The 251,728-nt window shown below is 40.4% G+C and overlaps 5 protein-coding genes and 3 long non-coding RNA genes across 20 annotated transcripts; 5 read left to right on the top strand and 3 right to left on the bottom strand.

The window, feature by feature from the left end:
- The first annotated feature begins 8,657 nt into the window (after positions 1-8,657).
- On the top strand, positions 8,658-57,674 carry LOC124118877. The gene is made up of 3 exons (XM_048395370.1): positions 8,658-8,720; positions 39,105-51,747; positions 51,802-57,674. Exons 2-3 carry the CDS (start codon positions 39,143-39,145, stop codon positions 55,433-55,435), a joined length of 16,239 nt encoding a protein of 5,412 aa, XP_048251327.1. The 5' UTR covers positions 8,658-8,720; positions 39,105-39,142; the 3' UTR covers positions 55,436-57,674.
- Positions 28,326-31,004, top strand: LOC125379241. The gene is made up of 3 exons (XM_048395492.1): positions 28,326-29,140; positions 29,246-29,442; positions 30,001-31,004. Exons 1-3 carry the CDS (start codon positions 28,326-28,328, stop codon positions 31,002-31,004), a joined length of 2,016 nt encoding a protein of 671 aa, XP_048251449.1.
- Positions 57,675-64,745: 7,071 nt separating the features above from the next.
- On the top strand, positions 64,746-90,255 carry LOC124118884. The gene is made up of 7 exons (XM_046481177.2): positions 64,746-64,903; positions 72,678-72,791; positions 75,405-75,611; positions 76,970-77,129; positions 78,541-78,671; positions 81,023-81,176; positions 90,121-90,255. The coding sequence occupies exons 1-7, from the start codon at positions 64,747-64,749 to the stop codon at positions 90,215-90,217; spliced, it is 1,020 nt and encodes a 339-aa protein (XP_046337133.2). The 5' UTR covers position 64,746; the 3' UTR covers positions 90,218-90,255.
- A 6,493-nt stretch (positions 90,256-96,748) lies between these two features.
- LOC124118873 (proline-serine-threonine phosphatase-interacting protein 1-like) lies at positions 96,749-165,964 on the bottom strand. 12 transcript variants are annotated; one of them, XM_048395351.1, is made up of 14 exons: positions 165,863-165,964; positions 139,065-139,165; positions 133,695-133,769; positions 129,648-129,789; positions 128,447-128,509; positions 127,040-127,144; positions 122,873-122,918; positions 120,263-120,342; positions 119,040-119,138; positions 118,383-118,479; positions 117,226-117,348; positions 112,596-112,619; positions 105,401-105,498; positions 96,749-100,647 (listed from the first exon to the last, which is right to left on the bottom strand). In XM_048395351.1, the coding sequence occupies exons 1-14, from the start codon at positions 165,896-165,898 to the stop codon at positions 100,516-100,518; spliced, it is 1,221 nt and encodes a 406-aa protein (XP_048251308.1). In that variant the 5' UTR covers positions 165,899-165,964; the 3' UTR covers positions 96,749-100,515. The 12 variants fall into 12 exon arrangements, with proteins under 12 accessions (XP_048251308.1, XP_048251309.1, XP_048251310.1 ...); XM_048395353.1 differs by lacking the exon at positions 105,401-105,498 and adding an exon at positions 105,950-106,007 and having other exon boundaries at positions 100,510-100,647; XM_048395355.1 differs by lacking the exon at positions 105,401-105,498 and adding an exon at positions 105,950-106,004 and having other exon boundaries at positions 100,510-100,647.
- Positions 165,965-191,489: 25,525 nt separating this feature from the next.
- Positions 191,490-196,215, top strand: LOC124118886. Its single transcript, XR_006858548.2, has 5 exons — positions 191,490-191,616; positions 193,682-193,839; positions 195,461-195,571; positions 195,954-196,010; positions 196,167-196,215. It is a non-coding gene; the product is annotated as an uncharacterized LOC124118886 (long non-coding RNA).
- An 8,906-nt stretch (positions 196,216-205,121) lies between these two features.
- Positions 205,122-207,676, bottom strand: LOC124118882. Its single transcript, XR_006858547.2, has 3 exons — positions 207,597-207,676; positions 206,109-206,244; positions 205,122-205,259 (listed from the first exon to the last, which is right to left on the bottom strand). It is a non-coding gene; the product is annotated as an uncharacterized LOC124118882 (long non-coding RNA).
- Positions 207,677-243,629: 35,953 nt separating this feature from the next.
- LOC124118866 lies at positions 243,630-245,731 on the bottom strand. 2 transcript variants are annotated; one of them, XR_007220634.1, is made up of 3 exons: positions 245,704-245,731; positions 244,177-244,309; positions 243,630-243,790 (listed from the first exon to the last, which is right to left on the bottom strand). It is a non-coding gene; the product is annotated as an uncharacterized LOC124118866 (long non-coding RNA). The 2 variants fall into 2 exon arrangements; XR_006858544.2 differs by having other exon boundaries at positions 243,630-243,775.
- Positions 245,732-246,569: 838 nt separating this feature from the next.
- LOC124118871 (protein unc-13 homolog C-like) lies at positions 246,570-248,180 on the top strand. Its single transcript, XM_046481164.2, has 2 exons — positions 246,570-246,657; positions 247,432-248,180. Exons 1-2 carry the CDS (start codon positions 246,570-246,572, stop codon positions 248,178-248,180), a joined length of 837 nt encoding a protein of 278 aa, XP_046337120.2.
- Positions 248,181-251,728: the final 3,548 nt, after the last annotated feature.

The following is a 251,728-nucleotide window of genomic DNA, read 5'->3' as shown; positions in this document are numbered from 1 at the left end:
GATGCTGTGGTTGCCTTTCTATAATCAGGATACAGTATGTACAAATCATGAAATACAGAACACATAACAAAGTAGAAATAGAGGACATGAGATCAACTCTAAGGCAGAGTTGCCTCCCTTGGGCACGCCAGAAACCTATGACCGATTACCATATATATATATATATATATATATATATATATAGCCTGGGTCCAGACAAGAAAAATAGGAAGTTCCCACCCTTAGCCAAGCTAGGGTAAGGCTGGGTGCCCCGATGCGCCAACATAACAAGCACTACAACCTGGCACAGTGTTACATATACACTCACGTGCAAAAGAAACGTCCCCAAAGTTAGAAATATATTATAATTGTTAAATATAGTCAAAAACATGAAAAACAGTTCGGAACACATTGCCCAAACACACCAATGCATGGTATCTCAGGGAAATTCACGTGCTGCATGTCAGAAGCGGGTAAAAATGACTTTATTCAGTGAAATTGCCTGCACGTGCAGGAAATCACCCGTATGAAGATCGGTTATAAAAACCCGTTGGAAACTGTTCTTTGCAATCATCAGCGTCTGCAAAACCCGCAGAACGTGCCTAGATTAACTGGGGAACAGAGACAAAGAGCGATTGGAATGTTGGAGATGGGGGCAACTCACGACCATGTTGCAAGAATCATGGGCTGCGCAAAAAGAACGATTGGCAGACTAGTCACACGTTACAGACAAACTGGCAGGACAGCAGACAGGCCAAGGAGCGGTCGACCAAAAGTCACTACGCCACAAGAAGACCGTTATCTACGTACGCTTCATTTAAGGAACAGATTCCTCACTGTGACGTCATCATCAGCTCATAGCCTTGGTCATCGTGTCAGCAGGTGGACAGTCTCGAGACGACTCCGTGAGCGAGGAATCAGAGCCTACAGACCGTTCAAGGGCATGACGTTAACGCTGGAATATCGACGTCGAAGATTGGCATGGGCTTTATCTACACTCGTACAATAGATTAGGAAGTTTATCTCCTCAAGGTTTGGACCGCCTCCGTGGTTTAGTTGTAGAGCTGAAGGTCCGGGACTCGGTCCCCGACCGCGTCATACCAAAAGACGTTAAAAGATGGTAGTTGTTGTTATTCTGTCTGGAGCTCGGCATTAAGGGGCTAAAACAAGGACTGGTCGGATCGGAGTCAGTATACTGTGTCTGAGTGGGGTAGTCATGTTAAACTGCGGCAGGGTATCTCCGTGAGCTGCCACTATAAATCGGCATCAGTCCGGACTAGTACAAGCAGACACACACACACACACACACTCACAAACGCGTGCATGCACGCCGCTATATAAGTGCAATAATCTTGGACGCGGCGTTAAACCCACTCTTACCTCACCTTTTTAGTCTGTTCTTATTTCTTTACACTGCTTACGTTGTGATTTTCGGTCTAAACGTCTAAATTCCCTTTAAACATTTTTATAGAATTGAGTATAATCTAGAGTTTTTATTGTCCGCTATTAACTCTCGTCGTCATCCTCGTTTCAGGGTGAGATTCGTGTAACTCGAAAAGGGCTTTGGTGACACCATTATTTTAGTGTATTTTTCAAACAAGTAAAGTTTGGTTTACAATATGGTAGTACATGTATGGAATCAAGTCATAAAAACGCAACTGCAACAGAAAAGCATGCATTAAATGCAAAAGTTGACTTTTATGCAAGCCCCATGCATTTCACTACCCAAGAATGGGTATAAAAACATGTGCGTTAACGGGATTCCATATGCATTGTTTAGCATCGTGCTGACAACAACCACTCAGAAAAACAACAAAATTACGCAATTATTCAACATTACGAAATGCCACGCCTGTCCGAAAATGAGCGTCTGCGAGCCATTGGTATGCGTGAAGCAGGATCGAGTCAACGTGATGTTGCAAGACAATTTAACGTCCACAGAAACACCATTTGGTGTTTATGGCAACGTTGGCAACAGACGAATGCAGTCAGAGACCATCCTTGGAGTGGCAGGCCACTCGTAACCAATAATCGACAAGACACACCTACGAAATCGATTCCAGCCAACAACAGTGACTGCGAGAAGCATCCCTGGCCTTCGACAAATATCTTCACAAACCGTACGTCATCGCCTCAAAATAAGCAGAGATTGTCGCCAGAAGACCCGCCAGACGTCCCATTTTGACAGGTAACCACCTTCAAGCACGTCTACAGTGGTGCAGACAGCGTCTACACTGGACGGCCATGCAGTGGGGACAAGTTATATTCACTCACGAGTCTCGTTTTCACCTCAGCCACAGCGATGGACGGATTCGAGTGTACTGACGTCTAGGTGAACGTTACGTCAATCATTGTATCATGGAAGAAGATCGGTTCGGGGGCGGCAGCGTAATGGTATGGAGTGTTATTACAGCAACACAGAGGATCCGTTTGATAGTGGTAGAGGGAAATATCAATGGACAGCGCTACCGCGACGAGATCATCGGCCCTGTTGTTCTACCGTTTTTGCGTCGTCATGGCCCAGGCATTTCCTTACAACATGACAACGCCCGGCCTCATATTGTTCGACTTGTTCAGGATTCTCTTCAACAAAACAACGTGAATGTCATCCGTGGATCGCCGCCTTCGACGTCAACCATGTGTTCCACAGACACTCCAGGAACTTCGAAACATGCTGCAGCAGATATGGACAGATATCCCACAGGACTTTGTGCGACGCCAGGTCCATTCCATGAGACGAATATGTGTTGCTTGCATCGCAACCAGAGGTGGACACACACGCTATTGATTTGTAAATTGACATTTTGGCATGTTCATGTTTTTTTTTTAATGAAATCAAGCATTTTCTGAAGTCAGTATGGCAAATTAAACCATTTGAACACTTACAGGAGTCTGTTATCTGTTGCAAACCGAAATTGTTTCAGATTTGGTAAAAAACATAACTTTGCATTAAATCTTATTCAATGTCACGGGAACTTTTGTTGAGAGCTAGTCTTCATAATACATTTTATTAGCTCTGCGTTCAAAGTGCTCTGTGACATCAGGGTGAACGTGATCAGATGCTATAGACCGCCTCCGTGTTTTATGGTAGAGCACCTACCCAGAGAGCGGAAGGTGGCATGTTCGATCAAGACAGCGCTATATTGATACAGTTGTGTCATGGCTTTGAGCTTTAAAGGCGGACAAACGGGTTACTGAGTGCCTTTCTTGGAATACCCTTCCGGTAAGACACAGAGAGCGGAGGTGGGATGATCGACGCTAAAAGATGGAACTTGTTTTTACCCTGCCTGGCGCTCGTCATTAAGGAGCTGGTCGGCTCGGGGTCAGTGTACTCTGTCTGAGTGGGGTATTCATGTTAAACTGCGGCATGGTATCTCAGTGAGCTAGCACTATAAAGTCGGGACTAGTACAAGCAGACACACGCAGACGTGCATGCACGTCGCTATAAAGTGCAATAATCTTTGACGCGACGTTTAACCCCATTTCACCTCACCTACTTCTGTACGTATGCCCAGAACCTGTTTTGGATAAATCATGAGTTACACTTACTCGGGGTCTGTGATCTCTTACGTTTTGGAGTTGTTTATTCAGTGGATAACCTGATATCACAGTATCACATTTGGCACTTAAAGTATCATATATATCAATGGTTTCAAGTAATGCATTAACGTACACTGAATGTACAACGTTATTAAACTCCTTAGCATCAGTAGCCGCAGCTAAAACGAACTGAGAGTTAGTATGTAGTGGCTTAGCACTCCATATATTGATTGATTGATTGTTGTTTAATGTCATGGATATCCTTCATGATTTTGTTGTAAATACTAAGTAAACTTTCCATGAGAGATCTTTTTCTTTTTGTCCAAGTTTTTCTTATTCTCCAAATGCATAGCTTTGAAAGGCGACTATGCTTGCCGTAAGAGGCGACTAACGGATCACTGGATTGTCTGGTCCAGACTCGATTATTTACAGATCGCTGTCATATCGCTGGAATATTGCTGAGTGCGGCTTTAAACAACAGCTATATGACGGCGGTTTGTAACTAATCGAGTCTGGACCTGACAATCCAGTGATTGACTTCATGAGCATCGATCCATGCAATTGGGATCGATGACATGCATCAACCATCGTGTTAGTCGCCTCTTAAGACAAGCATGGGTTACTGAAGACCTATTCTACCTCGGATCTTCACGGGTCATATATCGTGGTGAATATGCATGCATTGTGGTTATACGAGGTATAACATAGGATCTGGCATGTCAGTAATATTTGTACAGTAGCATAGTCGCCTTTACTTACGGGTATCGATGAAATCCTTGAAATTGGTTAACATATCCTACATGGGATAATCGATTCTGCTTTGCTTCTCTTTTGAATATTATGGTTGATTTTATGACATATCAGACTTGGTCTCGTGCTAAACTGATTCCGTGCTGTGGGGAGCTGTTGTCAACAGATTTTATACGGTAAAAATGCATCCGTGACCTTTGAAAATCCCGACAAAATCAACATTCAAAATGGCGGTTACTGTCGCAGCAGCTTCGATGCTGTTGTTGCCTTTTGATAAATCAGGAAATGCGGAATACATAAACAATGAGATACAGAAGAAAATTACAAAATGAGATATAAAATACATATGATCATTAAGGGAATGAGTAAATTGTGAATTACCGGCGAGTAAGTTTCAGTAATTTGTCATCAGGATAGAAACAAAAGCATGCATGGTCTGATATGTCTAGGGACGTGACAAAGTCGGGTCGGACATTGGGAGGACATCCCCAAACTTGATACGCTCACCTTTTCGCCAGCAACTGGTATCGTCGCTATTTAATAGTGATTCACAAAAACATGCTCATGATACAGTCGGAATCGTACAACCGCCTCTGCTTTTAACTGAGGCGTCTCATGAATGTGAAAAGGGTAACATGTGTGTGAGTATCAAACTTTGTCCTGTGTTAAAGCTTGCATGAGTGCGCGTCGATACATAATGTTTTGTGTTGGTAATGTGGAGTAGCGGTCGTCGGACCCATCGCTCCTGGAATTCTCCCGGCCTTGCGAGTGGCAGAGTAACGTCCTCGACAAACGTAAAGCTAAGTGGGGCCCTTGGCACCCCAAAACAGTATGACAGCACTTGACTGAATATATCGGGCTTAGACATAACTCTATAACTGGCTACGACGTAACTCAATATCGGGCCGAGACATAACTATGCTTGTCTTTCGGGATCGGGTGGTCAAGCTCGCTGACTTGGTAAGTCCAATTGTGTAGATCGATGGTTGTGATGTCAATAACTGCATTGTCCGGTCCAGACTCAATTATTTACAGACAGCCGTCATAAAGCTGGAATATTGCTGAATGTGGCGTTAAACAACGAACAAACAAACAAACAAGGTTACGCCTTGACTTTGTAAGCCATAACTCGTGTATGGGACCTGAGACATAACTCAATTTCGGATCAAGAAATAACTCAATAATTGGAACAGGGTCAAGACATACACAATTATTTTAAAATTTAGCCAAGTAATAAAAACAAAATTTACATATATACCACTATTGTACTAGTAAAACCCATTACACGTTGGATAGGGGTATTGTGTTATCCTTTGATTCATCAAAATGATTCTCAGAATATATCAAGTGTATATAAAATAGAATGACATATATCTGATTATCCCCATCAAGGCAAGGTGAGGTGAAATGGGGTTAAAAGTCGGGTCCAAGATTATTGCATTTATGTAGCAACGCGCATGCACGTGTGTGTGTGTGTGTGTGTGTGTGTGTGTGTGTGTGGTTGCTGCTTGTACTAGTCCGGACTGATGCCGATTTATAGTGCTAGCTCTATATACCATGCTGCAGTTTAACATGAATACACCACTCAGACACAGTATTCTGACTTCGAGCCGTCCAGTCCTTGTTTTAGCCCCTTATGCCGAGCGCCAGACAGGGTACAACATGTACCATCTTTTTACGTATTTGGTATGACGCGGCCGGGGATCGAGCCCCGGGCCTTCCGCTCTCCGAGCGGACGCTCTACCACTAGACCACGGAGGCGGTCTTATCCCCATCGATTAAGAGTTGTGTGATACATAGTGGTAAATACAATGTTTATTCCTAATGCAGGATACTTACCATCCCCAAACACACTCGCGTGATAACCTCTTTATCATATAATGACATTCTTTAATCCTGTGCTTGAAAATCGCTTTCCCTCTCTCACAAACATTACCGAAACATTGCGAGTTTTCCTGGAATGCACGCATTAATATTTATTACGTCACAGGGTAAGTGATGTGTCAGTCGGACACTGACAGTAGCCAATATAGCTCCAACTAAAATCTGTTTCTTATACAGTGGCGAAGCAACATATACGCAAAACAACAATTTTGTTTTTACTTGCCTTTCGCGGCAATCGATCGGTCTGTCCGCTAGAGTAACTGCCCTTTGTCAAAGGGAAGCTACTCTAACCCTAGTCTATGAGACGTCACGGCCACGTTTAGACGTTGTTGACAGTCGGTCTGTCCTGACAAACGAAACAAGGTAACAATTCAAACTCCAAAGTTGCCAAAACTTATTAAATGCCTTAGCTACATCACAGTTAGACACTGATTTTCAGTATATCAGACTGTTCTTTTGATAATGATAGCAATTATCCCTTTAGTTTAACCAGGTTCCCGATGGTTAATTCTGACTCGATCGCCGAATGACAAGGGCGACGCCATGTTTGTTTGTAAAGACTGAAAGTAGTCCCTACTTGACCCTTGATATTTGCATCTCTATCCGCATATGACCCCAACGGATATCGTTTTTATCCATTGGCTTTATCCTGCCGAGAAACCTACCCATTATATGATAAATATAACTATTATCAAATATAACAACAACAGGCCTAAATGATACATGTTTCATAAGGGGCTGTCGGGTAGCCTAGCTAGTGGTTAAAGCGTTCGCTCGTCACGGCGAAGACCCGGGTTTGATTCCCATGGGTATACATTGTGTGAAGCCCATTTCAGATTGGAAACAGATTAATACTGTCGAAATATTGACAAAATAACGTGAATAAGACATTTTTTAAAAGCATTTCTGGAATATTTTACAAAAACATTTTAGAAACGTACGTTATGACCAAATGTTTCTGGAAAATGTTTCTAGGACGTTTCTGGAACCATACAAAATCACGTGAATAAAACATTTTTTAAAACATTTCGTGAAATGTTTTAGGGATGTTTTTTATAACATTTTCGTGTTAGCTGGGTTAATACTGTCGAAATATATACAGTGCAATAAATGGATATCAGCGCTAATTATTGTAAAGTGACCATGAATTTGGAATTTACTCGATTCTGATTGGTCAATCAGAGGCTATTAAATCACAATAAACCCCCTCTGATTGAAACAGCTGGTTTGACGGCCGCATCACGGCGGAAGCTAATATTCATAGAATAGAACTATTTTCAGTCATTGTCGGTAGGCATATTTAAATAATTATATCTACAATTGCAGGTTACAAAATGCACAGATGCGGTTACTACAATATTCAAAGGATGTGTGGCAATACATTTCGTGCAGAAAAACACGACAGAAATCAACAAAGGGAATGTATTTACGTTTTGGAGACAACCGAGATCTTGGAATTTTGGCGCTTTTCTATATACGACTGTGACGTCATATCTTTTGCGTCGCAATGAGCGATATGACGTCACAATGGTGACGTGCGATGTAGAGCGAAAGCCGTGCAAAGCTTGCTTTGTTTTCTTTAGGGATGCCCACCTCATGTTAGCTTACCAAGTTGCCGTGCTTATATGCTTTCAATGCCTGTCATATGTTCGAGTGAAGTATTACGGTGTAAACAAACTGCTTGAGTATATACAGCACCATATTTTGTTCGGTGATTCCGTAATTCAGATCGATAACCCACTCAAAACACTGAACTCAACCCATGCCGCTTCACTCAGTATATTTGCTAACACCAAAGAGTTCGCGTTTTATATAGTCATGGTAGAATGGAGATAAACATACTGTGTTTTCAATGTAGAGCTAGGTGACCTGTAGATTTAACCGCGCTAAATTTAACATTTGAAACCTCACGCTGCGCGTTCGGTTCCAAATTCAATTTAGCGGGGTTAAATCTACAGGTCACCTAGCTCTACATTGAAAACACAGTATGTTTATCTCCTAATTGCCAATCACCTATCAGCGCCAATGATCTTTTGGCTTCCCTTGTTGAGTTTCCACCATTTGTATCTTATTACTTTTGTTGTTCTTACATTACATATATATATATACTCTCTGACTCATATCATTCATTCACCTGATGAAGGAGTAAGCATATACGCCGCATATACTCCTCATAACAAAGAAGTTTACATCCATAAATTCTCTCCCTCCTCTTCCTCAGTAAATGGATATAGTTTGCACTTAAAAAACGCCTTTACATTAATAAACAGGAAAAAATAATTCCCTTTAAACAACAGCAAACACTCGGTGTAATTAAAAATCACTAGGTCAACTCTTTATTCTTAACAAATAAAGAAGCATATACCTCGCACGGGGGAAAAGTGTTGAAAAAGTCGCAACTTGAAAGACCAACGAACACGAACGACTAATAAAAACAGCTGATTGGTCGATTCAGTGGGGCGCGACCTCACGGTGACCTCTAGGACAACACCATTTCCGAATATGGGACGGACAGACTCCAGAGAACGCAACTGAGCTGCGAGTGAAGCCCTCGACTCAAACATAGGGTAAATTGTTTCAGATTCATTAATTTTACCAACTTTATGTCGCGCTAATGACACTAGGGCGTGAAAGCACCCCAAAACATTTGTGATAATCAAATGAATCTCGAAATATTCCGGGAATCTGTGTTTTGAAATGGCCAAGGAAAGACAACTGTGATATGTCTGTTTGTGGAGGATTAGCTGCGACTGTTTATCAACTGTCTAAGCAGTGTTCCGACAAACTTGTGGGTTTATTGTTCTGACACTTGCGTGTCAGGATGTTTGACTGCGGAGTGGTCATTGACATGCACTAAGTTGGCAGCCAGCCTGTTTGATGACAGCTTCGCATCAATGGGGTCTTAAATATAGGTCATTCTCGCCATGTTATTCTGGGAAAACCCCCATTCTTTCTTCAATTGACGTGGGATGAATTTGGAAGATAGGTATGCGTCCTTGGTGTGCCCGATTTGTGTGTGTTGTGAGGGTAGACGCTAAAGTACTGCGTTGAAGCAATAGTATTGATGAAAAGTATGATTTTAAAAAATGATAACCGAGATATTGTTACAGATGTTTTGCATTAGTTTCGTAAGTTCCGAAGATTTGTGATTGTGATAGTGACACTGACAGGCCAACTCGTTCGTTGGTCGACCGTCAGCGTTTAAAACAAAAACAGCTGGCTGTCTCTCATTTTTTAACAGTGCGTGCACCATCAAAACAAATAGTTTTGTGTAATACTAAATAAATATTATGTTACATTTGTTTAGCCTGTGAAGTTTTAATGTTCTTCTAAGATAATAAACATACATACTGATGTTATAGAGACAGAAGTACAGCAGCTAGGCTATCAACTATCGGGCTGTGGTAATTTTGTACCCCTAGACCATTTCTAACTCTTTTTCATATTTCTAAATCCCCCTGAGAGGGTATGTAAGACCATGTCTTTCAAAGTATGTTTATTTCTGCTACGTTTTTAGTCGTAGTATACATGTTCGTTTAACTTGGGCAAAGTTTGTCATAATCGCCAACAGCTGAGGGGGTGATGTAAATCCGGCTGGGGTCCATGCATGTAGTATAAGTACTGTAAGTCCCCATAGACCCTAGCATGGTGATCCAACTTCAGATGCTGGCGATCCATAGCCCTTTTTTACGTTGTAATGTTTCATGACTATTTAGGTATATCTTTTTATGGATATTAAATCTGTGATATTCTGTGATATTCTGGTACTTTTACTGTCCATTGTCAGGTTTTTATTTGGTTTAAATATACATAACAGCGTTAGAAATTGGCACTAGTCCTATAGTCCTTACCAAACTGACCAATAGTAAAGGTATCCTAAGGACGAGTTGAAATTGGTCCATTTTAAGGGTTTTGCTATGTGATATCATTATAAGGACTAGTGGACAAAAACTGTTAGTTTCTAACCCTGCATAATATATAACTTCTCGTCACGATATGGCTGAAATATTGCTGATGTGACGTAAAGCATAAACTCACTCATATTTCTAAATGTTCATTTATAATATAATATTATTGTATTCTCATGATAATGGGTTATTTTATAACTATCGGGGCCCAATAGGTGTCTGGAACATAGGTTTTTTGCTAAATGAAAAATCTTTAAAAAATAACATCCATTTTAGATATGTTTGTTCAGGGTAATTCAATTCATCAACGTAATAATTCAGTTCATGAAAAATGAAAATACTTTTGAAGATAATTATGTTATTAATTCTCCTATGTCCCACACAGGAATAACATTTGTTGGATCATGTGTAATTTACTCGGGTATATGCAGTGTTTGAAATACCTGCCTGCCCGACCGTCCGAGACGGGTTGATTTCAACTCGCGCTGCCAGATTTTCAAATCCCCCTGCCCGACGGTCGGGTTATATTTCATATGTGACAATATTCTAAATATTTCCCGATGATAATCATTAATTCACATGTAAAGATGAATGATAAAATTTAACCAAAAGAAACCCCGTTAGCTTATCCTGAGAAACATATGATTATAGTGGGCAGGCAGGTTTTGGTCAGGGCTGGCAAGTATTTCAGCTAACCAGTCCTTTGGTCTGGCTGAAATTTTTGGGAGTTTCATACCCTGGTATATGCCTACAATGTATGAAGCCTGTTTCTGGTGTCCCCGCCATTACCTTCCAAGCTAACAATTTCATGTTGTGACAACGTTGTGGTAATGTTGGAGATATTACGTCCATATAACGTTATTCTGTGGACTCCCATTCATGTTGTCACAACGTCATGGCCTAACGTTGTGTTACGTTATATTCACGTCGTCACAACATTGTGATGACGTTGTATTTTACGTTGTGGGAACGTTGTATTTTTACGTTGAGGGATCGTTGTATTTGACGTTGTGGTAATGTTGTATTTTACGATGTGGCAATGTTATAATAATGCGTCCCTACAACGTTGTTCTGTGTACTACCATGGACGTTGTCACAACAACGTGAAATAACTTTGTGTTACAAGGATGAAACACGTTGAGACAAGTTACCTCATGACCATTCCCCACTATAATGTTGTAAAAACAACCAAAAAACATGTTCCTGAAATGTTTTAGAATATGCTTTAGTCACGTGAATATGTCTGATTTGAGATTCCCTTTACCAATGTTTTGAAACAAGGGTGCGAATAGCCCGGTTAACAGTGAGTTAGGTCGTGTTTTGCTGAAAATGCTCAAAATGTAAAAACACCACTGAGCTGTTAACTCGATACATATGACTATAACAAAGTCAGACACCATTACCCTTTAGGCAAGTACTGCAGGAAACAAAATAAGAATGGCAGACATGGTATGGGGTTGACCATTTGATACTCTGGGGAGGGTCGGGGCCTGGAATCTTATCGAAAAAATACATTGTCACCGAAAATTCTTGACAAAAATAATTATAGTTCAGTCTGAAAAAAAATAAAAATTTGCCTGCCACAAGAATGACATAGATCTAGTAGCAAGGTGCTTATCTTCAGGCTCATAGAGTTAAATATAAACATATATCAGGTTTTGTAGCTGTGACCGAAAAAATATGTAATCTCCAAAGAAAAGTTCCAGGTCCCCACCTCCTTGAATATTAATTGGTCGGTCTCTAATCAAGTCCATATAGTATACTTCAACTTTCAGTCATGCGACGTCACCATTCAACAAAGAACCCCAAGACACATTTGTGTTCACATTTTAATATTTTTAGATAATTGAAAATTTATACACTTTTCAACATGTTCAAAATTATTGATAGCCAGAATCTTCTTTCTTTGGTGTTCACATCCACTTCCCTGAAATACAAACAACTTAATAAATCTCGAGCCGGTATATGAAACATATTATATGACAAGAAACATTCAATTGGAGATTAAGCTTTATCAATATTCCAACATATAATGCAAGTGTTTGATAGAAACAAATCTTAACATTCATTCAGAGACATCAAGAATGAGGTTGAATACAAAACGTGGTACGAACATAGATTTAAAAAAAATACATTCTTAGCATTCATTTTAAAGCCAAAAAAACACTAACATATATATAGACTGTGGAATGTAACTGTAAACAACTGTACTTATGTTAACGTAATTCACAGCCCAGGGTTTATTTGGTGTATTCCTCAATGATTCAACATTCTTGATTTTTATCTCCTGGAATGGTCGTGTCCCATTTTCCCACTTGCTGCTGCGAAAACATATAAAAAGTCAAACCTAAAACTATATTTAATAATCATACATTTATAGTCTATCCCAAAATATAATATATATTGTATAATTGTCTAAAATTTAGGAAAAACTGTACCATCATAAAAAAACACCTTACCGGTATGTAATTTTGTTTCCATATACCCCGCTCTGTAAAGAAGGTTTATTAGCCAGACAAACCAGTGATTGATAGCATGAGCCATGTCTCACAACATATGTCAGAGTACAATGCCACACAATAATGTTAGTGCAAACATGGTTTATTGGGGACTATTCTAAACCGGAATCCAAACGGGAACAGATATATTAAACAGGCATTGTAGCTAATAACAACTCACATCTTCATCACAGGGCTGTTTATACAGCTACAGTGCAATTTCGTAGTAGGCTCAGTTATTTACTCGTTCAGTTTTCGTTTACCATTTTATTCTCTCTCATTGTCAGAACGTTTCAGCTAACCAAGTATCATTTGAAATTTGTTTCTACGTTTATTGAACATAATACAATTCAATATCGTTAAATATAATTCTGTAGTATGGTAGCCTACATGGCAACATATGGAGATAGAAAACCGAACAAATATGGTTGCTATCGATTTCATTGTATTTGTCATTGGTGCACATTGGCTTACACCTATCTCACCTTAATCTGTTAATAATCAGCAACTGATGACCAACTCACTGACAATATATTGTTATATTAACTTTTGACTATCGACTAGCTTATCACCACCAGCAAAGATCATACCGCAAAGACCCTGTTATAGCGTGCGACGAGAGACTCGTTTTACCGGTACTTTTGCTTGTTTTCATTAGAAGGGAGTCGGACATATAATGAACAACAAAAGTTCCTGTGACATTGAATAAGATTTATGCAAAGTTATGTTTTTTACCAAATCTGAAACAATTTCGATTTGCAACAGATAAAAAACTCCTTTAAGTGTTCAAATGGTTTAATTTGCCATACTGACTTCAGAAAATGCGTGATTTCATAAAAAACATCAACATTCCAAAATGTCAATTTACAAATCAGTAGTGTGTGTGTCCACCTCTTGTTGCGATGCAAGCAACGCATCTTCGTCTCATGGAATGGACCAGGCGTTGCACAAAGTCCTGTGGGGTATCTGTCCATATCTGCTGGAGCATGTTTCAAAGTTCCTGGAGTGTCTGTTGAACACGTGGTTGACGTCGAAGGCGCCGATCAATCTCATCCCACATGTGCTCGATTGGTGAGAATTCAGGGGAGTGAGCCGGTCAGGGGATGACATTCACGTTGTTTTGTTGAAGAGAATCCTGAACAAGTCGAGCAATATGAGGCTGGGCATTGTCATGTTAAAAGGTAATGCCTGGGCCATGACGACGCAAAAACGGTTGAACAACAGGGCCGATGCTCTCGTCACGGTAGCTATGTCCATTGAGATTTCCCTCTGTCTTGCTGTAATCCCACCCCATACCATAACACTGCTGCCCCCGAACCCATCTTCTTCCATGACACGATGATTGATGTAACGTTCACCTCGACGTCTGTACACTCGAATCCGTCCATCGCTCTGGCTGAGGCGAAAACGAGACTCGTCAGTGAATAGAACTTGTCCCCACTGCATTACCGTCCAGCATAGACGCTGTCTGCACCACTGTAGACGTACTTGACAGAGGTTTCCTGTCAAAATGGGACGTCTGGCGGGTCTTCTGGCGACAATCCCTGCACATCTGAGGCGATGACGTACGGTTTGTGAAGATATTCGTCGAAGGCCAGGGATGATTCTTGCAAACACTGTTGTTGGCTGGAATCTATTTCATATGTGTGTTGTTCGAATCCAGTTGTCTTGTCGATTATTGGTTACGCGTGGCCTGTAACGTGTAACTCCAAGGATGGTCTCTGACTGCAATCGTTTGTTGCCAACGTTGCCATAAACACCAAATGGTGTTTCTGTTGACGTTAAATTGTCTTGCAACATCACGTTGACTCGGTCCTGCTTCAAGCATACCAATGGCTCGCAGACGCTCATTTTCGGACAGGCGTGGCAGTTCGTAATGTTGATAATTTACGGAATGTTTTTGTTTTTCTGAGTGGTTGTTGTCAGTACGATGCTAAACAATGCATATGAAATCCTGTTAACGCACATGTTTTTATAACCATTCTTGGGTAGTGAAATGCATGGGGCTTGCATAAAAGTCAACTTTTGCATTGAATGTATGCTTTTCTGTTGCAGTTGCGTTTTTGTGACTTGATTCCATACATGTACTGCCATATTGTAAACCAAACTTTACTTGTTTGAAAAATACACTAAAATATTGGTGTCACAGGAACTTTTGTTGTTGAGTATAGTTAATGATGAATTCATTCTTTTGTGGAAATATTAAAAATACACATGATACACAATACACAATAAACTTTAGACAACACTAACAACCAGATGATCCACATTTAGGCTAGTTCAGTCAGAGCTAATGAGGCCTATTCAGAAACAACAAGTATGTCCCTGTCGCTTCCCAAAATACAATTTAGTAACATTGAGCAGCCTAGAGTTATTCAACCTTTCACATGGACTGAAATGAGCCACATTGTTTCACAATAATCAAAGTCAGTAGATTAGTACATGTACAGTAAACTTGAAATAGTAATGATTTCAGAAATGACGATAACGAAGAAATGGCGATAACTGTCAGTGGTCAGTAGGCGATGCATACGTTAGGCCTATATATAGACCTATACACTTACGATCGAAACCCGAACGTAATATGACGGCCTCAAAACGCTGCCAGATGAATTCTGGTCAGACATATACTGCTTGCCCTTGATAATTAACTTTGTATCTACAGGATAATAATATGGAAAAAAGAGCCCTGGGCCTCCTTCATCTCTCTCTATATATATATATCATGTTCTGTGTATCAAATATTGATATCAACACTGATGCTCATTGAATGTGACCAGCAAACTGCATTCTAAACCCTACCACTTCTGAATAATACGATACATTTAAATTGACTATCTGCATGTACAGAACCATAACAGCTTGCGGAGACTGCTTTTGAAGTATTAATTTACCTCATCCGAATTCTAGTGGTGTAACGATATGGCGATACAGTATTGTATCCCGATGCACAGCCCATGAAATGATGCATCGATTTGGAAAGCATGTATCGCCATACATACGATATTTTCATAACACAGTTTTACTTACCGTATTTTCTTGAGTATAGTGCGCAATTTTTTCCAAAAAACACAGCTGTGTAGAAGGGGGTGCGCATTATACACAAATTAATGAGTTTTTATGTTTTTTCCCCCATGGAAAGACATTACCATGAGCACGTAACACCGGAAATACCATGTCAACAAATCCATACTGAAGTTCACAAATTATTCATGTATTTATACTGTCTGGCTATAAAAAGTGTTCTTTGTATATCTGGTCTTTTGTTTGTAACTTATTTCATTAATTTTATTCAAAATTCCTTTTAATATTGTTTTAATTAATTTCGGCGAAATCGTGTGTGAAGCGATCGGAAAATCGCACAATTCACCGTTATTAACAGCAACCACGGTCAGATTACCGCCATTGATGCCTTGAAACGAACTTTTGTTGACAGAGAAAGGAAACATATATCCTAAATGCCATACTTTGATTCGTTAAAAGTCATATTTGTTTTTGTTGGACGATTCTATGTCAACACGTAATTCTCGCGATCAAGCGATCACGTGCACGGGAGCCTTGACGGTGACTGGTCAGACTGGTTGCAAGTAAAAAATAATATCCGTCAATAGCGATCAGCTGCTTCACTTAGGGTTATTATTATTTTAAATATGTTTAGTAAAAGCTGCATCTAAATTAACAAGATATTGGAATATATTATTCCTGATAAAATAAATAGTTTCAGATACAACTTTTGCCGATCCTTGCATTAAAATCCTGTAAAGATATATCATTGGGTGTGTCTTGACCAAATCACCGGTAGATTCCAAGAAAACGTGTGAACAGCTGATTGCTGTGTCCGTTTACGAGAAAATACACAAGGTAATCTTAATCCCTGGATATAAAACAATGCCTAGCTGAACAAAAAATACAATTTAAACGGTAAATCAACATGTCTGGTGATTTTTTATCTCAAATTTTGAATTTGTACTGATGAAGTTTCTCATCACCCGTTCATTTGCCGGACTTCGCTGAAGGAGTAGATCTACAGTGTAATTTTTTTCTGTGTGTAATATTCAAATTTACTCTCTTTTTTTCCAAAATATTGAACCCGCTAGAGGGGGGTGCGCATTATACATTGGTGCGCACTATACTCAAGAAAATACATGAAATATGTTTAACAGTTTCAAAGCCAGTTTGTTGTTTCAATAAAACATACTGTATTGCTGACAATTTGCTATAACAGTAAATAAACACATTAAATCTTCTTCAACTGTACTTGTCAGATCTTTTAGAGAGCAGAAAGACATCAACTTGGCTTAGCTTGTACCAGTAAACACTATCGTGATACGTATCGTATCACGACCCCTATATCCCGTATCGTTACACCTCTACCGAATTCACAGATCAACTATCCAGTTCCAGTTGCTGCACAATCACTTGGTTGTAATATGTCCAGAGTGAGCTTGAACTAAGATAGCTGGTGACAACAAATGTTCCGTGATAATGTGACTTCACCTCACGAGGCAACAAGGTTTTACTTTTCAGCAGTTGCTCTCCCACCGTATAAAATGTGCACCAATTGTTTGACTGTAATATTGCTTGTGACCACATTTAGCATACAGATTACTTTGTGAATAGATATATATGTTTAAAAGAAATAAAACTAAGAGATGGTAGTTCTACATGTGGTTTCCTAAACATCATTTACAAAAACGTGTTGTAATGTCCAAAACACAACATTATCACAACGTTAATTTGCAATGTTGTCGTTATGTTGTGGAATAACGTTACAATGTAACGAATACTAACATTGTCATAGAGAGATGCATTTACCCTCTGGAAATTTTAGTATTAAGAGATGAAAATTCCAATGCCGAATATACAGAAAGGTAATGCATTACTGCCTTGGTATTCTGACAAATTCAGGTTGATTTTGATAAAGCAGTTCTGTTCCTTTATGACTATCAAGAAGCAAACTCTATAACGTTTCACTGACGTTTCAGAAACGTAGTTACAAAACATTGTGTGATGTCTGATGCACAACGTTTACACAACGTGAATGTGCAAGTTATAATAACGTTGTGACAACGTTGTATCACGACATTACCAATCCACAACCTTACCACAACGTTGTGACAACATCGTGTGTTAGCTGTGATTTCTGGTGTCCTCGCCATGGTATTAGTGGAACATTGCTAAAAGTGGCATAAAACCCTTTCACTCACTCACCTAACTGAATGCTTAACAGGCTAGATTATTTGCTTATTCACACACACAAAATAACATGAATGACATGTTTTAACGGAAAAACAAAAATATCAGCAATTGACCAGTAAATTTACTTTTTTTTCACTCACTCACTTTAGCAAGATTAGGTCTTATCACCTATGTGTCAGAGATCAAATGGAACAATGTATGATGAGGATAAGTGGCCGGGGTGGAAGAGTATAACAGCCCCAATACCTCTGGTTACCATGGTTACACAGATCCTGTGGGCCTGAAGGGGTCATAATCACACATTGGCCTGACATTTCTTCTTTTAATAGTTTCCGAAGCAGAACTAAAAAACTGTTGAATATTTGTCCATGTTACTTTTCATAGGTTTAAACAACATACTGAACTGGTGCCTTTTGCAATTTTAGGATTTAAATTTGTTTCTGTTTTTATTCTCCACGGAAGCAAATTCGACTTAGGTTCAATTTGGGATGGGGTTCATTTCTTGAACAGAACTGAGAAACTGTGTGATAGTTCTCCACAAAACTTTGCACAAGCATCATCTAGTTTGCTTTAAAAGAAACCCACAGAAACCCTCTTGTTTTACTTTCCATTTCATATGGATACGAACGTGGTGGATCTTTTGTGGGTAAACAATGTATGCTTCTTCAAGAACATTCAACTCTTGACTCATTACATACCGAATTGCACATTTACTTGTGGTTACTTTACAGACAGCTGCCGGGGGGATATATCATCTTTCTGATGACTCTTGTTAAAGTGCATATTAATAACTTTTTTAAACTCTGAAACTTGCAACGTAGATCGTGTTAGTTAGGCAGAGCATGTACATACTGTTCATCATCTATAACGCTCGTCAATTATTTGGACCCCGAAGCTAGCGATGTAGCGAGGGATCACTGTATCTAAGATACTAATTACCATGGAGCATCTAGTTTGCTTAAAGAATTCCACATTGTACTATCCTTATCTCCTGATGTATTGCTGGGATTAGAGAAAACATTTCACATCAAGTCCAATAAGGGAGGACTGAACAGACTATTGAAATATGAGCATGCGACTCCTTTGAAGTTATAATAATAATGTTGGTTGGTTGGTTGGTTTGTTGTTATACACCACATTGGGCAATATTCCAGCTATATGACGGCGGTCTGTAAATAATCGAGTCAGGACCAGACAATCCAATGATTGATATCAAGAGCAGTGACCCACACAATTAGGATCGATGACATGCTTCAACAAAGTCAGCGAGCCTGACCACCTGATCCCGTTAGTCACCTTTTACGACAAGCATAGTCGCCTTTTATGGCAAGAATGGGTTGCTGAAGACCTATTCTACCCCAGATCTTCACCGGCTAATAATAATGTATTCATCATAAGACATCTAATCAACAAAAAACAAGTCAGTTAGAGAAAATTCTAGGTATGCATCTTAGTAATAACAAAATGATGATGCCTTTGTTTCATCAACACTGTTCCCTTGATGTATGTTGCATTACAATTGCATAGCCATAGCCATGGTACATGACATGGAGTCTGTACTTAAATGTGTACAAGTTCTTTCCACTTGAGGACCACCTCCGTGACCTTGAGCTTCTGCTCAGAGAACGTAAGGTCCAGGGTTAGATTACTGTCTGCATCATACCAATAGACCTTAAAGGAGTGTACTTGTTGTTACCCTGCCTGGTGTTCGGCATTAAGGAGCCAAAAGGAGTTAACCGTGTCTGAGTTGGGTATTCATAGTATCCAAGTAAATATAATGCAGGTCCTAGCTTAATTTCTATACATGTATCTCTCAAAACATATCTCAATAAAGTACAGCAATATTTTGAGACCACCCCCAACTCAGAATACACTTGGGTGTGAGGTCATCCCCTCGGGACAAGTGTCAGGTCTTTACCTCCCGCTAAAGGCCATTTCATACATGCATGACGACACAGATATTTTATCATCATTTTATCTGTAACGGCACCTTTATATGCTAATCACAGTGTCATTTACGAGGGGCTAGATTAGGTAGATTTGCATTATTTCGTTAATGCTTTGTTCATTTCTATGGAAGCCTTTCAGGACCATTTTTTTTCTTGAAATTTCAAGATACTTAATTGAAATTTCAAGATGTTATGTTGAACCTTAAGGCTTTAAGATACTGTATATTGCAGTCTATATAGTCACCCCAGTTTTAAGGCACTCTACACAATCACTACATTTGCAATAAAAACATGTTTGTCTTCCGCAGAAGAAAATTACATCGTATCCCTTCAGCTAATTCAGGGAAACGAACAGATTGTAAAACCTAAACTTGGTCAGTTCAAATTTGAAATTTGAGATAAAACATCACTAGACATGATGATTTACCGATTAAATTGTATTTCCTGTTCTGATTGGCATTGTTTTATATGCAGAAATTAGGATTACCGTGTGTATTGTATAGTAAACTAAGGTGGAAGCAACAATCAGCTGTGTACACATTTCACGGAATCTACCGGTGATTCAGTTAAAAAATACCCTATGATATAACTTATGGGAGTAGTGCACTTTACAGGGTGCACTTTTTCAGATCCAATTAGCGCTGTGGGGGCTCGAACGCGCTTCGCCGGCTCACCGGCTCTGCTAATTAATGCGTTAATTAGCCGACGCTGTACCACTGGACCACAGGCGCTATCACATGCAATCAGTGCTCGTTTAACTCGTCGTTAGAATCCCCATTGACATGCATGCGTAATTCTGTAAACAATGAATTGCGCATGCGTGTGACGTCACGGTCCGCTCTCCCATTCATCTTTTCTTGAAACCACACCCGCAATTGTTTATGTCAACATGACCGACCAATGGGATTAACCGGATTAACGCTTGAAAAGGTAAGAATTTATGGCTTACCCTTGCCCAAAGCAAGCTAACCCTAATGACCGAAAAGGGGTTTTGGATCGTAAAGATGTGTAAGTTTCCCTAAGACCGAAAAACGGGTGTTGGATCGTAAAGACGTGTAAGTTTCCCTAAGACCGAGAACGGGTGTTTGATCGTAAAGATGTGTAAGTTTCCCTAAGACCGAGAATGGGTGTTTGATTGTAAAGATGTGTAAGTTTCCCTAAGACCGAAAACGGGTGTTGGATCGTGAACATGGTGAAGCGAGAGTCACCAGAGCGTGAGGCACGGTAACGGTATAACGAGACAGCGGTGGCACTATAGCGCGGTAATTGAGCGGACGGTAGAGCTCGGGCTGCGCCCGGTAAACTGCATTGTTGCCTAACTTATTGATACAATTATTGGAAGAATTGTATCTCATACTATTATTTTATCAGGAATATTTTATTCCAATATCATGTTATTTTAGTTGCAGTTAATATATATATTTGAAATAAATTGATAACCATAAACATAGCACTTTGGTACAGCTGATCGCTATTGCCAGCTTTTTTTTACGTATGGAACAATTTGACCAATCTCTATTGCGAAAACATTATGTTGACATATAATAGTCAAACTACAACAAATATGACTTTCAGCAAGTCTTTGGGTTAAGGAAAAAAATATCAAAGCTCTTTAATCCTGTGTATAAGATGACCCCCCTTGAAAGCCTCCTAATTCTAGGTACACAAATCTTGCCAAATCACAGGGATATACTGTACTAAGTGTACATTCCAAGATACATTATAAGTTGAAATTCCAAGATAAAAAGTTAAAATTTTAAAATATTTACTTGAAATTAACTTAATAGCTTTAAATATTATGATATCATAACTTCTTAAAATTTCAATCCAGCATCTTGAAATTTCATCACAACATCTTGAAATTTCATGATACTAAGTTGAAGTTTCAAGAAACTAAGTTAAAGTTTCAGTATACTAAGTTGAAGTTTCAGGATACTAAGCTGAAATTTCAAGATAAAAAGTTAAAATTTTAAGATATTTACTTGAAATTAACTTATTAGCTTGAAATATTTTAATATCATAGCTTCTTAAAATTTCAACCCAGCATCTTGAAATTTCATCATGACATCTTGAAATTTCAAGATACTAATTTGAAATTTCAAGATATAAAGTTGAAATTTCAAGTTATAATCTTAAATTATTAACTTATTATCTTGAAATGTCAAGATCATTATCCTGAAATTTCAATTTAGTATGTATAATGAAATTTCAAGTTAGTCTCTTGAAATTTCATGAAAATAATTATAAAAACCTATGGTCCTGAAAGGCTTCCGTACATTACCCTATGATTCGTATTTATTTAATGAAGCCAGAGAAAGTTTTTCTTTAGTACTTTAGTACTTTAGTATGCTTGCCGATTTCAGGATAGGTCCTGCAGTCAGTTGATAAGCTTACTCAACACACTTGTGTAGGGTATACCCTTCTGCCTAGAAGTTCATTCCCCTAACCCACGTTGAGAACGTGTGTAACACGCATGTGACACTGTTGCTCGTTGAACACGCGTGTGCAAGGGGTGTGCAGAGCGTGTGCAACCCAGTTGAGCACGCGTGGGTCACTCGTTGCACACGCGTGTGCCATGCATGTAACACAGGACCAGGTTTCAGTTGAATTTGACAAATGTATCAAATGAATAGTGAGATAAAACAAAACAGTGAGATGTGAATCTTGAGTTAATGAGGAGCCGTTGACCTGTGTTCACCAGACCATAAACACAAGGTCGGCCCGTCTTAATTAGTGTTCGGTTGCTGGACTTTTATGGCATGGCCCATTCCTCCAGGGTGCTGTCTAGCCATTGGGGCTAGCCGACAGTAGAACAGTATAATTTAGATGCGAGTTTATTGCTAGGGGAACCACCGAGTTGAAACGATTGTCGCGGGTTGGTAAATGTTCGCCATTAATGAAGTCATTGTTTGTGGATTGCGGACATATTCGTTTTAAGTTTTGAGTCATTCCAGGTGATTGCAAATATTACGCTTTTCGTACGCCAAATTTGTGTTTTTGATAGTACAATTATGACAGCGATGTCACCACTACTAATGTCTTATTTTTTCACGTAGGGATATGTCCCATTTCCCCCCTACTCACTTTCCGTTTTGTGTTTTGTAAGAATTAATAAGAGAAAGTTTTGTATGGTATTCCAACATTTATCACCAATTCTAAGAGCAGATTTGTAATGAATATGAACAGCCATGTTGTCTGACTGTTGATAGAATTTGAGATCTTCACAATCACCGGGTGTGACCATGTGCACAGAATCTCGTCAGGGTTTGTGATGTTAACATTTGCCCAATGACCATAATGAGTATTGCAAGGGATACCAAAGCTAAAAGGAAATTGGTTGTGGGTAATCCTTTCACGTTGATGGAAGGAAGCCACTCAATCAGGTGGTGACAATGATTATGCGCAAGGCTCGGAATCGCGAAAAGATCACTAGGCATATTGATGGTGGCTGGACATGCAGCATACATCATTTCCAGTGAATGCAGGGACCTCCCACTCAACCAGGTGGTGACAATGGTTATGCGCAAGGCTCGGAATCGCGAAAAGATCACTAGAGATATTGATGGTGGCTGGACATGCAGCATACATCATTTCCAGTGAATGCAGGCACCGCGTCTTGGTTTCACTCGGTATTTGAAACTTTGATATACAAGGCAATGGCCACCACGCCATTCACAGGTGCATATGTCTATTTACTGTTAATAAAAATGCCAACGGGATCACAAGGTAATAGGCCTGTTGAATGTCACCCTGTGAGATCTGTCACATCTGTCATGGATTTGATGCTTTCTACAGGTTCAGCCATTTCCAATTTCCTCCACTAGTTATTGGAAACTTTTAGGAAATTATTTCCTTTCTCCCTTAATCCCATCTTTCATGCACTCAATATGTAAAACATATACTTAGAAAAAATCTTTATATTATCCATACAATAAATAATGTTTATTAATTAAGATATGGACGGGTGTAGGGAACAGTCCCTTTGAATATTTATGATTTAAACACAAATTTATGTACAATTTGACAGGTTATAATAATATGAATATCAAAATTCACCACCTCTTGCCAAGTTCACTGAAATGTCACCAGTTGGAAGTTGTAACAGATAAACACGGATTCTAACCAAGTCTGATCTTCTTTTACATAGAATGCATGAGTGACTTCTTTCCATCAGAATTACACACAGGGGAAGAAAAGGGCTAAAAATCCTCAACATATCCTGTATACATGGTATCAAGTATTTACCATCAATTACCTCTAATATTAGTAATAACAAAAAATGTTACCTTTGGCAAGCACCAATACTCAGCAGGATCATTTGAGCAATTGTGAAAATCACAACCCCTAATGTAAAACTGTCCACATGGTCACACCCAGTGATTGTTAAGATAACAAATCCTAGCTACAGTCAGACAACATGACAGTCTATATTCATTTCCAGTATCCTCCAATAAACAGTTGGTAATGTCAGAGTAACACCCTCTGAAAAGATACGTCAAGTCCCCACCAAACATCCTCTCGTTAACTTTTACAAAAAACAGCAACAAAAAGTTGGGTGTGGGGAAATGTCCAGTATTTTGTCGTAACGAGTTACGTTCCTTTTCTGAATACCCTTGTGGACCTTCTAATTCTATTATAATAAATATATCTTTTTGTAGACCTTTCAATGTCAAGTGTTTATATGCTACTAACGTTTAAATGTATCTAATTTTACCGTTTCAAAAGGTGTTGAAACATGTTACAGTGTCCAACGTATTTAAATCTATCTCCACACGCTGCACTTGTTACAATTACATTCAATGATATATTATCATCATCAATTATAGCTTTTACGTCGACTTAACAGTCTTGTATTTCGTCCACACACACACACACACACACACACACACACACACATATGGCCATGTAATCATACGTAATCATACTGAATAGGTAGGAAGTCAGTATCTATCAACTCTTTATAACCGGTAACTGTCACACCTGACTTATTTGTTTGAATGGAACATCTGAAAACAGCGGGTTAACCGTTACACAGTAATTCGGGGTGGTGTTTTTTGTGCTACAGAATGAAAGTACCGTTGTGCTACATGTATATATTAGATGTTGCAATGATGTGTCATTCCTTATTCAGTACGATGTATACTATAAGTATATACACTTAAAACTAGACACATGTTAACGATAATAATGACAGAGAGATGAATAAACGCAGGTTGGGTCAGTATAATTTCATTGGTTAATTATAAGTTGCCATTTTGTAAACAGTTTTTGAAAAGATAACAGAAATGATGGTGCAGAAAAAAAACTAGCAATTAACACAATAACCGTGATGCAATCGCGTTACTCAATACAATCCACAAAAAACAATATATAGGGCGCCTTTTTACTATTATTCCATTTTATATCAATAATTCATTTATGGGTACCAAAGAATGAATTTATATTTTACTATCCCCCGCCACGAAGTGGAAGGGGGATATAGGAATGGGTGCTGTCCGTCCGTCCGTCCGTCCGTCCTTCCGTCACATTTCGTTTCCGGAGCAGATCTTGAAAACCAAATGTTGAAATATGAGGGGCATATCAATACAAAACTAATTTTATTTTCCGTTTCATGTAAGTTACATTATCAACAATACTGACGTGTCTTATCAATATCTGCTCTCCTCCTGATATTATGTATTATTCCCAGTCCACCAATCCTAAATATGGTAAGCAAATGCAGAGCTCCAGATAACTTTTTGAGCAAACTAGAGTTTTTACTCTAGGGTGTCTATTACGTTTATTACATTTTTCATTGGGTAACCAATATTTTTTTACTCATCGATTCATCACTCAAATCATGTTTTAGATTATATAATGGTTCTAGATATAGGCTTGACTCGGAAAGTAAATTTGCGTGTGATTGTGTTTCGGAAATTAGCTCTGTTGTACGCATGCTGAAAAAGCTTCATTGGGTATTTATGCATGCTGTTTTCCAACAATTGAGTTTTCCATTTAATGCATGCGTTTCTGTACGCAAGTTAATAGAGTAATTGGGTTTTGAATAATTTGGGGGGTATTTTACGCAAATACGCAGCTTATTTGTAGCTCTGCATACGACTATTTTCTATTGATAATATTCTTAACAAGAATAGTTCTAATGAAAGCAAAGTTTTTAACAGTGAGTATAATTCTAGTTTTAAACAACTTGACACCCCAGAGTACCATGTGTGTGTATGACATTGGATATATCATCATGAAATACTGAGTTAAACGCCGCTTTTAACAGTATTCCAGTTATATCGCGGCGTGTCAGCTTAATGTGGGAGGAAAGCCCGAAGTGATGCAGGTCTTAGACTTTACCACTTTGGTGAAACCCACAAGCACGGGTATGGTGCTGACAAACCTAGAAACATAATCGGGGCGAACCGGGATTCGAACCCACAATCATAGGTTTCTGGCGTGCCCAAGGGACGCAACTCCGCACAGCGAATCGCGGCGCCTTAGACGACTGGGCCACCCGTGCTCCCTGATGGAAGAAGAAGGAAGAGCAAGAACCAACCGATGTACTCTTCAGTTCAAGTGGATTTGATGAAGTGTAATGCTGGAATTAAACGTTGGGGCTATTTGCTTAACAATAATCACTGGATTGCAGAAAATTTACCCAGAGATTACCATTTACATGATCATGATGATTTAGAGGTTCCAATTTTTCAGAAAGTCAAAAAATTTGCAATCTCATTTTGTGGGATGCTGGAGAGAAACATTTTAAAATAAATTTCCACATTAATAGGTAACATTTGACCATTCGATCTAGAACTTTTCAAAAAGGGTCAAGACCACCGATTCTGGAAATTGAATATGGTTCATAACAAGAAGAAGTTGATTATTCTGGTATTGACCTTGAATCATGTTACTTCAGAGGCCTTCAGTCTACCAGTCGAACATAGTATTGATTTTCTTTGTGTGTATGATTGACCAAATGACTATTAGGAGTGTGCCCGGGAAGAACGGTGTTTGCTTATGCTGACTGCATCTAGAAATAGACAGAATGGAAATTAGTTACTATGGAGGCAAAGGGGTGTGACTCATTTTCTATGACTTAAACATTATTTCGTAAGAGGAGCTAATATTGTCATCAAGGGTATATTTTTATATATGTCTAAGTTATCCTCATGATGTGGGTGAAATATAGCCGATATGACGTTAACTTTCAACTCACTCACTCACTTATCAAGCCTGAGCTATTTTTTCCAGGAAAGGGGCCATTTGTGTATTAATTTCACATTTAATCACTATTTCTGATGACATAAAGCGGCCCAAGTGCCTATCTCTTTTTGAGACTTGATAGGACTCTTTTTTTTCAGACTTTACGTTCTATACTGTGTTCACAAACAAAGTTCTAATGTTCAACCCTTGGCTGAGGACAGTGATGATGCTGCTTTTTTGTTAGTTATGCTCCAGAAACAAAGTGTGATGTATCACTCGCAAAGTGTGTATAAATTTTTAATAAATATATTAAACACATATATCATGTACATATATATAACTCAAATATTCCACTACATCAAGGGGCGGTCGGATGGCCTAGTGGTTAAAGCGTTCGCTCGTCATGCCGAAGACCCGGGTTCGATTCCTGACGGGTACAATGTGTGAAGCCCATTTCTGGTGTCCCCCGCCGTGATATTGCTGGAATATTGCTAAAAGCTGCGTAAAACCTACACACTCACTCCACTACAACAAACAAAATAATTTCTATATGTTAGTGAGGAAACTTTTGAGCAAATGGATAAAAACCTGTGCATTTAAGTATTTTCATAATTTTTTAATATGCAGTGGCGTTTCATTGATGACGTCATACAGTTGGTTGGTTGGTTGTTTAAAGGCAGCACACAGCAATATTCCAGCTATATGAAGGCGATCTGTAAATAATCGAGTCTGGACCAGACAATCCAGTCATTGATGTCATGAGCATCGATCCAAGCAATTGGGATCAATGACATGCATCAACCATGTCAGTGAGCCTGACCACCCGATTCCGTTAGTCGCCTCCTATACGTCATACAGTGCTTTGACATCAGGTGTTAAATAACAAAACAAACAAACAAACTGTATGCATGGTTGTGACCTCACAATAGTGTGTAGTCATCAGTTGATGTTTTTACTTGTGAATAACTATAAATTCATGTGAAACGTTTGTATTGCGACCAGCAGTCTTGGCTTATTTTACTTTTCGCGAATGCAGGGTTCACTTTAGGAAATCAAATCTTCAACCATTTTGAGTGTCCTTTATGGGAAAAAAAATAATATTTTTGCAGCTATTGCCTCAGATCTTAATAATGTTTTCTGCTGGTCTATGTAAACAGTGATAACTACCACAAGGGAGGCAACTCTATCAAATTTGGCCTCTACCTGTGATTGACGAGAGTTTAGCTTCGTTAGGTAGTCAACACGCACAGGTATATAGTTCCCTGGATTTGTTCAAAGGTTTTTGGCAGTTACCTGTTGACGAGGACAGTCAAGACGTCACCAGTTTCACGGTGCCGTCAGGTAAAAGTTATAAGTGGCTCGTTATGCCCATGGGCTTGGTTTCAGCACCAAGCTCATTTGCATTTCTCATGTCGAACCTGTTTTCGTCTATGTCGTTCAAATTCACGTTAGTGTACTTGGATGACATTTTGGTGTATAGCAAGACGTTCGACGAACATTTGGTACACCTGAAGGCAGTGTTTGACAAGCTAAGGGAGGCTAACTTGAAATTGAAGCCCTCTAAATGCAAATTTGCTGTCAAACAAGTGGGATTCCTTGGACATGTCATTACCAAAGAAGGTATAAAGACTGATCCAGGTAAAATAGAGGCTGTTAAGTCTTTTCCCAGACCTAAGAATGTAGGTGACTTGAGAAGCTACTTAGGGTTGTGTGGGTACTACAGAAAGTTTGTCAAGGACTATGCCCACATTGTGGCTCCATTGAATAAATTACTTGGTAAGGACGTACCATTTGTTTGGTCAGATGATGCTGACAAGGCATTTCAGACCTTGAAACAGGCACTTATATCATCTCCAATTCTGGTTTTTCCTGACTTCAACAAACCCTTCATTCTGTACACAGACAGTAGCTCTTTTGCCATAGGATTTGTCCTAGGCCAGAAAGACTCTGAAGGTAGAGAAAGAGTGGTAGCCTATGGTGGCAAGAGCCTGAACAAAACACAAAGACAATACCACATCACATTGAAGGAATGTTTGGCATTGGTCACAGGTGTCAAGCACTTCCACCTCTATCTGGCTCCGAATAAGTTTCAGGTTATTACGGATCATGCCGCTCTGAGATACCTGAAGAGCATCAAAGACCCTACAGGTAAACTGGCAAGGTGGTCATTGATGCTTACTCAGTATGACTATGAGGTGATATACCGTCCAGGTGCTAAGCATGGCAATGCAGATGCCTTGAGCCGGTGAGAATATGAACCCTCACCTGCTAATGATTATGATGATATAGAGGATGAGGATTGGATATTGTCACTGTCTGATGATGACAAACACTCACATGCATATGTCAGTGGAGTGTCTCAGGTGTCTGTGATAACCCATGTCCAGGAGAAAACTGGTCTGACAGTAGACAAACTGCGCAGCCTACAGTTGGCTGATGAGAAGTTCAAACGCATCATTGATTATCTGGAATCAGATGTGTTGCCAGATGATGATGAGAAGGCACGACGAGTCTTGTTGGAGGCTGATGATTTTATGATGGAGGATGGTATACTCTATCATCTCTATGCTCCAAGGGGGAAAGGCCCTAAGGAACTTCGTTATGTGAAACAACTGGCCGTACCTCAACAATTGTATGACACCATCCTACATGCCTATCATGATGACCTGTTAGCAGCTCACATGGGTGTAGAAAGATGTTATGCCTTTATCAGACAAAGATATTTCTGGTATGGGATGTATGAAAGAGTACGTGCCTGGGTTGCTTCTTGTGTGGATTGTCAGTCAGCAAAGAGACAAATCCACGCAAAACCGGCACCCTTGAAGCCTCTACCGGTGGTAGATGTTTTTCAGAGGTGGCATGTTGACCTTGTAGGTCCATTGAAGGAATCCCCTGACGGATTCAAATACATCATGCTTTGCATTGATGCAGCTTCGAAATGGCCAGAATGCTTTCCACTGAAAAGCAAGGAGTCTTTTGAAGTGGCGAGAGTATTGTATGATCAAATCATAAGCAGATATTCTTGCCCACGGAGTATACTCACTGACAGAGGCATGGAGTTTACCTCCAAACTGCTGAATGAAATATGCAGGTTATTGGACATAGGTAGACTGAAGACCAGCCCCTTTCATCCGGAGACAAACAGTCATGCTGAGCGCATGAACAGTGTTATTGGTCAATCACTCAGGATCTATGGTGACAAGGCACAGGAAAACTGGCCGAAGCTGTTACCAAGTATTCTAGCGGGTTACAGGATGAGTCCTGCAGTCAGTTCGACGGGTTTCTCACCATACTTCATGGTGTTTGGCAGGGAACCTAGGTTACCAATCGACAATGTACTAGAGCCTCGCACGCAAGGTCTTTCAGTAAAAACACGTACTGACTTAAGGCAGTTGCTTGGTGATATCGAGGTTACCAGAGAGATTGCACGTGAGAATGTACAGATTGCTCAGGAAGCATACAAACAACAGTTTGACAAGAAGTCAGCTGAACCTCCATACCGTGTGGGAGACAGGGTATGGCTTTACTGTTCTAAAGTGCCAATAGGGTTTAGTAGGAAACTCTACAAGTCGTGGCAAGGACCATTTTATGTGGTATGGAAATATCCATCTCACACATTTCAGTTACGCAGATGTGGTGATGACAAACTGATCAGATCACCCATTCATGCAAATAGACTGAAACCGTATATCAGTCCAGACGCTCGCCCTTTGGCAATACCGTTAGACTTATCTGACGATGAGGAACCAGATCCTGACATGATACCTGACAATGAGGTTGTTGTGTCAGAACAGGAGGCATGTCCTTCATCAGCTGATGAGTTGACATCAGATGAAGGGGATACTGATGCACATGAAACGGCAGGCGCGGCAAACGAAGACGCCACTGCTGAGATTGAGACTAGTCCTGAAATGGAGGACAGGCAGATCGAAGCCTTAGAGAAATGTATGTCGGATCGCCGAGGTAAATGGTATAAGGTCCGATATGCCGGTGTCTCAAAAAGAGAATGGGTTCTAAGAGAATTTCTCCCATCAGAGGTTGTGGAGGACTTCCACATCAGGAGGACAATGAAAGGTAAGGCGAAGCGGAAACACAAAAGTAAACAATAGGTTTGAAGATGATGGAAGTAGCAGACATGTGTTCAGTCACGTATTATGGAGTGTTAGGTTGTTAACACACAGTAATGGACAGTAGTTTATACAATAAGTAATTTGTAGTCCCACTGTATTGAGAGATGCATCAAATAAAATAAAAGATGTAGAGGTAAAATGCCTACGCAGATATGAGATGATGAACAAGGTCGTAGAGGTAACATGCCTACGCAGATATGAAATGATAGTAAGTCGTAGAGGTCACATGCCTACGCTGTCAAGCCGTGGAGGAGACATGCCCACGTAGTAATAATGTCGACAGGGACGTAGAGGAGACATGCCTACGTTATTTGAATATAAACACATAGATGAGGAAATGCCTATGCTGTTTCAAAGCTTGAAAGATCAAGTCTAGAGATGCCTGACAAGTATCTAGTGGTGAGGTAGATATGTTTCTACCTCAAGTTGCTGAGTATATTGAGGACAGTCGAAAGACTAACGACGAATTCACTTCGGGACGAAGGACAGAGGGTCGATTTGTCTCGTAGCCTGGGTGAAGACCTATAAATCGGTCGTGGTGTGTAGATGATTGGCCAATCATACCGGTAATATGTTCAGAAAGTTTTGCCTAGTCAGAAGGCTATTGTGTACCTCCTGTTGAGGAGAAGAGATGTGTTGTGAATGATTCAGACAAATGATACAGTATTGCGCAAAGACGGTTGACAAGGATTCAACCATGTGAGTTAGAAAGAAAATACGACTGCTAATTAAAGGGACTTAATTGACGCTAGAATTTAAGGTAGTTACATGACAAGGCCTTTAGCTCTATCGATATTCAACTGACCCACAAGTACAACATATTGTTGACACATGAATTGAGACTGTATGAGCATAGCGCTGTGTTCTGCGGTTTCCTTAATGTTGGTAAACATTATTTATGGGAAGGTAATATGTTGTATGGTACATTGATGACGATCAATTGGGATTGTTGGATATTGTTTTACAAATAGGAACGCTATGGTTTCATAGGGATAGAATAAAAACAACGACTGAGATCAGATCTAGAAATCTGAGAGTTTACTTGGATATTTGTGTTCTACAGGACCCTTCGGCTTCGCACTTAAGGTGATGATGACACTACTGGTGATGTGGAACTCGGTACCATTGGCGTCATGCGTTCCAGATATCTATCGTCTTCACTGGGGTACTACCTTCAGTCACATGGGGAGACTCTTAACGTATGAGCAGACGTGGTATCATACGTTTGCTATTGAATTGCCCAAGATCTCTAACTCTCCGACTCTGCCTCGAGATATTTGCAAGAATGCTAGTCTTCTAAGAAATCGCTCATCTTGTGATGAGAACATGAGGGCTGTATTGAATTTTACTTATCGCATACATGACGACACTTTAAACGACTTGGTTGAAGGGGTCACTTTGATCAAAAACATTATTCCTCAAGGTCCAATTCCTGGTTCTCAGACTCGCTCCAAGAGAGCATTGCTACCTTTTATTGGTGAATTCTCACATAATTTATTCGGAACCGCCCGTGACAGCGACGTGAACATAATACGACAACATATCAATATCTTATCACATAGAATGAGAGCGGAAGAAGCAGCTTTTAACATGTCACAAGATTACATGGGTTCTTACATGTCTAAGGCCAACAATAGAATGGACGGTTTGAAGCAAGGTATAATTGCAAATCATAATGAACTGACTGAACTGATAAATGTAGAGGATGGTAAGATACGATGGTTTCAGGCCATGTATGCACATTGGATACAACTTATTGCAAAGGAGTTACATTTTGCTACTATGGTTGAAAGGAAGATTAATCGGTTGAGCACAGGATTATATAAGTTGTTAGAAAATGTACTATCACCCGAACTGATACCTTTCCGACATTTAAGGCGTGCTCTATCAAAAATAAGGAGAGCATTGAAGGATAAATATCCAAATTTCCATCTGGCTCATAAGGATTTGCCATATTATTACACAGCTACCAAGGTACATTATGTAAGACATGACAGTACTGTTTATGTCACTATGATGTTACCAGTAACATCAAAAGATAGAGAAACACAACTTTATCAAGTTAAGTTATTCCCAGTTCCCCTAAATCACACTTCTGGTGATGCCACAGTGGTTGGTGAGACCATACCATATATTGCCATTTCTACAGTTGATGAGACGTTTTTGGAATTCACAAGTGATCAATATGAACTTTGCACTCAAAATCAAATGCTTATAAAATGCCACAATCTACCAGCTCAAAGATCATTTCAAAATCCTTCATGCAATTTGGCTTTGTTCCTTAATGATATTGACTTGGTTCATGAAGTTTGTGAAATTGGACTTGTTCCAAATGGTGCAGGTCATTTCATGTTTGAACTGAATTCTGGCGACCTGTTGTTATCTGGAATTTCCAAAATTGTCTACTCTTGTGAAGATAAGACCAAGACGATGAAAGGCTGTAGTTTGTGCGTTATACCATTGTTGTGCAACTGTAGAGTGGATGGAGACGGAATGACAATACCACCTAGACTGACAGGATGTCATGAAGCAACCACAAAAACTAATTTCAAATATCCTCTGAATGTAGGGCTACTGAGACACTACTTTTCGGCAGATGATCTCAGAGCAGAAGTGGAAAATTTCCTAACGGATGAACCTGCTAGCTATGATATTCCAGAATTTCAAGTGGCTAACCATACCTTTTCAAAAATAATGGGTGATGATAAAAAGATAAGAATTAGTCTTCGTAGAGCTGTGAAACTCGCAAAACAAAATAAAATAATTTACACTGACCCAACCGATCCTATTTTTATGAATAACTGGACTCCAGTAGGAGGGACTCAATGGCTATCAGGAACATCATATATGCTTTATGGATGCTTCTTTGGACTCATACTTTTAACTGTCTACATGGGAATTCTGTCAAGAAGGCTAAGTGTACTAATTTTGGCTTGTCATCTTGAGAAAGCTTCAGCTTCAGTTCTGAACCAAAACTCAGATAGGCGTTTTAGATGGCTTCCACCAACTCCATCCCCCACAAAGGCTTCAACCGATAATAACCTGGCGAATATCAAAGCAATGTTTGATATTAATATTCTATTCTATGCAGGAGTTTTGGTTATCTTTGCCATAGCAGTGTATATTATCATGAAAAGAATGAGAAATTCTAAGACTTATTTGGAAATAGAACTGGCTTCCAGAACTAAATGTACTCACGTTACCTTGGCCACGATTCCAGTTAGCCCATTATATATTAGAAGCTTGGGAACAAACATGATTCCACAATCGATCTCCATTACAAGACTATTGGTGAAATTTGACATGATTTTGTCATGGGGCTCTAACAAACCGAGTTTGGTAAATACCATCACTAATGAACGTATAGAGCTACCCAGGAAGGTATCTCTATCATGGGTTAAGGCAGGTAGACTGACCACAATGATGGATGAGGAATACATAGCAAGTGTTTCTCTGATACATGGGAACGTACAATATCCCATGGTTGTTAACGAGTCGGGTAGACCTTCTGCTCCACTACCTTGCACCACCGCTACTCAAACAGCTGCTGTTAGGGATGTAAAATTAATTTATCCGTCAGTTCCGCAGAGACCAGAGAGCATTGAAATGTCACAGTTTTAGAAATCTAAGTGATCTCAGACATACTAGTGTCCTCTTGTACAAATGTTGATGTTATATTGTATTCAAAGATGTTGATTATACCAGATGTTGATTATATTATAGATGTTGTATACATGAATATATGGTATACAAATGTGTGTACTTATGAATTGATGATAAAATGTATTGAATTTATGAGAGAAGATATATCTGTTATATGTTACAGGTATATTGAATAAGGTGCATTGCATTGCATCGCAGGTTGTTTTGTGATTGTTTAAAAATGTATACTGTATTGGTAGATGCAGATGTTATATACAGAAATATTTGTGAGCAATTTTACTGATAGAAATATGTATGTTGTGGCATGTTTGATGTCTTCAATACTTGTTGATGGACCGTAACCATCAAAAAGGGAACATTGGGTAGTACCCTATATAAATGCATGCTCAGAAATGTAACATTAAGTTGATGTTGTGTTGGAAAAAAAAATATAGTAATCTGTTGTATACAGTTTTAAATTGAGGTGTTGATTATGAAGCATGATATAGATACTGTAGCTATTTGCTTTGAAATAGTTAAAATGATACCTAAACAAAATGAATGTTCTCAACGTATATAATGTACCGTAGTCTACATACTGGCAAGTTATGCAAAAACCTAATCAGTCTGATTGCAAATGTAAATAGAACTGCTTGGCCGCAATCAGACTATACGCTTTAAACGTGCCATGATAGTTCACGGGGGTTTGGTGTGGCTAGCTCGTACCCCGAAGTTTAGTGCAATTTGTGATATCGTTTGTGATTCCAATTATCTTTTTAGAGCATATCGCATACAATTACGCATATTTCACTTATCGCTTATCACGCACTTGCTTGGCTAGTCACCGGTCGTTGACCACAGGGGTACACCTCCAATAGTTAGACGTCCGTGTAAGACATTGTTGTGTCCTGCTATATATAACTCAGTATTGTGAGTAATTATATTGTATTTAGTTATCATCAATTACCTATAAACTGAAAATGAACAGAAATAGGATTACTGGTGCTTTTAAAAATTCCACCAATCATGGTGAAACTGTCACCATTACGCAGAGACAGGTGAGGACATGGGCTGAATGGTCCTTGTTCTTTGCACAACTGTTGACTTTATACTGTGAAGTTGACATGCCTGAAGTTATTTATTTAGAGGTACCAGAACTGATAACTCCATACATCCATAAGGAGATTTTGGCAATCTTCGCTTATGATTTAAAGGAACCTATTTTCGACAACCGGTTGCCCATCGCCACCACTATGAAAAATAGACGGTACCGAAAATTTCAAATTCGACCCATAACCATGGTCATATATGGGATGTATTTCGGCTTCTTTGATATAGTTAAGTTGGGATTAGTCGGCATGTTGACACCGTCTAATGTAGGAGATTCTTTAATCATATGTTATGCTTCACCCTATCGAAAAAAATTGATGCCCTTCTTCTATGCTTACTTGCGAGGAGCTGGGTATACTACTGATCAAGTAAATAAGTTTTGTGTATTTGGGGATGAAGGTAATTTAAACATTCAGCTTAGGTTGCGGTGGACACCACTTGCCCACACTGATCATTTCCCTTTCCACAATACCTGGAAAAGGTGTGGATATTGCCTAGAAGACTTGCTTGATGTGGACCCTTATGCAAGTAAGGGCTACGAAGTACAGCATTGTGGGTGGTGCAAACGCATGTACCATGCAACATGTGCCATGCATGTGTTGATTATTTCCAAAAAGGTCAAGTTTGTGTTAAGGGATAGTATTGCTGGCACATTAGGCAGGATGACAGAACAGGACAATGGACATTTGTTTGTTGATAGCAATAATGCACTTCGGTGTGAAGTATGTCAGGTTAGGATGGATGCTAATATACGAGGGGATATATCAGATACTCTGGCACTACCCTATTTTGAGGCCCAAAGAAGGTCCGGGACTACCACCAGCTATGCTTGTGAGGTGGTCCGAAGTTTATTTCAAGATGGCATGGCATTTGGAATGATAGGGAATGAGTTCCAATTCCTCATTCCAGAACTCCAGATGGACGATCCTCTTGAACATCAGGACTTTTATGCAACCATCTCAGAATATCAGTTAGAATTTCCTGACGCTTCGGAAAGTCAAACTTTCCACTATCGGACTTGTAGGGATGAGCAGCCTCATTCTACAAGATGGTGGAGAGCCGCTTTCCTCGTAAATTTTTCTCATTTGATGGTACATCACTGGCCTTATTCAGACCAGTTTATTCGAGGTGGATTTTTCCCAATAAGAGCAAGTCCACCTCCTGTTGTGGTCCCTAATATACCGGTAGTTGATAGTGACAGTGACAGCGAAAGTGACGCTTCGTCAGACTCAGGTCTACACTTTAGAGTTAACCCTGACGACTTGGACTGGTTAATCTAGGGAGTAATAAGGATACATGATTAGGACATTGATGATAAGTTGTTAGTTGGTGTTGTGATTTTTTTGTGCCTGAAGAAAAAAAATGCTCATATGTCTATATATATATATACATGAAGTTTAAGCGTTGAGAAGATGTTTTATTATTACCAATTTGATTATCTGCATCTACCGAAGAAAAAAATTTAATTTCTTTTTGTAAACCTGAAACCTTTACATAGAATGATAATTTGATTATATCTTAATAAGCTTCAGATGTTATTCTCAGATAGGTACAACCCAAGACAGATCCTATCTGAGACATTACTTTGTAAAATTTTATTGTATTGATTTATCTGGTCCTCAGATACATACACACACATATTGTTACATAGTGATATTGTCCTATGGTATTTACATCTTATATTTTAATATCATTGGTCAATCGCATGGGACATGCTCTACAACGGGAAGGGCATGTATAACCAGGGTATTTTGGAAAAGGGTTTTTATATTTACTTAAATGTAGTTTTACTAAATTGAGTGATAGAGATAACATTTTCATTAGTACAATGAAATTAGCAGAATCTGGTCTTGCAATATACAGATATAAGTATCAGAGGGGAAATGAATGGATGGAACAAACTGTCACTCTTGAAATGATCGGATATTTCTCACTACTACTGCTTGATTGGAATGTCTGATTAACATGATTAAGCATCTTTAAGACGCTTTCCAGTCTGACAGAGTGTTGGATTTTTGTCATAAAGAGGTTGAATTATGAGTATGTTATTAAGAGTTTATCGGTTGACCAATGAGTTAGGAAATTAGCTGAAGGTTTGGTTTAGAAGGGCTTGATAGAAGAACTGATTGGAACGGAAATTGGGGTTCATATGGAGGTGAGCGTTAGGACTCATTTTCACATGACGTCAAATACTATTTCGGGGTGAGGAGCAAAAATTATCATGGATAGTATTTAGGGAGTTGTCCGAGAGTGGTGCGGGGAGTCGGGAGGAGACAGCTGAACAGAAAGGTTCACTGTGGTTTTGGGATCCCGAGTCAGAAAAGAAGTAGAGGTAACGTTCATCAGAAAAACCATCAGGCTCTTCAACCATCATATAGGTATGTGTTGTATTTATATCAGGCAACAACAAGAACTAATCTGAGGACCACGTATACATATTTATGATTAATTCTATCATAAATAAAAAGAGGCTGGAGCAAACCATCGGACTTGTGATTTTCAAGAGAGCTACATCATCCCTAGAACCAAGGAGTAGTTGATAGGTAGAAGTGACCATAGGTAGAAGGGTAAAGTACCCGGAACCTAAGGTTACACAACATTGGGCCAGGCGGTCAGGTAGCCTAGTGGTTAAAGTGTTCGCTCATCAGGCCGAAGACCCAGGATGGATTCCCGACATGGGTACAATGTGCGAAGCCCATTTCTGGTGTCCCCTGCTGTGATATTGCTAGAATATTGCTAAATGCAGTGTAAAACCATACTCTCTCACCCATTCACTCAACATTGGGCCAATATCAGTGTGTTTGCTAGGACGTTCTAAATCAGTGATATCTTTCAGCAGATTGACGATTAATTTGATTTTCTTAATCCATTAATCAGTTCTTTGGTCAACCGCTTAAGTGCCAGTTTTCATGCATTGTTGCATGGCTGTTAAATGTGACATACATGTGTATGTTATCGGCTCGCTCAGTTTAGCTGGTGTGATATCGGCTCACTCAGTTTAGCTGGTGTGATATCGGCTCACTCAGTTTAGCTGGTGTGATATCAGCTCACTCAGTTTAGCTGGTCTCAGGTTTTATTTTACATCCTGCCAGTGGAACAATAACTTGTCAAATCCACTGACCTGAATTTACCCCAGGGGCATGGATAATCCAGTTGTCTAAGCCCCCACTCTACAGGTTGACACTCTACCACTAGACCACGGAGGCGGTCCTCAGAACAGGGATTGTAAGTGGATATATTGTATCCAGTATCACTGTTGCTGTATCGCATAACTGATGCATGAGTTAACTGTATTAAAGTGTATGTCTTGTTTTTTTCTGCTTTCAGTCACAAACAACACTGACCCAAATGGTGTAGCTGCCGAGATGAAACGAAAAAAACCCAAGCCATTCCTGAGGTATTTGGTGGACGAGAACAGACTTGTGCTTATCAAACCTAGGAGAAGAAAAAGACGTGACACAAGTCAACAGAATTCAGAGGTCACCAGTGTCGCTGATATACCTGACAATAGTGTACAGAAGTTGGATGATTTTGCCAGTGTTTCTGATAAGGCCAGAAAAAGTGTACAGAAGGTGGATGAGGTCGCCAGTGTTTCTGATAAGGCCAGAAAAAGTGTACAGAAGTTGGATGAGGCCGCCAGTGTTTCTCATAAGCCCAGAAAAAGTGTACAGAAGTTGGATGAGGTCGCCAGTGTTTCTGATAAGGCCAGAAAAAGTGAACAGAAGTTGGATTATGTTGCCAGTGTTTCTGATAAGGTCAGAAAAAGTGTACAGAAGGTGGATGAGGTCACCAGTGTTTCTGATAAGGCCAGAAAAAGTCAACAGAAGCCGGATGATGTCGCCAGAAAAAGTGTACAGAAGTTGGATGAGGTCGCCAGTGTTTCTGATAATGCCAGAAAAAGACAACAGAAACCGGATGATGTCGCCAGAAAAAGTGTACAGAAGTTGGATGAGGTCACCAGTGTTTCTGATAACGCCAGAAAAAGACAACAGAAACCGGATGATGTCGCCAGAAAAAGTGTACAGAAGTTGGATGAGGTCGCCAGTGTTTCTGATAACGCCAGAAAAAGACAACAGAAACTGGATGATGTCGCCAGAAAAAGTGTACAGAAGGTGGATGAGGTCGCCAGTGTTTCTGATAACGCCAGAAAAAGACAACAGAAACTGGATGATGTCGCCAGAAAAAGTGTACAGAAGGTGGATGAGGTCGCCAGTGTTTCTGATAAGGCCAGAAAAAGTCAACAGAAGCCAGGTGATGTCGCCAGTGTTTCTGATAAGGTCAGAAAAAGTGTAAAGAAGTTGGATGAGGTCACCAGTGTTTCTGATAAGTCCAGAAAAAGTCAACAGAAGCCGGATGATGTCGCCAGAAAAAGTGTACAGAAGTTGGATGAGGTCGCCAGTGTTTCTGATAACGCCAGAAAAAGACAACAGAAACCGTATGGTGTCGCCAGAAAAAGTGTACAGAAGGTGGATGAGGTCGCCAGTGTTTCTGATAACGCCAGAAAAAGACAACAGAAACTGGATGATGTCGCCAGAAAAAGTGTACAGAAGGTGGATGAGGTCGCCAGTGTTTCTGATAAGGCCAGAAAAAGTGTAAAGAAGGTGGATGAGGTCGCCAGAGTTTCTGATAAGGCCAGAAAAAGTCAACAGAAGTTGGATGATGTTGCCAGTGTTTCTGATAAGGCCAGAAAAAGTGTAAAGAAGTTGGATGAGGTTGCCAATGTTTCTGATAAGGCCAGAAAAAGTGTACAGAAGTTGGATGATGTCGCCAGTGTTTCTGATAATGCCAGAAAAAGTCAACAGAAGCCGGATGATGTCGCCAGAAAAAGTCAACAGAAGCTGGATGATGTCACCAATGTTTCTGATAAGCCAAGAAAAAGTCAACAGAAGCCGGATGATGTCGCCAGTGTTTCTGATAACGCCAGAAAAAGTCAACAGAAGCCAGATAATGTCGCCAGAAAAAGTCAACAGAAGCCGGATGATGTCGCCAGTGTTTCTGATAACGCCAGAAAAAGTCAACAGAAGCCGGATGATGTCGCCAGAAAAAGTCAACAGAAGCCGGATAATGTCGCCAGAAAAAGTCAACAGAAGCCAGATTATGTCGCCAGTGTTTCTGATAAGCTCAGAAAAAGTCAACAGAAGCTGGATGATGTTGCAAGTGTTTCTGAAAAGGCCAGAAAAAGTCAACAAAAAACAGATGATGTCACCAGTGTCTCTGATAAGGCCAGCAAAAGTCAGCAGATGTCAGTTGAGGTTGCCATTATCTCCGAAAAGCCAATCAAAAGGCCCAAGAAATCAGGTGCCAGGACCTCTGATATAACTGACACTATGCTGCAGAATTCTGACAATGTTTTCAATGTCTCTGCTAAGCCAATCAAAAATGGACAGAAACCAGACAAGGCTCAAATTGTCTCTGATAAACCCAGCAGAAGACCACAGAGTTCAGATGAGGTCCAAAATATTTCTGATGAACACAACACAAGGCCACAGAATTCAGATGAGCTTCCAAATGTTTCTGCTAAACCAAGCACAAAGCCACATAATTCGGATAAGGGCCAAAGTGTATCTGGTAAACACAACACAAGGCCACAGAATTCAGATAAGGTTGAAAGTATTTCTGGTAAACCTGACCCAAGGCCACAGAATTCAACTGAGGTTCCTTATGTTTCTGCTAAACCAAGCACAAAGCCACTTAATTCGGATAAGGGCCAAAGTGTATCTGGTAAACAAAACACAAGGCCACAGAATTCAGATAAGGTTGAAAGTATTTCTGGTAAACCTGACCCAAGGCCACAGAATACAGACGACAAAGCTGCCTCTGACCAAACTGGCACAAATCTACAGAAGGATTCTCACCACACATTCAGAGTTGACCATTGCAATAAACTCATTTGTTCATCGCAAGACAACAGGAAGAGAGATGAGGATAATCAAATACAATCATCCCAAAAGAAAAGCCGTCAGTGTACACAGAATGATAGTGTTACTACAGGGAAACCTGCAGAACATCAACATGTAGGTACAGATTCTGTTGTGTCTTGTGAAGCTCAAAGTAATAGAAGTGTACACACTCAGGCAGCAGATGTACCTAAGAGGCAAGGTCCACATCAAATTGAACACCCAGGTGTTAGAACTAAGGAGGCAGTTAGCATCTCAGGGAACAAACATCAAAAGAGATTGTCTGGTGAAGGAAAGGCCAAAGTCGATATGATCACTCAAAGTTCAGTGTCCTCGATTAAACATGGAGGACAGTCTAATCATGGGAAATCAGAGACTAGACACCGAGGCAGTTGTGAGAATCTCTCTTCCATCAATTCCCCATCAGTCAGTTATCAGTCCATCAGTTCTGGAGATGGTCAAAAGGATTCTGTTGAGCTAAGTCACAAGAGTCATCATTTGTCAAACTCTGAAAGCCCTCATCATATTGCCTTAGAAACAAAAGGAGACCTACTTGCAGATAACCGTGTGTCAAGGGATAACCATTCTGTTTGTGATCAGAAGAAACATGCTGCAAGATGTGAAATATCTTTGAGCCCTTTCAATCCTGATGAATCAAAATGGGAACGTGCTGAAATAGAATTGACTAGCCATGAACTAAAGAATACTGTACCTAATACACATAATCTGGCTGTAGAATCACCACCTCACCCAAAACGTAAAGACAGGGTATGTTTTACTGGGGAGAAAAGTGTGCAAGAACTAAAACATGTTGTGAAGAATGGCATTAATAAATCTACCAGGAAACAGAGCAGAATCATACAGAAAATGTCAAAGGAAAAGACGGCGAAACATCTTGAAAACATTCACAAGTCTGAGGGTTCTCGGAGAAAGAGTGAGTCAACGAATCACACACCAAACCCTGATAATTCTGTTTTTGAACACCTTCATGCAAAACAAACCATATTAGTCAGCAAAGGGAGAGAAGACTGTGTTACACAACATGGTGCTTTTGCATTTAAAGCACAGAAATATGATCCAACTGGTGACGTTTCTACTGAGCAATGTACAGACAAGACAGTTGAACCTTATTCTGTGAGTAACCTTGGAGTTTCCACAATTCCACATCGAAAGTGTGATCATCAGACTGACACTTGGTCAGAAGAAAAACTTCAGATTCCATCCAGAAGTGGTTGTGGTTCTGTGTCTATGAAATCATCCAAAGGGTGCCATGAAATGCAGGAAGTTGAAACTCTATCCAAAATGGTTCCAGTGATATCTGACATTAAACATATTAGTGGAACTTCTGAAACACATATTCTTGGAAGTCATGAAAGCTCAAAATATTCTGTAAAAACTAGTCAGCCTGTTATCAGTCACAAGTCCAATGTTGAAACTTCCGAGAGGATGCTGAGGGACACTGAATTGACTGATTCTTTTCCAACAGAAAGATGTGATGTGCTAGCAGATACTGTCACATCTTGGCATAAAGAAACAGCAACACAGTATTGTAAATCTGCAGATATAACTGTGAGTCTGATAGGCTCTACTCAAAGACACAAGAAAGGTAGTGGTGTCGATAGTCCTGTACTTCCTTTACAGGGTAAAAGGCCAACAAGCATTCAGTATGGTGAAGGCACTATTGGGTTACATTCTATACAGGAATTACATAGAAGTACAAATTCTGAAGTTCAAGCTTGTCAAATTGTAAATAGACAGACAGCAAATGTACCAGAGCAGCAATCTTCACAAGCCAATGAATACTTCGACATGAGAACTGAGATGACAGCAAGCATTGCAGGGAGTAAACAGACCAGATTGTCTAATGATAGGAAAGCAGAAATTGATAAGATTATTCCAAGCTCATGTCCATTGATGATCAGTCAAAAACAAAGTCATCAGAAAGCCAGTAATGAGAAGGAAAGTTTTGATAATGTGACTCCATGCTCACTGCTATTGACTGCCAGTGAAGAACACTGTCCTCAGAAAGTCCGCAAAGAGAAGGAATGTTTTGACATACCATCTGCAAGTAAGACTGAGAACAATCTTCAGTTTGTAACGCCTCCTTCAAAGAGACATTTACATTGGATGTCTGGGTCTGACAAGGACAAAATTAGTGAACTGACAAAACGACAAAAGAGACTCCCTGATAATGTCCCAGAACCAACAGCTGGTGATAAAGTTCTTTCTGAACAAAATTGTGAAAAGCATCAGAACTTAGCAGAATCTGAGTTAAGACACAAAGGGACCATGGAGCCCTGTGAGGATAAGGTCAGTTGTTATCCTGATAGGAATCTACACTGTAAGGATTCTGTAGATCACAAGACAAATCCTGAAGACACCAGAGAAGTGCATGGTTTTGCAGTATTATCGAGTTCTAATAAGAAAGGTGGTTATGTTGGGTTGACTGGAAAACTCAGGAGTGTCGTACAGAAGCCTGTTTCTCCAAGTACTCCCCTGGCTGTTCCAATATTTAACTTCTCCAAAGTAGTTAGATATTCTGATCATTCGAAACCTGAAAACAGACATAGAAAGGGCAGTGTTAAAGGTAGAAGTGGGCGAACACCAAAAAAAAAGAGACATCACTCGTCGAGAAGCTCCAGGTCATTTTTACATGATGAACAGGAAGGTGATAGGTATGAAAGGAAGTATGGTTTTCTGTCGTCCAACTACAGAGCTGCAGAGGCTGATCAGAGACATTTGAAAGAGGACACAGGTCGTTCAAGATCAGAAAACAAGTCTTCTGAAAGGGGCCCCAGAACACCAGCATCAAAACGTCATAGGAGCAGCACCCAAGAAAGTGTTAGGCAGCATAGGCAAGAGACTTCTCATAGTCACAGAGACAGGCATGATTCCGATTATTCTCGGTCCCCAAAGAAAAGATCACACAGACATGACTCACGTAGGTCTGGACACAGAGAGGATTCTGTTCGTTCTCACAGCCACAGGAGACATAGTGTAAAAAAAGGCGACCATTGCAAAACTTCAAGCAGATGTTTAGAAAAGTCAACTTCTAGTCGAAAGGCAAGATCCCGAAGTAGATGGTTAGAAGAGCAGTTTTATAAAAATGAGAGATCCCCAAGTAGATGGTTAGAAGAGCAGTTTTATATAAATGAGAGATCCCCAAGTAAATGGTTAGAAGAGCAGTTTTATAAAAATGAGAGATCCCCAAGTCGATGGTTACAAGAGCAGTCCTATAGAAATGAGAGATCCCCAAGTGGATGGTTAGAAGAGCTGTTTTACAGAAATGAAATATCCACAAATAGATGGTTAGAAGATCAGTTTTATAGAAATAAGAGATCCCCAAGTAGATGGTTAGAAGATCAGTCTTATGGACATGAAAGATCCCCAAGGAAACCTGCTGAGTCAAACGTGTCACAGGGATATTCAAATATGAAGGATGAGAATATTGTACAAGCATCTCCAAGGCATCAAAGTGAGGATTCTAGCTCGAAGCCTAGGGCAGAAAGAAGACATTGCAATATAATCTTAAAGAAAATGCCTCAATCTGAAAAAAGCAGGAAATGTTCAAACACAGATTTAAGAGAAAAACTGAACAATTTGAAAAACAAATCCCCTTTGGGTCTGGGAGCAACTGGAGGGGGAGAATTGCAATTCACAGGTAACGGTGACAACAGTTATGAAACACCCAGACAGAGGGAAGATCATAGTGAACATCTAAGGTGGGATAAAATTGTCACAAGTACAACCATTAGGGATGAACAGGTCAAAGGTTCATTTACTGAAGCATCTGCATCAGACTCACAAGATCGAGACAGTGATTTAGATGCTAATACTGCAGTCTGTGAAAGAATTTCTGAAGAATCTGGCATATCATCAGCATCTGCTGTCAAAGTTAAGCTTGACAAAAATATGCAAACTCACCCCAGTCTTCCCAAGACCCTTCACATGCTCAATGAACCATTCAAGGCCAGAGCAAGAAAGCACAGTAATTCAAAGAAAGAAAATTCTTCGGGATTAAAGCTATTGTTGAGTATTCTGACAAAAGCAACAAGCACAGTTCTTCCCGATGCGAAGGCATCTGGTGATGCAGACTGTGTTAATGGAAACATGGAATACACAGAACCTGAAAGTTGGGACTACTATGACACATGTGGGAAACATCGACACACAAGTGGTGATGATGGTGGGCTTGAATCAAAAAGAGATGCTTCTTGTGTGTGTGTAGGGAATAGACAGTTATCTTCAGTACCAAACATATGTGCATTCAGTGCTGGCACATCTGCAGAGGCAACAACTGGAGAACAGCAGATGCCGGAAGTGTATAATCACAACATGAATTATCTCAAATTGAATGTCATAGATCCTCAAATAGCTCCTGTTGTATCCGATGAATCAACAATATCAAATAAGCTGGTTTCTGAGCAGGAGAGATTACCTCACACAAATACACTTCCATTATATGATGCTAACGACAGAGGTCAACAGTCTCTGTCTGAAGCAGGACACATGTCTTTGCACCACAAGGAAAGGACTGATGGAACTGATCACTGTGCCGTGTCAGTAGACAGGTCACAACACCGTATTGAATCGGAAGACAGATCACGACCAAGTGAACACCGTTGTGCATCAGTAGACGGGCCACAACCAACTGACCACAGTGTTTTGGAACACATGCCACAACACCGCTTTGAATTGGAAGACGGATCACGACCAAGTGAACACTGTGTTTTATCAGTAGACAGATCGCAACCAACTGAACATCCAACAACTGTCAGTATTAGAAGTGGAAATGACAACTTTGAAAGAACATATCAACAGTCAGGTGATAAAGTCCACCAAGGCCATTCTAAGTTTAGTAAACAAGTCCCAGATAACATAGATCAGGAAAATATCTCTTTTAACAATACTGAAGTAGTACAGCACCATATCAGGGAAATAGGCCGTGGTGCTGTACATGATTTTAGTAGTCTTGAAGACAGCGAACTTTCAAATACTGACCCCAGTCAAGTTGTTTCAAAGGATGTTGTCACAAGTGGACCGGACAAGGAAGATAAGTCTCCTTATAATGTTGTGTTAGAAGACATTTCTTCACCTTCTGAAACAGATGCTCAGTCACAGGATGAGGTGCACCCTAATTATGATCCGATTGACCAAAACAAATACTATGAATGGATATCTTCAGAGGAGAATTCTCAAAGCTGTGGGGATGAACAAAGACCAGACTGTTTTTCGGGTAATGATACTAGTGCACCATCACAAACTGTTGAGGTGATTAAAACAGTCGGGGGATCTCATTCTGAAGATAGTTTTTGTTTAAAGAGTTTGTCGTTTGACAGTTCAGCGATGCAGGCTTCAGATGGAATTAATCAACTGTATGAAAATCATTCTCTCAGTGAAACAAGAGCCATGTCATGTGTAAATGACAAGGATCAGATTTTGAAATCTGAAAGTTTCGGATGTTTGCATAGCTCTCCAGAACAGATTTCATGTGTAGAAAATGAAAAGGATGTGCCAGTTCAGTTTGATATATCAAAGGAGAAACATGTCTTGCTTGATTTGCCTTCAGAAGATACAGCTCAGCCTTCATTAGGGACTTATTTTGGAAATGTTCCAGAAAATAAGTGTGAATCCAATTTATCTGTGAGAAAAGCTCCTGAAATTTCAACAGAACCTTCAGGTGATGCCGATGCAGCAGAGACATCAAAACTTGGTGATGAAACAGGAAACCTCAGCAAAGCTGAATCTTATCCATCCAATAGCTTGACTGGAGAAGAAGAGTGTCTTTTGAGGGATAATTTGGAATGGCAAGATGCCAAACAAATAGTGCCAGAACAAGTGACAGGTGAAACTGAATCTTTGTCAAAAGATCACGAGGTCTTCAATAAAAGTCAGAATGGTAATGACAAACATCCAAAGGAAGCAACAGTGGAGTGCAATAGAGTTGAAGCTTGTGAGGAAAGTGAAGTTCATGATGAGCAAGCAGTTACAGAAGACAAACCAGCTGATAGTGATTGTGATGAGACAATTACATTTAAATCCAGTACTGACAAAAAAAACTCGTCAAATAAGGGCAAACTTTCAGAGACTGTCCACACTCAGAAGATAAATGGCAAAAGTGTTGGAAACACTTGTGAAAAAGAAAAGCTTCCTTCTTTGCCTGCGATTCAGCTTGAAAAAGATGCCCTTATCTGTAAGTTGAGTGAAAACATTCAGGTTAAAATTGAACCACTAGAAGACTATTCTTCATCCAGTGAGGATGTCCGGGAGGAGCCTAGGTTTGGCAATAAGCAGGATCCTTCAGAAGAAAACAGTAATGAAGTGCAACACTGTAAAAATGCACTGTTAAATGTTCAAGATATAAAACTTGAAGAAAACTGTGATCAAGGACATGGAAAATTATCTGAAGATGCGAACAGCCAGAGTATTATTCCTAAGCAGGAACAGTCTGATGATGAAGAGGCAAAAAAGGACCAGTCAGATCAGAAGCAGTCAGAACAGAACTCTTTCTGTAGTGAACAGGAGGAGTATTGCCATGAATCTGAAGGAGTCTGTGCAGATGATGTGTCCGTTGCTTCAAGTGACCCTGAATCCGACAGTGACGGGGATTTACCTTCATTCCAGCATTTTCTTGGACTACATCCAGGAGGTGACAGTGATTCGAAAGACAGCTCCAGAAAACTACCCTTAAAGTCACATCATGGTCATACGGACATCAAGATTGCAAATGCATTGAATAATTTAAGGGAGACAACATCCACCCCCTTAAAGGACAGCACGGATGTGAAGACGGAAATTGTTGAGGAGGATGGTTGTGGACAACCGATAGAGATTATTCAACATTCAACCAAAGATGCTGAAGGGAGAGCACCATTCGCTGACCATCATCAGCTTAATCATTTGGTTAAACAAGAACAATGTTTAGAAACATTTAATACTGACATTGATATATCAGGCAGGCGCACACAGTTCAAGGCAGCACATGTGTCAGAATGTGTATCAAAAAGAGTTATGGAAGAAACATCATCACACTTTACCCCAAAGATTCCCGAAACTTTAAAATCAAGCCCCAACTATGAAACACCCAGTGTTTCAAATTCTGTGACAATGTCATCAAGTCATTCATGTTCTTCAGAGAGTCACAAGTCACAGGCAGCATCTGACTTGAGACATAAACACAAACATTCCTCAAGACATAAGGGAAGAGGACATCATTCAAGTGATAAGTCAAAACGAAAACAAACTGCCTCCCAGTCAAGACGTCACAGGTCTAGTCGACGTACAAAGACATCAAGTGAGGCTTCTTCAGTCAGAAAGCAAAGAGCTAAAAGTTCTAAGCAGCATTCTTCTACTTCAGCAGCAGCAGCAGCAGCAATATCTAGTGGCAAGGATACAAGTGTTGGCTCCAAACCTTTGCCTATAAAGTCGAGTGATAGTGGCTCCAAACCTTTGCCTACAAAGTCGAATGTTAGTGGCTCCAAACCTTTGCCTACAAAGTCGAATGTTAGTGGCAAGGATACAAGTGTTGGCTCCAAACCTTTGCCTACAAAGTCGAGTAACAGTGGCTCCAAACCTTTGCCTACCAAGTCTAGTAATAGTGGCTCCAAATCTTTGCCAACAAAGTCTACTGATAGTGGCTCCAAGCCTTTGCCTACCAAGTCGAGTGATAGTGGCTCCAAGCCTTTGCCTACCAAGTCGAGTGATAGTGGCTCCAAACCTTTGCCTACAAAGTCGAGTGATAGTGGCTCCAAACCCTCGCCTACAAAGTCGAGTGATAGTGGCTCCAAACCCTCGCCTACAAAGTCAGGTGATAGTGGCAAGGATACAAGTGTTGGCGCCAAACCTTTTCCAACAAAGTTGATTGATTGTGGCTCCAAACAATTGCCTACAAAGTTCAGTAATGGTCGCATGGGTACAAGTGTTGGCTCCAAACCATTGCCTTCAAAGACAAGTGATCCAGCACAAGCTGATACTAGCAATACTAAACACAGTGATATTGACACTATGCTTTCAGAAACTATAATAGACAATGTCAAATTAAATAGTTCAACAAATGTCTCACATATCAACATTGTTGGTCCTTCCAGTTCCACAGAAATATATGACACTGTTGCATCAGAAACATCCAATGAAAAATGTTTTAGAAGCATAGAAGTATGCAATAACAAACACCGAGTGACAACCCAGATTGCCAATGGTTCTGTTCAAAAGAAGTCTTCAGATGAGAAATTAATGCACCACAGAAACAGGATGCAGCAACCCAATTTAAACACTACTCATAAACCATCTACAACAAAGGTAATTGCCTCCCAGTTAACACAAACATCGGATCAGTCTACCACAAACATTCCACCACATTCATTAGTAGATGAAAACAATAAACAAAGTAACTATGAGGCTCTTGGTGTTGAATTGGAGCCAAAGTCTTCAAGTATTGCTGAAAGCAACTGCAGTGCCCTGGAACCTTCTAGTGTGGAAACCCCTGTCAAATCGGAGACCTCTGGCCCAAGTAACAGTGTTTGTTTGGGAGAAAAAAATGTTCTGCCATTGAGCTGTCAAGTTTGTCACAAGAGATGTGCTTCTCAGTCTTCTTTGAATCATCACATGAAAATACACAGGGACCGCACATTCAAGTGTGAAATTTGTCACAAAGCATTTTATTCCACAAACAACCTCAGCCAACACATGACTGTTCATACTGGGGGAAAGCCTGTTCAGTGCAACATTTGTGGAAAGACTCTTTCCTGCCAAGGTAAGATGAAAGTACACATGCGTTCACACACAGGAGAGAAGCCATATGAGTGTTCTGTCTGTGGAAAGCGTTTTTCTGTTTTCTCTTCTTTGAAGTCCCATAAGATCATACACAATAACCTATCCGTAAAGTGTGAGTTTTGTGATAAAGTGTTTAAGGATCCAAAACTGTTGGCAAGACACGTCAAAATTCATGGTGAACGGAAGTTTGATTGTGATGTCTGTGGTAAACCATTCAAACGATCTGCCCATCTGAAAGGCCACATGAAGATACACACAGGACAAAAGGATTTCAAGTGTTACCTTTGCGATGCAACATTTTCCGAGGCTCATGGCTTAAAAACTCACATGACAACTCATATTGGTGGCAGGAATCACGCATGTCATGTATGTGGAAATGCTTTTTCTCACTTTCATGATTTTATGCAGCACATGAAAATCCATACAGGGGCAAAGCCATTTAAGTGTGATGTGTGTCCAAAAACTTTTGCCAACAAACAAACATTCAATCTCCACATGCATGTTCACACAGGTGAACGTCCTTACTTGTGCAACATATGTAACAGAACTTTTACCCAACCTTCCCATCTTCGAACACATCAGAGGGTACACAGTGAAAGAAAACACGAATGTGATAAATGTAACCGCAAGTTCATTGATTTGAAACAACTTGAGTCACACAGGAAAATTCACACTTCTAGCAGGCCATTTAAATGTAATGTCTGTATGACTGGTTTCTTCAGTGAGAAAACTTTACTCCGACATAAGCAAGGGCTTTGTAAGAAGGTGATGAAGCAGTTTCTGTGTGAACTGTGTGATCTGAGGTTTACTACTGCTCGTACTTTGAAAGCGCATCAGAAAAGACATGCTCAACAAGGGGAATTTCTATGTGAAATATGCACAAAGAAATTTCTGTTATTGTCCAATTTGAAGATCCATATGAAAAAGATGCATAATCTGGAGACTTTCAGTTGTGACTTATGTAAGAAATCTTTTCAAGAATCTGAAAGTTTGGAGACTCATTTCACTGACCACCGAAAGGACGGTGGCTTCGGGTGCACAGTGTGTGAAGAAATAATTCCTGATTGGAGTGATGTGAAATCACACATGAAGGAACATGGAAAGAAAAGTGCTTTGTTGAAATGTAATAAATGTGAGCAATCCTTCACAGATGTGTATCATCTTAAGAATCATGAGAGACAACACGATGAAATTAAACAAGAGAAACAGAATGAGGATACTAGACCAGGTGGTACAAGTGAAATGTCGACAAAACAGAAAAACAGACTGACAGCAACAGGTAACACTGAGAATGGTGGAACATCTACAAAACAGAACAGACAGATAATACCGGGTGAGATCAAGACTGCTGGAACATCTACAGATCAGAAGAATAAAGTGACAATACCAGGTAATGGTGGAATATTTAGAGAACAGAAGAACAGACAGACAATACCAGGTGACACTGAGAATAGTGGAATAGCGACAAAACAGAACAGACTGACAATACCAGGCCAGACTGAGAATGGTGGAACATCTACAAAACAGAACAGACAGATAATACCGGGTGAGATCAAGACTGCTGGAACATCTACAAAACAGAAGAACAGTCTGACAATACCAGCTGAGACCAAGTCTGGTGGAACATCTTCAGAACAGAAGAACAGACTGACAATACCAGCTGAGACTGAGACTGGTGGAACATCTACAAAACAGAACAGTCTGACAATACCAGGTGAGACCGAGTCTGGAGGAACATCTAAAAAACAGAACAGTCTGACAATACCAGGTGAGACTGAGTCTGGTGGAACATCTGCAAAACAAGAGAACAGACAGAAAATATCAGGTGAGACCGAGACTGGTGAAACATCTACAAAACAGAACAGTCTGACAATACCAGGTGAGACCAAGTCTGGTGGAACATCTACAAAACAGAACAGTCTGACAATACCAGCGGAGACTGAGACTGAGACTGGTGAAATTTATACTGAACAGAACTCTTCCAAGAAGTCACAACCAGGTCATAAAAAATTCAGGTGTGATATGTGTGGGAAATCTTATTCTGATGCAGACCATTTAGAAAAACACAAGAGAAGACATGCAGAAAAGACTGAACCTGATCTAGGCAGGACACAAGGATCTGAAAAAAGAAAGCGCGTAGGCGATGATGGAGTTAATGAGAAGTCGCCAATGGCAAAGAAACGGAGGAAAGAAACTGTGCTTGGGTCTTCTGTCATTTCAGAAGATGCACAAATTTGTAAGGAAAAGAATTTCTCATGTAGTGTTTGTGAGAAAAGGTATTCCTCTGCTGCACACCTTGAACATCACATGAAGAAACATTCCAACTCCCCATTAAAATGTGAACATTGTGGTAGGACATTTTCTGACAAATCCCATCTGAAGCAACATGAGAAAAAACACCATGAAAAGAAGAACGATACCACGTTGAAGAGGCCTGTTGAAATAAAGACCCACAAATGTGATGTCTGTGAGAAGGTGTTTACTCAAAAAGCATCTCTTCTAGAACACACCAACATCCATACAGGAACAAAACCATTTAAGTGTGAGCACTGTGACAAGTGTTTCGGTGACAGTGGCAGTCTGAAGGTTCATATTAGGCGACATATTGGCGAGAGATCTCATGTTTGTGAAATTTGTGATAAAGCATTTTATGAGAAAATAAGATTGAAGGACCACTTACGTATCCATACAGGTGAAAAACCTTTCAAGTGTACATCTTGTGACAACAGCTTTTCTGACCGAAACAGTTTGAAAGACCACTTAAAAATACATACTGGAACCAAACCACATCCATGTGACCAGTGTCAGAGTACTTTTAGAACCTCCACTGCACTGAAAAATCATAAACTGTCTCACTCTGAAGAACGTCCTTTCAAGTGTGATATTTGTGAGAAATGTTTTAAAAGAAAAGTTGTGCTTGATGACCATACAAAGATTCATATTGGAGATTATTCTTTCAAATGTCAACAGTGTGATAAAACCTTTACAACGAAGGCCCGTCTTGCTGCACATACAGTTGTCCATAATGCTGTCAGAAAACATGACTGTCAGAACTGTGGGAAAATGTTCTTTACATCAAAAGATTTGAAAAAACATATGTTGACTCATAGCGGACTAAAGAACTACAAATGTGAGAAATGTGGTAAACATTTTACGACTTCCTCCTCTCTAAATACACATATGAAGACCCACAGTGATGACAAGCCTTACAAGTGTCAGCAGTGTGACTTCATCACCAGGGATTTGAACAATCTGAAAAAGCATGAACTGATCCATACAGATCGAACAAGGTCATTCAAATGTGATACATGTGATAAAGCATTCTATAGTCTGAGCTCTTTGAAAACACACAGCCTTACACATTCAGAAGCACAGCCCTACAAGTGTAGAGTTTGTGAGTCTTCATTTAAGCGTCGGGATTATTTGAAGATTCATATGCGCTTGCATGATCAAGTGACACTGTATGAGTGTGAAGTTTGTCAGAAAACTTTTAAACAGAAGTCGAACATGACAACACATATGAGATCTCATACCGGTCTCAAACGATTTAAGTGTGCGGTGTGTGAGAGGAAGTTTGCTTGCAAACAGTCTTTTGATAATCATATGCTTGAACATAATGGGCTGGAGAAACCAAAGTCAGAGTGTACAGTCTGTCATCAGTTCTTTGTGGATTTAACAGGTCATATGAAAATCCACACAGGTATAAAACCATTTCAATGTGAATTATGCCCAAACCGCTTCAACAGGAAGGACTCACTACGTTCCCACATGCTCACCCATACTGGAGTTAAGGCTCATAAATGTGATGTTTGTTCAAAGCAATTCTCACAGAAGTCTTCCCTCAGGACACACATGAGATTCCATGCTGGACTGCGCAATTATAAGTGTACAATCTGTGATAAAGCATTCACCCAATCTTCTCATCTCCGGACACATGACAAAAGGGTCCACAAGAAAGAACGAAACCACAAGTGTAAAGAATGTAACAAGACCTTCCTTTCAGCGGGGCAGCTCCGAGATCACATTAGAACCCACACAGGAGAGAAACCGTACATCTGTACAGTGTGCCAGAGGGGATTCACAAGATCAGGATCTTTGAAGTCACATATGCTGGTCCACACAGGAGTCAAGTCCTTCAAGTGTGATGTGTGTGAAAGGCCATTTGCCCACGCCAGTGCACTGAAAGTACACATGAGATGCCATACTGGTGAAAAACCTTATACTTGTGATCAGTGTGATGCTGCGTTTAGTCGATATGACTCTTTAAAACTACATATTCTATCACACACAGGTGAAAGGCCATTTTCTTGTACCGTTTGTGAAAAGACATTCCAAACTAGGTCAAGTTTGAAAATTCATATGTCTGTGCACACAGGTCAGTCTTTCACGTGTGATATTTGTGACAAAATCTTTTCATCACAACAAACATGCAAGGAGCACCAGAGGACTCACACGGGTGATTTGTTGCAATGTGATCAATGTGACAAGACTTACATAAACAGGTCATCACTTACGCAGCACAAACTCACTCATTCCGCAGTGCAGTCCTTTGAGTGTGAGATATGTGGAAAAGTGATGTCAAGAGCGGATTCTCTGCACAGTCACATGAAGCTGCATGATGAAAAGAAGTTTAAGTGCACTGAGTGTGATAAGATGTTTCACAAAGCTGCGAGTCTCAAAGCTCACATGTATAAGCACAGTCCTGAAGACAAGCCCTACGCGTGCGATGTTTGTGGGAAACGGTTTCCACTCCCAGGTTCCCTGAAGGTGCACAAAGCGACTCATCTTGATAAGTTGCCCTTCCAATGTCAGTTCTGTGGGAAGGGGTTCACTCAGAAATGCAACATGAAGAAGCACATTGAGGTATGCCATGAAGAACAGACTGACATGTCCACATCTGAGGAACTTGATGAAGAGGATGATGTAGATGATGAAGAGTCTGAAGGCCAATCGGACATGGAGGAAGAAGATTCAGAAGAAGCAACTTGAAAAAACGCATTTAGGAAGACCGAGGAGTACAGATTGGGATGTCCAAGTCTGAGGAACTGGATGAAGAGGATGTGCTAGATAATGAAGATGCTGCTGCGTCTGAAGGCCAATCGGACATGGAGGTGGAAGAGTCAGAAGTAAGCTCTCTGAAACCATGTTTTGACTATTTTCATGGATCAAAGTTTGTGAGGTGAACAAGTGGTTCAGTAGTTAAGTTTATAGGCATTTAGAAGTTGGAAGAAACTTATATGGATGTGTGTTATCTTTGCAGTTCATGAGTTCTTTAGAGAAGCAGAAGAGTGGCTCGTCACCACAAAGGCTCAATTCCCTACATGGGTGAAATGAGTTCAGCTCATTTTTGGGCTCCCCACTCTCATACGGATGGAATGTTGGTGAATTATTGATCAAAGCCAATTCGCTGTCATGACACTAGACAAATCCAGTAGATGAGATTCATGTGTATCAAAAATATGGTTCCAAAGACTGTTCTTTGTGTTGCAAGTGGCAGTGGGGTATCCTAGGGGTTAAAGCGTTTGTTCAATGGAATATCACCAAATGCAGTGTAAAACCATACTAACTCACTCTTTGTGTTGCAAGATACAGTTCTTGCATTGTCAATATAATTGTCATATAATGGTACATACTTATTACATGTATATACATATGTTCCTGATGCCAAACAAATGCAATATAAATATGTTTCTAAGCATGTATCACAATCCTTGTACATATTGTAAATACTTATAATAATGTGTTGTTTTATTTATTTACTGTTGGTATCTACTCATACATTTTGTTCATAATATATATAGTTCTATAAATACTGAAACTCGAAATGAATGGCAAGAAAATGATTTTGGCAGTACGTCTTGAAATGCATTGAATGAGATTCAAACCCGTACAACATTGTTTTGTTAATGACAACTTAATTTTCTTTTTTTGTGACTATTTTCAGTGTGTGTAAATGTACTTTCTTTATCATTTCAATGCCAATTTGAATCTCAGTGTTAACTACTACTCAATTGCAATTATTTTTATGTTTACATTTTAAAATATAATGTGGGTACAATGTGTGAAGCCCATTTCTGGAGTGCCCCGCCATAAGTTATATGTCCCTAACCCACTCCATATCATGTATATTCAAACAGCATGCATAATTATATACCATTGCTCAAATGTGTGTGAGTTATTTAGCTCATCAGTCCATCTGAAATGTATGATTATGTTTTATAAGATACAATTTAATTTAACTATATGTTGGTCAAAAGGAACTATTTGTTCTATTTTGTTTCTTTTTATGAATTATGCACAGGGCAATAGCAGCTGCTTATTTGAGTTTCATCGTTTACAATTATTTATTTTAATCTTGATTTGACAATATTACCAATATATTTTTTAAAGAATCATGGTTATTCAATATTTTAAATTCTCTGACCTTAAACTAACTGCGTTTCTCAATTTAATTCATCGAGCAGTTTTATGTCATTTTCATATGTAATGTATATAACCTTGCAATAAGTTCACACAAGAAACATGACCATTTATTAAGACATAGATGTCAAGTCAGACTGTCATGGTAATGATGTTATTACTAAGCCAAGGAAGCTGATTTCTGTATTCTGAACTGATTGTATACATAGATGCCATGATGACCAGTTTGAAAGTAAAAGTTTAGCCCATGACTCGTCCTTTCTGCATGTAGTTTGAAATGGTATGCGTTAATAATTCCTTATTCTGGCATAGTTTGATGTTTGATCAATCCAAGAGATTTGACCTTCACTTAACCAGTTTTTCTAGTGTTGCTGCATTTGTGACATGTCTGATGAAACTACAAGGTCTATGGACGTGAGTCTTAGGATGAACGATTCCTGCTGTGGTGTCTCTATGTGTTCACAGATTTCAGATCTGATTCTAAATATTTACAACATTGTTTCTTCAAAGTTCAGGTGAGCTGCAGCCACATGCTTTAACACTGCCATCATGTCTCTATTTTTGAAAAAAACAGGCCAACAGAAACATTTTGAACTTTTATAAGTATGTGCTGCCACCATGTTGTGATGTGTAACATGAACAGACCTACTGCCTCCCAGTGATTACCATGGAGAAGCAACGACTCAGGAAGTTTTTGCAATATTTTCATTTTACATTTTGTTGTACTTAATTGTGTTATTTACACTTGTGTGCTATCTCAGTGGTATTGTGATCTTGGAATAAAGTGAGTTCAGGTGACTCGATCTGCTTTCTTTTTGGGCTGGTTGTTTGATGGGCTGGATATTTTGTTTGACTCGTAGCATTATTTTGGTGACTGGTTCAGGACCTGTGAAGATTCCCGGGTAGAATAGGTCTTCAGTCAACCATGCTTGCCGTAAAAGGCGACTATCGGGATTGGGTGGTCAGGCTCGCTGACTTTGTTGATACATGTCATCTACCCCAATTGCGTGGATCGATGCTCATGATATTAATTACTGGATGGTCTGGTCCAGATTCGATTATTTACAGACCGCCGTCTTGTGCCGAGTGTGGCGTTAAACAACAAACCAAACCAAACCAAGACTGGTTCAGGACCACAGGTAGAATGTATCCCCAGCACATCATTGTGGGAGAGGCGACTAAATTGGGAACCCATGAATCCAGGTTAACATTGGTCCCTAACTTCCTATGCTGGTCGTAATGGATCGGGTGGTCAGACTTGTGACTTGATGCTGTGTCTGTGGCAAGGATTGTTGCTTAAAATAAAATCAGTAGTATGTCTGACTCAATTATTTTGTTTGCATGCAAACACGCACACACATTCAGAAAGAGGAAGGGGCGGTCGGGTAGCCTAGTGGTTCAAGAGTTCGCTTGTCACGATGAAGACACGGGTTCGATTCCCGACATGGGTACAATGTGTGGAGCCCATTTCTGGTGTCCCCCGCCGTGATATTGCTAGAATATTGCTAAAAGCGGCGCAAAACCATATTCACTCACTCAGAAGGAGGAAAGGCTGAGTGAGGCCCCACCGATGATGCTGTTTCACTGAAAACTGTTTTGTGTAAAATTTGGGGCTAAATTGTGTACGACTCCACGTTTACTAAGCACCACATTTCTTGATGATATCGCAAAACTATCCAACAAATAAAGATTGCAATATTCTGGTACTCAATGATTGGGTAACCCTTATAGGACCTCAATTCCAGGCATTCATTCATGGGCAGGGGTGGTCGGGTAGCCTAGTGGTTAAAGCGTTCGCTCGTCACGCCGAAGACCCGGGTTCGATTCCCGACATGGGTACAATGTGTGAAGCCCATTTCTGGTGTCCCCCGCCGTGATATTGCTGGAATATTGCTAAAAACAGCGTAAAACCATATTCACTCACTCACTCATTCATGGGCACGTTTGGATATGTCATGACAGAATAATTGCAGATCGTTATCAGAGAGCACAGCTTTTGCTACTAGAAAATCTAACAACTGAATGCACTGATGTTCCAACAACATCAATGGTGGATGTATAGGCATGCTTGAAGTGGGTCAACACAACGTCATGTCAGAGACGTCTTTGATGTCAGCCAAAGTGTGATCAGCAGGGCATGGAACTAATACCAGAAGTCTAGATCAGCTACCAAGAGACATGCAGCTGGTCGACAGTGTTCCTCCACACAGTTGGTCGACAGTGTTTCTCCACACAGCTGGTCGACAGTGTTCCTCCACACAGCTGGCCGACAGTGTTCCTCCACGCAGCTGGTCGACAGTGTTCCGCCACACAGCTGGTCGACAGTGTTCCGCCACGCAGCTGGTCGACAGTGTTCCTCCACGCAGCTGGTCGACAGTGTTCCGCCACACAGCTGGTCGACAGTGTTCCTCCACGCAGCTGGAAGATATGTCTTCGTGCTGTATTGTCATTCGCTTTTTCAACAGATGAACATAGTTTGATGTACCGTATTCGACGTAATAAGCGCCCACGGCGATATTTGCTAACAAATTGGCTAGTAAACAATCCCAATTAGCACCCCTTCCGATTGATCAATGTACTCAAAACTTATTTATTCCCGTATAATACGCACTCATGTGTTACATGCACCCTTAATTATGGGCAATTAAATTCTGGAAAAATATATCTGTCGTATATAAACATTTCAGGCTGTCCGCATAAACCACGAAATTTATCCTTTAACTGTTTTTTTTCACCAAAATAATTTTCTAATAAGAGCCCCCTATTTCTAATTTTGAGAGCGCCCTGGGCGCTTATTACGTCGAATACGGTATTACCTTTTTAGGTGGTGATCCCTAACACATTTTGAGTAGTTTATTTATGCAATGTTGCTGGAAGAAATCGGTCTTAAATCAAACTCACCCTCATTCCCGTAACAAGAAGCACTTTTGATTCTGTTATTAATACCCAAGACGCATTCACCATCATAGCTATTGAGTCTGGTTCAAATAACACAACATGGGTTTACTGGAGACGAATGACATTGGAATAGGAGGGGAGGTTTTTGGTGACCCTGAAAAAAACTATATTTCAAGTATTTTCTTGAGCAATTGTGTTTTACAATCGGAAGCCTTCATTTAGCATATCACATTGACCCTACAGGTGTTCTGTTTGTATCTGATCGCCTTTTTCTCACGTTACTGCGTGGCGCTTGGAATTGAGGTTATAGGGGCGGTCGGGTAGCCTAGTGGTTAAAGCGTTCGCTCGTCACGCCGAAGACCCGGGTTCGATTCCCGACATGGGTACAAAGTGTGAAGCCCATTTCTGGTGTCACCCGCCGTGATATTGCTGGAATATTGCTAAAAGCGGCGTAAAACCATACTCACTCACTCCCTGGTATTGAGGTTATAAAACAAGGACTTATCGCTTCGGAGCTGTGTACTGTGTCTGAGTGGGTTATTCATGCTAAGCTGTGGCATGATATCTCATTGGGCAAGCACTTTAGGACTTCCATTAGTCCGGACTAGTACACACATACCCATAGACACGTGCATGCACTTCGCCATACAGACCCGTGAAGACCCGGGGTAGAATAGGTCTTCAGCAACCCATGCTTGCCGTAAAAGGTGACTGTGCTTGTCGTTAGAGGCGACTAACGGGATCGGGTTCTCAGGCTCGCTGACTTGGTTGATGCATGTCATCGATCCCAATTGCGTGGATCGATGCTCATGATGTCAATCACTGGATTGTCTGGTCCAGACTCGATTATACAGACCGCCGTCATAGAGCTGGAATATTGCTGAGTGCGGCGTAAAACAACAAAGCAACCGACTTCGCTATACAATAAGACAAGTACAAGAAAAAAACTTTTGACGTCGAAATGTTGAGAATGGTTGAATGAGATCAAAATGCGGATTCAGCTTGTTTTGAATTTGGAAAGAAATTGGAAAAAGAAAATATTATCTTGAAGAAAGTTACATTGTTTTTACAAATTTAATTGCAATCAGAAACAAATACCCGGTACTTATTGAGAATTGTATATCAACACTGACACATTTAGAAGAAAAAAAACCACTCGTTTGCCCGTTCAACTTTAATATGCTTCACTATTGTTTTTACCTCGTATGCTGTTACCGCCCTTCTGAGTCCATAAACACTGGGGAATAAGCGCCACAGGCTGTTCAGGGTCTCCATTTCAATATGGTGACAAACATATTATGAATTTGGGAGTTTCATTTAAAAATAAAACTGAACAACTAAGAAAAAAACGATATTGTGTAAAAGTTACTCTAAAATGAATTGTCAGACAGTTGTAGGCAATTACCCATAACCCTCCGTGTCCCCACAAACTTTTAACAGAACTAATACGAATAGACCACGGCGGTGTCGTGAGCGTTAAACCCCTTTTGTCCCCACCGTGCATAGATCTAAATATAAACAAGATGAGGCTGTTTCACCGATCTCGTGTAGTTCAGATGAATAAATCAGTGAAAGGGAATTGTCTTTCAACTTAACCTTAAGTTTAACTTCTTTGATAAATTCCCAAGTTTTGATTATGCCATTCTGGGCTCAAGTGATTTCCTTGCATACCAAGGAGTAGATACGTTTTACCTTTCGAGATTTTCTGACAAGACTCGGCAGATCTAATTCTGTATGTTGTGGGTGCTTAATACCACCTACATAAACCAAGTCCCTGTATTGCAGGTGTTCAAGTCCAAATTGGCCTGAGGACCGCCTCCGTGGTCTAGTGGTAGAGTGTCCGCCCGGAGAGCGGAAGGTCCAGGGTTCGATCCCCGACCTCGTCATACCAAAAGACGTTAAAATAAAAGATGGTACTTGTTGTTACCCTGTCTGGCGCTCGGCATCAAGGGGCTAAAACAAGGACTGGTCGGCTCGGAGTCAGTATACTGTGTCTGAATGGGGTATTCATGTTAAACTGTGGCATGGTATCTCAGTGAGATAGAACTATAAATCGGCATCAGTCCGGACTAGTACAAGCAGCCACACAAACACACACACGTACATGCACGTCGCTATATACGTGCAATAATCTTGGACGCGACGTTATACCCCATTTCACCTAACCTCACCAAATTGGCCTGGGAACTAAGCCAGACGCCGTTTACCATGTCATCCCATCACAGTCTTACCACACAGGAGCGGTCGGGTAGCCTAATGGTTAAAGCGTTCGCTCGTCACGCCGAAGACCCGGGTTCGATTCCCGACATGGGTACAAAGTGTGAAGCCCATTTCTGGTGTCCCCCGCCGTGATATTGCTGGAATATTGCTAAAAGCGGCGTAAAACCATACTCACTCACTCTTACTGCACAGGAGATAGATGCCAAACTGAAATGTAGAGAGGAAATATCGAATCACCAAATGTGTCCAAAGGCATCTTCAAGTTTGTTTAAACAAAACCATATGGTTGTTTCACGTCCCATCGATTCCCGAGATGCTGACACAGCTTCAGTCATGTGTGGTGATAAGGCTTCACGACACATTACGCGATACTAGCTGGGGGACTATGTGAGGTTGATGTGTTTTAAATGTGACTTAAATAATGCCTGTATCTGTGTCTGAATCTGTTTTGTTTGCCAGTCCGGACTAATGCCGATTTTATGGTGCTAGCCCACTGAGATACATAAATACCTCCCCCCCCCCCCCCCCACACACACACACACAGATTACTGACACCGAACCGACCAGTACTTGTTTTATCCTCTTCACACTGAGCGCCAGGCAGGGTAACAACAAGTACCACCTTTAAAAAAGTTTCCAAATTTGACGCATAAGTGACGATGTCGAGGGCACGGGTGACCCAGTCGTCTAAGGCGGCGTGATTCGCTGTGCAGAGTTGCGCCCCTTGGGCACGCCAGAAACCTATGATTGTGGGTTCGAATCCCAGTTCGCCCCGATGATGTTTCTAGGTTTGTCAGCACCATACCTGTGCTCGTGGGTTTCACCGAAGTGGTAAACGTCTGGGACCTTCATCACTTCGGGCTTTCTTCCAAAATTAAGCTGACACGCCGTGATATAACTGTAATACTGTAAAAAGCGGCGTTTAACCCAACTCACTCACTCACTCATAATGATGCCCGATGTAAGTCTCTACTTAGACTGGTACCACATGTTCCCGTGTTTTATTGGTGAACACTTGTCTTTGCATGTGTTTGTGACGGATGCCACCAGTGGGACAGAATATTCTTACCTCCCTGTTCGCGTACACCTGGTATCATCACTATTTGAAAGTGATTCATAAAATGTCAAATTTCAACATAACCAGTCTCGATATCCGACGACTGATTCCACTGGGCTTAAAAGACAAAATAGCAGTGAATGGATCACGGAAGATCGTATTTATGAGTACGTATGTACAGAACTCGCAATGCGACGACGGCATGTAAACAAACCGGACAACAAGTGAACGGATTAGACTTCCAGGCACCACGAGGGCGTATTTACTGATTTTGTTGCAAAAAAAAGGGTAAAATCACACGTACGTTAATAAACTGATTATATTGTCGGAGCTCTGCAAGAGATCGGTTTTGGAGATGTCTAAGGGTTACGGAACGGTTTTGTCGCGTTTTGTACTCTGCTTTCGGCAGAGATTGCTTATGAATCTTGAAAGGGTTTTGTCGCTTTTATTGTAAATATACAACTGAAATGACTGCAGCATGATTATCGTAACATCCCATTTGTATCTCATCTAGCCTATGGTCCAGCCAATAAAGATTACTACCGATGCATGTTTTATTCCTTGTATGTGTGTGAGTGAGTATGATTTTACGCCGCTTTTAGCAATATTCCAGCAATATTACGGCGGGGGACACCAGAAATGGGCTTCATACATTGTACCTTGTCGGGAATCGAACCTGGCGTGACGAGCGAACGCTTAAACCACTAGGCTACCCGACCGCCCCATTATTCCTTGTATGTGTACTCCAAAACCCGCGAAAAGTACATATAGAATTCATAAATATAGCACAGCGTATTTCTTTATATAAACGTATCTATACGTTTAAGTTAATGTATGAAATAGGTACAAAGAATAGTATAGAACAGAGTGAGTGAGTGAGTATGGTTTTACGCCGCTTTTAGCAATATTCCAGCAATATCACGGCGGGGGACACCAGAAATGGGCTTCACACATTGTAGCCATGTCGGGAATCGAACCCGGGTCTTCGGCGCGACGAGCGAACGCTTTAACCACTAGGCCACCCGACCGCCCCAGTATAGAATAGAACGCAAATGAACAACGTGTAAGGGATAGTGATATTTTTGGCGGGATTTACATTTAAGAACGTACTTTTTTTTAATATTCCTACTCAGTAGTATATTTATGAATAAGTTAATTTGGTATCTCGATGTGCTTGCAGCCATTCACGGACAGAAGAAAATTGTGTGGTATATTTTTCCATCTTTCCGTTTTTGATAGAAAGAAAATGATCACACCTAAATGCAACTGACTTGCTTGCAGAGACAAATGATCAAGTTCCATATTGATTTGCCATTTGCTGCCAGAAATACCCGATGACCTGTTTGACAATCTGGGCAATACAGAAGGCTGCAGTGTTGGGGAGTCATGATGATCATGATGAGCTGATGATGAGCCTAACCAGCCTGACTGTGCCAGGATCACCCAAACCCTCTTTGCTGCGTTTATTTATTTCAATATGTAAAATAGTAAAACCAATACACGACGAAACCCTTCCGACATTCACAATAAATCTCTACTAAGAGCAGAGTCGATTGCACGGTTCCGACCATACCGTGAACACGTGGTTCTGTATCACTATCACTATCAGGTATTGAGCCTATTAAATACACACAGCCCACTGGCGGTTTAGAGGACTATATATACCCGCCCCGGTGCGGCCGAGCCAGCAGTACACAGGGCCGACATGGTTCTCTTGTTTCTCTCGTGGCTTGCCGTTCTGGCTTCGGTCAGTGAAGCGAGCGTCCGCACGGACCTCAATGGCATTGAAATTATGTTGCAACGGGTGAACAGACAGATTTTGAATGTTGGAAGTGCAGTCCGGACATCATGTGCTAGCTGTGGTGAGATATAATATACTTTTTATCAATTCAAGATGATGTGCATTAATGTGGTGCTTTTTTATATGTTAAGACCGTTGGACGTGGTTGAGAGGCTGTGTGCTCAGTCTCTCTCATTTGAAAGGATTATCGAAGATGCCTGTAAATTTGATTCTAACGTTAATTAAAATGTTACTGGCGAAATGACGAACTGACGAAACGGACCAGATTCCACTGTCATAAAAATAAATGTTATGTTTCCCCAAAACTGACTGAGAGGGTGAAGATGCTTAATTGGAACATAATTTTGTTGTGTTTGTTTGTTTGTTGTTTAACGCCGCACTCAGCATATTCCAGCTGTATGACGGCGGTCTGTAAGTAATCGAGTCTGGACCAGACAATCCAGTGATTGACAACATTAGCATCGATCCACGCAACTGGGATCAATGACATGCATCAACCAAGTCAGCGAGCCTGACCAACCGATCCCGTTAGTTGCCTCTTAAGACAAGCAGAGACGCCTTTTAAGCATGGGTTGCTGAAGACCTATTCTACCCCGGATCGTCACGGGCCTGCTACGTACAAAAAACCTTAGGACTGTTGGGCATGATTGAGGTTTCTGGGTCTGTATTTGACTTGCCTATAGAAGTTTGATCAATAACAATGTGTATTTTTAATGTGGGGAAGAGTGTGAAACAGCTAAAACACTAATTATATCTTGATGTAAAACACCTCATGAATATACATCTCTGGCGTGAGTAATGAATTGTATGAATTATAATGTGACAGGAAATCGGAACAAGTAATTTTTGAAAATATTTCTGAATCTCGATATCTACACATCTCAGATTAAACATGTGTATGAAACAATTAACGTTTCCACAATTTTGTTTCACAACCTGTTTGAAATAGTAACATCAAACCCAATTTGAAGCCCCAGTTGCATCATGTGATTTGGCCTGGGGGTACTGCCACGGAGTCATACGATGATGTCTACAGTTATATTTCAAACACCTATAATATGATAGTTTACACACTGATTTTAACGGCCAACTTTGGCCGAAATGGCACCATTTTTCTATGAATTCCCTATATGTATACCCCCAAATCTCACAAACATAACATTATATGGGTGCATTTTTTCAATCCAATAAAACAACAATTGTCTTGAAAGTGAGTGAGTGAGTGAGTTAAAGCTTTACGCCACATCGGCAATATTTCAGCCATATCGTGACGAGAAATTTCATTTATTAAGCCATATGTTTTAACTAAATTAAAACCTGTCATCGATGGACAGTAAAATTACTAGAATATCACAGATTAATATTTAAAACTAGCATACAACTATAAAAGATATCAATATATATAACGGTACAATATAAAAAAGGGCTATAGATCGCCAGCAGCGGAAGGTAGATCACCATGCTAGGGTCCATGGGGACTTACAGTACCTTTGCTACCTGCATGGACCCCAGCCGGATTGTCTTGTAAGATAAAGCTGGATAAGGTTTCATGACTTGAAATATGACTTCCTAGCTTGTAATGAAATAGCCTCACAACCTTTGGATCCGGTTAACTAAAAAAACAAACACCTTTCTACAATCTATAATTATATATATAACGGCGGGGTTTTGCTTTATTAAAGACTTTTGAAACCATGCCTGCAAAACAAAAATATCATCAGTTGCGGAGTGATCCAACTTGGGATTCCAATAAGATTTCGTTGATTTCAGCCCATGAACTCAGTCAAGTGAATAGCATTTAAAGGTAGAGTTAAGTACAGGGTAAAATTATTCACTATGCTCCAACCGTCTTTCTTCTAAGGAAAGGAGAGTTGTAATTGTATTACATTGATTCTGTTGAGATTCAAAAGAAGTTCATAGCCTTGTGACTTGACAGAAAGTAGTCAGGCATGTTTTATTATCTGATGTAAGCAGTGGTGTGGAAGTTATATCTGGATGCTTGTGCGGTGAAACGTAGTCTAGAATCTTCTGGAACGTACAGAAAGACATGGCGAACACTGATAGAAACCTCTGCAAGGTACTTTGGTTTACACAAGTGAAGAAACGCTAGCCATCTTACATCCCATTACATCTCACATCGCAAACTTTACCTCACCTGCTGCCAGGTGAAGTGAGTGAGTGAGTGAGTGAGTGAGTATGGTTTTACGGCGCTTTTATCAATATTCCAGCAATATCACGGCGGGGGACAGCAGAAATGAGCTTCACACATTGTACCCATGTCGGGAATCGAACCCGGGTCTTCGGCGTGACGAGCGAACATTTTAACCACTGGGCTACCCGACCGCCCCTGCAAGTTGAAGATTATCTTCACTGTCATCACTACTGTCATTGTACTTGTACTTGCCATGGAATATTGTACTGCCATTCTATCGTGTACTCTCATTGAAATTGCTGTGCAGTTAATTGTAAGTATTTGTCGACCAAGTTGATTGTATACCATTTGTTTGTTTCAGAGTAAATTCATTAAGGTACACATTTCTGGGTTAACATATTGTTTCATTTTGGGAATCGACACGTAACAGCTTACATCGTGACTATTGACATACCCAACATCCTGATCTAAATGAAGTCGTCCATTCACTATAAAACACGACACTGTTCGTACATAGAGCTGTCTACTTGTATCCAAGGTTGTCCCAAGTTCATATTTACACAGTTATGGTCCTGGTTTCGTGTTGTTCAACTTCGTACATGATATCCGCAGCGGGGACAATTATTTAAACTGACGTTTGCTTATCTAAGAGATACTTTTCAAGACAGAATTGCAATAAATTATTCTTTACCAGAGAAGGTGCCTTTTGTGTGTATTAATTTCAGATATATCACTTTTTGAAGACATAAAGCGACCCATTACCATTTCTCCTTAAGGCCTTTTAAGACTCTTTGGGGACTTTGTTCCGAGTTAATATTCAATACAAAAGAACAAACAAAAGTATAATGTGCCCCATTGCGGGGGATAGTCCGTACTGCATCCTTTAAGTGGTGTGGATATTAGTGGTGTAACGATACGGCGATACAGTATTGTATCCCGATGCACAGCCCACGATACGATGCATCGATTTGGAAAGCATGTAACGCGATACATACGATATTTTCATAACACAGTTTTACCTACCGTATTTTCTTGAGTATATTGCGCACTTTTTTTTCCAAAAAACACAGCTGTGTAGAAAGGGTTGCGCATTATACACGAATTAATGAGTTTTTATGTTTTTCCCCCATGGAAAGACATTACCGTGAGCACGTAACACCGGAAATACCATGTCAACAAATCCATACTGAAGTTCGCAAATTATTCATGTACTTACACTGGCTATAAAAAAAAGTGTTCTTTGTATATCTGGACTCATGTTTGTAACTTATTTCATTAAATTTATTCAAAATTCCTTTTAATATTGTTTTAATTAATTTCGGCGAAATCGTGTGTGAAGCGATCGGAAGATCGCACAACTCACCGTTATTAACAGCAACCACGGTCAGATTACCGCTATTGACGCCTTGAAAGGAATTTTAGTTGACAGAGAATGGATACATATATCCTAAATGCCATACTTTGATTCGTTAAAAGTCAGATTTTTTTTGTTGGACGATTCCATGTCAACACGTAATTCTCGCGATCACGTGCACGGGAGCCTTGACGGTGACTGGTCAGACTGGTTCCATGTAAAAAATAATACCCGGCAATAGCGATCAGCTGCTTCGCTTAGGGTTATTATTATTTTAAATATGTTTAGTAAAAGCTGCATCTAAATTAACAATATATTGGAATATATTATTCCTGATAAAAAATAGTTTCAGATACAACTTTTGCCGATCCTTGCATTAAAATACTGTGAAGTTATATCATTGAGTGTCTTGACCGAATCACCGGTAGATTCCAAGAAAACGTGTGTACATGTACAGCTGATTGCTGTGTCCAGCTTAGTTTACGAGAAAATACACAAGGTAATCTTAATCCCTGGATATAAAACAATGCCTAGCTGAACAAAAAATACAATTTAAACGGTAAATCAACATGTCTGGTGATTTTTTATCTCAAATTCCGAATTTGTACTGACGAAGTTTCTCATCACCCGTTCGTTTGCCGGACTTCGCTGTAGGGGTACGGTGTAAAAATTTTCTGCGCATAATATTCAAATTTTTTTTTCTCAAAATATTGAACCCGCTAGAGGGGCGTGCGCATTATACATTGGTGCGCACTATACTTAAGAAAATACATGAAATACATGGGCGGATACAGCATTTTTGAAAAGGGGGGGGGACTGCACAATTAAGATCTATTTATTGTATTTGGTGGTAATTTATACAGAAATATAGATTTTTTTTCGAAATAAAAAAAAGGGGTGGGGGTGGTCGCGCCCATGAAATACGTTTAACAGTTTCAAAGCCAGTTTGTTGTTTCAGTAAAACATTCTGTATTGCTGTATTTGCTATAACAGTAAATAAACACCTTATATCTTCTTCAACTGTACTTGTCACATCTTTTAGATAGCAGAAAGACATCAACTTGGCTTAGCTTGTACCAGTAAACACTGTATCGTGATACGTATCGTATCGCGACCCTCCCGTATCGTTACACCTCTAGTGGATATCTGTATTCAGATGCTTGTGTGGTCAAGCGTCTTGAATCTTCTCGAATGTACAGCAAGACACGCCCCACACCGGGAGGTATTTAGACTGAACACAAGAGGACAAACAAACATGTGCCGTCGTTTCTCGCTTTACATCTCACATTGCACCAAGACCCGCAGTTGAGTAAAGATCATTGTTTTCACCCTGGATAGCCAGCCTAGGCCTAAATTGTTTGATAGGCATTACTTTGAAGTTGACGGATGACAAGGTAGACAAAAGTTTATGGATAACAACTTCTTTAATACTGTGAAAAGCGACGTTTCGGTATAGATTCTTATACCGTTGTCAGGCAAGACAGTCTTGCTTGACAACGGTATAAGGAGCAAGACAGTCTTGCTTGACAACGGCAAAAGGATCTACCGCTGAGTCTCGGCATTTTCGAACATACAAAATGTTGACAAATAAATGACATTTAGTAAGTAATAAATATAAATATAAACAGTAATTCATCAGTGACATACTTGCACATCTCGTTCAGGATGGCAGACGGTCGATGTACACAAAAATGTGGATTAACAATTAGGATTAGCATCTAATAAATAACAGCAATGAAGTGTTTCAAGGCATATAGATGTCATGGCTCCAGGGTAATGAGCCTTTGCAATTAAATGTTCTTCAGACAATGGGTGTTGTAAATCAGTCGCCATGACAACTTCCCTCCGTTACCTAAAGCTTGGACCCCAAGCTTACATGAGTCCAAATTGATGTGTGTGAACTTTGTCACCAACGAAAACAACCATGCAAATGTGAACAAAATCAGTTACATGAAATCCTTATGCAACAAATATATCTATGCAATGACGGTATGAAAGTGATTATCTAGCCAATTTGATTTATTGCCAGTTTGAAAACTAACTAAGTGATCTTTGTAATGTGCAATTTCACTACAAGGTAATTACCGCTTTGCACAGATTCAATAAATATATCATGGAGGTTCTTTGAATTCAGGAGTCTGGCTTGGCGGTGCGAATAATGATAATGAGTAATGTCATAAAAAGTACAAATTAAACATCTAAGCAAATATTTCACATAAAGAAATTTGAAACCAGGAGTCTAGCTTTACCGCGTGACTCAAACGGTACTTGTGGGTACTATTGCCCTTTTAAGTACAATGGGTCCTCTTCCCGTGTCTTTGACGGAGCTTGCCCAGATAGTGTGGGTGCGATGCCCAAGAAAAGAAATCCTTAATTCCGACATCAAAACTCTGAAATGCTGAATACTGCTATGCTGTTAATTACTACATACTCACATACAATAAACGTATGTGTGGGGGTGGTTCACCCAAGAATATCCCTAATCTGAATTCAAAGTCCAAGACAATACATTCAATTTTGTACCAGACTGTGAACATTAATAACAAATGACAAATTTTGTCGTTTAGATTTTTGAAATTACGAGTCGAGCTTTAAGGTGTGACTCGATAACCCTACAGCTTAGGTTTGTCTGGGTCCTAGCTGTATCTATATGTCTGGCGTAGCCTGGAGACATTTCAAAGATTCCCTACACAATAACTTCAAAGATCTAGCATGACTAAAGATGTAAAATTGGAGTATATTGCACACATACAAAACTGAATTTTGGAAAGACACATTTTGGCATAAACATACTGGCTTTGAATAAACATACCTGGTTGCACTATTCAACAGCCACACAATATACATCCTAGACATTATATATCAGACTCACGATCCGCATTTGCATAGACATTAATTCACTGACTATAATTTGACGGACAACTGGCTCCAATTACGACCCTCCTTCATGTATTCTCGGCGGGTCAGATGTGATGTATGTTTGTGTTTCTATGTTATAGGTGGCGACCCCCCTTCATGTGTTCCCGGCGGGTCAGATGTGATGTATGTTTGTGTTTCTATGTTATAGGTGGCGACCCTCCTTCATGTGTTCCCGGCGGGTCAGATGTGATGTATGTTTGTGTTTCTATGTTATAGGTGGCGATCCTCCTTCATGTGTTCTCGGCGGGTCAGATGTGATGTATGTTTGTGTTTCTATGTTATAGGTGGCGACCCTCCTTCATGTGTTCTCGGCGGGTCAGATGTGATGTATGTTTGTGTTTCTATGTTATAGGTGGCGACCCTCCTTCATGTGTTCTCGGCGGGTCAGATGTGATGTATGTTTGTGTTTCTATGTTATAGGTGGCGACCCTCCTTCATGTGTTCCCGGCGGGTCAGATGTGATGTATGTTTGTGTTTCTATGTTATAGGTGGCGATTCCCTTCATGTGTTCTCGGCGGGTCAGATGTGATGTATGTTTGTGTTTCTATGTAATAGGTGGCGACCCTCCTTCATGTGTTCCCGGCGGGTCAGATGTGATGTATGTTTGTGTTTCTATGTTATAGGTGGCGACCCTCTTTCATGTGTTCTCGGCGGGTCAGATGTGATGTATGTTTGTGTTTCTATGTTATAGGTGGCGACCCTCCTTCATGTGTTCCCGGCGGGTCAGATGTGATGTATGTTTGTGTTTCTATGTTGTAGGTGGCGACCCTCCTTCATGTGTTCCCGGCGGGTCAGATGTGATGTATGTTTGTGTTTCTATGTAATAGGTGGCGACCCTCCTTCATGTGTTCCCGGCGGGTCAGATGTGATGTATGTTTGTGTTTCTATGTTATAGGTGGCGACCCTCCTTCATGTGTTCCCGGCGGGTCAGATGTGATGTATGTTTGTGTGTTCTCGGCGGGTCAGATGTGATGTATGTTTGTGTGTTCTCGGCGGGTCAGATGTGATGTATGTTTGTGTTTCTATGTTATAGGTGGCGACCCTCCTTCATGTGTTCCCGGCGGGTCAGATGTGATGTATGTTTGTGTTTCTATGTTGTAGGTGGCGACCCTCCTTCATGTGTTCCCGGCGGGTCAGATGTGATGTATGTTTGTGTTTCTATGTAATAGGTGGCGACCCTCCTTCATGTGTTCCCGGCGGGTCAGATGTGATGTATGTTTGTGTTTCTATGTTATAGGTGGCGACCCTCCTTCATGTGTTCCCGGCGGGTCAGATGTGATGTATGTTTGTGTGTTCTCGGCGGGTCAGATGTGATGTATGTTTGTGTGTTCTCGGCGGGTCAGATGTGATGTATGTTTGTGTGTTCTCGGCGGGTCAGATGTGATGTATGTTTGTGTTTCTATGTTATAGGTGGCGGCTGTCCGGAATGTTTCCGAAATGTTGCGATAAGGGATCTCTCTGAGGATCTCGATGAGCTCATGGACAGCTTTCAGACCATTCGGGGCAGCATTGGTTCTTGCAGTGGTAGGTCGGACTGTGAAATCATGGGCGCATTGCAAACAGCCATTCGTTTGCAAGAGATGTACAGTGATACAACGAGCGCTATCTTACGGCCACATGCTGAAGTCGCTTCGTTCTCAAACTAGCGGCCGACTAAAATTTGAGTTTGACAGCTGGCCAAGAAATTCGTGACTGGATCAGCTGAGCAACGGACAATGGCAGCTAACATCCCAGAATACCAATTTTCCTCCACATCTTCATTTGTTAAAGCCTAAAGTTGAAAATGTTATGGCGAATGTACTACGGCAGTTAGTCCACAAGAGTTCAGTATATATTCAACGCATCTAAGCCACTGGTAGTTTTGTGGATTTATGCAATAGCTTCTGCTTTTTCATATCCCCAGACGTCGGATCAATAAAATAGTAGTTGCTTAAACGTTAATGCTTTAAATAAATCTATCTAAGGACAGGTTGGGGTTTCTCGCTTTTTTTAGTAAAGAAAATATTGCTTTGGGTGCGGTCTCTATCAAATGTTTACTCACGTATGTACACCATCTATTCTTATGAACCTTTTTCCCCAGATAGTTATAACTATCAACGGGGCACGGGTGGTCCAGTCGTCTAAGGCGCCGCGATTCGCTGTGCAGAGTTGCGTCCCTTGGGCATGCCAGAAACCTATGATTGTGGGTTCGAATCCCGGTTCGCCCCGATTATGTTTCTAGGTTTGTCAGCGCCATACCCGTGCTCGTGGGTTTCACCGAAGTGGTAAACGTCTGAGACCTGCATCACTTCGGGCTTTCCTCGCACATTAAGCTGACACGCCTTGACATAACTGGAATACTGTTAAAAGCGGCGTTAAACCCAACTCACTCACTCACTCACTATTACTATCAACTATGCAATTTTTGATCAAGCTGTACCTCCTCTTTTTGTTTTAGCAATATTGACATCAAGTGTCCATTTGCCACAATAACAGTAGTGTGTATTTAATGATGTTTTCATAGATGAGGGATCATTATCAAATAAAAATACTGTATCATCTGCCAGGCATAACGTTGCAGTGAATTCGTCAATAGTATCTATTCTAACACGATTCCAACTCATTCAGAAATATTGAAAAGAGCAGGGGTGATAAATTGTCTCCTTGACGGACACCAGGGAGACTTAGGAGGAAGCCTGACATTTCATTGTTAGACGTTACACATGATTTGACATTACTGTACATATTCTTTACGAATGTGAAAATCTTCTCTCTATTTCGAGGTCTGCCATTTTAAAGCAAAGCCTGACTTTCCAAACACGGTAAACTGCTTAAAAAAATCTACGAAAGTGCAGTATTATTTTCTTTGTTTGATAGGCATTACTTAGAAGTTGACGGATAACAAGATAGACACAATTTTATGGATAACAACTTCTTTAATACTGTGAAAAGCAACGTTTCGGTATAGATCCTTATACCGTTGTCAAGCAAGACTGAATGAGGGACATAGTTTTATCTGCACTATGTCCCTCATTCAGTCTTGCTTGACAACGGTATAAGGATCTATACCGAAACGTTGCTTTTCACAGTATTAAAGAAGTTGTTATCCATAAAATTGTGTCTATCTAGTATTATTTTCCTTTAGCATTTTTTCAAAATATGCATCATATGCTGAATAAAAATATTGCCAAACCCTTTACGAAATAATTGTTAAAATAGCAACATGCTCTTTCTGCAAGGATTTTAAAGATCATCATACAACTCTTGCTCTGGAATTGTTTGATGGAGGGGACAACATTCAAGGTCCAGATGCAATTCTCTATATTGACTTGTACCATATGCTCGCCTGTTTTTTCAGGTGAACAATTGACTTACATTTGCATGTTTTTGTGACGAGTGTCACCGGTGGGGCAGGATACGCTAACCTTTTCGCGAACACCTGGTATCATCACTATTTCATAGTGATTCATAATCACACGCTCAAGATATAGTCGGAATTGTACAATCTATTCTGTTTTTGACAGAGATATGTTATGAATATGTGAAGTGTTTTGTCGCTTTGATATATTTTATCTTGCTGACAATGTATTAATTGATCAGAATGGGAGTGCTATTATTTTCAATAATGCAATTCTCACAGATTAATGGTACCGAACTTGATGTTGACTTAAAGACAATTCAACAAAGAGTTATAAATCTGATACAAATCCTCCCCGTCTATCCTTCTGAATGATGAACGCTATATATATCTCATACAAACATCCTCATCTATCCTTCTAAATGATGTGACCCGTGAAAATCCGGGATAGAATGGGTCTTCAGTAACCCATGCTTGTCGTAAAAGGCGACTATACTTGTCGTAAGAGGCGACTCACGGGATCGGGTGGTCAGACTCGCTGACTCCGTTGATGCATGTCATCGTATACCAAATGCGTGGATCGATGCTCATGATGTCAATCACTGTCTGGTCCAGACTCAATTATTTACAGACCGCCGTCATATAGCTGGAATATTGCTGAGTGCGGCGTTAAACAACAAACATCGTCATCATCTAAATGATGTGCGTCTCATACAAACCACCCCATCTATCCTTTTGAATGATGTACGGTATATATCTGATAAAGCCTCAGAAATTCAAATAGTCAATCGCTTATTCAGATCAATCTAAGACAGTGATGTGGAGTGGCTTTAACGGAGAGGTTATCTCAGTGGAGGACTCGACTGGCACCGTTACTACTTTTAACCAGGCTGGGATAAGAAAAGTGGAGTATGACGATGCCATCGGCCGTATCATCTACACCGATAATACAGGGATGGTCTTCTCCAATCTTCCTGATGGCTCGGACCCGATAATGCTAGACGACCGTAAGTTTGTTCGTGGAACAAGATACTTGTAAGTATGGATAATAAGGAAAAGAATTACAAGGAAAATAGATGTTTTGATGCAGTGAATTAAAGTTTACCAATTGTTCACCAGATACATACTGATACAGACGCCAGAGGTTGCAGTTGTCAAAGTACGACGTATTAAATAGGTTATTATTATATTATCAAAATCAGTTCATTGAGTTCATTATCCGCATTGTCGCCAATAATTGTATTATGCCATAATTTAAGCCTTTGTAGTTAAACGTTATCACTTCGCTCGTCACGCCGAAGACCCGGGTTCGATCCTCGACAGGGGTACAATGTGTGAAGCTCATTTCTGGTGTCCCCCGCCGTGATATTGCTGGAATATTGCTAAAAGCGGCGTAAAACCATACTCACTCCCTCACTTCGGCGGGACAAGCTAACGTCCGTCGAAAAGTGTGGGTTCGAATCCCGGACGGGACTCTAACCCCTCCAAAAGTACCAAGAAAGTGTTATCCCAAATATAACATTTGTCGAACCAATCTGATTATTAAAACAACAAAGTAAATTCATCTGGAAAACATGGTCAGTCGTAAACCTTTTCAAAATGAAATATGATGGCATTCCTAAAGACATAAACAAAAGTATAAACATTACTACATTTGGGGTTAGATGGCAAATTTCAAGATTCTTGTAATGGCTGCGCCCACACTGGTGGCAGCGACGTTACCGAGAGTGTAACGAAGGTGTCACGCGCTGGGAAGGAGCTTGCAGGTTACACAAAACATCTCCAGAGGAATTACCTCCCCTTGACCAGGTTTAAAAACAAATAATGGGATTTTTTTCCAAGTCAAAAAAGAAGATTGGTTCAATTTGAGTTTTAAATAAGCAAGAACTGCAACAATAGAATCAGATGTCTCGGAACATTGCTGCTGGTCCACAACAAGCTCAGCATTGCTCGCTCCTTGATTGACTGAACATATTTCTCTCCTTGGAGTCCACGCAGGGAAATACTACTTTTGATCGCTACACATCAATGTGGGTCTCAGGCCAATACCATGTTTTGAAGAAGGCGATGTGACCCTTTCTTCAACTTATGAAAAACAGATATAATTTGAAAACGTAAGAATGACATGCGTGTAAGCTCCATCACGGCGGTGGGGTAGCCTGGTGGGTAAAGCGTTCACTGGTCACGCCGAAGACCCGAGTTCGATTCCCCACCAAGTTACAATGTGTGAAGCCCATTTCTGCTGTCCCCCGTCGTGATATTGCTGGAAGGATGCTAAACGTGGCGTAATATCATATGTACTCATTAAAAAACATATCACTTCTAATGGCCAATGCCCAGACTAAATGCATTTACCCGTGTTTAGTTACAGCGGCAAACAGATTTTTTGGAATGGCTGTCATATCGGCCAACAAATATATGTTTGGCGGGGGAAACCTGTACAAGTACGACAACGGTGTGACCACGATAATAAACTCAGACTTCGACCCTGCGTTCTTCAGACTCAGCTATAACCCAACAGATGGGTGAGTTCTTTAGATTTAGTTCTTACCCACAGATGGGTGAGTTCTTCGAACGTTGCAGTAACCCCAGAGATAGGAGAGTTCTTCGGTTTTAGCTAAAACACACAGATGGGTGAGTTCTTCAGTTTTAACTAAAACCCACAGATGGGTGAGTTCTTCAGTTTTAGCTAAAACCCACAGATAGGAGAGTTCTTCAGTTTTAACTAAAACCAACAGATGGGTGAGTTCTTCAGTTTTAGCTAAAACACACAGATGGGTGAGTTCTTCAGTTTTAACTAAAACCCACAGATGGGAGAGTTCTTCAGTTTTAGCTAAAACCGACAGATGGGAGAGTTCTTCGGTTTTAGCTAAAACCCACAGATGGGAGAGTTCTTCAGTGTTAGCTAAAACCCACAGATGGCTGAGTTCTTCAGTTTTAGCTAAAACCCACAGATGGGAGAGTTCTTCAGTTTTAGCTAAAACCCACGGATGGGAGAGTTCTTCAGTTTTAGCTAAAACCCACAGATGGGTGAGTTCTTCAGTTTTAGCTAAAACCCACAGATGGGAGAGTTCGTCATACTTATGTATACATATATAGACAGGTGAGTTCTTCAGACCTACATATGAACCAAAAGAGGGCTGAGTGCCTCAGACTTTTATCATAATCCCATAGATGGGATTAAGTTATAATCACAAAGGTTTGTGAGTTCTACAGAATGATGAACTCTTCCGATAATGCCAAGCAGAACGTGAATTGTTGAAGTACTGAAAACTTCACTGTTTGTCATAATGAAATGTATCCATATTTGAACGTAATATACAGGGGCGGTGGGGCAGCTTAGTGGTTATAGCGTTCGCTCGGAACGCCGAAGACTCGGGTTCGATTCCCCACATAGGTACAATGTGTGAAGCCCATTTCTGGTGTCCCTCGCCGTGATATTGCTGGAATATTGCTAAAAGCGGCGTAAAACCACACTCACTCACTCACTCACTGAAGCTAATATACTCATACAGGTTGTAATGGGGACGCGGATAACAACGTGTCGTACACCGACATATTGGATAGTTGTCCATGCTATCATCCTCAAGGACTCACGACGTTTAAAGTCCTGACGCAATAAAGCTGTAATAATGCTTCTCACGGCATAAGGGGCGGTGAAGTAGCCTAGTTGTTAGAGCGTTGACTCGTCACGCCGGAGACCCGGGTTCGATTCCCTGTATTGGTACACAATGCGAAGGCCTTTGCTGGTGTCCCCCGCCGTTATATTGCTAAAAGAGCGTGAAAACATAAACACGCGCTGTCCAAGTCGAGTTATTCATGGAGACAAATAATGAGTGAGTGATGTGTCCCTTGTTTGTCGTGAGGGGGGACTAGGCTATTATGGTTGGGATAAAATATTGATGTATATTAGTAGATATTGATTTACATTTGTAGGTATGTGTACGCCGCCTCAGTAAATCTAACACCCGCCATCTACAGGGTGGATTGTGATGGTAATGTCGAAATTGCCTATCGAACTAATCCTGCTAATGCCGGGGTGACGAGTATTGCAGTCGACGTTTCAGGTAGGGAACTATCTACACTACACTTTCTATACCGTACGGCGTGCGGCTATTTAGTCACGCTTAAACTCTCCAAGCCACACATGTGAGTTCTCAGTGATTTTGCACATTTTCTGAACCATCGTTAAGGAGGCATGTGCTTGAGACACATATCGATGTTCCTGATGTACTTCGGGGTTGGCCCGTAGAATAGGTCTTCAGAAACCCATGCTTCCCGTAAAAGGCGACTATGATTGTCGTAAGAGGCGACTAACGGGATCGGGTGGTCAGGCTCGCTGACTTGGTTGATGCATGTCATCGTATCCCAATTGCGTGGATCGCTGCTCATGATATCAATGACTGGATTGTCTGCTCCAGACTCGATCATTTACAGACCGCCGTAATATAGCTGGAATATTGCTGAGTGAGGCGTTAAACAACAAACCTACCAACCAGCTTCGGGGTTGGCTGTGCGTTTGGGGAGGGGAAGTGGCGGTGTTTAACGTCAGAGACAGGCATCACTGAGGGCTTTCTTCCCACATGAAGCCGACAGGCCGTGTTATAACTGACCTTTAAGCGGAGTTGACTCATGCAATCACTTCAGGGTCCTGACAAACAAAGATGCGTTTCCTTATACCAATAACAGGTCTGTCTGGCCAGAAGTATTATTACCAGACAGACAGACAAGATGACAAGCCGAGCGCGGACATTAACGTTCAGACGAGTTGTAGTGTGACACGTGTCTCTACAGTCACGTGAACCTCATCCCACAATATGACGCATGTCTCTAGAAAAACATCTTCCAAACGTCTGACACACGTCCTTTCAATGTCATGAATCTCAGGCAAACACATGTCACATGACACATGTCACATGTCACATGAGGGTGAACAAGAACTTCAACATGCTAGCTCGGATATCAGTTTATATTCAGTTAGTGTCCGCTTATTGCATTCGAATTTCAGTGTCGAATGCCTGCGAAGTTCCCGAGGAGCACGAGGTGTCAGCCTTGGCCAGGAACTGTAGAACTGTCAATAAGGGGTCACATGACGTCATATAGCAATGTGGTTCCACGAGAACTGACTCGACAGAGTAGGGGGCACGGGTGGCCCAGTCGTCTAAGGCGCCGCGATTCGCTGTGCAGAGTTGCGTCCCTTGGGCATGCCAGAAACCTATGATTGTGGTTTCGAATCCCGGTTCGCCCCGATTATGTTTCTAGGTTTGTCAGCACCATACCCGTGCTCGTGGGTTTCACCGAAGTGGTAAACGTCTGAGACCTGCATCACTTTGGGCTTTCCTCCCACATTAAGCTGACACGCCGCGATATAACTGGAATACTGTTAAAAGCGGCGTTAAACCTAACTCACTCACTCACTCGACAGAGCAAATGACTGAAATCATGTAACAATACATATTACTGAAGTTCTATTGTGTGAATGATCAATAGCTGAGAGAGGAATCGAATGTCCTATCCATACTTTTTTTGAATTTCTAGTTCTGTTAACAATGTGAAATAACGTATTCGATGTAATAAGCGCCCCGCTCTAAGAAGCGCCCACGGCGATATTTTTCAATATATTGGCTAGTGAACAATTATAGAATAACCCACGAGGCTAAAGCTCGGAACTTAAAACATTACTTTCACTCGTGACATATTTTCCGTAATCACTCGTACCGAGTGGGTATTCTATTTATTACACATATTCAAATTAAAGACATCTTTCAAGAAAAAAACAATCAACTGTCGCCGATCAAGAATCAGCTGTTTTGTATCAATCCGCATGTGAAAAAACACTGTCCACTCATTCCAACCGCATTACTCAATTAACGTGTTGTTACGCGTGAAAAATATAGTTCTGTTAAACAATTGTAAAGATCACATTATTTCAGTTATATTTCTGTCCGATTTACACAGCGTACACTATCTAGCATTGATAAAGAAGAGAGGTTTCCAAAAAGGTTCGTCAGGTTTTTTAATCATATGGGTAATAATCCCAATTAGCACCCTTCTGACTGATCAATGTACACAGTTCGTGTACATTTATTCGTGTATAATACTCACTCGTCTGTTATATGCACCCTTAATTACGGGCAATTAAATTCTGGAAAATATATCTGTCGTGTATAATACGCACAGACTTTTCTTTTGTATCATTTCAGGCTGTCAGCAGAAACCATAAAATTTACGATCTTTCGACTCTTTCACCAAAATTATATTCCAATAAGAGCCCCCTATTTCTAATTTTGAGAGCGCCCTGTGCGCTTATTACGTCGAATACGGTAATTGTAAATGTCTAGTGCTTCAGTTCAGCCAGCAAGAAAATATTTTCAATTTGTTTTACCATTTCTAATGATAAAACTACCTGCGTTTTCAGCTCAAGTAGTATACTTCACGGAGCGTATCCCTCGAACACTCTCCAAGTACAACCTGAACACGGGGGTGGAAACCTTTGTCCTGGACCTACGCGCGGATATCACTGACATCCATATAGAAGGGGACAGCTTATACATAGCGTTCGATGTCATTGGGTAAGCAGTGGTTTGAAGACATGCCAAAATGTGAACAGATAGCGGAAACGCATCTTCCTTCGCGGAAAAAAGTATTGCATGGCACGGGCTGCCCGAGCACGTGCGGAGCGAGGAGATTGGAATTGCTTGAGTTATCGTCACTTTAGTTTGAGATGTCGTCGCCATAGGACGTACATCTGTCACTTTGGTTAATAGTTAAAATTCCACTGCGCAGCAAGCAGTCTAAGGTATACCGTATGACCCGGGGTTACTTTGTACAAAAAGATCCTAGCACTGAGGTGATTGTAACTCCCATACCTTAACATAGACTTACGACAGTCGTAGCGCTAAGGTGATCGTAACTCCCATACCTTAACATAGACTTATGACAGTCGTAGCGCTAAGGTGATTGTAACTCCCATACCTTAACATAGACTTACGACAGTCGTAGCGCTAAGGTGATTGTAACTCCCATACCTTAACATAGACTTACGACAGTCGTAGCGCTAAGGTGATTGTAACTCCCATACCTTAACATAGACTTATGACAGCCGTAGCGCTAAGGTGATCGTAACTCCCATACCTTAACATAGACTTACGACAGCCGTAGCGCTGAGGTGATCGTAACTCCCATACCTTAACATAGACTTACGACAGTCCTAGCGCCAAGGTGATTGTAACTCCCATATCTTAACATAGACTTATGACAGTCGTTGCGCTGAGGTTGTTTTGAACAACGGCACCCTGGTACGGAATCCTGGTTAGTATTCGTCCACAGCAACCAATGCCAGCCGAAGGAGGCGACCAAATGGATCGGGTGGTCAGGCTTGGTTGAGAGCGTTTAAGCAAACCTGAAGGCCCAGATCGTTGCTTGGTAAGATGTATTATCTAGAGGCGCCGTCATACATATAGAATACTAAACGAGCTCCCGTGTAATACAAATTATTTTTTCGCTTGTCAAATACCAGAATTATTCACGAGTTTCATAAAATTGGTATTACACGGGAGCGAATTTAGTATGTTATTAATTACTTGCCATTTATAATTTTCTTTTAGAATTTCACTCTGGTGTATGAATTAGGCAGACACCTACACGACCCACAACGTAATCCAATTGTGTTAAACAGAATAATACTTCAAACACGTCAAACGTTGACACATATTAATTCATTACCATACAACGGCCCATCTTTAAAATTCAGGCGTCAACTACATAATCGTCAAACACTCTTTCTACATCTACACCTCCTCCCTCTACATCTACACCTCCTCCCTCTACATCTACACCTCCTCCCTCTATATCTACAACTGTCTTTCTACATCTAGAACTACTCCCTCAACATTAAACACTACTCCCTCTACATCTACAACTACTCTCTCTACATCTACAGCTACTCCCTCTACATCTACAGCTACTCTCTACATCTACAACTACTCCCTCTACATCTACAACTACTCCCTCTACATCTACAGCTACTCTCTACATCTACAACTACTCCCTCTACATCTACAACTACTCTCTCTACATCTACAACTACTCCCTCTACAACTACTCCCTCTACAACTACTCCCTCTACATCTACAGCTACTTCCTCTACATCTACAACTACTTCCACTACATCTACAACTACTTCCTCTACATCTACAACTATTTCCTCTACATCTACAACTATTTCCTCTACATCCACAACTACTCCCTCTACATCTACAACTACCACCTCTACATCTACAACTACCACCTCTACATCTACAACTACTCCCTCTACATCCACAACTACTCCCTTTACATCTACAACTACTCCCTCTACATCTACACTACTCCCTCTACATCTACAACTACTCCCTCTACATCTACAACTACTCTCTCTACATCTACAACTATTTCCTCTACATCTACAACTATTTCCTCTACATCCACAACTACTCCCTCTACATCTACAACTACCACCTCTACATCTACAACTACCACCTCTACATCTACAACTACTCCCTCTACATCCACAACTACTCCCTTTACATCTACAACTACCACCTCTACATCTACAACTACCACCTCTACATCTACAACTACTCCCTCTACATCTACACCTCCTCCCTCTACATCTACAACTGCTCCTTCTACATCTAGAACTACTCCCTCTACATCTACAACTACTCCCTCTACATCTACAGCTACTCCCTCTACATCCACAACTACTCTCTACATCTACAACTACTCCCTCTACATCTACAACTACTCCCTCTACATCTACAACTACTCCCTCTACATCTACAACTACCACCTCTACATCTACAACTACTCCCTCTACATCTACAACTACTCCCTCTACATCTACAACTACTCCCTCTACATCTACAGCTACTCTCTCTTCATCTACAACTACTCCCTCTTCATCTACAACTACTCTCTACATCTACAACTACTTCCTCTACATCTACAACTACTCCCTCTACATCTACAACTACTCTCTACATCTACAACTACTCCCTCTACATCTACACCTCCTCCTTCTACATCTAGAACTACTCCCTCTACATCTACAACTACTCCCTCTACATCTACAGCTACTCTCTACATCTACAACTACTCCCTCTACATCTACAACTACTCTCTCTACATCTACAACTACTCCCTCTACAACTACTCCCTCTACAACTACTCCCTCTACATCTACAGCTACTCTCTCTACATCTACAACTACTTCCACTACATCTACAACTACTTCCTCTACATCTACAACTACTCCCTCTACATCTACACTACTCCCTCTACATCTACAACTACTCCCTCTACATCTACAACTACTCTCTCTACATCTACAACTATTTCCTCTACATCTACAACTATTTCCTCTACATCCACAACTACTCCCTCTACATCTACAACTACCACCTCTACATCTACAACTACCACCTCTACATCTACAACTACTCCCTCTACATCCACAACTACTCCCTTTACATCTACAACTACCACCTCTACATCTACAACTACTCCCTCTACATCTACACCTCCTCCCTCTACATCTACAACTGCTCCTTCTACATCTAGAACTACTCCCTCTACATCTACAACTACTCCCTCTACATCTACAACTACTCCCTCTACATCCACAACTACTCTCTACATCTACAACTACTCCCTCTACATCTACAACTACTCCCTCTACATCTACAACTACTCTCTCTACATCTACAACTACTCCCTCTACATCTACACCTCCCCCTTCTACATCTAGAACTACTCCCTCTACATCTACAACTACTCCCTCTACATCTACAGCTACTCTCTACATCTACAACTACTCCCTCTACATCTACAACTACTCTCTCTACATCTACAACTACTCCCTCTACAACTACTCCCTCTACAACTACTCCCTCTACATCTACAGCTACTCTCTCTACATCTACAACTACTTCCCCTACATCTACAACTACTCCCTCTACATCTACAACTACTCTCTCTTCATCTACAACTGTTTCCTCTACATCTACAACTATTTACTCTACATCCACAACTACTCCCTCTACATCTACACTACTCCCTCTACATCTACAACTTCCCCCTCTACATCTACAACTACTCCCTCTACATCTACAACTACTCTCTCTACATCTACAACTACTTCCTCTACATCTACAACTACTCCCTCTACATCCACAACTACCACCTCTACATCTACAACTACTCTGTAGATGTAGAGGTAGTAGCTGTAGATGTAGAGGTAGTAGCTGTAGATGTAGAGGTAGTAGCTGTAGATGAAGAGGTAGTAGCTGTAGATGAAGAGGTAGTAGCTGTAGATGAAGAGAGAGTAGATGTAGAGACAGTAGTGTAGATGTAGAGGGAGTAGCTGTAGATGTAGAGGTAGTAGCTGTAGATGTAGAGGTAGTAGCTGTAGATGTAGAGGTAGTAGCTGTAGATGAAGAGGTAGAAGCTGTAGATGTAGAGGTAGTAGCTGTAGATGTAGAGGTAGTAGCTGTAGATGAAGAGGTAGAAGCTGTAGATGAAGAGGTAGAAGCTGTAGATGAAGAGGTAGAAGCTGTAGATGAAGAGGTAGAAGCTGTAGATGAAGAGGTAGTAGCTGTAGATGAAGAGGTAGTAGCTGTAGATGAAGAGGTAGAAGCTGTAGATGAAGAGGTAGAAGCTGTAGATGAAGAGGTAGTAGCTGTAGATGAAGAGGGAGTAGTTGTAGATGTAGAGGGAGTAGTTGTAGATGTAGAGATAGCAGTTGTAGATGTAGAGGTAGTAGCTGTTGATGAAGAGAGAGTAGTTGTAGATGTAGAGGGAGTAGTGTAGATGTAGAGGGAGTAGTGTAGATGTAGAGGGAGTAGTTGTAGATGTAGAGAGAGTAGCTGTAGGTGTAGAGAGAGTAGTTGCAGATGTAGAGAGAGTAGTTGTAGATGTAGAGAGAGTAGTTGTAGAGGGAGTAGTTGTAGATGAAGAGAGTAGTTGTAGATGTAGAGGAAGTAGTTGTAGATGAAGAGAGAGTAGCTGTAGATGTAGAGGGAGTAGTTGTAGATGAAGAGTAGATGTAGATGTAGAGAGAGTAGTTGGAGATGTAGAGGGAGTAGTTGTAGATGAAGAGAGAGTAGATGTAGATGTAGAGAGAGTAGCTGTAGATGTAGAGGGAGTAGTTGTATATGAAGAGAGAGTAGCTGTAGATGTAGAGAGAGTAGATGTAGAGGGAGTAGTTGTAGATGTAGAGGGAGTAGTTGTAGATGAAGAGAGAGTAGTTGTGGATGTAGAGGGAGTAGTTGTAGATGTAGAGGGAGTAGTTGTAGATCTAGAGGGAGTAGTTGTAGATGTAGAGAGATTAGATGTAGAGGGAGTAGTTGTAGATGAAGAGAGAGTAGCTGTAGATGTAGAGGGAGTAGTTGTAGATGAAGAGAGATTAGATGTAGAGGGAGTAGTTGTAGATGTAGAGAGAGTAGCTGTAGATGTAGAGGGAGTAGTTGTAGATGAAGAGAGAGTAGTTGTAGATGTAGAGGGAGTAGTTGTAGATGTAGAGGGAGTAGTTGTAGATGTAGAGGGAGTAGTTGTAGATGTAGAGGGAGTAGTTGTAGATGTAGAGGGAGTAGTTGTAGATGTAGAGGGAGTAGTTGTAGATGAAGAGAGAGTAGTTGTAGATGTAGAGGGAGTAGTTGTAGATGAAGAGAGTGTAGATGTAGAGGGAGTAGTTGTAGATGAAGAGAGAGTAGCTGTAGATGTAGAGGGAGTAGTTGTAGATGAAGAGAGAGTAGTTGGAGATGTAGAGGGAGTAGTTGTAGATGAAGAGAGAGTAGATGTAGATGTAGAGAGAGTAGCTGTAGATGTAGAGGGAGTAGTTGTAGATGAAGAGAGAGTAGCTGTAGATGAAGAGGGAGTAGTTGTAGATGTAGAGAGAGTAGTTGTAGATGTAGAGAGAGTAGTTGTAGATGAAGAGAGAGTAGCTGTAGATGAAGAGGGAGTAGTTGTAGATGAAGAGATAGTAGTTGTGGATGTAGAGGGAGTAGTTGTAGATGTAGAGGGAGTAGTTGTAGATGTAGAGGGAGTAGTTGTAGATGTTGAGGGAGTAGTTGTGGATGTAGAGGGAGTAGTTCTAGATGAAGAGAGAGTAGTTGTAGATGTAGAGGGAGTAGATGTAGATGTAGAGAGAGTAGCTGTAGATGTAGAGGGAGTAGTTGTAGATGTAGAGGAAGTAGCTGTAGATGTAGAGAGAGTAGTTGTAGATGTAGAGGGAGTAGTTGTAGATGAAGAGAGAGTAGTTGGAGATGTAGAGGGAGTAGTTGTAGATGAAGAGAGAGTAGATGTAGATGTAGAGAGAGTAGCTGTAGATGTAGAGGGAGTAGTTGTATATGAAGAGAGAGTAGATGTAGAGAGAGTAGATGTAGAGGGAGTAGTTGTAGATGTAGAGGGAGTAGTTGTAGATGAAGAGAGAGTAGTTGTGGATGTAGAGGGAGTAGTTGTAGATGTAGAGGGAGTAGTTGTAGATCTAGAGGGAGTAGTTGTAGATGTAGAGGGAGTAGTTGTAGATGAAGAGAGAGTAGCTGTAGATGTAGAGGGAGTAGTTGTAGATGAAGAGAGAGTAGTTGTAGATGTAGAGGGAGTAGTTGTAGATGAAGAGAGAGTAGCTGTAGATGTAGAGGGAGTAGTTGTAGATGAAGAGAGAGTAGATGTAGATGTAGAGAGAGTAGTTGGAGATGTAGAGGGAGTAGTTGTAGATGAAGAGAGAGTAGATGTAGATGTAGAGAGAGTAGCTGTAGATGTAGAGGGAGTAGTTGTATATGAAGAGAGAGTAGCTGTAGATGTAGAGAGAGTAGTTGTAGATGTAGAGGGAGTAGTTGTAGATGAAGAGAGAGTAGCTGTAGATGAAGAGAGAGTAGCTGTAGATGAAGAGGGAGTAGTTGTAGATGTAGAGAGAGTAGTTGTAGATGTAGAGGGAGTAGTTGTAGATGAAGAGAGAGTAGCTGTAGATGAAGAGGGAGTAGTTGTAGATGAAGAGAGAGTAGTTGTGGATGTAGAGGGAGTAGTTGTAGATGTAGAGGGAGTAGTTGTAGATGTAGAGGGAGTAGTTGTAGATGTTGAGGGAGTAGTTGTGGATGTAGAGGGAGTAGTTGTAGATGTAGAGAGAGTAGCTGTAGATGTAGAGGGAAGAGCTGTAGATGTAAAGGGAGTAGTTGTAGATGTAGACGGGTTAGTTGATGGAAGAGATTTAGATGAGGAGGGAGGGAGAAGTCGTAGATGTAGGGGGAGTAGTTGCTTATTTCAGAACGTTATGGTGACTTATAAAATGTACATTGTGAAAAGGCTGTGCATCGGACATGATAAAAAGCTTATTTTTTTCAAAACAAATGATAACGAAGTAATCTTATATAAAATGTCTTATAAAATTATAGCGTACATGAATAATATATAGTGATTATTATACCAGCATGTGTCATTTTAGTAAAATCAGTATGACACACATGTGAGTTTTTAATAATTTCTTAAGTACCCAATATAAGATAACTACGCGATAAATCGCAAAGAACAATGAAGAACGAAGCGTGTTTTATTTCACGATAAAACATTGTTCGACCATGACGTCATTTCTGGAGATTCGAACATGCGCTAGCAACTTGATGACGTCGTAAACTATATGACGTTACTTTTGAGAGGGAAGTGTCTAGTGAGAACATTCCATACCATTAGCATCTATGTAATGAAGTGAGGTGAGGTGAAATGGGGATTAACGTCGCGTCCAAGATTATTGCACTTATATAGCGACATGCACGTGTATGTATGTGTGTGGCTTCTTGTACTAGTCCAGACTGATGCCGATTTATAGTGCTAGCTCACTGAGATACCATGCCGCAGTTTAACATGAATACCCCACTCAGACACAGTATACTGACTCCGAGCCGACCAATCCTTGTTTTATCCCCTTAAAGCCGAGCGCCAGACAGGGTAACAACAAGTTCCATCTTTTAACGTCTTTTGGTATGGTCGGGGATCGACCCCGGATCTTCCGCTCTCCGGGCGGACGCTCTACCATTAGACCACGGAGGCGGTTGTTCTCCATAGATGTAGCTGGGTAACATAGATAAACGCAATGGCCGACCGGTCGCTTCCAAAAGTGGAAGAGATATGACAATCGACATTGAAAGAAAAGGTACAGATAATTGTCAGGAATTGTCAGGAAAGACCAAATTGAACCCCCTGTTCATAAAATGGACTTGTCCGGCTATGCCGCGGTGGAATTCCATTCAGGGTGTCATCATTTTTTAAATACGGGTAAATGTGTTAAGCGTATACAGTTACTAACATCCTAAAGAGGCTCTACATAACGTTGATACCTTATATAATAAATAAACGACTCGAGGTCGTTGTTCGTCGCACAATAAAACACTGGAGAGAGAATTATTCTCAGTGAATAAAATAGTTTCACAAACATTTCCGGAACGTCGGGAAATGTTTTGGTGTTTTATAACATTTATGCTGGGTATATCATAACCTTTTTAATCCTTCTAACACAGCGTTATTTCGTTTCGTTGTAACAACGTCCATGGTAGGCCTCAGAGGTTGCAAATGGGCACAAATAATAACATTGCCACAACGTTAAATACAAGGTTCCCACCACGTTGTGACGACGTGAAAATGACGAATCACAGCGTAAGCCCACACCCTTGTGACAACACAAAAGGGAGGCCACAGAATAAGTGGTTTGGACGTAATATTATAACATTGTGACAACGTAAACACAACGATGTCACAACGTTGTAACGACGTGAAATTGTCAACTTGGTAGTTGAAGATGTGGATGGAGTAGGTGTAGATGTAGATGTAGAGGTAGTACTTGTAAATGTAGATGTAGATGTTGAGGGTGTAGTTGTCAATGCGAAGCGAGTTGTTTGTTTAAAGGAAATGTGATTGGCCCAGCATTCCTAACTCTTAATGGAAAGACGACTTTGTTTTGTTTCACAACGTTAAATACAAGGTCCCCACAACGTTGTGACGACGTGAAAATGACGTATCACAACGTTAGCCAACAACGTTGTGACAACGTGTATATGACGTATCACAACGTCAGCCCACAACGTTGTGACAACGTGTATATGACGTATCACAACGTCAGCCCACAACGTTGTGACAACACAAAAGGGAGTCCACAGAAAAACGTTGTATGGACGTTATATCCTAACATTGATGGAGAAGGTGAAAAAGTGAAGCGAGTTGTTTGTTTTAGGAAAGTGTACTGGCTCAGCATTCTTACTTTTAAGATGAATTTTGATTGGTTCAGTTTAGGCGACACCACATGTTTTTAACATAATGCAACATTCCTCGATCCTATAGTTGTTTCATACCAATATTCAAATGAGATTTATTCTGCTGCTTGTAACTGAAGTGTGTACTATACCGTTTGACTTAATAGTCAGGAAAGATAAAAGATGTAACATATATTATGAACCTTTGATCATCGTTCACACTTGCACACTGTTGCAGAGTCATTGAAGAGGTGTCGCTGGTGTCCGGGTCCGTGGTGCGGGAGGTACTGAACGTACCTACCGCTGTTCCCACCGTTGCTGCATGGATCGAGTGAGTGAGTGCTTCTGTCCAACAGGTGCCCCTCTACCTGAATAAAGAATTCATCAACATCATATTTGTGCCTTTTTTCAGGATTGTCTGCAAAATAAACTGCCGGGCAAAAGAATGTATACATTCATTTTTTGAAGGCAGGTAAAAATGAAATCAACAAGACACTATCTTTGGTACAGGATATAAACATAGTTTATAGGAAATAAATAGTTTATGAAACAACATCAAACGTTAAAGATAAAGGATATAAACTGTTTCTGATTCAGTATGAAAACAGTTAACCATACAAATTGATATGGATATAAACACTTATCGATACAAAATATAAATATTTGATGACACAGGATATAAACAGTTAACAATACAGGATATTAACAATTAATGATACAAGATATAAACGTTTAATTATACATGAGATAAACTAAAAAAATGAAATGAAACAGAAACGACATGGATATAGAAGGTTAATGATACAGGGTATATCTAGGTAATTATACAGGGTAAAACCAGGTAATGATAAAGGGTATATCCAGCTAATTATACAGGGTAAAACCAGGTTATGATACAGGGTATATCTAGGTAATTATACAGGGTAAAACCAGGTAATGATACAGGGTATATCCAGCTAATTATACAGGATAAAACCAGGTAATGACACAGGGTATATCCAGCTAATTATACAGGATAAAACCAGGTTATGATACAGGGTATATCCAGCTAATTATACAGGATAAAACCAGGTAATGATACAGGGTATATCCAGCTAATTATACAGGGTAAAACCAGGTAATGACACAGGGTATATCCAGCTAATTATACAGGGTAAAACCAGGTTATGATACAGGGTATATCCAGGTAATTATACAGGGTAAAACCAGGTAATGACACAGGGTATATCCAGCTTATTATACAGGATAAAACCAGGTAATGATACAGGGTAAAACCAGGTTATGATACAGGGTATATCCAGCTAATGATACAGGATAAAACCAGGTAATGATACAGGGTAAATCCAGGCAATGATACAGGGTATATCCAGCTAATTATACAGGATAAAACAAGGTAATGATACAGTGTATATCCAGGTAATGATACAGGGTAAATCCAGGTAATTAATGATACAGGGTATATCCAGGTAATTATACAGGGTAAAACTAGGTAATGACACAGGGTAAAACCAGGTAATGATTCAGGGTAAAACCAGGTAATGATACAGGGTAAAACCAGGTAATGACACAGGGTATATCCAGCTAATTATACAGGGTATATCCAGGTAATTATACAGGATAAAACCAGGTAATGATACAGGGTATATCCAGGTAATTATACAGGGTAAAACCAGGTAATGATACAGGGTATATCCAGGTAATTATACAGGATAAAACCAGGTAATGATACAGTGTATAACCAGGTAATTATACAGGGTATAAACGGTTTGAGATCACATGAACATTTAATCACACGGCATGTATACAGTTAAGGAAACAGGATATAAGCAGTCAATGATGCAAATATCAAAATATAGACACAGGATATACACAGTTTGAGATACAGAATAAAAACTGTGATCGATACATGATATAAACAGTTAATATTACAGGAGATATAGAGTTAATATTACAGGATATAGACATTTGATCACTGCAGGTTATGAACGTTAAATGTCACTGGATATACATAGGTAATGGGCACAGGCATTTAAGGATAAGGGATAAACAGTTACTGACACAGCATATAAACAGTTAATCAATGTAGGATATTACACCAGCTTCAAATTAATATCAATGTCCTGATTTAATATGTTTTTGTTAGTTTTTTAACGTTGCTTCGATTATTCACGGCACATTACACGATACAAGCTGGGGGACTAATTGATGTTAATGTGATTTTCAAAGTGATAAATATTTGTTTATTTGTACATGTTTCGGAGGTTAGAGTTGATTGCTCAAATTCTGTTGTACAATGATTACATTGCATGAGGTGAGGTGAAATAAGTTGTAACGTCGGGTCCTAGATCCTTATATAGCGATGTGGTTGCACGTGTGTGTGTGTGTGAGTGTGTGTGTGCGTGCGTGCGTGCGCGTGCGTGTGCGTGTGTGTTGATGCTTGTACTAGTCCGGACTAGTGCCCATTTTAGTGTGCCAGCCCACTGAGATACCAGGTCACAGTTTAACATGAATACCCCACCATGACACAGTATACTGATTCAGAACCAACAAGTCCTTTTTTTAGCCCCTAAATGCCGAGCACCGGCACGGTAACAACAAGTACCATCTTTTAACGTCTTTTGAGATGACGCGGTCGGGGGTCGCTCCGCTAATTATGTCAATAAACGTATGTTACTTGTATGATCGAAGTTCCACAAAAGACCGCTTTGAAAGGGATTTCCGTTAGATATGGAAGGTTTTTTTTGTCACTTTTTCTACTCTGCTTTTGGCAGATATTTCTAATGAATATGTCACTTCTTTTTTGTAATGACTATAACGTGATACATTACATCGTAACAACCCATGCGTATGTCATATGGTCTATGGTCGAGCAATTACTAGCAATGCATGTTTTCTTGCTTGTAAGTGTACGTCAAAAAACACAATAAGTACTTGGACGTCATAAATAAATCACCCAGAATATGTAGAGGGCATCATGGAAAATGATAAATACAAAATTCTGTGGAATAGGCCCGTTGACAGCCTCAGACGTATCAAGGCCAACAAAACTGATCTTGTCCTTTTTGATAAATCCAATGAAAGTATTTATATCATTGAATTTTCTGTCACTTTTGACACCAATGTGATTGACAAGACTCAGGAATAAACATGGCAAATATGCAGACTTCGCTTTCGAAATGTCACGCTTGCATCCCAAGTACCATGTTGTCCGACTCCCCATTGTTCTTGGTGCCTTAGGTTTGTTACCTCCCAATCTGTTGACTGATTGGGAGAGTACCCGGGTTTGCTACCAGGAATACAGCCCTTCTGGCAATCTGGGTAATGCAGAAGGCTGCAGTGTTGGGGAGTCTTCACATTCTCCGAAAAGTCCTGGGTGGGTTTGAATAGGCAGCACTTCCTGGGAGAAGTCCCATTCGCTGTCTGGGCTGCGTGTAGAGGGGGCAAGGGCCCCGATGATTTTGAGTTTTCCCCCTCTTCTTTCGATGATCTTTCTGGTGATCCCTTGTACATGTTGTATATTTTGTTTATGTCATTATATAATGAAAACTGTGATTTACCGATTAAGAAACGGAGGCCAATAAAACAAATTAACCAATCATTTCCACAGAATCAACTTGATAACTTAAATGACATTATTTCTGTTACTCTCAATGCGGACTGTTCCTTGCATGACATAAAACAGTTGCATGTATGCTGCTGCTCAAACGATGGAGGAACTCCAGTTTCCAAAGAAAATGAACCACACACACGAGCTAGGGATCGCCAGCAACAAACGTTAGGCCACCATACTGGGGACCGTGGGGACTTACAATACTTCTGCTTCCTTCACGGCTGCCCAGCAGGATTTACACCATGGCTTTAGCTGCAGGTGATTGTAGTCAATTGTAGCTATCAATTAAAACTAACAAATATAGTACGATTAAAAATGGGGTAGACCCAAATGTACTTTGAATGATGTGGAATTTACGTACTCTTTCAGGGGGACAATGATTTTACAGTACTTTAACACCCTTCACGAATACAGCCACAACCAATCTCAGTTTGCAAATTTAATCTACCAATTTTTAAAACGACGGATAGACATTTTCAAAACATATTATTGGTGGCGGGTCACGTGACATTTAAATGATGTTGACACAGCATATTCACTGGAGAGTAAACATGTGATTACAAGATATTAGGAAGTGGTGCAAGAACAAGGTGTGTACTAGTATTGGCATAGATACCTACACTTTGCCATTCAAAAGCATGGGTGTGGATATTGTCGTTTGGAGTAGCAGAATAGGATGTTTTTGTCCGAGAAGAAAACACTCACGTGGAAGTCACCCCGGTATACAGCTACCAAGGTTGGTTCTGAGACTCACTCTGTTATCATTGTCACTATTATTGATAGCGGGGGATGTTGAATCCAGCCCAGGACCACCCAAAGTACCCCCTTCTTCAGGAAGAGTACAGACTAGAATATCTGCACAAAATGTTTCTGGCAAATGTTTGACTCCTGACACTTCACATAGCCAATCAACATTCGACGATCTTGCTATAACACCCAAAGCAATCCAAACACAGATTACCTCCTTCATGACAAGATGGACCTATTCATAAAAGACTGTGATGACAAACTTCGTGACCTTCAAGAGAAAAACACAAGTTTGAAACAGAAACGTGATGCCCTGGAATCCAGAAATGACAGCATTGAAGCACAGTCTCGAAGATCAAATTTAATCTTTCATGGTCTGCAAGACAAAACATGGGAAGATGTGTCAAAGATTTTATGGACGTTACTCTAAACATCGAAGTTCAATCCATCTGCAAAGAAAGAGCACATCGGCTGCACACAAAATCTGGAAGTAAACCGATAATTGTCAAGTTCTCTTTCTACAAGGACAGAGCAGACGTGATGGAAGCTGCCAGAAAGATTCTGAAGGGGAATAAAGAGTTCAGGGTTTCAGAAGGCTACATCCAGAGTGTGAGAGGGGTTCGATCAAAGTTGTTTCCTTTATGGTGAGAGCCAGACAAGAGAACAAAGTGGCCTATTTGAGCTGCGATAAACTGGTAGTTGATGGTTCAGTTTTTGTTCTGGGAGACGTTCCAATCAACGTTGAATGAGAAGAGAGTTGATTCGCCAAACATTTTCGCGTGAGGCAACATGTGTTTGATTTATAATTTGTGCAAACCGAAAGAAAACACCGTCCGCTCAACTCTGTATGTACGCATAAAAGTTGGCGACTGTTGACAATGTGTTTGCTGTTGTCAAAAGAACAGATATTAATTAGATCATGCTCTTACGTTCACATACACGTTCACATTGCAAAATATACACACAGTGCAAATTTACATTTACACCTGCTCCAGACATGATGCAAATTTGCTCATGGTGTAAATATACACACACGAGTAAATGCGTTCACATGACAAGTATACTCACGTATGTATTTCTACACACATAAGCACATATACACACATATGTATAGAGGTGCACGTGAACGGGGTGTAAGTCACCATGCCAGCAGCCGGCAAGGTAGTTACCGGGTTGTCGGGGTCGTCACAACAGAGTTTGCACCCCCATTTTGTGGACGGGAACGAGATCGTCCTTCGCTTGTATTCAAGCATGGGAACACAGTTCCGTTTCTGGCACTCGTCAACTCCGAAGCACATACCAAGTTAGATAGGAATGTGTACACGTTGTTACTTTTATACTTTTGATCGCTTGAAAGGTTTGGGTTTGGTTTGTTTGTTTAAATTAAAGAATATGAATATGTCTAATATGCATATTTACAGCAGATTTTGAACAGCAACTTTCAGAGAGTTTTACTTCAAGTCTTGTAGGAAGCTGAATACATCGGAATGGTTGGCACTTTTGAGATCATCAACATGGCAAGAAAGCGAAATGTAATATGCTTGCAATATTAAAACAATGTCTTGTTTGTTTGTTGTTTAACGCCGCACTCAGCAATATTCCAGCTATATGACAGTGGTCTGTACATAATCGAGTCTGGTCCAGACAATACAGTGATTGACATCATGAGCATCGATCCATGCAATTGGGATACGATGACCAAGTATCCCAACCAAGTCAGCGGGCCTGACCTCCCGATCCCGTTAGTCGCCTTTCACGACTGTAATATCTTGATAAGTATTATATTACCCGATGTACCCTTGAACTATGTACTGTGAGAGTAACGCGTATGAATACCTCACGTGCCTGTGAAGGTAGTCCGCACGTGCTGTCACTCGGCTATGACATGTTGACCGGCCATGTGGCTGGCGAAATAAAAGTGTCTCCGGAACGCCTCTGGTACTCTCTCTAGTCTGAGGGCTTGGTTATAACAACGACAATCACAGTCGCCTTTTATGGCAAGCATGGGTTTCTGAAGACCTATTCTAACCAGGACTTTCTCATGAGTCTTGAAAAGTACTGAATATGAGTTTTAGCAAAGGCTTGTCATGATATGAGTACAATGTGTGAAGTCCATTTCTGATGTCGCCCACTGTGATATTGCTGGAATATTGCTTACAGCAGGGTAAACTCACCAGACTTACTCACTCACTCATGGTATTTCTTCCAGTGTGTGTATCACAATGGACTGAAAATATTCAGTGGCAGTCACACTCACTGCAACTGTTGTCCCTGCAAACTATACTACTCAAATAAGTTAAAGAACACCTGATTTTTTCACATGGCGATAGCTGTCATGGCTGGTTGGTATTGCAACAGACAGTGGTCCTAATGTAGGTGTCCCTTTACTTGTTTGGAGTGGTATACCATCAAGGAAAGTTGGTTCAGAATATGGGCCGACCCCGTTTTTTATGCATTGGATTTTGGTCTTAATAACCCCGCTCTATGCCAGTACAATACAGACATTATATAACATTATGATAAGCTTTATTAAATATAAGCAGTGACTCCATGTACTGTATTTGGTAGACCAGCAAATACCATTCCCGCAGCAGATGGGATATAAGATTCCAATATAATTCTGGACAACAATATATTATACAATCAACCATCTCTCTTGCATAGATATGTACATCTTAAAACTCTGCCATATCACAAAATAGAAAAAAACAAGCTAATAAGTATAACATCTCCAGGTTCATGTACAGAACAATTGCACAAAAATATTACATATCTTAAAATATATGCATTTTTATATATTACACCTCTTTTGAGAATACTCATTCTCCAATATAGACATGCAAGACTTACCCTGTGCAATGTGCATTATTTATAACCGCGAGTTGGCCTAGCTACTATCGTTTCATCACGGAGCATCAGCTTGATGTGGGAGGGAAGACCGAGGTGATGCCGGTCTTAAGACACTTACCACATTGGTGAAACCCACAAGCATGGTATGGTGCTGACAAACCAAGACACATATTAAGACTGTTACACATGAAGATTTCGTCCTAGTGGGAACTTTTGCAGCCCCACCCAATCTATATATTTAACAATTACCAAATGCAAAAAGCTGATATGGATCATATCTTGTGTGAGTCTTGAACACTGAGAGATAAATAAATGGGTTGTTAACAATTCTCATATCTTTTATGGATCGAGAGCAATATATATTGATGCAACATCAGAGTTGGGAAACACTTTCTCACAGTGTAGGGATAGATTTTTCTTTTTAGATCTTAATCCGAAGTAGCAAACAGTTCTGACAAAATATTCAAAAGAAAATTGAAACTTACAATTTGACAAATTGAAACAATTATTTCATCTACCATTATCGATCAGAACGGTCAGGGATTTAAGAGCACGCTTTTTAAACATCTCAGGATTGTAGCAGAATGTCCAATACACGCACTGATATACAAAAGTCGAAGAGACTACAGTTCTGATTCCCATACTCAAATGGACTTACCAAGAAGGAACCAGCAAGGTGAAGCACCACACAATGAATAAAACATTGTTCAAATATTCCACATAAATTTGAATTCAAAATTACCGGTAACAAATATTTCAATTAGCTTGGAAAAGAACATAACTTATAAAAGCTATAAACAACTCACACTGCATTAACATAATGCACAACAAAGATGATACACAAGGTTACAGAATAGTTTTGAACTTCATTTGTCTAAAATTACACACTTCACATGAAATACCTAGGACAGATTAATGGGGTAAGAATTGCAAGAATACTAAAAAAAACATGTACATTTACCCTGTAGAGAATGTGAGCAAGCTTTGTATTGTGCTGAGAGGCTTGTGTGGTGGAATCTGTCTAAACGGGCCTTGTGTGGTGGGATCTGTCTAAACGGGCCTTGTGTGGTGGGATCTGTCTAAACGGGCCTTGCGCAGTGGAATCTGTCTAAACAGGCCTTGTACAGTGGGATCTGTCTAAACATGCCTTGTGTAGCGGAATCTGTCTAAACAGGCCTTGTGTAGTGGAATCTGTCTAAACAGGCCTTGTGTAGTGGATTCTTTCTAAACAGGCCTTGTGTAGTGGAATCTGTCTAAACAGGCCTTGTGTAGTGGAATCTGTCTAAACAGGCCTTGTGTAGTGGAATCTGTCTAAACAGGCCTTGTGTAGTGGAATCTGTCTAAACAGGCCTTGTGTAGGATCGAAAGTTAATCTGGTACAGGGATCAAGATCAGATTAGTTGAAGATGAACCAAAATAGTTTTTTCAGACCATAAATTTCGTTTCATGTTAACAGTGATCCGGTTTAGTCAGTGTCCAGTTTTGACAGATTCCAGTGTATAGAGAAAGATAGAGACACCTGGTGTTACATGTACAGTTGACGTTCATGTTGTACACAAACATATATACTTCCCACCACAACTACAAGCTATAAACAGAGCACTAAGACATACTTTAGCAATATTGCAGCTATGATATTTTTGACCCATGAAGAACAGGGTTAGGACTGATCTTCAGCAACCCAGGTGACTAACAGAGTCAGGTGGTCAGGCTTGCTGACTTGGTTGATGCATGAAATCTTATCCCAATTGCATGCATAGATTGATGCTCATGATGTCAACCATTGGATTGTCTGGGCCAGACTCGAGTATTTACAGCCTACCATCACATAGCTGAAATATTGCTCAGTGGAGTGCTAAGAAGCAAACAAACTATAAGACCTTAACATGTAAATAAAACAGTATGGGTCAGAAGAACCAGTGGTTGATAGCATGAGCAGTGTTCCATCGGGGTAATATGACAAACTCTGCCAAATCATAGAAGCTGTCCACAATTTTGTTGCTCAAAGAGAACGAAGTCGGCATTATGGAGGGAAGCTGGGATTTTGTTTGAGAAAACAGATTTTTTTCAAACATACAAGTTTTTTAGGAAAGAAGAAGTCAGAAAATTTGAAACCTAAGGATAAAAAAATTCAGCACATATGGGAACAGATTTAAAAGTAATATAAATTCCAGCTCTCTCCCGCAATAAAAATGGTCCATCCTTTATGACAAGCTGGTGACCACACTCGCCCCTGGGCCCGCCATACACAGGAGTGAGAACCTTCCGCGAATCCGTGAATTTAAGTGACCACAAATTTGTTAAAATCTCATGGCTTCCCCCTAAACACCCCCAAATTATGGACCACTTTCCATTGCAAAGAAGTTTCAGCTGAAAAGCAAGATATCCATTCTCATCCTTGCATACAAACACCATATACTGGGACACCGCAGTTCCCAATTTCATGACAGAGAGAAAATGTTTTTTGAAGAGCAGTGTATCTGTAAGTAAAACCCAGCATTGCCAAGTGTATTTGTTTGTCTTCAGCCCCTCTTGGCCAGAACCCGAAGATGCAGTGACCATCTTGCACTGTCACTTTTAGCAGTAGCCCAACAGCAGGAATACCATGTGAGGGGCTTCCGATGTTGTAACAACTTGAGGAATTAAACTTCGGTCTACAGCACAATAGATAAAAGGCTAGACCATGTATTTTTGCAGCAAATTAAAGCATTAGCATTTCAGATATTATTCCAAAATTATTTGTTGATAGCAATAATCTTTTTTAGTGTTTCCTCAGGTTGTAGGGATTGGTCGTATTTTGGAACTGACATTTTATATATACTGATGGACATGAATAAGGGAGCACTTAGTTTTAGACACAGTAAAATGATATGCTGTCATGTGTTCCCAGCCTGGTCTACCAAATACATGCTGGAAACAATGCACACAAACACATCTCAACATGTGTTGAATTTGTATGCCGCTATTTCAAATGTACTGACAGTAAAGCTGATTTCCCTGTATTTTTTTCATTGTTCCGTTTATGGAAAGGAAAACAATTGGTTGACAGCCAACAAATTAAAACAATAGGTAGTCATACAATAGACTAAACCAAATGGTTGACAGAGAATAGACTGAACAATTGGTTGACATACAATAGACTAAAACAGTTGATTGACAGACAATAGACTAAACCAAATGCTTGACAGACATTGGACTGAACAATTGGTTGACATACAATAGACTAAAACAGTTGATTGACAGACAATAGACTAAACCAAATGCTTGACAGACATTGGACTGAACAATTGGTTGACAGACATTAGATTAAAACAATTGGGGTGACAGACATCGGACTGAACAATTGGTTGACAGACATTAGACTAAAACAATTGGGGTGACAGACTTGTTCATTTTAGGACAATAAATATCTTCTTTGTTCTTGTGTTATAGCTCTACACAGCTGCTGGGAATTATACCACACTTGTTAGACTCGTCGAGACGAACTTGTAATCCATTGGTCATGCGTCGTATGAAGTGGACTTTCTGTCCAACCTCCACCGTCAGTTCAAAAGGCGTCTAAACAGACACAACATGTTGGTATTTATCAAGTAATAGTAAGTGTTATCACTACAATAAATACGGTACGATAATTAAGCAAATGAGGTCATCTAGCAAAAACTACTTTTAATATTAAATATATATTTTATAGAATGTTTTTATTTACGATACAGCATCCTACTCAGGTAATAAAGTGGCTTTCTACAACAATTACGGTAGAGAAAAAGGATAAATGACTGTTTTCGTGTTGTCTTGCACCACCGTCAGCAGTATTCCAGCTATATCATGCTAACCTACAAATAATCAATTCTGGACAAACAATGCTGCCAACAAACAATTCACACTCTGAATACAATCTCACAGCCTGCAGCCTCTGTTTTATGTCAAGTCAGCAATATTCCAGCCATATGTTTCCACACATCAATCATCTCAGTCAACAGTCCTGGCAGAGAACCAGTGGTTGATGATATGAACAGGGATCCGCTATTACCATCAGTCAGATCATACATTGTAACCACCCATTCCTCATTCTCCTCTACCTTTAAGACAAGCAGCAGACACCAGGTGTCTATTTTCCCACAGACATAACATATCAGTTCATTTTCATAAACACATTTCATATCGAGAATACAATTTCAAATTATACAAAATAGCAATGTTTCTTTCAGACACAAATTATATTTAAATTCCAAGAACCAAAGTGAGTATTTTGTAAATGAATCAGAATTAACACCCATGTTTAGTGGAAGTAATAATATATTTTGTTAGGCATTTGCAGTGATACAGAAGTTTATTTAGTGCGCTTAATGCATGTGAACTGTGGTTGTCTGACCTCTGCAAGGTGTATAGTGTGTGGAGACGGGATGTTAGGTGTTACAGAATTACATAGAGAAGAGACAAGCTATAGAGCGACTTCATCTAGGCCAAGCAACACTCAGGGCTCAAAGTTGACTATTCTCACGGAGCCAACATAAATTCTAAGAGAGAAGCCATTTTCTTAAAAGCCAGCACCAAGACAACAAAGTCGCTTCCTGTTTTGGCCATGACTGGCAGCTGAAACACATTTTTTTGTTGCTCATATCAGGACTAAATGGAATTGTTTAGTTTATGTTTCATTCGCTAAACAATCCATTTCGTCTTGTCTTTTTCTGGATGTGAGGAACAAAACATTGTGTTTCAGCTGTCAATCATCGCAAAAACAAGAAGTGAGAATTAAACATGTTACTTCAATGATGGCTGGGTGATGGAAGACTGTGGTTACTAGAGTCTCCGGTTCGAGGCCTCCGCATCATTGGATGAACCAGTTCATCAATTACAGTGCCAAAATGATAATGGGGTGTTAAACATTTGTGCACTTTCGTTCCAATACACACTTGTTCATAATCAGATTGCAAATCATTTTACTACAAGATATGGTGCCACAACGTATATATTTATATCCGCCATTTGCTAAATGGTACGAGATGTATTGCCGCAAAATCAAGACACGTGGCCATAGGTTGCTACTTTGAGCCCTTTTCCATTGTTCCGACGCCTGTTTGCCAGTTGATATAATGCTTTGTCCTCCGCAGGAGGTTACCATGAAACTTGACATCCTCATCCACTCATCAAAGGTCAGAAATTAGAAATTAATAGTAAATACCATAAATTAGAATTTAATAGTAATTACCAGAAATTAGATTTTAAAAGTAAATACAAGAAATTAGAATTCAATAGTAATACAGGAAATTAGAATTTAAAAGTAATTACCAGAAATTAGATTTTAAAACCAAATACCATAATTAGAATTCAATAGTAAATACAAGAAATTAGAATTTAATAGTAAAAGACAGAGGTTAGAATTTAATAATTACCAATTCATATCATTAGTGTCATAATAAACATGATAAAAAACATTTCCATAATGATAAGAAATTAAGAGTCCATTGTCCACCTCCGCCCATATCACAAGCATATGTGTTTAGGATAATAATCACATAGTGGTGACACCTGGTGTTTAGGAATCATTATCACATAGTGGTGACACCAGGTGTTTAGGAATCATAATCACATAGTGATGACACCAGGTGTTTAGGAATCATTATCACATAGTGGTGACACCAGGTGTTTAGGAATCATTATCACATAGTGGTGACACCAGGTGTTTAGGAATCATTATCACATAGTGGTGACACCAGGTGTTTAGGAATCATTATCACATAGTGGTGACACCAGGTGTTTCGGAATCATTATCACATAGTGGTGACACCAGGTGTTTATGAATCATAATCACATAGTGGTGACACCAGGTGTTTCGGAATCATTATCACATAGTGGTGACACCAGGTGTTTAGGAATCATTATCACATAGTGGTGACACCAGGTGTTTAGGAATCATAATCACCTAGTGGTGACACCAGGTGTTTATGAATCATTAACACATAGTGGTGACACCAGGTGTTTATGAATCATTATCAAATAGTGATGACACCAGGTGTTCGTGAAAAGGTGAGCGTATACTGCCTCGACCGCTGCCACCAGTCAAAACATGCACGGGTACCTAATGAAACAGCTTCTCCAAGGGGATATCTATTTCTCTAATATAACTAACTGAGGGAAAGGGGCTTTAATGCTTAGTCTTACATCACTGCATTGACGGCAATATCAAAATACTTCAGTGTTCAGAAAATAAAGAGTTCAAATAACCAAAACAAATTTGAACAAAACATTTTTCCAAATTTGCCTGCCAAGGACACTTGGTTTGATATCCCAGATTAATCCCTCTGATTTTTAATGAAAAAGGCACTAAATCAACAATATGGCTAAACCAACACAGCATACATTATCAGCTGAACATTTAAGAATGTGAGTGAGTGAGTGAGTATGGTTTTGCACCGCTTTTAGCAATATTCCAGCAATATCACGGCGGGGGACACCAGAAATGGGCTTCACACATTGTACCCATGTCGGGAATTGAACCCGGGTCTACAGTGTGATGAGCGAACGCTTTAACCACAAGGCTACCCGACCACCCCTGACCATTTAAGAAGAATACAAGACCGAGCTTGACAATGGTGTAAACAAGCTTGCACTGTCTGATAATGACAAAAAGTTATAAAAGTCAAGAAATTGAGATCAGTTCATTCTCTCAAAAGAAAACAAAATTGTGCCAGCATCCTGCTTCGGTGAAATTTGTACTGTTTAACGAAGAATAAAACATTTGGTCAGTTAGTGTATAATATAAGCTGCAGTTATCGTGCCCAGATTAAATTAGAATCTTTGTAAAAAACAAACATTTAAGTCAATTATAACCTATTTAAAATGGAATTCAAATAGTAAAATGTGTTAGAACAATTAAACAGCTCTTGCATACAGAGGGAGCTATACTCCCTGCACCTTGTCACGAGTGTCCGAGTGATATAAGACCCACTACACCACATCAATTAGTACAAGTAAACATACTTAGGTTAAGATGGTAAGTAAGATTATAATAATATACCACCATACAATTAGATTATCGAAATAGTATGTCTCAAATTCCTACCTTTTTTTCAATGAACTTTTTACACACACTCCCATCCACATAAAATATTGATGAATACGATTCTAGGGCAACTGTCCATCTGTATTCTGCCCCTCTGCGCACTGCCCGTGCTCACTGACCCCAGACAAAGCCTCTTGATAACACATGACAAGTATCTAGCAGACCTTCAGTTTAACACAGATGTTTAGGGGTTTAGCGATCTATCCACCAGGATATTTTTAATTTTCTATTTATATATTTGATTTTGATGATATGTCAACTGATTCTATCATAAAAATGAATTGACTTCAACATATTTTGTGTTTATGAAGGTAGAAATGTAAGAGTGGTGGGCAATTAAATTAAAATTAATTAATTAATTAAAAAGAAAATTAAGTCAATTTTTATAAATAAATATGACAACTCCACATCAGTTACACACGAAAAACTAAACGTAGCACAAGCCATGCCCATTCTCTTATAAGCCAACAGTAGTTGGGGGGGGGGGGGGGGGGGGGGAGGAGAGAGTGAAAGGCATTTGTCACCACTTGCCCCTTTCTTTCCGTAACCTGCAAGAAGACTCGTCCCCCTATCGATGAATGTTATGTGCGAAATACGACAAACCAATCAGAATGCGTGTATGATTTCAAGTTCTTCATCAAAGAATCCCTCAGAAAGAATTTTTGATTTTACATGTGTCTTGCATCTAAAAATATACCCAGGACACGTTAAATGTGTTCAATCATACTGTATAATTCCGCATGTCCCGATGTGCTTTAAATTGCATCTGAAATATATATAATATATGGGGAAATATATGTGAACCATTACACAACGAGTTGACAATTGTTTTAGGTATGCCCGTTTGCGCCAAGACGGAACCCGGTCGCAAAAATGGCCATGAGAAGGGCACGAGTCGCTATTCGGCTTGTCCCGGAATAACACGAGTTAGTCACGAATGAGTGAAAGGGTTATGGGAACATAGACGCTTAGTAGAAGTCATATAGTCCTTGGCACCGCTTGCAATTTGTTTACAACCAGTTATTACTTCTTGGTGGGAGGAATTAGCAGAACAAAATAATACTGAGACTTGTCCTGTGTTACATTATTGAGAGGTCATTTCCTGGGGAGGCAGTTTTCCTAAAGGGGGCAGTTTTCTGAGGGGAAAGTATCTGGTGCAGTTGCCCTAACACTGATTGAAATGGATCCTAACTCTTGTAATGCATTTATTTGTACAGTAAACTACTGACATTCTGGACAATTAACTACCTGTGCCGTGTAGGGTCTTGAGATAATAAGTATTTTGTCAGAAGAGGCTACGGTGAGAGCATCAGGAGAACGCAGTGTGGCATACAGGTCCTCTTGATCTACAGAGACACAGAGGGAGAAGAAGATAGACAGGCAGAAATGAGAGTTATCTCCCTTTGTCTTTCATTCTCTGAGCATTTTGGTCCAATGCAATGTGATGCCTGCTTCAAAATAACCTTTTATAAAAATAAATAAATCATGTCACCTAACTAATTCCATTTTGATGCAAAACGTGAAAATGTGTCTGTGTGTTCAATATTTTATTTGAACCTTTAATATTAATTATCAAAATAGCTCTCTGATTAAGGATATTTCTTTTGCCAGATCAGAGGGAAAAAAAAACATTGATGGTTCTTGTAATCGGAAATAATAATGAAAACTAAGGACACATTCTTAAAAAAATGCCCAGATGTAAGAATGAAGGACACATTCAAATCTGAATCACGGTAAAGGGAGACAACTCTGTCAAAACAGCACAACAAACAGTCTATGGAAGAGGCGTCAGTTTACCACATTCGCTGGTTATAGTAAAACGTGCTGTGATCTGTCATCATATTTTCACCAGCTTCTAGGGATAGAGAAAAGAGATGCATCTTACTGGCTCTACCAAGACGGACACTACTCGGAGCACATAAGAGACGAGGAGACAAAGTTTAAATGTCTACCCTGACAGTGCGGGCAACCCATGGCAGTTACACCTCCAACAAAAACAAACTTTATAACTGGGCATGTCTTACGACAATTATGTTCATTTCGTTCTTTCAAGGTTCAAGAGAAATTTTTCATTCGTCGGATTCTTTTGAATAATTTCACTGAGAATGTATTTTTTGAAAACACCATTTTTTAATTTCAAGTAGTTTGAGAGAGCTACTCTTATCTGATTACACTGATTACAAACAGATTAGCTAAAGCTCCACAAAACGATATTCCAAAAATTCTTTTTCTCAATTTGTTAAAATATTGGTTCAGTACCGTGACAACAGGAATATTTCACTTCCTCAAGAACCAATGAGTTTACAATGCATACTCCTCCTATTTGAACTACTTATATATCTCCACGTAACATGTATTCGAGCCTCACCTACTTTCGAGCACCTAAACAATGCGTAACCATGCGCTTAATGACGTAATCAAGACGCTTCAAAGCTCACTGAACACATCAAAGTGGTCGCCACTTGTCGCTAAAGTTATGTCACGAATGAAGCTACATGAGCTAAAATATTCACTAAGTCAAGAAAACCTACCTCAAATCTTTCTTTTTCACTAACACACATTTAAATCAAACTTGATCAGCAATATTCCACCCATATGAACGCGGTCTGTAATAATTAAGTATGGACCAGACAATCCAGTGATTGATGTCATGAGCATCAATCCACGCAATTGGGATATACGGTGACATGCATCAATCAAGTCAGCAGGCCTGACCACCCGACCCCGTTAATCGGCTCTTACGGCAAGCATGGGTTGCTGAAGACCTATTCTACCCCGGATCTTCACAGGTCTAAAAAAAAGCAACAGAATCTAGAGTGTCTGGTGGTCACAAGGTACGTGTGGACAATGCAGGAAGATATCAGTGATGAGCATCTCTTCCAGCATAAGCCCAGAAATATGACAGCACCGGAACCAATCATCACACATTGTGCCCATTTGGGGAATCAAACTCAGATCTTTGGCCTGATGAACAACAGCTGAACCACTGTGCTACCCCTTCCCCTTCTTGACGAGGTGAGAGCCTTCCTAACTCAGACATGTTTCCTGCTGCCATCACAATTCAGGGTAGACATCTAATTCTTGAGCACACATTACCTTCTTAACATTTAGGAGCCTGATCGTCTTCACAACAGATCATTTTGTAAATTTCGTTTAAAACAAAAAAATTCATCATTAATAATTACAGGTAAATTAAAGATATTTATTCCCTGAAACTCTCAGAAATCACAAAATTGTCCAAGAAGGTGATGATCGAAGGACATTCAGGCCTCTTTTTTTCTATTGTCACTTTAAACAAACATACAAAAAGAAATTAGGAAAAAAGAAGACATTTAATCATTTTTTTTAAAACTGACTCTTCTATCCAATGAGTTGCTGTTCCAGGAATGTGTACACTATGTCATTTAATCATTTTTAGTTATTTGATGAAAAAAATACAATTAAATCTTTTCCCTAATCATATTAAATCCCTTGTATGATTCAGAATCGTAAGCATATGTTTATAAATTACTATAAAATAGTGATGATACCATGAGACCGGTTCATTCCATCACAAAGACATGCAAAGGCAAGTCAAGTGTTCAACAACTCCTCCAGAGTCCACACTGAAAACCCCGATAGGCAAACTGGAAATTGTTGGACTGTTTTGCCAAACATTTGTGGATATTTTTGAGTAATTGTTAATTTTAAATACTGACCACCTATACTGTATTTTGCGCAAAATGTTTTGTAAATGAACAAATAAAAATAAAAGGCCTTACTAAGACAGAACATGGAGCTACTTGTATCATTCCTAATCAATAGTCAAAAGTTCATATTAACTGGGAAAATAGGAGACTTCAATCAAATGAAATAAAGCAAGATTTAGACAGGAAATAATTAATTCATGAAACAAATAATGAATTCACATTAGCAATACATATTCAAATGCAAGATCATGAATCAAGACAACAATTCCCAGCATGCATCACAGATGTTTCTATACTGAACAAAATAAGTTTGGGATCATGAATATTTGTTTTGGATATTTTTATGAAATTGTGTGCTAATTCTAAAACTACTAAAAATATCCAAAAAATATTCCTGATTTTGTTCAGTATATATGCACACGAGAAAGCATAACAAGGCCATCAAGAAAGACTGTAGTTCAAAACATGCATGGAATATCTGGTAGTCTGTTGGATGTTGGATGTTACAGTATTCCAGCTATATGACGGCAGCCTGTGAATAATCAAGTTTTATACAGTCAAATCTCGTTAATCTGACACTTGTTAATCCGACAATTGGCTTTATCCGACACTAAAGGTGGGAACCGATTAAATCAGTACTATTTAGACCCGTTAATCTGACAGTCTCACCCTCCGACCAATGAAATGACAAACAGGAAGTCGAGATTAGCCAATAAGAAAGCAGCTTTCTTAAGCATTGCGGCACTAGTTTCAAAACTGGCGACTTCCATTCCAGACTATGCTTTTAAAAGTAATTTGAATCGGTCATATAGCCCGAAACAGTAGTTTTTCTGTTTAGCTTTAGAGGTATCATGATTAGAAAACACATTCCACCAACAATGTAACTTTACAATATGAATATTTCTTTATCCTTTTTTATGACGTGTTTGTATCGTTATCTATTGTGCAGTTGTCCGATTTTCAATCTCGAATGTTCATGCTACTTAATTTCATTTATCCGACCTACTTCTTAACCCGACATAACCATATGCAACCAGCCATGTTGGATTAACGGGACTTGACTGTACCACTTTTAGCAATATTCCAGCAATATCCCGGACACCAGAAATAGGCTTCACACATTGTACCCATGAGGGGACACAAGACGAAGCCAATCACCTGTAGCATCAAGCAGACATAGAGGCATTCTTTAAAGAGGAAAAACACATGATACTAAAGCAAATCAATGGAAGATATGATGAGTTCAAATTCACACCAGGACAGCCAGGGGGTGTTGTCCAGAACTACCCCACCCACCTTTCACTGATGTGAGTATAGGAAGATGCACCATTTCCTGCCTACACACATATACTCATAGACCGAGCACATCCTCCACCTCTTGCCCATGAAGAAATACGAAATCCACTTAAAATAATACATATTACTCCACTTTCTAGAGGTTTATAATTTTCCAGAAAAAAACACCAAAATTTGTGTTCTCATATGATCATTAAACTGAAGTGATTTGGGTTACCATGGTTACACTTGAAGGAATTTTGATGTCACAGAACGAAATAGTGAGGATTTAAAGGATGTTTCATCATCTGCATTGAGAGTATTCAGTTTTGTCTGACATATTTCTTATATCTAAATAATTCAATGGAAAAAGAAGGCAGGTCATTCCATGGTTTCTATGTGTTCTTAATAACTACTACACCAAACTCATACTTTAGAACAAAGGCACACAAACACATTTTGCTTTTATTTGGGTTGTGCGAAATATTCTCTGCATGAATTAAACAAAGTGTGTTGGGGTGACATAAGGCAATGTACAGTATTGCCAAAGGACCCTTCAGCCCACTTCAAAACACACCCATCCTAAATAAATAGGTGACATCCACGAAGTATCGATGAAGACAGGAAATGTCATCTCAGTGCAAGCGGGGAACAGCAGTGATATACTGTAAATCTTGAAATTAACGCGAGCGTGACTTAAATGCGAAAAATGCGAGTGGTCTTAGCTCGCATTAATGAACTTCACATTTATGCCTCCAAAGTGACTATCAACAACAAGACGGCCTCACTGCACACTTTGGATAGCGGAAATACCAACTTGAATATAAACACAAACATGGTTTATTGAGCAGCCGTTGTAACAAGTACATGACAATGTCATTCAAAGAATGGGGATTACACATTAGGGATCTGGTGAGTTATCACTGCTGGGGTCAAGCTCCAGCTCCAGCTCTATCGCTGCCGTGCAAACAAGTAGGCTAGGACAACATGGTCACCATCTGACAAGATGGTCAGAAAGTCTACTGATGCCTACCCACCATTGCAGATGAGTAAGACAAATATATAGCAACTACTTTCTAATGTTATGGTTTCCGAGCTCGACCAACTAGAGCCAAAAGCCACAAGCAGAAAATGAAATAAAAAATAATGTTGATATATTCCATGACCCAACCTCGTAACCTAGCAGATGACTAGTGATCAGATTGGTGTTTTTATTGTTCCTGCACATAGCAACGCTTTTTGAATAATCTTTGAATAATGCCAAATAAATGAATACAATACAAGCATGCTAAGATATACAAGTTCATTCTTATTTTCATTTTGACATACCCAGGTTAATTGGTTAGCAAAATATCCGTAAAACGTAACATTAAACAAGGTGACCTAAAAGAAGGTCACAGAATGATGGAGACTCAGGGTGAAGTTTGAGTTTACAAAAAGGCAGATGCTAAGGGTTAAGCCATGAGTCTTCAGAGATTGATGGACACTCAGTGTCAAGGCATCAGTTTACAGAGGATGATGGATAATTAGGGTCAAGGCATCAGTTTACAGAGGATGATGGATAATTAGGGTCAAGGCATCAGTTTACAGAGGATGATGGATAATTAGGGTCAAGGCATCAGTTTACAGAGGATGATGGACACTTAGGGTCAAGGCATCAGTTTACAGAGGAAGATGGATAATTAAGGTCAAGGCATCAGTTTACAGAGGATGATGGACACTTAGGGTCAAGGCATCAGTTTACAGAGGAAGATGGATAATTAGGGTCAAGGCATCAGTTTACAGAGGATGCTGGACACTTAGGGTCAAGGCCTCAGGTTACAGAGGATGATGGACACTTAGGGTCAAGGCATCAGTTTACAGAGAGTGATGGACACTTAGGGTCAAGGCGTCAGTTTACAGAGGATGCTGGACACTTAGGGTCAAGGCATCAGTTTACAGAGGATGCTGGACACTTAGGGTCAAGGCATGAATTTACAGAGGATGCTGGACACTTAGGGTCAAGGCATCAATTTACAGAGGATGCTGGACACTTAGGGTCAAGGCATCAGTTTACAGAGGATGATGGACACTTAGGGTCAAGGCATCAGTTTACAGAGGATGATGGACACTGAGGGTAAAGGCATCAGTTTAAAGAAGATGATGGACATTTAGGGTCAAGGCCTCAGTTTACAGAGGATGATGGACACTTAGGGTCAAGGCATCAGTTTACAGAGGATGATGGACACTTAGGGTCAAGGCATCAGTTTACAGAGGATGCTGGACACTTAGGGTCAAGGCATCAGTTTACAGAGGATGCTGGACACTTAGGGTCAAGGCGTCAGTTTACAGAGGATGATGGACACTTAGGGTCAAGGCATCAGTTTACAGAGGATGATGGACACTCAGGGTCAAGGCGTGAGTTATCAGTGACAGTGAAGTGAACCACAGACCTGATGACTCTCAGACTAATACACAGGCGCATTCTCCCTTCTCCTCCTCTGAAAATTAATCCTAAAATTGGGGGTTGGCAACAATCTCACTAAAATCAATATCTCTCTGCATTAAGATGAGACAAACACTCAGGGGTATCGGATGGAAATTACAAAACAAAATTCCCATGAACTAAAAAAACATTAAATTGACTTATACACCCTTTGGTCTGGAAAAAGGATCCACTGGCTTTAGACTACTTAATTTAGAGGACATGTTGTTTCAGGTCCAAAACACTAATCAGTCCCTCTTTACAGAAACCTAAACAAGTAACTGTTTCTTGTTTGTTGTTTAACGCCGCACTCAGCAATATTCCAGCTATATGACGGCGGTCTGTAAATAATCGAGTCTGGGCCAGACAATCCAGTGATTTACGTCATGAGCATCTATCCACACAATTGGGACACAATGACATGCATCAACCAAGTCAGTGAGTCTGACCACCCGATCCCGTTAGTCGCCGTTTATGACAAGCATAGTCGCCTTTTACAGTTGCTGAAGTATGAAGTATGGGGTTGCTGAAGACCTATTCTACCCGGACTTTCACAGGTCTTATGTCTCATTGACTCAGGAAGTATGCCGAAGGGTGATGAGGATGGTTAGCTGGGGGTGTGGAAGCAGGAGGTAGGCATGGTGCCTCACTGACCCAGGAACAGAAGCAGGAGCAGCTCGTCAAACCATGCACAGAGCTGTCTAAACATGGGCACATCATCCTGCATCCCAACATGTCATGCAACACAAATACAGGCAAGACTTAGATCAGAATCTGAATTCTTTCTTCTCATGGATGTGCTCCATTATACTCTATCTTTCTTGCCAGAATGAAATTTCGATGAGTTTCATTGATAAATGCATCATTATTACAGATACGACTGTGAACAATAATGCATTGAGACAATACCTACATTTTGAATGTAACTGCAAATCTCACTAATGCTATACTAGAAACTAGAGTCATCTAAAACTGCCTGTATTTGATCTAAAAGAAGTGCTCTTTGTTGTCTTACCATCTACTGTTGCGTATGTGTTATCTATAAACAACAGGAAAAACAAGGTTTCAGCAGGAATAGGTGAGTTTGGTTCACCACCGCTTTTAACAGTATTTCAGTTATATCACGGCTGGTCAGGTAAATGTGGGAGGAAAGCCCGAAATGATGAATGTCTCAGATGTTTACCACTTTGGTGAAACCAACAAGCGTGGTGCTGACAAAACAGCAAGCCTAAGGGAGGCAGCTCTACCCTGAGAATTGTGGCACCTCAGACAACCTGGCTACCCTTGTCACAATCGTCATTGAAATTAAAATATTCCAGGAACACAGAGATGCCAACCGAAAGAAGTCAAACCAAAGTGTCAAGAATATTTTCACTGCCTCAACAATAGGCAACTGTGTGATGTTACTCATTGAATTTATGAGCTGAACAGCCAATCTAATCTGATTTACAGGCCGACCAAGTGATATTCTGGTTAAATATATTATTGAGTAGGGATAAGATATATGGATGAACAACTTCTCTATTACAATTGGGAACGACGTTTCGGTGTAGGTTCTAACACCGTTATCAAGCAAGTGACGTTATTTAGGTTCTAACACCTTTATCAAGCAAGTGATGTTATTTAGGTTCTAACACTGTTATCAAGCAAGTGATGTTATTTAGGTTCTAACACCATATCAAGCAAAGTGGTGTTTTTAGGTTCTTACACCGTTATCAAGCAAGTGGTGTTATTTAGGTTCTAACAGTGCTCCATTTTGTAATGAAGAAGTTGTTCATCCATATATCTTATCCTAACTCAGTACTCCAACTTCCAAATGCCTTTCAAAGAAATTAAAGTTATCTTTAAAATCTGATCGCAAAATACCTAAAAAAAGTAATTTTTGCTCAGGTTTTACCACACAAAAACACTTTAACTGGAAAATCTGAGCAGTAATGTTGTGAGACCCCCAAAGTTGTGTTTCATCCTTTCAGAGACAGAATTGTACGTCTTGAAGCGGTTACTAAAAAATTATTCGTCTCCAACAAAACCACAAGGCACCTAGAATATCAAACGGTCAACTCATTTTGTGAATTGAGACATAAATTAAAGAATATGAATATGTCTAATATGTACATTCACAGCAGATTTTGAACAGTAACTTTCAGGAAGTTTTACTTCAAGTCTTGTAGAAAGCTGAATACATCGGAATGGTTGGCATCTCTGAGACCATCAACACGGCAAGAAAGCGATATGTAATATGCTTGCAATATTGCAACATTGTTTTGTTTGTTTGTTAGTTGTTTAACGCCACACTCAGCAATATGCCAGCTCTATGATGGTGGTCTGTAAATAATAGAGTCTGGACCAGACAATCCAGTGATTGACATCATGATTCACGCAATTGGGATACGATGGTATGCATCAACCAGGTCAGCGAGCCTGACGACCCGATCCTGTTAATCGCCTCTTACAACAAGCATAGTTGCCTTTTACGGCAAGCATGGGTTTCTGAAGACCTATTCTACCCCGGATCTTCACGGGTCTGAAACAATGTAGTGAAGTACACTGTTTTAGTACTTGGATTATCCATCGGGTTTTCATGTCAAAAGAATAAGAATCTACAAAACTGGAAATTTCAAATCTATATTTTTTCTGAAAGCATGGAGTTTATGATCAGAAGGTCTAAAATCCAAGTATAAAACAGTGTTAAAGCACTCATCAATCATACCCATTATACTCATCCCAGGTTACCTATTGCTCACTCAACATGCCCAACATTCAACACAGGTCATGGGGCCACGCAGTAATCATCAGACTTTCATCCCGGCTACAGTCAAACACTGTTGTGTCAAACACCGTTGTGACAAAGTTGAAGGGACCTGCGTAAACACTTCTCGTTATACTAGGTTCCACACAACTGATAATGATGAATAAAGAAAGAAAACACGGGTACTAAACAAGATTTTCCAATCCATACAACCATCAAAGTTTGACACTACGGTGTTTGACTGTCTTCATGAATGGAGGCATGGGGGATTTTATTTTGTAGAGATTATTTTTGTTCTTGTTGTTAAACCCTGCACTCTTTGCCGCACCTAGCAATATTCCAGCTATATGTCAGCAGTCCGTACATAATCGAGTCTGGACAAGACAATCCAGGGATTGACATCATGAGCATCAAGCCTGACAAACCAAAAATGTTAGTCACTTCTTATAACAAGCATGGGTTGCTGAAGACCGGTTATAACCTGGATCTTCATGGGGGACAAGCATGGGTTGCTGAAGACTAGATCTAACCATATCTTCACAGGGGACAAGCATGGGTTGCTGAAGACAAGATCTAACCGTATCTTCACAGGGGACAAGCATGGGTTGCTGAAGACAAGATCTAACCGTATCTTCACAGGGGACAAGCATGGGTTGCTGAAGACAAGATCTAACCGTATCTTCACAGGGGACAAGCATGGGTTGCTGAAGACAAGATCTAACCATATCTTCACAGGGGACAAGCATGGGTTGCTGAAGACAAGATCTAACCATATCTTCACAGGGGACAAGCATGGGTTGCTGAAGACAAGATCTAACCGTATCTTCACAGGGGACAAGCATGGGTTGCTGAAGACAAGATCTAACCATATCTTCACAGGGGACAAGCATGGGTTGCTGAAGACAAGATCTAACCATATCTTCACAGGGGACAAGCATGGGTTGCTGAAGACTAGATCTAACCATATCTTCACAGGGGACAAGCATGGGTTGCTGAAGACTAAATCTAACCATATCTTCACAGGGGACAAGCATGGGTTGCTGAAGACAAGATCTAACCATATCTTCACAGGGGACAAGCATGGGTTGCTGAAGACAAGATCTAACCGTATCTTCACAGGGGACAAGCATGGGTTGCTGAAGACAAGATCTAACCATATCTTCACAGGGGACAAGCATGGGTTGCTGAAGACAAGATCTAACCATATCTTCACAGGGGACAAGCATGGGTTGCTGAAGACAAGATCTAACCATATCTTCACAGGGGACAAGCATGGGTTGCTGAAGACTAGATCTAACCATATCTTCACAGGGGACAAGCATGGGTTGCTGAAGACAAGATCTAACCATATCTTCACAGGGGACAAGCATGGGTTGCTGAAGACAAGATCTAACCGTATCTTCACAGGGGACAAGCATGGGTTGCTGAAGACAAGATCTAACCGTATCTTCACAGGGGACAAGCATGGGTTGCTGAAGACAAGATCTAACCATATCTTCACAGGGGACAAGCATGGGTTGCTGAAGACTAGATCTAACCATATCTTCACAGGGGACAAGCATGGGTTGCTGAAGACAAGATCTAACCATATCTTCACAGGGGACAAGCATGGGTTGCTGAAGACAAGATCTAACCGTATCTTCACAGGGGACAAGCATGGGTTGCTGAAGACTAGATCTAACCATATCTTCACAGGGGACAAGCATGGGTTGCTGAAGTCTAGATCTAACCATATCTTCACAGGGGACAAGCATGGGTTGCTGAAGACTAAATCTAACCATATCTTCACAGGGGACAAGCATGGGTTGCTGAAGACAAGATCTAACCGTATCTTCACAGGGGACAAGCATGGGTTGCTGAAGACAAGATCTAACCGTATCTTCACAGGGGACAAGCATGGGTTGCTGAAGACAAGATCTAACCGTATCTTCACAGGGGACAAGCATGGGTTGCTGAAGACCGGTTATAACCTGGATCTTCATGGGGGACAAGCAGGTGTTGGTGAAGACAAGATCTAACCGTATCTTCACAGGGGACAAGCATGGGTTGCTGAAGACAAGATCTAACCATGTCTTCACAGGGGACAAGCATGGGTTGCTGAAGACAAGATCTAACCAAATCTTCACAGGGGACAAGCATGGGTCGCTGAAGACAAGATCTAACCGTATCTTCACAGGGGACAAGCATGGGTTGCTGAAGACAAGATCTAACCATATCTTCACAGGGGACAAGCATGGGTTGCTGAAGACAAGATCTAACCATATCTTCACAGGGGACAAGCATGGGTTGCTGAAGACAAGATCTAACCGTATCTTCACAGGGGACAAGCATGGGTTGCTGAAGACAAGATCTAACCGTATCTTCACAGGGGACAAGCATGGGTTGCTGAAGACAAGATCTAACCGTATCTTCACAGGGGACAAGCATGGGTTGCTGGAGACAAGATCTAACCGTATCTTCACAGGGGACAAGCATGGGTTGCTGAAGACAAGATCTAACCGTATCTTCACAGGGGACAAGCATGGGTTGCTGAAGACAAGATCTAACCGTATCTTCACAGGGGACAAGCATGGGTTGCTGAAGACAAGATCTAACCGTATCTTCACAGGGGACAAGCATGGGTTGCTGAAGACCAGATCTAACAGTATCTTCACAAATGTTAGTCGCATGAAGCGTGAATGTTTGCTTCGACCATGGTTGCATTTCAGCAAGTAAAGAAATAAGGGAACAGTTTCATCGACACCAGATGGCGCAGGCTGGGATGTTCGGTCACACGGAGACAGGGATGAAAGTCTAATAGTTAACATGGCCTTACCAAATCTTAATATACCATCCATATACAAACAAGCATGTTGAGCTACACTGTGGACAAGGTGACACCCACTCATGTATTTACCTGACATCGTAACACCATTACTTCTGGCTGGCTGTGTTCTCTGACCTCCTGACCTTTGTGCCTGGGCAGCTCTACGCCCCAAAGTATCTGTATTACTGTAGTAGTTGTCAAATACAATAGGTGCTGAAAGGTCAAGGTCATTCTAAATCAATTATTGTTATTATAACAATCAGTTTCAATTGAGGGACTTGGCTTTCAGCCCCTTCGTAAGGCACTTGTGTCAGCAATATTCCAGCCATATGACAGCAGCCTATAAACAATCAAGTGCCACAAATGCCTTGTTGAAAATTACTCGCTGGTAATCCCAATCTCATTAACATCAGATCTGATCAGATACCGCTCTGTTACAGCAATGATCTGAACCCTGAGTGAACTTTGACTGCTCAGTTCAACTGAAAGATAGCCGGTTCTTGGGCAAATCTGATGTCAGCTTTGGAAAATGTTTGTATGTTTGTTTGTTGTTTTACGCCGCACTCAGAAATATTCCAGCTATATGATGGCGGAATGTAAATAATCAGGTCTGGACCAGACAATCCAGTGATAGACATCATGGGCATTGATCCACGCAATGTGGATACGATGACATGCATCAAGCAAGCCAGCGAGCCTGACCACCCGATCGTGTTAGTTGCCTCTTACAGCAAGCACAGTCGCCTTTTACGACAAGCATAGTCGCCTCTTACGGCAAGCATATTCGCCTTTTACGACAAGCATAGTCGCCTCTTACGACAAGCATAGTCTCCTCTTACGACAAGCATAGTCACCTCTTACGACAAGCATAGTCGCCTTTTATGGCAAGCATTAGACCTATTATACACCAGGTCTTCACAGGTAAGTATTGTTATGAAGGAAAAGATCTTATTTCAATGACATTGCTTTTTTTCCAGTTGCAGGCACACTGATGTTGCATAGTCACTTGAACCAGAAAAACTGGTTGACATCAGCAGTGAGTGAGTATAGTTTTACGCCTCTTTTAGCAACACTCTAGCACTGTATCACAGTGGGGACACCAGGAATTGATTCACGAATTGTACCCATGTGGGAATCAAACCTGGGCGTTCGGCGTGACAGACAAACGCTTTAACAACTAACCTACCCTACCACCTCAGAATAACTAGTGGTGCAGGTGAGCTAACAATTCAGAAAGATTTGACTACCTGGCCTCTCTGTGCCTGTCTGATGTTTGCCTATAAATGTACAGATGTCGTTTTCCATGGAGCAATGTTCCAACACATGCCGGACTGACTCGCTGCACTGAAACAGATTCATTGTAAACACGGATTACTTACACAAGGTCCTAATGTATTCTTTTTTTGTCAGAATCACCTCAACATGTTTTTAGGGACTTGCATAAGAAGACAACAAAACTTGTGCCAATCATTTAAGTTCAACATGAAACAAAACACAGAAATACTTCTACTTGTAAACTAAGAATATACATTAAACTTTAAAACCTGTCATGCAACTGAAAATGACTCATCATCGTCCCACAAAAAATTTAAACTGCATTGTGAGTGGTAGAGTGTGTGAGTGAGTGAGTGAGTGAGTGAGTGAGTGAGTGAGTGAGTGAGTGAGTGAGTGAGTGAGTGAGTGAGTGAGTGAGTGAGTGAGTGAGTGAGTGAGTGGGTGGGTGGGTTGGTGGGTGGGTGGGTTGGTTGGTGGGTTGTACAATGACACGCTATCTACCAGGTCACCCGATCCACTAAAACACCTCTTACAGAAAGCACAGGTTTCTCGGGCCTAATCTACCCCGTAACCTTGGGGACATGTGCTTTTGTTCACAAGCTAATCTTGAACCACTGAATTTGTCTCACATCGTCAACTTCCACTGCAACTTGGGAATCGATGTTGAGAGAAATCCACAGATTTTCTCGTAGGAATTTGATTCGGTCATGATCCAAACTCTGAAACATCTGAAAAAATAAAACACAATTACTTCCAAATATTTCTCACATTTCACAAACTAGAACAAAAGCTGACTCTTTATTGTCAAACGTTTGTCACTAGTTTGTCACGAATAAGGCATTAAGTCACAAGCAGATTGGTCAAACTCAAAATTCAATGGTAAAAACCTCATGAATCAGTCACACCCTCCTTTGAAAACAAATTCACGGATATTCTTGTAAGTGCATATGGTTTTACACCGCTTTCACCAATATTTCAGCAATATAACTGCAAGAGTTCTTAAAAGTAATTGAATGCTTTTTTTCTGAATTTCACCAAACGATGATGAAATGCTGCCATGTTATATAACCCAGGAGTGAGTGAGTGAGTGAGTTGGGTTCAATGCTGCTTTTAACAGTATTCCAGTTATGTAATAGCGTGTCAGCTTAATGTGGGTGAAAGCCTGAAGTGATGCAGGTCTCAGACGTTTACCAATTGGTGAAACACCCGAGCATGCTTATGGTGCTGACAAACCTAGAAACATCAGGGCGAACTGGGATTCGAACCCTCAAGCACAGTCTCCTGGCATGCCCAAGGGACATGACTCTGCTCGAAAGTCAACACAGGATATGAGTAAACAAGTTGGCTTTAAATGCTGCTATATCAATTCATGTCAGTGATTATGAACACATGTGCGGTATTAACAAATCAAAGATCAAAATCAAGGCAATCTGGGATTTGAACCCATGACTATGGCACAACTGATGCCCTTTCCACAGAGCTGTCATAACTCCCAGAGAGAAAACACACAATATTCCATGTCTCCATTCATGTTTCAATTCATTATTAATTTTCAGTAGTAAGTGAGTGAGTTTGGTTTTATGCCGCTTTTTGCAATATTTCGGCAATATCATGGCAGGGAACACCAGAAATGGGCTTCACACGCTGTACCCATGTTGGGAATCGAACCCGGGTCTTCGGTGAGACGGGTTAACGCTTTAACCACTAAGCTACCAGACTGCCCCATTTTTCAGTGAGTGAATGAGTGAGCTGGGGCTTATGACAAGCAACACTAGCAGCATGACAGTGGAAGGCACAGGAACCATGAGGCCTTCGAGACAACACACAGGGGAGATCACTCTGTTGAGCTTACATTACAAGATGCCTGCATCTCTTTCTCCCAGAGATCACGTGCGCTCTCCAGGGTGTCAAGGGAACTCTTGTATGCTGTTTCTGGAAATACAAACAATGTCAGTAGTTCAAATCCTAACATGCATAACAAACATCAAACTCAGCAAACTGATGCAGCAAAAAAGCCCACAAACAGGGCCATTGCAACACTGCAGACTCAGAAAACAGTTAAAACAATATTTCTTTCTTTAGGCTAAAAAAATAATAGTCTTGGTTCTCCGCCACCGCCCACATCATCATAAAGTCGGCCGCAAAAATATAAAAGTCCGGTACTTAAAAATGATGTTCTCCAATATAGCACTTCCCTTTACATGTGCACTGTTTATGGTAATGGTAGTCTGTCTTACAGACCCTGATACAAATATATCAACTTCAGCCCATGCAAGTCTATAATGTTTGGCAAGTCTAGATTACAGCAGTATCTGAAAATGAAGAGAATTACTGGGCTCCCTTTTTGTTATATTTATTTGTTATAACTGTTTTTTCTGTACGATATGTTCATTTCAGAGACTATATGTTAGTCTATGGTAATGGCAGCAATAGGAGTTTGTATGCTTGTTTATGTAGGGAGGCCCTTTCCCAGGTTGATGGTACACAACTGTTTATTTGGTTACATACCAGTTTGAACAAGCAAAAAAAAAAAAAAAACACCACCAGCCCCTCGCACTATATTTTCAAAAGTCTTACAATTTGTAAGCCTTACATTAGTTAAGTCATTAAAATGGGTAAACTGTTGTCCAAATAATACAAATAAATCACTTTTCCCCTCAAAATGGTAGACCACATCATGGTCGTGTGAATAGAGCATTTGCCCAGAGAACGGAAGGTTCGCGGTTTGATCACATCAAATCAAAACACTTTAAAGATGGTTCTTATTGTTTCCCTGCCTGGTCGGATAGGAGTCAGTATACTGTGATATAAAGTGGGGTATTCATTTTAAACTGAGGCACAAGCAGCCATGCACACACACACATCATTAAATAAGTGCAATAATATCGAAAGAAATGTTAAACACCATTTCAGAGAGAGCAAAGTGACTATGATGTCAAAAATAATAATCTTTATATGCAAAATACTTTTGCTCCTTCATACAGTTCAACTTCCTTGTAACACTCGGGGCTGCTTTCACACAAGCGACAAATATGTGAACGAAAATCTAATATTTCTAACTTTCTCTATAAGTATGAACATCAAATTTGAAACAGACATCTCAAAAGTAAGATGGGCAAATAGTGATATAAACAGACAGCTGTCTTTCTTAGGCCAACCAAACAACTGTCTCCGTAGAAGAGGGCAATGTTCACTTCAGTTTAGGGAGAAAGGTATTGTCATCACCTTCACATCCTTACAGCAGACAGCGCTCTGCCTCGATATTCTCACCTACCATACTTCAACATTGACCCGCCATCGTCATAGTGCGTAGCTCGCCCTGTGAGGCAAAGGCAGACTCGCTGCCTTGACTTGTGTGTTTGCGGAGTGATCGCCCTGGTGACATACACAACTCTCACAATCCCAGACACTAATGTCAGCTCCTGTCCTTGTGTGCAATCCGCAAACAGCGGTGTTTAGGGAGTGGCAGTTTTTTGTAACATGGCGATCTGTCTTGGAGATGGGGAGTTGGGGAATGTTAGTGAATGCTGGAAATACACTTAGGGACCAGTTCAAAAGTTCAATGTAAGTTTAAAAACTTAATTCTTTAAGTTTTGAAACTTCCCCCACCCCCGTCAACCTCCCCCCACCCCCATAATTAATTCTGAAAATACTGAATTCCTTGTAATACTCACAAATATACTGTCGCGAGGCCAAAACACCATATAGTGGATAGACGGGATATATTTGATGTGAACTCCTAACAGCACATGCCTGGTGAATCCTATTGTTACGGTTTACATTACCAGTGGTTTTATGAGCTTGGGGGCCGAGTTAACTGCTTTTTCTCTCAACTCACCGATGTCGATGGTGATCTCGTGAAAAATATAGGAAATAGTGTTTCCTCACTTTAGTTGCTTTATAAAACATTGAGAAATCAGCTAAGTCGATTCTGTTGGATGGAAAACTTGCAGGGCCCCACCCCTGAACTTAAGGAATAAAGATTTTTATCCAACATTGAACTTTTGAACTGGTCCCATAGGCAGCACTTCCTTCTATTTCAGATTACGGATTTGACTAACTGCAGCCAAAACACACAATAACATAAATATATTCATTATTTTGTTGTCAAAAGGTTCTCATTTTGACGGATTATATTAAAAGTGAAAAGGTAGAAATCAAACACCAATTTAAGTGTTAACTTTCTAGACAATAATTGATGTCATTACTTATCATAATTTTTTTTCCTCTTATGGGTTTTCGTATTTTGTTCATCATGATCGGCTTGTACTTAACGCCACTCTGAACATTCTTGCAGTTTTATGTCAATCCACATTTAAGACATTTCCAATCGTTATACTTTTTATTTCAAGAGGTATTTTTAAGAAGTTAACCTCCCATCAACTTTACATTTTCTCCTTTTGCATCCAGCCCTGTGGTACATAAATATTCAGTAAAATGACCAAAGGAATGAATTTATTACCTGCTTTAGCAGCGTCATCATCTGCTTTTGTTTTTGCTTTACTTGCCTGAAATAAAAAAATAAACACATAATGGTTCAACTCCAATACTTCAACATAGATTTTGAAGTGATCTTAGTGCTTTGGTGATTGTAACTCCAATTCTTCAACACAGATTTTGAAGTGATCTTAGCGCTAAGGTAATCGTAACTTCAATACTTCAACATGGATTTTGTAGTGATCTTAGCACTAAGGTTATCGTAACTCCAATACTTCAACATAGATTTTGAAGTGATCCTAGCGCTAAGGTGATCGTAACTCCAATACTTCAACATGGATTTTGAAGCAATCTTAGGGCTAAGGTGATCGTAACTCCAATAACTCAACATAGATTTTGAAGCAATCTTAGAACAAAGGCAATCACCACACCCAGTATTCAAAATATTTTACAACAGCCATATTGCTAAGATCACTTGGAGGAATGGTGCCAAATAAAGAACATTTCCTAACACACAGCCGTGAACTCTGCCCAGCTGAAATAACACCACTGCGGACCATGACACCATGACGCAAAACTGTGGACACCGACATTTCTTACCATGGTACACCATCATCAGAAACCATAGTTGACCATGATGTTGTTTGTTGTTTAATGCTGCACTCAGCAATAGTCCAGCTATATGATGGCGGTCTGTAAATAATCGAGTCTGGACCCGACAATCCAGTGATTGACATCATGAGCATCGATCCACGCAATTGGGATACAATGACATGCATCAACTAAGTCTGTGAGCCTGACCACCCGATCCCGTTAGTCAGAAAGCATGGGCTACTGAAGACCGTTTTTTACCCGGATCTTCATGGGTCTTGTTGACCATTGTCATGGAGGTGAGGTGAAGAAGGGTTTCATGTCGCGTCCGAGATTATTGCACTTACATAGTGACGTGCATGCACGTGTGAAAGGTTTGTAGCTGCTTGTGCTGGTCAGACAACAGTGCTAGCCCACTGAGATATCATGCTGCAGTTTCCTTGTTTTAGCCCCTTAATGCAGAGCGCCAGTAACAACAAGTATATTATTGAACATCTCTGGTATGACACGGACGGAGAGCGAACCCCGGACATTCCGCTTTAGCACTAGACAACGGAGGCGCTCCCTTCGGTCAATGAAGATCTAAAGGCCCTAGAGTTAAAATGCTGAAAACAAAACCTCAATGTAAAACATGCTTTTAATGTTGTAAAAATAGTTTCATGACCTGAACCGTGACACTAGACATTGCTTGAGGTTAAATCAAGCTGGTTCCTACACTTAGCTCTAGTTCCTTGGCCTGAACCGTGACACTAGACATTGCTTGAGGCTAAATCTAGCTGGGTACTACACTTAGCTCTAGTTCCTTGGCCTGAACCGTGACACAAGACATTGCTTGAGGTTAAATCAAGCTGGGTACTACACTTAGCTCTAGTTCCTTGACCTGAACCGTGACACTAGACATTGCTTGAGGTTAAATCTAGCTGGGTACTACACTTAGCCCTAGTTCCTTGGCCTGAACCGTGACACAAGACATTGCTTGAGGTTAAATCTAGCTGGGTACTACACTTAGCTCTAGTTCCTTGGCCTGAACTGTGACACTAGACATTGCTTAAGGTTAAATCTAGCTGGGTACTACACTTAGCCCTAGTTCCTTGGCCTGAACTGTGACACAAGACATTGCTTGAGGTTAAATCTAGCTGGGTACTACACTTAGCCCTAGTTCCTTGGCCTGAACCATGACACTAGACATTGCTTGAGGTTAAATCAAGCTGGGTACTACACTTAGCTCTAGTTCCTTGGCCTGAACTGTGACACTAGACATTGCTTGAGGTTAAATCTAGCTGGTTCCTACACTTAGCTCTAGTTCCTTGGCCTGAACCGTGACACAAGACATTGCTTGAGGTTAAATCAAGCTGGGTACTACACTTAGCTCTAGTTCCTTGGCCTGAACCGTGACACTAGACATTGCTTGAGGTTAAATCTAGCTGGTTCCTACACTTAGCTCTAGTTCCTTGGCCTGAACCGTGACACAAGACATTGCTTGAGGTTAAATCAAGCTGGGTACTACACTAAGCTCTAGTTCCTTGGCCTGAACTGTGACACTAGACATTGCTTGAGGTTAAATCTAGCTGGGTACTACACTTAGCCCTAGTTCCTTGGCCTGAACCGTGACACTAGACATTGCTTGAGGTTAAATCAAGCTGGGTACTACACTTAGCCCTAGTTCCTTGGCCTGAACCGTGACACTAGACATTGCTTGAGGTTAAATCTAGCTGGGTACTACACTTAGCCCTAGTTCCTTGGCCTGAACCGTGACACTAGACATTGCTTGAGGTTAAATCTAGCTGGTTCCTACACTTAGCTCTAGATCCTTGGCCTGAACTGTGACACTAGACATTGCTTGAGGTTAAATCAAGCTGGTTCCTACACTTAGCTCTGGTTCCTTGGCCTGAACCGTGACACTAGACATTGCTTGAGGTTAAATCTAGCTGGGTACTACACTTAGCCCTAGTTCCTTGGCCTGAACTGTGACACTAGACATTGCTTGAGGTTAAATCAAGCTGGGTACTACACTTAGCTCTAGTTCCTTGGCCTGAACTGTGACACTAGACATTGCTTGAGGTTAAATCAAGCTGGTTCCTACACTTAGCTCTAGTTCCTTGGCCTGAACCGTGACACAAGACATTGCTTGAGGTTAAATCAAGCTGGGTACTACACTTAGCCCTAGTTCCTTGGCCTGAACCGTGACACTAGACATTGCTTGAGGTTAAATCTAGCTGGGTACTACACTTAGCTCTAGTTCCTTGGCCTGAACCATGACACTAGACATTGCTTGAGGTTAAATCAAGCTGGGTACTACACTTAGCTCTGGTTCCTTGGCCTGAACCGTGACACTAGACATTGCTTGAGGTTAAATCAAGCTGGGTACTACACTTAGCTCTAGTTCCTTGACCTGAACCGTGACACTAGACATTGCTTGAGGTTAAATCAAGCTGGGTACTACACTTAGCTCTAGTTCCTTGGCCTGAACCGTGACACAAGACATTGCTTGAGGTTAAATCAAGCTGGGTACTACACTTAGCTCTAGTTCCTTGGCCTGAACCGTGACACTAGACATTGCTTGAGGTTAAATCAAGCTGGGTACTACACTTAGCTCTAGTTCCTCGGCCTGAACCGTGACACTAGACATTGCTTGAGGTTAAATCTAGCTGGGTACTACACTGAGCTCTAGTTCCTTGGCCTGAACCATGACACTAGACATTGCTTGAGGTTAAATCAAGCTGGGTACTACACTTAGCTCTGGTTCCTTGGCCTGAACCGTGACACTAGACATTGCTTGAGGTTAAATCTAGCTGGGTACTACACTTAGCCCTAGTTCCTTGGCCTGAACCGTGACACTAGACATTGCTTGAGGTTAAATCTAGCTGGTTCCTACACTTAGCTCTAGATCCTTGGCCTGAACTGTGACACTAGACATTGCTTGAGGTTAAATCAAGCTGGTTCCTACACTTAGCTCTGGTTCCTTGGCCTGAACCGTGACACTAGACATTGCTTGAGGTTAAATCTAGCTGGGTACTACACTTAGCCCTAGTTCCTTGGCCTGAACTGTGACACTAGACATTGCTTGAGGTTAAATCAAGCTGGGTACTACACTTAGCTCTAGTTCCTTGGCCTGAACTGTGACACTAGACATTGCTTGAGGTTAAATCAAGCTGGGTACTACACTTAGCTCTAGTTCCTCGGCCTGAACCGTGACACTAGACATTGCTTGAGGTTAAATCAAGCTGGGTACTACACTTAGCCCTAGTTCCTTGGCCTGAACTGTGACACAAGACATTGCTTGAGGTTAAATCAAGCAGGTTCCTACACTGAGCTCTAGTTCCTTGGCCTGAACCGTGACACTAGACATTGCTTGAGGTTAAATCAAGCTGGGTACTACACTTAGCTCTGGTTCCTTGGCCTGAACCGTGACACAAGACATTGCTTGAGGTTAAATCAAGCTGGGTACTACACTTAGCTCTAGTTCCTTGGCCTGAACTGTGACACAAGACATTGTTTGAGGTTAAATCAAGCTGGTTCCTACACTTAGCTCTAGTTCCTTGGCCTGAACCGTGACACAAGACATTGCTTGAGGTAAAATCAAGCTGGGTACTTCACTCACCTTCTCAAGTTCCTTTGCCTGAACCGTGACACTAGACCTAAGGACACTGTAGTTTTCTGATGCAGTGTCCTTCTCTCGACATTTGTCTTTGTAGTTTTTATGATTCTGAAAATCAAGACAATTCAAAGATTATTCACAGCAGCTTGAGATGTATTGTATTTGTTGTAAGAAGAGCCCTGAGTGATTAGACAGTTCATAAAGGGTGGCTCTTATTAAATCCATACAAAGAGAGGCAGTGAACAAACCTCCTACGAAATGTTGATGAATTTTTTAATTATCGTTATCGTTCCCCTTCTGTGCTGCTGTAAATGTTCCAAAACCTACACAAGCAATACAGACTATCATGAGTGAGTGAGTTTGGTTTTACGCAGCTTTTAGCAATATTCCAGCATTGACTGAGCGTATTACATTGTGCACGGACGGCATATAATGGTGCTCATGCTGTTAACCACTGGTTTCCTTAGAGCAGATGAGTGAGTGAGTGAGTATGGTTTTAAGCCGCTTTTAGCAATATTCCAGCAATATCACAGCTGGGGACACCAGAAATGTGCTTCACACATTGTACCCATGTCGGGAATCGAACCTGGGTCTTCGGTGTGACAAGCGAACGCTTTAACCACTTGGCTACCTGATTGCCCTTACTGACTGTCAAGAAACTTTTGGTCTTAGGAAGGCGCTAAGAGAGACCAATTGCAGATTGGTAGAGAAGTTGGTTGCGGAGAGTTTACTTGTGTTGGGTGCTTTTATGGCAAAACCTATATATATATATATATATATACTCGCTGCCAAAAGAAACACACACCACTCAAACTTATATAAATGTATGTGTGTTAAGAAGAGATGTTTCCAATGTGTACCATTCAATGACAAAACTAACAATCAGTTGAGTGTTTCCACAAAGTGACTTTATCCTTGTCACAAATACTGCACATAAGCTTTATACGCAAATGGTGCATCTCGAGTCTTGGATCTGTGACGTCACATGTGATGCGTTCATGAACATCGGTTCACACAACATACCAGTATGTTCATTTGTGCATCGAACCAATCTAATATCTCTTGAATATGAGTAGTGAGTGAGTGAGCTTTTAACATTATGACAGTTATATCACGGCGTGTCAGCTTAGTGTGGGAGGAAAGCCCGAAGTGATGCAGGTCTCAGATGTTTACCACTTCGGTGAAACCCACGAGCACGAACCCACAATCATAGGTTTACACACATTGGAGACAAGCATGAGCTTCTTGGGGCCTATGCTGACCCAGAAAACACACTGGGAGACAGGCATGATGTATTTGGGGCCTATTCTGACCCGGTACACCCACAGGGAGACAAGCATGAGGTACTAAGGACCTATTCTGACCCTAAATACCCACAGGTAGACCAGATGACACTGAGGAAGAACCTACATTCATACACCTGGAGTACTGACTGTTCTTGTTGCTCTGGTATTTCTTCAAGTTTTCTTCTGCCTGAAAAAAAACAAAATGGTGCCATAGAGCTGTAGTTCACCAAACACAGACACAGAACAAAATTTGATACTCTTAGTGAGAACTAAAAACTAATTAAAACTAATGATGTCAAATAAAAAATGATATCAAAAGAAGACACATATCCGTATCTCCTGGTAGTAATATATAGAAAAGCTGTTGACAAGGATATTGAGGGGCTGCTGTAACCATAGCTACATGGTATACAAAACACACCTTGTGTTATGCCACAAGTAGCAATAATCCAGCTCAGTCATAATGGCGTGATCAGTCCTGTGCCAGGCAAACCGGAGATTGACAGCATGAGCATCAATCTACACTGTAGGTAACTGGGACACAAGATCTGCCAAGCAACTCACGTAGCTATGTCATGTAGAAACCCCACATTGTGTGCCGTCTTTCTCTGTCGTATAGCCATGTCATGTAGAAACCCCACATTGTGTGCAGTCTTTCTCCGTTGTAAAGCTATGTCATGTAGAAACCCCACGTTGTGTGCAGTCTTTCTCTGTTGTAAAGCCATGTCATGTAGAAACCCCACATTGTGTGCCGTCTTTCTCTGTTGTAAAGCCATGTCATGTAGAAACCCCACATTGTGTGCCGTCTTTCTCTGTTGTAAAGCCATGTCATGTAGAAACCCCACATTGTGTGCCGTCTTTCTCTGTTGTATAGCCATGTATGATAGATGACGTCCAGCTGACAACACCATTTATAGGCCCTGACATCAACCTACTGCTCAGGTTCTAGTCCAGCTGACACCACCATATAGGCCCTGACATCAACCTACAGCTCAGGTTCTAGTCCAGCTGACAACACCATTTATAAGAACAGACATTGGCCTTTATCTCATGTTCAAGGCCAACTGTCAACACCATTTGTAGGAACAGACATTGGCCTATATCTCAAGTTCAAGGCCAACTGTCAACACAATTTATAGGAACGGACATTGGCCTATATCTCAAGTTCAAGGCAAAATGTCAAGACCATTTACAGCAAAGGACATGAGCCTATCTATTAAGTTCAAGTCCCACTGTCAACACCATTCTGAGGAACGGACATGAGCCTACAGCTCAAGTTTCTATCCAGTTGTCAAATCCATGCATAGGATCTGAAATGAACTCACAGCTTTCTTTTTCACAGTCTGGGCCTCGTTGAACTTCTTGACATCTTCCATCTGTTTCTGGAAGTTGGCGGCAGCATCTTGGTGGATCTGCACCATCTTTTCCACCTCCTGCTTCAGCTTGTTCCAAGACTTCTCAAGAACCCTGCAACAAGATCAGACACTCATGCTCCCTACAAGATCAGACACTCAGATACCCTACAAGATCAGACACTCATGCTCCCTACAAGATCAGACACTCAGATACCCTACAAGATCAGAAACTCATGCTCCCTACAAGATCAGACACTCAGATACCCTACAAGATCAGACACTCAGACACCCTACAAGATCAGACACTCATGCTCCCTACAAGATCAGACACTCAGACACCCTACAAGATCAGACACTCATGCTCCCTACAAGATCAGACACTCAGATACCCTACAAGATCAGACACTCATGCTCCCTACAAGATCAGACACTCATGCTCCCTACAAGATCAGACACTCAGATACCCTACAAGATCAGACACTCATGCCCCCTACAAGATCAGACACTCATGCTCCCTACAAGATCAGACGCTCAGACACCCTACAAGATCAGACACTCATGCTCCCTACAAGATCAGACACTCATGCTCCCTACAAGATCAGACACTCAGATACCCTACAAGATCAGACACTCCAATACCCTACAAGATCAGACACTCAGACACCCTACAAGATCAGACACTCAGGAACCCTACTAGTTCAGACATTCATACACTCTGCAACAAGATCAGACACTCAAACACCCTACAAGATCAGACACTCCAATACCCTACATGATCAGACACTCAGACACCCTACAACATCAGACACTCCAATACCCTACAAGATCAGACACTCAGATACCCTACAAGATCAGACACTCAGACACCCTACAAGATCAGACACTCATGCTCCCTACAAGATCAGACACTCATGCTCCCTACAAGATCAGACACTCAGATACCCTACAAAATCAGACACTCATGCTCCCTACAAGATCAGACACTCATGCTCCCTACAAGCTCAGACACTCAGATACCCTACAAGATCAGACACTCATGCTCCCTACAAGATCTGACACTCATGCTCCCTACAAGATCAGACACTCAGATACCCTACAAGATCAGACACTCCAATACCCTACACGATCAGACACTCAGACACCCTACAAGATCAGACACTCAGGAACCCTACTAGTTCAGACATTCAGACACTCTGCAACAAGATCAGACACTCAAACACCCTACAAGATCAGACACTCCAATACCCTACATGATCAGACACTCAGACACCCTACAACATCAGACACTCCAATACCCTACAACATCAGACACTCAGGAACCCTACTAGTTCAGACATTCAGACACCCTACAACAAGATCAGACACTCAGACACCCTACAAGATCAGACACTCAGACACCCTACAAGACCAGACATTCAGGCATCCTACAAGATCAGACACTCAGACACCCTACAAGATCAGACACTCCAATACCCTACAAGATCAGACACTCAGACACCTTACAAAATCAGACACTCCAATACCCTACAAGATCAGACACTCCAATACCCTACAAGATAAAACACTCCAGTACCCTACAACATCAGACACTCCAATATCCTACAAGATCAGACACTCCAATACCCTACAAGATCAGATGCTCAGGCACCCTACAACAAGATCAGATTATCTCCAACAAGATTAGACACTCAGTCAACTTGCAACAAGATCAGACACTCAGACAACAAGATCAGGCACACAGTCTGCCTTCAATATGATCAGACACCTTACAAGTTCAGACACTGTTATCCTGCAACAAAATCAGACACTCGGTTACCCTACAAGATTAGATACTCAGGCACACTACAAGATCAGATAATCAGACACCCTGCAACAAGATCAGAAAATCAGATACCATACAAGATCAGACATTCTAAAACAAGATCAGACACTCAGACACCATATACGATCAGACATTCTACAACAAGATGAGACACCAAGACATCCTGTATCAAAATCAGACACATTGCAACAAGGCCAGGCAACCATGCATCAAGATCAGACACTCAGACACATTGCAACAAGGCCAGGCAACCATGTATCAAGATCAGACACTAGGGCACCCTGCATCAAGATCAGACACTGGAACACCCTGCATCAAGATCAGACACAAAGACACCCTGCATCAAGATCAGACATTCAGACACCATATACGATCAGACATTCTACAACAAGATGAGACACCAAGACACCCTGCATCAATATCAGACACTGGGACACCCTGCATCAAGATCAGACGTTCAGACACCCTGCATCAATATCAGACACAAAGACATCCTGCATCAAGATCAGACACAAAGACACCCTGCATCAAGATCAGACATTAAGAAACCTGCATCAAGATCATACACAAAGACACCCTGCATCAAGATCAGACATTAAGACACCTGCATCAAGATCAGACATTAAGACACCTGCATCAAGATCAGACACTGGAACACCCTGCATCAAGATCTGACACTTAGACACCCTACAAGATCAGACATTCAGACACCCTGCATCAAGATCAGACACTGGAACACCCTGCATCAAGATCAGACACAAAGACACCCTGCATCAAGATCAGACATTAAGAAACCTGCATCAAGATCAGACATTAAGACACCTGCATCAAGATCAGACACTGGAACACCCTGCATCAAGATCTGACACTTAGACACCCTACAAGATCAGACATTCAGACACCCTGCATCAAGATCAGACACAAAGACACCCTGCATCAAGATCAGACACAAAGACACCCTGCATCAAGATCAGACATTAAGAAACCTGCATCAAGATCATACACAAAGACACCCTGCATCAAGATCAGACATTAAGACACTCTGCATCAAGATCAGACATTAAGACACCTGCATCAAGATCAGACACTGGAACACCCTGCATCAAGATCTGACACTTAGACACCCTACAAGATCAGACATTCAGACACCCTGCATCAAGATCAGACACTGGAACACCCTGCATCAAGATCAGACATTAAGACACCCTGCATCAAGATCAGACACTGGGACACCCTGCATCAAGATCAGACACAAAGACACTCTGCATCAAGATCAGACACTGGAACACCCTGCATCAAGATCAGACATTACGACACCCTGCATCAAGATCAGACATTAAGACACCTGCATCAAGATCAGACATTAAGACACCTGCATCAAGATCAGACATTCAGACACCCTGCATCAAGATCAGACACAGGAACACCCTGCATCAAGATCTGACACTTAGACACCCTACAAGATCAGACACTCAGACACCCTGCATCAAGGTCAGACACTGGAACACCCTGCATCAAGATCTGTGACTTAGACACCCTACAAGATCAGACACTCAGACACACTGCATCAAGAGACACAAAGACACCCTGCATCAAGATCAGACACAAAGGCACTCTGCATCAAGATCAGACACTGGAACACCCTGCATCAAGATCAGACATTCAGACACCCTGCATCAATATCTGACACTATCACAATATTTACTATAGTTAAAAGCACATGATCTAAAAACTGGAGGTTATTTCCTAAGTTTACGTGATGGAGCATGGGTAGATGGTGTCAAGTCTGCATCAGACTCCATGAAAATTGTTTGACTGGCATTCTAGAAGTTGTCAAGGAAATAAAAACAAGGTACCATCTTAAGGATAATAACATTTGGTTTGTTGCACAGCGCGACGTTTCCATGTAGATTCTTACACCGTTATCCCTCTACAATGTAAGAATCTTCATCGAAACATCGCCATATGCAATAAACCAGAAGTTGTTCTCCACAAAGTTGTACAGTTTCGTATCTATAACAACAGTTCTGTTACCTGGATGGTGTGTCCGTGACCAACATTCAAGCTGGAGTGACATTGCAGATGGAATTAACAGATGTTTGCAAAAATTTTAAAAAAACATGTCCAATAGAATCTTTTCTAATTTTGTCTTTTCTAATTTTTGTCTTTTCCAATTTTTGTCTTTTCTAACTTACCCTACATCTTCTTTGGTCTTCATGTTCCTCTCAAGTTTGAGTAAATCCTTGAAGTACTTGTTCTCCATCTCATACCTGGAGTACAAAACAAACACGATCTGCAGGAAAACTGACCAGCCTGTCTAACTATTACTGACCTGCACCATCTTTCCGAGGAGGAGGTCGGGTAGCCTAGTGGTTAAAGCGTTCGCTCATCACGCTAAAGACCCGGGTTTGATTCCCAACATGGGTACAATGTGTGAAGCCCATGTCTGGTGTCCCCTGTCATGATATTGCTGGAATATTGCTAAAAGCGGAGTAAAACCATACTTACTCACCCATTCACTGATCTTCCCAAGGTAAACGTATCCACTAGCCTATATCAAAGCCTAGTTTCTACCCATGCCACATCAAGGCCACTTTTCCTGGCTGAACCCTGGCGCCACCCTGTGTATATCACGTTCTCTGACTTTCGATATGTGGGAAAGTCCAATCGTATTTAGCACAGGAAAGTGGGTTTGATGTGGCAAGGGTGGAAACAAGACTTTGATGAAAGGACAAGTGGAAGATGTGCCTGTATATGTTACAGTTTAAAATGTCAACAAAAAGAACCACTTAAGACAAACTGCTGTCAACACTGACATTCTGCATAAATATCGAGGGAGGACAAGTAACACTACAGAAGGAATATACTGTATTCGACGTAATAAGCGCCCAGGGCGCTCACAAAATTAGCAATAGGGGGCTCTTATTAGAATATTAGAGTTGAAAGATAAATTTCGCGGTTTATGCTGACAGCCTGAAATGTTTATGTACGACAGATATATTTTTCCAGAATTAAATTCCCCATAATTAAGGGTGCATATAACACACGGTGTGTATTTTATGCCAATGAATAAGTCTTGTCTACATTGATCAATTGGAAAGGGTGCTAATTGGGATTGTTCACTAGCCAATATATTAGCAAATATCGCCATGGGCGCTTATTAGAGTGGGGAGCTTATTACGTCGAATACGGTTCTTCAAAGTTCACCTTCCGCAATCGGGCAATTTCATAAGAGCAAGATCAAAACAAAAAGGTCATATCAAGGTCAAAATTTTAAATATTGCAAAAAATGTTTAGTCCAACTACACACAAAACATATACCAAATCTCATGACACTTTCAGCAACAATAGCTGAGTAATAGACATATATAGTGTTTTTTTCTTCAATATGTCCGCCCTGGCAGCCATATTGAAACTCCAATTCCTACCACCTGAAACATCACCATGATGGAGGGAAGCATATCAGTAAGTCAGGCTACAAGAAACTATCTGAGGACCTATGTGAGTATATTTGTGAAAACTTCCATCACAAATAATGAGTGAGTGAGTTGGGTTTAACGCCGCTTTTAACAGTATTACAGTTATTTCGCAGCGTGTCAGCTTAATGTGGGAGGAAAGCCCGAAGTGATGCAGGTTTCAGACGTTTACCACTTCGGTGAAACCCACGAGCATGGGTATGGTGCTGACAAACCTAGGAACATAATCGGGGTAAACCGGTATTCGAACCCACAATCATAGGTTTCTGGCGTGCCCAAGGGACGCAACTCTGCACAGGGAAATGCCACCCGTGCCCCCCCCCCCCCCCCATCAGAAATAAATGTACTTGAGCAAACAAAACTGAAGTGCACTTTGGAGCTACATCACTATATGATTGTTCGTCGTCATATAGCTAGAATATTGCTGCGTGCAGCATTAAACAACAAACAAACAAACAAAACAGACACACTGTAAACACAACAGTTGTAGGATCATCTCACATCAAGCTCCTAGTGAGCTGTTAGAAGTGATATATGTTTAATCACTTGACACTAGACACAATGGTATCACAGGTCAGACAGACACTGTTACATATGGTGTTACAGGGTATTTACCGCACACTTCACTCAAGTGGCTGACAACAACTTCACGTCTCTCGTCAATACAATAGAAGCAGTCATTAACACTTAGTTCTTTCCACTTCTTCATATTTATGTGCCCATTATTGAAAACAAATACGGGAAATACAACCAGATATGTTAAAATATTGGGATAACAATTGTAAAACATCAAATTACTCTCACAAAATATAGGTCATAGGTTTCCAAACCCAAGTGGGTTATTTTTTTACATTTATTCTCGAGTGCAGCAATATATTTTTCAGGCAGCCAACAGGAGTGCTACAGAAATTTCACTGATTCCACAGAACATTCGAACAATTTCTACAGAATATGAATAAGGAGGGTTTTACCTTGACTTACTAAAAAAGTTATTGATTTTATGGGTCCTTGAAGGAAATAGTGGAGTGGGTAAGTATGGTTTTACGCCGCTTTTAGCAATATTCCAGCAATATCACGGCGGGGGACACCAGAAATGGGCTTCACACATTGTACCCATGTCGGGAATCGAACCCGGGTCTTTGGCGTGACGAGCGAACGCTTTAACCACTAGGCTACCCGACCGCCCTTGAAGGAAATATGAGGTCCTGCAAAGTAAAGACATGGTGTAGTGTACTGTATGTTTAGAGCCTGGATTGAATCAATGATCATGTGGACAGTAGTCATGATTGATGGATGAAATGACAGACACCCATACCTGCTCTCAATGCCCTGGCAGTACAATGAATATGACTGTGGCTGTCCCCCGGGACGCAGTATGTTGTTTGGATGCGTCCCTTCTCTACACTTGTGTGTACTTAGAGGCGGGAGACAGGTTGTATCAGCAGGAGCAGGATGTAATTACACAACACATTAAAGTGTCTCTACTGGGTCTTGTGTAGAACAATCATGGATCAGTAATGTACTCCAGGCAAACACCTTCATAGAACAGTGTCTCTCAGGTTGCGGGCACCTTGATGTTGACACAGGCACCTGTACGTGGATTGGAGTGGAGTGGAAAGAGAGAAGTGCTAATTGTGACAAAATGTTCACTGTATACAAAAAGTTCAGTGATCTTCTGTTCTTGAGACCTGTCAACCCCTCATCATGACCATTGGGGAGATTTGACTCTAAAATGGGGGAGGTTTGCCTCCAAAGGGGGAGACTTTGAAAATAGTGGAGATAAGATAATTTTCAACTTTTATTTTTATTGTTGTTATTAAGAAAACAAAATATTTTAAAACAATAAATAATTATTTTCTCGTATTACAGTTTACTTAATTTCTGTTTGCATTTTCCTCCTCCAAGAATCTAGCAATATCACTTTCATTCAATGACTTTGAAATCATTGCTATGAGGAAGCCTGATCATGTTACATGTTGTTTTGACTGCCGAATCAATCAATCACGCATCGTGTTGTTTCTGAAGTTGGCGCTTTTTGATCATATTTTGTTTTCATTTCCGAGAGTTTAATGGCGTAACTTTGAGGCATATTGATGTTTTAACAAAGTTTCTGACAAATCTGATAACCAAAAAGTCATGTATAACTGGGACGGCCATATCTCCGTATCTCATGTATCTCTGTTCCTCAATAGTCTCTCATGCAGGGGACTGGAAGATTTCGTCAAATTGCGGGAGTCTCCCGCAAAACTGTGGGAGGATTGACAGGTTTGTCTGTTCTTTCAACTCAAGTGTGGCTGTGCTCTAAGACAAAGGAGTCATCACTTTATTGGGATTAACAATTGTGAAAACAGCGCTTGGACTGCTGCATCGGAGCAGGCTGAGATAGGGATGCGTGGCTACGGTGTCACCTGACGGCCTGTACACAGATGATGAACTTTTGAGCAAAGACCCTGCCCCCCCCCACAAACAAATATTCAAAGCCCAATTACTTAAAGAAACGCATGCATTAAATGAAAAACTCAAATGTATAAAAACAGCTCGCTTAAATACCCAATGAAGGTTTTTCAGCATGCATACAAAGGAACTAATTTCCGAAACACAATTACAAGCTAATTTACTTTCCGAGTCAAGCCTATATATTTAGAACAGTTATATACATCTATAACATTATTTCATTTTTTTTAAATCTTAAATTGTTCACTAATTTTGGGAAATTCCCAATAGAGTGATGAATAGGTGAGTGAACCAATACTGGTTACCTAATGAAAAATGTAAAAACCCATTTACAACAGAAACCCTAGAGTAAAAACTCAATTGCTCAAAACGTTATCTGGAGCTCTGCCACCTCATCCATTCTGAGGGGCAGTCGGGTAGCCTAGTGGTTAAAGCGTTCGCTCGTCACCCCGAAGACCCGGGTTCGATTCTCGACATGGGTACAATGTGTGAAGTCCATTTCTGGTGTCCCCCGCCGTGATATTATTGCTGGAATATTGCTAAAAGCGGCGTAAAACCATACTCACTCACTCATCCATTATGACAACAGATCTGGGTCTTCATGGGGTCACTCTTAGTCATCTCATCAAGGGACTTGAAGCATGACCTTTACTGATTGTAACACATGGACACATGTATAAGTGTGTCGCCCTGGACGAGTGCACCTACCATGCCTCCTTATCATAGGGAGGTCATACTTGCCTGAACAATTTTATCAGTTGCCTGGCTGTGTGTCCAATTGAAGTTTGCCAAAAAAACTTGAAACACAATCCCTCAGTCGATTCCGATAACGTTTTCTCCCCAAAATGTACTGCCACACATACTTTCAATATTGCAATAACAAAAACTGCATTGTGAAACCTATAATTGTACATATCATTATTTCAATATTCTAACGACAATGACAAAAATACCAAATTAAAGGCAGAATTCCCATTCAAACCAAGACTTCTCCATGAATAATTCCACAAACAATTCCACTTGCTCCAACCAACCTGCACGAGTGAGTGAGTGAGTGAGTTTGGTTTTAAATGCCACTTTTAATATTATTCCAGTTATATCACGGCGTCAGCTTAATGTGGGAGGAAAGCCCGAAGTGATGCAGGTCTCAAACGTTTACCACTTCAGTCAAACCCACGAGCATGGGTATGGTGCTGACAAACCTAGAAACATAATCGGGGCGAACCGGGATTCGAACCCACAATCATAGGTTTCTGGCGTGCCCAAGGGACGCAATTCTGCCCAGCAAATCGCAGCGCCTTAGACGACTGGGCCACCCGTGCCCCACCAACTTGCATGAAGAACATGATAGTTCTAATGACCATAAATAGTGAGGGTGCCAATCTCCGATTCCCCTGAATCCTAAATACCATCAGCAGTCTTACTGCTCACCCCTGATTCCGAATACAATTTGACACAAATCTCAAAAGCATTGCGAAAAGGGTGTGAAGTTAAATAACTGACAAAATATTGAAAAAAAACAGGACCTTTGGCTCTCCAGGCAGACACTCTACCACTAGACCACTGAGGCGGTCTCTAACATAAGTGGGCTGTCAACCTCAACAGTAGCATGCGAATAGGTAAAGTATTACTTACCGTTGCTTGAGGTATTCTTCAAATTCTTTACACATGTGGCGGCCATCTTTCATGCGCTGTGCCAGGACCTCAAATCCTGCAGTGCTGGTGAAGTCAGGGCCCTGGAAAGATATACAAAATGAGTGAGTTAGTGAGTGAGTGAGTTGGGTTCAACACCGCTCTAAACAGTATTCCAGTTATATCACGGCGTGTCAGCTTAATGTGGGAGGAAAGCCCGAAGTGATGCAGGTCTCAGATGTTTACGACTTCGGTGAAACTCACATAGGTTTCTGGTGTGCCCAAGGGACGCAACTATGCTCAGCGAATCGCGGCGCCTTAGACAACTGGGCCACCCGTGTCCCCAATATATACAAAGTCAGGTAACCTTCGTAATAAGAAATTAAATACAATGTTATAAGGAAAATTCAAATAAGGTTAACAAAATAAAAGAATTGGTTCTCAGGCAATGGCTATTGAAAATATAATGTGAGAGGGCTGGGTTTTTTGTTGTTTTGTGGGGGGGGGGAAGGGGTTGTTCGAACTAGTATGTTTGAAAATAAACAGTTGCCTCCCTACAAAAATGTATTCCTTGATGAGTACCATACTCGAGTACATGTACATACCATTGAAATTGAAATTGAAATATTTAAGGATGGGGGGGGGGTCAGGGGGGACTCAAATGGAAATAAATGGAAATGAAAACAAAACAGACGGAATACTGGAATACATACCATTGAAATTAAGATTGAGGGGGTGGGGGTGGAAATGAAGACAAAACATACAGCAGACTTTATCATGATGTGGGTGGTGCCTGAGAACCAAGACTATTAATTTTTTCCCCCTAAACACTCATTTTTCATATGACCGATACAAAGGTGTTCCAAGTCATCAGTTCCCCATGTGTTGCTTCTAACCAGGAGGTGAATCGCGAGATCTGTGTCACATTGTGTCCAAATGCAAAATAACACAGAGCATGTGTAAAGCACCCATAAATTAGTCATGCAGTTATAGCCACGATGTTGGGCAATCAGCCAGGCAAAACGTACTGACTGTCACGAGAATGACGAACAAAGAATCCGACCCTGATTCAAACACAAAGATGTGTCTGCTCTATGCCCAATAGATAAACAGTGTTTGACATGCTAAATGTTGATTTAATTTTAGTACACGAATTATGCACCAATACAAGAAGTCTTAAGGCAAGTTTGTTGACATCTGCCGTGTGGCCGATGCATGTATTTTGGGGGCTTTTAAGAACGTAATGACAGGGACTGATAGACTCCCCATGACATGGACTCCTCATGAAAATGAGCGGATGAACGCCTGTGTGGATAAATGCCTGTGAACGCCTGTGTGGATGAATGCCTGTGTGGATGAACGCCTGTGTGGATAAATGCCTGTGAACGCCAGTGTGGATGAATGCCCGTGTGGATAAATGCCTGTGAACGCCTGCGTAAATGAACGACCGTGTGGATGAACACTCAAGTGGATGAACGCCCGTGTGGATAAATGCCTGTGAACGCCTGTGTAAATGAACGACCGTGTGGATGAATGCCCGTGTGAATGAACGACCATTTGGATGAACACTCAAGTGGATGAACACTTGTGTTGATGAATGCTCGAGTGAATGAACGCCTGCATGCATGAATGCCCATGTTGATGAATGCCCATATGGATGAATGCCTGTGTGGATGAACACTGGTGTGGATGAACGCTGGTGTGGATGAACGCTGGTGTGGATGAACACTGCTGTGGATGAACGCTGGTGTGGATGAACGCTGGTGTGGATGAACACTGGTGTGGATGAACGCTGGTGTGGATGAATGCCTGTGTGGATGAACACTGCTGTGGATGAACGCTGGTGTGGATGAACGCTGGTGTGGATGAACACTGCTGTGGATGAACGCTGGTGTGGATGAATGCCTGTGTGGATGAACACTGCTGTGGATGAACACTGCTGTGGATGAACGCTGGTGTGGATGAACACTGCTGTGGATGAATGCCTGTGTGGATGAACGCTGGTGTGGATGAACGCTGGTGTGGATGAACACTGCTGTGGATGAATGCCTGTGTGGATGAACGCTGGTGTGGATGAATGCCTGTGTGGATGAATGCCTGTGTGGATGAATGCCTGAGTGGATGAATACCCATGTCATTATCGTCATCCACTCTATGTAATGGTACTAGTGTGTAGTGACCTATTTTTCTGGTCATCCTATTGTTTTTTCACAAGCACGTTCACATCAGGACGTAACTGCACATGACTTCCCTTCTGCAAAGTGAGCCCCCTTTACGTTGCTTCAGAGATCCGAAACTGTCACTTGATCATGTCGTAGAATAAGGAACTGTATTACTTGCTATTGTATGAACAGGCTCCATAACAAGATTCCTTGGTAACTCTAGGCCTAGCTGAAGTAGTCAACCCAAAACTGAAGTGTTTTGGAGAGATTTCCTGTCTGAGATGCCCGAGATCTATGTCTGTTTGTTGTTTAACACTGCACTCAACAATATTCCAGCTATATGATGTTGTTCTGTAAATAATAGTGTCTGGACCAGACAATCCAGTGATTAACATTATCAGCATCGATGAGATGGTGTGGTTAACAAGGGGGCGACAGGTGTGATCTCCAATTCCCTCTTTTGACTTGTACCATTATGTTCCTATGATTTTTCAGGCGAACAATTGACTTGCCTCTACTTGTGTTTGTAATGTTAACTATACCCGTTTCGTGAAACGCCTACCATCATCGGTATTTGACTTGTAGTTTTGACTTAAAACCTCTCAAGTCTCACCTGACAGTGGTACCACGCACAAGGTTGCTATGTGATTGTATCATGCAACACAAGCTCATCACATCGTCAGAGTCATATAATCAGCTCTACTTTAAACAGAGGTTTCAAATGAACACGGAAGCATTATGCCTTGACTCAACCCCAATCTCTCACCTCAAAGCTGAAGTGCATTGATGACAGATTCCATCCACTTGGAGATTACATGAGGGCTGGGACGGGCAACTCGGGTACTTGTGTCGGGCAGATACTGTCAGACCCGGGTACCCACAGGACTACCCAGACCCTTGGTTGGTCATGTGATATATCATTTAATGACACAAATTATCTGAACTCTAAGGCTACACTAAAAGTCACTAATGTTCACATTTCTTTCTGACTTTTATATGTCTGAATAAAGATAAAACTTCAGTCAACTTCAGTGTATGCATGACCAAATCGATTTAAACGTGTATCTAAATACATTTTGCCAGGGCTTCGTTAAAAGAATTCCCAATTGGACCTTTTGTACCCAGGTAATAGGGAGGTGGGTCCCCGGGCAGGCTCCGGTAAAGCAATGTTAAACCCAACTCACTCACTCACTCAGAATAGAAAATAAGTTAAAATGCAGAACTGAAACTGAACTCAGCATACAAAATATGATTAAGTATTCAGGGTATATTTCTAGGGTGGATGGCAATAATAAACAAGACATGTATTGTTGTGGCCTATCCCATAGATAGCTGGCGACCATATCAAAGCTCGAACTCACTCGGAATCCCCATGTGAGACAGTCTCAGCTGATAAATATTCCATACCAATATAACACCGCGCCATTCAGTCACAGCTCATAAATATTCCATACCAATATAACACCGCGCCATTCAGTCACAGCTCATAAATATTCCATACCAATATAACATCACGCCATTCAGTCACAGCTAACACATATTCCATACCAATATAACATCACGCCATTCAGTCACAGCTTACACATATTCCATACCAATATAACACCGCGCCATTCAGTCACAGCTAATACATATTCCATACCAATATAACACCGCGCCATTCAGTCACAGCTCATAAATATTCCATACCAATATAACATCGCGCCATTCAGTCACAGCTAATACATATTCCATACCAGTATAACATCACGCCATTCAGTCACAGCTCATACATATTCCATACCAATATAACACCGCGCCATTCAGTCACAGCTAATACATATTCCATACCAATATAACATCACGCCATTCAGTCACAGCTAACACATATTCCATACCAATATAACATCACGCCATTCAGTCACAGCTAACACATATTCCATACCAATATAACATCGCGCCATTCAGTCACAGCTAACACATATTCCATACCAATATAACACCGCGCCATTCAGTCACAGCTAACACATATTCCATACCAATATAACATCGCGCCATTCAGTCACAGCTAACACATATTCCATACCAATAAAACATCACGCCATTCAGTCACAGCTTACACATATTCCATACCAATATAACATCGCACCATTCAGTCACAGCTCATACATATTCCATACCAATATAACATCGCTCCATTCAGTCTCAGCTCATAAATATTCCATACCAATATAACATCACGCCATTCAGTCACAGCTCATACATATTCCATACCAATATAACATCGCGCCATTCAGTCACAGCTCATACATATTCCATACCAATATAACATCACGCCATTCAGTCTCAGCTCATAAATATTCCATACCAATATAACATCGCGCCATTCAGTCACAGCTAATACATATTCCATACCAATATAACACCGCGCCATTCAGTCACAGCTCATAAATATTCCATACCAATATAACATCGCGCCATTCAGTCACAGCTAATACATATTCCATACCAGTATAACATCACGCCATTCAGTCACAGCTCATACATATTCCATACCAATATAACACCGCGCCATTCAGTCACAGCTAATACATATTCCATACCAATATAACATCACGCCATTCAGTCACAGCTAACACATATTCCATACCAATATAACATCACGCCATTCAGTCACAGCTAACACATATTCCATACCAATATAACATCGCGCCATTCAGTCACAGCTAACACATATTCCATACCAATATAACACCGCGCCATTCAGTCACAGCTAACACATATTCCATACCAATATAACATCGCGCCATTCAGTCACAGCTAACACATATTCCATACCAATAAAACATCACGCCATTCAGTCACAGCTTACACATATTCCATACCAATATAACATCGCACCATTCAGTCACAGCTCATACATATTCCATACCAATATAACATCGCTCCATTCAGTCTCAGCTCATAAATATTCCATACCAATATAACATCACGCCATTCAGTCACAGCTCATACATATTCCATACCAATATAACATCGCGCCATTCAGTCACAGCTCATACATATTCCATACCAATATAACATCACGCCATTCAGTCTCAGCTCATAAATATTCCATACCAATATAACATCGCGCCATTCAGTCACAGCTAATACATATTCCATACCAATATAACACCACGCCATTCAGTCACAGCTAATACATATTCCATACCAATATAACATCGCGCCATTCAGTCACAGCTAATACATATTCCATACCAATATAACACCGCGCCATTCAGTCACAGCTTACACATATTCCATACCAATATAACATCACGCCATTCAGTCACAGCTAATACATATTCCATACCAATATAACATCACGCCATTCAGTCACAGCTAATACATATTTCATACCAATATAACACCGCGCCATTCAGTCACAGCTCATACATATTCCATACCAATATAACATCACGCCATTCAGTCACAGCTCACAAATATAGCACCATATCTAATGCTGAACTCAATATCCGGATGTCAGACAGATCTAGCTACCATATCTGTGAATCGGAATATTACTGCAAGTGGCTAACAAAAGCTACCGGTAACAAAAGCTGTGTTGGGAAAGCTTTGCGACGCCCAGTAAGATTACCAAATATAAAAGCTACTTTTGCAATAGGTGAGGTGAGGTGAGGTGAGGTGAGGTGAGGTGAGGTGAGGTGAGGTGAGGTGAGGTGAGGTGAGGTGAGGTAAATTGGGGTTTAACGTCGCGTCCAAGATTATTGCACTTATATAGCGATGTGCATGTACGTGTGTGTTTGTGTGGCTGCTTGTACTAATCCGGACTGATGCCAATTTACAGTGCTAGCACACTGAGATACCATGCCGCAGTTTTAACATGAATACCCCACTCAGACACAGTATACTGACTCCGAGCCGACCAATCCATCTTTTAACGTCTTTTGGTATGACAAAGCCGGGGATCGAACCCCGGACCTTCCGCTCTCCGGGCAGACGCTCTACCACTTGACCACAGAGGCGGTCACAGTAGGAATGGCCACGGTGAAATGGTAACTCAGTGTCAGTCAGTGAGTGTTAAGCTGTTGATGCAAGTGTGGTAGTAGTTGATGCAAGTGTGGTAGTAGTTGATGCAAGTGTGGTAGTAGTTGATGCAAGTGTGGTAGTAGTTGACAAGGGAGGTTGGAGTAGCGTGTTTATCTAACTGGACTAATCCGTGTTATGTCCACAACTAGCTAGATGTGGCAGTTAATAATAACAAGAGGCCCATAGGGCCTGTATCGCTCACCTGGATAATTCATGACAAAATATACATTTGCATTGTACATGTATATAATACTGCAAATATTTCATAATTTTGACTCTGTCAGCATTTAAAAGGGCTTGATGGCAAATCTGACAGGATGAACATGTACTTTTCTAGATACAAACGTAGCATAAATGTGTGTGTGTGTGTGTGTGTGTGTGTGTGTGTGTGTGTGTGTGTGTGTGTGTGTGAGCCTCTCCATTTGTACAATTGTGAATACCCATCACCTGAGAATACTTCCAACCAAATATGGTTCATCTGTGGTGTGGTGTGGTGTGGTGTGGTGTGTGTGTGTGTGTGTGTGTGTGTGTGAGAGCCTCTCCATTTGTACAATTGTGAATACCCATCACCTGAGAATACTTCCAACCAAATATGGTTCATCTGTGGTGTGGTGTGGTGTGGTGTGGTGTGGTGTGGTGTGGTGTGGTGTGGTGTGGTGTGTGTGTGTGTGTGTGTGGTGTGTGGTGTGTGGTGTGGTGTGTGTGTGTGTGTGTGTGTGTGTGGTGTGTGGTGTGTGGTGTGGTGTGTGTGTGTGTGTGTGTGTGTGTGTGGTCGGACCCACCATTTGTACAATTTTGAATCCCCACAACCTAGGGATGCGTCCAGTCACATTTCGTTGATTTCCAATTAGTGGTTCAGGAGAAGAAGTTGTTTGGAAAAATTGTTGATGTCTGGGCGACGGACGACTGATGCCACAGTATGGCATAAGCTCACCTTGGTCTTTCCGACCCAGTGAGCTAATAATAATACTTCACTACCTGTTCAGGAATTTGATAAACATGACAATTTAATATTAAGACAAACAACATGTGAGAAGTATACATAAAACAGTTAAGGTACACACACTAAACATGAACTGTGACAGATATTTAAATGAATTAAATGCATAAAGTCCATATCAGAGATGCTAAAATGTTAAGTATTTTGTGACATTTTACTCGAGGGTGTCTACTTTTATTGGGTTATTACATTTTTCATTAGGTAACCAATATATTTTCACTCATCCATTCATCACTCTATTGGGTATTTCCCAAAATTAGTGAACATTTTAAGATTTAAAAAAAATGAAATAATGTTTTAGATGTATATATACCTGATCTATATATTTAGGCTTGACTTGGAAAGTAAATTAGCTCGTAATTGTGTTTCAGAAATTTGTACGCATGCTGAAAAAACTTCATTGTGTATTTACGCAAGCTGTTTTCATAATTTGAGGTTTTCATTTAATGCATGCATTTCTGTACGCAAGTTAATTGAAAGCAATTGGGTTTTGAATATTTAGGGGGGTATTTTACGCAAATACGCAGCATGTCTGTAGCTCTGTAACTTTGATATAAAAAGTAAGAAGATAACAAGTAATTTAAGAAGCGCTGGGCGATATAAACATAAACCTTTATCATACCTTTACAACTCGTTTTAAAGGGAGATAGTATTTGAAGGGAGATAGTATTTGAAGGGAGATAGTATTTGAAGGGAGATAGTATTTGAAGGGAGATAGTATTTGAAGGGAGATAGTATTTGAAGGGAGATAGTATTTGGGATAAAAGATGAGCGAGCTAAGTGAACATCGACTATTTAGACTACTGACACTAAGTGACAATGTGTAATTAGGGAAGCTCAGGAAGTGAGAGTATTTGTTTAATCATCTACTGGCTGGTTGGACATGAGGAAGTGAATTTAAAAAATATGCCTCCTCGTCTTTTGATTGTTGTCGGTCTGCAAAACTAACTGATGAAACTTTTGCGAGTGTGTGTTACTCCGTTCTAGGTGTACTTTCCAGACTGAGAGTAGCTCCATATCAAATGTTTAACTCAAAATCCATATGTCAGACAGTTACAGCACATACATATAGCTCCATATCAAATGTTAAACTCAAAATCCATATGTCAGACAGTTACAGCACATAAATATAGTACCATATCAAATGTTTAACTCAAAATCCATATGTCAGACAGTTACAGCGCATCAATATAGCACCATATCAAATGTTTAACTCAAAATCCATATGTCAGACAGTTACAGCGCATAAATATAGCATCATATCAAATGTTTAACTCAAAATCCATATGTCAGAAAGTTACAGCACATACATATAGCTCCATATCAAATGTTAAACTCAAAATCAATATGTCAGACAGTAACAGCGCATAGATATAGCACCATATCAAATGTTAAACTCAAAATCCATATGTCAGACAGTAAGAGCACATACATATAGCGCCATATCAAATGTTTAACTCAATAACAGAATTAAGATTGTGGTTTACATGGTTGTGGTTGAGGGCAACAGAGTCTTTATAGTTCTTGTTGCGTATTTATTACGCCAGAGATTTGATTTGTCTGCATATTTCATTTTATTTAATGCATATTTTACACAAATACACAGCTATCTACAGCTCTTGGCACAAACTGCAGACACATCATATATACTATCTACTTTTTTTATAGTGATATTTTTTATCTCTTCATAAAACACAAAACAGATTCTCATAACATACAGGACAAAAAGTTATAGGGAGAATAAACATTTTGGAGGATATTTTTTCAGTCTTAAGAAAAAAATACTATCCCCCAAAAAACTCAAGTGATTTTTAAAGAAAATCACATACCTGATTATCCCTAGCAGAAGTTGAGCAGTATATGTCTGATTGGAAGATATTACTTTACGTATCACTAGGATCATGAAAGCACACCCATCACTACCAGGAAGTACATTTCAATTTCAGCCACAAAAGACAAAACATTTCAGTACTCTTTATGCAAGTAAACAATGTCACTATTATAAAAACTGCACTCTACATCTGGGTTGAGTGAAGTTCAACATCAACTCGGGCTGAGGCGCCGAGGACAAATCAAATATATCCATACATCACTCTTAGAGGCTGGGGTACCAGTTCTTTTACATTCAGTCAATCTCAGATTAGTTTTGTTTCATGTAAATTGGCTCGTTCGATTCAATTGTTCTTTTCCTTTCATTCTGTGCAAAGAGACCCATAGCAACGCAACATCTAGGACCGGCAACTGAGTAGGATCCGAGTACCCACAGGACTATCCAGACCCGTGGATACTCCCATTTCTTTCTGACTAGGCACACATTCCTTCTGACTTTCATGTGCTTGTATAAAGATAAATCTTCAGTGTATTCATGACCAGATTGTTTTATATGTGTATCTAAAGACTTTTTGTCAGGGTTCCGGTAAAAACAATTCCCTCAAACATTTTGTAAGGCTACAGTGGGTACCTGGTAGGGTCAGGAAATATGGATGCCAGGTACACAAACCTAGGATCAACAGAGGTCAAGGGTATTACAGCTCATTTGCCTATGAAGATCTAATCAAGCTACAGACAATTTTAATGAGGATCCAATCATCTGTTTAATCCATTTCATTCTCTTAACGCTTATCTTTACTGTACATCTGGCTTCACTACCCGTGTGCTTCATCACCTGTGTGCTTCACTACCCGTGTGCTTCATCACCTGTGTGCTATTTGTTATCCTTACTGTACATCTGGCTTCACTACCCGTGTGCTTCATCACCTGTGTGCTTCACTACCCGTGTGCTTCATCACCTGTGTGCTTCACTACCCGTGTGCTTCACTACCTGTGTGCTTCACTACCCGTGTGCTTCATCACCTTTGTGCTATTTGTTATTCTTACTGTACATCTGGCTTCACTACCCGTGTGCTTCATCACCTTTGTGCTATTTGTTATTCTTACTGTACATCTGGTTTCACTACCCGTGTGCTTCATCACCTGTGTGCTTCATCACCTGTGTGCTATTTGTTATCCTTACTGTACATCTGGCTTCATTACCTGTGTGCTTCACTACCCGTGTGCTTCATCACCTGTGTGCTTCACTACCTGTGTGCTTCATCACCTGTGTGCTATTTGTTATCCATACTGTACATCTGGCTTCACTACCCGTGTGCTTCATCACCTGTGTGCTTCACTACCCGTGTGCTTCATCACCTGTGTGCTATTTGTTATCCTTACTGTACACTGGCTTCACTACCCGTGTGCTTCATCACCTGTGTGCATCACTACCCGTGTGCTTCATCACCTGTGTGCTATTTGTTATTCTTACTGTACATCTGGCTTCACTACCCATGTGCTTCATCACCTGTGTGCATCACTACCCGTGTGCTTCATCACCTGTGTGCATCACTACCCGTGTGCTTCATCACCTGTGTGCTATTTGTTATTCTTACTGTACATCTGGCTTCACTACCCATGTGCTTCATTATCAGTGTGCTATTTGTTATTCTTACTGTACACTTGGCTTCCTCCAATTAACTGTAAGCTATGTGTCATCTATCACCTGTTGTCCATGTTAATCTGCAGCTTATCACATGCCGTGCATATCTACCCCTCACCAAGAGGTTGTTGTCACTCCATCGTGAGTACCGCCTCCGTGGCCTAGTGGGACCGCCTCCGTGGCCTAGTGGGACCGCCTCCGTGGTCTAGTGGTAGAGCGTCCGCACGGAGAGCGGAAGGTCCGGGGTTCGATCCCTGGCCGCGTCATACCAAAAGACGTTAAAAGATGGTACTTGTTGTTACCCTGTCTGGCGCTCGGCATTAAGGGGCTAAAACAAGGACTGGTCGGCTCGGAGTCAGTATACTGTGTCTGAGTGGGGTATTCATGTTAAACTGCTGCATGGTATCTCAGTGAGCTAGCACTATAAATCGGCATCAGTCCGGACTAGTACAAGCAGCCACACAAACACACACACGTACTTGCACGTCGCTATATAAGTGCAATAATCTTGGACGCGACGTTAAACCCCATTTCACCTCACCTCACCTCACCTCACTCCAGCGTGAATCTACAGAAGTTGTTATCCATAAAGTTATACGTTTTCTTCCTTTCTCACCAACGTCATTAATACCAACCGAACAGTTGACACATATAATTAAAACAATTCTGGGCTTGAGGTATCAGTTCGACACTATTGGGGTATTGACACATACAAGGTCAGACAACTATTCAGTAAAATAGGAACACTAATTATTATTTCCAGAAAAATCCCAGCACCTCCTCGCAGAATATTGAATGATCGGCCCTAAATCCATAAATAAAAGCAGAGATTACCGCTGTCGAAAAACGTGAAGGGGAGAATCTTGTCCAGCGGAAGTGATTACCATATCTACAACCCCTATAAATAACCAAGATCACATCATGACTGTTATATAGAAGGGCTTGGTGTTTGAGAACGACCTTGCACTGTGTTAAGGTGTCTGGAGTAGCCGGTTCTACTCAACAGAAGGGCTTGGTGTTTGAGAACGACTTTGCACTGTGTTAAGGTGTCTGGAGTAGATGGTTCTACTCAACAGAAGGGCTTGGTGTTTGAGAACGACTTTGCACTGTGTTAAGGTGTCTGGAGTAGATGGTTCTACTCAACAGAAGGGCTTGGTGTTTGAGAATGACCTTGCACTGTGTTAAGGTGTCTGGAGTAGATGGTTCTACTCAACAGAAGGGCTTGGTGTTTGAGAACGACTTTGCACTGTGTTAAGGTGTCTGCTCATCCGGGTTTGACCTTGACTCACAAATTAATTAATTGTAAGGGTCCTTGCAGGCAATATGAGGGTCCTGTTAAGTAATGAAATGGTGTAGTGTACTGTACATTTAGATCATTTAGAACCTGGAATGAATCAATGATTATGTGGACAGTAACTGCTCTTGATCAAATCTACCTTGAATTATTAAAAAAAATCTAACTATGAGTAAGACTGTGATCCAAGATGTTCCACTATTGCTGTACTGTGTGTAATTACATACAAAGCAAACTTGCTTAGTTCAAATACATGTACTTTCTAGTGGGCAGCATGGGTCTTGATTTTACTCATTTCAAGACAAAGAAACCAAAATTAGACAGAAATGAAACCACAATTGTAGAAACGGAAAAATGGTCATGTTGCTGTCTTCCCAGGTAGTTTGGAGTTTTCTGGCTATCATTTAGCGAGGACGACGGGATGCATCTTTAAAAGTCCAGTTTCCACCCTTGCTGAAATAGACTTGAATTCCTGGGCTTGATCATAGCACCACCAGTGGCTACTACGAGTTATGCTCTTCAATGCTCTCTAATTGACCAATCAGATTCCACCTCTTATATCACTTGCATTTGCTTCATACAAAATGACGACGTTCAGTCACGATGATCATGATATATAGTGTAATAAAACGGGTCTTACTTCGCGACGAGCATCAAATCATGTGAGCCCTTGATTAAAAGCATATGCACATTTGGAAAATATCTGTAGACGTCCTGTTGACGGTATACATCCTTTGCAGATCCGACAGCTGACTAAATTGCACTAAATCTGCACATTGAAATCCAAGTTGTTTACAGACCAGATGTCGATTTCATTAGGCAATGTTGATTGGACTATGCATAGACTCGTTAGTCCCGCCAATATGTAACTCCATAATACCAGCCTAGTTCGGCACGGGTGGAAACTGGACTTTTATAGTCAGTTCACTCACTTGCCTCGGGAAGATGTAGGGGATGTGGTGTATGGCTGGCTGCAGTACTCAGGAACCGTAGCAGTGTTCGAGTTAGGTTACAAAACTTCAAACAGGAAGTGATTCTATTGCGCCACACTATTTCCTAGTATCTGAAGTCATGATGGTGCAAGTGACAACTTAATTCAATAAATAGCCTATATCAAAACAGGCAATGAATCTATCCTTACAGAGAGGGTTAGGATGGCAGGAGGGGGGGATTTAGTGTTAACATTTGACTAGCCCTGTTGGCAAGCTGATGCTGTCTCCTTAATTCCAGCCCTCAAAGTCTAATTTGCTCATTCATATGAACACAAATGTTTTTGATAATATTCATAAAGCAATTCCAAATGTTTTACCCATTTCATAAAATATAAGGCCCTTTGTTTCTGTATTTGTTTGTCATTTAATGTCGCGCTCAATAATATTCCAGCTATATGACATCTGCCTGTAAATAATCAAATCTAGTCCAGACAATCCAGTGATTGATATCACGAGCTTCTATTGATGCAATTGGGATACGATGACACGCATCAACCAAGTCAGCAAGCCTGACCACTTGATCCCGCTAGTCGCCTCATGGGACAAGCACAGACAATCCAGTGATTTATAACATAACAACAGTCCATGCGGTATACTGTGACACAATATGAACCAAATCAGCGAGCCCGACCACCCAATTCATTACGTCGCCTCTTATGTCAACTCTGTTTCCAATGATTCATAAGGAAACAGGCAATGAAAGAAGGTTAATAATTAACATCACATTGTGACAATATTTCATTATTTTAAAGCAATACACTTCTCTCGACCAACTCTGAGGCTGATATTTAACACGTCTGCAGCAACTTAAACATTTCCCTGTTCATGCTAATACAGTAAAACTAACCTCATGGTCTTGTAGAGGTAACCGGGGCGGTCGGGTAGCCTAGTGGTTAAAGCGTTCGCTCGTCACACCGAAGACCCGGGTTTGATTCCCGACATGGGTACAATGTGTGAAGCCCATTTCTGGTGTCCCCGCTGTGATATTGCTGGAATATTGCTAAAAGCGGCGTAAAACCATACTCAGTCAGTCAGTGTAGAGGTAACCATGGTAACTGTGAGGACCATTGACGAGGTAGACTTTCTATGGATTAGTGTTGCAAAGTTAAAATAACTCCATTTTTTTCATTTTGCCTGCCAAGGGCACTCAGTTTAGTAGCCTGTATACATCCCTGATAGCGCTGGGATGGGTTACTCGGGTACTCACGTCAGGGGGGGTACTGAGTAGGATCCAGGTACCCACAGGACTACCCGGACCTGTGGTTAGTCACATGACATATTGTTTAAATACAATAACAATAAAAGTTGCTTATGTTTGCTTTTCTTTTTGACGATGCCTGCATTATTTCTTTAAACGTTAAATGTTAAATGTTAAATTTTAAATGTTTGAGTACAGACAAAACAACAGTCCACACAGTTTTATGCATGATCTGATCGTTTTATACGTGTATATCTAAACAGTATTTGCCAGGGCTCCGGTAAAACAATTCCCATTCGGACATTTATCACTTCGGTGAAACCCACAAGCACTGGTATGGTACTGACAAACCTAGAAACATAATTGGGGCGAATCTGGATTCGAACCCACAATCATCTTCATCATAGGTTTCTGGAGTGCCAAAGGGACGCAACTCTGCACAGTGATGTGGGAAGAAGCCCCGAAGTGATGCAGTTCAGTCCTAAGGCATCGCTTGAGAATCACACTTGTGGTTTGATTGCAAAGGCACTAAAAGTGAGCCGTGTTTAATCACGGTCTACAGCACCCACAACAGTTATATATCAATGGTGGAGTTTCCTTGTCCAACAATTGCTGTATAAACAGCACGATGTGCTATAATGATACTGATAAGTGACTGGTTGTCTTCTTTGTGTTCTGTGCACTCTGTCTGCTGGAACACACCAGGGAAAACATCTTTGTTTAACCAGCGCTGAGGTCACAAAGTTCGTTATCGTCAGTAAACATGTGCTTATAGGATCAAGCAGATTCTCTCCCAAACACTTCAGATGGCTTGTGACACATCAGATGTAGAATTAGAGGAATATGTATGCTAGGACGCCATATGTACTTCTTTTCAAACGTCATTTAACATGTATTCTTAATCAAAGAGAAAAAGTGTCAATTATTTTTCTTAATCAAATCTTCAAATTATAAAAAAATTTCTCAATCAACTCTTCGGTGTCAAATCTTTTCTCAATCAACTCTTCAAAGTGTCAAATCTTTTCTCAATCTACTCTTCAAAGTGTCAAATCTTTTCTCAATCTACTCTTCAAAGTGTCAAATCTTTTCCCTATCTACTTTTAAAAGCGTCAAAAAACTTAAAGAATTAAAAGTGTAATTTTCTTCTCTCGAAGGTAGAACTAGAATATATTTTTCACCCATAACCTGTTACAATTTATATATATCTTAAATTACTCAGCTTGTACAGAAAAAAATATTTTCATTGTATATAACCCAAGGACAAATAATTATTATCTGTTTTCTCAACATTTTCAAGGAGGGATGGTTACTGTTTTTCAAAACTCATCATGCATCATGTAAGTCACATGCATTGACAGGTTGTTGTTGTTGTTGTTTGTTGTTTGTAACGCTGCACTCAGCAATATTCCAGCTATAGTTGACAGTCTGTAAATAATCGAGTCTGGACCAGACAATCCAGTGATTGACATCATGAGCATTGATCCACGCAGTTGGCATATGTATCAACCAAGTCAGCGAGCCTGACCACCCGGTCCTGTTAGTCGCCTCTTACGACAAACATAGTAGCCTTTTACGGCAAGCATGGTTGGCTGAGGATCTATTCTACCCGGAATCTTCATGTGTCACATTGTTAGGTAATGTACAGAAGCCTTGAATACCATATTTCCTCGATTAAACACCCAGACTCAATTTAATGCTGGGACTCAATTAAACGCCCAGATTCGATTAAATGCCATTAGTTCTTATGCACAGAATTCTCCCCATTATTATCTTGGCGATAAATATCTTGAGGGTAAAGAGTGTCTGAAGGAATATACACCTGGTCGTTTAATCTAGGGGGCGGTCGGGTCGCCTTGTGATCGAGGCTGAAGACCCCGATTCGATTACTGACATGGACACATTGTGTGAAGCCCATTTCTGTTGTCCCCTGCCGTCATATTGCGGGAATATTGCTAATAGCAGTGTTAAACCAAACTCACTCACTCACTCACTCACTCACTCACTCACTAAGGCTGGATGGTAATCCATTTTAAACAAATACTTTCAAAGTCTCATAAAAATATACACTTTCTTCCTCCAGTTTAGTTATAAACTGGCTGAAAATCCAAGATAAATATACACTTGGTCGTTTTAATCAAGGCTAGATAGTAATCCATTTGTTTTTAAAGACTAAGATTAAATGTTTCTTTCCTCATGTTCAGTAATAAACTGGATGAAAATCAATGACAATCAATCATGGAGATTATATAATCATGATAATTGACCATCATGTTTATAGTGTTCGTGGCCGTATCACTGAGATAACACGAGGAAGTCACTGCTATCTCCAATTAGAGTCCCATCTGGGAGGAAGTGTTTCACTCAGGCTGTATAGCATGTATTTCAGGGAAATATGCGCATGAAAAGTGGCCGTGTCCATTTGACAAACAATAAACTTAAATATCAAACTGTAAGGTTGCATAAAAACATGCTTTTTTACATTAAATAGAGGTAATCATGTGAGTGTGTTTGGGGATAGTAAATATCCTGTTTTAGGAATAAACATTGTATTTAGCAAGTCTTGGCGAGCTAAATACATAGTGTTTTTTCTGAATTGAAACTTCGTCAAAATATTTTTCAAAGTATAGTCTGGAAAGGTAGTCACCATTTTGAAACTTGTGCCCTGAAGTTCAAGAAAGCTGCTTTCTGATTGTCTAAGATTGACTTCCTTTCACTTATTTCATTGGTCAGTCAAACTTCGCGAAAAGTTGTTCTGATGTGACCTGTATTACAAGGTTCTCTGATCTTTGGTAGCGAGCACCAAGATCTGATTTTAACGTGTTTGACTTTTGACGGCAATGAAGCGGTCAATGATGAATATTGTACCTTTATAACCCATATTGGACTCCATAACACCTTCCTGTAATTTGATTGGCTGAGACCATGACTCGTGACCTTGCCTGGGCTATTTTAATCCATTTCTTTCAGGAATGTTTCAGTCATAAGTTTACAAAACTATCACTCTTATGCAAATGAGAACCAAAGGTTTACCAAATAGAGCTTTTTTAATAAAAAATAAATGATACAAAAGAGTTTTACAGTTGTTTTCTTGGAAAACTTAACATATTTCGCTAAAATACATGTGAGGTTAAAATATACATATTCCGTCTACAGTTGTAAACAAACATGGCCGAAAGTCAGCCCAATCGACAACGTCCGTGAAAATAAATGATTTGGTGAAAATTGATGACAAAATTACTGGAAGGGCTGTCGACATTATAAAACCATTGAACACATTCAACATATTTGTAGTGAAAACAACCCTGTGAGAGAGAGAGAGAGTGAGTGAGTGAGTGAGTATGGTTTTACACCGCTTTAAGCAATACTCCAAAAATGTCATGGGGGGAACACAAGAAATGGGCTTCACACATTGCGTACCCATGTGGTGAATCGAACCCGGGCTTTCGGCGCTTGAACCACTAGGCAACCTCATTGCCACCATATCTTAGAGAAATGCAGGTTCCCTAGATACCAAATTCAGGTGCTACCAAAAACTGCTTCAATGGCCCCACCCCTCAAATCACCAATTTGTCATCATTTTGATTTTGTCTCAAGAGCTTCTGCATGATGTATCAAGAGAAGATGATATTGAACTAGACACTGTGACATTGGAGAGCACATCGGATATGATTTCGAAGAAGAAAATTGACGATTTTCTGTCCAAAAGTGAAAACGAGAATATGGCCAAGAAAACCAAATATGATGTGACAAAGGTCACAAATTACATGCACATTGTTTTAAATGACAGCAGATCTATTGAAACTATACCCCTAGTAGAATTGAATCACGTTCTGTCAAACATTTTCATGGATGCAAAGAAACCAAGCCGGGATGACTATGAACCCTCTACTCTGAGGGGATGAATAGGAACCCTCTACTTTGAGGGGATGAATATGAACCCTCTACTTTGAGGGGATGACTATGAACCCTCTACTTTGAGGGGATGACTATGAACCCTCTACTTTGAGGGGATGACTATGAACCCTCTACTCTGAGGGGATGAATAGGAACCCTCTACTTTGAGGGGATGACTATGAACCCTCTACTTTGAGGGGATGACTATGAACCCTCTACTTTGAGGGGATGACTAAGAACCCTCTACTTTGAGGGGATGAATATGAACCCTCTACTTTATAAACTCTGTATCATACATATAGATATGATTATATACAATATATCACTCACTCACCCATCGCCATGCTTACCGGTAGCTTCAGAGAAGGCAGGCGGTCTTTGGTCGAGAGTACAACGGATAAGGTTTCTGTTGTTGAAGATGTGTGCCAAAATGTTTTGCATTTTAATCGCTATTGTGCTGACATGCTGTGATATAACTGGAATACTGTTCACAGAGCTGTTAAACCCAACTCGATCACGCACTCAATTATTCCACCATGGCTTTGTTTTGATAATCCTTTTATGACATTGTATTTAACTGAAAGTACTGTATGGGACAGGTGATGTGCAGGTCTTTAATTTACTGTTACATATCCGCTATATATATCGTTGAATGAGATATATTTCTATAATTCTCTGTACTCTATCATGATGAAAGTGTCATATTCACAGTGGTTTCCTTGTTCAAGAGGTATTAGATAACAACATAAATTGTTTGTTTGTTGTTTAACACTGCGCTAAGCAATATTCAAGCTTTATGTAAATGAATAATCAAATCTGGATCAGGCCAATCAACCAAGTCACAGAGCCTGACCACCCTATAATGCATGGTGCATGGGAGCAGTTCTTACCCACTCTCCCACTGCTATATAAATTTTTATCAACATTAATGAAAAAATATTGATTGATTGTGACATTGACATGTTGATTCCCGGTGAACCCGTGGATTTATACATTGGGACGACATGATACCACAGCTACAGATAAGCTGCATATTACTGTTGCTTGTTGGTAGAGGTGACTAACGGGATCAGGGGGTCAGGCTCGCTGACTTGTTTGATGCATGTCATCATATCCCAACTGTGTAGATCGATGCTCATGATGTCAATCACTTGATTGTCTGGTCCAGATTCGATTATTTACAGGCCGTTGTCATATAGCTGGTATATTGCTGAGTGCGGCGTTAAAAACAAACAAAACCAAAAAAAACAAAAAATATTGTTAAACATATGCTGAGGTTGTGGAATAAAATGTTAACTGGTTAAAAATGACACAAGCACAGATAAAATTATTTCTGTAAGATTCTTAATGATTGTAACATTTATCTATATTTGTTTTCTGAAACCATTTAGACGTATGTTTTCAAGTTTAATGTGGCAAACATACTTCAGTCAGTCCCTTTCATATCAACTTTATGTCCTGACAGGAATAATTTTGCTTTGCCGTGGCGCTTTAGGGTCAAAGTAAAAATATTCTACTCAGGAAATAAATATGAAACTCGTCCTGTATCCTATATATACCCAATCCCTTTTAAAGTTTCAATAACTCCCCCTCCCCCCCCATTTTTTTTATGTTCTCTATGTAAGAAGAGATATGCGTAGAAATACAAATGCTTGGTGAATGGAATGTCGACCGGATAACCTATTTCAGAAAATCCTTGCGCACAGAAAAAAATGCTCAGATTAATAACAACTATAATTACAGTTGGTGGACATCAGTTGGATTACAAACTGTACATGTTTTAGTCTGTCTCTCATTGTCCTAGAAATAGTCTTGACCATCACTATCGGTCTTCAGTGCAACATCCCCCCAATTCATGTTTCTATGAGGACGGACAGAACAAAGGCCAAAAAACATGGTGTTATTCCAACACAAAGGGTTCAGAATGGAGTTGGGTGTTCAAATTGACCAGTTCCCATAGTTTTTTTATTTCAGTTTGTGTCACAGCAAGACCGCCTCCGTGGTCTAGTGGTAGAGCGTCCGCCCGGAGAGCGGAAAGTCTGGGGTTCGATCCCCGACCGCGTCATACCAAAAGATGTTAAAAGATGGTACTTGTTGTTACCCTGTCTGGCGCTCAACATTAAGGGGCTAAAACAAGGACTGGTCGGCTCGGAGTCAGTATACTGTGTCTGAGTGGGGTATTCATGTTAAACTGCAGCATGGTATCTCAGTGAGCTAGCACTATAAATCGGCATCAGTCCGGACTAGTACAAGCAGCCACACACACACACACGTCGCTATATAAGTGCAATAATCTTGGACGCGACGTTAAACCCCATTTCAACTCACCTTGTGTCACAGCATCATCAGCTTTTGGAAAGTTTCCTTAACCTCCATATTTGACATGTTTTTATTTTGACATAAACACGTTAAGTGATTTTACAAATTCGGCATCAAGAAGGATTGATCGATGACAGGCATCAGAGGGGATGAATATGAACCCTCTACTTTGAGGGGATGAATAGGAACCCTCTACTTTAAGGGGGTGACTATGAACCCTCTACTTTGAGGGGATGACTATGAACCCTCTACTTTGAGGGGATGACTATGAACCCTCTACTTTGAGGGGATGAATATGAACCCTCTACTTGGGAGGGGGGGGGATGAATAGGAACGCTCTACTTTGAGGGGATTGAAACTTTAAAAGGGATTGGGTATATATAGGATACAGGACGAGTTTCATATTTATTTCCTGAGTAGAATATTTTTACTTTTTCCCCAAAGCGCCATGACAAAGCAAAATTATTCCTGTCAGGACATAAAGTTGATATGAAAGGGACTGACCTAAGTATGTTTGCCACATTAAACTTGAAAACATGCGTCTAAATGGTCTCAGAAAACAAATACAGATAAACGTTAAAATCATTAAGAATCTTACAGAAATAATTTTATCTGGGCTTGTGTCATTTTTAACCAGTTAACATTTTATTCCACAACCTCAGCATATGTTTAACAATATTTTTTGGCTTTTTTTGTTTTGTTTGTTGTTGAACACCACATCATCAATACACCAGCTATATGACGACGGCCTGTAAATTATCGAGTCTGGACCAGACAATCCAATGATTGACATCATGAGCATCGATCTTCACAGCTGGGATATGATGACATGCATCAAACAAGTCAGCCTGAGCCCCCGATCCCGTTAGTCACATCTAACAACAAGCAACAGTAATATGCAGCTTATCTGTAGCTGTGGTATCATGTCGTATAAATCCACGGGTTCACTGGGTGTCAACATATCAATGTCACAATCAATCAATATTTTTTCATTAATGTTGATAAAGATTTATATAGCAGTGGGAGAGTGGGTAAGAACTGCTCCCATGCACCATGCATTATAGGGTGGTCAGGCTCTGTGACTTGGTTGATTGGCCTGATCCAGATTTGAATATTTATAGATTGCCGTGTTAAAGCTTGAATATTGCTAAGCGCAGTGTTAAACAACAAACAAACAATTTATGTTGTTATCTAATACCTCTTGAACAAGGAAACCACTGTGAATATGACACTTTCATCATGATAGAGTACAGAGAATTATAGAAATATATCTCATTCAACGATATATATAGCAGATATGTAACAGTAAATTAAAGAGCTGTACATCACCTGACCCATACAATACTTTCAGTTAAATACAATGTCATAAAAGGATTATCAAAACAAAGCCATGGTTGAATAATTGAGTGCGTGATCGAGTTGGGTTAACAGCACTTTGAACACAGAGCTCCAGATAAGGTTTTGGTGTTGTGGGTATTTTACCCATGCATTTTAAAATCATTGGGTATCAGTAATTCTATCTGAGTATTCAAATTTCTGTTACCCACTAGTTTTTACACATGTGGGTATTTAAGTGAAATATTTAAAAACACTATTCATCTAGGCCCTGCAAACTGGTGTCGTGTGGGTTCGAGAGCTTTATAGGACTAAAAAATACCACGATACGTCCACAAGAAAGTGTGATGGCAAATGATCATGATGTAACTGTCATCGTGGAGTTTGGCAAGGTTGACAGAATGCCCGTTTATAATTTCAAAATAAGTTGCTGATTTGCTAATCGAATACGCAGGGCTACTTCACAATATTTTGATGATACGCACAGGTTTTATTTTTGTAGCGTATCTGTAATGTTCGTTGCATATTTGATACGCTTGGATTATATTTTACTGCATATTTTTGCATTTCTGATGCGTATTTTTCGCAGATACGCAGCTTATCTGGAGCTCTGTGAACAGTATTCCAGTTATATCACAGCATGTCAGCACAATAGCGATTAAAAAGAGAAACGTTTTGGCACACATCTTAAACAAGACCGCCTGCCTTCTCTGAAGCTACCGGTAAGCATGGTGATGGGTGAGGGAGTGATATATTGTAAATAATCATATCTATATGTATGATATGAGTTTTCGTTACCGTAAATATTTTTTGCTACTGTTGTTCATATTTTTTTAAGATTTTGCAACTACTTTTTTAGTCGCAAATACAAGGAGTGGTGAACTGTCCCTGTGTTTGATAGGGAGAATTTATGTTTCAAGGTTTTACATTTGTAATGAAACATTTCATTTTCTGGGAGAAAACTACACAAAGAGTATATAATCAATAGGATATTCCAAGTGCTTTGTGAAATACATGTATCATGTTTCTCTCAAATCGTGACGTAGGAAAAGGAGAGATTTTTGCACACGATTGGCTACTCCACTCATGAAAAGATCTCCTCCCCCCCCCCCCCCTCATCACTTGATGAGAGAAACATGATGTTTCACTCGACACATGAAATATCTTCTATTTACTTTTATTTCGACTGACCTCGTGTGGAAAAACTGGAATAAATCTGTGAAACTTAAATTAAAAAAAAGTGGTGTAAACTAACACAGGGTGTAGCATCATCCTAAGTGAGTTGGCATCTGATTGGTCGGTAGGAGGGATACCGTATTCGACCCAATAAGCGCCCAGGGCGCTTAAAATAAAGACAGAAGGGGTGGGCGCTTATTGGGACCATTTCAGCGTCAAATTGGCGTAAATTCATCAGTAAGCCTATCGATATTCTTCTGTTGCTGGTGGGGCTAGAGATAAACTGTTACTTACATTTTACTGGTGAACATCTCCTCATGAACCGACTACAAAAGATTCTTGACCGTATGTAAAAAATAGGTGAGTAAATCTTATTTGGGCATCCGGGAAAAGGAGGGGGGGGGGGGGGCGATTATTGGGACATGGGCACTTATTGGGTCGAATACTAGAAGGGGTATATCTAGTGCCGTATATGTCCGCAGATAAGCCAAATTTTGAGGACCAGATAAAAGATTCTGTATAAAGGGGTCGGCTTGTCCACGGGATACACTTTCATGATAGTATTTTTCAGATCGTGATCTGTCAGGAACATCGCCTGAATGACGGTCAGATAGATTACAACTTCCCGAAAGTTTGGAAGTTGCGACGACTAGAGCCATTATTGTTATAAATTATCAATAAAGTTATTATTATACACCAATGTTGTCATTATTAAAAAAATGTTATGCATGTTACTACTTCCGTAGCCACTGATGGTGCTACGATCGAGCCCAGAAATTCCAGCCTAGTTCGGCAAGGTTGGAAACTGGATATACAAAGTCAGTTAACGCCCTTGCCTCCAGAAGATGAGCCCTTCAGTCAGGAATACAATAAGTACCATCAGGCCTCAAAGCTGCTACTAAAACGGTCGCCAGCGCAACCTAAATTTCAGTTTGTCTACTTTCTAAAATACAGAGGTAGCCAATGACTACCTTGAAAAATATCTTGTGGCGACTAAATTCTATTGCTACACATATGTAGACAAAAAAATAAATAACAGCTGATCTTGGAAAACATGTCTGCTAATAGTTATACTTGCGAAAAATTTCTCCTAAAGTTGACAATGAACTGAAGTACATAAACATAAATGTAATTAGTATTTCGTTTCAGTTGACAATGCTCATTGAACAAGTTAGGATATACCTACATAGTAAAATAAATTGAATCATTGTTTGAGTCACAAATAACAAAAATCAAGTACAGTTTCCACTAACATACAATTGCAAGACTAGTGCTATGACTTGTACATATGGTCGATATTCGATGAAAGATAATTTCAAATGCTTTTGGCTACCTACAATATTGGCTTGACTTCTTGATTTTGCCACTGGCTACCTGGAAAAAAATACTTGCAGCCATATGGCTACTTGGTGAAAAGATAAACTTTTAGGCCTGGGACCATCCCCTTACTTCTTTTGGCGGTCATACCACAAACTCTCTGAATCCCCGACAGCTCTTTCTACCAGACAATTGAAGCAGTTTTGTTTAAATAGACAAAAATACACGGATAATAAGTAAAACTTGTCATGGTAAAATGGTAACACAAGACATTCCATCTCTGTTCCAATTTCAGTATTACTTCCTACTTTGGAATACAACATATTAGCATCAGTGGATCAGTCAAGAGAGTCAACTTGTTCGGACATTTAAAAAGTGAAGTCTTCAATCAGTTTACAAACTTACTACATACTTACTGACACATATATTTACATTCACTACCACGACTGAAGTAACTCTGTATCCATGGCAACTGACATTCTCATAGATTGATATCCCAAGTGACTTGTGAGGCGACTCATCTGTCAGAAAGCCAATAGGTTGACCTATCAGATATTACCTAGATATGAACTTCGCGTCTCACCATCTATCATGACTATCAGTCAGACATTCCAGGAGAAAGGCTGCCTGTGATATTTGTTTCATTACAAAAAGGCTGATATAAACGTAGAGCACTCAATTTTTTTCATGAATATCAGATTCATAAGTTTATACTCGGATCGCCTTTAAGTTTGCCGATGTAAATCTGATTGTCGAATAAGCACAAGTACTATTGTCTAATAACTTGTTACAATAATGAGCGAGTGAGTGTGGTTTTACACTGCTTTTGAAATATTCAGCAATATCATGGCAGGGAACACCAGGAATGGGTTTCACATATTGTATCTGTGTGGGGAATCGAACTCGGACCTTCGGCGTGACAAGCGAGCATGTAAGCCACCAGGAACCCAACCACACCCTCACCAAACACGATATATCAACCGTAGGAGGAAAGGCCAATCTATTTAAGCTGTTTATTATGGTAATATATATTTGTTGATTTTTGCTTGACACAACTACTTAACAGTCACTGCTCAAAGACAGACATCCCGGAAAGGGTCGATTGAAGACCTGAACATATCTTTTCAGCCCAACAGAATCGTGTTTACAGACGCCTAAAATGTCTGGTAAAGCGGGAGCTCAGATTGTTGTTTTTAAATATTTCTGGAACAATTTTTCTTAAAGAAGACCAAACCAGGGCATTATTTAGCTCTTCCTAGAGACAATCGAGAATAAATTAAAAAGAAATCCAACACAGATCCAGAAAGATTTTGCAAGTCTAGATTGTCTCAGCCCAAAAGTATTCTGATTTTGGCTTGGGTAGATTTCTGTATACAGGAACGTACCTGATATACGAACCTGATATCTGAAACACCCGTGCCGAAAACGACCAGTATAGCTGATATTAAGAACAGTTCAACTTTTTTAATTTATTTTATATTTCGTAGTAACAGATTAAACAAGGTAACAAAATGTGATTGTCTCAGCCCAAAAGTATTCTGATTTTAGCTTGGGTAGATTTCTGTATACAGGAACGTACCTGATATACGAACCTGATATCTGAAACACCCGTGCCGAAAACGACCAGTATAGCTGATATTAAGAACAGTTCAACTTTTTTAATTTATTTTATATTTCGTAGTAACAGATTAAACAAGGTAACAAAATGTGATTGTGCTCTATCCTCCCCCCCCCCACACCAACAGGACCTGTGAAGATCTGGGGTAGAGTAGGTCTTCAGCAACCCATGCTTGTCGTAAGAGGCGACTAACGGGATCAGGTGGACAGGCTTACTGACTCGGTTGATGCATGACAACGTATCCCAGCTGCATTGAGTGATGCTCATGACGTCAATCATCGGATTGTCAGGTCCAAACTCGATTATTTACAGACCGCTGTCATACAGTTGGAATATTGCTGTGTGCGGCGCGGCGTTAAACAACAAACAAATAAACTCAACCCAGGATACTAAATGTTTACAAAGTTACACATAGATATGTGATGTACCAAGTGCTTGTCACTCCATTCACTTGACATGTAATACACACAGGCAGACACTCTGTGACTGTTGTCATTCAGTCACGCGAAGTTGTGGCACAACAGGGACATGCATGACATAATCTGTAATCTGTTACTGACTTCAGTACACAACTCTATACATGTCTGACACAACAAGTGTGTTAATCTACGTATTGGTCTCCTAACAATAGGGACACGTGCACCTGTTTCACCTTACACTTGAAATCGACAGTAAAGCACAACTATCGGGACACATGTCAGCCAACAGGTAAATATGATTTAAGGGCTTCACACTCCATAACGCGAGGACATGTCTTCATGGCATGCAGAACAAGTCTAACGGGATGTTTATGTCATAACTGGCCACGCAACTGGCCTCGAGATGACAGCGTCACTATACCTGAACTATGTGTAATCAAAGTCAGGTGTGAATAAGCTTCGACTCAGACCTGGCTGGTAGCACTCACGACAAAGTCGACGTGGTCAAATTTACTAAACATAACAACTCACCCAGAAGGCCTCGGAGTATTGCGACAACCGTGTCATCTCGTCGCCCGCCGTTTGTCACTGTCACTCCACCGCATAACCAACCCGGAAGTTAAATACACCGATCACGTGATATGTGTTTATTTTTTTTTATAGCACAGTTGCGATATCGGATGGCCAGCCATGTGTTGCCGCGGGCCTGTATTGTATAATCATGAATGTTGCTGCCCTCCTGACTTATAGTACAGATAATGATATCGATAACATGCATAGGGGCACCAATAGGCTATCTATATTTCATACTCAACTAGAATAAAATAATGGTGGTTTAACGCATGCAAATTCAGGTTGGGCGCAAACAATTTATACAGAATCGGACTCGAAACTTTATCGAATATCGATAGTATCGTTGTTCAGGTTGTCAGTGGGTGACTTTCATCTCAGGATCATGTAACTAATAGTAATAATAATAAACAGATTCGCAAATAAAATCGTAAACGAGGCCGAAGGCGCTGCGAGTTTGTTTGTTAATTTTATTAGTTACCTGGTCCCGTGCTTTCATAGAATGATCATCTTAACACACTTCTAGCCTTCTATGTGCAATGATAACGTTCTTGGAGGTGAGGTGAGGTGAAATGGGGTTTAACGTCACGTCCAAGATTATTGCACTTATACATGCGTGTGTGTGTGTGGTTGCTTGTACTAGTCCGGACTATCTGCCGATTTTATAGTGCTAGCCCACTGAGATACCATTCCGCAGTTTAACAGGAATACCCCACTCAGACACAGTATACGGACTCCGAGCCGACCAGTCCTCGTTTTAGCCCCTTAATGCCGAGCGCCAGACAGGGTAACAACAAGTACCGTTTTTAACCTCTTTTGCTATGACGCAACCGGGGATCGAACCGCGTACCATGCACTTTCCGGGAGGACGCTCTACCACGATAGTTCTTGGAAATCATATATGTGGCCACAGGTCAGCCCTAGGCACCCAACATTGTATCCTGAGCTAAATAGTATGTAGACCCAAGTACAACCCTGGACGCCTAAACGTTGGTTTGTTCGAAGTTAACAGCCCCAAAGCCCATATCGCGAGTGCATAAAGCAGTTAATATCACCCAGGCCCATATGAGCAGGGGGCTCCCACTGATTATTTCCTAATCAAAAGATTTTCACAAGGAGAATATAGCTCCAGCACAACAACGTATGCAAATATGCAGACCCGTAAAGATCTGGGATAGAATAGGTCTTCAGCAACCCATACACATACAAACACACACAGGCACATACACACACAGGCACATACAAACACACACAGGCACATACACACACAGGCACATACAAACACACACAGGCACACACTCTCACCACTGTCATTTGTACATGGCCACCACACGCCCACCCACACCCATATAGTTATCAATTTTAGCGACCCCACACTTTCACTGTGTGATTTTTTAGTTTTCGTAACACCCACGCCCACCACAATTACAAAAATGTCTGTTTCGGCTCCATCACTCGAGAATCGCTCCCACGGGCCTGTAACTGCTTTGTTTCTCACGCTCACATTGCTTTGCTTTCTTCCCTCAAAACATATACATGTTGTTATTCTGTCGTAAAGCGACCAGTTAATATTCTGGTGGTGTGTGTGTGTGTGTGTGTGTGTGTGTGTGTGTGTGTGTGTGTGTGTGTGTGTGTGTGTGTGTGTGTGTGTGTGGTGTGTGTGTGTGTGTGTCTGTGTGTGTGTGTGTGTGTGTGTGAGAGGGTTGGGGGGTGGGGGAATCACGTGTCGTATTCCGAACCAAATATATATAGGACATTTGATTTTCAAGTAGATCTTTTTTGCTTTCTAACAGGCTCATATGTAGAAACAGTATCTACCCACCCCCACCCCTACTTACACCACCAGCTACTTACAACGCTGACCCGTGAAGATTCCGGGGTAGAATAGGTCTTCAGCAACCCATGCTTGCCGTAAAAGGCGACTACGCTTGTCGTTGGAGGCGACTAACGGGATCGGGTGGTCAGGCTCGTTGACTTGGTTGATGCAAGTCATCGTATCCACATTGCGCGGATCGATGCTGATGATATCTATCACTGGATTGTCCGGTCCAGACTCGATTATTTACAGACAGCCGTCATATAGCTGGAATATTGCTGAGTGCGGCGTTAAACAAACAAACAAATAAACAAACAAGTGAGTGAGTATGGTTTTGTGTCGCTTTTAGCAATATTCCAGCGATATCACTTCGGGGAACACCAGATGTGGGCTCCATGTCGGGAACCAAACCCGGGTCCTCGGCGTGACGAGCGAACGCTACAACCACAAGGCTACCCGACCGCCATCAACAAAAAAAACCCCAAAACTTACACCTCTACATATACACATGACACACAGGCATCAGCTCCATCCTTATAAAAAACACAGCATGCAAGTTCAGGATTAGCCCACCTCCACCCTATTAGGAAATTCCTTCCTACGGGCGTGTTCACAATATTTAGTATCTGTGTGTAGCCTAGGTCTGCCAACTTCCACCCGTCATACCTGGAGGTGAGCTCGAGGGAACGAATGGCACTGAGTTGTCTCCCTTTCCCTTTGGCAGATTGAGTGATTGAGTATGGTTTTACGCCGCATTTAGCAATATTCCATCAATATCACGGCGGGGACACCAGAAATGGGCTTCACACATTGTACCCATGTCGGGAATCGAACCCGGGTCTTTGGCGTGACGAGCGAACGCTTTAACCAGCAGGCTACCCGACCGCACCTGGCGGAGTGAGGAAAACAGTTTTCATGACAGTGTCCAGAAATCGTTACTTTCGTTGAAACAACTCACCAAAATGATTTAGTAATATGTTTTTGTTACATCATAAGAACAACCCAACCCAACCCATCTCCTGTGATATAACTGAATATCGAAAGGATCCAGGGTATTTAACAGGACACGGTATAATTGAGGATGGGTGTTCAGTTACGAGAGGTTAATAATCATCTATGTTTTTATATTACTTCCTGCAGACACAGGACCCATTCTCATACTTTAACACGGAGGTATTTAAAAGGAAGCGTTCGTAATGGCAGGGTGCCCACTGGTGGGTCCGTCGTCTGCTAAAGCAAGTGTCAAGTTTAGAGGATGTCCGGTCCGGTTGTACGTCAATTAATCGTTCAGCTAGTTTCCCCTTCCCTGTCTCTCTCACTACACTATACGTATACTTTTAAGTATATTTCTATCCTACTCAAAATAAGTTCAGGACCACCACATTCTTTCACACGACATGACAGATAAACTACAGTCATGAGGTGAAATGAGTTTTAAGGTCGCGTTCAAGATCATGCCACTTATATAGCGACGTGCATAGCGGGGAATCAGCAGAATACGATACAGTCCCAAGACTAACAAAACCCGTCAAGGTTCAGGTGTATATATAGCCTTAATCAATCGATCAATCTGGTTGCCTCTTACACCAAGCATAGGTTGCTGAGTGAGTGAGTGAGTATGGTTTTACGCCGCTTTTAGCAATATTCCAGCAATATCACGGCGGGGGACACCAGAAATGGGCTTCACACATTGTACCCATGTATCGAACCCGGGTATTCGGCGTGACCAGTGAGCGCTTTAACCACTAGGCTACCCGACCGCCCCTAGGTTGCTGAGGACCAATTCGAACTCGGTATGCATATCAAAGATTTCGCCGTCAAACTTCTGCGGTGTTTTGTTCAGTACAAGCTCATCAGATGCTTCATGAAATATCGGAATAAAGGAGTCGGAATGATTTTTTAAATTTCGCTTAAATTATTGTTATTCTCCATATGTGTCAAAAACTGACGATAATGAGTGGGTGAGTATGGTTTTACGCCGCTTTTAGCAAAAATTCAGCGTGGAACACCGGAAAAAGGGTTTTACACATTGTATCCATGTGGGGAATAGAACCCGGGTCTTCGGCGTGACGAGCCAACGCTTTAACCACTGGGCCATCCCATCGACTATGAACTTTGGGTTATCAGTTCATGAGCCAGACCGGATATTGGTACCATCTTGGGTGGTAATATCTCAGTATGATATATCCATAGATGAAAAGAACCTTTGAAAGCAACCCGGGACTCACAGCTTAGTGGAAGGAATCACCACATAAAGGGGGACTCCTGAGTCGAATCCACGGGACCAGATTTCGGGGAAACGGAAACTAGAAAGTTGAGTGAGTGAGTGAGTATGGTTTTACGCCGCTTTTATCAATATTCCAGCAATATCACGGCGGAGGACACCAGAAATGGGCTTCACACATTGTACCCATGTCGGGAATCGAACCCAGGTCTTCGGCGTGACGCGCGAACGCTTTAACCACTAGGCTACCCTACCGCCCCCTAGAAAGTTGAATAACTTTACAAGCAACAGTCATATGGTGAAGTATGTCCACTCACAATGTTGGTAGCCTGATGCTCTATATGTTGTTAAGCAATAAGTGGCATAGATAGGGCTTGTATTGTATATTATTTAGTGAGGAAAAAAACGGTATGTCTCCTCAGGGAAAAGCATGTTATTTCACTCGAGAGACTTGAACGCATGAAAATAATAAGATGCGTCTATACAACTGTGTATACCCATATATAATATGTCATAGTTCTCCTGGTCCCTTTATTCGATAATATGATATTTGATTTGGAGTTCATAATATTAGAAAGCAGAATATGTTAAAATTAACAAATAATTAAGAAATACTTATTTATATATAAAAATATAACTGATGAGTTATTGATGAATAGTCAAGAACAAGTTTCTCATTCAAAACAAAATGTATGTCGAAAATATTGCGGGTTTTCATGAAAAACAGGAATAAATGCCCCCATTAACGCTCAGTTAACATATGACAAATAGTAGTTTTACATGTATAAGCAAATGATGGCTAGTTGTTGTCAGTCTTAGTTGTTGTTGTCGTTGTTGTTGTTGTTGTTATTCGGATCCTCAAAGTCATTCAAGAAACACGCACGCCAACCACCACCATCACCCCCCCTCCTCCATATAATAAATGGCCAGCACCCAAGTACTGTGTCATGTTTTCATGCCCCTCTCCTCCATATAATAAATGGCCAGTACCCACGTACTGTGTCATGTTTTCACGCCCACCTCCTTTATATAATCAATGGCCAGTACCCAAGTACTGTGTCATGTTTTCACGCCCCCTCCTCCATATAATAAATTACCAGTACCCAAGTACTGTGTCATGTTTTCACGCTCACCTCCTCCATATAATAAATGACTAGTACCTAAGTACTGTGTCATGTTTTCACGCCCCCTCCTCCATATAATAAATGGCCAGTACCCACGTACTGTGTCATGTTTTCACGCCCCCTCCTCCATATAATAAATGGCCAGTACCCAAGTACTGTCTCATGTTTTCACGCCCCCTCCTCCATATAATAAATGACCAGTACCCAAGTACTGTGTCATGTTTTCACGCACCCCTCCTCCATATACTACATGACCAGTACCCAAGTACTGTGTCATGTTTTCACGCCCCCTCCTCCATATAATAAACGACCAGTACCCAAGTACTGTCTCATGTTTTCACGCCCCCTTCTCCATATAATAGATGGCCAGTACCCAAGTACTTTATCATGTATTCACGCCCCCCCCCCCCCCCCCCCCCCCCTCCATATAATAAATAACCAGTACCCAAGTACTGTGTCAGATTTTCACCTCCACCTCCTCCATATAAGAAAATGGCCAGTACCCAAGTACTGTGTCATGTTTTCACGCCCCACCATGATGTCATGCCCCACCTATCATGTACAGTTCGACTGATATCGTCCTGCTTGTGTTTACCACAACCTGGGAAGGAGGAAGGATTATTAACACACAGGAACTGCGACCCGTGCATGTGGTTGGGAAGAAAGGCCGCGTCATTGTGTGTATTTCCTGCAAATGTTTCCTTGAGCTCGCTCATCCTTCTTACATCTTGATATAGCGTCCTGCATACAGTGTAGTCGTCATTTCTGTTCTGGTCCATATCCTGTGACGATTTGTCTTCAGCAACCCACACATATCGTAAGACGTGATTATGCTTGTCGTATGATGCGACTAACGGGATCAGGTGGTCAGGCTCGCTGACTTGGTTGATGCATGTCATCGTATCCCAATTGCGTGGATCGATGCTCATGATGTCAATCACATGTTGGCCCAGACTCGATTATTTACAGATCGCCGTCATAAAGCTGGAATATTGCTGAGTGCGGTGTTAAACAACAAACAAACAAACAAACTAACTAAAATTACATTTTCTAAACATTTGCTCTGTTCGTAATGCAAAACCTCTCGTCCGGAGAGCGCCGTTATCTGACGTTGTCCTTTGTTATGTACTAAACGAATGACGTCCAACACAATGGGTTACCAGGGAAGTGTTTATTATCAACACGTCTTTACACACAACGGGAAGTCACGTGCTTATAATGAAACTGTGTTTGGTATCGGTTTCAGTTTCCAGTGTCCCACGATGACACATTCGTCCCCACTCGTCCCTTTCCGTAACATGCAAGAAGACTCGTCCCCCTATCGATGAATGTTATGTGCGAAAATACGACAAACCAATCAGAATACGCGTATGATTTCAAGTTCTTCGTCAAAGAATCCCTCAGAAATAATTTTTGATTTTACATATGTCTTGCATCTAAATATATACCCAAGACACAGTTAAATGTGTTCAATCATACTGTATAATTCCGCATGTCCCGATGTGCTTTAAATTGCATCTGAAATATATATAATATATGGGAAAATAAATGTGACCCATTACGCAACGAGTTGACAATTGTTTTAGGTATGCCCGTTTGCGCAAAGACGGAACCCGGTCGCAAAAATGGCCATGATAGGGGCACGAGTCGCTATTCGGCTTGTCCCGGAATAACACGAGTTGGTCACGAATGGCTGGTAGCCTTGTGGTTAAAGCGTTCGCTTGTCACGCAGAAGGTCCGGGTTCGATTTCCGACATGGGTACAATGTGTGAAACTCATTTCTGGTGTCCCGCCGTGATATTGCTGGAATATTGACAACAGAGTCGTAAAACCATACTCACTCACTCTCTCAGTTAGATAAACGCGACGTAAAATAACAAGGGCGCTGTGGCCCGACTCATATCCCATACAATTGTATCTTATAACAATATCAGGAAGTTGTGCGTTACGGTGAGAAATGTGGGTTTCAGTTTCTGAAGAATGATCATGTCCTGAGATAAACGTGCGTCATTCAACGCAAACTGCCGGGCAGACGTATACACCATGTTTGATGGCGGCTACAAATGAAAAAAACATGATAGTTATTTCATGGTGATGTATTTCATACGGGTATCATGGCTGTGTTTTGGACGTTAAGTTTACAGTGTCTGAGAAACTGTCTCCTAACTATTTGATAACATGTGTAATGTTTTGGTCAAATCCAATCTGGAAATGTATTCTTTCTTTTGCCCGACATTGAGCGAGTGAGTTAGAATTAATTACGCTTCTTTGAACAGTATATCGTTCAAAACACGGCGGTCAGCTTGGTGTTAGGGGAAAGCCTGAAGTGATGCATGTCTTAGACATTTACCACTTTAGTACAACACAAGCTGTCATACCAAGAAACATAACCAGGTCGAACCGGGATTCGAACCCATGATCATAGGACACTCCTCTTTATTGAGAACTTCCCGTTAATACAGGGTTCATGGGGATATAGTAATAGTACTCTGTGACAATCAAGAGGCGACTGAATGAAACGAGTGGTAAGGCGTGGTGACTTGACTTATTGGTCGGGTGGTCAGGCGTGGTGACTTGACTGATTGGGTCGGGTGGTCAGGCGTGGTGACTTGACTGAATAGAACGGGTGGTCAGGCGTGGTGACTTGACTGATTGGAACGGGTGGTCAGGCGTGGTGACTTGACTGATTGGAATGGGTGGTCAGGCGTGGTGGCTTGACTGATTGGAACGGGTGGTCAGGCGTGGTGACTTGACTGAATAGAACGGGTGGTCAGGCGTGGTGACTTGACTGATTGGAATGGGTGGTCAGGCGTGGTGACTTGACTTATTGGTCGGGTGGTCAGGCGTGGTGACTTGACTGATTGGAATGGGTGGTCAGGCGTGGTGACTTGACTGATTGGAAAGGGTGATCAGGCGTGGTGACTTGACTGATTAAAATGGGTGGTCAGGCGTGGTGACTTGACTGATTGGAATGGGTGGTCGGGCGTGGTGACTTGAGTGAATAGAACGGGTGGTCAGGCGTGGTGACTTGACTGAATGGGTCGGGTGGTCAGGCGTGTTGACTTGACTGAATGGGTCGGGTGGTCAGGCGTGGTGACTTGACTGAATGGGTCGGGTGGTCAGGCGTGGTGACTTGACTGAATAGAACGGGTGGTCAGGCGTGGTGACTTGACTGAATGGGTCGGGTGGTCAGGCGTGGTGACTTGACTGATTGGAATGGGTGGTCAGGCGTGGTGACTTGACTGATTGGTCGGGTGGTCAGGCGTGGTGACTTGACTTATTGAAACGGGTGGTCAGGCGTGGTGACTTGACTGATTGGAATGGGTGGTCAGGCGTGGTGACTTGACTGAATAGAACGGGTGGTCAGGCGTGGTGACTTAAATTGACTGATTTGAACGGGTGGTCAGGCGTGGTGACTTGACTGAATGGGGCGTGTATTCCCGGGCGTTTCTCATTATATCACTCACTGGTTTCGTTTGTCCACACTTGATTTGTGTACACCGTGATTCAGCTGGAGTACTCATGACTCGGGCCTTCGACAACAAACTTACAGATATATTTTCGAATGCTAAGACGCTTGATCGCGTCCAGTGAAATATCGTTTCACCTTCTCACGTATATAAAACATAGCACTTCACATATTTCACTTTGTCGTGCCGTATGTTCCTGATCTGTCACAGTTATTGAAGACATTCTCCGGGTGCTCATGACCTCGCGGCCCTTTATTGTTATGTTGGTCCTGCATCGGCTGCTATATCTTGTTTCTAGAGGGGGCACAGTCTGGGGTTAACATTAGAGTAAGTCCTGGTTCTGTCGCTTACTCCATTGGAATAGGCCTACCTTGTAAGCTGATGTCCTACCCCTTGTGAACAGAGGACCTGTGTTAGAGAAAGTCCTGGGTCTGTCACTAACCCCATTGGAATAGGCCTACCATGTCAGCTGATGTCCTACCCCTTGTTATCAGAGGTCCGGTGTTAGAGTAAGTCCTGGTCCGTTTAGGACATGATTAAGTCGGCCAAGTCTGTCCTGGGAACAAACGGCATGTGGAAGAAGACGATTCGAAGTATTTGTCCACTGTATTATTTCCCCCTACAACACCAAGTGGCTGCGCTTTCAACACACAAACAACAGGTCCAGGAAAACACGCCATAAACATCGCATTGATCAATTATGACTTATGCCTGGCAGCGATTCGCTAACAGATCACAATCATCTCATACAAAACGTTATGCGAATCAACAACATTCTTTGTTTATGACAGTGTAGACACTGGCAGTATGTGTGCATGCATATGCTGTGAAGTACAGCGCCTGATGGAGCGAGCGCCTTGCCTAATATGTATAGCTGGAGGACATGCCGTTGGAAGAAGTGAGGTGAGGTGAAATTGGGTTTAACGTCGCGTCCAAGATTATTGCACTGATATAGCGACGTGCATGCACGTGTGGCTGCTTGTACTAGTCCGGACTGATGCCCACTGAGATACCATGCCGCAGTTTAACATGAATACCCCACTCAGACACATTATACTGACTCCGAGCCGACCAGTCCTTGTTTTAGCCCCTATATGCCGAGCGCCAGACAGGATAACAACAAGTACCATCTTTTAACGTCTTTTGGTATGACGCGGCCAGGGATCGAACCCCGGACCTTCCGCTCTCCGGGCGGACGCTCTACCACTAGACCACGGAGGCGATCCTGTACGAAGAAGCCTTAAATCCATGAATGTATATTTCATTAGGGATGATATTATTTCGTCATTTGTAGACAGGACCCGCGAAGATCCGGGGCAGAATATTTCTTCAGGAACCCATGCTTGCTGTAAAAGGCGGATATGCTTGTCCTCAGAGGCGACTAACGGGATCGGGTGATGTCGTCGTATCCCAATTTCATGGATCGAGGCTCATGATGTCAATCACTGGATTGTCTGGTCCAGACTCGATTATTTACTGACCGCCGTCATAAAAATGGAATATTGCTGAGTGCGGCGTCAAATAACAACCAGGCAACCATATGCAGACAGACGCCAAAGTGTCTTTGTTGAAAGCAAACCGACCATATATGTGTGTTTACATTGCAGTAAAATGTTTACAGTTCATGTTTACTAGACTTCTTGGAGTGTTTGCCCCCTTTACGGTACAGAAAAAAACAATAACTGAGTATTTTTTACGATTAATGCCCGAATACAGATTTATCTGTTTCTCTGATTATGTCCTTGTCGGAGATATATTTCTACACATACACCTGGTATATGTGTACCATTAGCCGATAGCTACATTGCTACACTGCTGACTCAGGGTTTGAATCGACCGCTGCTCACACTATCACTCACTGGGTTGTATGGCCCAGACTCGAGTATTTACAGACCGTCATCATTCAGAGGGAAAATTCCTGCATCGAACCGTATCGGGAACAAAGTTGAGATTTTATGGCGCTTTATTCAATTCGCATTCCAACAGACGTGGCAGCTGCGTGCTGGTAGAGACCACATACCGGTATCTGATCTCTGTGTGCTGGTAGAGACTATTGTAGACGTTCACTAGAGCAACGAATGTGAGTTGTTTTCCTTTGTAATATATTTATAGTCAGAAATGTAAGACTTGAATTGTGATATTGTATTATTTTGAAGTGTTAACATTGAGTGTAAATGATAACGAGGACATGTATGTAACTGTGTATCCTGTTTACTGGTTGGATAATAATAGCACAACATCCTGTGTACTGGTTGGATAATTATAGCACAGCATCCTGTTTACTGATTGGATAATAATAGCACAACATCCTGTGTACCGGTTGGATAATTATAGCACAACATCCTGTTTACTGGTTGGATAATTATAGCACAGCATCCTGTATACTGGTTGGATAATTATAACACAACCTTCTGTATACTGGTTGGATAATTACAGCACAACCTCCTGTATACTGGTTGGATAATTATAGCACAACATCCTGTATACTGGTTGGATAATTATAACACAACCTTGTGTATACTGGTTGATAATTGTAGCACAACATCCTGTATACTGGTTGGATAATTATAACACAACATCTGTGTACTGGTTGGATAATTATAGCACAATCTTGTGTATACTGGTTTGATAATTATAGCACAACCTCCTGTATACCGGTTGGATAATTATAGCACAACCTCCTGTGTACTGGTTGGATAATTATAGCACAACATCCTGTATACTGGTTGGATAATTTTAGCACAACCTTCTGTATACTGGTTGGATAATGGAAGCACAACATCCTGTTTACTGGTTGGATAATTATAGCACAACATCCTGTATACTGGTTGGATAATTATAGCACAACCTCCTGTATACTGGTTGGATAATGGAAGCACAACATCCTGTATACTGGTTGGATAACTTTAGCACAACATCCTGTGTACTGGTTGGATAATTATAGCACAACCTCCTGTATACTGGTTGGATAATTATAGCACAACATCCTGTTTACTGGTTCGATAATTATAGCACAACCTCCTGTATACTGGTTGGATAATTATAGCACAACCTTCTGTATACTGGTTGGATAGTTATAGCACAACCTTGTGTATACTGGTTTGATAATTATAGCACAACCTCCTGTATACTGGTTTGATAATTATAGCACAACATCCTGTATACTGGTTTGATAATTATAGCACAACATCCTGTATACGGGTTTGATAATTATAGCACAACCTTCTGTATACTGATTGGATAATTATAACACAACATCCTGTATACTGGTTGGATAATTATAGCACAACCTTCTGTGTGCTGGTTGGATAATTATAACACAACCTCCTGTATACTGATTGGATAATTATAACACAACATCCTGTAGACTGGTTGGATAATTATAACACAACCTCCTGTATACTGGTTGGATAATTATAACACAACATCCTGTATACTGATTGGATAATTATAGCACAACCTCCTGTTTACTGGTTGGATAATTATAGCACAACATCCTGTATACTGGTTGGAAAATATAGCACAACATCCTGTATACTGGTTGGATAATTATAGCACAACCTTGTATATACTGGTTGGATAATTATAGCACAACCTTGTGTATACTGGTTGGATAATTATAACACAACATCCTGTAGACTGGTTGGATAATTATAACACAACCTCCTGTATACTGGTTGGATAATTATAACACAACATCCTGTATACTGGTTGGATAATTTTAGCACAAGATCCTGTATACTGGTTGGATAATTATAGCACAACCTTGTGTATACTGGTTGGATAATTATAGCACAACCTTGTGTATACTGGTTGGATAATTATAACACAACATCATGTAGTCTGGTTGGATAATTATAACACAACCTCCTGTATACTGGTTGGATAATTATAGCACAACATCCTGTATACTGGTTGGATAATTATAGCACAACCTTGTGTATACTGGTTGGATAATTATAGCACAACCTTGTGTATACTGGTTGGATAATTATAACACAACATCCTGTAGACTGGTTGGATAATTATAACACAACCTCCTGTATACTGGTTGGATAATTTTAGCACAACATCCTGTATACCGGTTGGATAATTATAGCACAACCTCCTGTATACTGGTTTGATAATTATAGCACAACATCCTGTATACTGGTTTGATAATTATAGCACAACATCCTGTATACTGGTTTGATAATTATAGCACAACCTTCTGTATACTGATTGGATAATTATAACACAACATCCTGTATACTGGTTGGATAATTATAGCACAACCTTCTGTGTACTGGTTGGATAATTATAACACAACCTCCTGTATACTGATTGGATAATTATAACACAATATCCTGTAGACTGGTTGGATAATTATAACACAACCTCCTGTATACTGGTTGGATAATTATAACACAACATCCTGTATACTGGTTGGATAATTATAACACAACATCCTGTATACTGATTGGATAATTATAGCACAACCTCCTGTTTACTGGTTGGATAATTATAGCACAACATCCTGTATACTGGTTGGATAATTATAGCACAACATCCTGTATACTGGTTTGATAATTATAGCACAACCTTGTGTATACTGGTTGGATAATTATAGCACAACCTTGTGTATACTGGTTGGATAATTATAACACAACATCCTGTAGACTGGTTGGATAATTATAACACAACCTCCTGTATACTGGTTGGATAATTATAACACAACATCCTGTATACTGGTTGGATAATTTTAGCACAACATCCTGTATACTGGTTGGATAATTATAGCACAACCTTGTGTATACTGGTTGGATAATTATAACAGAACATCCTGTATACTGGTTGGATAATTATAGCACAACCTTGTGTATACTGGTTGGATAATTATAACACAATCTCCTGTATACTGGTTGGATAATTATAACACAACATCCTGTATACTGGTTGGATAATTTTAGCACAAGATCCTGTATACTGGTTGGATAATTATAACACAACATCCTGTAGACTGGTTGGATAATTATAGCACAACCTCCTGTATACTGGTTGGATAATTATAGCAGAACATCCTGTATACTGGTTGGATAATTTTATCACAACATCATATATACCGGTTGGATAATTTTAGCACAACATCCTGAATACTGGTTGGATAATTATAGCACAACCTTGTGTATACTGGTTGGATAATTATAACACAACATCCTGTAGACTGGTTGGATAATTATAACACAACCTCCTGTATACTGGTTGGATAATTATAACACAACATCCTGTATACCGGTTGGATAATTATAGCACAACATCCTGTATACTGGTTGGATAATTTTAGCACAACCTTCTGTATACTGGTTGGATAATTATAGCACAACCTCCTGTATACTGGTTTGATAATTATAGCACAACATCCTGTATACTGGTTTGATAATTATAGCACAACATCCTGTATACTGGTTTGATAATTATAGCACAACCTTGTGTATACTGATTGGATAATTATAACACAACATCCTGTATACTGGTTGGATAATTATAACACAACCTCCTGTATACTGGTTGGATAATGGAAGCACAACATCCTGTATACTGGTTGGATAACTTTAGCACAACATCCTGTGTACTGGTTGGATAATTATAGCACAACCTCCTGTATACTGGTTGGATAATTATAGCACAACATCCTGTTTACTGGTTCGATAATTATAGCACAACCTCCTGTATACTGGTTGGATAATTATAGCACAACCTTCTGTATACTGGTTGGATAGTTATAGCACAACCTTGTGTATACTGGTTTGATAATTATAGCACAACCTCCTGTATACTGGTTTGATAATTATAGCACAACATCCTGTATACTGGTTTGATAATTATAGCACAACATCCTGTATACGGGTTTGATAATTATAGCACAACCTTCTGTATACTGATTGGATAATTATAACACAACATCCTGTATACTGGTTGGATAATTATAGCACAACCTTCTGTGTGCTGGTTGGATAATTATAACACAACCTCCTGTATACTGATTGGATAATTATAACACAACATCCTGTAGACTGGTTGGATAATTATAACACAACCTCCTGTATACTGGTTGGATAATTATAACACAACATCCTGTATACTGATTGGATAATTATAGCACAACCTCCTGTTTACTGGTTGGATAATTATAGCACAACATCCTGTATACTGGTTGGAAAATATAGCACAACATCCTGTATACTGGTTGGATAATTATAGCACAACCTTGTATATACTGGTTGGATAATTATAGCACAACCTTGTGTATACTGGTTGGATAATTATAACACAACATCCTGTAGACTGGTTGGATAATTATAACACAACCTCCTGTATACTGGTTGGATAATTATAACACAACATCCTGTATACTGGTTGGATAATTTTAGCACAAGATCCTGTATACTGGTTGGATAATTATAGCACAACCTTGTGTATACTGGTTGGATAATTATAGCACAACCTTGTGTATACTGGTTGGATAATTATAACACAACATCATGTAGTCTGGTTGGATAATTATAACACAACCTCCTGTATACTGGTTGGATAATTATAGCACAACATCCTGTATACTGGTTGGATAATTATAGCACAACCTTGTGTATACTGGTTGGATAATTATAGCACAACCTTGTGTATACTGGTTGGATAATTATAACACAACATCCTGTAGACTGGTTGGATAATTATAACACAACCTCCTGTATACTGGTTGGATAATTTTAGCACAACATCCTGTATACCGGTTGGATAATTATAGCACAACCTCCTGTATACTGGTTTGATAATTATAGCACAACATCCTGTATACTGGTTTGATAATTATAGCACAACATCCTGTATACTGGTTTGATAATTATAGCACAACCTTCTGTATACTGATTGGATAATTATAACACAACATCCTGTATACTGGTTGGATAATTATAGCACAACCTTCTGTGTACTGGTTGGATAATTATAACACAACCTCCTGTATACTGATTGGATAATTATAACACAATATCCTGTAGACTGGTTGGATAATTATAACACAACCTCCTGTATACTGGTTGGATAATTATAACACAACATCCTGTATACTGGTTGGATAATTATAACACAACATCCTGTATACTGATTGGATAATTATAGCACAACCTCCTGTTTACTGGTTGGATAATTATAGCACAACATCCTGTATACTGGTTGGATAATTATAGCACAACATCCTGTATACTGGTTTGATAATTATAGCACAACCTTGTGTATACTGGTTGGATAATTATAGCACAACCTTGTGTATACTGGTTGGATAATTATAACACAACATCCTGTAGACTGGTTGGATAATTATAACACAACCTCCTGTATACTGGTTGGATAATTATAACACAACATCCTGTATACTGGTTGGATAATTTTAGCACAACATCCTGTATACTGGTTGGATAATTATAGCACAACCTTGTGTATACTGGTTGGATAATTATAACAGAACATCCTGTATACTGGTTGGATAATTATAGCACAACCTTGTGTATACTGGTTGGATAATTATAACACAATCTCCTGTATACTGGTTGGATAATTATAACACAACATCCTGTATACTGGTTGGATAATTTTAGCACAAGATCCTGTATACTGGTTGGATAATTATAACACAACATCCTGTAGACTGGTTGGATAATTATAGCACAACCTCCTGTATACTGGTTGGATAATTATAGCAGAACATCCTGTATACTGGTTGGATAATTATAGCACAACCTTGTGTATACTGGTTGGATAATTATAGCACAACCTTGTGTATACTGGTTGGATAATTATAACACAACCTCCTGTATACTGGTTGGATAATTTTATCACAACATCATATATACCGGTTGGATAATTTTAGCACAACATCCTGTATACTGGTTGGATAATTTTAGCACAACATCCTGTATACCGGTTGGATAATTTTAGCACAACATCCTGAATACTGGTTGGATAATTATAGCACAACCTTGTGTATACTGGTTGGATAATTATAACACAACATCCTGTAGACTGGTTGGATAATTATAACACAACCTCCTGTATACTGGTTGGATAATTATAACACAACATCCTGTATACCGGTTGGATAATTATAGCACAACATCCTGTATACTGGTTGGATAATTTTAGCACAACCTTCTGTATACTGGTTGGATAATTATAGCACAACCTCCTGTATACTGGTTTGATAATTATAGCACAACATCCTGTATACTGGTTTGATAATTATAGCACAACATCCTGTATACTGGTTTGATAATTATAGCACAACCTTGTGTATACTGATTGGATAATTATAACACAACATCCTGTATACTGGTTGGATAATTATAACACAACCTTCTGTGTACTGGTTGGATAATTATAACACAACCTCCTGTATACTGATTGGATAATTATAACACAACATCCTGTATACTGATTGGATAATTATAGCACAACATCTGTGTACTGGTTGGATAATTATAGCACAACATTATATTCGTAGTACTACCTCCTGTATACTGATTGGATAATTATAGCACAACATCCTTCAAATGATTGAATAATTATAGCACAACATCCTTCAAATGATTGAATAATTATAGCACAACATCCTGTGTACTGGTTGGATAATTATAGCACAACCTCCTGTATACTGATTGGATAATTATAGCACAACATCCTTCAAATGATTGAATAATTATAGCACAACATCCTGTGTACTGGTTGGATAATTATAACACAACCTCCTGTATACTGATTGGATAATTATAACACAACATCTGTGTACTGGTTGGATAATTATAGCACAACATTATATTCGTAGTACTACCTCCTGTATACTGATTGGATAATTGTAGTACTACCTCCTGTATACTGATTGGATAATTGTAGTAGTACCTCCTGTATACTGATTGGATAATTGTAGTACTATCTCCTTTTTTACTGATTGGATTATTGTAGTAGTACCTCCTGGATACTGATTGGATACTTGTAGTAGTACCTCCTGTATGCTGATTTGATAACTGTAGTTCTACCTCCTGAATACTGATTGGATAATTGTATTAGTACCTCCTGTTTACTGATTGGATACTTGTGGCACAGACTGGGGTTAGGCAACCCCTGTCACATCAGCTATAAGAATGAAATGATCATCTCTGTTTCAGAAGGCATTTAAAAAAATTCAAACATGTGCAAATAAATTGGTCTTCTCCCTAAACTCCGGAAATACTACAGGGATAGTATTCAAACACAGATTTATACGCGCGCAACAACCCCCAAACTAGAACTAAACACTAACCCCATGAACTTCCAAAAACAAACGAAATTTCTGGGATTGATCTTAACTGAACACCTCACCTGGGATGCTCACATTAAACACCTAATATATAGATGCACTAGAGAGCTAAACACACTACGCGGCTTGACTGGCGCCAACTGGGGAGCCTCCAAAGATACCCTAATAGCATTGTACAAATCACTAATAAGATCCAAAATAGACTGTGTATGTCAAGTTTACAACACTCTAAACTCAAAATTAACAGGGCACACCGCGCACATCACTGCAGACTTTACCAGGCGAAATCCCTCTGGATTACAATAAATGTTTGTGCCTCCAACTAAGATAACCCACAAATAAAAAAAAACTCTTAAAAGTAACATAAGTCCTCAGACTCCATGCGCTAGCTCGAAAAACACCCCTCTTTGTCCCCATCTCTCAGCGCATAGTAAATAACTAAAAAAACACCCAATCTAAACGATTTAAAACAAAATACAGCACCAAATAATTCTTTGATACCCAAACTGAAAATCTCCCAAAATAAACATAACACTCTCCACTAAACTAAATAAAGAAACTGACCCAAATACCGCCAAATCCAGAACACTAGCATACATTTACGAAAAATGGCCAAATTGGTGTCACTTCTACACAGACAGGTCCTCTAACCCGGACACGAAACATACAGGTTTCAGCACCCACGTCCACAAACATACAAGAGGAAGCAGATCCTACACTCAATGTTCAGCAGAACTAATGGGAATAGCAACAGCCCTACACAGCGCCCAAACTAAAAACACACTTCAAACTAAAAATACTTCAAGTACTTAAAAGCGCCACAAATCTTATCAAATTAGTCAAAGAGATAGCACTAATGTGGATCCTTGCTCACGTCGTTGTGTATGGCAACGAACACGTCGACAAAACAGCCAAATTAGCAGTAAAACTAGAAGAAATAAGCATTAACCTACCAATATCTAAAACCGAAATAAAAAATATCACTAAGGAAAAATCTTCAAAAAGTGGCAAACTAAATATGAGAATCAAACAGCAAATTAAAACACTTGCTACAAAAGCCACTCACAAAAACAAAAACCTGTCACAGAACCAAAAGAATTGATAGGGCAATAACCGAATTTCAAACAGGCCACACTAAGATAAACTCCTACCTACACCTTATTAAAAAACATCAACTGGTAAATGCCCACATAGTAACAGAAAGCCTGAACACGTATTACTACACTGCACACATCTTAAATAATCAAAGAAGCTACAAATAAAACAAAAATCCCAAATCTATAAACACACAAAACCACACAAAGTCCCCCAGTCCCCTCACCTTTAGGTATGGCATATCTCAAAATTCCAAAACTTCCACCCAAATAACAACCTCAATAAATGGCTGGGCGGGCCCGTGAACGAAATACGCATTATGTCGGAAAGCGCACGCTAAATCCCCTACGGTTAGTAAGTGTTGAGGTGAGGTGAAATGGGGTTTAACGTCGCGTCCAAGATTATTGCACTTATATAGCGACGTGCATGCATGTGTGTGTGTGTGGCTGCTTGTACTAGTCCGGACTGATGCCGATTTATAGTGCTAGCTCACTAAGATACCATGCCGCAGTTTAACATGAATACCCCACTCAGACACAGTATATTGACGCCGAGCCGACCAGTCCTTGTTTTAGCCCCTTAATGCCGAGCGCTAGACAGGGTAACAACAAGTACCATCTTTTAACGTCTTTTGGTATGACGCGGCCGGGGAGGCGGTCCTACAGAAAGTAAGTAAGTCTGTTGCACGAGGCACGGAAAGCAAACTCGCTCAAACGTTGCACATTTTACATGTATAACCTGCCGTCCACGGTGACACATCCTGGTTACTGCTTACAATTAAACGTCACGGCCACATGATTTATTGATCGGGTACATATTTACAGTATCGCATGAATTCAGGTTTTGAGGATAGAAGAAAGGGACATAACTCCTCAATGCTTTGAATTGTTATTGATTAACTGGTCTCCCCTTATACCTACAAAAGCAATACTACCGACCCTGACTGCTGAGGCCGCAATAAAACTGAGAGGTGGCGGGTTCGCCTTGCACCTCACTCGTACAAATACATGTACATACAAGCTTTTCCACTTGATCAGATTCCCATCAACGAATTTAGAACTGCTTAATTTATTATTCATGAATCATTTCCCCTCTGTTGTGAAAGGAAACAGTTGTATGCATGCACAGTGTCGTGAATATGAATGTCACCGACAGAGAATAATCAGTGTTAAGTGTATGGGCGTCAAAGGCAGAACAGCAGCGATAGGTGTTCGCGAAACGGTATGCATGTCCTGCTCCACCGGTGGCATCAACTGAGTCACTCCTCGCTTGATACAGGAGCTAGGGACCGATCATTTGCTATTCTGTGGTGGAGTGTGTGATTGTATAGTCAAAACTAAAATATCACCGAAAATTCTTGAAAATTACTAAGCTTCAGACTATTTTAAGAAATAGAATTGCCTGCCACAAAAACTACATGGCTGTGAGGTATTTTTCTTTAAAAGGTTCAGGCGAATAGTTTTAAATTATAAAATATCTAGTTTTGTAGTCTCAGAATATCAAATGGTCGGTCCCTTGCGGATGGCAACACTGTACCGGGAACGAAATTTGCATATCATAGCACTTCACTCTTCATGATGCATCTTTGTAGGGATAAGAGATTCGCGTCATGAAGCAAGCTGTTCTCTGCGCGCTGCACATCACTGACAACAGGCAGGAACGGTTGATTAAAATGTTAAAGACAGGAGCAATAAGTTATACAGCCATAAATTGACAAAAACAATTGATACTAAACAGTAACAAATATGATGTGACTACATATTTACACGTCATATATATAGAATTGGCGTCTATAAAACAGATTCGACAAAGTACTGGCTTGAAGTTTTAGAAAAAGTGGGTTATCAAAGTTCATGAGTTTAATAAATATACTTTTTGTAATTTATAACATTTGTCAAACGTAGAATAAAAACTTTTAAACTTTTTAATCCGAAAATCTTCATGAAGGTTCCAATTGCTGTGCTGTCCTGTTTCTGCAACGGAAAAATATTAATGTTTTTCTCCTTTTTCGGGGGAAACAATAATACATGTAGGTCTTGTAATATGCTTCCGTCATTTTGTGTAGCACCTGTACATTCCGTTTCTTTTACTTCTATCGTTCCATGGTTCCGTTCAATTTGGCACAGCTCCCATGGCCAAAACCTATGAAATGTGGCAAATATAACATTTGTTACATTTGACCACTTTTTAATAGGCATTGTGTCGTCACAGCTTTCGGCCATGGGAGCCGTATCAATTTACACGTTGTTCCATTTTTGTGGAAGCCTCGGTGTCAGAGTGGGTTAGATCGCTGAATTTGTGCGCTTGCGATTAGGTGCCTCACTCAGAGAAGTATGGTTTCGAATCCCAGATGAGACAATAGCCAAACACAAGTACCAGACTTTGTGCTTTACATTTGGCTGGTTTGTTGTTTAACGCCGCACTCAGCAATATTCCAGCTATATGTCGGCGGTCTGAAAGTAATCGATTCTGGACCAGACAATCCAGTGATTAAGATCATGAGCATGGATCCAAGCAATTGGGATCGATGACATGCATCAACCAAGTCAGCGAGACTGACCTCCCGATCCCGTTAGTCGCCTTTTACGACAAGCATAGTCGCCTTTTCCGGCAATCATGGGTTACTGAAGATCTATTCTACAAAGAAAGTGTTATCCCAAATATAACATATGTTACATTCTGATAACACTTATGCACTATTTTAATACCAATACACAAAAGTGTCACAATGGTATCCCAAAGTGTATAGAAAGGCTCATTAAAGCTGCGTTTGCCAAGCTTAGAAATATGCATTCATCTAACTGTGAAATTTGTACAAAATGTGTGTACCATGTTCGGAGAAAACGGTGCACTTTGTACACAACACGTTATTGATTTACGTGAGTTACATGGTATCCACACGTAGTTTTATTCACTGATAATTTAACTTATGAGCATAGTTGTGCAATGGTATTTAGAGACAACCTTTTCTTTATTATCTATATGTAAAGTAACGTGTTACTTATACCAAAGGAGAAAAGGAGGGTTGACACCGTTACTTAAGCAAGGTTACAATATATCAGTTTGTCTCGCTGATAAACCAAAAGGGTGATAAATGTCCATTATCTCTATCTAAAGTATTTTGTAGAGAAGTTGTCATTCAAAAATGAAGACATGGCAAAATTGAAAGGTGCATATGCTTTATAATTGTATAAGTTACATAAAAACCATGGCGCAGTATTGAAATACTCCACATCTGGAAATATACAATATCCCGTAATAATGTCTGTAATGCAAAGCCCATCTGTGCATTCGGCACCTGATTTCTTTGTTCATGAATAATTGTGGCCACGCCATATTTCAGCAACTGTTAAAAACGATTTGACATGTACTCGTAGATTGAGCGTCATCTGGTATCAAATGTACATTTATTATTTGCTTATGCAGAAATGCTGATTTTTCTGACTGATAACTCCTACCGATAGGCGTTATGTCCTTATGCACAGATCGTATTGTTTAATCAGAACAGATCACAGGCCCGTACGGCATACACTCATTACAAGTGTATATAGTCTGTATAATTATACGTCCATTTCAAATTGCGTTTCAGTGATGGAGTTATGATAGTTTACGGTAGTTTCGCATGAATAAACCTATTTCGCAAATCCTGAAAAAACTAAATACTTATGAAGGACAATAACAAGACCTATCTTGGCTTAGTGGCGTTGGTGCGCAACATATTTTATTTGTTCAAAATTTCTATTTGTGGAAAGTCTCTTCCAGCAGGTGTTTAGGTGTGTGTATGCACGTGTGTGTGTGCGTGTGTGTGTGTGCGTGCGTGTGTGTGCGTGTGCGCGTGTATGTGTGTGTGTGTGTGCGTGCGTGCGTGTGTGTGTGTGCGTGTGTGTGTGTGTGTGTGTGCGTGCGTGCGTGTGAGTCTCTGTGTGTGTGTGTTTGCGTGCTTGTGTGCGCGCGTGCAGGCTTGCGTGGGTGTCTGTTTGTGGTGCGATGTGGTGTTTTTTTCTTTCTTCTCAGCACAAAATTTTGAGGTACATCATGTTTAAATGCATGATACTTTTTATGTTTCCTTTGTAATTCATCCCACCTTGCGTTGTGTAAAAATATCATGATACATGAAAATTAAATTAAAAACTTCACATTTTCAAAAGGAATCACATATATGATATACAACGGACAAATGTATCAGAGAAGGTAATTTTTAATCATTAATGTCCAAAGAAGGATTTTAATTAACGGTGGTAACCATAATTTGTTCCAAGCACCTACGGTATTCGGTAATAACATCAACAGTTTAAATCATAAGTCCCAAGCACGAGAATCTGATGGCACACAAGTTCAGTAGCGTGTATGGCCACCATGTGCGTTGACAACTGCAACACACCGCCTCCGCATGGACCTTGTGATGCTTGTGAACACATGATTGTGAAGACGACGCCATTGTTGCTGCAAAATGGTGGAAAGATCTTGCAAATTCTGTGGTTGGTTCTGGAGAGTGCGCAGACTTCAGCCAAGAGCATCCGAGATGTGTTCAATGGGATTGAGGTCGGGAGACCTTGACGGCCAGTCCATGACGTTGACTCCCGCATTCTGAATTGCTGTGTGGGGTCTGGCATTGTCGTGTTTGAAGACCAAACCGGGTCCATGTGCTGCCATAAAAGGCAGAAGTTCTGCTGCCAGTACCTGGTCGCGATAAGTAGCAGCGTTGAGGTTGCCACGGATGACAAGAAGCCTGGAACGTGCATTGCCACAGAAAGCATCCCACACCTTGACACTTCCGCCTCGCAATGTCAACTTCCTGTACACAACACTGGGCGTAACGTTCATGACGGCGCCTCCACACCATCTCCCTACCATCAGCAAATCGAAGATTAGATCTGGATTCATCACTGAAGACGACTTGATTCCAATTGAGTCCATCGTAAGTGTCGCTGTGCCCACAATTGACGTTGACGTCTGTGTAATTGAGTCAGAATCGGCCCGCAGTATGGCCGTCGTGCTTGAAGGTGAGCAGTTCTCAGACGGTTTCGAACAGTTTGCGCTCTCAGTCTACCCTTAAACAGTAACTGTTCATTTCTGGTTGATGTAGCCGTCAAAAATCGGTTACGGAGGTGACGTAAGACAATCTGACGATCCTCTGCATGTGACGTCACACGTGGTCGATCTGGCCGAGGGCGATCAGCGGTGGTACCCGTTTGCTGTAGATGTGTCTGTAAATCATAAACAGTCCGTCGACTACAACCCATCGTCCTTGCGACTTCAGCTGCGGGCGTTCCCGTCTGCAACATGCCGATGGCACGTTCATGTTGCACATTTGAAAGGCGTGGCATGACAAATGGCCGTAACGACTTTCTTTCTTATGTTTTTCTTTTTTATGTTAATGACTGCTAACAAGTATGGCTGAAAACACGTGCGGTATTATGGTCACGTGACCAGTTGTACGTGTAAAAGCACTTTTGTCACTATAGTGCTGTGCACATGATTTTGATCGATTCACCTGCACAAAAACGGGTGGTATCTGAAGACAATACGTGGCCATTACTGTTTAAATACACAATAAGGGCCCATAATGATAACTGGTCAAAATGTTACAATTTTAGGATTGTGAAGTTTTTAATTTGGTTCAGTATATATATATTAACACGATTCGCCTACTAAACATTCATCTGGTGAAGGAGCAAGAAGTAGATCTGAAACGTCGTACAAAGAATAAAAGAAAAAAGCTGTTGCTATCCAAAGAAAGGGGTCATGTATTCATGTTCTCCCAACTTCTACCCAAGACTATATAATGCTTACTGCCACTGGAGATGAAATTGTGCTCTATTCAGATTATAGGTGTTCCCCCATTATTGTGTTTTATAAAGTTTTGAATATTGTTTCTTTGCTAAAATAGTTTTGTTGCCCTTTCATGAGTTTGCTTGTTTGTTGTTTAAAGCCGCACACAGCAATATTCAAGCTGTATGACGGTAGCCTGTAAATGATCGAGTCTGCACCAGACAATCCTGTGATCTACTCTACTAGGATACGATGACATGCACGTCCCGAGTTAGCAAGCTTTACCACCCGATCACATCAGTCGCCACTTACGACAAGTACAGTCGCCTCTTAAGACAAGCATAGCTTGCTGAAGACCAAATCGAGCCCAGATCTTCACGGGTATGCTGTCATTTAACATTGTAATTAATTAATATATTTTAATTACATAGCTTATGCTCGTCACTGTATGACTGAACACTTCAGATTATGTTATTTTTCACTCATTGATTCATTTGATATTCTGTCTTCCTTACTGTATGTATCATATGTTTGAAATGTAATCCCTGTGTGGAATAGAACCAGTCAATTTTAAAGAACATCATCATATGTTATCACCATCATCCTCGGTCCGTTCCAGATGTTTTCATTTCCACCACTCCCCAATAATAGGTGGTGAAAAGGTTTTTTAAAAATCCATCGTGTGGTGACAGATATATCAGACAACCTGAACAGAGCTGAGAGCACCAAGCGGACCTACCACCTTCTGTTGCCAAGGGCGTATCAGTCAACAGTGATAATTCCACACCTTTTGTAAGTGTTTGTCCATGTTTGATATTCCACTTTGACGGTATAAATACAGCTGCATTTCTCTCCACGAAACTGTTGGAAGGGAACACCATTCTCGGTAAGTCGTTTGCCATTATGTTCAATGATTTAAATATGTTTATGTGTGCATTTTGCAGTGTTTAAAATTGAGAGTAAGTGAGATAAACAACAATCTATGAGATCTAGAGTTAAACTTGGGCATGTAAAGGAAGGTCCTGTTATTTAATAAGGTGCCTTTTTGAGGCTAATTGGTTCTTTTAATCTTTGAGTTATGTTTGAAAATCAAAAGCATTGTTTGTTTGTTTGTTGTTCAACGCCGCTCTCCACAATATTCCAGCTTTTTGACGGCGGTCTGTAATTAATCGAGTCCTGACCAGATAATCCAACACATCATGAGCATCGATCCACGCTATTGGGATTCGATGACATGCATCTACCAAGTCAGCGAGCCTGACCCCCGATCCCGTTAGTCGCCTCTTACGGCAAGCATGGGTTGCGGAAGACCTATTCTACTCAAAATCTCAAAAGCATTGATACAAGTTGAGTGTCTTACGAGATGTAGATAAAGGCATAAGAAGCATATTGAAAAAAACTACAATTTGGGTTACGGATATGCTCAAAGTAAGAGTGTTATAAAAAGGTCTGTTTTACTCATTGTAACCAAAAGTATGCTGTCAAGTTCCGGGTAGGAAAGAATGTCAGCATGAGAACGTGTACTGTCACTTTCATACCGATACCGACGGTATCGTTGTATACCGATATCGTTGTATAAAGATACCCGTGCTCGTGGGTTTCACCAAAGTGGTAAACGTCTGAGACCTGCATCACTTCGGGCTTTCCTCCTACATTACTGACTGACTGACTGAGTATGGTTTTACGTCGCTTCTAGCAATATTCCAGCAATATCACGGCTTCACACATTGTGCCCATGTCGGGAATCGAACCTGGTCTTCGGCGTGACGAGCGAACGCTTTAACCACAAGGCTCCCGACCGCCCCCATTTTATATTTGAGGGTTGCTACTATATATGAGAAAAGGACTTTGTGTAGCGGGATTACATTGGAATCAATAGTCTAATCACACTCTTAAGTAGACAAATATGACGAGATTATTAAACATTCCAGGCGTATGAAAACATACTGTGGCTTAAATCAGGTGATTGTTTCATTTATTCACATATCTTGACAGGCCAAACTATTAGATCAGGGAAAAGGCGGCTGTTTCAAACGACATGGTCAGTAGTTTCCTGAGAATAAATGCGAGTTAGACACCCGAAGACATGGAATTTGTGGAAGTGAGTGAGTGAGTGAATTGGGTTTAACGCTGCTTTTAAGTATTCCAGTCATATTACGGCGTGTCAGCTTAATATTGGAGGAAAGCCCGAAGTGATGCGGGTCTCAGACGTTTAGCACTTCGGTGAAACCCACGAGCAAGGGTATGGTGCTGACAAACCTAGAAACATAACCGGGGTGAACCGGGATTCGAACCCACAATCATAGGTTTGTGGCGTGCCCAAGGGACGCAACTCTGCACAGCGAATCGCGGCGCCTTAGACGACTGGGCCACCCGTGCCCCCTTGTGGAAGTGAGATCGTGCGTAGTAAGTGGTTCACTCCTGGTGATACAGTGGAGCAGAAAGGGAATGTCTTTTACGTTATGATGAAAGTGTCATAACTGTGTTAACGCTATTTACTGGTTAAATCGAACCTAATCGACAGCTTACTCAGCGTCGTGTATCATCACGTAGCAGGGGCCATAACAAAGACTGACTCTGATCTGAAAGGTGACACAAAAGAAGCAGTTCTGTAGGTTCAATACTCACACCTTACCATCAAAATAATGTTACAAAACTGATGAGTTTCTCACATTTGTAGCTGGTTGCTATTTCGAATTAAATAAGTAAGCGACTGGTACGACTTTGACGATAAACATCAAACAACAAACAAACAAACAAACAAATATAGATATGGTTGACTTATATTATGAACCCATTTCTTCACGGTATTTTAGATACGTCGGCATAACTTAGCTCATACATGAGCACTGTTGTGGTGTGTTTTTTGTTGAATCAGGTCGTTTGGGCAAATTATGATTGTATCACTTAAATGAAGCATTCTTGACTTAATGTGATGTTATATGTTACAGAAGGATGAAATATTTGGTGGCACTTCTGCTGGTTTTTGTCTTGATCGCCGAATACGAACAGCAGAGGGTAAAGATTAAAGCAAAGTACAGAAATGGAGTATGGAAAGTTAAAATAAGAAAAGGCTGGCTCAGAAGGGCAGAAAAATATGAATTTGCTGGTATGTTATTTCAGTTGCAGCTGAAACTTTATTTCCATCCCATAACATATTAAACCAGCATGGCAGGAGTGTATGAGTATGTTTTTACGCCGCTTGTAACAATTTTCCAGCAATACCACTGCGGGGGACACACGAAATGGGCTTAACATATTGTATCTATCTGGGGAATTGAACCCTCGGCTTACATGCGACGAGCAAACGCCTTAATCACTAGACTACCCAACCGCCGATTCGAGAAAAAATACCGGGAGAATGTAAGAGAGTGTGAATTTGGTTTACCCCATTCTAGAATACCACTTAGATCAGACATGTCAGCTTTATGTGGGGGGAACGGCGGAATTGATGCAGATCTAACACGTTTTTAACTACCACTTTGATAAGACCCTCAAGCCCTGGTACTGAAAAACAAGAAACGTAAACAGGGCGACACTTGCATTCGAACCCCCAAGTGACGCTGTAACCTCAGCGCCTTTATCATGTAACTTGTACACATAACCTGAACTATACTGAAACGCATTGAATACGCACTAGAGGTAAACAGTTAAATTGACGCCAAAGCAAATTTGGTATGGCGTTGGCTGTGTACTACAATCCAACTCAGATAATAGTTCCTCATGAGTGAAGACAAGTGTCATTGGAAAGTACACAATTTTTACGTAGAGGAAATTGAACACACAAGGGGTCAAAAGACAGAGTCAGTTCCGGGTATGACCGCCCTTGGCTGCAGTGTATGCCACACAACGCCTTCTCATGGACACTATCAGTCTCTGGATAACAGCGTGTGGTGTCCTACGCCACTGACGTTGCACGACAAGTGCCAGCTCTCCAACGTTGGCGTTTGGAGGTTGACGTGCAATGCGCTGTCCCAGGTAGTCCCACTAGTGCTCAATTGGCGATATATCAAGAGATGATACAGACCATGGCATAACAGGTACGTTATTCTGTGCCAGGAAGTCCACAAAAGCACTTGTTGTGTCTGCTCCGGCGTCCTGTTGGAACGTATGCAGCTCTTGGTGTTGACAGAAACAGGACAGCGTGGCGTCCCTGTAGTAAACTGCAGTAACACGACCTATGCATACCGTAATACGTCCGTCGGCGTTCCTGGGGTGAAACCTGGATTCCCAGAGACGAGAACACCATGTCACCGTTGTCTGTGCCCTAGCGACAATTGTAGACGCGCATGTCGGTGCCTTAGGGTCAGAATCGAGCTTACGAAAGGATGACGGCACGTTCCCGTATCAGTATCAGTCTCGGCATTGCGTCCTCAGTGCAATTCCGCGGCTACAGCCTTTGAATGCCATCCCTTGTTACCCCATATCTGCACGAAAAGGAAATGAAAATTTGCATTTTTCGTGCTTTGTACGTGTAAAAACGTGTTTTTGAGCACTGTTCTCTTCTGCGTTTCGGTGACGACTCACAACAGCTATCAAACCTGACAACAGTTTAGTCCTAACTATGGGGTATTTTCGTTGTTCTTTTCCAACTATCATATTTTCATGGATTCATGTTGGTGCGTTTTCAAAACGGGTCAGTATATGTCCATGTTCAGGCGCTAATTTAATATAATGCGAAGGAGACTTATAAATTATGGACGTGTATGAATTGGTTCAATACTTTTTAGCTTCCCGGGCTGCCCGAGATGTCGATCATATCGACGAAGATCTTGATAAACGAGAGACTGACATTCTGGAAAATGGTCTTCAAAGCTTGCTGCAACAGGTTGTTGAGAAACGTAAGTACAATTGTTTATTATTTTTGATTTATTGTACGCTACATTCCAGCAATGAATATTACAGCTATATCATGGCGAAATGTAAATAATCGAATCTGGATCAGACAAACCAGCGGTTGATATCATAAGCAAAAGAAACGCTGTTGGGTATGACACGCCATCTACCGAGCCTGATCACCCGGTGCAGTGTGTCGACGCGTAGGACAAGTATAACTTAAGTTGCTGGGGACAAACTCAACCTCGAAATAAACTGTCAAAAAGACAGATATAAAACACATGTAAATATTTGGTCAGTACGTTTCCGATTGACGTAGCAATAGATTATTAAACTTGGTGAAAACTTTAAGGGTTTAGTAACAGAATTGGTATTCCATTGTTTTAGGCGAAAAAGCGGGAGATACTGAAGACACTGAATATGTTTGAGAGTCACTGACTATTGGTAAGTACTTTTCACCATGTTAACTCTATGTTACGTAATAAGGTGCATTATTTTGATATTTATATAAGCTATATCATCAATATTTCAAAACTTGTCATAATCACTAATTTCGGACTAAAAAGCTATAATTCTTCACCTTAACTTTCTGTATTTCAGACAACGTCGAAGTACCGGTACATAGACAATAAAGAGATGCATAAAGCAATTATGTCTTTGTTTTGCTCTTAGAAATGAAAGCGACAAACCTCTTCCCAAATATCTGTTGAAAGCAGAATTAATTGTACGATTCCGACTTGATCAACTGTATGTGTTTATGAATCGCTAAAGAATAGTAGTGACACCAGGTGTTCGCGAAGAGGTAAGCTTATCCTGCACCTGTTACAAACACATGGAGTGAATTTAAATCGAGTAGGAGATACATTCCAAACACCTTCACTTCTCGCTGATGTCAGATTTGAGATGTTGAATGGCAAATGCAAATTAGACAATTAAAATCCCTGTTCGGGGTCTTATGTAACAAAGTGGGGAGACCCAGGTCGACATCGATAAACGTTATGAACTTAAGTGAGGGTGGTCAGTCAAGATGCGATAAGATCATCCGTCATTGTCACGGTGGCTTGTAAAGAATCTGGGGCGGTCGGGTAGCCTAGTGGTTAAAGCGTTCGTTCGTCACGCCGGAGGCCCGGGTTCGATTCCCGACGTGGGTACAACGTGTGAAGCCCATTTGTGGTGTCTCCCGCTGTGATATTGCTGGAATATTGCTAAAAGCGGCGTCAAACCATACTCACTCACTCACTGTAAAGAATCTTGACTAGGAAAATCAGCGGCTGAAACCAGAGTAACGATTCACGGGACACGATGACAGGAAAACTGTCAAGTCACACAGCCTGATCATCCGATCACAAATATCACGGATACCGGAAACTGCATTTTTTTGCTGTGAAACTGTCGTCTCTTACGACCAGCAATTGGTGGTGGGGGCGTACTCTAAACCGGTTCCAGGAAGGTGAGCGAGAATGGCTTTGCGCTTTTTAAGCAATAATCCAGCAACAACACGACAGAGGACACCAGAATTTAGGCTTTTGGCGTGACAAGCTACGGTTTAAAGAATAGGCTCTCCATCGGTCAGTTCATGCAAAGAGTGCGTGAGTGAGTGAGTTGGGTTTAACGCCGCTTTTAACAGTATTCCAGTTATATCACTGCGTCTCAGCTTAATGTGTGAGGAAAGCCCGAAGTGATGCAGGTCTCAGACGTTTAGCACTTCGGTGAAACCCACGAGCACGGGTATGGTGCTGACATAACTAGAAACATAATCGGGGCGAACCGGGATTCGAACCCACAATCATAGGTTTCTGGCGTGCCCAAGGGACGCACATCGAATCGCGGCGCCTTAGACGACTGGGCCACCCGTGCCCCCTCATGCAAAGATGCCGAGTTAGTGTAAGAGTGCGTGAGATAACTATGGTTTAGCGCCTCTTTGAACTCGGTGTGTCAGTTTTATGCAGGTGGAAAGCAGTAAAGGGTGCAGGTCCTCGATGTTTAGCACTTTGATGACATCCGAAACCCACGAGTGCTGGTTTGTTCTGATAAACGTAGAAACATGATTTGCGTGCATCTGGCCATGTATACCACCACTATTCTTTTCAAGTACGCCTAAGTGATGCCACTCTTCACAGCGAACTACAGTGAGTGAGTGAGTGAGTGAGTGAGTGAGTATGGTTTTACGCCGCTTTTAGCAATATTCCAGCAATATCACGGCGGGGGACACCAGAAATGGGCTTCACACATTGTACCCATGTCGGGAATCGAACCCGGGTCTTCGGAGTGACGAGCGAACGCTTCAACCACTAGGCTACCCGACCGCCCGCGAACTACAGTGCCTAAGACAGCTTGGCCACTCGAGCCCCAGGGAATGTAAGAGTCTACCATGCGGCACTGACGCGGCGCCATGACGTAAACTTTGGAAGAGGAAGCTTTGGCTCTAGAACACATTCCTTTAATTAACAATCTCAACCTCCCTGAATACCAGCCAAACAACCCCAAAACATAAAAATAAACTGAAAATACATAAGTAAATAAAATAAATAAATAAATAAAATGGCATAATAATTTGCTGCAAGGAATACAACCCTTCTGACAATCTGGGTAATGCAGAAGGCTGCAGTGTTGGGGAGTCTTCACATTCTCCGAAAAGCTCTGGGTGGGTTTGACTTGGCAGTGCTTCCTGGGAAAAGTCCTATTCGCTGTCTGGGGGGCAAGGGCGCTGAGCTGATGATGAGCCTAACCCGCCTGACTGCCAGGATCACCAAAACCCTCTTTGCTGCATTTTCTTTATTTTAATCTGCTAATAGTAATAATAATAAAAGAGGACATATGATATATCAAAAGATCAATCCCACCATGTTTGAGAGGTGGTAACCTCTCTGCGACGAATCATAAGAAAATATTTTAATGACTCATGAAAGGGAATATATACATGTAAACCATATTTTTCATCTTACGCAAGAAACTTTGTAGTCAGTTTGTTTGCTAATAAAGTTATTCTACTAATTGCTTTTTCACACGTCACAAACTTTGAATGGTCTTGCTGTGTGCATGTGTGTCTGCGTGTGTGGGCATGTATGTCTGTCCGTGTGCGTGTGTTTTTGTGTGCTTACCCATTGATATCTCATGCCTCAGTTTTAATGAATAACCCACTCAGACTTCCTACACCGTTTCGAGCCGAAGGCAGGTATCATCTTTTTACGTCTTTTGGTACGTTCGATCTTCCGCTCTATGGGCAGACGCTCTTCCCACAGGATCACGGAGATCTCAAAGTGGGACTGGCAATAATACCATGATGCCTTGGATCATAGGAAGGTTCAATGTTAACATTAAGTTGAATTTAAACAGGAAATAGCTTTCAATATGTTCATTCTTTGGGTTGTTTTGTATTTATTATTTCATCAGGCATACCTTTCTTCTGGTCATAATTCTAGAAACCATCACTCCTGTCAGTATTGTACTATAAGAAAATATGTTACCACAATACTGTTAATATCACCTGCAAGAAAAACACAAATCATTGTATTCTCATATAAATCAAAATTCATATTCTTTTCTTATGGGGGGCACGGGTGGCCCAGTCGTCTAAGGCGCCCTTGGGCACGCCACAAACCAATGATTGTGGGTTCGAATCCCGGTTCGCCCCGATTATGTTTCTAGGTTTGTCAGCACCATACCCGTTCTCGTGGGTTTCACTGAAGTGGTAAACGTCTGAAACCTGCATCACTTCGGGCTTTCCTCCCACATTAAGCCGACACGCCGCGATATAACTGGAATACTGTTAAAAGCGGCGTTAAACCCAACTCTCTCACTCACTCTTTTCTTATGTACATCAGTATTAATGCAAAAATCGCCTATGTTGGCTAAGTTTCTAAAACCGTATGTGATAAATACGTAAATGAAAATAAATATTGTCAAATATAAAAGATATTTCGGTAAAAGTCTGTTGAATTCCTAAGTTGAAAGTGAATGTAGGTGATTTTTATCCAAAACGAATTAGTACCCAAAATCCAAGGCGATTTTTGTACCCAGGAAGAATATAGAATAAAGAATACAGAGCAAGATAACTGTTGCAATATAATTCAAGTAACATATGTCATATTTGGGATAACAATTTCTTAGTAAAGTACAAATTCTGGTACTTGTGTTTGGCTATTGTCCCATCTTGGATTCGAAACTATACTTCTCAGAGTGAGGCACCTAGTCGCCAGCACACAAAGTCAGCGATCTTAACCACTCAGCCATCGAGGCTTCCACAATAATAAAAGTCCGATAAATGGTTGTCTAGATCACGTACTTTGTGTACCCCTCTGACAAGTGTACATTGGCAGGGCTCCAATGGCCGAAAGCTATAAACACACAATGCCCTTTATAAAGTGGTCAAATGTAACAAATGTTATATTTGGGACAATACTTTCTTTGTAAAGTACAGATTCTCGCACTGACTTTGTGTGCTAGCGACTGGGTGCCTCACTCTGTCAGTGTGTGTTCGAATCCCGGACGTCACTTGAACAAAAAAGGTACTGGAATCTGTACTTCACAAGGAAAGTGTTATCCAAAATATAACAATTGTTACATTTGACCACTTTCTAATGGCACTGTGTGTTCAGAGATACTATTCATTTAAACAATTATATATATATTTTTACATGTATATTGCAAACACAAGTAAATGGGCAGAACATATGATAAAACATTTTACCAAGTTCATCATATGACTATGAAGACTATACGAGCTTAGAACGTCCTCTATTTTGACATACGTTTCATCGTCAAGATTATCAATTAGGGTCGAAAAGAATACGTCTCTCTGGAAGTATACATTCACAGTTTAAGATGACATGGTGAGAATAAATTTTAGCAAAGGTATTACATTTTGTAAATTCCTTTAATATTTTACTTCTGAATCCAATCCTTAATATATGCTGTATTTCTTCTCTCATGTCTGAATATAACATCACAACACATGAGGAGTAAGCGTTGTATGGATTTTATAGTGATTCATAAACATGATCTAGTGTTAATCGTACAACAGACACTGCTTCTGGTAGAGATCGGTACCGCCTCCGTGGTCTAGTGGTAGAACATCCGCCCGGAGAGCGGAAGGTCCGGGGTTCGATCCCCGGCCGCGTCATACCAAAAGACGTTAAAAGATGGTACTTGTTGTTACCCTGTCTGGCGCTCGGCATTAAGGGGCTAAAACAAGGACTGGTCGGCTCGGCGTCAGTATACTGTGTCTGAGTGGGGTATTCATGTTAAACTGCGGCATTGTATCTCAGTGGGCTAGCACTATAAATCGGCATCAGTCCGGACTAGTACAAGCAGCCACACAAACACACACACGTACATGCACGTCGCTATTTAAGTGCAATAATCTTGGACGCGACGTTAAACCCCATTTCACCTCACCTCACTTTTGGTAGAGATCTCTTATGAATATGGAAAGGATATTTATAATATCGAGACAGGCCAGTTCTACATGATAATTATATGCCCATACTTTTTCCTCGTGGTTAGTTATTACATTTAATATAATCTTTTCTCACTCATTCTTCACGGGGAAATTCACATACGAAGTTAAAATCTATGATGAAGTAATCTTTTGAAATCAACACACCATATAGTCTTTTACGTTGCTGTCATGAAAAACAGAGTGACAGAAACAGATGGGTTTGTATTCACTCAATCCCTCATCTCAAATAATATTGGTATAATTACAGAATATAGCTCGAGGCCGAACAATATCTGATTATGGTACATGTATGGTGGAATGTTCAATACCTATGGCATACAAGTAAGAAATTGTATTTTCGCTAAAACAATAGTTACAAAATGTTAACTCTCTGTTCACACTTTCGTAACGACCTGTTTAAATGCGTAAGGTATGACATGACATTCTTATCATGGTGACATACTTCCCGCCTTTGGATCTAAATAAGATTCATACATAAAAATGGGATTCACGTTTTCATACAAAAATGATAATCCCAACTCTTAACACTATCACAATAATAAAGTGAGTGTGTATGGTTCTTCGCCGCATTTAGAAATATTCCAGCAATATCACGGCTGGTGATACAGAATTTGTACCTATTTTGGAAATTGAACCCGGCTTTTTTGCGTGACGATCGAACGCTTTAACCTCTAGACCTCAATCTCCCTCAATCTCCCGATTTAGAGAGGTATCATAAGAAAACTTTAGTAAACAGTTCGATGTATTTGAAGGTTTGAACCAGTAACGTCTCTGGGATGAGGTTCTGCAAAATTGCTAAGTCCTCCTCAGCTTTTGTGGTATCTGCACTATCTGTGTCATCTTGACGCCTGAGAAACCTCTCCTTCAAATATGTACATGCGGGAGTTTGTGGAGAAAACATAGCGGTTTTGAAACAAATACGCTCAAAATAGCCTCATATTGAAGCTCCATTAAAATGAATTTATCTGAATGGATCTGGCTGATTGATGATTTTGATGATCAGCTTTGGGTAATGGAGGAGGAGACTTGATGTAGCCTCACGAAAGTCATGAAAGTATCATCTCTGTATCACTGTAATTTACTAGCTCCCTCGTGAGAAAGTCAATGTTAATACTGGAAAACACAGGCAGCTTTCCCTCTCTCAGTGTGGAACCTCAGTTGAAAATCAGAGCAAGTAACCGAATGAAACAATTATTAGAACTCTGTGGATTGTCTGTAACTGACTGACTGAGTATGGTTTTACGCCGCTTTTAGCAATATTCCAGCAATATCATGTCGGGGGACACCAGAAATCGGGATTGTCTGTGAAGGGTGTTGCTGTATATACAGTTGGTTATTAGGAATTCGTCTCATCTGAGTGCCCTCGGGATTCCTGTTGTATGGTGTGTAACCGTGCTTGCAATCTTTAGCTTTAGATCCGATGACGTTTGAGGCACTCGCTGTATATATGATGTTGGATGTGCCCCGTGGTGATCCTAAGCTCACTCACTCATTCTGTGATAAGTCTGGTAATGTTACTGTCCTTCGTTGGCAGGTTTCTATATATGTTTAATTGTATTTATTATATTTAACCCTTGTTAGTCGCGGTATGGCTGAAATATTGCCTATGTGACTTAAAATGTCAACTCACTCAGTCACTCACCTAAGCTCCTTGTGTTTTTTTGTTCCAGAGTTTGAGGCTGGTGAAGGTTCCTAAAGTATCCTGTGTTCGAAAGCATCCGTCTATTTTGCACGACCACATTCGATTTCATACAGAATATATTGATGGGATCGCAAAACATTCGCCCAATCGAATTTTTCCACATAAAACTTGCACTGTATGTGATTGTTAGCTCTATTGTCTTCATAGCATGGAAGTTCACTGATGGTTTATATGCGTTACTCCTGATATGAATTCAGTACCGATAGATCCATGTATGAAGTATCTTCGATCCCAGAGCATTCGTGTGGGCATGGAACATCGGAGAAAGCTTTATATATATATATATATATATATCACATCTGTATCATAGCAATATGTTATGCATAATATAAATAACTTCTGTATTTTTTTAATAAGTCACGCATAATAAAGTGAGTGAGTGAGGTAAAATTTAACGTCGCATTGGCATTATTTGAACCATGTAGCCACCGCATAATAAAAATAACATCTGTATCATATAAATATGTTATGCATAATATAAATTACATCTGTATCATATAAATATGTTATGCATAATATAAATAGCATCTGTATTATTTGAATAAGTCACGCATAATAAAGTGAGTGAGTGAGTGAGTGAGCTAAAATGTAAAGTCGCATCGGTATTATTTCAGCCATGTAGCGACCGCATAATAAAAATAACATCTGTATCATATAAATATGTTATGCATAATAAAAATAACATCTGTATCATATAAATATGTTGTGCATACTATAAATAACATCTGTATTATTTAAATAAGTCACGCGTAATAAAGTGAGTGAGTGAGTGAGGTAAAATGTAACGTCGCATCGGCATTATTTCAGCGACAGCATAATAAAAATAACATCTGTATTATGTAAATAAGACATGCAAAATATAGAAACACGCGCACAACATAACTGAAACGTGTTTATGAGTTCACCACACTACCAAGGTTTTATGAAAGAGGCAACAACTCTAAATGCTAATCGTCGAATGGTTCCATGCCATGAGCTTACAGTGACATGGCAGTAGATAGAATGTTTAGGTGCGACTCGTGTTCGCTGTGGTGCAAGTCCTTGTTGTGAAAAGGGCATGAATTAACCTTTAGTCGACATATTTAAGAAATAAACGATTAATTGGTGTTGTTTATCGCACAATAAAACACTGCAGGGAGAATAAACCGTGCATCTGCAAATCCTGCAGCTGTTGACATGGCATCACTACCTGCATCTGTTAAATCGGTAGATGTCGGCCTTACAGCACCTTCTGCATCTGCAAATCTTGAAGCTGTCGCCCTCGCATTACTAGTAAACGTCGGTACCTTAAATTACCTTCCAGACTTATAAAAGGATACATATGTACATTTGGTTATCAGTATATTATGATCTCCGTGTGACGATGTGAATGAACATAACTATGATTGCATGTGAGTGAAATGAACCTTCACATATTTATGTACGTGTATATCTATTTTGAAGTGGATGTTTCACGGCGTTTGTTCTGAATAACGTCGTCAATACACCCCCCTCACATACAACAACCCGTGTTATTAATGAACAGCCCCGGTTACACACCCTTTGGTGTTTACATTTCACAACTTTTGAGATACAATCGAGCATGCTCTTTCTACCAAGATTTCAAAGAGCATCATACAACTCTTGCTCAAACGTTGTTTTATCAAGGTTAAAGCTTTCAAAAAGTTTTATGGTAGACATGTGGAGGACATTTCCAAATTTGACGCATCAGTGACAAAAATGATGTCCGATGCAATTCCCCATTTTGACTTGTACCATATGGTCCCATGTTTTTTCAGGTGAACAATTGACTTGCCTTTGCATGTATTTGTGACGGACCCCACCGGTGGGGCAGGATACGCTCACCCTTTCGGAACACCTGGTATCATTACTATGTGATAGTGATTCATCAAACACATGCTCATGATGTAAATATAGTCTGCAAGAGCGTCACGCGCGTGGCAGACGGGTTCCACGCGAGTGACCAACCTGGTGCACACGGGTTGCGTCCCATGTTGCTCATGCGCGTAGGGGAATGAACTTAAGTACAGGCAGTGGTGAAGTTGCAGTCCGCTGCCTTGCAGATTGAGTGAGTGAGTGAGTGAGTTGGGTTTAACGCCGCTTTTAACATTATTCCAGTTATATCACGGCGTGTCAGCTTAATGTGGGAGAAAAGCCCGAAGTGATGCAGGTCTTAGACGTTTACCACTTCGGTGAAACCCACGAGCACGGGTATGGTGCTGACAAACATGGAAACATAATCGAGCGAACCGGGATTCGAACCCACAATCATAAGTTTCTGGCGTGACGCAACTCTGCACAGCGAATCGCGGCGCCTTAGACTGGGCCACCCGTGCCCCCCCCCCTTGCAGATAGAAAGGTTATGGTTGCTACATTGAACAAAAAACACAACTAGATTTTAATGTATTTAATTGTGCTCTTTCATCTTGGACACAAGAAGGTTGGCAAGCTGACCAAGTGTGCTCTGTCGACAGAAATGTTAGCCAAGCTTTTCTAATGGTCTTCGTTCCATGGTGTTGTCTGGCGTCAGCTGAAACATGGAAAACTATATACAGATACGAAGTTCACCTCTGTAAATAATTCAGTGATACATTGTTAAACCTGTTGAATTGTCGGAATAAACGAAGGATCGCGAGGATCCGGGGTAGAATAGGACTTCATCAACCCATGCTTGCCGTAAAAGGCGACTATACTTGCCGTAAGAGGCGACAAACGGGATCGGGTGGTCAGGGTCGCTGACGTTTGATGCATGTCATCGATCGCGCGATCCCAATTGCGTGGATCGATGCTCATGATGTCAGTGACTGGATTGTCTGGTCCAGACACAATTATTTACTGACCGCCGTCATACAGTCCGGCGTTCAACAACAAACCAACAAAAAATATTAATTACACTAGTCGTGGCTTTGATTAGAAAATGAAGAGCGAGTAATGACCATGATGCTCCGCTGGAACCGTCATCAGGTTCATATTCAAAATCTAAAATAATAATTTCCTGTAAATGCTGAAAACTAAATATATGTTTATTATATTTATACAAATATTATAATTCGACGTTCATTGGACCTTCATTAACACACCATGATATAGACTAGTCAGAATCGTACAATCGACTCTGCTTTTGGTAGAGATTCCATTTGAATATGGATTTTTGTCGCTTTTATTCTGTAAAATAACCTTTTGTCGGCAGAGAATTGAGTTTACTTCCTGTCACAGAAAGAAATTGTATGTATTGTAGTCCTAATCCACAAAATATATCATAGGATTCAAATTGTCCAAAGACTACTTCATTCCTCGCATTCTCTGTGTCCTGTATGTCCATATGGCTGGAATATCACAGAAACATATGCACTCACTAACTGTAAAAGTCGGAAATTACCTTTGACGCAATCGATCGTGTCACAATTCTTCCAGGGTTCCGACGTCCATCAAGGCCACCACGGCCACCAACATTCTGCGCCATGACATCCGGGGCACAGACGAGGACGAGGACGACAAGTAGGACGATCATTTTACTGAAGTTGAGAAACATTTTTACAGATGGAGGAAAGAATTACTAACGTTGCTTAGACCAATAAGAAGACATATGTATCCCTCCTTTACAAACTTAATTGTTGGTTGGTTGGTTTGTTGTTTAACGCCGCACTCAGCAATATTCCAGCTATATGACGGCGGTCTGTAAATAATCGAGTCTGGACCAGACAATCCAGTGATTAATATCATGAGCATCGATCCACGCAATTGGGATTGATGACATGCATCAACCAAGTTAGCGAGCCTGACTACCCGATCCCGTTAGTCGCCTTTTACGACAAGCAAAGTCACCTTTTACGGCAAGTATAGGTTCCTGAAGACCTATATTCTACCCCGGAATCTTCACGGGTCACAAACTTAATTGTAGATGAAAAACTAGTGCCTGTGTCTGTACTAGGTAACAGTGTTTGTTAGCCTGGTAGAATTGCACAGAGTCATGGAAAAATAAACAAATGTTAACGAGTTCGACATTGATAACACATCTTACCCTCATTCTCATTAGACTTGTATTTCCTTGGAAACGCTCTGACTAACTTTCGAACATTTTTTGAATAGCCAAAACGCACAAGATCTACAATTGCCAGATTCACGAAGATGGAATCTCTGATGTTCAATTAAAAAAGGTGAAGGTCGTTTCTAAATACACATCAAATATTCCTGGCCCATAACATTGACGAGAGACGATACAGGTATAATCGTAGTATATGCACACATATGTGTGTGTGTGTGTGTGTGTGTGTGTGCGTGTGCGTGTGCGTGTGTGTGTGTGTGTGTGTGTGTGTGTGAGAATTGGGTTTATACGCCGCTTTTAACAGTATTACAGTTATATCACAGCGTGTCAGCTTAATGTGGGAGGAAAGCCGGAAGTGATGCAGGTCTCAGACGTTTACCACTTCGGTGAAACCCACGAGCACTGGTATGGTGCTGACAAACCTAGAAACATAATCGGGGCGAACCGAGATTCGAACCCACAATCATAGGTTTCTGGCGTGCCCAAGGGACGTTACTCTGCACAGCGAATCGCGGCGCCTTAGACGACTGGGCCACCCGTGAAACCCACGAGCACGGGTATGGTGCTGACAAACATGGAAACATAATCGGGGCGAACCGGGATTCGAACCCACAATCATAGGTTTCTGGCGTGCCCAAGGGACGTTACTCTGCACAGCGAATCGCGGAGCCTTAGACGACTGGGCCACCCGTGCCCCCCAGAAAACAATGAAGACTCTGTCAAAACATGTTTTGATAATATACTGAACCGCAAAAGAAACGTCACCCCAAGTAACATTGCATGAAAAGTTGTCATATAGATATCAGCAGAAGAACAACGTACCTTCACTGCAGCTGGTCAGCAACTCACAGACACAATCAAACTGAGTTTTATTTATATAACAACCGAGCCATGAATGCATTCATTATATACAGATTGCATTGACGACTTTTGCTCGTCATGGAATTTACTGGTATTCTATGAACATGTTGCCATGACAATGATAAAACAGACGTCCCTTTTACGTTTGATGAAGTGTAGAACCAATTATTGATTTTTTACGGATTGCATCGTCGGTTTTGATTCATGATGAAATGGAATTGTACTATAACAATGCCTTAACTGTGTTCAAAAAGACGTGTCCGCTGGCATTACCTGTTTTATTTGATGAAGTATTTCCAAAGGCTTCAAATGTTTGGTGATGATTTAATTCATTACCATAAACAGTCCAAGTTCCATCAATACGTACAAACGTGTGAAGGCATCTAGATATCTGTTGAGTAATACTACACTAAATGACACTATCGAGATCCACATCACTGACAACAATACATGTACAGCTGATACTATACATAAAGAAAATCAAACGTAATGAAAATGAAAGTGTATTTTGTTGCATGTAATCGTACATTTTAGCATATAGAATCAAGTGAGATAGCTTTCAGGAAATAGTTTCCTTTAGATATGATTCAAATTAAATACATAATTTATACTTTTTTTCTGTGAATGTAGCAGTATAGTGGATGTCGTTTCATCAAGATCCACATCACTGACAACAATACAGCTGATACTATACATAAAGAATATCAGACGTAATGAAAATGAAAGTGTATTTTGTTGCATTTACTCTCACATTTTAGCATATAGAATCAAGTGAGATAGCTTTCAGGAAATAGTTTCCTTTAGATATGATTCAAATTAAATACATAATTTATACTTTTTTTCTGTGAATGTAGCAGTATAGTGGATGTCGTTTCATCAAGATCCATATCACTGACAACAATACAGCTGATACTATACATAAAGAATATCAGACGTAATGAAAATGAAAGTGTATTTTGTTGCATTTACTCTCACATTTTAGCATATAGAATCAAGTGAGATAGCTTTCAGGAAATAGTTTCCTTTAGATATGATTCAAATTAAATACATAATTTATACTTTTTTTCTGTGAATGTAGCAGTATAGTGGATGTCGTTTCATCAAGATCCATATCACTGACAACAATACAGCTGATACTATACATAAAGAATATCAGACGTAATGAAAATGAAAGTGTATTTTGTTGCATGTAATCGTACATTTTAGCATATAGAATCAAGTGAGATAGCTTTCAGGAAATAGTTTCCTTTAGATATGATTCAAATTAAATACATAATTTATACTTTTTTTCTGTGAATGTAGCAGTATAGTGGATGTCGTTTCATCAAGATCCATATCACTGACAACAATACAGCTGATACTATACATAAAGAATATCAGACGTAATGAAAATGAAAGTGTATTTTGTTGCATTTACTCTCACATTTTAGCATATAGAATCAAGTGAGATAGCTTTCAGGAAATAGTTTCCTTTAGATATGATTCAAATTAAATACATAATTTATACTTTTTTTCTGTGAATGTAGCAGTATAGTGGATGTCGTTTCATCAAGATCCATATCACTGACAACAATACAGCTGATACTATACATAAAGAATATCAGACGTAATGAAAATGAAAGTGTATTTTGTTGCATTTACTCTCACATTTTAGCATATAGAATCAAGTGAGATAGCTTTCAGGAAATAGTTTCCTTTAGATATGATTCAAATTAAATACATAATTTATACTTTTTTTCTGTGAATGTAGCAGTATAGTGGATGTCGTTTCATCAAGATCCATATCACTGACAACAATACAGCTGATACTATACATAAAGAATATCAGACGTAATGAAAATGAAAGTGTATTTTGTTGCATTTACTCTCACATTTTAGCATATAGAATCAAGTGAGATAGCTTTCAGGAAATAGTTTCCTTTAGATATGATTCAAATTAAATACATAATTTATACTTTTTTTCTGTGAATGTAGCAGTATAGTGGATGTCGTTTCATCAAGATCCACATCACTGACAACAATACAGCTGATACTATACATAAAGAATATCAGACGTAATGAAAATGAAAGTGTATTTTGTTGCATGTAATCGTACATTTTAGCATATAGAATCAAGTGAGATAGCTTTCAGGAAATAGTTTCCTTTAGATATGATTCAAATTAAATACATAATTTATACTTTTTTTCTGTGAATGTAGCAGTATAGTGGATGTCGTTTCATCAAGATCCATATCACTGACAACAATACAGCTGATACTATACATAAAGAATATCAGACGTAATGAAAATGAAAGTGTATTTTGTTGCATTTACTCTCACATTTTAGCATATAGAATCAAGTGAGATAGCTTTCAGGAAATAGTTTCCTTTAGATATGATTCAAATTAAATACATAATTTATACTTTTTTTCTGTGAATGTAGCAGTATAGTGGATGTCGTTTCATCAAGATCCATATCACTGACAACAATACAGCTGATACTATACATAAAGAATATCAGACGTAATGAAAATGAAAGTGTATTTTGTTGCATTTACTCTCACATTTTAGCATATAGAATCAAGTGAGATAGCTTTCAGGAAATAGTTTCCTTTAGATATGATTCAAATTAAATACATAATTTATACTTTTTTTCTGTGAATGTAGCAGTATAGTGGATGTCGTTTCATCAAGATCCACATCACTGACAACAATACAGCTGATACTATACATAAAGAATATCAGACGTAATGAAAATGAAAGTGTATTTTGTTGCATGTAATCGTACATTTTAGCATATAGAATCAAGTGAGATAGCTTTCAGGAAATAGTTTCCTTTAGATATGATTCAAATTAAATACATAATTTATACTTTTTTTCTGTGAATGTAGCAGTATAGTGGATGTCGTTTCATCAAGATCCATATCACTGACAACAATACAGCTGATACTATACATAAAGAATATCAGACGTAATGAAAATGAAAGTGTATTTTGTTGCATTTACTCTCACATTTTAGCATATAGAATCAAGTGAGATAGCTTTCAGGAAATAGTTTCCTTTAGATATGATTCAAATTAAATACATAATTTATACTTTTTTTCTGTGAATGTAGCAGTATAGTGGATGTCGTTTCATCAAGATCCATATCACTGACAACAATACAGCTGATACTATACATAAAGAATATCAGACGTAATGAAAATGAAAGTGTATTTTGTTGCATTTACTCTCACATTTTAGCATATAGAATCAAGTGAGATAGCTTTCAGGAAATAGTTTCGTTTACATATGATTCAAGTTATATACATATACTTTTTTCTGTGAATGTAGCAGTATAGTGGATGTCGTTTCATGACGTGAACAAACACACGCTTGAGGTCTTTAATGCGATGCCTTGTATAAGAAGATCAAAGATCCCAGATCAAAGATATGAGACACTGAAACACATAATTACATAATAAATAATAGGTACAACATTCTCAACCACACAATAATGACATCCAAAGTTAACTCTTTGACTTTTATATTGGCTATATAATATATACACAAAATAAATACATAACGCTTACACATTCTGTGTAAACATATACAAAACTTTAAGATAGAAATTAATGTTATATAACATTACATTAAATGTGATCATAACATTTAGATTACACCTTAAGTCTTAGACAAATTTAAACAATGCAATGCATACCCTGTAGGTGATCCAAGGGTGTGGATCCCCACTGCCACACGTACGGCAACACCACACTCATGGATCCCCTGTAGGTGCTACAAGGGTGTGGATCCCCACTGCCACACGTACGGCAACACCACACTCATGGATCCCCTGTAGGTGCTACAAGGGTGTGGATCCCCACTGCCACACTTACGGCAACACCACACTCATTGATCCCCTGTAGGGGCGACAAGGGTGTGGATCCCGAATGCCACACTTACGGCAACACCACACTCATGGATCCCCTGTAGGTGCTACAAGGGTGTGGATCCCCACTGCCACACTTACGGCAACACCACACTCATGGATCTGAATATATGACACACAGTGTGAATGAGTATGGTTTTACGCCGCTTTAAGCAATATTCCAACAATGCCAGCGCGGGGGACACCAGAAATGGGCTTCACACATTGTACCCATATCGGGAATGGAACCCGAGTCTTCGGCGTGACGTGCGGACGCTTTAACCACTGGGCTACCCGACTGCCCTATAACATTTTGAACATATTGTACTATTTCAATACAACACAAAATAGAGATTACAGCCATTTAACTCACCTGATTTAAGATTACATATTTACTTTTTCCTGATTCGATTCGGGCGGTCGGGTAGCCTAGTGGTAAAAGCGTTCGCTCGTCACGCCGAAGACCCGGGTTCGAATCCCGACATGGGTACAATGTGTGAAGCCCATTTCTGGTGTCCCCCGCCGTGATATTGCTGGAATATTGCTAAAAGCGGCGTAAAACCAATCTCACTCACTCACTCCTGATTCGATTCCCGACATGACTACAATGTGTGAAGCCCATTTCTGGTGTCCCCCGCCGTGATATTGCTGGAAAATTGCTAAAAGCGGCGTAAAACCGTAGTCACTCACTCACTTTTCTTTCCTGATCTGAGCAGTTATGTCAGTTCATGTGCTAAGAGAATATGCAGTGTAGTCAAAGCATGCAGGTTGACAATAGTTCTTACTTAGGCCAATCAGCATACAAAGCTACTTGCCATGGGGGCAGTTAGTAGGTTATACATGACAAATACACTGTGTTATAGCTGACTGTTGAAACTAATAACTAATTATATATAATAGATATATGTAAAAACCTGAAATGAAATAAAAACAAATATGTACAAAAACTACATCGACCACATGAAGTAACACTATATACGACTTTACATTGGACGAGAGACCGATCACATGACCGTCAACTGGTCGTTTTTTCTTCACCATTCCTGGGGAAAACCCAAGGAATTTCCAAGTACGGATTCACACAGAATTGTTGTTTCTTATCATTTGGACCCTTTGATCTTGAACTCAACGTTTAAGTATACATTGAGAAAAGTCAGAGAGTTTGACTGCATGATCGTTCACGAACAAACTCACTACGACCCATTCTAGTGAACAAAATGCACTTCCCAACTATCTAGTATCGACTCGATTCGTGACTGGCAGTGACAGCAATCTATGGATTGACCCCAGTTACTATTTGACAAATCTTTACAATCACCTTTCAATGATCGGCAAATTGATCCATGATGTTATCCACTGACACTTGTAATCGCCAAAGGTTCATAACGAAATTCGGAAGTTTCTCTCGTCACGTTTATCGTGTCGGCCAATTTGACATCTTGCACTTAATCGAAATGTATTATGACGCGCGGTCGTTGGGACTGACGTACTGGGGTAGTTCTAAACAGACCTTACGCATCAAATGAGCATTTCATTTGGATGTATCTGTCCTAAACAAACCACAAATGATGTCACTGTAGAATAATGTGAACAAACATACGTCAATGTCACCTCTAATGAACTACTTCATTCCGCGATACATTTGGTTGTTTTATGGCTGTCAGTGTAAACACGAAGACACTCGTATTAAATAAAATCGTGTGTACATCTACATACATGGAGATACAAAATAGTGAGTGAGTAAGTGAGTGAGTTGGGTACAACGCCGCTTTTAACAATATTCCAGTTATATCGCGGCGTGTCAGCTTAATGTGGGAGGAAAGCCCGAAGTGATGCAGGTCTCAGACGTTTACCACTTCGGTGAAACCCACGAGCACGGGGATGGTGCTGACAAACCTAGAAACATAACCGGGGCGAACCGGGATTCGAACCCACAATCATAGGTTTCTGGCGTGCCCAAGGGACGCAACTCTGCACAGCGAATCACGGCGCCTTATACGACTGGGCCACCCGTGCCCCCAGATACAAAATAGAGCTCCAACGTTCACACAATTTGGCCCTCACTCTATGAAGGTTCATACTCCAATGAACTCACACAAAGTTAAAGTCATTTCTTATTTGAATGCTTGATAACCGTGTTCAAGGGTTCCACTGATATTTTGTACATTAGACTCCTCCTCCAATCTTTGTTTAAACTTTATATTCTTTTGTGGCATAAATCAACATTTTACAGAAACATAAAAAACAAAGTCCCCCGGTGAGATGAAATAACATCGAACTCTGTACATGTTGAACAGCACCAGAGTGGATACGGTATTGTAGACTAGAGCATGAACGTGACGACCAGAAGTTATATAAAATAATCTTTGTTACAATTCATTGAAGAAGAGCGTTTACTGACCTTACAGTATTATTAGTGAGTGAGTGAGTGAGTATGGTTTTTATGCCACTTTTAGCAATATTCCAGCAATATCACGGCGGGGGACACCAGAAATTGGCTTCACACATTGTACCCATGTCGGGAATCGAACCCGGGTATTCGGCGTGACGAGCGAACGCTTTAACCACCAGGCTACCCGACCGCCCCTACAGTATTATTAACTTCATTCTCACAGTATAGAATGATGGCAAAGCTTTGTGACACTTACCTTTTAAAAGTCATCCTTTTAAAAGTCTAATAAGAAGGTTGGTTAGGGCATTGTTTCTACTTGGATGCCAAAGACTAGTAGTACATGTCCCTTCGTAAAAACAAGTTTCATTTTTGTTTTATTGTACAGCCATATTTCAAGTAATTTCCAGTTCACCTTGTTTTGTGCACTATTGTCACATTTATTTGTCTGTTAACTTCTTGTGAACAATTGACTGGCCTTAGGATGTGTTTGTGACGGGTGCCACCGGTGGGACAGGATACTCTCACCTTTTCGCGAACACCTGGTATCATTACTATTTGATAGTGATTCACAAACACATACTCATGATACAGTCGGCATCATACGATCGACTCTGCTTTTGTAGAGATTTCTATTGGATATGGAATGGTGTTTTGTCGCTTTATTGTGGAGTAAACTTAAAATCCAGGACACACTTCGGGTATCTAGAGTTACCAAAATATTCCGTACACGGAGAGGTGTCTTGGATGTACTTCACACAATAGACATGCCTTGCATGGTAATATCACGAGTGCGGTAAGCTGTTCTGTTGTTTTCAGAACCCTTATACGGAGGGGGTATTAGATTGTAGTATTGATTTGTTTCTGTTTGTTGTATTACATATATTGTTTGATGTGAACTACTTGAAATACATTTTTTATACACTGCCCTTCCTGGTCCATGTTTGTACGGATTTAAGTGTCGGGAAGCAAAACGACTGTCAATATCGCCCTCCCCATTCCTGAAGACTATGCATTGAAGAGACGGCATAATCTCAGTACCCTCTTTTCTAATAGGGCGGTCGGGTAGACTAGTGGTTAAAGCGTTCGCTCCTCACGCCGAGAACCCGGGTTCGATTCCTGACATGGGTACAATGTGTGAAGCCCATTTGTGGTGTCGCCCATCGCGATATGGCTGGAATATTGCTAAAAGCAGCGTAAAACCTCACTCACTGCTCTAACAGGTTGGGGTCAAACCCTCTGTTGTCTCAGGGTTCCCCAGTCTGAAGGAGTACTGACGAGGGTGTTAGTTTGATCTCCGTTACAATGAACATATTGATGTCACGGTGCCACACCCTTACCATTGACTCCTATGATGGGAAAACACCTGCTCTGACACGTCTGTAGAGCTTCCACATCTATAAAAATATGTTCTAAAGCCCAATGTCTAATTTTAGTTCTGTGGGTCTGTAGTGGGATACACATTTAAACAAGTATGTCATCAGGCTACGACTTTAACTCTGGCCCCTGACAAACTATACGAGCACGGGCATGGTGCTGACAAACTTAGAAACATAACCGGGGCGAACCGGGATTCGAACCCACAATCATAGGTTTCTGGCGTGGCCAAGGGACGCAACTCTGCACAGCGCAAATGGTTTAAAAATATATGTGTCATGTCGGTAAAACTCTGACAAAACCTTCAAGCATCTCTTTTCAGATGAGGTTACTTAATTACTCTAAACACATTTATGCGATATTATATTAAGACACGTCCAAAATTTTAATTCTGGAAACCCTCTACGGTCTTTGCCGACTCTCGATCAAAGGTATTTACAAAAATAAACATGCTGTTTTCATGGGAACATACCAAGGAAGAAAAAATGAAAAAGAAAATGTTCAAAAACTCTGGACCAGACAATCCAGTGATTAATATCATGAGCATCAATCCACGCAATTGGGATCGATGACATGCATCAACCAAGTCAGCGAGCCTGACCACCCGATCCCGTTAGTCGCCTTTTACGACAAGCATAGTCGCCTTTTACGGCAAGCATGGGTTGCTGAAGACCTATTCTACCCCGGAATCTTCACGGGTCGAAACATGTATGTATGACCCGGGTTGGAACAGGCTGCCAAGATACTATTGATTGTCATAAAAGACAAATAGACGAGATTGGGTGGTCAACCTCGGTGTTTGGTGTAGAACTTTGCTTACAATTTTATTTGTAGAGTATTTCAGATTATCATGCATTCACGGGCGAAAGTATTTGGCTGGCAAGCAATTCCCTGATTATACTGATCTAACATTTATATTTAAAAAAAAACTGAAATCATGTCAAAGCCAGAAAATATTCAGCATTATCTATCGAACCGACTCTATTGGGCGCAAAAGGCAATCTATCTCATTTGTTTAACTTGCTAAAATATTGAGTAAATACATGAAACCACTCTTTGGTTTTCAATATCATCAGCTGTATTGTTGGAACTGATTTAGATCTCTTATGTGTGATTTACATTAGCATGTGAAGTCACAACCGAAATTGAAATGCCTTCAAGTACCTGTATTTATTATAGAACATGACCAGTTCTTGGTAATATAGGAAATAATCACTGAACATCAAAGGCCTTTGCAGTTACTTCATCAAACGTTATTTGTAGTACCTATCACTACCGAAATCGAAATGCCTTCAGGTAACTGTATTAATTATAGAACATGACCAGTTGATGACAATAAAGGAAACAATCACTGAACATGTGAGGCCTTTGCAGTCACTTCATCAAACGTTATAGGAAAAGTCACACATGTTACGTTGTTTTAACATGGTAATGTCATTATTCTCTCTATGACACCTTTTCCTTTGGTCATGAAACAATGTCGTGAATGCAAATCGTGCACAATGATGACATTATGTTTACATAAATATTACCTAAAATAGCTGTTTCAAAACATTAGAAGAGTTAATAACGAGAGAAAGAATATATTTGTGTTTGTCTAAAAAACACTGAGCGCTCAAACCAATGTGTCAAATGTTCACCTGAAAATAGAAGTGACAGAATTCTTATCCATATTCATCAGAAACCTATGCCAGAAACTGTACTATACCGACTATATGGTGAGCATGTGTTTATCAATCACAACCAAATATTGATGATTCCACGTGTTCGTGAAAAGGTGGGCGTATCCTGCCTCACAGGTGGCACATGCACAGGCAAGTCCATTGTTTAGCTGAAAGAAGCGAGGGGACATATGGTACATGTCAAAATAAAGAATTGCATCGGAAATCATTTTGTCACTGATGCGTCATATTTGAAAATGCCCTCCACATGTGTACCATAAAACGTTTTGAAAACTTCACTGAGACTTGAGACATTTCATCGCTGACTTGGTTGATGCATATCATCGCATCCAAAATGCGTTGATCGATGCTCATGATGTCAATCACTGGATTGTCTGGTCCTGACTCGATTATTTACAGACCGCCGTTATTTTGCTAGAATATTGGTGAGTGCGGCGTTAAACAACAAAGAAACAAACAAACATCAACCAATTAATGTGGAGATGCATACACACAATGGTTAGGATACCCGAGGCCTTGTCAGTGCGAACAACAACAAACGTTTCATTTAGGGCAGACAGACTTTGGATGACACGTGGCTGGGACAGATCTAGAATGGGTTTGTTCCACTTCTGTTTGGGGGCGGTCGGGTAGCCTAGTGGTTAAAGCGTTCGCTCGTCACGCCGAAGACCCGGGTTCGATTCCCGACATGGGTACAATGTGTGAAGCCCATTTCTGGTGTCCCCCCGCCGTGATATTGCTGGAATATTGCTAAAAGCGGCGTAAAACCATACTCACTCACTCACTCCACTTCTGTTTCGTCTTTTTAAGTTTGTGCAATCACCATTGGCAACATCACGCACTGACTTAACCCACCATGAAAGACATTCAACAGGTTCGTAATGATTTTAAGGTTATGATTCCCAAATGGTTGGAGGCTGCTTACTATATATTAGTACATATTTTAATAACTGATGAAGATTGTTAATGTCAATAACATGTGTTGCGTAAGACGTTTCTGAAGAGCAAGTTGTGCATCCATACGCTCATGTCACCTCTCTTTTTGAGGAACTATTTTTTCCCACGATATAGTTGTTTGTTGTGTGGCTGTCAGTGTAAACATGACGTACTAAATAAAAGTGTGTTTAGATCTTGGCCTACATCCTTTCAGGTAAGATAAAAATAAAAAAAATGATAAAAAATATAAGAATTGATTTTTACTTTGTGTGAGTTCATTGGAAGCTCGTCGCCAACATGTAGAGTGTGGATGACACAGATTTGACTTCTAGAAAAACACACATCGCAATTCAACGTGTTCCGAACGTTTCATTCTCCCGCGTTAAAGTACACGCGACTGCGCTTGCTCGCAGGAAACATCCGGTTCATCCGTTGCACCACATAAAATACGGACAATGCACCATATCCTTCCTTAGCCAGCAGAAACCGAGTACTCATTTTATGCTGAAACATTACAACGCTACCTGGCAATATAGAGGCGACTACGCTTGTCGTAAGAGGCGACTAACGGGATCGGGTGGTCAGGCTCGCTGACTTGGTTGATGCATGTCATCGATCCCAATTGCGTGGATCGATGCTCATAATGTCAAACACTGGATTGTCTGGTCCAGACTCGATTATTCACAGACCGCCGTCATATAGCTGGACTATTGCTGAGTGCGGCGTTAAACGAACAAACAAACAAACAACACCTGGCAAGACAGTGGATGGCTTTACTGCTGTGTGGCGTCATGCAATAAATACTTACTTTATCATGCAAATTGTATGATTGGCGGGTGTTACGGGTAGCACAGGACATGCATACTCTTTTTGCGAACGCCCGGCGTCATCACTGATTTTCAGATTTTCAGATTTATATAATCATCACAGTTATTTTGATATCAAAGATAAGACAACAATGAGGTGAGGTGAGGTGAGGTGAAATTGGGTTTAACGTCGCGTCCATGATTATTGCACTTATATAGCGACGTACATTCACGTGTGTGTGTGTGTGTGGCTGCTTGTACTAGTCCGGACTGATACCGATTTATAGTGCTAGCCCACTGAGATACAATGCCGCAGTTTAACATCTATACCCCACTCAGACACAGTATACTGACTCCGAGCCGACCAGTCCTTGCTTCAACCACTTAAGGCCGAGCGCCAGACAGGGTAACAACAAATACCATCTTTTAACGTCTTTTGGTATGACGCGGCCGGGAATCGAACCCCTGACCTTCCGCTCTCCGGGTGAACGCTCTACCACTAAACCACGGAGGCGGTCTAAGACAACAATGATGATAGCTGATTCAGAAATACCATTAAGTAAGACATAACTACATTTAGCGAAACCTTCTAGCGTCATAACTCGGTTGCGAGTAGGCGAGGGGAGGCCAAGCCATCCACGGTGAAAGTTATGAAATACTGCTGCAATTACCTGTTAGCAACACCGATAAAACTGAACCTGTAATATACTACAAAGTCGTGGGGTAACATGTTAAAAGTCTGCCAAATTGCTCCAAGGGAGACCCCTCTCATTTGATACTCGAAGTTCAAGGTCTGTGGTTGAAGGTTTGTTAGCACTGTTGTAGTGCAAACTATTTCAATACTTTTATTTAACATTTCATTTATCTAAATACCTAACTGGTTCAATATGTTTCCAAGTGCACCGAAATTCTATGGCCTTTGTTTAATATATTCAGCAAACATTCGGCGTATCCCCTCTTATCATAAGCTCCTCCGGGGACCCGTAATCTCCAGCGCTATCTATAAATTTTAATTAACACCTCCTAACGTCGCCGGATCTTACGTATATACATACACGTGGGACAATGACTTTGCCACACGTTACGTAATCCCTTGCTCTACAAAACCCGACTGACATGGTCAGTCAGGGAGACAGCCTGGAGACAGACGGAACGGTTCTCCCACCCGGGAAGATTGGCCACTAGGTCCCGGTGTGCGTTCTGTCACGTTATTATCAACATGTACCTTTTCGACTCATTTCAACCATCAACAATAAACATGGCTGCTGTCGTCTAAACTTGAGTTTTGTCTTCCGTCATCTCCCTGAGCTACCATCCGAGGGCCGAAGTTTACGCCCTTGGACAGCACCATACCTGTGCAGGTGATAAGCGCCTAATTCCTGGAACACATCGGACTTTCCACCCGCATCAAGCTAAAATAAATGACTGTTCATGAGTAAATGAATCAAAATACATTTTCGACGTGGATATTTTTTATTCTTTATGCGTATTATCAACTGTATCGTTGGTGACGATATTGATCTTTATAGTGTCATTTAGAGAAGATTTCCATGAACTTATCAGAACCGATATCTGAATGCCTTTATGCAACTGTATTTATTAGTGGAACATGACTAGTGTATCCTAACAAAGGAAAGAATCACTTGACATCAAACAACTTTGTAAATGCTTCATCAAAAGTTGCAGGAAACGTCACACCTGTTGTGGCCTTTTAAACATTGTAATGACATTATTCGTTACACAAAACCACGTCCGTTATCATGAAACTGTCGTCAATGCCATCCGTGTATAATTATGACATTATGTTTATATAAATACCACTCCAAATAGCTGGATCACTACATTTGAAGAAGTTGTGCTTTCATAACCAGTCAAGGTATGTATATGTTTTTATTTCAACCAGGGCGGTCGGGTAGCCTAGTGGTTAAAGCGTTCGCTCGTCACGCCGAAGATCCGGGTTCGATTCTCGACATGGGTACAATGTGTGAAGCCCATTTCTGGTGTCCCCCGCCGTGATATTGCTGGAATATTGCTAAAAGCGGCGTAAAACCATATTCACTCTCACTTTATTTCAACCACTTGTCATACGTGGGGACTTGTTTGACTGCGCACCCTGATCACGTGAATTGGTACCCACATCAATCTCTGAACTGTTTGTACCAGTCTTTATTATCTATAATCTGCCTTCATACAGCTGTAGTGAGTGTGAGTGAGTTATTATTTAACGTCACATGGGCAATATTTCAGCCATTTCGTGACGAGAAGTTACATTTATGATACATATATATAGACTAAATAAAAAGCTGTCAACGATGGGCAGTAGAATAACTAGAATATCACAGACTTGATTTAAAACTAGTTGAGAATATTAAAAAAGCAGTAAGCATTAATGAACACCACAATATAAAAATGGGCTAGAAATCGTCAGCCACTGAAAGGAGATCACCATACTGGGGACCATGGGGACTTACAGTACCCTAGCTTCCTGCACGGACCCCGGCAGGATTTATATCATCCCTTCAGTCACTGGCGACAGTGTACCAGTTAAGCCTTAGATTAAATTAACGAATATATTCTACGTTTAAAAGCCTGGTATGCAGAAAAATACCTCGAATGATATGGGACTTACATACCCTCTTAGGGGGACAATAATTTTAAGCTACTTCAACACCCCTCGAGGGTATAGCCACTAACAATCTAAGTTATTAAATTGCACTACCAATTTTTAAAACAATACAGTTAGTACATCAGAATTTATGAACAAGTTCTATTTCTTTTAAAAAACATAATATTAAACGAGAATTAACATTGAGAACGTGCTGTCTCACGGTAAATTTTCTTTAAAATAGAATGGAAGAATTGAGAATAAATGATGACAACAGAGCTGCTAGCGTTCCACGATTTATTCAGGTGCAGTGTGTAATAAACATTTCAATTCAATTAATCACATAATCATATCTAATAATCATAAATTATATCATTACAAATAATTGTCATAACGTCGTGGTTTCTTATGACATAACTACTCAGAATATAAATCAATAAGCATTTCGCTTCAATCTTATAACATATCAAATAATCACCATTACATTATACACAAATAGATCAGGATGGAACTTTAAATAACGGCACAATAACAAAGACAACACATATGATTCACAATACCAATGTCAGCTGAAATAATGCAACATTAATGATAGACGTATTTGTAGATATATTACGGTAATGCAGTTTCGCGCATTACCGTAGTTCTTCTAATACAAGTGTCATTTAGCTACTTTATGCAGAGCTCGCATACGAGCATTGTGCATTCAACTATTAACATCAAGTTACAGGTATTTCATTTCCTATCAAGAACAAAGCTGACTGACTATTAACTAAGTTCAGCATCACTGCTGGCAATGAATCTACACATATTGACGACATGAGATATTTTACTTTACGACGTTGTTGATAGTTGTACTAGATTTCTTATTTATCAAACGGTTATCAAGAGGTTGATCAGGAATAATTAATTTCATATTTTATTGATCGAAATTACTACAACCTACATAAGTGATTACAACCTTCATAAGTGACACCTATAGTGGCATAGTGCGCATTGAAAACATTCCTAAACGTTATTGAAGATTCAAAATACATTAAACAATAACTTAATAATGAACCAACGCATGTGGTTGAAAATATACAATGTTCAAGAAATCTAAGACAATAATCATGAAATACATTCAACATATTTGAAAACAACAATTAAAACAATCTGAGACAATAATCATAATACACATTCAACATGAATGAAAACAACCATTGAAACAACGCATGAAAATGTCTTACCTTAAAATAGAATGGAAGAATTGAGAATAAATGATGACATCAGAGCTGCTAGCGTTCCAAGATTTATTCAGGTGCAGTGTGACTTGGTAGTCAACCTGCACCTACTTATATAGTGGAGGGACGCATAGCAAACTCTGATTGGTTTAGTTTTGAAAACATTATTTTAATTTATTGTCACAATTACTTCCTTTGTTATTTCATGTGTTGTTCCGGGTTGATACAATATTCTCATAGATTACCTAACTAATGTCTACCTATAGTAGATAAGGTAATAAAAAAAACAAAGCATGGCGTTTAGTTGAGCCGTCGGCATTTTAGACTGACCGCCGACTTGTCACGGGGATTACTGTTATTGGTCAGCGTGTCAATCTGGAATTGACACGCAGCCGGTGACTGTAATGCGAACGGACATCTATTGTCTAAATTATGTCTCGCGGCATGCTTTTACAACCTAAGTGAGTTGCTGTCATTTATGTGAGATGTCCGAGATTTGACTGTAAAGATACGTGAGTTAATTTTATAAATTTTGAATATTATTTTTATATTTTGATATGAATTATTAAGCAAGTTTGCGCACTATAACAATACCCCTCTGTCTCGAGAAGCTTTTGTCCTCAAAAGCAAAAATAATGATCTATGAGAATATTGTTCACAAAAATAGATATAAAGAGACAATTATTGTCTTGAACCAACTTGATGAGGTTCTCACATGTAAAAATTACAAATGCAAGGAACATATTGAATCATATTAATGATGAAGGTAGTCCTCCATAGGAAGGACCTCATACAAACCATGATGAGAGATGAGGATGTTTGTGGCAAAAGGTTGCGAGAGTATGACGTTTATACGTCTTGCCATCAATGGTGAGATTCTAACTGAAAGTGGAATCTTCAACGATTGCTGGGTAAGCTTGTTAGAAATTCTGAATTGGGGCCAGGTAACGTTGAGAGTAGGTCTAAGGTAGCTTGATATGTACAAATTTTTGACAATGGAAGGTGGGTGAATATCCCAATATGATGGACACAATGATAGAGACATTATTAGCACTAGTTCGCATAGAGAACCAGTAGTAAGTTCTAACGAGATCAAAGTATGGTTTGATTTCTTAGTGAATACTTTATATAGGATAACCAAAAGCAGTACGAATGATATGGAAATAACTATCATAGGAATGTGGTCATACATTGTATTAAGAATAGTATAGACATTACTGGGTGGGGGTGGAGTGGGATCATGATATTTGAACGATGGGATAGGAGTGGATTTTACTGAAACAGTAGCTTGAAGGATTGTGATAGTGGCAGTTTTATCTTAAAGAACATCCAAATAATTGCAGCTATGGCTAGGACTGATAGAACTGCCACACCTAAAGGAATGATGGAGCTAAGATCAAACCAGGAAGATTTAACATTAATTTTACCATCCAAAAGGGAGTCTGTTAGACTCTGAAAGATAACCTCATTCTTTTTAACACTTGTAGCCATACGTTTAAGACTAAGGTGATCCTTGTGGTCATTAGCAATAACTTTAGCAAACTGGTGTGTATAAAAATGAAAATCAGGAATCTTGACATTAACTGGTTCATTATAAAGTGTATTACCAGCAACCGTAGTTTTATCATGCAAAAGGAACAACCCGTGATGATTCTTTGTCCATCAGGGCAAGTGAGTGTTAGTAATGGAGCATTATATACATGTAATTTTGAAGTGGTAATTTCAATTAGTTGTGACTTTTGTTTTTGCATAAGGAACCTAAAATTACACTGTGCTTTTATTTCTGCTTTATTATTGCTATATAATGCCATTTCACATGAAGTATGTGTTCTGGTTGCCAATGTAAGTCTAAATGGACAGTGTAACGTAGAAGTGCCATAGCATTGAGAAAGTTGGTCCATACCGTGAGTTGTAGAGTATTGCTGGTTAAGCGATGTGGCTAAAAAGGGTGGCAGATTTAATAGTTGTGTGGAGTGGCTAGTAGACTCATTTACAGGAACTGGCATTGAAATAATTTTGTACAATTTGAAGGTAGCATCTGATGGAGCCAAAGGGAACTTAACAGTTACATATAGTTTGTTTGATTTAGTCCTGGCATATAGAAATTTAGCATTGTTGTAATAGAATTGTACATCAGTATGCAACAATTTAAAACCATTGTATTTAGTTTTAAGAAGATGCTGAACATAAATGATCATTTTGCTAAGGATTGCAGGGGAGATTAAAAGTGGTGAAAGTTTGCCTTTTAGTAGGTCTAAAGTTCCATGTTTAAATTCCTGCAATTTGTGCTTAATAAGTGCAGCTTGTTCAATCTGATGAAGCAAAACTGACGATAAGGACACATAAGCATTTTGAAGATTATCATATGAAGCTTTAATGCTCGCTGTAGCATATCTGATTGCTTCATGATTGATTTTTATGCCTTTAAGAGCATTTGAAAATCGAGTATCTTCATTTGCCATGATTGATGTTAATTTGTGCTCATGCTCTGTTAGTGAATTGCCTATTAGAGATGCATGCTTTGTTAGTGCATTGATGTGTTTGGCTAATATGTTGACATCATTAGTTGTTGCAGTGCCAAACAATGACTTTGACAGTTGACCAATAAAACCTAACAGTGCCCGCTTGGATCTTTGTCCTTCGGGAAATGATGAGATTGGTAGTATTTGATTTATTTGAAATACTGTTTCGTTCAGCATTGCTGAACATCTCATCTTGATTGAATTTAGTTGCGTATGAATTAATTTGACTAAATGACAAGTTCTATTGTCATGATAACATCCGCTGATCGAGGGGATATGAACGGTGGAAGGGATGTCAAGTTGATACGTATGACGCCAATATTCACTAGCGAACTGAATTTGAGAGATGGGTTTGAAGATAACACCATAGTTAATACGCTGAATGATGTTGTCATCGGAAGCAAGAGTAGCAGGAGTAAGCAGCATGAGCCAAAAGAAAAGTTTCCAGGTCATCAGATTACCTGAGAAAAAAAAGATATGATGGGGTGAGATAAGTCTGGGTTGAAGTAGAGCGGCCGTCTCTATCTCCTAGCACTAATAATAACACTTACGTGTCTAAGTAAAGCCATATCTCATCCCATAATAATAATGCAGTTGTTAGTAGAAAGCTAGAGTTGAGTGTTAGAGAGGCTCAATGAGATAGAATGCTGCTTAGGCTGTACTAAAGAACGTCTTCTTCTTGAGCCTCCTTCGACCATTAGCGTTGTATTTGGCATTGAAGGTGTTTCTGTGCTCTATGTCAATGTTATCTTCCGGTTCCCATGTTGGGTTTGATCCAACCCATTTTACAAGATATTCAATGTTGTTGTTTTTCCATCTTCTCTTCATAATCCTTGTGAAGTTAAAGGTTTGGTTATCATCCCTAGGGTCTGCTTGATCCCGTTGATCTTAACTAGTGTTGTCTGTCAGGGGTGTGTCCTGTTGGTCTGCATCCTGTTGATGTCCTGATTGACCTTGATCCTGGTTTTGGTGATGTTGGATAATCTCCTGATGTTGGCGGGGTGGGATGATTTCATCTGCTGGCTGTCTCTGATGATACATCTTTAGACTATTATGATTAACTAGTGATTTCCATACTTTCATTGTTGTACAATCAAGAAGTTTGTAGGTGTGGTTAGGGCCTATTTCTTGGATTGTAAAGGGTCCAATGAATTTCTGGGTCAGCTTACTACTGTGACCTATCCTTACTGCTGGAGAGTGAAGGAGGACCATGTCACCTACAATGAATATGGGCTGACTAGCTTTTTGGTCATACCTGTTCTTGGACAGTTCTTGACTGGCTTCAATGTTCTGTGTTGCAATGTTCTTGGTGTCCTTGAGGTTATCCAGAAGTTCCTTTAAGTGCTCAGTCATATCTTTTCTCATGGATTCCTTTGGTAGGATGTTGGTGTCATAGGGTAAGAGCATTTCTCGCCCGAAGAGAAGATAATGTGGTGTATAACCTGTTGACTGGCAAGGAGAGCTTCGGATTCCCATCATGACAAATGGTAATACTTCATCCCAGTTGTCCTGTTGGGGGTTGGCATAAGCCTTCAGGATTTGTGCAATGTCCTTATTTCTTCTTTCGCACACTCCATTGGTCTGAGGGTGGTAGGGTGATGTGTAGTGGTGTTTCACCTCATACAATTCACAGATGGCATTGACTAACTTGGAAGTGAACTGTCTTCCTCTGTCTGTTACCAAACTTCTTGGAGCACCGTACCTTGTAAAGACCTCTTTCACCAACAAGTCTGCAACTTCAGTAGCTTCAAGCGTCTTTATGGGGAAACTCTCTGTCCATTTTGTATAGGAATCAATGGCCAGAAGAATGTACCTGTTACCGTTCTTGGTTGTTGGCATTGGTCCAAGGATGTCAACATGGAGGCGTTCAAAAGTTCCCTCAATAGGCATTGGTATCATGGGTGCTGTTCTTTTGTGTTGCAATGGCTTGCATCTCTGGCAGATGTCACAAGTCTTGATATAATCTTCTATATCTTGGTACATACTTGGCCAGTAGTACTTCCGCTGGATTGCTTGTCTTGTGGAGTCTCTGCCAAGATGGCATCCTCCTACTTGTGAGTCATGGTATGCTGCTAGAAGTTCTTTACGGTCTTGATCTGGAACTGCTAGCTGTGTCACTGAAGGTGGTCTGCCAGGTTTAGTACCTCTGTGTTTGGGGTGAAAGATATGGTATAGAGTGTTGTTGACTATGTCATATTCCATTGCACGTCCAACCAATCCTTTGATCTGAGCTTCTGTGTAATTGGGTGGCATTTCCTTCTTCTCCAAGTAGTTGAAGATGGGGATGTAATCAGGGCATTCTCGTTGACGTTTGCTTACCTCATGAGGAACTGAATCTTCCTGACTGTGGACCGCTGCTATACAAGGCATTTTGTCAAGGTAGCCAAACGTTACTTCTAAATACTCACCTACTTTGGTGGGGCTGTCTTCAATTAATGAAGGTTGCTGATTTGCTGAGATTATACATGGGAATTCATCAGTATTTGCTGGTTTCTTTAGTTCTGGATATTGTCTTCTGGAGAGAGCATCAGCATTTTGATTTGACTTACCTGCACGATGAAAAACTTCAAAGTCATATTCCTGGAGGATCAGACACCAACGTGCAAGACGACCTATTCCATTGTGCTTGCACGTCTGAATGTAGGCTAGAGCTTTGTGGTCTGTATAGATTTTGAACTTACTGTCAGCTAAGTATGGTCTGAAAGTTCTTATGCCTTCTAACATAGCAAGACATTCTTGCTCAGTAACTGACCATTTCTTTTCACATGGATGTAACGATCTACCTCCATATGCTATGACTTGTTCTTGACCCGCATCATTAAGCTGACCAAGAATATAACCAAGAGCTTCACCGCTTGCATCGGTGGTGAGGATAAAGGACTTGGTAAAGTCAGGGTAGGTAAAGTCAGGGTAGGCAAGAATTGGAGCACTAGTTAAAGCTGATTTTAATTGGTCAAAGGCTTTCTGACAAGCTTGGGTCCAATCAAATTTTGATTCTTTTTGTAACAGCCGTGTGAGTGGAACAGCAATTTTTGAATAATTTGGAACAAATATCCGATAGTAATTTGCTAATCCAAGGAATTGGCGCACTTTTTGCTGAGAAGTTGGGACTGGGAATGATTGGACAGCTTCTGTTTTGTCTGTATCAACAGCAATACCGTCCTTTGAAAATATGTGCCGAGGTAATGGACCTTTTTGGCTGCAAATTTGCATTTAGTTGGTTTCAAGGTGAGACCTGCTTCTCTTAATTTGGAAAAAACGGCTTTGAGGTGGTTGAGATGTTCTGCGAATGATTTGGAATAGATTATCAAATCATCTATGTTTATTAATACAAACTTCCAATTGATTGCTCTGAGAGCTTGGGCCAAAGTAGATTGAAAAGCCATTGGTGCATTCTTTAAGCCAAAGGGTAACCGATTAAACTAAAAAACACCTTCTTGTGTGATAAAGGCTGATTTATTCTTAGAATTTGGATGTAATGGTACTTGCTGGAATCCACTTGCACAATCCAAAATGGTAAATAGTTTTGATTGGGATTGGCCAATTGTATCAATTACATCATCAAATCTTGGGAGGGGATAGTATACAGGTTTTGTGATGGCTTTTAATTCCCGATAATCCACAGCAAATCTAAAGGATCCATCTTTCTTTTTAACCATAACTACTGGTGAGCACCACTGAGACTCACTTGGCTGAATAATACCTGCATCCAACATTTGCTCTACCTGCTTTGCACATTCCTGTCTTACCTGTACAGACTGTCTGTAGAAGGGCATCCTGATGGGATCAGCATTACCAGTATCTATTTCATGATAATGAAGTTTGGTCTTACCTAATTCCTTCCAGTCTGTGGCAAAGACATCTCTTTGGGATTGCAGGAACTGATGCAATTGCAGTTTTTCAGTGTCAGAAAGGTCGGATTCACTGAGATCAAACTGAATTGGGTCTTTAGCACTTCTTTCTGAGGTTACAGTGTTGATAGATGGAATTTCACCTGACTGCTTGGAATCAGTCAATGTGTGAACTTCATGTTCTTGAATATGGGACACTGTCGCTAGCACTCTATTTCTTGGGATAAAAACTTCCTCTTCTGATGGGTTAAAAATACGCATTCTTGTCTTCTTGCCATGCAGGTAAACTAAACATTTAGCTCCTAGCACGTGGGATGAAGGTTGTGACAGTGGTTCAAGTAAACAAATACTCCCAGATGGAGTACGAGAAAGGATAACAGGGATATCACATTCTTGGTTAGGCGCAAGGTTACAAGACTTAAGAGACCTAGCAAGGCCTGAGTTAGTTTCTACTAGGTTAACAGAAATGAGATTTTCACAAAGTGAAAATGTGCGTTGGCCTATGTCAATGTGGGCTTTGTTGATTTCCATGAAATCAAGACCTAAGATAAGTGCATGGTGAAGGTTAGAAAAGACATGAAATTTGTGTTCAAACGTGACATGTGCTAATCTAACAGGCAATGTAATTGTTCCTAACACAGGATGGATTTCACCTCCTACTCCTATCACGTTTAGGAACTCTTTTGGGCATAAATGCTTCTGAGAATAACCTGCTTTTTGGAGGTAACTAAGCTTTACACATGATATGGATGCTCCAGTATCTACCAATGCCTTAGTCTTTGCTGAATTGATAGATGCTAAAATGGTATTTTTGTCTATTGGGGCAACAAAATGAACCTCTTCATATTGCCTGACCTCACCACGATGAGAATCAGGCACCTTATCCTATTGGTTATTATGATTAGGACAAAGTTTGGTGTAATGGCCTGGCACTTTACACATTTGACAAACAAAGTTATAATAGGGGCATGTTTGTTGGGGAACACATTTTTCAACCTTACCACAATTACCACAGGAGCTATCATCGCGTCCAATCTGTTTGTTGTTATATTGCCTGTTGCCTCTCTTGTCCTGGAAGTCTGGGCGTTCTCTTTGCCATTGATGGTAAGGTAGCTGTGGGCGTCGTTGTTGTTGGGGACGTTGATTGTAGGATGACTGTAGGGGATGTCGTTGGTCATACTGGCGATGGTAGGCCTGTTCTTGGGGGAATGGTTGGTAGTCCTGGTGTTGACGGTAGTACTGCCCTTGGGAAGATAGGTGATACTGTTTATGCTTTTGTTGCTCGTTTAATCGTTCCTGTTGATGTGTATGGGCTGCCAGTGCTGAAACCACTATATTATCCACTTCTTCTTTAGAGGCTCCTGGTGGGGTAATGGTGTGGTGTTGTTCGACAAACTTAGCATGTTGTCGAATCTCATCCAGGGATTGAGGATCTTTACCTCTCACCCACAGATGGTATGAAGGATACAGGCCTTTAATGACGTAGGATACAAGGATGTCCTTTTGGATATGGACTCCCAGAATGCGTCTTTGGACTCTGTCGAGGTACTGATCCACTGTTTCCGTCTTTCCCTGTTGTACCTCAAGTATTGATGTATCAAAGTATTTCGATGTGGAAAACCTGTTTTCCAGTAGTTGTAGGAAGTCTGCTAAAGGGGTACCCTCGAAGTCTTCTGAGAGAGAGTCAAAAAACACTTTTGCTTCGCCATCCAAATGTGAATGGAGAAGTAGTTTCTGATTGAGGTCATCTAATTTGTTGGCTTTAATTGCTGCCTTTAGCCTCTGTACCCATACTTTAAAACTCTCTCCGGAACCACCAGAGAACTTAGCGAGGAAGATAGGGAGTGTAGGCATTGTAGGAGCTTGGTTGTCTGGTTCACGAGGAAGATCTGCAACTTCAACGTTGATGGGGATGGTTGGGGGATTTGCTGGGGTAGAGTCTTCACCTTCCAAGCTTGAACGGGTAGTCCGCCGGCCGTAGGGGAACACTGTAGGTGTAGCTCCTCTGTTTTGGCCACGCATTTGAAGGTTGGGATCTTTTGATTCTCCACTAGCTGAGAACGTGCTGTCTCACGGTAATTTTTCCTTAAAATAGAATGGAAGAATTGAGAATAAATGATGACATCAGAGCTGCTAGCGTTCCAAGATTTATTCAGGTGCAGTGTGTAATAAACATTTCAATTCAATTAATCACATAATCATATCTAATAATCATAAATTATATCATTACAAATAATTGTCATAACGTCGTGGTTTCTTATGACATAACTACTCAGAATATAAATCAATAAGCATTTCGCTTCAATCTTATAACATATCAAATAATCACCATTACATTATACACAAATAGATCAGGATGGAACTTTAAATAATGGCACAATAACAAAGACAACACATATGATTCACAATACCAATGTCAGCTGAAATAATGCAACATTAATGATAGACGTATTTGTAGATATATTACGGTAATGCAGTTTCGCGCATTACCGTAGTTCTTCTAATACAAGTGTCATTTAGCTACTTTATGCAGAGCTCGCATACGAGCATTGTGCATTCAACTATTAACATCAAGTTACAGGTATTTCATTTCCTATCAAGAACAAAGCTGACTGACTATTAACTAAGTTCAGCATTACTGCTAGCAATGAATCTACACATATTGACGACATGAGATATTTTACTTTACGACGTTGTTGATAGTTGTACTAGATTTCTTATTTATCAAACGGTTATCAAGAGGTTGATCAGGAATAATTAATTTCATATTTTATTGATCGAAATTACTACAACCTACATAAGTGATTACAACCTTCATAAGTGACACCTATAGTGGCTTAGTGCGCATTGAAAACATTCCTAAACGTTATTGAAGATTCAAAATACATTAAACAATAACTTAATAATGAACCAACGCATGTGGTTGAAAATATACAATGTTCAAGAAATCTAAGACAATAATCATGAAATACATTCAACATATTTGAAAACAACAATTAAAACAATCTGAGACAATAATCATAATACACATTCAACATGAATGAAAACAACCATTGAAACAACGCATGAAAATGTCTTACCTTAAAATAGAATGGAAGAATTGAGAATAAATGATGACATCAGAGCTGCTAGCGTTCCAAGATTTATTCAGGTGCAGTGTGACTTGGTAGTCAACCTGCACCTACTTATATAGTGGAGGGACGCATAGCAAACTCTGATTGGTTTAGTTTTGAAAACATTATTTTAATTTATTGTCACAATTACTTCCTTTGTTATTTCATGTGTTGTTCCGGGTTGATACAATATTCTCATAGATTACCTAACTAATGTCTACCTATAGTGGATAAGGTAATAAAAAAAACCAAAGCCTGGCGTTTAGTTGAGCCGTCGGCATTTTAGACTGACCGCCGACTTGTCACGGTGTTTACTGTTATTGGTCAGCGTGTCAATCTGGAATTGACACGCAGCCGGTGACTGTAATGCGAACGGACATCTATTGTCTAAATTATGTCTCGCGGCATGCTTTTACAACCTAAGTGAGTTGCTGTCATTTATGTGAGATGTCCGAGATTTGACTGTAAAGATACGTGAGTTAATTTTATAAATTTTGAATATTATTTTTATATTTTGATATGAATTATTAAGCAAGTTTGCGCACTATAACAACATCATTAAAAAGGTCCTTCATTGTTTTAACATTGAAATATTTATCCCTTGTGATGGAAAAATGAACTCAGTCAAGCAGGACATGCTTGACCTTGATTCTTTCATACAGCTGTAATATTGCGTTTCACAAACAAAAAAACAACAAATCGAGACACGGTCTGGTTCCGGGGGAAGAGAAACCAATAAACACTCAAACCAATGTGCGATCAGATTGCCATTCAAACGGCAATATATCTGGCTCAATTTGTCCTATATAATCTCATTTGTGCAGTTGCCAGCTCCACACATTAGTAAAATATCAAGCTATGCAAGTGTAAAGTTCAAGGATTAAGGCTCATTTGATTTCCTTAAGCTATAAACATCTTCATTTCTTCCGGTGGCTCTCCCTGGCAACGACTTTGAGGTAGGATGAAAATGGCGGTAGGCATCGTTTCCGGTGCAGATCTTGAAAACCGTACATACTTCTTCATAAGACTTGGCACATAAATAAACTGGGCGGCAAAAGAAAGTATAGGTCGAGTTCCATGATCGATAAAAAAATAACAAGAAGAGATTTTGTTGTGAATTATAATATAATCTAGGAAGGGGTAACAACTGATTGATCAACCACAGTTTGAATGAAATTGTACAATCACAGGTAATGTAAGCTCAAGGTAAACAATTGTGGGTAATCATAATGATGATTTCCACAAATACCGCCCCACACCATGGCACCTCCCCCGTCGAATGGATGGACCTCTCGAATACACGCCGGAGCCAAACGTTCCCCTTTGCGTCGATAAACTCGTTCTCTGCCGTCATTTCGAAACATGTTAAATCGAATTTGATCAGTAAACAGCACTCGACGCCCATTTCTCCCTTGCCAGCGTCGAACCTGCCTCGCCCATCGCAGTCTCAGGCGTCGATGTTGAGCAGTCAGTACCATGCCTCGGAAAGGACGATACGCTCGGATCCAAGCAGCACGAAGTCGTCGTAGTACTCTACGTTGGCTAATGTCCAAAAGCTGTTGCTGCCGTCGCCGTCGCCATTAGGAATCTGTTTCGCAGGTGAATGAGCCGTATCTGACCGTCTTCCAGTGGTGTTGTCATTCGGGGTCGTCCGGTTCTAGGCATGTCCTGTATCCTCCCTATCTGCCTGTACCGTTGAATCAGCCTGGCTACTGTCAATGGTGTACAACCAAACCTTCTGGCAATTTGGACCTGTGTTGCCCCAATTTCGGCCATACCCATCTCTCTGCTCCTGTGACAGTCGTGGCATTTCGTTTGTGTGCTTTCATCACGTGTGGTTATACCCTGCAGACGAACGCATTTATACAGCTAACATGCACGTGCAGTTTATCCCATAGGCGGGAAACCTGTTTCATCATTTTTTTGTCACCGCACGAGCGCCGTCAAAGGTGGCGCGTTCGGGTGAGGTGTTTTTTGGTACCAGTTCCTGGGCAGTCATATTCCCCAAACCCACTTTCCACTAGTTATCGCTGTTTTTAGGAAAATTACAAACTGCCAACATATACTTTCTTTTGCCACTTAGTTTAGGTCTGTGCGGAGTAGCCTTTTCATACTTTGGAATTTTTGAAAAAAATATTTTCCATGGCAACGACTTTGAAATAGAGTTAAAATGGCGGTAGTCCTCGTTTCCGGAGCAGATCTTGAAAACCATACAATATTTCTTCAAACTTGGCACACAAATAGGTCTAGTGGAAAACTTGTGATACTTTGAAATTAAAAAAAATAGTGTTCATGGCAACGACTTTGACCTAGACTGAAAATGGCGGTTGTCCTCGTTTCCTGGGCAGATTTTGAAACCTTACGATTTTCTTCACCAAACTTGGCACATAACTTATCGTAAAGATTGTACGTTTGTTGGAGTGTTTCGTGTTTTGTGTTTCTCAGAAACACACGTCAATGATTACAGTGAAAGAGACCTGCAAGGATATCAAGTCTATCCAGGAGACACTACACATGGTATTGCTGTGTATGTTTCAACAAGTTTCAAGAACAGTGTCCAGCTATGTGATGTAATGTCATCTCGCAGTATTAAATACATTTCCTTCCTTGTTGGATGCTTGTGTGCATGTTCCTCCAAAAGTGTCATGGACACGGTTGTCGCATTCACTTACTGTTGTCATGAAGAAACTTCAGGATCTCTCCAAGCTGCATGAATGTGAACATGTCCTAGTTTCTGGGGATTTCAACTGTGATCTGAGTGAAAAAATGAAACTTGAATATTTCTTTAATGTGCGGAAAATGACTGAACTCATTCACTCTCCAACTCACTGTCTTGGAGCTACACTGGACTTGTTGTTTACTGATCATGCCAGTGCTGTATAGCATTCCAGACTCTAGTCTACTACTACATAAGATGATTGGTGCTGTACTCCTCAGTACACCTCATGGTGACCCCTGCTCTCAACGATCTCTAAGTAAAGAAAGCACTCTCTTGCTTCTCTGATTATTGTTTAAGTAATAACACACAACTCATTACAGATACACCTACGTTTTCTATCATAAACTGCAGATGGCAAAACAGCACCAGAAATAACTTTTTTAGTGCTGCAATTAGGCAATTTACAAAAGGTCCAGTGAACACAGTTCACAGGAGCTAAAGCATTGCACACAACCGGGCATGTCATAATGGCGTGGGATATGAGTATTTCATGCTTGTTATGTATAATTTGAAAAGGAGCATTGGCAGCATTGAGTAACTGAACAACCTAAATACACTTCTTTACTTTCTCGAAACACCAGAACACAATGATAACAATGCGCATTTACTTCACAAATCGCAACATAGTTTTTACCTCCTTTTTGTCAGTATAAAATCTAGAATTTTGAAGGCATTTTGAACCTCATGGCGTTCCACTCTCTAGTAATGCATATATCGTGGAAATGCATGTATCAAACAAACATCATAACAACATGCCGGTACGACTTTGAACTTCGTATATGAAAAGTAGCCTCCCTTGGAGCAAGTGGACAGTGGTTAGAAATAGCCCCATTACTTTGTGGTGTATGTCTAGTTTTATGTTTAGTGTTGCTAAGTGGTAATTGTAGCAATTATTCATATTTTCAAATCATCAACTGGATTGTGTTTCTTAACTTCAGTAAAATGTTCGCCATCCTGGTCGTTCTCGCCCTCATCAGCGCCACGGATGTTATGGCGCAGAGTGGTCGTCTTGGTCGTCTCTACGGCGGCGGGGAACATCTTCATGGCTCTGACGATGGAACAGTTATCAAACGGTCGATTCAGTCAAAGGTAATGATTTTTGTTGTTTTCCTTATTTTCGAAGCAGAAGTACCAATAAAGTCAGTAATGACTTTTGACTGATAAGTTCTTATATTCTTTAAATATTAAGCTTCTGTACAGATGCCTATGTCTTTATCAAGCAAGCAGCGTAGTGAGTATATAATCCAGGCACATTAAAGTAAGGGATACCAAACTAGCAAGGAATTGAGGAAATAGTAAAGGAATTGTAATGCTTAATCAAACTTCAGTGAAACATGTTTAATCACCATTTCATTACACAAGTAAATGTACGGCGGTTTACCAAAAGTATTCGTTTCTCTTCCTGGGCGGCGGGAGTACCAGCAGTAAAAGCGTTCATTGCGTCCACGTGGGGGAACGTGGTCCAGTGTCACAAAATCATGTCACAACATGAAGCTTGAATATTGCTAACAGTTGTGGAAGATCTTGGGCGCCGGCACTGGTCCATCGCGTGTAGATACATGACATCTATTATCTAGCTTATATGTGTGAGACGTTTTCATTTGATTGAGAATGAATCTTTGTCATCAGTACTCTAAAACATACAAATCTATTTTGTGAAAGGATGAACCAGTTTTCTGTGAATTACAAAACCTACGGAAATATTATTTCTGTCCAGGTTTTCTTGAAAAGATTATTTAAAAATCACAGCCCATTCCCATGAATGCCAAGTGGTCGGCCCTTAATAAATCACAAGATACTGAATATGTCCTGATCAAGATATATGGAGCACATATGCCAATGAGTCACTCTCAATTTTGCTAATTTCAAATCACCCATCATGTTATTGCTCTTTCTACAGTTAATCCGGATATTCTTCTATTCAGACATTTGTACGTGGTGTAGTACTGCAGGTATTACCAGTGTTTCATTGAATGTGCCAACAAGATGTGTCAAAGGAGAAATTTGTTTCATTATAGTTTCCTGTGTTTCAGCTGACATTAAAGGACGTGATAATACCCCCGACGGGAAGGCTCGCTTAACTATCTCTGACAGACAACAAGTCACATTTTATGTTCAACATTGAAATGCGCAAATAAATAAATTGAAACTGTCTTTTCTCTTTTTTTTTTTTTTTAAAATCTGACCACAGGAGAAACCCACCGACGGGAAGGCTCCATTAACTGTCTCTGCAATCAGGGACGGACAACTAGTCACATGTTCAAAATTAAATAGTACAATGAAGTTCATTGAAACTGTCTTAACTCTTGTTTTGTTTAATGTTTAAATCAAAGATATTCCAGCCATGCGAGGTAAAATTAGGATAAACGACGCGTTCAAGAGTTTTGCACTTATATAGTGACGGGCATGTATGTGTGTGTATGTGAGTGCGTGTGAGTGCGGCTGCTTGCACAAGTGAATGAATAACCCTCAGCATACTGACTTCTACCATGGAGCCTCCCAATCCTTATTTTAGCCCCTTAACGCCGAGCGCCATTCAGGGTAACATCAAGTACGATCTTTTAACGTCTTTTGGTATGATGCGGCCGGGGATCGAGCGGACACTCTACCATTGTACCAGGAAGGCGGTCTTCCGGGCACACGAGGATGGCTGGATTTGGAGCACACAAACCAGTGATTGATATGTTGAGCATCGTTCCATGTCATCTAGGTACTATGGCAGCTGGAAACAGTCGCCAAATGTCTGCTCTGAAGGTGTATGTGTGTGGATTCTTGTCAAAATACAGCGGAAATAACCACAAGTGTTAATATGCATTTGCCGGGCGCTACCTTGACAGTAAATGAAATGTATCCAACAAATACGACTACATTTTACTAGTTTTACATTAAACCCCATACAGTTCAACATTCACAGAACCACACACATGATGGCACACACGGACATACATCCTCGATGGTGGACACATCATACGACTTGCAGAATGTTTCCAACAAGACAACACAGTCTCCAGATATCATGACGATACAATTAGCTGCCTGTCCAGATGCTTTCGGTGAGTGAGTGAGGTAAGATTTAACGTCATATCGGCAGTATTTCAGCCATATCGTGACGTGAAGTCCACTAATAATACATAGATTTAGACTAAATAAATAGTTGTTAACGATTGACAGTACAATAACTAGAATATCACAGATTCGATTGAAAACTAGTTTAGAATATATAAAAGCAATAAGTATCAGTGAACAAAACAATATAAAAATGGGACAGAGATCGTCAGTAACTAAAGGGAGATCACTATACTAGGGACCATGAAGACTTACAGTGCCTTTGCTTCTTGCAGGGACCCCGGCAGGATTTATATCATCCCTGGCGATAGTTTACCAGTTAAGCCTAAGATTCAAATGACGAAAATGCTACGTTTTAAAAGCCTGGTATGCATAAAAATACTTGTGATTCGGGACTTACATACCCTCTTAGGGGGACAATAATTTTACGCTACTGCAACCCCCCTCGAGCGTACAACCACTCAAAATCTAAGTTTTTAATTAACACTACCAATTTATAAAATAATACATTCAGTACATCAAAATTTATGGAGATGTTCGATTTCTTTTAAAAAGCATAACATTAAATGAGAATTAGCATCATTACAAAGGTCCTTAACTGTTTTAACACTGACATATTTATCCCTTGTGATGGAAAAATCAATGCAGTCAAGCAAGACATGCTTGACCGTGATTCATTCATCACAAGGGATACAAAACGGAGGATTCTCACCTTTTAATAAATATTCATTTGTGTATCTGCTGTGGCCAATACGACATCGTCGCATAATGACCTCTTCAAATCTGCACTCACAGCCCAAGTAGGTGTAACCGATATTTGGTTTAATTTGATGTAATTTATTGATACGTCCTTTGGTGTCCCACTTCTGTTACAGCAGATCACGGATGTAAGATCTAATAACAGGTTTATAATCAGTGTGTGGGATAAGAAGTGGTGTCACAGATTTGTTGAGTGCTGCTTTTGGAGCAGCATCGGCCATTAAGTTACCAATGATAGCATCATGGCTTGGTAACCATGAACAGACGATGTCATATTGGCCAGTAGCAAGATCATTAAATAATTCAAGAATATGGATTAAAAGTGGATGTTTAAATGACATATTTTTAATTGCCTGAAGGCATGAAAGTGAATCTAAAAAATAATGAACTGTTTATATTTAGATTGGTTGTTGATATATTTCAGAGCGGTAAAAATGGTGTTTGCTTCTGCTGTAAATATGGAACTGTTATTTGGTAATCGTGAAGATATTGTTCTGGATCAAATGACAGTGGCACTAACAACTGCGCCACCATCCTTGGATCCATCTGTAAATATAGATTTATAAGTGTCATAAGTGTGTCTTAACTGAAAGTATTCTTGTTGGTAAAGTAACTGGTTAGTATCTGATTTCTTTAGTTTTGTTAATGTAAGGTCTACCTCTGGCTTTACCATTTGCCAAGGAGGAGAAGAAAAAAGTTGAGTAGGAGCTATATCTTGAAGTTTAATATTAGAATCCGATATGCCAGATTTTATTCTGAATTCCGAAGGGTGGAGTGAGTGATGATTTCATATTGTAAAGATCTTCGTAAAGAGGATGGAATATGCCTTCAGATGCTGGATTTGACTGATTAGAATATAATTTAGTGATGCACTGTAAGGATAATTTCAATGTGCAAAGATACACGGACTGCAACAGCTTGACGGGGAGAAGAAAGATGAACAGGGCTATGGATGACGTTGTGTTTCATTAAAATTGAGGAACCCCCAGGGGCGTTAGCACCTGTAGGAGGTATAACCTCTAATATCAAATTTGTCAGTGTCTTTATAGTATGGTTCTTGTAAACATATTGCAGATGGTGTAAAATCCTGGGTTAAGAGCTGTAAATCATTATAATTGTTCCTAGGTCCTCTACAGTTCCATTGAATTAAAGACCCGTGAAGATTCCATGGTAGAATAGGTCTTCAGCAACCCATGCTTGCCGTGAAAGGTGACTATGCTTGTCGTAAAAAGCGGCTAACGGGATCGGGTGGTCAGGCTCGGTGACTTGGTTGATGCATGTCATGGATCCCAATTGCGTGGATCGATGCTCATGATATCAATCACTGGATTGTCTTGTCCAAACTCGATTATTTACAGACCGCCGTCATAGAGCTGGAATATTGCTGAGTGCGGCGTTAAACAACCAACCAACCAACATTGAATGAATTTTGATGAGTGAGTCATGGTGGCTGAATTGGTGATCTCCCTGAAGACGGAGTTACCTCCACGTCCAGAAGTTCAAACGAGTTGTGAACCGGTACCTCTGGTAGAGAGGGTACCCTGGCAGCTTGTCTGTTCAGTTTTTTCTTTCCTTTTATGGATGAATGTACTTACAACTGTGCTGTAACAGCTGGGTCAGATTGACCCACATTCTGATTACTGGTCTGAGTTTCTGCTGTAGAGTGAGTGATTGAGGAACTAGGCTGATTTTCAACTGACCTCGTTTGAGCAACTGATTTGGTTGGAACTGGCTGATGAGACGTAACCCAGGTCCAATCAGTCTGACAATGAATAGAGGAAGTAGAGACAGGGAGGGAAACAGCTGCAGAATAATTCAATATTTTGGGAGTTGACTCCTTTTTACAAGTTAGTTAGCATCATTGTAGTAAATGTTTTGTTCACATTTAATTTTGATTATTTTGGATTCTGTCTGCCACACAGGGCAGGACTTGGATGAGGCGACATAGTCATTGCCACAGTTAGCACATTTGATTTCATTTGTACAACTGGTGCCATCATGGTCGCCACAACAGCGATAACAAACCACAGAATTACGACATGATTTTGAACCATGACGAAAGTGTTGACAAGTGAAACATCGGAGTGGACTGGGGACATACACCTCCACTCCGATGTTGTTATAACCAGCTTTAATAGATAAGCGTGCAAAGGTCAGTAGATATGTATTTGTGTTTTCAATGGCACTCTCTTTCCTGACAGTAAAGCGTTTAACAGCCGTGACAGCCTGATCATCCAACTCTGATTGTCCCCCGCCGCGCGAAAGCGCGAAGCGGGGGATATAGTATTCACGACCGTCCGTACGTACGTCCGTACGTCCGTCCGTACGTCCCACCTGTTTGTTGCCGCGATATCTCAAGAACTAAACACTGGATTGTCTTCATATTTGGAACTATGGTGTATATACAGACACCGCAGACACCAGTCGGTTTTGGTGACCTTGACCCCATTTTCAAGGTCACAGCAGGCAAATCTGCTTTTGGAGTGTGAAAACGGTGTTGCCGCGGTATATTAAGAACTAATCGCTGCATTGTCTTCATATTTGGAACTATGGTGTATATACAGACACCGCATACACCAGTCGGTTTTGGTGACCTTGACCCCATTTTCAAGGTCATAGCAGGCAAATCTGTTTTTGGAGTTGGAAAACGGTGTTGCCGCAATATCTCAAGAACTAATCGCTGGATTGTCTTCATATTTGGTACAATGGTGTATATACAGGCGGGGGACATTTCGTCACTTTGTGACAAATACTTGTTTCATCTTCTGACATGACAGCCAGACAACGAGCTTTGTCTCGAATAATGCCCCTCAGGAGTTTAATGTCCTGTGTGCGGACACAGCAACCTCTTCATTTGCAAATGTATGAATCAATAAAAGATTAGGAGATTGCTGTCTCTGCAAACATTCCACCCAGGGAGAACCACCACGGAGACGAGTTATATTCCTAACCTCGCCTCAACTCCCAGAAACAGCTTTTGAAATTGCAAAAGGGTTGAGTTTTTGGGGTAGCTGATCTTTAGCTTCAATCACTAGAAATCTAGCCCATGAATATATGTTTTGAGATACATTGTCCGTTGAATTGTCAATTACTAGTCTTTTTTTCATTTCTATTTGAAGCAAGTTGTGGGAGAGACATGACAGAAAGTAGCGCTTCTCACCCACCAGGGGGTGTCAACAAGGACGGTGTCACATTGCAACGGATATCCAAGATGCAAACACCAGGGATACAGGAGTTCTATACTCCAGCAAAAATGACGCAAATAGCTATATTTATCTACCAACTCTATGCCAGACTCTATGCCCATGCCAAAGGACATATATTATTCAGGGGGCGGTCGGGTAGCCTAGTGGTTAAAGCGTTCGCTCGTCACGCCGAAGACCCGGGTTCGATTCCCGACATGGGTACAATGTGTGAAGCCCATTTCTGGTGTCCCCCGCCGCGATATTGCTGGAATATTGCTAAAAGCGGCGTAAAACCATACTCACTCACTCACTATATTATTCAGAGGTCAACATCACCTGATTGGCCCATGAGCCACCGCCTTCTGGCATAAGACTCTAGGCAAATTGTGACATAAATAATTTAAAAATGTAAACATGTTATACATGGTCAAGTCTTAATAAAGCATTTATAATAAAATCACGTGTGTGCAGACATACTTTTATGAACAGGGCTTGGCGTGACCAGACGATTGATAGAATCGATCCATTCTACCACCCGTCTAGGTGAAGTTAGGATCGAAGTGGTGTGTTGGGCAAAGAAACACCGGTTCCTGGCTCCAGTACCGTCAACCACCAGACTCCCTTCTTCTCCCGACACAGGGACGCAACCCACGGCAAACAGGCCGCCCAATTTAGTCGCCTCATACGACAAGCAATGGGGTGCTGAGGACACATTCTACCCCGGGTCCACACGGGGAAAGAGCGATTAGCGTTACCCAACACTCACCACGGGGAGGTTGCTCTTCAGGAGCGCCCAGATGCTTACGGAAGCACCATTGCAACACAAGTCTATGTTCTACAGGAACATCATGGCGTGAAAGACCAGCACGGGCCATATCCCAGTGTCTGTCGTCCCACTTACGACACAGTGTCCATGGTGGAACAATTGGCTGCTTGCCCAGACGCTTACAGAAGCAAGGACAAGGACAACATCAGTAAGCTTGTGATACACGGGCACTTGCTTGCTGGGCAACCCGCTGGCTTGGCACAGTACCCATATTGATCACTGAACTGTTTGTGTCAGACTCGATTATTTACAACTTGCCTTCATACGGGACGTAACACACAATCAATCTAAAAGCTAACATATAAGGAGAGAGACAGAGAAACCAATGAGCACTCAAACCATTAAGCGCGCAAACCAATGAGTCAAATGTCCACGTGAAAATGAATGGAATCAGATGTCAGCGTCGGAAAATATTCAGCCTAACCTATCGAACCCGATTCTATTCCGCGCATAAGGCAATCCATCTCATTTGCTTAATTTGCTAAAATCTTGAGTAAATACATCAAACTACTCTTTGGTCTTCAATATCTTCAGCTGTATTGTTGGAACTGATTTAGATCTCTTATGTTTCATTCATATTAGCATTTGAGGTACTTATCTCTACAGAAGTCGAAATGCCTTTAAGTAACTTTTTACAACAAGCATAGTCGCCTCACGAGAAGCATGTGGTTTGAATATACTGAACAGCCATGATCCATGTTCATAGTGTAACATACAAGTTATATCAGGATCAGGTTTTCGCCCTCGATGAATTGTTTCCCAACCGGAAGTACTATGATTTGCTTGTCAGACTTGAGACGCACATCGTAAAATTTCAGCAATTTCTAACAAATAAGTCAACCGTGAAACGCGGTCATGTGTTGTCATGGTTACTGGTTACGACTGCTGCAGTCTGCCGCCCACACAAAACCTGCAAAAGTCAGAGCAGATATGAAACGTTGCTCAACATATCAATCACTGGTTTGTCTGCTCCACATTCGTCCAACGTCGTATCGCGGGACAATATTTGATTTAAAAAAAGAAACAAAACAAAAGTCCAGACGATTTCTATGTTGTGTTTATTCTCTGTTGAACATCAAGAGTCAGCGATGTGACCGGACGTCTGTTCCAGATTGGATTAATTGAGCCTTCCTGGCGCTCCTGGCACTCCTGGCACTCCCCACCCTCCCTGAAATAGGTGGCCTGACATCAGCTGAAACGGAGGAATCTATAAAGACACAATTTTTTTCCTTTTGTAACATCATCATGATGGCATATTGAGTAAAAAACTGTTAATACCTACGGTACAGCCCCACATAACAACTTATCTGAATAAAAGAATATCCGGATCAACTGTAGAAGTAGTAATTACGTACACATGGGTGACTAAGTAATTAATAATTAATGACCGTTTGGTATATGTACTCCATATATGGAAATCACGTCATGGTCAATATATACTGAATTGTTTTCTGACCACTTGATACTCGTGGAAGGATGGGGTTGGAAGGATGGGGTTGGGGGGATGGGGGGTATAAATCCGTACGTCAACTGTCTTCATTACCATTACTACTTCTAGAAATGCAACTTTATGTACGATGATGACGACATTACCTTTGACTCGATCGACCGTTCCATAAGTTTTACATCGTCGGTATAAGGAGGACCTCTGGCACCATCAGCTGGCTGCGTCATAACAGCCATGGCATTGATGAGGAGGAGGACGACGAGGAAGGTGAACATTTTACTGAAGTTAACAAACTTTGATACAGAATTACGAAATAATTAGTGAGTGAGTTAATATTTAACGTCACATCGGCAATATTTCAGCCATATCGTGACGAGACGAAATAATTTCTAGCAAGTCACTGCTTATGCAAATATGAAAAGCTGACAAATGACGGCTGAAATTTTGAGTCGAGATGAGATACTAGACACTTAACACTTTGAGCCCTTGTTTGAGAAATACATCTTGCAACACTCCAGAATATCAAATCGTCGGTCCATAAGGAGGCGAGTCATGGCTCGAGTCATATCATATACAGTGTTTGATTTACCACAATCCGGCAGATGATTTGAATTGTGAAATATTGTTGCTATTTCCGGCCAAAAACACCGACAATAAAAATAGTTTCAATATAGGATAGACACAATTTTATGGATAACAACTTCTTTAATACTGTAAAAAGCGACGTTTCGGTATAGATCCTGAATGAGGGACATAGTGCAGAATATATATAACAAGTGGAGGATTAACAGTAGAGGATTAACAGTAGAGGATTAACAGTAACAACAAGGGCATACATGAGTGGGATAAGTTGTTATCCATAAAATTGTGTCTATCTTGTCATCCGCCAACTTCTAAGTAATGCCTATCAAACAAGTTTCAATATATGTATTATGTTAAACTATTGATAGTCACGATATGGCTGAAATATTGCCGATGTGACTTAAACGTTTAACTCACCCACTCATTCATTAAAAAACTCAAGTACTCATGTGTTAGAAGGAAAACATATCATGAAGTAGTGTAGGTATATGAAGTTATGTAAGGTTGCGTTTTATGTAACTGACATACCAAAGTTGTATTTGTAGAACATATGGTATCTCGAAAGTCATGAATAAATCAATTTTGTCAGGTCACAAAGAGATAAGGGGCGGTACAATGTGTGAAGCCCATTTCTGGTGTCCCCCGCCGTGATATTGCTGGAATATTGCTAAAAGCGGCGTAAAACCATACTCACTCACTCACTCATTGGTTTGAGAGCTCATTCATTTGAGAACTCATTTGTTGGAGTGCGCAATGGTATACTCACTCATTGTTTTGAATGCTCATTGGTTAGATCACTGATTGGTGTTGAGCGCTGATTGTTTTGGTCGCTGAATGGTTTGAGTGCTGAATGGTAGGAGAGTGACTAGTTTGCGTGCTCAATGATGTCTCTCTACTGGAGAGACTGGTGTTTGTGTGTTTTGTTTGTTTGTTTGACACCCGACTCAGCAACATTACAGCTGTATGAAGGCAGGCTGGAAATAATCGAGTAGGCAACAAACAATCCAGTGATTGACATGTTTACCGATCCACGCAATTGGGGTGCACACTGAAGCATGTGACTAGGGTAGTAGATATTAACGTATACATACCTCGTTTGGTTTTCACCTCACAACTTCTTCCAATTTAGTGAAACAGCTTTGTCGAGTGGTGTTTTTAATACAGACATAATGCCATGATTAAACACGGAGTGCATTGTCGGTTTGTTTCATGATGAAAGGAAGTGGCATTATATGCATAATAATGCCATTTCTATGTTAAAACAGCATAACAGATGTGACGTTTCCTATAGAGTTAGATGAAGTATTTTCAAAAGTGTTAGATCTTCAGTGATTTTGTTCTTTGTTGGCATAAACTAGTCATGTTTCACTAATAAATAAAGTTGTTTGAGGGCATTTAGATAGCGGTAGTGACAATACATGCAAAACTACTCTTAGTGGCAACTTAAAGATCAATATCATCACCAACGATACTGTTGATAATACGCATAAAGAATACAAAGAGTATCGAAAATGAAAATGCATTTTGATGCAAATACTCGTACAATAAACAGCATATTAAACAAATGAAATAGCTTAAAGATCATAAAGACCAATATCAGTGCCAACGACACAACTGATAATAGTGAAACAGTGAAACAGCTTGCCTTTTGCGACCAATGGAATCGGGGTGGAAAGATAATGCTGAATTTTTTCTGGCATTGACGTTTTGAATTCACACATGATTCCAGTTATTTTAACATGAATGCACAATAGGGATTTGTCTGACAAGTTTGTCATATAGTCTTGTTGAAAGAGTTTGTCACTCTGATTCTTTATGGGGGCGGTCGGGTAGTCTGGTGGTTAAAGTGTTCGCTCGTCACGTCGACGAAAACCCGGGTTCGATTCTTGACACGGGTACAATGTTTAAAGCCCATTTCTGGTGTCCCCCGCCGTGATGTTGCTTGTTATTGAACGATATGAAGTCTAGATTAAACGTCTTGGCCAAATTCGGATTCAAGTACATAAAGAAAGAGATCAACAAGAAGGGGATCGCAACTGGTGCTCGTTGGGGTGCCCACTTCTTGTCTAAACGTGTTCCCCCAATTTTCAAAAAAAAATTATCAACGAAGAAGTCCAACATTTCACATATAATTTTCTCAGTCAAGTTCAGGTTGCGCATTTTGTAACAAAAGCCTCATGGATCAAGGAATGAAGTGTTTCCATAAGTTTGTCAAGTTGGATAGTGGTGTACAAAGTTGAAAAATGAATTTGTTTTGACAGAATGGAAACGGGTTCTTTTCTGAAATTGGAAATGGTCAAGCAGATCCTTTGAGTTTCTGTGAATCCACGTGGTATTAATTTGACTTGTTTCAATGCTTTCTGTGAATATGAAGCAAATCATTCCTTGATTGTATAAAGGATTATGGTTAATCTTTTTACACAGAAATCCGGTGCTACATTTGCCGAACCCAGCATCTCTTTCTTTGTACTGATTGTTATGGAGCTTTGGAATCCAGTACAACAGAGGAAGGGACAAGTCTTCAGGCTATAGTTGGTTGGTTGGTGACTTGTATTATCTCTTATAACAACTTCTTTGATGAAACAATTAACGTGATGATCCTTACATATACTGGTTATGCTATTGGAGGCCTTGTCAGTGGAACGAAAGGTTCCATGTAGGTCAGCCAGATAGTCTGTCTTACAGACCCTGATACAAATATATATCAAATACAGCCCATGCAAGTCTATAATGTTTGGCAAGTCTAGATCACTGCAGTATCTGAAAATGAAGAGAGTCACTGGGCTCCTTTTTATTATATTTTTATTTGCTTCTCTCAGGGGATGTGGAATTAAACCCGGGGCCCCCAAAGGTCGACTTCCAAACATGTAAAGATGAGATTTTACAAGAGCTTCGGGCAATGAAGTGTGAACTTTCTAGGGATATCCGTGATATAAAGTCTGACACACGTAAATTGAATCAGTCCGTGGATGAACTCAAATTACAAATAGCAGATATGAAAAGCCAACAGGAAATACTACGGCTGGACATAGATGCAGTATCTGAACGTGTCGCTTGTGTTGAGGAGCATAGTTCTACTTTAGACAGGTCAGCATATAGTTATGTTACCGATAAGATTGACAACCTTGAGAATACTGTGGATAAACTAGAACAGTACAGCCGGAAGCAGAATATACTGCTGTATGGTGTCGCTGAGAAACCTGATGAAAATAAAATGAACATAAAGGAAGTTATTTGCGAAACACTGAACACCCATAATGATGGTACTCCATTTTCAGCAACCGACATTGTGAACGCCCATAGGATTGGCTATGCAAAGTCTAATCGCCCGAGACCTATTATAGTTCGATTCAATTCTATGGACTGCAAAGTGGGAGCAATAGGCCTGCGCGATAAATTGAAGGAGAGTGGATATGGTATAGGCAGTGATCTCACCACACACCAGAGGAAAGTACTCCAGGATTTGAGACGTAACAACAAGCAAGGCTACTACAAGAATGGTGCCCTTGTAGTTAAGGATTACCAACAGCATTCAGATAGGCAGGACACAGATACTAATGATAAATAGAGGTGTGGCCGAGGCCCGGATTATCGCTGTGTTACTAAATCAATTTCAGATTTCTTGTTCTGGAACATTTCCGGTATTACTAATAAACTTCTAGACGATGAATTTGTTTCATATATCACACAGTTTGACTTTATTGGACTCACAGAAACATGGGCCAAGGACTGTGATTTTGATCAACTCGGTGATTACCAGCCATATGTTTTGTCTGCAGAGAGATTGTCATCTTTTGGGAGATTATCGGGGGGGATTGTAGTACTTATTAGAAAGTCTCTAGTCAATTATGTCAAAGAGCACATTATTGGACAGAATGTGATATATGTTATTTTGGATAAATCGGTATTTAAGCTAGAAAAAGATGTATTGGTAGCTTGTGTTTATGTCAATCCTGATGGGTCAACTTGGTACAGGGGTAAACCAACAAAATGTGGAATAAGTTTATTATTTGAATCCTTGTTAGATGTTATACAAAAATATGGTGATATGTTTATCATGCTTGGGGGTGAATTTAATTCCCGAACCGGTAATGAGCCCGATGCCGCAGAGAGTGATATTGCTGAAAGGCTTGGCATCCAGGAACCTTCTGATATTTATGGCAACGTGATCACCAATCGTTTCTCTTGTGATACTACTGTTAATCGCCTTGGTAAGATTTTACTAAACGTATGTAGTGCTTTGAATTTGTGCTTTTTCAATGGCCGATGTGGATCAGACGCGGCAAAAGGTGACTATACCTTCATCAGCCACAATGGCACAAGCGTAATCGACTATATTGTTGCATCCCCTTCATTGTTTATGTTGTGCAAACAGTTTGACATTGCAAATAGAACAGAGTCGACCCATATGCCAGTTACATGTTCATTTCACGCACGTGCCAAAGCTGGATCGAGAGACCGTGAGCGTGTTGCACGAGACCCAGGGGACAGCTACCGCTTTGTGTGGAACGAGGACAAAACTCAAACTTTTAGAGACAGTTTACTGTCTACAAATTCTATTGCAATGCTTGACAAGTGTTCAGATTTTATCGCTTCAGGTAATATTGATAAAGCAGTTGAGGTATTTTCAGATGTTTTATGTACCGCTGCGAAATGTATGAAACGCCCTTCTTATATTTCTAGAAGTAAACAGCCATGGTTCGATAGGGAGTGTGAATACCACCGCTGTGAAAGATATAGGCTTCTTAAGGTTTTCCGATCACTAAAAGATTCGTCATCACTTTGTAACTATATTAAGGCAAGAAATACTTATACACATGTTATCCGTGAAAAAAAGAAGTTATATCAAGACAATGTACAGAGTACAATTTTGACTAACTTGGATAACAGTAAAATATTTTGGGCAAATTTGAAACGTCTGTCTGCTACCACTGTCCGTCCTAAGCCAAATATAAATATTGAGCAATGGTTTTCACATTTTAAGGGGTTGTTCGATTCAGAAATGGGGGATGAAGATAACACTGTGCCAGATAACAATTTTGATGACTTAACTCAATCTATCTTAGACTCGCCAATTGAACAGCAGGAGGTAATTGAGGCAATTAACAAATTGAAAACAGGCAAAGCTGCCGGCAGTGATAAGCTTATTGCTGAAATGTTCAAATACGCATGCGATGTGTTAGTTCCCTATATTACCTGTCTGTTTAACGTTATGTTTGATTCCGCTTATTTTCCGATTTCCTGGTTGACTGGCCAAATTGTACCATTACACAAGAAAGGGGATACTAATACACCCGATAACTACCGAGGGATTACAGTATTAAGTATTTTTAGCAAGTTATATATTTCTGTTCTAAATAGAAGGTTGCAGTCTTGGTGTGATGCCTATGATAAAGTTGTGGAGTCGCAAGCAGGATTTCGTTGTGGCTATTCCACAATTGATAATATGTTTATTTTACAGTCAGTTATACAGCGTTATCTGGGGAAGAAGCGAGGTAAACTATATGCTTTATTTGTAGACTTCTCCAAAGCGTTCGACTCTATAAACAGATCAAAACTATGGATAGTTTTGAATAACAGTGGTGTGTCACCTAAAATGTTTAAATGTATACAATCCATATATACGACTGTACGTTCCTGTGTAAAGTTTAACAATAACTTCTCAGATGTATTCGATTGTGACTTGGGTGTCCGTCAAGGCTGTGTACTGAGCCCGTTTTTGTTTTCATTGTTTATCAATGATCTAGCTGTTGAAATTGAGGCTAACTGTGAACCCGGAATCCAGCTCCATCCAGACATAATTCAACTATTCCTGCTACTCTTTGCTGATGATGTAATTCTTATATCAGATACTGTATATGGCCTCCAAAAACGCATCGATGTACTCGAACACTATTGCCAGAATTATTCCCTAAAGGTAAATCTTGATAAGTCGAAAATAGTAGTTTTTAAGAATGGTGGTGTACTTTCTAGATCTGAGAAATGGTATTTCACTGGTTGTCAGTTGGAATGTGTATCATCGTACAAATATTTGGGAGTTGTATTTTCAAAGAATTTATCATGGTCGAAACATACTTACAATGCTTCATTACAGGCTAAACGGGTATTGTTCTCGGTTCTAAAATCCCTTTCATCACTTAAACCTATTCCACTGAAACTATTTTTTAAAATATTCGATACTAAAATTGCTCCAATTATGTTATATGGGGCTGAAATATGGAGTTTTGAAAACTGCAAAGAAATAGAAAGTATCCATGTACTTGCTTGTAAACGTCTGCTAGGTGTTAAAACGTCTACTCCCAATCATGTTGTGCGAGGAGAGTGTGGAAGATACCCACTGTACATTTCTGCGTATAAACGCTGTATAAAATATTGGTGTAAACTTATGTCCCTACCAAATTCACGATATCCTAAGAAAAGTTATGATATGTTATTTCAGCTAGCCACACATGGTAAAACTAATTGGGCTACAAAAGTCAAAACTCTTTTATACAGCCTTGGATTTGGATATATATGGGAGAACCAATATGTTATTTGCCCCGAATCATTTATTTCCGAATGTGAAGATCGGTTAAAATTTGCTTACGAACAGGACTGGCATTGGTCTTTAGCACATAGTTCTAAAATGTTCCATTGTACACTTTTCAAAAATTCATTCAGTCTAGAGTTGTATTTGTCTGCTATCACTATCAACAAATTTCGTGTTGCACTAGCCCAGTTTCGCTGTAGCTCCCATACTCTCCATATTGAGACTGGTAGATACGTTAATACTCCACGAGAGCAGAGATTGTGCAATAGTTGCAACCAAAGATATGTCGAGAATGAATATCATTTTTTATTAATTTGTAACGCTTATGATGAACTTCGTCTTAAGTATTTACCACAGAAGTATTTTGTACATCCTACTCTTGCTAAATTCAATATGCTTATGGCGGTAAACAATGAAACTGTAATTAGAAATGTTGCAACTTTTATATACCATGCTATGAATGTTAGACTCCAAACACTTAGCCTATAAATGTTTATGATGGACCAAATATTGTACCATGGGCCGCTGGCCTACACATGTACATGAATAAAGAATTATTATATTTTTATTAAGATAAATGAACAACT

The sequence above is a fragment of the Haliotis rufescens genome, unplaced genomic scaffold (genome assembly GCF_023055435.1).
Source record: "Haliotis rufescens isolate VD_foot unplaced genomic scaffold, xgHalRufe1.0.p SCAF_14, whole genome shotgun sequence".
Lineage (NCBI taxonomy): Eukaryota > Metazoa > Mollusca > Gastropoda > Lepetellida > Haliotidae > Haliotis > Haliotis rufescens.
This window is presented reverse-complemented; position numbering and strand designations above follow the sequence as displayed.

Bases quoted from the DNA above. Each gene is read 5' to 3' on its own strand.
- LOC125379241 (XM_048395492.1), top strand. From the start codon at position 28,326: ATGTCGTTCAAATTCACGTTAGTGTACTTGGATGACATTTTGGTGTAT. The intron at 29,141-29,245 runs GTGAGAATATGA...TGCATATGTCAG, and splicing joins AATGCAGATGCCTTGAGCCG to TGGAGTGTCTCAGGTGTCTG. The intron at 29,443-30,000 runs GTATACTCTATC...TATTGGACATAG, and splicing joins TGATTTTATGATGGAGGATG to GTAGACTGAAGACCAGCCCC.
- LOC124118877 (XM_048395370.1), top strand. From the start codon at position 39,143: ATGAAACGAAAAAAACCCAAGCCATTCCTGAGGTATTTGGTGGACGAG. The intron at 51,748-51,801 runs ATCTACAAAACA...GACTGCTGGAAC, and splicing joins AACACTGAGAATGGTGGAAC to ATCTACAGATCAGAAGAATA.
- LOC124118884 (XM_046481177.2), top strand. From the start codon at position 64,747: ATGGTTCTCTTGTTTCTCTCGTGGCTTGCCGTTCTGGCTTCGGTCAGT. The intron at 64,904-72,677 runs GTGAGATATAAT...TCTATGTTATAG, and splicing joins GACATCATGTGCTAGCTGTG to GTGGCGGCTGTCCGGAATGT. The intron at 78,672-81,022 runs GTAGGGAACTAT...CTGCGTTTTCAG, and splicing joins TATTGCAGTCGACGTTTCAG to CTCAAGTAGTATACTTCACG.
- LOC124118873 (XM_048395351.1), bottom strand. From the start codon at position 165,898: ATGACACGGTTGTCGCAATACTCCGAGGCCTTCTGG. The intron at 122,919-127,039 runs GTGAGTGAAGTA...TTTTTATTTCAG, and splicing joins AGGCAAAGGAACTTGAGAAG to GCAAGTAAAGCAAAAACAAA. The intron at 112,620-117,225 runs GTAAATACATGA...TGTTGTTTATAG, and splicing joins TAATGGTGTTACGATGTCAG to ATAACACATACGCAACAGTA.
- LOC124118871 (XM_046481164.2), top strand. From the start codon at position 246,570: ATGAAGTCTAGATTAAACGTCTTGGCCAAATTCGGATTCAAGTACATA. The intron at 246,658-247,431 runs GTTGGGGTGCCC...TGCTTCTCTCAG, and splicing joins GGGGATCGCAACTGGTGCTC to GGGATGTGGAATTAAACCCG.